The 238,413-nt window shown below is 35.2% G+C and overlaps 17 protein-coding genes and 1 long non-coding RNA gene across 39 annotated transcripts; 8 read left to right on the plus strand and 10 right to left on the minus strand.

The window, feature by feature from the left end:
• Nucleotides 1-13,173: 13,173 nt before the first annotated feature.
• Nucleotides 13,174-17,910, minus strand: LOC135691520 (B9 domain-containing protein 1). The gene is made up of 7 exons (XM_065209384.2): nucleotides 17,777-17,910; nucleotides 17,387-17,455; nucleotides 16,719-16,830; nucleotides 16,258-16,357; nucleotides 16,080-16,142; nucleotides 15,079-15,146; nucleotides 13,174-14,924 (listed from the first exon to the last, which is right to left on the minus strand). The coding sequence occupies exons 1-7, from the start codon at nucleotides 17,906-17,908 to the stop codon at nucleotides 14,764-14,766; spliced, it is 705 nt and encodes a 234-aa protein (XP_065065456.1). The 5' UTR covers nucleotides 17,909-17,910; the 3' UTR covers nucleotides 13,174-14,763.
• On the plus strand, nucleotides 17,898-20,491 carry LOC135691521 (NHP2-like protein 1). Its single transcript, XM_065209386.2, has 4 exons — nucleotides 17,898-18,028; nucleotides 18,819-18,939; nucleotides 19,817-19,920; nucleotides 20,235-20,491. Exons 1-4 carry the CDS (start codon nucleotides 18,026-18,028, stop codon nucleotides 20,391-20,393), a joined length of 387 nt encoding a protein of 128 aa, XP_065065458.1. The 5' UTR covers nucleotides 17,898-18,025; the 3' UTR covers nucleotides 20,394-20,491.
• Nucleotides 20,492-20,629: 138 nt separating this feature from the next.
• Nucleotides 20,630-32,478, minus strand: LOC135691513 (integrator complex assembly factor BRAT1). The gene is made up of 10 exons (XM_065209375.2): nucleotides 31,824-32,478; nucleotides 30,676-31,042; nucleotides 29,351-29,506; nucleotides 29,031-29,166; nucleotides 28,345-28,470; nucleotides 26,409-26,625; nucleotides 25,174-25,250; nucleotides 24,244-24,496; nucleotides 23,046-23,212; nucleotides 20,630-22,162 (listed from the first exon to the last, which is right to left on the minus strand). Exons 1-10 carry the CDS (start codon nucleotides 32,476-32,478, stop codon nucleotides 21,452-21,454), a joined length of 2,865 nt encoding a protein of 954 aa, XP_065065447.2. The 3' UTR covers nucleotides 20,630-21,451.
• A 654-nt stretch (nucleotides 32,479-33,132) lies between these two features.
• Nucleotides 33,133-35,495, plus strand: LOC135691517 (GPN-loop GTPase 1). The gene is made up of 3 exons (XM_065209381.2): nucleotides 33,133-33,267; nucleotides 33,792-34,035; nucleotides 34,805-35,495. Exons 1-3 carry the CDS (start codon nucleotides 33,145-33,147, stop codon nucleotides 35,101-35,103), a joined length of 666 nt encoding a protein of 221 aa, XP_065065453.2. The 5' UTR covers nucleotides 33,133-33,144; the 3' UTR covers nucleotides 35,104-35,495.
• A 1,088-nt stretch (nucleotides 35,496-36,583) lies between these two features.
• Nucleotides 36,584-39,789, minus strand: LOC135691516 (serum paraoxonase/arylesterase 1). Of its 2 annotated transcripts, XM_089112249.1 has the most exons (3): nucleotides 39,679-39,789; nucleotides 38,653-38,793; nucleotides 36,584-37,819 (listed from the first exon to the last, which is right to left on the minus strand). In XM_089112249.1, the coding sequence occupies exons 1-3, from the start codon at nucleotides 39,772-39,774 to the stop codon at nucleotides 36,704-36,706; spliced, it is 1,353 nt and encodes a 450-aa protein (XP_088968375.1). In that variant the 5' UTR covers nucleotides 39,775-39,789; the 3' UTR covers nucleotides 36,584-36,703. The 2 variants fall into 2 exon arrangements, with proteins under 2 accessions (XP_088968375.1, XP_065065452.2); XM_065209380.2 differs by lacking the exons at nucleotides 38,653-38,793; nucleotides 39,679-39,789 and adding an exon at nucleotides 39,589-39,612.
• Nucleotides 39,790-39,842: 53 nt separating this feature from the next.
• Nucleotides 39,843-41,990, plus strand: LOC135691515 (uncharacterized). Its single transcript, XM_065209377.2, has one exon. It carries the CDS (start codon nucleotides 39,973-39,975, stop codon nucleotides 41,578-41,580), a length of 1,608 nt encoding a protein of 535 aa, XP_065065449.2. The 5' UTR covers nucleotides 39,843-39,972; the 3' UTR covers nucleotides 41,581-41,990.
• A 1,565-nt stretch (nucleotides 41,991-43,555) lies between these two features.
• LOC135691514 (uncharacterized protein C16orf96) lies at nucleotides 43,556-57,788 on the minus strand. Its single transcript, XM_065209376.2, has 19 exons — nucleotides 57,220-57,788; nucleotides 55,835-56,128; nucleotides 55,317-55,409; nucleotides 55,132-55,186; nucleotides 54,987-55,024; nucleotides 52,896-53,183; nucleotides 52,217-52,271; nucleotides 51,800-51,882; nucleotides 51,112-51,237; nucleotides 50,592-50,666; nucleotides 50,174-50,284; nucleotides 49,677-49,770; nucleotides 49,231-49,309; nucleotides 48,395-48,454; nucleotides 47,886-47,978; nucleotides 47,098-47,196; nucleotides 45,829-45,879; nucleotides 45,375-45,459; nucleotides 43,556-44,607 (listed from the first exon to the last, which is right to left on the minus strand). Exons 1-19 carry the CDS (start codon nucleotides 57,358-57,360, stop codon nucleotides 44,380-44,382), a joined length of 2,148 nt encoding a protein of 715 aa, XP_065065448.2. The 5' UTR covers nucleotides 57,361-57,788; the 3' UTR covers nucleotides 43,556-44,379.
• Nucleotides 57,789-58,827: 1,039 nt separating this feature from the next.
• On the minus strand, nucleotides 58,828-65,477 carry LOC135691519 (cytosolic Fe-S cluster assembly factor NUBP2 homolog). Its single transcript, XM_065209383.2, has 9 exons — nucleotides 65,389-65,477; nucleotides 64,195-64,313; nucleotides 63,803-63,891; nucleotides 63,328-63,437; nucleotides 62,751-62,822; nucleotides 61,281-61,363; nucleotides 60,605-60,715; nucleotides 59,643-59,712; nucleotides 58,828-58,977 (listed from the first exon to the last, which is right to left on the minus strand). Exons 1-9 carry the CDS (start codon nucleotides 65,393-65,395, stop codon nucleotides 58,844-58,846), a joined length of 795 nt encoding a protein of 264 aa, XP_065065455.2. The 5' UTR covers nucleotides 65,396-65,477; the 3' UTR covers nucleotides 58,828-58,843.
• A 406-nt stretch (nucleotides 65,478-65,883) lies between these two features.
• LOC135691512 (transmembrane protein 94) lies at nucleotides 65,884-96,324 on the minus strand. 4 transcript variants are annotated; one of them, XM_089112245.1, is made up of 38 exons: nucleotides 95,676-96,323; nucleotides 94,168-94,352; nucleotides 90,214-90,320; nucleotides 88,597-88,829; nucleotides 88,162-88,298; nucleotides 87,388-87,560; nucleotides 86,662-86,746; nucleotides 85,908-86,001; nucleotides 85,240-85,342; nucleotides 84,716-84,802; nucleotides 84,230-84,337; nucleotides 83,590-83,622; nucleotides 82,989-83,102; nucleotides 82,130-82,319; nucleotides 81,490-81,554; nucleotides 79,481-79,546; nucleotides 78,622-78,740; nucleotides 78,176-78,269; nucleotides 77,051-77,156; nucleotides 76,403-76,505; nucleotides 75,976-76,054; nucleotides 75,670-75,764; nucleotides 75,439-75,469; nucleotides 74,778-74,863; nucleotides 74,236-74,293; nucleotides 73,449-73,532; nucleotides 72,819-72,978; nucleotides 72,134-72,246; nucleotides 71,624-71,723; nucleotides 71,352-71,460; nucleotides 70,617-70,720; nucleotides 69,861-69,961; nucleotides 69,210-69,449; nucleotides 68,472-68,623; nucleotides 68,050-68,147; nucleotides 67,615-67,708; nucleotides 67,091-67,258; nucleotides 65,884-66,735 (listed from the first exon to the last, which is right to left on the minus strand). In XM_089112245.1, the coding sequence occupies exons 3-38, from the start codon at nucleotides 90,232-90,234 to the stop codon at nucleotides 66,663-66,665; spliced, it is 3,876 nt and encodes a 1,291-aa protein (XP_088968371.1). In that variant the 5' UTR covers nucleotides 90,235-90,320; nucleotides 94,168-94,352; nucleotides 95,676-96,323; the 3' UTR covers nucleotides 65,884-66,662. The 4 variants fall into 4 exon arrangements, with proteins under 4 accessions (XP_088968371.1, XP_088968372.1, XP_065065444.2 ...); XM_089112246.1 differs by lacking the exon at nucleotides 95,676-96,323 and adding an exon at nucleotides 95,476-95,661; XM_065209372.2 differs by lacking the exon at nucleotides 94,168-94,352 and having other exon boundaries at nucleotides 95,676-96,324.
• Nucleotides 96,325-96,495: 171 nt separating this feature from the next.
• Nucleotides 96,496-104,774, minus strand: LOC135691848 (neuronal acetylcholine receptor subunit alpha-10-like). Of its 2 annotated transcripts, none has more exons than XM_065209832.2 (5): nucleotides 104,079-104,774; nucleotides 100,213-100,349; nucleotides 99,832-99,879; nucleotides 99,574-99,683; nucleotides 96,496-99,001 (listed from the first exon to the last, which is right to left on the minus strand). In XM_065209832.2, exons 1-5 carry the CDS (start codon nucleotides 104,137-104,139, stop codon nucleotides 97,753-97,755), a joined length of 1,605 nt encoding a protein of 534 aa, XP_065065904.2. In that variant the 5' UTR covers nucleotides 104,140-104,774; the 3' UTR covers nucleotides 96,496-97,752. The 2 variants fall into 2 exon arrangements, with proteins under 2 accessions (XP_065065904.2, XP_088968374.1); XM_089112248.1 differs by having other exon boundaries at nucleotides 99,832-99,876; nucleotides 104,079-104,773.
• Nucleotides 104,775-110,366: 5,592 nt separating this feature from the next.
• Nucleotides 110,367-138,485, plus strand: LOC135691912 (carotenoid-cleaving dioxygenase, mitochondrial). Of its 3 annotated transcripts, none has more exons than XM_089112145.1 (5): nucleotides 110,367-110,796; nucleotides 131,237-131,843; nucleotides 132,628-132,973; nucleotides 133,735-134,155; nucleotides 136,091-138,485. In XM_089112145.1, the coding sequence occupies exons 2-5, from the start codon at nucleotides 131,279-131,281 to the stop codon at nucleotides 136,337-136,339; spliced, it is 1,581 nt and encodes a 526-aa protein (XP_088968271.1). In that variant the 5' UTR covers nucleotides 110,367-110,796; nucleotides 131,237-131,278; the 3' UTR covers nucleotides 136,340-138,485. The 3 variants fall into 3 exon arrangements, with proteins under 3 accessions (XP_088968271.1, XP_065065985.2, XP_065065984.2); XM_065209913.2 differs by lacking the exon at nucleotides 110,367-110,796 and adding an exon at nucleotides 120,899-121,270; XM_065209912.2 differs by lacking the exon at nucleotides 110,367-110,796 and adding an exon at nucleotides 127,641-128,334.
• Nucleotides 138,486-139,860: 1,375 nt separating this feature from the next.
• LOC135691911 (beta,beta-carotene 15,15'-dioxygenase) lies at nucleotides 139,861-146,054 on the plus strand. Its single transcript, XM_065209911.2, has 4 exons — nucleotides 139,861-140,093; nucleotides 141,849-142,399; nucleotides 142,928-143,676; nucleotides 144,997-146,054. Exons 1-4 carry the CDS (start codon nucleotides 139,957-139,959, stop codon nucleotides 145,237-145,239), a joined length of 1,680 nt encoding a protein of 559 aa, XP_065065983.2. The 5' UTR covers nucleotides 139,861-139,956; the 3' UTR covers nucleotides 145,240-146,054.
• Nucleotides 145,296-156,503, minus strand: LOC135691914 (protein Njmu-R1). Of its 2 annotated transcripts, none has more exons than XM_065209914.2 (13): nucleotides 156,373-156,503; nucleotides 155,826-155,897; nucleotides 154,804-155,022; nucleotides 154,556-154,624; nucleotides 154,125-154,185; nucleotides 153,608-153,664; nucleotides 152,847-152,909; nucleotides 151,567-151,631; nucleotides 149,331-149,391; nucleotides 148,070-148,166; nucleotides 147,672-147,772; nucleotides 147,226-147,296; nucleotides 145,296-146,537 (listed from the first exon to the last, which is right to left on the minus strand). In XM_065209914.2, exons 1-13 carry the CDS (start codon nucleotides 156,462-156,464, stop codon nucleotides 146,324-146,326), a joined length of 1,242 nt encoding a protein of 413 aa, XP_065065986.2. In that variant the 5' UTR covers nucleotides 156,465-156,503; the 3' UTR covers nucleotides 145,296-146,323. The 2 variants fall into 2 exon arrangements, with proteins under 2 accessions (XP_065065986.2, XP_065065987.2); XM_065209915.2 differs by having other exon boundaries at nucleotides 156,362-156,480.
• Nucleotides 156,504-158,959: 2,456 nt separating this feature from the next.
• On the minus strand, nucleotides 158,960-194,966 carry LOC135691910 (kinesin-like protein KIF19). Of its 4 annotated transcripts, none has more exons than XM_089112144.1 (22): nucleotides 194,832-194,966; nucleotides 187,111-187,328; nucleotides 179,129-179,212; nucleotides 176,699-176,809; nucleotides 173,569-173,656; nucleotides 172,610-172,746; nucleotides 171,849-172,064; nucleotides 170,266-170,373; nucleotides 169,927-170,005; nucleotides 168,277-168,344; nucleotides 167,813-167,935; nucleotides 167,203-167,329; nucleotides 166,872-166,974; nucleotides 166,255-166,332; nucleotides 165,536-166,080; nucleotides 165,082-165,194; nucleotides 164,274-164,319; nucleotides 163,975-164,098; nucleotides 162,951-163,069; nucleotides 161,696-162,034; nucleotides 160,975-161,157; nucleotides 158,960-160,552 (listed from the first exon to the last, which is right to left on the minus strand). In XM_089112144.1, the coding sequence occupies exons 2-22, from the start codon at nucleotides 187,168-187,170 to the stop codon at nucleotides 160,287-160,289; spliced, it is 3,117 nt and encodes a 1,038-aa protein (XP_088968270.1). In that variant the 5' UTR covers nucleotides 187,171-187,328; nucleotides 194,832-194,966; the 3' UTR covers nucleotides 158,960-160,286. The 4 variants fall into 4 exon arrangements, with proteins under 4 accessions (XP_088968270.1, XP_088968269.1, XP_065065980.2 ...); XM_089112143.1 differs by lacking the exon at nucleotides 194,832-194,966 and adding an exon at nucleotides 192,343-192,483; XM_065209908.2 differs by lacking the exon at nucleotides 194,832-194,966 and adding an exon at nucleotides 187,550-188,374.
• On the plus strand, nucleotides 168,355-206,920 carry LOC135691917 (uncharacterized). 7 transcript variants are annotated; one of them, XR_016144520.1, is made up of 6 exons: nucleotides 168,355-168,763; nucleotides 180,657-180,744; nucleotides 184,540-184,618; nucleotides 186,136-186,191; nucleotides 205,457-205,609; nucleotides 206,787-206,920. It is a non-coding gene; the product is annotated as an uncharacterized LOC135691917 (long non-coding RNA). The 7 variants fall into 7 exon arrangements; XR_016144518.1 differs by lacking the exon at nucleotides 184,540-184,618 and having other exon boundaries at nucleotides 204,781-205,609; XR_016144519.1 differs by lacking the exon at nucleotides 184,540-184,618.
• On the minus strand, nucleotides 196,889-209,864 carry LOC135691915 (methyltransferase-like protein 22). 5 transcript variants are annotated; one of them, XM_089112146.1, is made up of 12 exons: nucleotides 209,625-209,843; nucleotides 208,232-208,303; nucleotides 208,145-208,172; nucleotides 207,636-207,676; nucleotides 206,796-206,848; nucleotides 206,120-206,211; nucleotides 204,490-204,558; nucleotides 203,715-203,861; nucleotides 201,597-201,702; nucleotides 200,385-200,559; nucleotides 199,399-199,475; nucleotides 196,889-197,153 (listed from the first exon to the last, which is right to left on the minus strand). In XM_089112146.1, the coding sequence occupies exons 1-11, from the start codon at nucleotides 209,691-209,693 to the stop codon at nucleotides 199,443-199,445; spliced, it is 885 nt and encodes a 294-aa protein (XP_088968272.1). In that variant the 5' UTR covers nucleotides 209,694-209,843; the 3' UTR covers nucleotides 196,889-197,153; nucleotides 199,399-199,442. The 5 variants fall into 5 exon arrangements, 4 of the variants coding, with proteins under 4 accessions (XP_088968272.1, XP_065065988.2, XP_088968274.1 ...); XM_065209916.2 differs by having other exon boundaries at nucleotides 208,145-208,303; nucleotides 209,625-209,864; XM_089112148.1 differs by having other exon boundaries at nucleotides 208,145-208,239; nucleotides 209,625-209,792.
• A 33-nt stretch (nucleotides 209,865-209,897) lies between these two features.
• LOC135691909 (lethal(2) giant larvae protein homolog 1) lies at nucleotides 209,898-229,619 on the plus strand. The gene is made up of 19 exons (XM_065209907.2): nucleotides 209,898-210,057; nucleotides 210,792-210,889; nucleotides 213,579-213,660; nucleotides 214,179-214,297; nucleotides 214,587-214,730; nucleotides 215,310-215,385; nucleotides 215,746-216,157; nucleotides 217,089-217,161; nucleotides 217,839-217,986; nucleotides 218,496-218,563; nucleotides 219,356-219,662; nucleotides 219,920-220,092; nucleotides 220,842-220,930; nucleotides 222,476-222,763; nucleotides 223,044-223,433; nucleotides 224,728-224,851; nucleotides 225,639-225,734; nucleotides 226,332-226,773; nucleotides 228,173-229,619. Exons 1-19 carry the CDS (start codon nucleotides 209,986-209,988, stop codon nucleotides 228,251-228,253), a joined length of 3,282 nt encoding a protein of 1,093 aa, XP_065065979.2. The 5' UTR covers nucleotides 209,898-209,985; the 3' UTR covers nucleotides 228,254-229,619.
• A 1,524-nt stretch (nucleotides 229,620-231,143) lies between these two features.
• Nucleotides 231,144-234,740, plus strand: LOC135691916 (PHD finger-like domain-containing protein 5A). Its single transcript, XM_065209919.2, has 4 exons — nucleotides 231,144-231,322; nucleotides 232,315-232,338; nucleotides 232,950-233,116; nucleotides 234,430-234,740. The coding sequence occupies exons 1-4, from the start codon at nucleotides 231,271-231,273 to the stop codon at nucleotides 234,517-234,519; spliced, it is 333 nt and encodes a 110-aa protein (XP_065065991.1). The 5' UTR covers nucleotides 231,144-231,270; the 3' UTR covers nucleotides 234,520-234,740.
• The last annotated feature ends 3,673 nt before the right edge of the window (nucleotides 234,741-238,413 follow it).

Raw genomic sequence — 238,413 nt, forward strand, 5'->3', positions numbered from 1 at the left:
ATGATTTTACTAAGGCTATACCCTTATTTATTTTCCAAAAATTGACCACTTTTTTATATTAATTTTTTTTCAAAAAAACGTATTTTTGACCCGAACCAGATGCAAATCTACCTTTTTCTGATAACACAGAAAAAAATTAGCTAGTTTCAAGAACAAAAAATTTTGAAAAAAATTTATGATTTTACTAAGGCTATACCCTTATTTATTTTCCAAAAATTGACCACTTTTTTATATTAATTTTTTTTCAAAAAAACGTATTTTTGACCCAAACTAGATGCAAAACTTTCTTTTTCTGATCATACAGAAGCAAATTAGCTAGTTTCAAGAACAAAAAAATTTTCAAAAAAATTGATGATTTTACTAAGGCTATACCCTTATTTATTTTTCATAAATTGACCCCTTTTTACATTGATTTCTTTTTCAAAAAAACGTATTTTTGACCCAAACTAGATGCAAATCTACCCTTTTCTGATCATACAGAAGCAAATTAGCTAGTTTCAAGAACAAAAAATTTTAAAAAAAATTGATGATTTTACTAAGGCAATAAATACCCTTACTTATTTTCAAAAAATTGACCACTTTTTTATATTAATGTTTTTCAAAAAAACGTGCTTTCGACCCAAACTAGATGCAAATCTACCTTTTTCTGATCATACAGAAGCAAATTAGCTAGTTTCAAGAACAAAAAAATTTTCAAAAAAATTGATGATTTTACTAAGGCTATACCCTTATTTATTTTCCAAAAATTGACCACTTTTTTATATTAATTTTTTTTCAAAAAAACGTATTTTTGACCCGAACCAGATGCAAATCTACCTTTTTCTGATCATACAGAAGCAAATTAGCTAGTTTCAAGAACAAAAAATTTTCAAAAAAATTGATGATTTTACTAAGGCTATACCCTTACTTATTTTTCAAAAATTGACCCGCTTTTACATTGCTTTTTTTTTCAAAAAAACGTATTTTTGACCCGAACCAGATGCAAATCTACCTTTTTCTGATAACACAGAAAAAAATTAGCTAGTTTCAAGAACAAAAAATTTTGAAAAAAATTTATGATTTTACTAAGGCTATACCCTTACTTATTTTCCAAAAATTGACCACTTTTTTATATTAATTTTTTTTCAAAAAAACGTATTTTTGACCCAAACTAGATGCAAAACTTTCTTTTTCTGATCATACAGAAGCAAATTAGCTAGTTTCAAGAACAAAAAAATTTTCAAAAAAATTGATGATTTTACTAAGGCTATACCCTTATTTATTTTTCATAAATTGACCCCTTTTTACATTGATTTCTTTTTCAAAAAAACGTATTTTTGACCCAAACTAGATGCAAATCTACCCTTTTCTGATCATACAGAAGCAAATTAGCTAGTTTCAAGAACAAAAAATTTTAAAAAAAATTGATGATTTTACTAAGGCAATAAATACCCTTACTTATTTTCCAAAAATTGACCACTTTTTTATATTAATGTTTTTCAAAAAAACGTGCTTTCGACCCAAACTAGATGCAAATCTACCTTTTTCTGATCATACAGAAGCAAATTAGCTAGTTTCAAGAACAAAAAAATTTTCAAAAAAATTGATGATTTTACTAAGGCTATACCCTTATTTATTTTCCAAAAATTGACCACTTTTTTATATTAATTTTTTTTCAAAAAAACGTATTTTTGACCCGAACCAGATGCAAATCTACCTTTTTCTGATCATACAGAAGCAAATTAGCTAGTTTCAAGAACAAAAAATTTTCAAAAAAATTGATGATTTTACTAAGGCTATACCCTTACTTATTTTTCAAAAATTGACCCGCTTTTACATTGATTTTTTTTTCAAAAAAACGTATTTTTGACCCGAACCAGATGCAAATCTTTCTTTTTCTGATCATACAGAAGCAAATTAGCTAGTTTCAAGAACAAAAGATTTTAAAAAAAATTGATGATTTTACTAAGGCTATACCCTTACTTATTTTCAAAAAATTGACCACTTTTTTATATTAATTTTTTTTCAAAAAAACGTATTTTTGACCAAAACTAGATGCAAATCTACCTTTTTCTGATCATACAGAAGCAAATTAGCTAGTTTCAAGAACAAAAAATTTTCAAAAAAATTGATGATTTTACTTAGGCTATACCCTTACTTATTTTTCAAAAATTGACCCGTTTTTACATTGATTTTTTTTTCAAAAAAACGTATTTTTGACCCAAACTAGATGCAAATCTACCTTTTTCTGATCATACAGAAGCAAATTAGCTAGTTTCAAGAACAAAAAATTTTAAAAAAAATTGATGATTTTACTAAGGCTATACCCTTACTTATTTTCCAAAAATTGACCACTTTTTTATATTGATTTTTTTTCAAAAAAACGTGCTTTCGACCCAAACTACTGTAGATGCAAATCTACCTTTTTCTGATAACACAGAAAAAAATTAGCTAGTTTCAAGAACAAAAAAATTTTCAAAAAAATTGATGATTTTACTAAGGCTATACCCTTACTTATTTTCCAAAAATTGACCACTTTTTTATATTAATTTTTTTTCAAAAAAACGTATTTTTGACCCAAACTAGATGCGAATCTACCTTTTTCTGATCATACAGAAGCAAATTAGCTAGTTTCAAGAATAAAAAATTTTCAAAAAAATTGATGATTTTACTAAGGCTATACCCTTACTTATTTTTCAAAAATTGACCCGTTTTTACATTGATTTTTTTTTTCAAAAAAACGTATTTTTGACCCGAACCAGATGCAAATCTTTCTTTTTCTGATCATACAGAAGCAAATTAGCTAGTTTTAAGAACAAAAAATTTTCAAAAAAATTGATGATTTTACTAAGGCTATACCCTTACTTATTTTTCAAAAATTGACCCGTTTTTACATTGATTTTTTTTTTCAAAAAAACGTATTTTTGACCCGAACCAGATGCAAATCTTTCTTTTTCTGATCATACAGAAGCAAATTAGCTAGTTTTAAGAACAAAAAATTTTCAAAAAAATTGATGATTTTACTAAGGCTATACCCTTACTTATTTTACAAAAAGTGACCCCTTTTTGACATTGCCCTTTTTTCAAAAAAGGTATTTTCGACCCGAAGTAGATGCAAATCTACCTTTTTCTGATCACACAGAAGCAAATTAGCTAGTTTCAAGAAAAAAAATTTTCAAAAAAATTGATGATTTTACTAAGGCTATACCCTTACCTATTTTGCAAAAAGTGACCCCTCTTTAAATTGATTTTTTTTTCAAAAAAACGTTCTTTTGACCCGAACCAGATGCAAATCTTTCTTTTTCTGATCATACAGAAAAAAATTAGCTAGTTTCAAGAACAAAAAAATTTTCAAAAAAATTGATGATTTTACTAAGGCTACACCCAATTTTATTTTCCAAAAATTGACCACTTTTTTATATTCATTTTTTTTTCAAAAAAACGTTCTTTTGACCCAAACTAGATGCAAATCTACCTTTTTCTGATAACACAGAAAAAAATTAGCTAGTTTCAAGAACAAAAAAATTTTCAAAAAAATTGATGATTTTACTAAGGCTATACCCTTACTTATTTTTCGAAAATTGACCCCTTCTTACATTGATTTTTTTTTTCAAAAAAACGTATTTTTGACCCGAACCAGATGCAAATCTTTCTTTTTCTGATCATACAGAAGCAAATTAGCTAGTTTCAAGAACAAAAAAATTTTCAAAAAAATTGATGATTTTACTAAGGCTATACCCTTACTTATTTTACAAAAAGTGACCCCTTTTTGACATTGCTCTTTTTTCAAAAAAACGTATTTTTATCCGAAGTAGATGCAAATCTACCTTTTTCTGATCACACAGAAGCAAATTAGCTAGTTTCAGGAAAAAAAATTTTCAAAAAAATTGATGATTTTACTAAGGCTATACCCTTACTAAGTTTCCAAAAATTGGCCCCTTTTTAAAATTGATTTTTTTTCAAAAAAACGTGCTTTCGACCCAAACTACTGTAGATGCAAATCTACCTTTTTCTGATAACACAGAAAAATTTAGCTAGTTTCAAGAACAAAAAAATTTTCAAAAAAATTGATGATTTTACTAAGGCTATACCCTTACTTATTTTCCAAAAATTGACCACTTTTTTATATTAATTTTTTTTCAAAAAAACGTATTTTTGACCCAAACTAGATGCAAATCTACCTTTTTCTGATCATACAGAAGCAAATTAGCTAGTTTCAAGAATAAAAAATTTTCAAAAAAATTGATGATTTTACTAAGGCTATACCCTTACTTATTTTTCAAAAATTGACCCGTTTTTACATTGATTTTTTTTTTCAAAAAAACGTATTTTTGACCCGAACCAGATGCAAATCTTTCTTTTTCTGATCATACAGAAGCAAATTAGCTAGTTTTAAGAACAAAAAATTTTCAAAAAAATTGATGATTTTACTAAGGCTATACCCTTACTTATTTTTCAAAAATTGACCCGTTTTTACATTGATTTTTTTTTCAAAAAAACGTATTTTTGACCCGAACCAGATGCAAATCTTTCTTTTTCTGATCATACAGAAGCAAATTAGCTAGTTTTAAGAACAAAAAATTTTCAAAAAAATTGATGATTTTACTAAGGCTATACCCTTACTTATTTTACAAAAAGTGACCCCTTTTTGACATTGCCCTTTTTTCAAAAAAAGGTATTTTCGACCCGAAGTAGATGCAAATCTACCTTTTTCTGATCACACAGAAGCAAATTAGCTAGTTTCAAGAAAAAAAATTTTCAAAAAAATTGATGATTTTACTAAGGCTATACCCTTACCTATTTTGCAAAAAGTGACCCCTCTTTAAATTGATTTTTTTTTCAAAAAAACGTTCTTTTGACCCAAACTAGATGCAATTCTACCTTTTTCTGATAACACAGAAAAAAATTAGCTAGTTTCAAGAATAAAAAAATTTTCAAAAAAATTGATGATTTTACTAAGGCTATACCCTTACTTATTTTTCAAAAATTGACCCCTTTTTACATTGATTTTTTTTTCAAAAAAACGTATTTTTGACCCGAACCAGATGGAAATCTTTCTTTTTCTGATCATACAGAAGCAAATTAGCTAGTTTCAAGAACAAAAAATTTTAAAAAAAAAATGATGATTTTACTAAGGCTATACCCTTACTTATTTTCCAAAAATTGACCACTTTTTTATATTAATTTTTTTTCAAAAAAAACGTATTTTTGACCCAAACTAGATGCAAATCTACCTTTTTCTGATCATACAGAAGCAAATTAGCTAGTTTCAAGAAAAAAATTTTTCAAAAAATTGATGATTTTACTAAGGCTTTACCCTTACTTATTTTTCAAAAATTGACCCGTTTTTACATTGATTTTTTTTTCTCAAAAAAACGTATTTTTGACCCGAACCAGATGCAAATCTTTCTTTTTTTGATCATACAGAAGCAAATTAGCTAGTTTTAAGAACAAAAAATTTTCAAAAAAATTGATGATTTTACTAAGGCTATACCCTTACTTATTTTACAAAAAGTGACCCCTTTTTGACATTGCTCTTTTTTCAAAAAAACGTATTTTTATCCGAAGTAGATGCAAATCTACCTTTTTCTGATCACACAGAAGCAAATTAGCTAGTTTCAGGAAAAAAAATTTTCAAAAAAATTGATGATTTTACTAAGGCTATACCCTTACTAAGTTTCCAAAAATTGGCCCCTTTTTAAAATTGATTTTTTTTCAAAAAAACGTGCTTTCGACCCAAACTACTGTAGATGCAAATCTACCTTTTTCTGATAACACAGAAAAATTTAGCTAGTTTCAAGAACAAAAAAATTTTCAAAAAAATTGATGATTTTACTAAGGCTATACCCTTACTTATTTTCCAAAAATTGACCACTTTTTTATATTAATTTTTTTTCAAAAAAACGTATTTTTGACCCAAACTAGATGCAAATCTACCTTTTTCTGATCATACAGAAGCAAATTAGCTAGTTTCAAGAATAAAAAATTTTCAAAAAAATTGATGATTTTACTAAGGCTATACCCTTACTTATTTTTCAAAAATTGACCCGTTTTTACATTGATTTTTTTTTTCAAAAAAACGTATTTTTGACCCGAACCAGATGCAAATCTTTCTTTTTCTGATCATACAGAAGCAAATTAGCTAGTTTTAAGAACAAAAAATTTTCAAAAAAATTGATGATTTTACTAAGGCTATACCCTTACTTATTTTTCAAAAATTGACCCGTTTTTACATTGATTTTTTTTTCAAAAAAACGTATTTTTGACCCGAACCAGATGCAAATCTTTCTTTTTCTGATCATACAGAAGCAAATTAGCTAGTTTTAAGAACAAAAAATTTTCAAAAAAATTGATGATTTTACTAAGGCTATACCCTTACTTATTTTACAAAAAGTGACCCCTTTTTGACATTGCCCTTTTTTCAAAAAAAGGTATTTTCGACCCGAAGTAGATGCAAATCTACCTTTTTCTGATCACACAGAAGCAAATTAGCTAGTTTCAAGAAAAAAATTTTTCAAAAAAATTGATGATTTTACTAAGGCTATACCCTTACCTATTTTGCAAAAAGTGACCCCTCTTTAAATTGATTTTTTTTTCAAAAAAACGTTCTTTTGACCCAAACTAGATGCAATTCTACCTTTTTCTGATAACACAGAAAAAAATTAGCTAGTTTCAAGAACAAAAAAATTTTCAAAAAAATTGATGATTTTACTAAGGCTATACCCTTACTTATTTTTCAAAAATTGACCCCTTCTTACATTGATTTTTTTTTCAAAAAAACGTATTTTTGACCCGAACCAGATGCAAATCTTTCTTTTTCTGATCATACAGAAGCAAATTAGCTAGTTTCAAGAACAAAAAAATTTTCAAAAAAATTGATGATTTTACTAAGGCTATACCCTTACTTATTTTCCAAAAATTGGCCCCTTTTTAAAATTGATTTTTTTTTCAAAAAAACGTGCTTTCGACCCAAACTAGATGCAAATCTACCTTTTTCTGATAACACAGAAAAATATTAGCTAGTTTCAAGAACAAAAAAATTTTCAAAAAAATTGATGATTTTACTAAGGCTATACCCTTACTTATTTTTCAAAAATTGACCCCTTTTTACATTGATTTTTTTTTCAAAAAAACGTATTTTTGACCCGAACCAGATGGAAATATTTCTTTTTCTGATCATACAGAAGCAAATTAGCTAGTTTCAAGAACAAAAAATTTTAAAAAAAAAATGATGATTTTACTAAGGCTATACCCTTACTTATTTTCCAAAAATTGACCACTTTTTTATATTAATTTTTTTTCAAAAAAAACGTATTTTTGACCCAAACTAGATGCAAATCTACCTTTTTCTGATCATACAGAAGCAAATTAGCTAGTTTCAAGAAAAAAAATTTTCAAAAAAATTGATGATTTTACTAAGGCTATACCCTTACTTATTTTTCAAAAATTGACCCGTTTTTACATTGATTTTTTTTTCAAAAAAACGTATTTTTGACCCGAACCAGATGCAAATCTTTCTTTTTCTGATCATACAGAAGCAAATTAGCTAGTTTTAAGAACAAAAAAATTTCAAAAAAATTGATGATTTTACTAAGGCTATACCCTTACTTATTTTACAAAAAGTGACCCCTTTTTGACATTGCTCTTTTTTCAAAAAAACGTATTTTTATCCGAAGTAGATGCAAATCTACCTTTTTCTGACCACACAGAAGCAAATTAGCTAGTTTCAGGAAAAAAAATTTTCAAAAAAATTGATGATTTTACTAAGGCTATACCCTTACTTATTTTCCAAAAATTGGCCCCTTTTTAAAATTGATTTTTTTTCAAAAAAACGTGCTTTCGACCCAAACTACTGTAGATGCAAATCTACCTTTTTCTGATAACACAGAAAAAAATTAGCTAGTTTCAAGAACAAAAAAATTTTCAAAAAAATTGATGATTTTACTAAGGCTATACCCTTACTTATTTTCCAAAAATTGACCACTTTTTTATATTAATTTTTTTTCAAAAAAACGTATTTTTGACCCAAACTAGATGCAAATCTACCTTTTTCTGATCATACAGAAGCAAATTAGCTAGTTTCAAGAATAAAAAATTTTCAAAAAAATTGATGATTTTACTAAGGCTATACCCTTACTTATTTTTCAAAAATTGACCCGTTTTTACCTTGATTTTTTTTTTCAAAAAAACGTTCTTTTGACCCGAACCAGATGCAAATCTTTCTTTTTCTGATCATACAGAAAAAAATTAGCTAGTTTCAAGAACAAAAAAATTTTCAAAAAAATTGATGATTTTACTAAGGCTATACCCTTACTTATTTTACAAAAAGTGACCCCTTTTTGACATTGCCCTTTTTTCAAAAAAAGGTATTTTCGACCCGAAGTAGACGCAAATCTACCTTTTTCTGATCACACAGAAGCAAATTAGCTAGTTTCAAGAAAAAAAATTTTCAAAAAAATTGATGATTTTACTAAGGCTATACCCTTACCTATTTTGCAAAAAGTGACCCCTCTTTAAATTGATTTTTTTTTCAAAAAAACGTTCTTTTGACCCAAACTAGATGCAATTCTACCTTTTTCTGATAACACAGAAAAAAATTAGCTAGTTTCAAGAACAAAAAAATTTTCAAAAAAATTGATGATTTTACTAAGGCTATACCCTTACTTATTTTTCAAAAATTGACCCCTTCTTACATTGATTTTTTTTTCAAAAAAACGTATTTTTGACCCGAACCAGATGCAAATCTTTCTTTTTCTGATCATACAGAAGCAAATTAGCTAGTTTCAAGAACAAAAAAATTTTCAAAAAAATTGATGATTTTACTAAGGCTATACCCTTACTTATTTTCCAAAAATTGGCCCCTTTTTAAAATTGATTTTTTTTTCAAAAAAACGTGCTTTCGACCCAAACTAGATGCAAATCTACCTTTTTCTGATAACACAGAAAAAAATTAGCTAGTTTCAAGAACAAAAAAATTTTCAAAAAAATTGATGATTTTACTAAGGCTATACCCTTACTTATTTTTCAAAAATTGACCCCTTTTTACATTGATTTTTTTTTCAAAAAAACGTATTTTTGACCCAAACCAGATGGAAATCTTTCTTTTTCTGATCATACAGAAGCAAATTAGCTAGTTTCAAGAACAAAAAATTTTAAAAAAAAAATGATGATTTTACTAAGGCTATACCCTTACTTATTTTCCAAAAATTGACCACTTTTTTATATTAATTTTTTTTCAAAAAAAACGTATTTTTGACCCAAACTAGATGCAAATCTACCTTTTTCTGATCATACAGAAGCAAATTAGCTAGTTTCAAGAAAAAAAATTTTCAAAAAAATTGATGATTTTACTAAGGCTATACCCTTACTTATTTTTCAAAAATTGACCCGTTTTTACATTGATTTTTTTTTCAAAAAAACGTATTTTTGACCCGAACCAGATGCAAATCTTTCTTTTTCTGATCATACAGAAGCAAATTAGCTAGTTTTAAGAACAAAAAAATTTCAAAAAAATTGATGATTTTACTAAGGCTATACCCTTACTTATTTTACAAAAAGTGACCCCTTTTTGACATTGCTCTTTTTTCAAAAAAACGTATTTTTATCCGAAGTAGATGCAAATCTACCTTTTTCTGACCACACAGAAGCAAATTAGCTAGTTTCAGGAAAAAAAATTTTCAAAAAAATTGATGATTTTACTAAGGCTATACCCTTACTTATTTTCCAAAAATTGGCCCCTTTTTAAAATTGATTTTTTTTCAAAAAAACGTGCTTTCGACCCAAACTACTGTAGATGCAAATCTACCTTTTTCTGATAACACAGAAAAAAATTAGCTAGTTTCAAGAACAAAAAAATTTTCAAAAAAATTGATGATTTTACTAAGGCTATACCCTTACTTATTTTCCAAAAATTGACCACTTTTTTATATTAATTTTTTTTTCAAAAAAACGTATTTTTGACCCAAACTAGATGCAAATCTACCTTTTTCTGATCATACAGAAGCAAATTAGCTAGTTTCAAGAATAAAAAATTTTCAAAAAAATTGATGATTTTACTAAGGCTATACCCTTACTTATTTTTCAAAAATTGACCCGTTTTTACCTTGATTTTTTTTTTCAAAAAAACGTATTTTTGACCCGAACCAGATGCAAATCTTTCTTTTTCTGATCATACAGAAGCAAATTAGCTAGTTTTAAGAACAAAAAATTTTCAAAAAAATTGATGATTTTACTAAGGCTATACCCTTACTTATTTTACAAAAAGTGACCCCTTTTTGACATTGCCCTTTTTTCAAAAAAAGGTATTTTCGACCCGAAGTAGATGCAAATCTACCTTTTTCTGATCACACAGAAGCAAATTAGCTAGTTTCAAGAAAAAAAATTTTCAAAAAAATTGATGATTTTACTAAGGCTATACCCTTACTTATTTTACAAAAAGTGACCCCTTTTTGACATTGCCCTTTTTTCAAAAAAAGGTATTTTCGACCCGAAGTAGATGCAAATCTACCTTTTTCTGATCACACAGAAGCAAATTAGCTAGTTTCAAGAAAAAAAATTTTCAAAAAAATTGATGATTTTACTAAGGCTATACCCTTACCTATTTTGCAAAAAGTGACCCCTCTTTAAATTGATTTTTTTTTCAAAAAAACGTGCTTTCGACCCAAACTAGATGCAAATCTACCTTTTTCTGATAACACAGAAAAAAATTAGCTAGTTTCAAGAACAAAAAAATTTTCAAAAAAATTGATGATTTTACTAAGGCTATACCCTTACTTATTTTCCAAAAATTGACCACTTTTTTATATTAATTTTTTTTCAAAAAAACGTATTTTTGACCCAAACTAGATGCAAATCTACCTTTTTCTGATCATACAGAAGCAAATTAGCTAGTTTCAAGAATAAAAAATTTTCAAAAAAATTGATGATTTTACTAAGGCTATACCCTTACTTATTTTTCAAAAATTGACCCGTTTTTACCTTGATTTTTTTTTTCAAAAAAACGTATTTTTGACCCGAACCAGATGCAAATCTTTCTTTTTCTGATCATACAGAAGCAAATTAGCTAGTTTTAAGAACAAAAAATTTTCAAAAAAATTGATGATTTTACTAAGGCTATACCCTTACTTATTTTACAAAAAGTGACCCCTTTTTGACATTGCCCTTTTTTCAAAAAAAGGTATTTTCGACCCGAAGTAGATGCAAATCTACCTTTTTCTGATCACACAGAAGCAAATTAGCTAGTTTCAAGAAAAAAAATTTTCAAAAAAATTGATGATTTTACTAAGGCTATACCCTTACTTATTTTACAAAAAGTGACCCCTTTTTGACATTGCCCTTTTTTCAAAAAAAGGTATTTTCGACCCGAAGTAGATGCAAATCTACCTTTTTCTGATCACACAGAAGCAAATTAGCTAGTTTCAAGAAAAAAAATTTTCAAAAAAATTGATGATTTTACTAAGGCTATACCCTTACCTATTTTGCAAAAAGTGACCCCTCTTTAAATTGATTTTTTTTTCAAAAAAACGTGCTTTCGACCCAAACTAGATGCAAATCTACCTTTTTCTGATAACACAGAAAAAAATTAGCTAGTTTCAAGAACAAAAAAATTTTCAAAAAAATTGATGATTTTACTAAGGCTATACCCTTACTTATTTTTCAAAAATTGACCCCTTTTTACATTGATTTTTTTTTCAAAAAAACGTATTTTTGACCCGAACCAGATGGAAATCTTTCTTTTTCTGATCATACAGAAGCAAATTAGCTAGTTTCAAGAACAAAAAATTTTAAAAAAAAAATGACGATTTTACTAAGGCTATACCCTTACTTATTTTCCAAAAATTGACCACTTTTTTATATTAATTTTTTTTCAAAAAAAACGTATTTTTGACCCAAACTAGATGCAAATCTACCTTTTTCTGATCATACAGAAGCAAATTAGCTAGTTTCAAGAAAAAAATTTTTCAAAAAAATTGATGATTTTACTAAGGCTATACCCTTACTTATTTTTCAAAAATTGACCCGTTTTTACATTGATTTTTTTTTCAAAAAAACGTATTTTTGACCCGAACCAGATGCAAATCTTTCTTTTTCTGATCATACAGAAGCAAATTAGCTAGTTTTAAGAACAAAAAAATTTCAAAAAAATTGATGATTTTACTAAGGCTATACCCTTACTTATTTTACAAAAAGTGACCCCTTTTTGACATTGCTCTTTTTTCAAAAAAACGTATTTTTATCCGAAGTAGATGCAAATCTACCTTTTTCTGATCACACAGAAGCAAATTAGCTAGTTTCAGGAAAAAAATTTTTCAAAAAAATTGATGATTTTACTAAGGCTATACCCTTACTTATTTTCCAAAAATTGGCCCCTTTTTAAAATTGATTTTTTTTCAAAAAAACGTGCTTTCGACCCAAACTACTGTAGATGCAAATCTACCTTTTTCTGATAACACAGAAAAAAATTAGCTAGTTTCAAGAACAAAAAATTTTAAAAAAAAAATGACGATTTTACTAAGGCTATACCCTTACTTATTTTCCAAAAATTGACCACTTTTTTATATTAATTTTTTTTCAAAAAAAACGTATTTTTGACCCAAACTAGATGCAAATCTACCTTTTTCTGATCATACAGAAGCAAATTAGCTAGTTTCAAGAATAAAAAATTTTCAAAAAAATTGATGATTTTACTAAGGCTATACCCTTACTTATTTTTCAAAAATTGACCCGTTTTTACCTTGATTTTTTTTTTCAAAAAAACGTATTTTTGACCCGAACCAGATGCAAATCTTTCTTTTTCTGATCATACAGAAGCAAATTAGCTAGTTTTAAGAACAAAAAATTTTCAAAAAAATTGATGATTTTACTAAGGCTATACCCTTACTTATTTTACAAAAAGTGACCCCTTTTTGACATTGCCCTTTTTTCAAAAAAAGGTATTTTCGACCCGAAGTAGATGCAAATCTACCTTTTTCTGATCACACAGAAGCAAATTAGCTAGTTTCAAGAAAAAAAATTTTCAAAAAAATTGATGATTTTACTAAGGCTATACCCTTACCTATTTTGCAAAAAGTGACCCCTCTTTAAATTGATTTTTTTTTCAAAAAAACGTTCTTTTGACCCAAATTAGATGCAAATCTACCTTTTTCTGATCATACAGAAGCAACTTTGAAAATAACAACGCTTTGAAATGAAAAGGTTTGGATTGAAAACCTGGACTAATTGTATTTGATGATAATTGAAATGCACCTATAGGTACACATTATGCGTGCCAATCGTGATACTACTTTTGCAAAGTTTTCCTCAAAAAAATTGGAAGCACTAACTATCATTTCAACATTCCAGGAGTATAGTTTTGTAGCTAGAATACTAGCAAATGCTTGCACAGAATTCGGATACACCCTTTCTTTGATATTGAGATGCATAACCAAATCTTTCTGTTTCATTTTTTCAATACGGCATTCGTAAAAGTGACAACATCTTGATGTTCTTATGCCAGTTTTGTAATGTCCAGATCCGATCATATCATGCACTTTTGCTACGTCTGCGTAAATCAAACTGTCAGGTAAGAAATTCACAAAATTACCTTGCAATTTTATCTTTCAAAGCATCTGTATCACGAGCTACCTATTTGTACAGCAGGGTTTTTAAGGGTTATGAAGTTCACACCACTCGTAGGTACAGAAGCTACCGAGCTGGGCTGCTTTTTGGCAATTTTTATTGCTTTTTGAGTGTTTATATTCTTATGGAAAAACACACCACCATCTACATTCCATAATTATTTACGGTCTTCTATGCCACTGCCAACACTGAAGTCAAAAGAAAGACTTTTTTACATCAGTTTTTTAGATCATACTACCGTTGTTTCGGTTTTTTGTCAACAGTAGAATTCTAACACGTTAAAAATTGTACCAGTATTAGAATTTGTGGTGTTGTAAATCTTTCTTAGAGCAATTCCTTACAAAAAAGGTTGATGAAGATGACTTAAGGATTTATATAACAAAGAAATAATCACGTACTAAAAATTGAACTAAAAATAATATTTGAACTAAAAATATTTTTATTGGAAAAAGGCAATTTTGGTAAGAAAAGTAGTAGTTGGTGCATACGACGTAAAAGCTCAAAATATAACGAATTCAGCACATTTTGAGATGAAAAATTTTAACTCGAAAAAGGAAATTTTGGTGTAGGTGAGCCTATAGCCTTGGCTGCTTCAAAGAAAAAGGCAACTCAAAAATGGTTGGCTTTCTCATAAAATTTTTCAATCATATTCGTATATTGTTCCATGTCATTTTATAGTTATACGAATTCCTGGTTACCGGTCTGTCATTAAGTTCTCGATATAGGTGTATACGATTGCCTTTTGATCGGATTTAGCGTGAAACTCAGGGTTATTACTTAAAACTGTCCTGTCCTATACATCAAAGCATATTTTTTATAGTCACATAGACATTTAATAGAAGTATCACAACAAACTAAAGAAAGACTTTGAGAGTCGTCAAAATATCTCTATTATCGAGAACAGTTAGAAATTTAAGTTTTCAAATATTTAGAATAAGATATTTACAAGAAAGCTAATATGTTCGTTTTATTGTTCTTATGCTTCGATAGATGTCCCAAGCATAATTCCATATTGCCCATTAGCATGATACTCAAATCGCTGAATCCATTCCCTATGAGCCAGGCTTTTAATATGCAACATCACGGGTGCCAAAAGTGGTGATCCTAGAGCTCTCAGACTTTGATCATTTAGAGATAACCCAATGAATTTACCCCAAAAGCCTTGTATTAATCACCAGGTTCACCTCGAAGCACTTTGTCGCTTGATGCAGGAGGGATAAATGGATGAGCCACTGTTGATGGTTCTGTATCATAGCCAAGTTTTTTCAAATCTCGAGTGATGATATTGAACTTGACACGAACTTTTCCTTGCGAGCGAACTCTTGTCACTAAATAGCAAAAACACTTCCGGATAGCAGCTTAAAAATGACATTAGGTCTCATATTTCTACCAAGAATCAAAGCAAAGATAAAAGACGGATTGAGAGAGGTAAAGCATTTAAAACTAAACAGAGAATCACATTTGAAGAAACATATTTCAAACCTTCTCTTCCTTCTCCTTGTGCAACTACTTGTGGGTCTATGAATTCTGGTCGTCTCCCAGAGATCCAACTAAATACAAAAGGACGAATACTTTCATTGGATATATCATAGTTTAGGCACATACAATTATCATATGTAAAAATGATTTCAATAATGTTTGATCATGTATCTCTTTTTTAATGTGATACAATCTTAAAATATTCCCTTACTGATATGAAAAGAAATTTATAGATTGAGAGACACGGTTGCATGGTACAGGTAAAACCAGGGAAATCGAAAAAAGATAACTTATGTAACTTATTGTTTTTTTGATTCACTTTTACATTTATTGAATAATCTACCGAAGAACAATCTCTGCAGAAGCTGAATGAAGATGTATCAGTGGAATTGGCTAGGTGTAAAGGATTGTTTTAGTTAAAACGATAAGAATATTGAAAATATATTGAAGTGTTGTAGATCAAAAAAGTTTAAAAAAAGGTATTGGTCACAGTCTTAAAGACATATCAAGTAAAAATTCACTAAACACATGGCAGACTGAATTTTTTGCAAACAGGCTAAACCTCAGAAGCAATTGTTACTTGAAAATACTGGGTGACAGTTAGCTCTGGTCCTCTGTTGTTGTGAATTAATTTTCTAAACTTTTATCGTAACTTTTGACTTTGTCTATCATTGATAAATTGTTTCTAAGAAAAATATGAGGCCAATTTGTCACGAGGTGATTTTGTTAGTATATTAGTACAAATCTTTATTCCGAAGTTGAGTAAAACCTGCAAAAAACAACTTGGTATAAATTATTGAAGACAAGAGCTACTTTTCAAACTTTTTCAAATTAGATTGATGATTCGGCAATTTAGTAAAAATTTTGAAAATCGCTCAGTGCTCATATAGATCATCATCTGGTCTGTTGGGTCTCTCAAATGGCAAGATATTGGCCTCCCCTACTAATGACATATATAACAACAGCTGCAAGGATTAAACACATGAAAATTTGTTTAATCTTACCCTGTAAATTTTTGAAAAGCTGATGATGATTCTGGGACAAACATGGAAATTTCTCTTGTATGACTGAAAATGTAAAAAAATTGAGGATTAAAATAGGGCAAGACCTGCAACAAGCCAGAAGGAAAACAGCAAAGCAAACAGAAATAGTTTACAAAATTAACTAATAGGTCAGACAAACCTCCCAGGTGATATTGGCACATGAACAGCACCATAGCCTCTTACTACATCATAACCTCTAACTGAATCTTGACCATAACAACTAACAACCAGCTGTGGCCCTGGAAAAAGTTAAGAAAGATAACTAAAAACTAGCAGTTGATTTCAACCAAACTGTGAAATGAATCATACAATTAAACTTTCTTTGGATGAAAATTTCTCATTATAGTGGCATTGTCTGGCTGCTTTTAAGGGTCATGGGATCTTTTACAAAATACTTCATATAACCAGATACAATTTTTTAGATTTTTATATCTTCAGCTCTGCTGTACAAATTCTAGATATTCAAGGTGGGTTTTAGAGAATCTCCAATGAGTTACCACCCTTCATTACAAGGATTTTTAACTATAAAAGTTGCTGCTCTTGGCTACACTGTTGGATAAATGAAAACAGCAAAATGAAAACAAATGATCAACTTCATACATCCAAATGGGCTGGTGCTCTTAAAAGTAACATCTAGAGGAAAATTCCAAACAAACAGTTGTCTCTCATCAGGACTTTTGGTTGCAATTTGTGAAAGGCCACCTTCATGTCCCTAAAAGAGTTGGAAGATAATAAAAAATGCAGAGTGTAAGCTGTGCTAATTCACTTATAATAGTTTAATGACAAAAGAGTTGTTTGATTGAAAACAACCAATTTAAGTTATTCAGTATGGTATATATATAAAGAGAGTATTAAGTAACTGGAGGAGGGGGTCAGAATAGTACTTTGTGATGATATTTTATCAATGTGCTCACTTACAAATGAATAAAGTCAATTCTTTTTTAAATTCACGTAATTATCTGGTAAAAGGTAACATCAAGAGAAGTAAGAAAGAAAATCCCCTTTAAGAATGACTTCACTTCCAGGAATTAGCAAAATAGTTTTCTGGGAATACCTAAAAAGTGACACAGACTCTACAGGGCTAAAATTGACATACAGGATTAGAAACTTTCAAACTTCGATATTTATTTTCAACTTAAACCACGTGTTTAGGGTTAGCAAATATCTGTGCACATCTAGTTATTAATTCAGACATTACGTGTCAACATTGAAAAAAGAAGCAGACAAAGAAAACAAACAGCAAAATCAATAAAATTTTAATTACTTACAGTTGTAATAACCCAGTCTTGACCATAAACAAAACTATATTTGCAGTAAAGCTCATCAAACTCTGGAAACTGTGTAAATGAAAAAATCGAGCCTGTTCATTTAGCTAAACAAATCAAGTTTGAAAACGTTTGAAAAGTAAAAGAAAACGACATGTAAACATTTAGAGTTATAGAAAACTACATTAATATACAAGGTAGATAGACATGACTGTTTTATTGTCAAAAGACTGGGAGCATTTCCTAGAATAGATTGATAAGTATTACTTAAGTAGGAGAGGATGATTAATTTAATTTGCATAGGCGGACTAAAGTATACATTGCTCTAAATTGGACAAAAAAGCGGAAAAGATTTTCGGATGCAATAAACTTTAATTCAAAAGAAAAATTTACCCATGCTGTTTCGATTTGCCCAGAAACCATGACGAGAAATACAGAACGATGTAGTGTTGACCCTTCACCAGACGCCATATTTGTTGTTATGCAGTATGGCTGTACCCCTGTGTATAGAAACCATTTTCCCATGATGCACAGCCACACACATGTGCTCCTTCTTTACATTGAAGAATCTGTTCCTCAGTGAAGCTACGAAAGCGGAGAGGTGATAAAAGTATCCACATAGACAAATATAAAGTGATCAAAATGGTAAGTTACTCTATAGTTTACCAAGGGAACCAGACTGTAAATTTTCAAGCCTTTTACAAAATAGTATTTCAATGAATCGATGTTTGGAAATTGGCCTAGCCAACTTTTTCATACTGAACAAGATGATCCTCATACTACATACATACTTTGTAGTTTAATGTTGTAAGCGCCGTTGTGCTTATTCATTAGTCAAGCATGAATTTTCAATGTAAGGTAAATAAAATGTCTTTTCATTCGAAAAAAAGCTATCATTCGGAACGTTTGTCCATAAAGCGTTTTGGATAGGAGAACACCTCTTGCAACACATCTGATTGTTTTTGGGTTGCAGCTTTTTATTGTTTGTTCATAATTATGTTAATTTTAAATGTGCTCGTTTTTTTAGAATTTAATCTTTTTTATAACACATTGCTTTCACTGTTAGTAGTTTCTTCATGTTCTAAGGTAAGGGCCATCTTTGTGGAATAGATGCTTTAAATTACATGAAAATAGGTGTAGCTGTCCTAAAACCTATGTTTTTTGTAATGAAAATCCATAAATAAATGCCTGTACAAGGGATAAATGAACAATCTATTGTAGCAAGTGAACAAGATAATGACAGTGATTGTTCCAGATTGGGCTTGTTCATTCTTTACTCTTGCACTTTGCTAGAAGTCCGAGCATGATAAGGATAATGTCATTGTATTTTTAACATTTTTGGCTGAAAAACAAACATGTCCCAACTATATAGGTCTCGTTTTCTTTCCACCAGCTGTGACAGTCATGCTTTCATTTAATACTTGATTCATTTTAGGCCAAAGAAGAAGTTAATCCAAAGGCATATCCATTGGCTGATCCACAATTAACAGTAACAATATTGGATCTAGTGCAACAGGCATCTAACTACAAACAATTGAAGAAAGGTGCCAACGAAAGTGAGTATGTTCGGAAGAAGTTGTTAACTGTTTGTTAGCAAAGGAAGATGGGCATAAGGATCAAATGTTGTTTTTTTCAGGGGAGGGGTGAAGCATCAGCCTATTACAGATTAACAGATTTCTAAACTTACTAGGTGCATCTGGGGAATGCCCCCCAAGAAAAAATTGTCACTACTTCAACACAATTATAGGGGCACTCATTAGGTTTGGTAATATTACATGCACCCCTGTGCCCTTAGCAACAATGGCACTAATGAATAACTTTTCAGAGATTTAATAGAGAAGGATATTATGTGCCAATGTGGCCAGATCTCCCTCAAATCTGGTGTCACTGTATCCAATCAACTCAAGTCTAGTACAAAGCTGATCAACCAACAAAAAGGAACTTTCGAATGAAGCTGTTCAAGTAGATTTCTTGGATAAATGTTTTCCAGTATTTCATTTCGCTTCTCAACTTTTTCTTTCACCTTAGGGTATTTTAAATGTTTGCAGTGAATAGCGTAGAAATGCAATCATCATCTTTCGGCAATCAACATCTTTAGGCAATTGTCATCTTTACACCGGGTAATTTTAGTGGTTAGTGCTAAAATGAATAAAAGTGGCCTTCGTTGGTGTTTGTTTACAGTTTCCTGTCATCTTGGGGGTATATCCGCTGTATTTACCAATTAGAGATTTGAAACTCATGCTGACTCATTCAGATGGAATTGAATGGATATCTGTTACTAAAGAAAGAATAGACACCTAATTTATTGTTGACTTGGGAAGCAATGGTGGTTCTGAAGAAATAAAAGCTGTGTATCAGTTTCAATTTTATTAAACTGTTAATAAAGTTTACAAAGTAATGAGTTTGTCATAAAATGTGTCTGGTTTTTTGTAGCAATCAAGGCTTTGAACAGAGGAGTTGCAGAGTTTATTGTCATGGCTGCTGATACAGAACCACTTGAAATCTTGCTTCAATTGCCTTTGCTTTGTGAAGATAAGGTAATAAAGTACAAACTTTATACTTAGGAATATAATAAAGTCTTTATTATTTAGACTGTTGTATTCAAATAGGTTGTATTTAAAAATATAGACACCTTTTTCAATTATTTTTTGCTGCTTTTATATTAGTGCTCCTCTTACCTTACCTACTTCTCCTAAAGACTCATTTGTATCCCATTAAGCTGTGTTGCTGCCATGAGTTTTTTATTCTTCGAACATTTTGCTTTTTGGTCATTGTTTAGTTTTGCAAAACCCATACTCATAATGAGCCAGCCAAAATTGTACGTTATGATGGAACTCTTGTCTTTTTGTAGAATGTACCATATGTCTTTGTTCGTTCAAAACAAGCACTTGGAAGAGCAACTGGAGTTTCAAGACCTGTAATTAGCTGTGCTGTTACTGTTAATGAAGGCTCACAGCTGAAGTCACAAATTCAGTCCATACAATTGGCCATTGAAAAACTATTGATTTAAAAATCTTTTTATTGTAGATTTTCACTGGTACGTTTACCATATGCATCAAGGGTATTATTATGAAGTAGTTTTTTGTTATATGACTGCAAAAGAACCAATATCTGTTGTCTACCATTTTATCATTTTGCAACAACTAAACTGGTTTGCCTTCTGTTAGTGCTAGAAGTATTGTTAGACACACTAATGCAAGCATTTGATTATTACAAGGGCAATGCATGAAAAAAATACTCAATGGTTGCAGACTGCCCAGGTTAACAAGCTTACAATGGTGATCACTCTTCTAAGTTTCAACCATATGCAGTTGAATCCTGTTAAGACAGTCCCCTGGGAACTCAGACTTTTTGCTAAATAGATTTGAGATCTTATTCCCTACCTTATATAGCCCAAAAAATATTGCCATCAGTTGTTCAAAAAGCTTTTAGCAGTTTTTAGTAGTCAATGAAAACAAAACGCATGAAAAATAATGGATTGTCATACTTTTGATCTGTATTTTGGATAATGGATCTGTAGTGTTCACATCCACTTGGATTTTTCCTTTAAAGTGGTTTCATTTTGTTGTGTTCTAATTTGACTCTATATCTATAGCAGTGTGATGTGAATGAAGGTGAAGAGAGATACACTTCGGTCTGCTACTATACAAAAAAGGAGTAGTGTGAATGGGGCCAATAAGGGGGGTCTATGCCAATATTAGGAATTCTTAATGAGCTAAGATTGTTCTCAATCAAGTTAGAGGTTAAACAAGTTAGACGAAACAGTAGTTTTGTCCAGGGCAAAATTACTCTTATAAGGGCAATCATTAGCCTGGCCAAATGATGTGAGGGAACCGCATGTATAAATAGAAAGACTTGATGACAAAAGATTGCCTACGTAAAAGCAGCCAATTTAGAAACGACCAAGAATACAATAGAAACTGTTTCTCCACCTTTTAAAGTAAACAGGGCAAATTTTATATATAATAAACTGTTTGTCTCAATTTAAAGACAATGTTTATCCAGAATTTCATCATAAAGACTGCAACATGCTACAGGAAACGCGCTTTCAATGCAACAGCAATTTCATTAATAGCAATCTAAAAGGTTATCATCACTGTTCTTTGCAGCAGAAATTATGTCATCTAATAATGACAATGGGTTATTCGTAACGCTTTCATCTGCAAGTTTTATTGATTGAGCCAAAAGCTCAAAGTCAATTTTTCCAAGGAATGCTATAAATTCTTCCCTTGAAGAAAAACTTAAGTTTCCAATGTTCTCGATATCATAACACGATTCAATCACCCTTTTATTTGTGCCTAGTGCATTTGAAGCACGCAATTCCTTTTCACTGATATATTGCAGAGTTTTTAGAGCAGCTTCTCTCACAAGCTGATCACAATCATTAAGAAATATGACCAAATTTATTGCACCATTCTTTGAGCAAAGTAAACTAAGTGGTAAAACGCCAATATGTGTATCTGTGGGCGAATTATCGCTAAAGTCACTCGATATTTTGTAGGGCATCTTTAAAATCTTCAACCAACATTGAACAGCTTTTAATTTAACCTCCCAATCAAAGCTCTTGTAGGAAATATCCAGCAGATTAAAAATCAAGTCATATAACTTGGCTGCAAATTGCGTATCACCTTTCCCTGTCAATTCACTTCCATAACAGAGCAAGATCTTTTCCACTTCAGCCAAATCTAGCCATCTGTACATGGCTTCCATCAAGCTCCTTTTCGGGAAGGCTTCATCATCCTCCTTGAAAATGACCAACAATTTCTCAAAAATCATGTTCTGAAAAAGAGGAAAATATGATACCATGTGACGCTGAATCAGGCAACCATATTGGTAATGTTTCCCCTAGTATAGGGCCCCTTGCGACCTTGAGGTCATAGCGATACCTTTTTTCTTCTAACTTCTAGTTCATAAAAATCACCAGTCAATCAAGTCAATCGTCAGAAACAATGCAACATTTAACACAACTTTTAAAAAATTTATATTTTGTATAAATTTTAATGGTATTATTGATCATATAAAGGGCATAATTTACACGAAAAGGTACAGAGGTCCGCATTTTGTTTTATTGTAAGTTGAAGGAATAAAGCTGGCTTAGTTTTGTTACTGTTTAATAGCGGTGAGCTTCGCGAAAGTCCTTCATATACGGTTTTTAAACATGGACGCTTGCTGACAATGTATGGCTGAATATCAACTGGCCGAGAAGCCGCCGTGTCTTGAAATATTTAGAACACAATCTTGATTGACAATCCCTATACTAGGGCTCGTATACTGGGCGCCCTATACTGGGGAAAACGTTACCAACGTTGCTCAAAAAAGGTGGAGGCAACATTACCGCTTCTCTGTAGCGTTGGAGAAACTCCGAAATATCTGTAATTTAACTTTGTAGAACAATAAATGCAAATCGGATTTCCCACTTCAGTTACAGAGAAAACACCATAATAAGTATCAAATAATTTCTTTGGAAGTTTATTCTCTTAAAATCAATGAAAAGTTTATTGAAAATGATCAGAATGAGCCAAAACAATCTTCGATATAGCCCCTATTTCGATTATAGCTCCTACCTGTGCTAAACCTAGGAAAGTGAAAGAGGATTACACAAAGTAAAACTAGATATATCTAAGATTCATCATAAAAATTTATCCTACGTATAATTGCTCACCAATTCAGTATGACTAAACAGAGCTAATCTTGTTCTTTGATTCTCTAGAATAATTCCAATGAAGCGGACAGTAGTGGCCCGTAAATAGCTTTCATCTGCATCAAGTGCCGGCAATGATTCTAACCAGAACTGGTGGTTCAACAAAAATTCACACAAACACTCGTCCCCTAAAATGAGATTAGATTCGCATCATAATCATAATCACCAAAAAGCATTATAATCAAAACAAAATTCCCATTCTGTTACAAAGAAAAAAGAGCACTTCCCCCTGTTTCTGCAATGGAAAAATGCATTAAACAAAGTCAGTAAAAACCTAATTATATTACCTAGAAATAAGTAACAGTTAGCATGTAGATGTACAATTGTTTTGGTTGTAATCAAGCTGATCAAATGCGCAAAAAACGTAATCATACTAAAGTAAACACATCAGCATCGAAATCACAGAAACGTGCATGCATAAGAGGCAGACAACCGGAAACTGGATACCAGAATAGCATACCTGTGAAGTCTTTTTTCTAACTGCTTGAGATCTACGATTGTTCTACCTAATAAGGGCAATGTGGCCCTGGTTTAACATACCTAGAAACGAGTTGGCTTCTCTCTATTTTGCATGGATTCAAAAAAAAATTTAATTTCCTGGGGAAGTACTTTAGACCCCATATTCTAATTCTAATCATAGTACTTCAGATTCTAATTCTCATCATATTTATTTTGCTTGTAATGTACATTCTATTATTGTTCCCCTCTTCGTTATTTCTTTAAATGCTGATGCATATACTTTCATTGACTATTTGCTCGTCTCAGCTTAGTAAACGATTTTAGTTGCTATTGGTATAGCATATGTTCTCAAAATAATTAAACATCCAAAATGCAAAACTGTACACTTTTGTTTTCAATTCTGTTTCAAACTCTGAGTGAAGCATTAAATATCTACTGCTAATTAGCAACTGAAAGTTAGCATCATTGGAAAAAAATTTTGACACAGAGAAATATTCCTAGACACCAGGTTTATAAAATAATTTTTCTCACATTCTAGGAATTAGTATTTACTCTCAGGCTGGCACCAATTGAATGGAACAAAATAAAATAACATTAAAACTTTTAAAGCAACTGGAAACATCAATATTGGAAAAAAATAAAAAATTCCAACACTGATCACAGCAAGAGACGAAATTCCAGTAAAAATAAAGTAACTAACCTTTGGCTTTTGTGACTAAGACAGAAATCATGTCAAGTGTGGAGTCTCTGACCTCCCATCGGTTATCAATAATCAACTTTCGTAATACTGTTGGTAAATCTGGACACAAGGCAAACCAATGATTTTCTTCACATGTTGAGCTTATAGATGAATTTGCCTCCATGTGGCTAAGGCCCTGTATCTCTTCCCTTGCTATTTTATCATTGATTTTATCAACTAGGCATGAAAATAACTTGATGCCAGCAGAAAGTGTCTAAAAAGTAATGACTTTGAATGAAAAATTCTTTATGCAGATCATTAGAAAGCCATGTGAAAGGGTTCTAGCAAACAAGAAGGAAGTCACCATTCTTGCTATGCTAATGTGACATGGTAATCAAATATATGCAAAAAAATCTGGTTAATTAAGACCCTTACCTTCAAGGGCATATTCAACTGTTGCAATTCAGGCCCTTGCCTTCAAGGGCATTATCTAATTTTTCAACTTGATATTACGTGGTGTTTAAAATTTCGAGAATAATCAGAAATAAACGGAAAATAAGAAAACAACGGAAGGTAGTGTTGCAATCCAAGGATCTGTTCCAAGTGTCAGAGTCCTAATTTTCTATGGATGGATTTTTTTCAACTGAGTCAAAAACGAAGACTGAGGGGTCATATTATAAAGCCCCAATTGTTTCTTAAGATAACAAGAGAAAATATATCTTGAAGTTAAGTGAACAAAAAGTAGTCTTAAAGAGTATCTCTTTTGTATTTGAATCAGTATCACGCATCTGCTCATTCGTACAAGTGCAGATCATTAATTACAAACACCAATATCTTGGCAAGGTAAGACTGATAATGGGGTTGGGCTTTGTAGGTACAGAGAACATAAAATCTTTAACAAAATTTAATCGGGTCCTATTTAGCATTAATAATAAAATACAATTGAATTACCTGGGTATCCAAAGTTTGATCACTTAGAGTTTTGACTACTGCGTTGATGACTTTGAACTTTGTTTGAGCAGTAAAGCCTTGGGATGGAACATAATGAAAATTAAAGTTAACTTTAAAAAAGCACTATAACATGACAAATGCAACAAGAGAAAACCAATACAAATCGCATGATGTACCATTGACAAGATGCGCTCATCAATTATTACAAACAGGAAGCAAAACTCGTTAGAAAAACAGGGTAGATAGAAGTTTAATTTCAACATACTAGGGGTCTACCGTCTATCCTGGAGGCTGGATAAAATCACTGAACCTTTGAAAAACTGGTTCTGGCCAGTCTTATTTCTGAGATTTGGTCAACTACATTAAAGGCAAAAAATTTCGGATGACAAAAAATTTCGGACGCTAAAATTTCCGGACGCCTCAAATGTCCGAAAATATTAACGTCCGAAATTTTTTGCCTTTAATGTACTGGATTTTTGAGTGTTTTATCTGAAAGTACAAAGGGAATTGTAGATAGCAATATAAGTTTAGATATAAAGAGGAACAGATCAAACAGTAGACCAAAAATACATTATTCTGATAGTTAATAATGCTTCAAACAGCAGTCAAACTTCAACACCAATCAAGAAATGTAAAAGTTAACATCGTCCTTGGTTACGATAAAAAGAAAGCAGCTTCTTCCCGCCGTTCTTTGCAAGAAGACTTGATCAATTTCAAAAGACGGTCCTGCCTTTTAAAAAACCACTGAAGTAGACAAATAATAAGAAGATATGTTGGTGAGGTTTCGTAGCAAATCCCTTTTTTCGGGTAGTAAACAGAGCTTCTTAACTGTTTGTTAGTAACAAGTATCTAGTAAAAAACTAGGTAACAATGCATTATTTAACAAAAAACATTTCTTTTCATATTATTAAATTCCTTAATGAAAAATTACTTATAAAGTAGATTATATTTTTTTAGCATCATAAGACAGCAGGAAGATTTTAAGATCTATAACATTTTCCTCTCGTTGTTCCCTTTTAATACTTTCTCCAATTAACTTTGAAAATTTTTATTACAGTAAAACCAAGCAATGTCCCGGTTCTCCGGCATGACTGCATAAATGATCCAGTATACCCGGTTCGGACCAGATTCCTAAATGCCTAATAAGGTACAGTCCTACAACAAAACGGCAGAGAACAGAGGTACCAATAAGATACAATCAAAATAGAAAGTTTTTATCAAAACATCTTTTCTACCTGAAAACCAGTCATTAGTTAAGATCTGCTCAATAGTTGTTGCACATTTATACGCCAAGTTTCTGCACCCAGTACAAGCTGCAACGAGTTCTGCATCCAGCTCTAGCCGGAGGTCTCCCTTTGCTTTAGCTGGGGTTATCACCATCAGGTCAGAGAGAAACTGTGTCCACATTTCTACCAACGACATCCCTTCCTTGCTACAGGACTCTTTGATGCTCTAATGAAACAAAATAAAAAATTGATTGGGAATTAGTAAAATTGAGCCTGTTGAAATATAAAATGTTATTTTGAAAATATGCAAATTAATTTCCAAAGATATTCAGAGCTTTACACTCCTCAGAAAAAGATATATTATAAAAAGTATAAATCTGAATGCTCACCACCTACGAAAAGTATTAAAAGCGTTCTTTGAGTAAATTTCGATGTGAATGATTGCGTACCGTTGAATATCGTTCCGTTCCAAAAAGTGGAACGCCAAGGGGTTCACACGGGAACGCACTACATTGTTCCGTTCCACTTCGAATATTGGAACGCTTTCAAAAGTGACAAGAAAAGGTGAAAGGGAACGGAACGATTCCGAGACAATTTGGCTAAATGCTGAAATTGTCCATATGAAAATAGGGACATGCTCATTGGTGAACTCTTTGTTTAACTTTTTGTAATGAACAATGGAATGATTTCGCTGTGGCGTAAACAGTAAAAAAATAGTACTTAATCGTTTTTTTACCCCTGTGTACAGTTATCTGATTTCTTGTTCCAAAATCTGGAATGCTAACGCAACGGTACGCAACCGTGCCCGAGTAAACGTGGCATTCTACTTATATCGTGAAGGCTTTAACTTGTTATGCAGATGATTGTTGCCAGCCCTTCTTTGCAACTGCTACCTAAATATATTCATTATACATAAAGGTTTCATGTATAGCCCTTTGCGTAGATAAGGTTATTAAAACAGGGGATCAACTAGGTGAGAGATTAGCGGCTGCTGATTGGCTAAAATCAAGAAACCAATCAAACGCACCATTCTTCCTGCCACATTGCATTCGATCCACAATCTATGCTTACCTTACACCCGAATTTACACGAGCAATTTTTCCTTGGCAAATAATTTTCTGTGACATGTTTCCTTGCCAGTGTAGATTAGCAAAAAGCTTTGTTTGACATTTTTTCCTTACAATGCTCGTTTAGAAAGACAACAAGTCTCGTTGACAAACAATCTGATCTGACAATCGTTTTGGCCAGCTGAGTTTATAGTTTAGCCTCGGATTTCTGATGCAGCACGTTTTTCGTGTCAATTTTTTGCAAAGAATTGGCTCCTTTAGCGAAAACGTTTATTCGTGTGTGGGAATCCCCTACAAGAAATTGCGAGAAAAGAAGGGTCTGAAATTGAGTCAAATTTTTCAAGTTTACTTGTCAAGTCATCTACACGGACAAGTTTTGCATACGTATGACAATTTTCTACTTGACAAGTGCACTTGCTGAAAACTGACACTCTTCAGAGTATAAAGCATCGGAGCATAGTTTTCCAGTAAATGTAGCCCGATAACAGAATCGCATGATGCAGTCTTTGCTTTTATCTTAGAGACAGAGGAGGCGATTTTCTAAGGAGGAGAGTTTTATTCCTAATGTTGCAAGGGATATGCTGTTGTTTTATATCCCCCAATCTTTCGGTTTTGTGTCATTCGTAGCTAGAATCACACTGGCACAAAAACTTATAGATAACGGAGCTCTATTTGGTCGTAAGAACGCAATCCTTTTGAACTGATAAAAAGGCTCTCCATGTACTGTGAACAATTTGAGTAAAGAAACATTTTGTAATGGCCTGTCTTATCTAACTTGAAAATTGCAAGGAATTTTTACCGATCTATGGCAGTTTAAGATAAACTGGGCACGTTAGCAGACTAGATGTTACTAAATAGTTAAAAGATACAACTCTCACCTTAGAAAATAGTTCATTGTATGCACCCATTGTTAAAATAAGACACTCTTTCCACACCTTTTTCTCTATCAAATGTTTTTCCATGATTGATTTAAGGTCCTTCGTTAGTCGAATAGAAAGCTCTGACTAGAAAAAGAAAAGCTGCTATTAAATTTGATAATTTCAGAAATCTCATGAAGGAGCAGGTATATCAACTCACTGAAAAAGGTTTGACCTAAAACCTAAAATAGTAAAGATTTACCCCCAGCTTACTGTTTCAGCTCGAAATATGATTCAATAATGTCAACTCAAGTAATTTCAAACATGACTGAAATTTTCTTAGTCAGCATTTGGCTTTGTCTATCTGCCTGCCTGTTAGTAACTGTTAGTGAAGTTTTGAATGAATTGCACTTAAAATAGTCCAGGAAGACAGTTGGGGTTTTCGTATGGCCGGATAACAGATATCAGATAGCTTCATCCCTTTAGTGTGGTGGTGTGCTGTCTCAGAAACAGTTAAAAGACTCCTGCTTTGGATACAAGCCAATAGGGGTACAAGCCAATAGTGCTTTGGATACAAGCCAGTCTGCAGATTTTTATGAATTCCTTTATCAACCATTTAATTCTATAGAGGATAACGAGTTATTTTCTGAAGATTTTTATTTGACTAGTGTTCTGATTGAACTCGTATATTTTAAAACTGTACTTACATATTGAAACCCTGCATACTCCCATTTACCCTCACAAAACCAATTAGAAGTTATTGTTAGGGTGTCAACTTTCCAATGAAGAATGCCAGACAGAACAAGACAAAGAGCCAACTCATTCCAATGATGTAGTGTATTTCTAAAATGATGAAATATTATAATCATCAACCACCCTTGACTTGAGGCAAACAACAGAAGACAGGGTCACTAATTATTTCAATCCTCTGTGAATGTGAGACAGCTTTATCTCAATAATCTAACATGCATTTAAATCAAGACAACATTATCTTGTATGCCTAAATACATAACAGATATAAACTTACAATTCAATGCATATTGTCTTTGTTAGGAAATAAAACAGATTGCCAACATCTTCCTTGGCCATACTAACTGCAACACTTAGCAAAATTTCTATGATTTCCAGATCTTCATCTGCATCTACCAAAGATTTGGAAAAGACATGTCCAGGGTACGATTTACTGTAAGGAAATAAAAATCAGATCTAAAAATCTATCATTGCAAATGAATATGACAAAAATTGTCCAATTTTGATGAATCAATTCACATTTAAAATTCATTGAATGGATTTTATTAATAATTGCAAAGGCCTTATTTGGAAGCTTGGGATTAACAACATGGCTAGATTTATCCTTTTGAGTTTTATAGTAGAAGTTGAATTATCAACTGTTTAAAAACCAGGGGTACCTACACTTAGGGGGCTGGAGGGGCAGCTGCCCTCTTTGAAGAGGTGCAGAGGGGGCAAGAAGTGCCCTGAAATATGATGACCACTTTGACTACTCTCCTTATGTTGATATCTAAAAGAAAATACTAGAAAGATGATAACACCAGCATGAAAATGCAGAGAATGAAAAGTTTGTCTGTGACAAGGTCAGCCACAAGAGGGAAAGCATCAAAGATGATAAATGATAAACAAAAGATGTGTACCCTCAGAAGTACTCTAGGAACCTAAGGAGGATAAATCGGTATAAAAACTTGGCGGGCAATCAAAATTTTACAACCAGCCCATTTATAACAGCCAATGATGTTTATAAAACCAAATATTGTAAATAGTGAGTAACAGGCCATTTAATAACCATTTTCATTTATGGATAATTTTGTCATCATTTTCTTTATGTTTAGAATCTTTGGTGGTAAAAAACCCAGCTGTATGGGTGGCACATATTCAAGTTAATATCTTATTATGTTACCCCACCCTCAACCCCCTCCCACTTAGGAATGCTTGATTATGTTAATAGAAAAATTAAATGATTTGCCCTCAGCACCAACACCGCCCCTCCTGCCCTAATTTTGTGCAAGTGTCCCTGTTAAAAACCTGAATGTGTGTGTGGTTTTATTACTGCTATCTGATCTAATTGATTAAACCACCAGAGGAGAAAAAAAACTAACCAAGGTCAATGGCAATTAAATATGTACGTTCTGTGTGGTACTTTATCCAAAATAACAAGAATATAGTTAGCAAATAAATTGAGATTTCATTTTCATTCTGGTACTCAATTTACTTGCTAACTATATTATAGTTATTCGAGGTTAATGACAAACATATGCAAATCTACTTAGACTTTCACTTGATCAATTTTATATTTATATATATATAAGTTGAGAGGCAATTTTCAATACAAATACTAACCATCCTCTAGATAAAAGCTTGTAGCAGATTTCTGTGACTGTTTGAAGAAGTTTTGATCCTTTCTCTTTTAAATGCAAATGATGCACAAATGACTGCAATCCACCAAAAATTTCCAAAAGTTGGATGGCTGTTGCCATATCACTGTCAAAAATCTGAGAAACCAAATCTAGATACTGTTGCTTGTCCTTCAAAGAAGCTTTTTTATATTCTATTGAAATGGCTTTCAAGATAGTGTCTTTACCTCCATCATCTAATTTGCTATCAAATGTTTTTGCAGCTAGCAGAAAAGTTGCTAAAAACTTCTTTGCAGATGCAGAGACGTAGAAACTGGAGTCTGTGAATGCTTTTGTAGCATGGCAAACAAACCCTATCAGGAAAAAACAATATTGTTTCAATTGAAAGCTAGGTAGAAACAAACATAATACAGTGCAATAAAGCATTGGTAAAGAAGATGGCTCGAATGAAAAATGTGGCTGAAATGATTGTGCATACATGTGTTCACACATATCAAGAACTGCCATACTCTGCAGAGAGAGCTGAAAAAGATAAAAAGCACCACTCATTATGAGATGCAGAAATTTGAAAGGTTTTATAAAATACATTCAAACAGACAAACAAAGGAGGGTCAGCATTTGACACGTTAAAAAAACTTTTTTTCAGTCCTAGAAGGGGGTGCTTAAAAGAGAGGTGGCTTATAAGAGAGGGGGCTTTTGAGAGTCTTAATAATTATTCAAAATAAAACATAGTACAAAGATACCACAATGCTTTGGGATTTATTTGAAAGAATGAACATCAGTATCCTATTGTCTTCTAAGGCACACAAGGAAAGCTTTACAGGGGCCTTCTCTCAAGAGACCCACTCAATGTGCATGATTTCTTTGTTTGAAAATAGGGGCTAAATGGGGGATTCATAGAGAGAGGGGTTTATTTTAAATTTTAGCTTGGTAAGGGGGTGCTTAATAGAGATGAGGACTTGATAGAGCTTTTACAGTAAATAGCTATAGGGTTTCCTATTCTGCTTTTTATAATAATAATACCAAAAAGCAAAGTGTCTACGGTCTGTGTGAAGACATGGCAGAAACTGGGGGTTTTAAATTTGTTTAGATCTTCTATTCAATTCAGATTGCATTAAGTTTTATGTGACATACCATTTTTCTTCAGAACCCAAGAATAAGCAAATGAATTCCCAAGCATGGATGAGAGGCCTTCGAAAAATGCAAACCTTGTGACTGCACTCTTCACAAACAGATTCTCATTAAGTTGATATCTTCCAAACAAATTTTCCAGGATCCCGTCATCAATAAGCATTTTGCAAGTATTAGAAGAAGAGCCACCTACTAGCCCAACAAGCCTCAGGGCAAAATTCGCGCAAATTGGTGACTCTAATAGTCTAACCGGTCCAGACAAAAGAAACTGCAAAATGTTTGTTTCTGGATTCAAAAGAAAGTCTCCATTGTCCTTCTCTGATGCAATAGTATTCAGCCATGTTAAGAGTTTCTCGATGTATGTATCATCAACAATTTGGTTTGGTCTTGTAAGAATAATATCCAAAACAACAGGCAGCTTCTCTTCCAAAATCGTCCTAGGATCTTCCATTTTGTGAGCTCCAGATTGCTTTGCCTCGATTTGATTTTGCCGCCAAGTTGAAGATTTCGTCTGCAAGCATGTGCACATTGTTTTAAAAATGGCGGAAGCTAGCACCGCAGCAAGTAACCAAAAATCAGAGTCGACGACACTGAACAGAGATGAGGACAAAATGACTCCAGGCGATAGTGGCTCCAAAAAGATGCCTCCTTGCATCATTGTTATCGGGATGGCAGGGTCTGGGAAGACCACTTTTGTGCAAGTATGTTATGAATTGATATAAAAAAATTAGGCCCTTCTAAAGGCTTTACTTTACTTCTTTTTCTGCCATTTTGTACATGTCTTTTGAGATCAAAAAAAGAAAATGCTTTTAACAATGTCTTTGAGTATAAAGTTTTTGTACTTATAGAGATTGACGTCGCATCTCTACACAAAAAAGGAAACACCATATGTTATAAACTTGGATCCTGCAGTACATGAATTGTCATATCCAGCGAATATTGACATCAGGGATACTATCAAATACAAAGAAGTCATGAAACAATACAATTTGGGCCCAAATGGAGGAATAATGACATCATTGAATCTTTTTGCAACAAAATTTGATCAAGTTCTTGAACATCTAGAAAAAAGGTCTTCTGAGTGCAAGTATGTGCCAAATTTCTTCCAGCTAATGGTTATCATTATTTTGCCTAAGAAATGGATTTTATTATCCTATTGTAATTTTATTAAACTCAGTCAGTACTTTGTTTTAAACTTTTCAAAAACCAGATGTTGTTATTTTGTAGGTATGTGGTTATTGACACCCCTGGACAAATTGAGGTCTTCACCTGGTCAGCCTCTGGTTCTATCATTACTGAGGCACTGGCATCAACATTTCCAACAATGGTTGTTTATGTAATGGACACAGCAAGGAGCACCAATCCTGTGACCTTTATGTCAAACATGTTGTACGCTTGCAGCATATTATATAAAACAAAACTACCATTTATTGTTGTTCTCAACAAGGTCAGTTTTTCATTGAAATGTTGTCATTAGTTAGAGGGGAGCTATCTGATGTTGAAATACATCATTGATATTCTTAAACAATAAAGATTTGTAGAAAGGGAACTGCATGCAGAAAAAATCTTATATTTTAGTTTTATGCTGGCAATCATCCTCACAAGCCCCCTCATCTGCAAAAGTTTAGAGACACCAAAATTTTTCTGGGGGCCTAAAAAACTAATCTATGTAAAAATATGTTTCACCTACAAAAGGTACAGCTGAATAGAAAAATACTTTTGCATCAGATCAAGGTATTACCAGCTGACAGATCAACATACAAATGAAACAACATTTAACTTTGTGTAGCTCTATTCCTTTAGTGTTAACAGTTACAAATATTTTGCATTGAAAACTTGTTTAAGTTGTTTTTCCATGCTATCTACTTTATGCAATTCTGCAAAGATCTGTGATTTCAGTTTAGTTTTAGTATCAAGAACTTTAATACAATAGATTGACCATAAATTAAAACAATTTTCTTTTGGCTCTAGACTGATATTATTGATCATGGATTTGCTATTGAGTGGATGCAAGACTTTGAAGTCTTCCAAGAAGCCTTATCAAATGAAACATCCTATGCCTCAAATCTGACAAGGTCAATGAGCTTGGTTCTTGATGAATTTTATCAAAACCTAAAAGCTGTTGGATTATCAGCTATTACAGGTGCTGGAATTGATGACTTTTTCAAAGCTGTAGATGAGGCTGTGGTTGAGTATGAAACAGTTTTCAAAGTCGGTAAGTTGCTTTTTGTATGAATCTCAAATGCTGTTAGAACTGGTAAAGATCCAAATGTATTTAAACAAAGCTAACTGGGCATACCTTGAAACCAGGCACCATGCAGTCATTAGGCTAGCAGGGGCTATAGCCCTCCTCCACTTTTTTGCAATAATTAGTTAGAATTGTTTTGGAAATTTCAGTCTAACACAATTTTGGACATTTTATTTTCACCGATCTTAAGTAGAATCAGTTCTTCTCAACTGGGAACTCTTTTTTGTTCATTTTCTTGGTGTTTTGTCTTGTTTAATGGTAATTATCATACCTGATTGTTATCGTAATTATTGTAATTGTTATCCTACCTGAATGAGACTGTTTGTTAATATTTTTTCTGGTGTCCTCAAAAAATTTTGGGTCACACCCTTTTCAGCCCTCCCACTTTTAGACTGGTGCGCGGTGCCTGCTTGAAACACAGTATAAATACTAAATTATATTTAGCAGGTTGCTCCTAGATATTTTTGTTTATAGACAAATATTAAATACTATCATATTTACAGTTATCCTCGTAACATTTAGATTTGATTTGCTTTGTTTAATAAATGTGTGCCTAGTAAAATCCAGTTTAAGGTTCAACTGATGTTTATATTGGTAAATATAGGTATAGGTCCACTCTTAAATAACATATATCTTGTTTCCAAGTGAAAAGCTTTTGCAAGTTTATGGTTTAAAAGAACCAATACAAATCTTTTTGATCATATAAGTATGTTGAATTGTTTAATATTTTCCACAGAATATGCAAAACTGAAGGAAGAGAAATTAAAGATGAAAGAAGATATTAGGAACCAACAGATAGAACAATTAAGGAAAGATGTTGGGAAAGGAAAAAGTGTAGACTTGTTTTCAACACCTGCTGTCAGGGAACAGACTGTGTTTGATCACCTTCATTTAGATGATGATAATATTTCAGAAAATGATGAGATTGAAACTGAAGAAATTGACTTAGATGAAGAAAAAGAATACAATTCATTTCAAAGATTCCTGCAAAGTCAAGGTTTAAAACAAACAGACAGCTCAAAACAACAAAAATAATAAAAAAAAGGTATACTTAGTTAGAGTTTTCATTCACTTTAATCAACTTGGTCACTGCAGCTGATCAGATACAAATTTTATTGGTAGTAAAAACATTTAGTTTAAACTTGCCTATTCGCGGTAGCAGCTGGCCAAAATTTCTCTCTAACGTTATTGAATCTTTAAAATTTTCTATGCTTGGCAATATTTAAGAGTTGTGCAAGTAGCAGTTTGAAAGTTTGAGGCTCTTTGGAATACATAGTTTTTTTAGCAACAGGATTGAAATTCCATCGGCTAAATCAGGCAATCTTGTATGGATCCTTTGCTTAGGGTTTTGCAAAAATGCTTTATCTAAAGTTCACTGATGCTTAGCATGTTTTTAGTTTTAAATAAAGGCACCTTTGTACTTGCAAGTGTTTCATTTTCTAATGTCTGTAGCCTTCATGAAAAAAGTCAACTCAGATGGCTCTAGTTTTCTTTTAACTAAGATTCATGGAAGCAGTCTCTGGTATAAGCAACCAATTTCCCTTTTCCAATTTAGACAATTTTTTTAACTTGAATTGAAAAAATGGCTTTTTAAGGCTGAAATACACCATCAGTTCTAGCTGATCAGTTCATATTTCATCAGTTTTGCCATAACTGACACACTTTTATGCCTTCAAAGTTTAAAAAATGAGGATTTCCACCAAAAGTGTTGGAGACATTTTAGAGTAACTTGTCCTCTTCAATATGAGCTTAATAAGAGGCTTCTTCGTGGATCAGAGAAAGGGAGATGTTGATTATATAGAGCAGATTGACAATACCTACCAATTACAATATGGCCTATTTCACTTGTTTCCCCTTAACGTTGTCATCTACACAACAATCAGTAATACTGTTTTACTTTTAAAAATTTACTTTAAGTTTTTGACAGATGCTTTGACCTTATTATCGCATTTGGTAACTTACCTCCCTCTGTAACAGAGAAAGTGCGAAAAAGTAATTGCCTATCAAGCCTTGCAAGGGGAGGCACGTGAGCTCAATCAAACACCTACCCACATACCTAGAAAGTTTTAGGAGCTTGACTGATAAAGCACCTAGTGTGTTTATGATCTCTAAAAATTTTATGTGAAAAACCAAATTTTGTTTTTGATAATAATTTATGATGATCAATTGAGCGCCTAGAAAATTGAAGGTACTCAGTTTATCATGTGTCTGTTTTTTGCTCCCAACAAGACCTGTTGCCTATTGCTGAAAAAATTAAAGCTAATACAAAAAGATTTCCTGCATGCAGTTTACACATGGGGTAAACTAAAGGCACTATATCTGACGTATTTTGCTGGCCATTTAAATTCCCATTTGTTAGAATACACAATACATCTATTGTTACATATCCAGTCAGCTAATTCTCTACCTTTTCTCAATCATAAACACCCTGCAAAGCCTATTTTTGATTCTGAATGGTTTACTGACAGGACATAGTGCCTTAAATAAGAGTACAAAGAAGAAATAAGAAAAGATATTTGTTTTGACTGCAAATTTGCACACATCCAACTTTTCAGTCTAAAACTATTGTCAAAAAACTTCATTTATTTAAAATTTACAATGGACTGGAAATTTTGTATGTCATTTATGCTGAATTTCATACACTGTGCACCTTCACACTTTCACAATATGCCAAACGATGGAATACTGTCCCAATCAGGAGTCCGCCTTTATAGAAGCTGGCAACAGAGGAGCCACGCACAAAATTGATCCCATCACTACGCAGTACCTCAGTTATGCTTACATTTCCCCAATCTTTATTGTGTGCCTTGACCTGAATGACTTGGGATGGGGCTGCAAATGTTCCATTATATTCAGAAAATGGCAGACGGTAGTTTGAATGGCAGCCAATGTAAAGATCTCCTGTCTCAAAGTCAACCTCTATGTTGTCTGGAGAAGTCATTAAATCCACTTCACTTGTAAGTCGAATAGTGTTGTCATCAATGTCTCGCTTGAAGATGAGAACTTGATGAGCTGAACCAGCTGCTACATAAAGATGGTGCCCATCTGGGGACAAATTTATTCCATTTGACATGAGAAGACCTTTAGCAACTACTGTTGCCTTTTTACCATCATAATAAGCAACATTGCCTGTGGGCAAACTTAAGAAAAACTCTGCAGCAACTGCTGCTTGTGAAACATGACAAAAGGCAATGAAGTTTGTGATGTAGAAGCTACGTGGGCCAGTTGCAACTAAGTCATTAATACAAACAAACAAGGCATCACTTATTGTTTCTTTGTGGACTAACTGCCATTTATTCTCCCGTTTGTATTCAAATAAATGTACCTTTTCACCAATACCATGATCTATGAGAAACAATATCACATTGCCAAACTGTTGATTTTCCCACAAACTAAGTCCATGGGGATCAAAAACATCCCAATTAATGGTTTTTGATACTATCTCCAGCCTTGTAACATTTTTTGTTGGGTTTTTGTAATCAAACAAATAAATTCCACCCTTGTGAAGTTTATGATCACATTTTGGTATAATTCGCAATCCATTTGATATAAATGCCAAACCATCTTTAGTAACTGCAACATCTTCTGAACCACATTCCATTTGAGGCATCACACGGCATTTTCCTGGGAAATGGTTGAAATTGGGAACACCAAAACCATGTTGTACAAGTTTCAAATATAGTTTGATTGAAATGAGACCAACACCATAGAAGATTATTGTTGATATCAAGGCACCTTTAAGTGAAATCATCTAAAAGTAAAGAAGTCATTGGACTATTAAATTGTAACTGTGGAGAATGGTGAGCTAATTGAAAATACTGTCTTTGGCTTGATAGATTGGGTATATTTAAACAGATCCAATTACAACTGAAGCTTGCACTGAAATGATTGGTTTGCACGGCAAGAACTATGTGGTACTGCTTCATTATAATAGGTAGCAAGACAAGTAGGTCTGGCCATGATATTTCAGCAAGAGTGATAAATCATTTGAATTTTTAACAAGGCATAGCATTGGTAAAAATTACATTTTGAAAAGTATTCCCAACCATATTAAGGCAGAAAAATTACATGGTAGGGATACATGACATAAGGAAAAACTTTCTTGGGAGCACTAACTAAAATTTTTAAGCAATTTAATTGATTTAAGTGATATTCCAATCAAGTTTCTGTTTGCTTTCACTTGCTTGTTAAAATAAATTATGCAGAGTTTTTAACATGATTTTAAAATAAGCATGGTTTTAACAAAAAACAAAATTGGAAGTCTGTTATAAATTATGCTGCTAGCAGTAGTTTCATTTGGCTTTATGTGCATGTAATAGACTTATCAGGCCTTTTCCCGCCCCAAAATTAATTTGATTGATTGACCAAATTATTTTTCAAACAAAATGCCGATTTTTATATGTCTTTAAGGGGTTTTCAGCCGCTTAATGGGGATTTGATGGATTGTTCCTAGGGTTTTCTTGGGGTGTTCAGCCTGTTCTTGGAGTGTTCAGTCTTTTAGAAACAACGTTCAGAAAGATTCTTAAAGCCTGGTTCCCACTTGGAAAATACCCAAACGACTGAAAAGACTCAGTGGAAACATACCTGCCAACAACCAAAAAGACCCGAAAGACTCAAAGAACAGTTGTCACAGAGATAGAAAAAATTTGACAAACGACTCAACGACCCACGCTTTAGTAACTTTTTCTTCAAGAATAAGGGATTTTCTTGTAACTGCGTGTTTGACTAGAACAAGAACAAGATAGCTGAATATTTCACAGCAAGCTTTATGGAAAAATTCAAAAATACGAGCGCTATTATAACAATTATTGGAAAAAGTTTAAAAATAAATACAAAAATATCAAATCATGGCAAGCTATTGCACTGAAATTTAGTGATCTAACATCGTCGTCTGTACAAAGTCACCAGAGGTAGAAATAGTTGACTTTGCAAAATCAGTTGTTGTTTATCAAATGCTACCATCGTTCCTTCCACGCATGCCGCCAAAATTAAATGAGCGATGCATGGTGCAAGCAATGAACAGCATCAACAACAAACGACTCAAAAGACTCAAACGACCAAGTGGAAACCAATGTGTTCTTTGGGTCGTTCGTGTCTTTCAGGAACGACTCTGACGACTCAAACGACTCAAACGACCAAGTGGGAACCAGGCTCAAAGGTGATGTGTCCAGCTTAAGCAGGCGACTCTGCGGGGGCTTTTAGAAACATGTAATTTTCCTGTCATCGTCCCAGCCATTACGGTCGTTCTGTTGATCTGAGTTAGCTTTTCATGTGAGCAGTTTTGCATCGCAAGAATACTAACCAATGCAAACTGTTATTTTGATGGGTGGCTTGACAAGTTGGGTATACGCAGTCCTTTTATATGAGCACATTACCTTCAACTTATAAGAAGTAGATTAATGATTTCACCCAAAGCAAGATCACACCCCTAGCTTACGTGAACCAGATCATAGTCAATAGAAAGGAGGTCCTCCTTTATTGACTATGACCAGATCAATCTAAACAACAGTGAAAACTTACAAGAAGACTGTAGAAATATCATCACTTGTTCTTGTACTTTCTGGAGCAATACACCAGTTATCAAAATATTAAACAGAATTCAATACCAACCTTGCAACTAACCATCAGGTTTGACCTTCTTCTCTGTGCACATAAAGTTGACACTGCTAAAGGATTCGGCAAAGAAGCTCTGTCAGTGGGAGACATCCACTCAGTGGAGACATCCCCCAAACATCCGGTCACGTTCCCGTGTTGTCCTCTGCGGAATCGAGACTTTTCCTTGGAAACGGAAAGTAATCAACTTTTATCACCCTAATTACCACAGACCTACAGGACGGAGAGAAGGGAACATAAACATGATAACACGTGAGATTTGCAAAGGTACAAAAGTTTAGTTCTTAAAAGATGGATGCTACTTCAGGCTTCCACTCACCTGTCATCATTGCGATTCTAGATGTGGAAACTACCGGACTGGATGTAAACAAGGATCGGATATTACAACTAGCTTGTCTCAAGTTAGATGATCGCGGAAAACTAATTCAACTTTACGAAACGTACATAAACCCTGGCAAAGACATTGGGAAATTTATGAACTCTGAAGCATATAGAATAAATCATATTGGTGAAGATCTTCTCTGCGATGCACCAACGTTCGCAACAAAGGCCAACGAAATTTTGGATTTGTTGTCAGATGTTGACATTATGATAGGCCACAATGTTCAGTACGATTATGAAATGCTTAGAAACGAGTTTCAACGGCTGGACAGCGATGTAAGAACATTGGAGAGTGAATCAGACGAAAGTTGGAATGCTGGTTTGACAGTGAGGGGATACAAACAGCAGTTCTTAGCGAAGTTTGATGACCTTAGGTTCAGGCTTGTTGATACATATAAGCTAGCTTTAGTAGCTTTTCCAATGCAAGGTAGCTACAGTTTGTCATCCTTGGCAAATTCCCTTGGAGTTATAGTGACAAAAAGCATTGCTTCAAGGTACAAATGGAAATCTTCCACAAGTGAGAAAGAGATTTTTGTAGTATCAGATCAACAAAGCAAAGAGATGAAATCGCACAATGCAATTACTGATATATTTGAGACAGAGATTTTAGTATCAAAATGTCTTAGTATTTTGAAGATAAATTACAGTGATATTATACAGGGAAAGCACAAGGAATATGAAACAAGCAAAGATCTGATTGATGCAACAAACAAATTGATGGAGAGGACACCAACAAAAGAAGAACTAACCTCCCTTGCAAGATTAGTTCCAGAACAAATGAACATTAACTTTCCAGAAAGAACAAAAAAGCTTAAAGATATGTGTGCATATGATATAAAGAAAGTAATACAGTTTCTTTCAAACAGAAGGTCTTTAATGGAAAAAAGACAGAAAATGGTATGTGAAGGATTTCTGCATGTTGTGTCTGATGCAAAACTGTTAGAGGAATTAAATCTGAAAATCATCAACGATAAGCAAAATTCTACAGAACCTAAGAATGCTGCTCTTACTGGTCAGATAGACAACAATGTAGCCAAAACTAATGCAAGTGTCAAAATCAAAAATATTCTAAGTGAATCTGGGAGTCAAGAAGAAATATCTCCTCCTTTGCAAGCTACGGATAACAAAAAGGAATCCAGTGGTATGAAAAGAGAATTCAAAAACACTGAAATATTGTCAGATGATGGCAAATTAGAGGAAAATACCGATTTGCATACAAAGATTAAGAAGTTTTGTGAAAGTGCTAACATGACACAAAAAAATTCTGGAGAAACTGACCAGCAGTACCAAAGCATTCCAAAAGATAAAAATGAAAGCAGTAAATTAGCATATGAAACACCAGACGATACTAAAACTGGATCAAGCTCTAGATGTGTCAAGGAAGAAGACAATCTTGATAGAAGTTTTTCTGAGAGTGAAGAATTTTCTTTTCCTGAAGTTCAAGCTATAACTCCTGAAAAAGACAAAGAAAAGGAAGAAGCTCGCAAGAAAGAGTTGGTATTTTCTCCAGATTTTTAACAGCAATCAACTGGAAACAAGGAGCTGACACATGGAAACAAATCACATCATCTGAAAGAGCTGGTATAGCTTACATTGTTCTTAAACAAGCAACTATATTTAACATTTTAAATAAGGAAACCTTTTTTCTTTATTTTCCTTTATGATATTTATTTTATTTCTTTAGATCTTTGTAAAAACAAGGTGTCTGAGAATAAATTATGATTTTGACTAGATTTTTTATTAGTTTATAAAGAGCATAGTATTTAATTAATAAAGAGCATAGTATTTAATTAATAAAGAGCATAGTATTTTATTATGTCATCGGTTTGCACCGTTAAGTTATCATTTGCTTTTATTTATTGAATTTGTATGCATTGTGTATCACAATAGCTAAGTTTGTACAGACAAAATTTGTAGCAATAGCTGTTTCTGATAGCAATTGTGTTCTTTCTCTTAAATTTCTTCTCAAATGTGTGTTTTGCTTGAAGATTGACCATAATTCTTTAAAAGTTGATTGCTGAATGCACATATGATTTCCTGCCTTTTAATTCAAATGGACATAGGCTTGTATGCAAATGGACACCAACTGGGTATTTCAACTGTTTTGCAATTTCTATGACACTTTTAAGACAACATTTCAGCAATCATGAAAATAATTTTTAAACTATATTTAAAACGGAGAAATATCTGCAGCCAGGGCTAGGCCTAGAGAGAGTTCACTAACCAAAAGAAACCAGTTTCCTAACAACAGGAAATATAAAACTGCTTTCCATTGTTTTGATGATAAATTGATGATAAAGGGTATACAGTTTTTCTATTGAATTTGTTTCTTGATATAACTAGGCAATATGTTTCTATAATGCATTTTAATGCGGCTCACACTGTTCTTCACAATTCTAAAATCATAACATACGCTGATGATACAGTAATATTTGTGTCAGGCAGTTCCATAGATGAAATTGAAGGCAAGCTAAATAATGACCTGGGACACCTAAAAGCCTGGTTCGATGAAAATGAACTACTGATAAACTTGAAAAAGGGAAAAACAGAATCAATGATCTTTGGCACAGCTAAACGACTAGGTAAAACAGAGAAAAAGGAGATGAAAATTGAAGTAAATGGAACATCGATTGCAGGGACTTTAAGTTACAAATATCTTGGAGTACATCTAGATCAATCATTGAACTTTGCAACCCACTTTGACAAGGTTTTTAAAAAGGCTACAGGAAGATTAAATTTGCTTCGACGCATTAGGAGCTCCATTGACTCTGCGAGCGCTGAAATGATCTATCGGACCATGATAATGCCTGTTTTTGGGTATTGTGGTTCGCTGTCCCTCGGATGGTCTACATCATACAAGAAAAGAATTGAAAGTCTTGAGAGTAGAAGCCTTGATGTTATTAGATCGACCAAGGTTACGTCTGTCAGCTTGCGTGTGCCCAGTATCAATGCAGGAGTGAAAAAGAGGTCCTGTAATTTGGTGTTTGATACCTTACAAGGCAATGTTTGTGATGCAATGACAGATTACTTCGTTATAAATGCTCATGGGAAAAATACTAGAAACGACAAACATCTAGTCAAGTTGCCTCAAGTGAGAACAGAATTTGGACGCAAAGGTTTTTACTATCAGGCAGGAAAGGAATTTAATGATCTGCCACTAAGTGCAAGAAAAATTAAATCTAGAACTATTTTTAGACGATTTTTAGAAACTCATTTTATTTGATGTAAAATTATTTTATCTTTAGATTGGACTGTATTGAACTTTTGTAATCCGTTTTTAGATCTTACCATTAATTTATTAAGTATCAGGACCCTAATGATAACAGTACATATTGTACTGATAGGTTATCCTGTTAAAATATTCGATTTATTATATTATTATTATTATTATAAAAGTAAATGGAAGCATATCCAGGTTTGCTGTTGAAAATTACATTCAAACAAAATTTCCTGCATGAAATGTTACAAGAAGACAAAAAATAAAAAGATTAAATGCTCAACAAGCAAGGTTCTTCAGCTTTAAATTACAAGTACATACAATAAAATGCAACACAATTTTACCAATCACAACAATTTCAAACATTTAATTTATTCCTTATTCCAAACATAAAGCTGAACATATTTTTAAAATATGAAAATGCAAGTTATTTAATTTAATCAACAAAAAGATTATTACGAATCATGTTTTTAAAAAAAACAAAGGGGGTCTAGAAAAACAAAAGAATGATAGAAATTAAAAAGACATCAAAGAAATTTGAAAAAATGATAACAAATACATTTAAAATAAAATCAGATATTGAAAAATTGCAAAATAATATTAGAAGGCTGAGTTCAAAATTCAATTAGTGATACGAAAGATCTGGGCAGTTATAGGCGTGCCATATGGGAGAGTGACACACAGGACTGGACAATCATTAAGCCTGTCTTTTAAAGAAGGTGCCACTGGACGAAAATTTAATCTAGATCAATTAATGAAACTGGCTTACAGTGAAATTTTCCTTCATTTCTTGAATGCTTAGAAACAATAGCAGAAGAACATTAATCATTAATGCTTGAAATTATAGTGGTTGGTTTTGTTACAGCCCTGAAAACCCTGGTTCTAATTCCATGCCAAGTGTTCGCTATGATGTTGAATATTCCCTGAGGCTTACATCACTTGGGCATCACTTCCATTGTCCTTTGGTTGCTTCAGCCTTCTATCTAATTATCTCTTCCCCAACCCATATCTAAAAATAGTGTGTAACAGAGATACAATATATTGATATCTTGTAAAACGATTAGCAATGAAATTAGATTGATGTGTAAAACGAAATTTATCTATGAATCCCCAGATGCAACAAGTTGTTCATCGAAAGAATTGATTACAATATCTGGAGATGGCGCTCTACGTGGCATCTGTCGCTCAGCTGAATCAGGTGTTGTGCTTCTATGAACAGCGGTTTTAGGTCGTCTTGGCATGAAATTACCCTCTCCAGGTGGTGGCATGTTTGGCGAACGACCACCATGAGCTGATTTTGGCTTTATTCTTCCATTTTGATATGCTCCCTAAGGATATTAGAAAAAATCTCATTTGGTGAATTAAGAAACTTTGCTAACTGTGAAAACTTAAAACAAAGTTCTTTTGCATCTACAAAGTTCACGCAATGTCATAATAACTGACTGTTTTATGTAATAATAAAAATAAAAGTAACTCAGAGTCGATTTCACGACATACATCAATATAAACATATCTTAAGCCTCCCTCAGGAAGAGTGACTAATTATTGGATCGATGTACAAATTCCATGTTCCTTGAATAGAAACTTTCGTAAAAGGATCAGCATCCCTGGATATGTACTTTACAAAGCACTACAAAAGCTTCTCAAATTTATGGAAAAACGATGAAAAACAAATACAGGCTACTTGTTAAGGTCAGGAGATGAATAATGTCCGTCTACCAGACATGCACTAGCCCCCGTTTCGGGGTCATTGCACATGCGCATTATCACTTGAAGCTCTGGTGGGAAGTTGTATGGTCCCAGACAGAACAGCTGGGCAAATACTGTTATTAATGCGCGTGTGCTATGATCCTGCAACACTGATTGGTTTAAACAGTATTGTTTCGAAACAAAGGACTCAAGGTTTGGTCTCCTGAATAACAACGTATGCAAGGACCAGCGACAAAAATAATGAAATTCCATAAGTACCTGGTATAAGTGTCAAGAAAATCTTGCATTGAAAAATATTGAAACAGTAAAGAAAAGCTAAACTTGATTTTACAAACAGATTTTTAAGAAGATTTTTAAAGAGAAACAATCGAAATCTAAGAATCACCTTGTTTACAGCAGGGAACTCTTCATTCTTATCAACACGTCCTTTGTAGAGCTTTCCATCATGTCCCTGGATGTCCACTTCATTTCTAGATGCAAGTTCACAATTTAGCAAATAAAGTCAAAGTTAAAAAAAGCAGAAGAAAGTCGAAACCAGGATTTTGACCAAGATGCTTCCGGCAAGAGAAGGTGCAGGCTCGATATCCGGCTAGAGAAAGTTTATTTTTTGCCTGCCAATAACTGGGTAATAGCTACTTAAAAAAAATTACAAAGTAGCATTAAAATCAGTGAATAAATAAGGTACTGTGCTACTGAAGATATGCTAGATGTTATTTCAATATCGTAAAGTAAGCCACAGTTTGTGCAAGACACTTAAAGCATGTCATACATCGAAATAAGACTTGAATTACTTGAAGCATTTCTTAGATTAAGTACATAAAGCCGATGATAAAACATACCTTAGAGTTGGAGCAGGCACTGCCACCTCGACGTAGTCAGCTGCATTTGTGCTATAAGTAACAAGATAATCACACATTTCTTAAAGATTGTAATCAAAACATCAAGCTGCATACTCTAGTGTCTCTAATAGACGGGCCCCCTGTGTATTAATTTTGGAAGAATTTGCCTTCCCCCCATCGCTTATTAGCACCCCCCTTCTATTAATATTTTTCAAATCAAGTCATTTTATTTTCATTATTTGTTGTTTTCCATAGTTTTTTACAACATCTCAACCGTACAAAGGAAACCGATGATTTTTGACTTGGAAGTTAAAAGCTGTAAATTTGATCTATCTTTGTACGATTGCAATTATCTCTAAAACTATGCAAGAAACTGAAACAAATTTTGACAGTATATTCCGAAAAGGTACTTCGATTTCAAAGAAAGATTGCCGACATGAACACCCCCTTCTATTAGCACCCCCTTCTATTGAAAACTGGTCGACATGAACACCCCCTTCTATTAGCACCCATTTCTATTGAAAACTGGTCGACATGAACACCCCCCTTCTATTAGCACCCCCTTCGATTGAAAATTGGTCGGAATGAACAGCCCCCCTTCTATTACCTCCCCCCTTCTATTAGAGACACTAGAGTAGACATAATGACTAAAGGATATATCTAATTCAGGCTACATCTACCAAGGTAATGAGTCCTGTAATTCATTTCTCGTTGACCTACTAATCGAAGCAAATTAAACAATGAAGCCAAATTTAAGTTTCGATTTGATGGTGAAATTTAGAGATTGAGAGGCCCTGATCCGCCAACATAGGAAGGTCAGTTAATCAGGTCTTGTTTCAAAGAATGTTACATTCACTCGGACAACGTGATTTGCTCAAAGTAATGATATGTGAGGTTTTCTTCTCTTTTCTTATTCATAACCCTGTGTAATTCTCATTGATGCAAAAACGAACTGTGTAGACAAAAGGAGTTAGTTTTCACCTTAGGACTCGACTGGTAACATTCTCAATAGGCAAGCGGCACTGATTGGTCAACCTATACAGTCATGTGCTCGTGTTTCTGATTGGCCTATTTCGATCCACAACTGGGTATATATATTTCGTAGAGTTTGTAGTTCGTAGCGTAGAGTTTTCGATCTAAGTTCTGACGTTTTAAACTCTTGAAGAGTGTCAGACGAAAAGCTTTAGTTTACTAAATGTTTGCTTTTTTCAAAGCCATTTACAAGTTTTGTACCATCAAAAGATTGTTTATATATAATTCCATTCTTACTTGAGTTTCGCTGATATTCGTCTGTTTGGGTTTCCCGAGGTATGACTGCCACCACAACTTCTAGGCATTGTATAATCATTGGCATCCGGTTTCAAACTCCTGTCACATCAGAAAAGAACGTGAAAAAACATTATGAAAACCCGAAACAAAGAAAGACACCATAAGTGACCTTTATACAAAAATGATAGAAAATGACACCAAAAGCCTAGCAACAATAAAATGCACAATATTTTTCCAGATAACAATTTTTGTAGTTGTCCAACTCTGCTTGGGAAACTAGTGTGTTTAAATTGGTAACATAAAATAAATTCTGTTATTACCAGACTCGCTTCTTGTTAATCGATCTACAAAATAGACATATGTACGTAGGGATTTCAATTCAAAGGGACCAAGCCTATTTGTACGTAATGAAGTGAATAGGTATGTGCTTGAGCCACGTCTTATCTTGTGCATCGTTATATGGAAACGACAAACGTTGTGAGTTAAGAAAAAAATGTCCATTTCAATATTGGAGAAGTTTTACTATTACCTTAGTTCCGTTACAACATATCGCGGTCTAATCGGAATCAAATATCGACAACATTAAAACGACATGAAACAACAACACATCGCAGCAAATGAGCAAAAAATCATCCAAACCACGCAACAGACTACAAAGAATTTGAGTTAATGAAGCAACTCGTGATAATTTGCAATGTATCATACAAAGTCAGGCAGTGTAAAAATATCTCATTGCTAACTACATGGTAAATAATTCGTATACTAATAAAATGACATGCTATACTGACGCTTTCTGTAGAAGACGGACTTGCTCTAGGTCGTAGCTTGTGTATGGTCTGCCTGATCTGCCAGCTGATAATCCAGAGTATCCTTGAATTGGCCTACAAAATATTCAAATATTCAGATTTGGTCCTTTCTCATACAATTGAATGGCACATGTTTTGTAAATCGACAAATTTAGAAACAGCCTGGTTTACGAATGACTATTGCACAACTGTGTTGCTTATTTTATTGAAATCGCTACATCTAATCCCATCACGCAATCGAAATATCGTCGATGAGAAAGAAATCTCACACTTATAAACCAGATTCATCAATATTTAATCACCAGTACCCGCGAAAGGCAATGTAACATACTTTTGAGCAAAAAATAATACTTTTCTCGCGTTGAATGTACTAATCCTGCTAGGGTAAGGAATACAACGGTTAAATATTGAAGAAAACTAACCGCTGAGTTATCTTGTTTGGGAGTAAGAAACCTAAAAGGAAGATTTGTGAACATTTGCAAATTACTCACCCACTTCCGGAGAAATAGACCGGTCTGTCACATGACAAGCAATTGAACTGCAGCATCGCTCTATGAAATGAACATGATAATAAAAATTTTTGAATGAACATACGAAAAATTGATTTAATAAATAGGCAAGTGAATGAATGGACGAATGCAAGTGGATTGATAAATGAATGGATAGATGGATATGTACATGAATGAATGAATGAATGAATGAATGAATGAATGAATGAATGAATGAATAAATGAATGAATGAATGAATGAATGAATGAATGAATGAATGAATGAATGAATGAATGAATGAATGAATGAATGAATGAAATGAATGAATGAAAGAATGAATGAATGTATGAATGAATGAATGAATGAATGAGTGAATGAATAAACAAAAAAAATGAGAAAAGAACGAATAAATGAATAGATGAGCGAATGGGTGCAAGGAATGAATGAATCGATGAACAAATGAATGAATGAACCGTGAATGTATAGGTTAATCGGTAAAGAAAGAATGAATCACGGATGAATTAATGGGTGAATGAATTAAAAGATAAATAAAGGACTACACGAACGTGTTAATGGATGTATGATCGAATGAATGAATGACTTGATAAGATAATAAAATAGTTTATGCATGATCAAAGAAAAGGAAAAAAGAAACATTTTAAAGAATGTGATATGCAAAAAAGGATGAATAAATAAATAAATAAATAAATAAATATATGAACGAATGATTCCATTTTTAGGAAATACTGTAGCTGAACACGAGGAGGGGATTAACAGAAGATTATAGAACTGATTGCTGAAACTAAACATGCAAATGTGGATATGCAGGAGAGCTTACTTTTTGAAAACAGCTGCGGGGTCTTCGTCCATTACAGGCTCTTCTCTCATTTTCGACTTTAAAGCTTTTAGCCGATTTTCTTTGAAAACAAGAATATTTTTCATCAATAACTACGAAGATACATATTCACATTCATAAATGATCTTAAAGTCGGATTATTCACAATTTTCATTACTTAAACAAACTAATAAAAACAACAAAACAAAAATGAAGAGTCCTCAGCCATTGGTTACGTTGTTGAATGTGTTTCGTTCAAATGCCATACACTTCGGAAACCTGTCCAGCTCTACTGCTGATTAAATTCAGTATTTGAAATATACACTACTTCTTATCTTCAAAGAATCATTACAAATCATCTAAAAGACAGCTATTCACCACTATTAAATATCTAAAACAGAACTATTCATGGTGATATTAACATTTTGGGAGAGAAACACAACACAAACCAATAAATTCTTTAAAGTCAAGAAACTCGTCACGATCAAGCTTTCCTTCCAAATCACTGATGATCTTAAAAATCATTTTGTTCAGGGATTCATCCTGCAAGAAAAAGAAAAACAGCGCTAAACGATCAACCACACAAACAGCTGTTTCAGTTCATTTAAAGATTTGTAAACCGAGGGAAACTTAATACATCTAACGATCCATACCTATATGTTAGCATATAAATCAGTAATGGGCATTGTATACAAAACATCAAAACTAGTCAAACCAACCACTGCGCTTGTGGTTCGAATACTGTTCTCTTCTGTAGCAGGGAATTCCGGTCCTGGATTCTAGATTGCCCCTTTTTATCCCATTCAACTTAAAACAAACCGGCAATATAAATCACTAATGTCATTTTACTAGGAGAGTTTTCTAGCACTAAAACATAGTTGAGTACTTTTATATCCTTTGTGTATTGTACAACAAAATCTGTTATGGCATCATTTGATTCACTTACGTTTGATCTAAATTTGTCTATTAATTCCTTCAATGCATCGTCAATTCTTCCAATATTTTCATCAAACCTGTGCCTACCGACGAAATTCTCCAACTCCATTTTGTCTACCTTCTACAAAAAATGATTGGGACTGACGTGAATGTTTCTGCATGCGAAGAAAAATGTTTCAGGTATTCGTTAAGAAACGATACCTGTTATATTATGCTTTATTTTCCTGGAAATTCACAAATATTTTTTCTATTCTGCAACTTCTACCATTTTGTATATATTTAAACAAATTTGTTTTCAATTTAGCTAAAGCAGAAGGTGCCAATTATTCTGTAAAATGTCAAATTTTAAGTTTCTTTGATCATTTTGCAGGTAATATCAACAAACTTTTGCAAAATGAATTCAATAGATAGAGTTGATGCGAACTTACTGTTGAGAGCTGGATTTCAATGTCTGTTTTATCAGCTTTGGAGTCTTGAAGCTTGTCTGTTGTTGCATACAGTGTCTTCAATGTAAAAGACAAAGCAAAGTTATGAGCCTTTATTGTCGACAGGGTTTCAAGATACATTAACATAGCAAAAATCGAAATAGAGAAGAACAAATTTACAAACAGTGTCATACAAGGACGCAGTAAAGAGTGGGAACAAGGAAGCAAAAGGCCTACCTAATAAATCATATTCTTGTTATCTTCAAAAGTGTTTTTAATCATCGAATGTTGCAGAATGGATCTAGGTCCAGATTTTTGTACCCCCAGACAAAGCTAGATAACAGATAAACAACTATTGCCGAGATTTGCTTCATGAAAACGTTTATCAACCACCCAAAAGTAGGACACAGCCTTTTTTTGAAATTGTAATCAAGTCTACCATCTGCCCTTATGGAACTTATAGCATAACACCCTACGTTTAAAGAGGAATATAATGACAGTATGCAATCAAAAAGATTCTCACATCAATATGCTTTTGCTTACGAGCATGCTCGTCAACAACATGCTTCATCGTTGTCTGCAATTTTTCAACAGATTTTTTGATTTCATCGAATTCAGCTTTCATGGACGCAAGGTTTGCCCTATCAGTCTGAAAGAAAAAACGAAAAATTTTGCTTGATTTGTATACACAAACAAATAAACCAAAAAAATTGAAAGCAATTAAGACCAAAGCAAAAATCATATAAAACAAAGAATTGGAGCTTGTCAGATCAATTTATTAAACACTGTGACTAATTTATAGACGAACTTCAATTTTGAATTAAAGATATGAAAAACTTGCACAAGAAACTATTCTCTCAATTGCTGATTAGACGAAGACAGAATTGTAGTGAAAGCGTTGATAAGAGAGAAAAGTGCAACAGACGAAAAGCGCTTTGTTAAGGTAAATAGATATTTGTGTCTGAAGATGGAAAAATTAAAAATGCATCATAAATCTTAGAATAAATCACAGATAAAGATCAAGAAGAGAAGATTTTGATAATGTACTTTTATCTGCTTAATCAAGACAGATTAGGTGAAAATTGAAAAAATTGAAATGCAAAATTTTTCATTCATGAAAAAGACTTTATCTCTGGACACCCAAGAGTGCAAGATTTAAAGCCATACAGGTTATAATGCCGGGAATAAAATGGGCATAGAAGATAGCTTACATCAACATCCTGGCGCCATAAGTTCATATCATTCAGATCAGCATGTAACTTGTCTAGCTGCTCAATTAAATCTTCTGGCACATCTGAAACAAATATTTATTTTAGGCAATCATTAAATTAGAATATGATTTAAGGAGATAAGGATTAAAGGGTTTAACCTAGATTTAAGATCAAAGTTTGACTAATAATCCGATAGAAAGCTCTTAATGAGATGTCTTCTAACTTGTGGCAGTAATCACGCAGTTTCTTCTAAATGCTTCTGAACGAGGGCGACAGGAGCTATTTTTACCTAAACCAATAACTGGCTGGATTAAGTATCTTCAGAGCTACGCAGTTAAAAGAATATTCACGAAAAATCATAAAATATTTACCCATCCTTTGAAAGTTAAATTATAAAAGAAATCAAAAGACTTTTACCTCCTTTCGAAAGGTTTTCCAAATCTGATTTGTCTGCTTTTCCGTTGATTTGTTGCTGTAAACAAAAAAAGGTCTTACAGGTGCTTATAGCTCATAGCAGAGTGCCGCTTAAAAGGTAACTTGATAAATTTTTGAAAAAAATATTGGTACGACTAGCAAAGACAGCGTCATAAAGGCAGGATTTTCAGTGTAAAAATTGGGGTTTTATTGGTTCGAGAAGCCAATATTGTAATAAAGAAAGGAAAGGTGAAATAAGAAGATAAATCGAGCTGAAAACGATTGATCAGTGGTGTAATAACATGTCACATGATATCTTTCCACTAACTATATACATCCATTCATACAATATTATCAAAGAGGAATACTTTAGGTTGACATGATTTCCAGTGTGTATATTAGTTTATTAGTATATTCGTATATTAGTTAGAAATATCTTACTTCTATTAAAGAAATGTTAGTAATATTTCACTCCCTTCTGGGTGTTATGTCTTGATAAAAATGAATTTGATACACGGAGTCTATTCTTTCTCGCTCTGGTTGTTTACCCAGAGTATGAAAATTTATATAAAGCGTCATCATATCAACAATGGACAATGAGCTACATCACAAAAACTAAGTAAAACTTGCTTCAAATGCTCTTTCCGTATCAATTCTGCAAAACAATGGGCAAAATGCCTACCTTGAGTCGTTCAACATCCTCCTTAAGCATCCAATGAGCTTGTGAAAGTCCACCAAGTTCGTGTAGTTTATGGAGGACTTGGGCAGATGGGCCTGCAACTGACTGTCCTACCTTTGAAGATGTTATACAATCACTTGAAATCTCTGAATCTTTTCCTGCAGAATGTCCATTTGTGATAGGGTCTTCCACTTCTCCGATTTCTAAAGCTGTCTCTAAATGGGGCCATTGTACATACAGCTCTAAATCTTTCTTTAGTGGCATGCCTGCTACTTTCTTCTTGAGATTATTCTAAAAGGAAATTTATCTCCAAATGATCATAAATATTTCCTACCAATGTATAAGTTAAACACAAAGCGCTAAAAGCTGTAGTTAACTGATAACTTATCAAAAACTGGTGGTGGTTAACTGATAACTTATCAAACCCCCCCCCCCCCCCCCACACACACACACACACACATGCACATCAGTGGCGGTGCCAAGGAGTGGTATGGGGGGTAATTACCTCCCCACTTTTGTCAAAGCATGGTCTACACATTTCGTCTAAAAACGGATTAGAAAGCACTAGGTAGGTGTAGATCATAGTCCCTAAGAAAATTTGACCTGATACAAAGCACTGAAACGAGTCCAATAGGGCGTGGTCTCACGGGTAACAGCCATTACCCTCCCACTCTGCAGCAGCTGGCGCCGCCACTGATGCACACACATACACACACACCCATAATTTCCACCTCTGAACAAGATAATATGTTGTAGGTCAGTCACCGTTAAAAAATTTAAGAATGCTGGTCTTTCTTTGTCATTGAAAGGTGGAACGGTGGTGGCAATTATGGGAGGTTTTAGGGCTCAGAATATTTGCTTTGAAAATTGGACATTTTTTGCGCAAGAAAAAGAAAAGAAAAGGCAACTCTTATTTATTGGAACTTGGAAAAAAAGCTTAAATTTCCCACACGCAAAAGCAAACAGGCATAAAAATTGGAAAAACTCACTGGGTTTGCCCCCCTAAAAAAGTAGCTTGATTTCAGCCACTGGGCGACATACAATATAGAACATACCCATAACAGTGATAAATCAAATTGTCCAAATCAAATTGGCAATTGTTGAGCAATTAATTATTTACAATGAACCTCAATAAAAATGATTTCTTGTTTTTTAGGGTGCTGTATGCACCCTCAAGCATTCCAAAGAATGCAGCCCCTAAACACCTCGTCTCACCTACTGTTTCTTGCAAAGAACACTTAGAAGAAGGGAGCAAACATAGCCCAACAGACACTGTGTAAAAGTCCCAGTGCAAATAAAAGATACAACATTAAAGTAGCCTTGAAACATGGAGAAGCAATATAAATCATCTTACAAAAAATTGAACAATATAAAGTGATATTTAATGATCTAAATTTCTATTTTTTGGTTAAGTGTTTGCCAGGCCACAAAGAAATTTTCATAAAATGCTTTTGACACCTTTACTTAAAACAATTCATGATAAACATTCCTGCTGCTCCCTGGCCTTTGATCCTCTTCTTGCAACTTCGATTCTTATTTTCTTAATTTTTCCGAGAAGTCTAGTCCCTCAATATAAAACCTCAGATTCTTATTTGCACCTTTATTTAATTTTGTATCATTTTGTTTTAAAGCATCCACACTTCCGAGCTATGGATATTGATATCGAATATGCCTATTAAGCCACCGGTTTTTCGCGCATAAGGAAAACATATGGGCACCGGTTTTCACAGGTTTTCAGAAAACAATAGCCACCGGTTTCAATATTGGCCCATAGATAGCAGGGTTCAATTCAGTAAGTAAGCAGAGTGAGCAACTGTTGCAATTGAAATTCAGATCAAAATTTAGATCAAGATTTACAGAGAAACATAGCTCTTAGAATTTGACCAGTTTTTTTAAACCTGTGCAACCAGCCTAGATCCGCCCCTGTGTGCCTTGGTGATAACTTATTTTCAATGTGTCTTAGTAATAGAATGTTATAACAAGATTTTCACTTTTTTGAGGTAAATGTTTAGCTCAGCCTAAAAGTAATAAATTTCCATATTTATCCATAAAAGAGTGTTTACTTATGTTGCCTTTTGTTCAAAATAGACTTACCAATTCTTCTATTAGTTCATCTATCTTCTTGTCTCCATCTAAGATATAACAATATCAAATTCAGAAAATTGTTTACCAGAAATTAGAAGGTATTGAATAGATGGGCTATGTAACTGATGAAATTGAAAAACTCTTGTTGACTTACCTAGAATATTAATTTTTTCAGAAAGTCTTCGTACTTCATCTTGCAGCTTTTCAAACTTCAAAAAAGAAATTTCATTATTTTTAACTCTCATCTGCTTAAGTGGTGGAAGTTTAGATAAAGCTAACTCAGTGACAGAAAAAGACAGAATAAAGAAACTCAAGACAAAAATAGCTCCAGCTAATTACCTCATTCATCCTTTTCTCCATTTTGAACATCCTATCTTGTAGGTCTGAAACATTCTTTAACTGTGCTAAAATTTTATCAACAAGGCCTCCAACCTGGAAATTGAACACACCGAATAAAACATTTGAAAACCAGAAAATAGATGTAGATGTAGAACTTCCATATTAATTTCTAAAAGAGCTTCTTGTGAAATAATACAAATCTAGGTTTTGAGATAAATATTTCAAAGGTTGCTGGAATGTTTGGCTTATGAATTACTATTCTATAGGTGATGGGGTAAAACATCTTAGATTAGAAGATGGTGCATATTAATAATGGGAAATAGAGAACAAGTAGTGTATGTTTAGCAAATGAGATTGATACAATTATGATAAAGAAAAGGTCATCTTTAACTGAAGAAAAATCAAGTGTACTTTAAGTATATACTAGTAAAACATGCAATCTTCAATCACAGAATGGAAAATTGCCACTTTCCTAGTAGGTGAATGAAAAGTTGCTAAGAAATTTAATGTGAACTCACTTTTCTAATTCCATTTTCTGTAGCTTCAATTCTTTTCTGAAGATTTATGAAATTCCACAAATCTGCAACTTTACTGTCAGAATTTTCTCTTCCATTAGCCCATTTAAGAATATCTTCTGCATCCCCAAATGAATCTAATATGTTCATTTTATTTTCAAGCTTGTGAATTCTTTCTTCAAAGCCATTCTTGCCCTGAGAGTATAAAAAAGCCTTTTTCGTTTTGGATACATCAATGTCTTCACTATTTGGTATTTGCAATGGTTCATCACTTCCATCTTCTCTGTCAAGTTTGACCTATAACAACATGATTATAACAAAAGTGAAAACAACTATATCATAAATCAATCTTCATAGTTGTATGAAATTTTTGCAAATAAATGTTTCTCAAAGTTTAGTTATAACAACTTGAATTTATACATATACATATACAAAGGATATATGATTTGGTAGAAGATATTATGAGACATACTATAGCCAAGGGCTCTCAAATGTGGGGTGCTAGGAGGGTGTACAGCTGCAAAAAATTGTCAAGTTATATTATATTTTTGTATATTAAAGTGCTGAATGGGAGGCAACTGAATTGGCCCAATATATGGATTTGTCCTCACAAAAATGCTTTGTTGCCTGAATATTTTACACAAGCATGAAAATTTTACAAATTATAACTTAACACAATATAAGTGAAGCAGGATATCAAAGATTGACACAATATGGGTGTGCAAATTGATGAAAAAAATGGCCCCAAAATCTTATTTTCAAAAGGCTAGTGCAAATGAAGTTATATATTAAGTCAAGTTAAATTGATAGGAATGGATAAAATTTTGGCTTTTATTCAGCTTGTAATCCAGACTCTATGCTTGAAATTTTAATGGTCATCCAATTGTAATCCTTAAAATTCTTAACCTTTTTAAAAGGTTGATTAATGACAATATTAATCATTTTCAAGTTTTAAATACAAATGAGCCAAAAATCAAGGTTTGCAAATTTATATGCACTAGCAACATCGAAGTGCTATGGCTAGGTAGGAGCAAGTACTCATGTCAATACATTACATCCCTTCAAAACTCTTCTAAAAATCAACTGATACTGCAAAGATATTGCAGATAATATAACGACTATAGGACAATTAATATACAGGATGAAACCTCAAAAATATTTATCAAACCTTGGTTACCTGTTATAAATAAAATAATAATAATAATAGGCGGTAATGGGTTGCTTTCATTTGTTTTACCGACCCACTCAGAGCACAGAAAAAACAGAATTAGAAGAAACAAAAACTACAGCTTCAGCCAAAACAATAAAACACTACCTTAGCCGGGTATGAAACTGTATACATTTCGTTGCAAAAATGTCTAGGCTTCACATAAGAGTAGGACCCTTACCTCTACTTCCACATTGGACACCGCGAGGTGACTTATCAGTTTGTGAAGGAAACTATGAAGTATCTTCAAGTTTACAGCACCAGTTTCAGGCGTCCCGATTGCAAAATCAAGAAGGTTCCCTAACTCGACTTTGGAAACCATTTCTCCTTTAAAATCTGTGTTTTCTTCGACTCGACAAACCTACTTCTCTAATACGCCTAGGCCCAGCGTTGCTCATTTCCCTGGCAACGCTCGCGCCATTTCCACCGGAGGTCCATTGAACTTTATATCCGGAAGGAAAAGGAGCGATTTGATTGGCTAACAATTCCAAAAATCATGGCAACCCAGTTAGCAACGAGGAAGCTTGCATACATCAATGTTTACGTTTTTTGCACTAAGCTAACATTAGGTTGAAAGCAATCAAATATTTGGAAACCACAAGAAAAAAGGACAATCAAATTTTGACGTAATACAGTTTGGGCTGACTTCAAAGCTATGAGAGGCGGAGCTATTTACCATCACAACAAATCAACTTAGGATCGCCTCCACAAAATTGAGAACAGAAATCAGAGAAAAACACAAAATTTTTGCAAAATGGACAAAAAGTACCGGAAATCATCATATTTTCGCATTCATAGATCTTTTTTTAATTTGAAAGTCTGGATTTTTCTTTAACTGGGGGGGGGGGGGGGGGTAGGGCTCTCTTGATTTGTTTACCTAGTGTGCGAATTGTGATGAACGTTGTACTAGTAGCCGTAGTTTGACTCTACTTTATTTTGACTGTTTTTTTGTTTATCTTTTTATATTCCAAGTATCTCTATTCCTAAAATCATTTAGATGTATATACTGAATGAATATGAAACTTGATCCCGAGAAAATTTTCTTGCAACAACATTCTTGGAACTTAAAATATTTTTCGAAATAAAGATTTGAAATTGCTCAAATTGACAAAAACGAGGGTAAAGCCAAAGGTTTTCATTGCACAACAGAATCATTTAAAGTATTTTAACAGGGATGGTATCGATAAATATGAATTGCTCTATACAGGGAAAATATCTCAAAAAGGGAACTTAGTTGCGCATGAACAATCATTCATTCGTTAAAGCAACGTTTTCATTGCCTTAAACTTTATACGTGAAACTTTAAACTTTGTAGCCTCGAATAAATAGAGAAGTAAATCAACCTTGGTGAAAAGTTTTTGAATTGGGGCTCTAAAAATACAAGAAATTTACTTATATTTATGAAAATTTACTGAACACTATCAGAGCACAATAATTATAAAAACTCAACTTATTCTCCATATGACTGAAAATAACTGAAAAGAGTTTGTATTGGTATTAAGCACAAAAATTTTGGCTATCTATAAATGATTACGCCGCTGCAAGTCGTAATATCACTATAATAAAAGACAAAATTTTGAAATGTTGACAATTATTTAATCCCAAGAAACAGCTCGGGGCGTCGAATTTTCTTTCGAATAGACTATGTCTTAAAATCAAATTCATTGTGAAATCAACCTAGCAAAACTAAATACCTACAAAAAACTAAACTGATAAAATGTTTGTGTCGAGCCCAACATCGGGCTTTCCGATCTGATGGAAAGTATAACTAGGACAAATTTTGACACAATTATAATGTATGCTTTCTATGTTGATTCGATATTTTTACAAAGATTTTGAAGTATTATTTTTACTGCATTACCGCTAGGGGACGAGTCTAAGTCAAACTGGAGTCCTTTCTCGCCACATAAACTCAAGTTTGGATCAATCGGAATTTCACCTGCAATAAACAAAAATAGGAACATCAAAAATATGAACATCCATTGAACTACAACAGTCTCGGTGGATAAAGGCTAAAATGTCTGCCAATACTATGCTTCTGGCTTGTTCTTAAACTTTTCATTATTTCCCCTGCATTAAAATTTCAACTTTCCCTTCCGTCAGTAAACAATGCTGATAGTTAGGAAATATATAATTGATTTCACATAATAAAACTTTTTACTAACATTCGAAGTCATTTTGCAGTGAACGAGATGTACGAAAAATGGGAGATGTACAAAGTTTAATTTCGACCGTATCATTTCTATAGCTATATTTCATGAGCATAAAAGTCGCTATTATTTAATCATTTTCCACAATATTTACCAAAATAAGTAAAATCAAAAGATTTACATGAAAACTATAAATTTACCATCTGTTTACCAAGAATCTATTCTTCCACCTAATGCTTGTCGTGAAACGATAAGCTGAATTATATGAAATGATTTCACTATTTTAATTAGACTTAGTCAAATTCCTTAGCAGTATTCTAATTGATATATTTGTATATTTTAGCATGGCCCCCTATGCACCATTGTTCTAGGGGTTGCCATGGGTAAAAAAAGATAGAATGAAATGAAATAAAATGTTAACAAATCCGGTTACAAAAGAAAAGAAACATTTTACCGAGAAAAGGCACGCCAGAGTGTTCAGCTAAAGATCTGCCTCCTCCGGAAGAGAATATGTTGGTACATTCCTGTGTTAGAAAAAAAGAGGCATCAAAACTAGCAAAAAACGGGACTTACAACAGAGCATAAACGCAGTTTATAAAATTCCAAGATTATATCACAGTGAAATTTATGAATTTAGTAGCATAAATTGGCATACAACTAGTAGGATTAATGACAAGAGTACAGTCCCCGAATTTTTGCAAGAACGGCGAGGGTTTTATTGATAAGATCAGTCTTTAGTTTTATCTTAAGATACTTTGACCTGGCCGGTTTATATGAGATTTTACTTTGTAACACCTTTTTACCCTACTATTGTTGTTATCACGTCAGTTAGACTGAATAGGAAATGCAGACTTTAATTTATCATTCACTTGATCCGTAAATCTAAACCCTACAATAAGTATAGTGGCGTAGATAGAGGGATCAGAGGGGGTTAGAAACCCCTTTGTAAAGCTAAACTGCTATCTTGTCGGAAAACTTCTGATCTTGTCGGAAATATAACATGGTTGTCTATTTTTATCTAAGTATTATATTTTGAGAGTAAAGATTTTAAGGCTGAAAACAATGACTTCTTTCGTTGTTCTGGATCTGTCTATAAGGTATGCTACTTAAAATGTTTTTTTGAGGAAAATACCAAACAATCCTCCTTTTGTTTGACTTAAGAAATTTAACTTTGAATAAATGATAAGACTATATATCTTGTTTCAATTCAGTTCTGATGTCGTCATGTTATGTTCAAATATAGAAAAAAATAAAAATGCTTATTCGTTTTTTCGGAAAATCTAAATTTCTGTCCCTACTATAAATATTTCTATCTAAATAAGAAGATTGATAATATTCTCGCCGAAATTTGCTGAAAGTAACCAAAGCATGCCCTGATATAAATAACAGCAATGATATAAGTTTATGATAACATACTGAACAATGTGGGCAAACGAATCCACTCATGTTCTCCACGATCCCTAGAATGTTGGTTTTGGTTTTTCGACAAAAAGTGATTTCTCTTCTTACATCACCCGTAGAAACATTCTAAAAAGCAAAGAAATAAAATCATATGAGAAATGTAACCTTAAATATAACAAATATGAAAAATCATAATTTGAGCATATGAATCAGTACATGCCTTAAACTATAAAAGACACCATGTCCCGACCATTTCACTGGCCAGTTAAACTCTCATTGGTTAGACTATACAATAGACCTATTGTTACGGAGCCAATTGGCCAATCGTCACTGTTTTCTCGATTTTAAACACGCTGCAAAGGCTATTGTTAACTCTGAGGGGTTGAATGACGTAACATAGTGTCTTTAAACTATTCAAGAACAACACATGTTGAAAATACAAAACAAGACAAGCAGCTTCTTGGTTTCAGACTTTCTTATGAAAAAGAAGAATATGACGTCACAACAGTTGTAGTAACATTCCTCTTAATCACAACTTTTAATCGTCCAGAAAGGGATCCTCGATATAACTATTTCAGAAGCACTTTTTTCAATGTCTTGTAAAAACAGGAAAAAACAAATCTTAGAGACTGAACATTTATTCAAAGCAAAAATTGGATAGAACCTTTAAGACTAGAAACAAGTAAATTACCTGTGGTGTTGTTACAAGGATTGCACCATCAACATGATACTCTTTCAGAACTTCAATTATTGAAATGTGCTCATCGGAAGTACCTGTAAAGATACATAAATTTTTTACTAAAGATAAACATTAATAAAGTATTAGCTTGTGGATGTCTTCTTTGAGGTTTATATGGGGGTTTGAGACAATGAAGTTCTTTGTGCATAAAAATAGGCTTCCGTGAAATGCATGGCTCAACATATTGGCTACAAGTAAGCAACTGAGTAATAATCAGTTTTTACTTGTTGCTTCACATTTTCAGAAAAACTCTTTCAAAGACATTTGCAGTTCTTTCCAGTACAAAGAGGAAAAGTTGATGCAGAATTTTTTTTTTACAACTTGGTATCCAGGCAAAAATGCCTTTTGCTTAACTACCCTATTACTCAGCATTAAAACCCATTGGCCCATATGCAAATTTTTTACGTTTTTTAATTTGGCAAGTTAGGTAACGCACATGTATAAAAGCCCATGGCCTATAAATTTTTCCCATTAAAATCAGTAATTGAGACCAAAATGAATTAGATATCATTTCTTGATACAACTTTATGTATTAACAATCAAAACACTTCTATAGTTAATCAGTTAATAATCTATTACACATGTTGATATTGTGAATTAAACTTGGGAGGGAAAATGAGAGCTTTTGTATGTGGCTGAAGAGACAACAAAAGGGAAATGGTTTAGAGGTCCCATTAAAATATGCTCTTAAAGAATGAGATACATTGCTTACTAAGCTGAATGTATAGCCAAAGATATTGTTAATAGAGAAAATAAAATTTTATCTTTAATTAGGTAGCCTTTCTTCTGAAGTATCTTTTACATCCTGATTCCAAATGAAGAGTCTCTTGCTTAAAGGCCTTTACATAGATATAAGCCCATGGAACTTTACACTGACAAGCTTATATGCAGGATACTAGGGTACATTTTAACAGGATAATAAGAAATTAACAAACTAAATTCTACTTAACAAAAAGAAGAATTGGTGTTAAAAATAATCCCTGAATGATATTAACAAATACTGTTTTACTGGTCTGTCACATTGTGCATGATGCAGTACAGGCAGGGCTGTAGATGCATATAGAAAAGGATAGTTCTTAGTTTCAACTTCTAGTTTCCTGCTTGATGTGATAATCAAACAACTGTCTAATTGACTTCTACACTATTTCTTCTACATGATTAATTAAAAATCTAAATATTGAAGGCTTATTGATATTTAGCTGAAGAGCAGTAGCAGCTAAAGGCAAATACCCACTGTCGTAAAGAAAATCTTGTGAAATTCTTTTCACCAATAGTACCTTTAAAAAACCTTATTCAAGGGTAGGGTTCTTGAGAAAATATATATACTTGTCAAATGTTTAGGTACTCTGTAATTTGGGTGAATTCACCAGAGTCTAGAGTATACCTTGGAATAATTTATATATTCCATTGAAATGTACATACCTGGAGGTGTATCAATGATGAGATAATCTAACTGTTGCCAATTTACATCCTTTACAAATTGTTTAATCATTGCTGAAACCAAATACAAAAACTAAAAATGTTACCAATTAAAAACTAAAAATAGCTAATATTTGTTAAGCTCCTCATTAAAAAAGAATTTGGCTTTACTAGCAAAATGGAGGATTTTAGATTATCATAACACATTCTAGTGTAAAGCAACTGTGATTTCATGCAATTTTTGATGTGGTATGCAACTAGCAAAATTGAAAAGACAGGTCCCTTTGTGACATGTTCTCAGCCAGTTGAGGAAGTTTTTTAGCATGTTGTTGCTTTGAACTGTATAACAAATGTCTTTGCTCTTGTCATGAAGAATTTGTTACACTTGAGCAATAACAAGAAAAACTGAAATGTATGTTTCAGCGTATTGTTTTATAATCAAACTGAAACTGCATAGCAAGAGCCTTGAGGTGCTTAGGTTGATGTGTTTATTATAAATAAAGATTGCTTGAATGATGCTCATACATTGAGCAACATTACACAAAAGCAAAGGCAGTAACAATATAATTAATTTCCATACCATTCTTTTTAGGGCCTCTCCAAATAACAGGATCATCTTGTGACTGCAGCAAAAACTCTATTGACATCACAGAAAGCTGTTTTGCATCATCTGGATAGACAGGCAGCCAGCTGTGGAAAGTTTTAAAATTACATATTAAACATTTCATTTTATAAATGGGGAATATGAAAATACAAGCATCTAAAATACTAGAAAGCAATAGATAGGTAACATGCAAAATTAGAGGCAAAATATAACATCTCAAATTATAGCAATTCATGTTATACATTCATTTATTTGCACGAGTGGAACAAATTCCCTGGCACAAACTGGTAATGGACTCTTAAGGAATTTCTTAAAATTGTTTGAATAAATTCATGAGTATTTTCTATTTATTCAGGAAAACGATTCTAAATTTTTAACCCAACTATTTAATGGAGCTCAAACTATACTGAATGCTATAATCATACACTGGAAAAAATATCATAACTATTACCCCTCGCTGCACTGGTGTACATTCCTTCCTTTCAGGTTCATCATTTTGGGGATACTTGGGCCACAGAGATCCAAGTCAAGAAGGCCAACCTTTATCAAGATATAATGACATCCTGATTATTTTAGATTTAGATAGAATGGCATTTTGATTATTTAAGATACAGATATAATGGCAATTAAGAAGAAAATCTTAAGCTTGTACCATCATGCTAGTTGATTTAAGAAAATCTAGAAAACTTTCCAGTAAAAGATTGGAAAATTATCTTGAATAGGAAGGATTCAAATGTCCTTTTTTATAACTGACAATATTCATTTGAAAAATTTTATTTGAACACTTCTTAGCCTTGTATCACTGAGATAAGAAAATTGTAATTTAACCAGAAGAATCTTCACCTTTTTACCCATTTTGATGAGTCCAAATGAAAGCTGTGTTGCCACTGTGCTTTTGCCAACTCCTCCTTTCCCAGATAATACCAAAATTATATGCTTTACATCTTTCAGTGCACGGGAGTCTGAAGTGAAAGTTGCATTACATGAAAATATAAAGAAGAAGCTTGAATGTTTTGGCTGAGGCACAAACTAACAATATGGATAAATGCATGAATATCTACATTATTTACTTCCCTCTACATTGATCACAGCTCTATTACAGCAGTTGCTACCAAAGTTTAACACTCATTAATGGACACCTCTACACAATTCAAACAGACATCTCTAAAAAGTGGACAAGATGATTTTCAAACTCAAATCAGCTGGTCTCTGCAGAGTATGGCAGATGTGTACATAAGGACTGTATAGTCTGGCATGCCAAAATTTGATATTGCACCAAATTTGCAAGAGAGCTAGTCAAGAGTTGCTAAAGTTTGCAGACTGGCAAACACTGGTAATGCAGGCCATGCTGGAAATGGCGTGCGATCACACGCCCACGCCTTGGCAACGCCAGTGAGTTTGAGTTGGCAGGTCTTGCTCCAGACAGGAAACTTTGCTGCACACCCGCAATATATTGCATACGCATATTCAAGCGCAGTTTACAATTTTAAATGCGCAAAATTTCAAGTTTCTTAAACCGGCTGTGCATACCGCATCACAGTGAACCGTACACATATATCTTTTGACTTTCCATTCCCCCAATTTTACGGCTGCCATTTTGAACAATATTGCTTGTAATTAACTTCAGCTAATTGCGTCAAAGTGACGTCATTACAACTCGGTTCCGTCCGACACACACACTTTTTAAAATTCTAGAGCTAACCACGCAGAATGAAAATTCTTTAATCGACTGGCCCACGCACTAGCCAAAGTTTATAGTCTGGGTCTTGATGCTTTGCCCTCTCGATGGGTTAGGAGAAGCCATGTGAGTAATTTGGGATGGGGTTTCCTTCATGTATAAGTAAGTAAGGTTCAATGTTTTCACAACAACATATTTTTTTAACTGCGTATCGAAATCTTGCAAAACTTTGCCATTTTCGCCAATATATGAAGTTGCTGATTTTGGGTTATGAAAATGGACAAACGTTGACAAGATATATGCACATTTACATTGTTCAACGGGATATCTACTTGAATAAGTAAGTAAGAAATACATACCCTCCATCTTATTATTCTATTCTATCCGGAGGACCAGGCCAAATTGCCTCGACTTCGTGATTCTAGCCATTTCTGGGAAATGTTCGCCTCTCATTGATACCAAAACTTTTGGGAAAATTAAGGTGATGTTTCATACAACAACATAACTTCGCTTACCTCATTATTTTCTTACGGCAAATCCCTAGACCCATTACAAAGAACGGGGAAGGGGGAGGGGGTTATTAGAAAACCACAACTCACACTGAACTTCAGGCTAAATTTATGATATTTACAAAACTGCTAAATTTGAAGCCACTTCCTCTTTTCACTATTTGATGAACCGAACCCCAAATAAACCTAATTTCCTTAAGGAGCAAAAAGCAGCACAGCTCCCTTTTAAATGCTATAAATGTACGTTATGAATGCATGAACTGAATTTATGGAAAACAGAATTTTATCATATTGACAAGTTGAGACAAGTTGAGACAAGTTGAGACAAGTTGAAACAAGTTGAGACAAGTTGAGACAAAGCTTTCTAAACAATCTGATGCCATATAATTTCAGAGTTAACTTCTAAACAGTTTAAATCGACTATGCATTATACCAAATGTAAACAATTTGAATGACAACAAAATGGACATATAAAAATACAAAATTTGAATCCTTTCTCTTCATTTATCTTACGAGGGTTATATTAGATTTTGACCATAAACTTTAGTTATTCGCCCATCCTAATAATCATTGCGCCCCTAAACTTTGTTTACGGCCCACATAAAATGACGCTCTACTTCTTCTGCCTGTAATGCATAAATTCCATCCTCAAATGTTTTCAAGAATATCTTATATCGCCAGAAATATCTTATCAGGCTGTTGTGTGGAAGCAGTGAAAACAACCCAATCATAAACAACATGAAAGATCAAATTGCTCCTCGCAAGACCTTTATAGCAAATTCCCGAAATAACCTTTACAGTTAACACTACTAAAATACAACTACCAAGGGCGTGTCAAACGCAAAATCTTAAATTATTCGGCAAAATCATATCGGACAGTCTGCGAAATAGAAACAAAATTTGCTTTATCTAAATCTTTGATTTATGTTCCAAACCCCCCCCCCCCCTTACCCTTGAAAGTCAAAATAAGCAAACCATCTGTCGTGAAGCAAAATACGACCAACGCCTATTAATTATTTTTTAACAATTACTTTACTTAATTTTACTTATAACAAGTATAAATCTAGTGTTACGTTAATTAATATTTACAAAGATAAACCTTCTTGAAACACGCTTGCATCTGCCTAAACAGGCGAGTTCATACCAAGCTTCGTGTCGAATTTAAGTCTTTCTCTTTTTTGGTACCTAATGAACATCCTAAAAGAGAAGGAAGCATAACAGCTTGAAAATGTTTAATGTTTTCACTAAATTAGAAATGTTTGGTTTGTAGGCCGGGCAATTTTAAAAACTGCGAGAGTTGCCCCTTTCAATACTAAAATTTATAAAATGAACCTTAAAAAGCCATAAATGTTGGCCCGGTGACCAGGGGGCGTGAAGTAGGCCAACCTATTCTTGAAAATCGAATAATTTTGTTGGAAAACTTGAGTTCAGGAAAGTTAATGGCAAATATAATTTGAACTGGCCTAAAGTAAAAAAGGAAAGAAATTAATTGAACAAACAGGGCATTTCGAAGTATGCTTTGCAACAGACAAAAATTTGCAAAGAAACTTACTTGATATGCCTGCGTTTCATCATTTCACAAGAAATTATAAGAACAACTGGCCAAAGAAGAGCGAGGGTTAATGGATAAATCACGTATTGAATGCGAAAATCGTGCTCTGTTCCTGGGACATTCGAAAGATATATTGAGACTGCTGTGTATATGAATTGTAAACCAATACTGCAAGAAACAGAAGATTCACTCTAAGTACTACGCTAAAATGCAGGTTTCAATAACTAGAGGAGACACAATGTTACAAGACAATACTGCAAGGAACATAGACCTACATACCAATTGGAATTGCTCTTGAAAGAAATATGAAATAATAAGCTTTAATCGTTGTAATCAAATGCAGTGATTAGAAATAGAATGGTGTAGAGTTTCAGCTAATAGGTCCTTAGTTTTGTTAATAAAGATGAAAAACAGGAAGTTTATAATCCTGCTCAACTTAACGAAATACAAACTCTGACATACAAATCGTATAACAGTCACAAACGACGACGATTGAATTTTATCGTTCAATTTCAATACCATACCATAGCAAAGTAGCCTTTAACCAAAGTTTATTGCGAAACGGCAACATCGTCCACAAATGATAATTTCTGTCTACAAAGCTTGCTGATAAGACAACTAGAAAGAAAATAAGGATTAAATGAAAAAAACTGAATGCCCAGTGTACAAAATTCTTAATTTTTAAGATGGATGTAAGGGAGAGATGACACTATAAACAGGGCTGCGTTAGAATAAGATGGACAGTTAATGGGAGATAAAAGAGTTCTATAGCAGTTTTGTGACAAGGTTGCAGAACGAGATGATTTTCAAGTTGCACCATTTGCAGTCTTCAAGCTCTAGACCTCCATATCTCATAGTTTCATCTAAATGAAATTGAGTACCTTGACTAAGAGAGGTACCTGTATAAAAACAAAACGCTGTAAAAAACGATGTAACAGAATAGAAATTGAAAACCATACTCAAATAAAATGTTGTAAAGAGCAATGTTACGTCTTGGCTCATGTATAGGCCCTCTTTGTTCACTGTTATCCATCCATGCCACGGGTCTGTAAGGTTTCTGCAACATAAAAAGGCAATAAAAATGAAGGGCAATTGGCAAATTAATAGCATCATAATTTTGATTGTGAATATATTGTAGCTGGTCTATAAATGTTGATCAATAGACAAAAAATGTGGAACGAAACGCCAATCAAAACATTTGGCATTGTTAACGAAAACATATTCTTAGTTTAAAATCTAAAGATTCTACAAACAGACAGAAACATTTCATAAAATACTAAAAGTACATTTCCATAAATTATTCAACCCTTTTTTGCAACTAAGTCACTTTTTTCCAACTGTGTAAGTTCACTAAACAAACAGAAACTAGACAAAAACTTACTTAGTGCCAAAAAGAAAATGACATTGTCCTTCAGCTCCATGACTTTTTGTGCAAAACGAGAAAAGCAACCAAGCAAAGAGTCCAATGACTGTAAAGAGCACATTGAGACCAAAAGTTGGAAAGAAATGTATGAAAAACTGTTTTGAATCTTCCTGAAATAGAAGCAAACAACGAACATTAGTAGTTGCAAATAAAAAGCACGAAACTTTAAAGCTCTTAAGATACTTTCGACACACGTGATATTTGATTTTTTTTCATTCTTCTTTTTGCTTCAAACAAATCAACAAATAAACGACGACTTTAAACTTTTTCTTGGGTAAGAGGGTACTTAAAGATTCTGCACTTTTTCATATAGTACACCTGGAGATTTTGAAGCTAGAAACATAGCAATGTGTCTAGTGGAAGGGTACATATTATATTACAGACTCGCTGTAAGATCAGCTTCATCACTTTATATGAAATAGCCTCTAAGATTTCCTTCCATTTTAGACTTCTAGCTATCGACCACAAATAAGAGGCTCTTAGGAGAGGACCAGAACACCTGTTGTTCCTGGTATACCAATAAATTAAACATTAATCAGAAAAATACTGTTTCACTAACAATAGAAGTGTTCGAGGAGGTCTCCTAAATCCTCTTTCCTTTCAAGGAAATATGAAGCTTAGACTGTAAAAGTAAAGTCCTGATATAAATTTATCAAATGTTCTGTTATTTATTCATCTGCTTCGTGGTAAACTTACGTATATATTGCTGATTCTTTTCCCAGTCATCCTGTTCATCAAGTCCGAATCAGACGGTGTACCGAGCAGAGAAAGAGAGAGCAGGGGTATAATGATAATTTCCAGCCAAAGAAGTCTAAGTCCCGTAAAGGGAAAAGGTAAAAGCAAACAAAAGGACACAAGCATGCACAAGGAAAGAGAAAGATTGGCTGACAGCATAAACAAGAAACAGCTTTTCATGTTGAACATCAATCTTCTTGCCTGCAAATGAATTTCAAGCATTATTCTATTATTCAACAAAAAGTGTGGCCAAGCTACAAAAAATATGCTCGTTTCGTTTAATCGCAATGTATTTGAAGTGTTGATGAGGTTGACTTCATATGATCAATGACGATTATGATGTTGATGGTTGATGACGATAGGAGATGATTACAACGATTATGATTAGCGATTGATGCTGATGATCGATAATAATAGAACCGATTATGATTGATGATTTATAATGATAGGGGATGATTACAATCATTATGATTGATGCTGATGATCGATAATGATTACACTGACTATGATTAATGATTGAAGTGTTTACTTATTATGCGGAAAACAATCATGATTAATCCTTCGATAAAGAGTTTCATGTAATCATGCAAAAAAGCTGCTATGTTTGCCTACCTCACAAATCAAGGAAACAAAATCGATTTGTTTATCTTGCCGGCAAAGCAAGGAGCATGGGAGACTGTTTAAAAAGGAACTCAGTCGCAAAGAGGATACGTCTAAAAGGAAAACAGAAACGGTTGAGATTTATAAAATAAATTAATACTGAATTTTCAATGTCATTCCGATACAAGCGGATCAAAAAAAATAATTGAACTTTAAACATACAGTCAATATCAGGATACTCGAAGTTTAGGATGAGGCAAACTAATTTGAATCAACTAAAGTTCCAATATTAGAAACAGAATATGTAAAGACTTTAAATAGCAGTGAATCCCTCCATTCTGGAACATACAGGAAGATTTTCCTTAAATTACGCATCTTGTAAGTAAGTGTCTATCAAAGTTTAGTGATAAAATAAGTTCTCATTGCGAGGGAAATGAAATCTATAAATAACAAGGGAAGATTAGGACGAAAGTTTCAGCTTTGTATAGTCAGCATGCTATAAAACTATTTAAAATCCGAAATTCCTGTCAAGTTTAACCTTCGAACTACAAGTCATTAAAGACATTACTTAAAGCAACAATTCACGATCTCATGGTGACGTCACCTAAATGATTTTTTATAGGAACCCTTCGAATATCCTATACTGAATCAAGTGGCTTTTAAACGTCACATTATTCTGCCTTGACCTGAAAAGTAGGCTCCTAAACCCGGGGGTTTATGGTGTTATTAGTCGAAAGTAGCAAATGTAAAATTTCATTGATTACATACCATATTTGTCATTGTCTTCTGTTGACTGCAAGGGAGACCCACTTCTATAGTTTCCTGGCTTGCTTTTCACACACACTTGAGGGTGCAACGGGTCGATTGCAATGCTATAACAAAATTCATAAAAACAAACATTATCTTAGAATGTACTGCAATAAAAGGATCAATTTTCAAATGATAAAACGCTCCTTGAACTGATAAAAAGAACGAGGGGCAAAACATGATATACTTTTTGTGCGGTTTAAACCATTTGGACAACAAAAGATAAGAGATGGCAGTTGATAAAGAGTATTCGATTGAACCACTAAGAGGTGTGTCCTTTGGCAAGAGGCTTCAGCTCTGGTGTAAATGCTTTGCGAGCCTGTTGTATTGAACACAGAAATGTCATCGGGGCTAGAGAGTCGATTGCCAAATATCCCCCTCTCTAATTAGAACGTTGAACAAAAACTATTGTTATTTGTTCGGTACCATAATTAACCCATTCGTGTCAAACAGATTGACAGTGTAAAATTTAGATTCTTGGCTCCTGTAAACCCAGCCCTGGTGGAGCAAGCAATTGAGCCGAAAATTCTATATATTTTTTTGGTCAAGGACAACAGTAATCTGTCTACGTACTATAATGCAGAGAGCTAGAGGCAAAGTAAAATGTTTCAAAATGGAAGGTAGAACTATAGCTGTTCTAAGCGCCAGGAGAAATCACCGAAGCTCCATTTGCTTCAAAATAAGGATAGCATTTACCTGACATCCGCTTGGGAAAATATATGACTATTCCATGTATTTAATGAGCTGCCAAGACAGCAAACGACTTCGCCATTTTCTTGCATGATTTCTATCATTTCAGTTACAGCTGCAAAATAGGAAAAAAAGGTTAAGTTGAAATAAAACACGACGGGACCTTTGATAAACCAAACGGTAAATACGTCAATAAAATTTTAAAAAAATTTTCAAGGTGAAAAAATCGTTCACCTTGAAAACTATCTAGTTCTACAACAAAAAATGATTTATAATACCTTGAGGGGTGCAATCAGTAAAAAGTGGTACACGAAGGGGAACATCGTCAACGTTTTTCAGGTGTGGCCTAATGTTTCGAATTCCACGTGGCAGCTTTGCCTGAAAAATTAAGCTTATGAATCAAAGAGAAGTAAATATTTTTTGTTCATCAACAATTAATTCGAAAGTTTTAAGAGTTTTTATGTTGAAAGTAGATTGTTTTCCAACAAAAGCTACATTTATCACATCCCCTAAAACATGAACAGTGGACTCCGGTTGGTATCAAGGTTAAACATCACATTGTTTGTATCAAGAAGAATCAAGAACTTTCAAGAATTGGTGTAATGCTACCCCTGCAAGAACATGGGATATGATGAAAGTGTCACAAATAAACGACTCTGTTTTTATTTGCTAACGATGCGATTGAACTTGACATTAATGCCACAATATTAACAAAAGAGATAAAGTAAAGACGTACGTAAAATAGAGCGATGTTAATGATATTAACGAAATTGGTAGTTATATCGTACCCTGTTTGATATTAAATAGAAGTTGTCATGGTTGCTATTTCCATTCACAACTTTCTCTTTGTACAAATCTTCGCTTCCAGAGCAGTAGGCTGTATTTCGACGATCGTCGTTTGCTAAACGAAATAAAGTTCAACTTCTGAGACCTCAACAAATAGTTAAGATAGAGATGTAAAAAAAAAGAAATCACAATAAAATTGCTTCAAAACGCTGGAAACACGAGATCAACAAAAATTTTCAACATCATTTTGCAAAAAACATACTTGCAAGTTTAAAGTTTTGTAAGTTTTCAATTTGTGAACGTGTGATCAAAGATTAACTGAATCATGAAAACAATACATATCCAACTATAGTTGATAAAATTATTGTTTGCGAAAAATTAAACTATTTTTCAGCACCATGATAATACCAAAGAGTCAGTGAAAACAAGCAATAGCATGGTGAGGTTGGTGCGAGTAACCGATTGGAGAGATTTTCAATCATATACAACCATCCAAACGCATCCCGAACTAAGATATTATACGACAATATTAATGCTCTTAATTTCATAATCTCCCCAGCTTACACCTTAGCAAATATTGGAGAAACATAGCTTTTAGTATAAATAAAAAACAAATTAAGTATAGCATAAAGTTCAGTGTATGTCTGTAAGACTCGTTTAATGCAACATTGTGATATATTGACAAACCTTCAGCTATATTTGATTTGCTACCAGCGATCAACCCATCCGTTTCTGAGTGAAGTACACTTGATTCGTCGATACTGCCGCGACATGGGAGTGGCTCGTAATTAGCTAATGATATGTGACAATTCCAGCCGGTCTCCAGACCCAATCGCTCTGCGAATACCTGTAAAAGAGTTATAGGGCACCGAGGGTTAGGACAAGACCAGGATTATTTTTTTTCAAAAATCTTTACACACAAATTCCCTATCAGCTATAATACAAATAAAATAAACTACTTCTATTACAATTACTTCTTTAATATATATAAAATAAAGATGTTGCTGTTCTACCTAGGGATCGTGTTTTGTGGTTTTATGGTTGATAATAAGAAAAGATGAAATGGTTTATTTACTGTACGGCAGAAGCTTGCTTAAATCTAAGGACCTACTGAAAAGAATGTCGAAAAGCGAATGAAAAATTATTGATGTGTATGTATCTTGTGCAACAAAATGAAATTGACTTTGACCAACAGGAGATATAGCAAGGCGAATACATAAGGCAAGCTACTCTAAATATCCCCCAATTCATGTTCCTGAAATCATCATTTTGATTTCCATTCATTATTGGCAAGCACATGTTAACATATTTATTTACCTGGCTTTTAAGTTCATTTTCAGTCGAAAAATAAACAAATCGAATTCCACCATTGTTTAGACTCTCAACCAAGCACTCAGTATCCTAAAAAATAACATGAATCGTAAATGTCGTGAATCGTAAAGCTAAAATCACCCTGGTATGGAAATATTGATGGTCAATTTTCAATTCAACTGCAACATGAATTTCATCATGATATTTCATCATGATATCACATCATATCATTTAAGCCTTCAAAGAAAATACAGATGGGCATTCTGTAATGAATAATATATGAAAAATTATTGTCTCTTAATAAACTGATTTACATGTCAGGAGAAATTGTTGATTAAAAAAGCCTTTTCACATACATATATTCTAAAACCTTTTATAAATTGTACTCTAAAATCAAGTCGATAAAATTCAAACTTTGTGAAAACTATGTAAAGAGAAACTTCAAAGAATTTTGTAAAAATGCTTTTTTAATGCAAAAACCTTTATTGCAGGAAACTGGTAGTTTAACAACAATTTATTCGTGAAGAAATGAAAATACCGTTTCCTGGTTTGTCAGATAGTGCTTGTTGCCACATAGGCAGAGCTGTACACGTTTTGGTATAGAGAACAGTGCAGTTCTCAGTTGTCATTCGGAGTTTCACAGATAAAAAAAGTTACCGTTTCTCGCTTTGGTATTTAGAACGGGGATATTTCGAGTTTAAAGCATAATGCGTTTTTCGGGCGACAGGTAAGATACATTACTAAAAGTATATCAAAAATCTTGAGAAATATTCAAAAGAAAAAACAACCATACCTCTTTAACTAAATCACTGTATGTCACCATTCCAATAAATATTTGCTTGCCCAACATCCTGAGTATAAACAGTGAAATTATTGACAAACAAAATGTCAATTAAGGCTAATAAACATGAATAAAACATCAGTTATGAATTAAAATATATACAAATGGTTAAACAATTGCAAATATTTATCCTCAAAAGTATGCAATATGAAATTGAAATGGAGAGATATTCAGAAAAGAAACTTTTTGAAGTGAAGAATTTTACTGACAGTTGAAATTGCACTAAAAACTTGACAATAAAATTGACAATAAAAATATTACTTAGATAGACGTGACATAGTTATTTTATTTCATGGAATTTGGAGAGTTTGAATTTTAATGAATTCAAATACTTGATTTGCACCATTTTTCACGAAATATTACCATTTCTTATCAAACAAATAAATGTTTGAAAAATATTGCAAGTTGTCTACGTAAAACCAATTCTTTAATCACTAATTATTCTATGATAACACTGAGAAGTACTACTCCATAAATTTGAATTCCCTACCCACCTTAGCATATCTTGGGGATCATCAGTGCGAACAACTTGACTTTCCTGCTTTTCTTCAAAGATGCAAGCTAACTCATTACTTCCGGTCTGAAATTATAATGTACACAATGACGAAACACTATAACAATCAAAAATTTTCTCACAACGAAAGAGAGAGAATAACTTAGTTTTAAGATGTAACTATTCAGTATTTAGTCATTCCAAAAACAGTACAGTAATTATTCAATTATCTGACCCACTGTTTATCCGGACTTCGATTATCCGGTCCATAAAAAATGATAAACCTTTTCGGCAATTTTTGATAATATATCGGGTGCGTTTTTCTTGCTTTCCATTTGAATATTTTTATGCGTTTTTGAAGTGTATTAGATTGTTGTGTGTGCTTAGAAATAAACTTTCACAAAACTTATCTTGTTTATTCATTGCCGTTATTCGTATATTTTCAATTATCCGGAATTTCGGATTATCCGCACGAATCTTGAAATCCCGTGTCCCGAGAAGACCGGATAATTAAACTAGTACTGAATGGATTTCCGCTTCTAATATATGCATGCATAAATTACATGAATTCCATAAGGTGAATTCCATAATGTAATTGTAAAATTTAACAAAAAGGCGGTGTATTACAAGTTCAGTGAGGGGAAGAAATACATTGAACCAACCTCATCTGACTCGCTGACTTTTTTTGGCAAACTGAGATAAAATAAAAGAAAAATAAAACAGAAAGAGGATTATACGGAATCATAGGAAAAAATATTTTAGTTGGAGTTGGAGTTGTTTTAGTTGGAACAAATAACTGTTCATTATAATTAGCATGCATAGTGTAAAGAAAGCAACCTTAGGCAGAATCAATGGCTTAGTTTCTTAAAAGATAATAAAAAAGAGGCAGTCACCTCCAGGAGCTTCCTGTCTCCATTTCGACGGCTGGAAAAGTCATTGCCGGTGGACATTCGATGAAGATATCGTCATTAAAAGAAACACAAGATCGCTGAAACATTTGGAAAGAAGTCAATAAAAATAAAATCTGCAGAAAAGAAAACACATCTGATGTAATGAAAAAAAATGATAAAATACTATTGATTTAATTGGAGTTTTTAGAGATGATTAAAAGTAAACCCAAGTGCTCGTTTTTGAAGGTCTGGTGAAACTTACAACAGATAAAACTGTGTCGGTAAATGTTATATTGTACAAAGGCTTACCTCAATCAAAGGACGATATGAAAATGCAATGCAATGACCAGTTGTGCTCATTCTCTGATAAAAATCCAGTGCTTTTTTCCTTGAAGATAAATACAAATGCTCTGTTTGAGAAGGTTAAAACAAGAGCAAGATAAAAGAAAATCTTAAAGGTGTACTAGGTGTAAGAATGTTACCAACAAGGGTACCAAAACAATGTTATATCAAAACAGCATTTTAGGCCTCTATTAGAGAAAATCTGGGTGTTTAATTGAAACATTAATGGAATGTCTTACGTATTAATGTTAGTGCTTCCATAGGAATGTGTAATTCGATAAAGCCCCGAAAACTATGTAGCCTTAAGGTCAGCATCACAGACAATAACTGAGGAGGAGCTGTCAACTGCTGTAACGACAGCCTTCAAAAAATTAGAATCTTTGCAATGTGCTACCTTTCGTCATTCGATAATTCGCAAAGATCGTCGCCATCCCAGAAGTCTGTACAAGCATCTAGAACAAGGTCTGCAGACCCTTGGGTTAACAACTGGAACATTCCTAAACGAGGCAGAATAAAAATGACATGCTTAGAGGTGAGCCGAAAGAAAAGGGATGATTTGATATGAATGGAAGCGTAAACAGTGGAACAATTAGGATTGCACTGTTATATTTGCAAAGGTTATTAATTAAATATTTCAAAATACTTCACTTAAAAATACTTCAAATCATATAATTCTACATAATCGATCTTATAAAAATAACAGGTACCAAAATGCTTTATATACATAATAAAAGATCAAGGACTAGATTTACATTAAAAACGTTTATCAAGGAATATGAAGTTAGAAAATGTCTACAAAATAAGGGCTTCTGTTGTTGAATTTCAGCAAAAAGTGAAATTATGACCCCATTAACTTGAGTACCTTTAGAAATGGAATAACAAGCAACTTCCGAGAGCATTACAGTGGCAACCAAGATTGTATACGACTGTCCTTTTAATACAGATAAAGATACAGGGGATCCACTCGCGATATATCTTCTGTATTCAAAAACTGAAAGAGCCTAAACCGCCCACTAGGGAAGCAGCTGCAAGTATAGCCTACCTGAGTAATTTTCTCTCATAACTACTGACACCATACTAGGAACAAGCTTATCTTTGACGATTGACAGAAAGACGTCAGATGGGATGACTGCAAGCTCAGAGGCATGCTGCAATAACGAAAGTTATTGTCAAAAACTAAAAACTTTCCTCAAAATTAGGAGACTTTATAAAAAATTAGGAGGTCATCAAAAGATTGGTTCAGATAAAATAAACTGTTTTTATTTTCTTACTTCGACAGTCTTGTCTTTGACAATATTCATAAACAAATAAACCACAAAAAGCTTCTTCCTTAACTTTTCTGGTGCCTTATCATTGGAAACAGATAAATAGTGAGCCTGGGGTTATTACGTTAACTACCATATGCATATTCTAAGTTTCACCAATGTTGGATTCCAATTCATAGGAAAAAAGATTGTGCTTCATATTTCTTAAAAAGCAACTTTTTGGAGGCTTCTTTTGTAGAAAGTAATACAATTACACTATAATTTTAAAAAAATAAAAAACGACAATGTGTCTTATGCCATACTCGAGAAACGCGAAACATGCTTTAAAAACTTTTAGTATTAGATTCGCCCAGGGTCGGCTTTCAATATTACAGAAAGAATCAGTAGAAGCTAAACAAGATTCTGGAAGTATAATTCGAGAAACTTGCAATTAGTATGCGTGAGCAAATTTATTTATTAAATATTCATTCTTTGTTTATACAGCGATTTGTGAAAAGAAAAACCTTCTCAATGCCCCAGTAAACTGCACATCAACTCGGTTCTAAAGGTGCTGAAATAATTGGCGCGCCAAGCAACAAATACTTGGAAGTTCAAACTTAATTTATTAAATATTCATTCTTTGTTTATACAGCGATTTGTGAAAAGAAAAACCTTCTCAATGCCCCAGTAAACTGCACATCAACTTTGTTCTAAAGGTGCTGAAATAATTGGCGCGCCAAGCAACAAATACTTGGAAATTCAATATTGGTGAGAAAAACACCTGTGATTGATTAAGAACGACCCACCCAGCTCTGTGTCATGAATTGGATTTGCCTTCTAAGCAAGAAAAATTTGATCAAAAGTGCACACATAGATAGCACACATCTAATTACAACTGATGCAAACAAAATTTTTGTTCTAACCACTGTTCTGAATGCGAAAATCTGCCCATATCTAGAGAATCCATCTAGCACATGATCTTTAAACCCAATTTCTCGTGCGAGCGGACAAGAGCATCTAGAGCGAATTCAAACAAACGTGTTAGTAGAAAACAAAAAACATTAAAATGTAGACTCGTTTCTTGAAAATAACGTTAAATTGTTTAAGCATTCTATCAGAACTATACACCAAATCTTGTAGTGCTTAGAATTATGCAGTTGAAAAAAGGAACACAGAATTCAATTGTCCATAAGCAAGTTTTGAACAGACTTATATTACAAGACAAAACCAGTACATATAACTGTATTATAGTTGTATTCTCTATGAAATAGTTGGAGATCTATTATACTGCCTCTTTCTTCTCCAGCCACATCACTATTTACTTCATGAAGCAAAATGCAGTTAAGTTACAAATACAACCAACGTTTACCTTCGAAGATTAGGTACAGGGCAGCTATTAGCAGCGAGTGATATGTGTCCTGTAAAGTTTTCTTGCAGTAAACGTTTGAAAGGAAAAGTGCATGGTGAATTAAGCAGGAGATTTAGACCCTGAAAAGCAAGTGTGATTTCAAATCAACGGAAGGGTAGAAGAATACAGTATAGATAGTGGATTATATTAGGTAAGGGCCTGTTTATATGAACAAATTTATCCCACATCTCAGCCCATAATCTGGCAGGTAGGATGAAATCATCGAGTGTTTTTATGCAGATTTAATCCTACCTTCCAGCTGTATATGGAAAAAAATCACCCCACCTTCCAGCCTAAGTGCTGACAAATGGGACGAAATTTGATAGCGTGTATATAAAAATTTCATCCCACCTTCCAGAGTTTATATGTAAAAATTTCATCCCTCCCAAGTGAGATCCCACCATTTAACCAGGCCGACACGTTTGTCATATAAACAGAAGACGAAAAATCCAATTGATTCTATAGGAGGGTGGAATATAACCTCGTGGTTCACAGGAGGTTGGATGATTTTCTCAATATAAACAAGCCCCAAGTATGTTTACGATTAGCAATGACTAGCAATAATGCGAATGGTATAGATTGATCGAATTACTAATAAACCTATTTGTTAACCGCTCTGTTTTTTAGTATTCGATGCTGTACAAGAAGGGTTGTACCCTCTGTTGATAAAGTAGAACTGTTCTATGTTGCAATTCAAAGTTTCATGCTGAGTACGATGGTTTTGACGATTGCATAACTTTAGCACTTGCGGCTAAGATAGAGGAGACTTGTTACATAAGTTGTGAAATAAACGGATTAAGAAATGCATCCGCAACTTTACCAGTGGTTTGAGAGACTCGATGTGACTTTTCCATCTTTCATCATCGAATTGTATACCATTGGTGCTCTATAAAAAAAGCTTGTATACTTAATTTATAATTAGGATTGAGGATGGCTAAGTTGTTAGGGCCGTGGACTATAGATAAAGAGACATAAGGTTCGTGTCAGTGCCATGGTCAAACTTTCAGTTCGAGAGGGGAGAGTTCCCGGCTCTCTGTTTTTCCAGGCTTGAGAATCACGAGATGAGGTAACATAGAGAGAAAACACCAGTTTCTCGGTGTCCTAAAAACTACCTTCGGAAGCTCGGTAGTGACAAATAAAAAAAAATCAACTAACAGCTTGAAAAGTCAATTATTTTCCAACATGACAAAACTTATACCAATGAAAGCGCAATCAAACCCTTATTTTATCTTTGAATTTAAACAAAGAATCACCAAATGTCGCGTTGATAGGCGTAATGTTGATTTATTGTTCTCATTTATTTTCTTCACAACCTTTAATCGTGGCTAATTTGAACATCTCACCAGCTTTATTTATAACACCTTGCCCTCAGAAAAAGAGCACAAAGGCACATGTGGTTTTTTCATAAAATTCGACAAGACAATATTTCAGTGTCTACATTATAACAGCAGGCAGTGTTCTGCATTCAAAGGAACAAGCTGATTTAGAATCTTGAAAAGCTGCAGAATTTAACTTGCTTAAAAACTAGAAATAGCTCTTGCTAGTACTGCCCGCAAACAATTAGTTCCTTGATAATGATTGTTTTGAAAATTTAGGTCAGGATATTCGAAGAAGACACCATCTTGGGTTTTCGCAATTTTATAAAAACAGCTGCTCTAGTTGATGCTAAACTATTCTTTTTATCAAGAATTTTTGGTGTTCAGTTTGCCTTTGATTTAAGTCCAACGCCCTTTTGAAAATCAGTAAGTTTTTCTAGGGTTTGACATTTATTTTGCGTTTTCGTGAAGCAAAGACGTATGAAAATGGACACGTGATAGAACGGGTACAGCTAAAATCGATTGCGATAAAGGATTCGTACAGCGATGTACAGGCTATAATCACGACAATCATAACTTTTGCTCGTACGGTGTCGAGTTTTTGGGAGAAAGGTGTGGCATTCGACTGGTTTTGATTCCCAAAACTTCGAATCAAAACTTCCATCCATTGCGGAGAACCGAGCTGTGATGCAGCACCGTTTTCGTGCCAAAAAAACCGAAGGCCTTTAACAGAGTCTTGGCAGAGCAACTCTCCGAAGAGAATTCCCTTCCGCACAAAGAGGTGGCGGTTAACGACCTCCTCGACAAAGCCGATTGATTGACAATGAAATTGATTGACAGTTGTCATGGCAGCAAAAAAGTGACAAAATCTGCTTACAAAGTGCTGACAACATGAACTGAAGCTTCCATATGCTACTTATACGCGGGGCAGACTATAAGCCCTTCACTCGCGCGCTATCGCGCGCGAGTTGCGGGCAATAAGGAAGGACGAAGAATTTAATTGCATTTTGGGTTAACGTCATTTATATTTATTTGTTTGTTGACGATTGGCCCAAGGTTAGTGAAGGCCCAAGATCATGCGGTGTGAGCACGTGGGTCCATAAATGATTTTTTATTGGTTCAAAACATGCCAGTAAACAATAGCAATCGAATAACAGAACTTGTACCAATCAACATTTTTACAAGATTAGTGGACTTAGACATGACCCGGAAAGAGTAATTTCACACATTCCAACAACGAAACTCCAACGATACTATAGACAGCTTGTGACACAAACGCATTTTTGACCTTAAAAGGCCATAGCGACGTCATTTACCTATCACTAGGTTTACAAGTGCTGTTTGCATTAACATTTTAGAAGGAATCTACAATAATACAGAAGGAATACAATTTTTCACTTCTTTCTGTAACAATATTAAAAATAATTTCTGAAATATTTTTTCATAACAAAGGGTTGAATATCAAATGAAAAATCAGGTACTTTGTGGTAATTCTAAACACCTATTAACCTACCTTGATGTCGTAAGACAAGTTGAGAACTTCTGTGTCATAGGGTTCAATTGTCATATTATCAAAAACTGCAAAGGAAATTTGTCACCGTTAGGTATTAATTTACAAAATGGGTAAGATAGAATATCTAGGGTACTCTTGAACGGAGAAAAACGTTGATAGTAAAATTATAAGAAAAGTTCTTTCAAAAAGAGTTTTGCTAAAAATAAAGTTTCTCGAATAAATGTACCGCACAGACTGCACTAGCATTTCGGCAAGGAATCTGTTTTTGTCAACGGAAGTCTTTCTTAAATCGCTTGGTCCAGTACCTTAAATCGCTTGGTCACAAAGAACCGATATAGATGAGTTCTTTTGGCAAAAAAATCGACGTAAACATTGCCTTTAGATAATTAACGCTGACTGAATTTCTAACCACTTCTCACTAATTGAAGACAGGCTTGTAAGAGAAATCATCACGACAATATTCGACTCTTGTCATTGGCAATCGACAGATACAATTAGCCAATCAAAAAGCACGATACAACTCCCAGGTATATTGATTGGTCGATTATCTACTTTAATAAAGGATGAAGAGGATGGGAGCAAGGTAGTGTCAAAGCATCAATGTCCAAATACGATAGATGAATAGATGAAGCAAACCTACCTTCGATTTCAGGAAAGTCAACGTCAGAAGACTTCATATCATCAGCATCTGATGTTTCCGACATCAATCTCACGATCCTCTTGTGTTGAATGGCTTGTTCATTTGATTGCGTATTTTTAAACATAAAGACTTTGGAAGGTGTCAGGTTTGGGTAGCAAAGAACTCCTAACTTATCGATACAACAAAATACCTACGATAAAGCAAAAACAAAAAGAATTGAACATTTGTTTGACGGAGCAATGACAATAAAACATCATCATTTGTTTCATGCCTCTCTAACGAGCAATGAAATACTACAGTCCCGGAAAAAGTAGTTTGAACTAATCAAGAGAAATTGATGTTTTCTCATCCATTTGAAAAAACGACTTCCCCTCTCCTGATTTCAATGTTTAATGCATGTTTTTAAAGCACAAATGATAGAAGTGCTAATCAAATATTGATTCGGGGAAAAAGGGGGGATTCGAATTTACCGGGGCAACGTAAAGTAGAAAGTTGCAAAAATTACATTTTGTCGCAAGAATTTTGTCCTGGATTGTGGACTCCTTGGTAGTCAATGTTGATATCCCTGCTACAAAATGCACATGCGCCCCGAGAAGAGTGTAATATTGTACATAAATGTCACGTGTTTGAAGCACACTATATACTCAGGAACCTGGCAAAGAAATGCTTCGCGATAAGACAATAACTGTCTCCATGAAAACTAATTAATTTTGAACACGAAGACAAAATCAAAGGTACACAATGAACACAGGTTCCCTTTTGCCTTACCCCGCAGAAAACTGATTTCAGGGATAGAGAAAACGAAGTCCTGAAATAGTTCTTGAAATTATCATTCTAGGAGGTGGTTTTATTTACTTACCGTCACATTGCCAAGAGTGTGTAAAAGATTCGCAGTCCTTGACAAACAAGATGGGTCTCCACGAATTAGTTTCCAGAATTCTTTCAATGTCCACTTCAAGCTTATATCGTCAATCTAAACAAAAAAGACAATATCTCAATAAAAATGAGACAATATACTTGGCATTGCATATCTGGAAGGATGCCTTAGGAATTTAGCTATAAACCACGAATGACTGAAACAAACATTGCAAAAATCGAGACAACACGTAAGAATAATATACAGTGACTACAATCATTGCTAAAAGTCTTGGAACACTAACGTCAGTTTTAAAAGGCAGATTCAGCCATCTCACTCTCCCCCTACGAACAATGTTGATTTACTATAGAAAAAGGAAGGGATAATGGAGTACGCTTTTCGTGTGCCTTGTATGATATTTTTATATACTTTCAACATTGTTTGGGGGGAAAGGGGGACGGAAGTAGTAGTATTCGGGAAAACAAATTAAAAATAGAGCGGCACAGCGCAAAGTGGTGGGTGTTCCAAGTAACTTTGGCAGTGATTGTAGGTGGCACAAAAAACGAGAAAATCGTAATCAGAACATGATTTACAAGAATCATACCTCCCAAACAGCATTTGGCTCTCGAGTTCGTACCTAAAAATTGACGGAAGAACTTCGATTATTTCTTTCTATAATACCCCAAGGCTGATGGAATAAACAAGATGTCAAAATGTTTCAAGGCCTTGCCCAATGGTAGAGAATGCCTTTCAATGACTATAGAGAATGACTATGGTGACGCAAATCTAGCACGCACTTAAGGAATAACTATATTTAAATGATATTTTGACAAGGATTTGCATTCCAACAAAGAAAGGGAAAAACAAGTAAAGAGTCCGCGAAAAACTCCAAATAAAGGGAAGAATCTATCAAATAATATTGGAAGCCTTAATTTAGGGTAGACATTTCCAAACAACACGCTAACAGTTTCCTCTCAAAATTTTCTCTTCGAGACTAAAGCCCACTATACGATCTTTGTCTCTTTAGTCCGGTAGACGGAGGCTTTATCCTTCTCCCAAAAACCGAAAAGCAATACTGCATCTGCATCAAGTCAACAAGACAGGACAACTGCATCTTCCAAAGAAAAAATGACTTTTCTCCTTCGACTTAATTTCATCGCGTGGTAGTAGAAAGCCAAAGCCACGGTGATCCTTTGTACATTTAACAAGAAATGAAAGGGTTCGATTGGATTTGATGAACATACTATTCCTGAGTGCTTGAAGGCGGCCTTGATCCTTGCAACGCCATAAAGAGATACAAGTATCCAAAGCACGGGAAATATGATGGGCGTTAGTGGCAACAGCACGTATCCCTGTGGAAAAGACGAAAAAAGGAGAAAATAAGCAACTGATCATACCCTTCTGGGTAGAATGGATTGTTTGAGCTTGGACAATGGAGCGTTTCGCTCTTGTTATTTATTCATCACTTGTATCGCAATAGAAACTATACTTGAAGTCACCTAATGCCAAGAATAAGGGATACATAAAAAGTCAAGCTTATTTCATGGTATCAGCAATTATATATTTAGTCTATCAGCAACTGAATCGAATTTCGCACGTATATTTTCGATCCAATAACATGCTTTGCCACTTCGTTCAATCAGGTTCTATCGTTGCGGGAAGAATATCTTGTCTACATAGAAGTGATGAAAGAAGATTGCGCCGCAAACTAGACCAATGACGTCACTTACTGTTGCTAGGAGCATCACTTCGCTGTAATGGCCGACAGTGGCAGGCTCTAAACGGAGTCTCACGTAGTTAACAAACAAAGACGAAATCTAGAATAAATACAAGAAAATATCTACTATAATTCAAGAGATTGGTATGGCTAAAAAAAAGGTCGAGAAAGTATATCGTATGCCCGAGCCAAGTATGCGTATAAAATTGAATTCTATAATATACTCGAACATATTTTATCGTTCCTTTGGTGGGTTGAGTTATTGAGATTATATGTCACCAAGAAATAAGTATCATATGAATAACATCAGGATCTCTTTCGGTATAACCTCTGACCTCCTTTGAGTTCTTAAATTTGAAAATCAGGTTTAGACGGAAAGTAATGTTAAACCAAAGGATTACGGAGGTTCTGTTTCAAACCCAGCCCATCCTTCTTTAATGCTGGTAAATTCCATTTTAATGTAATCAGCTACTTGTTCATCAGAATGTGTGATCAGTGAGTGGTAGAATAATTTTATAGATAACAATTGGTTATTACCAGAAAGAACCATATGACTTTCTTTCTTAAGACAACTAAGACCCGTCTCATATCATGGTTCAAAACACTTTCTGGCCTCTGGCGACAATGCTGGAATGTCGATCTAAAAAAAATAGAAATACATTCAAAAACTAATAGAGAAGGGAAATCACAAAATATACATATGAAGATTCATTAACAAAAAAACTAATTTTCTTAACGTGGTATGAAAAAGATTTTCTATCATAAGAGGCAAATCGAAATGAAGAAAGAAAGGTATCAAAACTGGGTATTTAGAAAAGATTCGATTGTTAATGATTTCAAGAGCTTTGAAAAGCAAATCTCATCGAGAGGAGCAGAGAAAAAGAATGAAAACACTGAAGAATGAGATGTACTCGTTCTCCTTAAGCCTGAATATAAAAACCACACAGTTATTCATCTCCCGGCATACTAAAACTGAGAAAGGTAAAACGATATTCAAAGCTACGTGTTATGAAATGCAAGTTCCAAAATTATTGCTATACAACTTCAATATATTGCAATAAGACGTTTCCCTAATTCCAAATCTTATTTATTTTAAAATTCCCACAGCTCCTTGAATTTCCTTTGACTAATGTATAAATAAAATTTGAACTGACAATCATTGCTACATGCCTTTATTGTTCTTAATATCACATTTAAATAAGAACCTTATGCAGCGTTTCATTGGGGTTTCAGTCACCATAAACATTTGTTCTGGGTATGGCTGACAACTCGAAGGTTGGTTTCCTTCTTCGACTCCAACTATAGAAAAAAAAAGAATGATGACTCGTTAAAAATCATATTCTTTGAGATATCTCTTAGAAACAGTTAGAAACGTCCGCATATCAAGGCTATGAAATTATCGTTACTAATTAGCTCTCTTAATTACTTAGAGTCTGGCAACAGAGCCAATCCTTTTCTGTTGCTTTTTCATCTTTGTTCCAACCACTTATTCCCTGCCCTCTATTTTCTCAACACTCAAACACTCTTTCCTCGCCGGAAAATAAACAAACCCTTCACCTATCCCAAGCATAAGGACTACCAGGACAACGCTTCTGTAGCAAATCCAATTGGCCTTACGCAGGCAACAGAAAGGGGTTGCAGACAACTTCGAGAAGTTACACCAGATTATATTCGTACTCTAGACACACATTTTGAGGCGTTTACACTCCCATTCCATATCGTTATTTAATCTCATAGAAAATCACGGTACCAATATGGTAAAATACTATATTGATAGTATGTATAGACTGTATTAACACTCTCCATGGAAACTTAAATATCTACATATAACCGATACCTATCACTGTCTCCTCGCAGATAATCTTGCTTAAAACTACTTCTACAAAAATGCACAGCATGCACAAGCACAGGAGATTTCTGTACTATAGACAGACCTCCGCTGTCAAAATGAAAAGTTACCTTTTGACGTGGTAAAAGGAGGGTTGAAGACTTCTCCAGCATCAAGGCAGAACGGAAAAGAGCGATAACATTTCTCATTGACAATCTAAAAAACAGATTCGCTTTAATTCAAAGGTAATACTTGGCAAACTAAAAACTTTGACGAGATAAGGCAAGTTGTAAGCCATAGAAAGGCAAGTATCAAATATGAATGCTCCTTATAACCTAAGGCGGATTATGACGTCACGGCATTAAGACACTGGCTGAAAAGGGGAATATGATTGACATCTTTGTTGAAAGAAATTGTCGATTCATCAGTAACAAAAGGACATTGCCAAACAAAATAAAAAGGTGGCATGTTAATGAAAAATCAACTTGAGATAATAACGATACTAAGAATAAGAGTAAAGAGAAAACAAATAAGTTCTCTTTTGGCAAAAGAGAGATAAAGGCGACTGACTTTTTCATCCAAGGGGCGAAATTTATGCATTCGATGTAAGCAAACAAATAATTCGATGGATAAGAAATTACGCAATAATCTCTATTTAATTTCTTAGAAATGATAGAATACATCTACAACCCTTGACTAAGAATCTCGAGACAAATGTCTAAACACATGACAAGGAACATGCATATAAAGTAAAGTCAATTACCCCCTCGCAAACTCAAAGTTGGGAACTACAGAGATATCAACAATGAGCTGTGAGGGGGTTGCAAAATCAGGGTCTAACTTTCTGAAGCAAATACCTGTTTAATCTGGGTAGGAGCAGTTTCACTAGGCCCTAAAACTACGACATCACCTTCCACCAACAGGTTCCATGGTAGATTGACCAGTTTATTGTCCCTGTATGTCCCTGTCATTGTTATTGATGGTGATTTCGGACACTTGATGTCAATGTAGGTGTCTCCTTGCAAATCATCTAAAATTTAAGATTGACAATAAAAATATACATCTATAGGTAATTAGCTTTTGTCTAAAACTAAATTCTATCAATTCTTTTATATATGTAATATAGTAATAAGAACTCGAGAAAAAGGTTTTTTTACATTGATATATAGCAAGGTTTCAATTTTTTGCTTGAGCACATCTTCCAGGTTATTTCCACTTTCCTCTTTGTATGATGACAAATGCTACAGAAGTTGATGATATCAAACATAAAAAACACAATTTTGTTTTGAAAAATCGCCAACTTTTTTACCAACTCTTTCTTTATTTCGTAGTGGTTGTGATTGTCTTACTTCGAAAAAAATTGAGGACCTGTTCAAGGATAAATCCTTTAATAAAAATTTCCTTTGCACTTGACCAGCATCACAGCAATAAAAATATATTAATCTGTTTTTGCATTTATAGATGCTTGAATATGATCGCCAACACACAAGGTAAGTCTATTCGATGTTTTTTGGAAAGAGAAATGGGAAAGCAATAAAAACGCACTAGATTTCTTTTTAATGTAAATGAGGGAAAGGAATCCTTTCAGAGAGAAATCCTTTCTAAAATAAATCAATTTCCACTGCTTTCACCTTTGTTTCTTTTAAAAGCTTCTCTGAAGTTTCTTGATACTTCTGAGTGTTGCAATCGATTCTCTCTTACACAGAGGACAGTTGTAAAGACAGCACATAACAGCACGACCAATCCCTCAATTAGTGGAGCGAGGCCTCTGCAAGGATTGAGGGGAATTATTAGGAACGTAGGCAACTTAGGACAATATCTTTAGAGCTTTAAGCTACCAACACCCAATCTGAATAGAAACAAAACCTTACATTTCAAGTTTTAAAAAGTTACAAATTATATATATCAGTTACGACGTAAGTGATGTAAAATCTTGTGACTTATCATGATTGTATTTTGAATCCCCATCAGTCTTACAAGAGATTAACAAAAGATTGAGCCTTTGTTTTTGATATTTTGTATATAATCGACAGCATGAAATTATGATAAGAATCAACTCAGCTTACGTATTCTCATCACCAAGGCGATATCCAGTAAACAAAACTCCTGCCTCAACAAACAGCAGAGAAGCCCCAAACCAGTCCATTGGCGTGCTCTTTCCCTTATAGAAAGTGTTGATAACATCATGGATAAATTGTAGCTTTGTCGTTTGATCATAGAGCTTTAGCTCCTCTTTTATCGTATTCTGTAATATTCTTGTAGCATCTGTCGATGTCAACCCAATGTTGGTATTGATTTCCTTCGTGAATAAAGAATCGATGAATGAATTATGTTTTTGCCATATTTTTCATCAATCGTTTGGATTTAAGACATTAGAAAAAGTGGTACTTTGGGGCAAGAATGAATACAGAGTGGTCAATAACACCATAATATAAAATACTACTTCTTTACGATTAACTATGAGTGAGAATTGCTGAAGGGAGACTATCTATATCCCGTCAGTAGTCCCTATAAAAAGAACTTTCGATTACAAAAATCTAAGTCCATAGGTCTAGGATAAGAATTTTACTGGATCTATTTAAAGGATAGAGTTAACAACATATCTATTAGTTTTGTTGAGAAAAAGCGTTTTCTTTGTATTCTGAACTAATGTAGAATTGTCATAAAATGAGGTGAATCATAAGCTAACGATTAGGATTGGTGACAGTTGTTTTTTATGTTCATTACACTACACCATAAACTAGCCTTAATCCTTAAACCAAAATACATTCTGCAGCATATGGGTGAGTACACCAAAACGGGCACTCATTACCTAGAAATAGCTTGGGGGATGACCTAGCAGTTTAGGTTTTATTGGTCATCTTAAGAGCTGACCCTTCCAATCACTAATGTAGTCAGAAGGTGGCCAACCTCTTCCTCCAATTGGCCACAAAGCTCTTTTAAAAACGGACCTTTTGCGGCCGTCTAAGAACCTGTTTATGTAAGCAACTTTATCCCACCCCTCAGCCCATAATCTGGCAGGTGGGATGAAATCATCGAATGTTGACATGCAGATTCTTTCCCACCTTCCAGTTGTATACGGAGACAATCATTCCACCTTCCAGTCTATGTGCTGACAAATGGGACAAAATATGATCGCGTTTATACGAACATTTCATCCAATTTTCCAGCTTCATCCCACCTTCCAGCGTTTATATGGAAAAAATTATCTTATCTTAGTTACTTGGGCTGGCTTGTTTTCCACAAAAACACAAGACGAAAAACACACAGGAGTTTATAGAAAAGTGGGATCTCACCTCTCAGCTCACAGGCTTGAAGGTGGGATAATTTTCTACATTAAACAGGCCCTAAAGGGCGTGTACCCAGGCCTTTGCCCCCTTAACCTTACAAGTTACTATCTATAACCTTTATACTTTTGTTGCTGCAAGTAAGAAATGAATGAGGGAATAAAGCATCATCTAATGAACCAGGATTCTTATGTTCTGTACCATGGCAGTTCATTATTCCCTTCAAAATAACCATCGTGAAGTAATTAGCAGCCACGTCGTTTTATGTATTCGTTAAATGGACTCATTATTCATGCATAAAGTGAGAATTGATTGTTATTCAATGTAAAACTCAAACAGAGTGCACTATGATTCACAAATAGTTGATAATCTTTTATAAACGATATGCATAAATACCTCTAACTCTATGTCAGCCATTATCCTCTCTTCTTAACCAACGCAATGAATTAAGGATAAATGCAAATTCTCTGAAGAAGGAACATTGTCTTCTCCTCAGTTGACTGCTGTAGAGTTAAAAAATAGATCAATAATATATATTCATTGCAGGAAAATTAGTCAAAACACTGGAAATGCAATTTTTCCAAATTTCTACTTTCTTATTCAAAACCAACTCTTCATTCTAAACAGATAAATTTCAAATGAAAGATCTGCATTGTCGTGTAAAAGATCTCTAAACTTTCAATTTATCCAACGAGCAACTCAATCATCTTCTTCAAAACACACCAACACAATTGACTTATTTTTTATAGATATATTCTGCTTTCCTTGGCATGTGGAGAACTAATTTCGTTGACTGCATGTTTTTTCTAAAATGAAATCAGTTGTCAAGTCATTGGCCATGTGCATCAGATGCACAGAAAATATTTAAAGTGTGTGATTCGCACACTTCTCTATCTGGCTTCATTCAATTTACTAACTTAATAGAGAGTTCGATTTACTAACGAAAAAATGCAATTTCAATTACGATGAAATCATACTCTTATTACAGAACATCGGGGTCAAACGATTTGTTTGTCTCGTGCGAAATTTCGTCACTTTTCAAGCTTGGTTCACATTGAAGTAAAGGCTGCCATTTGGTCGTTTTGACAGCCAGATTCCTCCATTCTAGCCTTTTTTCACAGCCTTTGGTTGTCGGAAATTGATTTGGCCGAAAAGCAGAAGTAAGCTAAAATTTGCTGGAAGTGAACAGCAAAGTAAAACAAAACAAATATACAAAGTCAAAAACCATTTCCCACAAAAATGTAAAACATTATGTTAAAAAATCTAGAAATTTCCAGTGACGAAACAAAGTAAAAGATAACAGACAATGAAACAAATCAAACACATGTAACTTTAACGTGCAAAACCAATTTTTATCAATCTAGTCTTGCATACAATTAGCCAAAATTAAGGTGATTTTGAATGTTTTGTTTAGTGGGCCAAATTTGTCCATGAACTATGAAGTCGTGAATTTTTTGGCTACAAAACATTTCAAATATCTGGCAACCATGATAAGAGTATGGACATGAGATAAATGAATTAGGAATGTGATGAACATTTAGGGTAGATCTCTCTTGGATTGATTAAGTTAGACTGAGCAGTGTTAATACAAGAAATGAGGGGGGTTCCAGGTATCCATGCTGAATCACGGAATCACGCATAAAAAACTGTAAATCTCGCTTTCACGGCGTTGAAAATTAAATTTCACGATTACGCCCCCAGAATCTCTATGAATTTTAACAAGAGGGGCTGAGCCACCCTGAGCTCTCCTCTACGACACCACTGCTCTAGCGTGAACTGTATCAATCAACTTGGTCTTTTTGAGCGGTTGAATCTTGATCAACAGCTCCCAGAACATCATTTTCAGCGTTAACTTGATATTCAGCATCGTGGTCTTGGTAGATTACATCAGGGTTGCTTTCTATTTTCATTACAAGAGGCTGCTCTGGTAATATGATTCCGGTAACGTTCTTTACTGTTCCATTGTTGTTTCTTGCCTGAAATTAGGCTGCCTCACTGCTGCCCCGTTTGCTGCCGCCCATTTGCTCTCACTTCTTTTCATTTTTATTTTATTTGACATATATTTCAAGCCATTAATTACAAATTTGCATTAATATAAATATGCTTCATTTGAAAAAAAAATCATCGAGATAGAATTAGATCGTTGAAAGTTACATCAAAGGTAAGAAAAAGTGCTGACGGGCATATAAAAATAACTCTAAAGAGATTCAAAGTCAGTGACGTATTCGTATCTTATAAAATAGAACATTAATGTTATAAGTTAACAGCATAATAAATATGGTAAAATGTCAATATGCTAAAAAAGTATTTCATCTTGCGAAAGTCTAATAATAATAAGATCTTATGTTTATTTTAAAAAACAAGAACTGAAAGAAAGAATAAAATGCAAAATGTAAGGAGGTATAAAAATAATACAGAAAGCACAGAGTTATGGACAATGTATGTGTTATATTGCTGGACCGTTGCATAACATTAAGTAGGTATAAAATAGCAATTTCTTGAATTTTTTGACAAGATTCAGTCTTCTACTGGAAGATCTTTGATAATTACAGTATTGAGAGTTCATGTAGCTTCTTGTCGGCAGAGGCCTCGGCATTGGAATCCCTGCATACTGGAGATATATGGTCTGGTACTGGAAACCACGATTTTCAGCTGGTAGTAGGCACTCTATTTCAAAATTTGTTTGCAGCACTCATGTTCATGCATTTACGCCATGTGTGATGCGAATTCCCATGTCAATTGCGAATGTCTATTCACGAAAAGGTTGTTTCACAAACTTTGCATCGGAAATATGCTGATCAGGCAATCACGCAAAAATACCTGGCACCTCTAATAAGGTGCATAAATACGGAATGACAAATAGCAGATACACTCTGATTTATTCATTGGTTAGAACACAAAAGACTAGCCAACCCTGCCAATTTTCATATTTTGTTTTAGGTCACGATCAGAAATTTGAATTTGTTCCTTAAAAAGCTGGATAAATTTCAGTTGTAGATGAAAAATTATGGCTAATGGCCAGCTTCACTTACCACTGCCATTGAACAGTGGCGGCGTATCCGGATGGGGCAAGCATCAGAGTGGAGCAAGCATCAGGGTTCTCCACCGACATTTTGCAGAGAAGATTTTCTAATAATCTCTCTAAATTTTTCAATTCTTTATAGTTTGAGTAATTCACAATTTATCCTAAGCAAGTTAATCACAGGTTCATCAATTTGCAGTCACCACTGTTCGAAAACAACAATTTAATACATTCTTTCAATGTCACTTAGCTTGCCACTATTCTTCATCTCTCTTTGATAAAATTACATTGAATGCAAAATGTTGTGTTTAATGGCAACACAACAGCTTTCTCCAATACTGGATGAATGAGGTCTACCAAGGCAGACCTAGAAAAAGTCTTGACTGGAGCCAAAATATGGGTTTTAATGGTGTTAAGATTAATGGGCTTGTCAAAATGAGTTTAAATAGAATTCATAATTGTGTCAAAATTTTATCTTTCTTAGTAGGAATGGATTATCCAAACGATCAAACTCTGAAGTTTTCTTGATGATACTTTTTAAGAACAGATCTGCCCATACTTTACTTCTCATATCCTCAAAAAAGTTCTTTCCAGCTGTTTCTTTTCCTTCAACAGCTGATTTTTCTATTTTTGTAATGTTTCTGAGAAAGTTTTCGTTAACAGTTTTCGAAAAAACGAAACTCAATTTGTGCTGGCACCAAGTTATTCAGGACAAGATTTCTCAATCTATTTGCTAAGCCAAGCTGTCACTTGTTGTAAATCCTAGACAATGACCGATTTCTTTGATCTAATTCTATGAAAATTAAATTTTATGTACGTCTTCTATGGTAAATACATAGCAACCAAGGTAAAGCTAAGGACACATTTAAGAGAATACTAGGCAAAGTCACTTACAGAATCATATACTACATTTATTTTCACTTTTGCCTAAAAATTTTCTTTAGCTCTGCAGAAAAGTGGAGGGCCATGGCCCCCCGCCCCCCAGTTTTGCTGGCCCTGTTCATTCATGCGATAGTTCCCTTGATATATATCCACTTAGATTTGTATGCCTTGCTTTAAGAGAAATTGACAATTGACTGGAAGAAAAAATGATTCAAAACTGTTCATAATGCTCTTTGGCAGAAAGAGCCATGAGATACTTTTAAGTTCTCAAGACTTTGAGAGCAGGGCACATTATGAGCCATTGTAAGGTTTACATAAAAAAATTTCTTTTGGTCAAAGATTATTTCATACTCTGTAATTTTATTTTGCATGCCTAAATTAACAATGTCATTGGGTCAGTTTGTAAATGTCCAATGCAAGAATGTACAAAAAGTCATTCAACAAACCTATTTTCTGTTTTTCTTGAGATACATTTTATAATTTGCCATGAATTTATTTGAAAAGCCTATGTGAGGACAATGTCTAGTTTCTATGCTCCAGCCCAATCCAATCTGGTCCAATTTGCTCATAAAACCAGTCATAAAGCTGTATTTTGCTCCAAGTGTTATGCCATTTGAATGTCTAACTCACCCTAGAGAAAATTTGCAAATTCAAATGAACGAAAACCCAATGATGTACCTTATGAGTTTGTGATGTTTGTTAACAAACAGGTTTTCCAAAGTTTTAATCTTCTACTGGCCTTGTACCATGCTGTGCATAATAGAATTATACAATGCCAACAATTCAACAAGAATTAAAATGAAGCAGGTACCGCTAGTATTGCTGCAAACCACCATTGATCTTGCACAATTATAACAAAATACATCTATATCTGCAAACAATTTTCAAAATTGGAAAGCAATGCATATATATATTCTTGACCTATCAAGCCAAGGTGGTGTCAAGCCGCATTATTTTGGGTTTAAAACAATAAGTTTTTGTATAAAACGGTAATTAAATCATAAGAAACCTTCATTTCTTTTCTTTGTAGATTCATTTGTTTCAGAACAAATCCAGAATGAAAATTTAATGTAAATAACAATGATACATTATAAACACCATATACACAGAGAAAAGCAGTCTACTTTAAAGAGATTAATTGAAGGAACCACCCACCAATCAAAACTTCAGTCTACTTCAGTCTAAAAAATTACAACGACAAACTTCTTTCAGTTTCAAGCCAGACTGGAAACTTTGTTCCTTGCGCAGGCAAGTTCATGCACCTGATTGCAGGGACTGAGCGCTTGAAATCACACATTTTTTGGAAATTTGTATTGTTATTAATGTGAAATGTATTCGAATAGGGACTTTGCAGGACCAAAATGCAAAAGTGCACAGATGGAAAATTTGAGTACACAGGCAATATATCATGGGCGCGCAACAAAGTTTCCAGTCTGGGCTTCAAATTTCAATACTTTGTTAGAATAAACAGAAATAACTCACTGGTTAGCAAGCAAGTTCTTGTGAATTTGAATATATCGCATTCAAAATATTTCTTACTTTTTGAACAAACATATCACATTATTGTAAGGTTGTAAAAAGCACATCGAAAGTGGAGAAAAAACAGTGAGACATGAAATTCACCAATAATACACGTGTAAGACTTTTTATGTGCCCTAAACTAGACAACATATTATTAATCTTTATGTTACCCAAATAATATAAAATAACAACATTGTTTTATTAATTTTATTATAATTATACCAGCTACGAACCTGTAAGTTATGTTGTTGAATGAGAATGAATTTGAACGTTATCCAAATCCTTAGTCTAGGACCTAACTCTCTTTTTACAACTCTTGATATCTGATTTCGTCTCACTGTTCAAACCATGGAGTAATCACGCCTAATTCTGCGAAATTCATAAATGGGTGAATTAAGATTATTAAAAAACGTATAGTGTCTTTCAAGCATACCTGAAAAAGAAGAATTTTCACCATTTTTGGATCACAAAAACCTTTTTCTGCACCTGGTCCACAACATGTCGTTAAATCTTTGAACTGCTCCGACCACTGATTGGCCATTTTTACAATAGCATGTTAGGAACAATTGGAATCCATTTGATAGGCCTTGGTATGATATCCATAGAAACAGAATCAGCCGCCAAGCAGGCAAGGCGCGGACGCGGAGAAAAGCGAAGCGGTTCAAAAGTAGAAGAATGAGAGAGTGGTGCGTTTGACAATATCGATATCATAAGAGGCAATGACGTATTATACAAATACAAGGTATGGTTATTCTCTGGATGAAATCACCCTCAACATCTACCTAAGCAATAACATTTACGTGGAGTTTTGTCGGCAATAATACTAGACGCTCGACTATCGGCCATGGAGGCTTTAAGGGTTTTATAGACTACAAGCCTCGTATTCCCTTGCTCGATATATTCCTTACTCTTTGAATAATCTCGTAGCCTAAAATATTTTATTCCCGGAAGTTGTGAAATCGAAAAAGTTTTTTAAAATTTCCAAGAATATTTTGGCAACTTTTCATGAAACCGCATGTTGCTGTAGTCTCTCGATTGCTTGGGCGCCGCGCTGCCGCGCGCATTTAAAGTGTCGAGCGTTTGTTTCCTCGTATTGGTACAAGCCTCTCTCCCATCAATTCTATTGTTTTACCACTCGGAGCAGTTCAAAGATTTAACGGCATGTGGTCCACACCCCGCCTGTCCTTTTTGCTGAGCCTCGAGTTGAAGTAGGTGTTGTTGTGTTGTTGTTAAAATAACTTCAAATTCTGCAGCAGATTGCAAATTTGGTTTTTAGTTCTGGGATACAAAATTTCTAAAGTCATAGTCTATTTCCATATTTTGAATGGAGCTCTATCGAAAAATGTAAAATGCACCATCATTTAGAATTGATAATACATACTTTGTCAAAATCTGCTTCTCTTTATCAATGTATATCTTCAATTAAGAAGGAATAAGGCTTGATGGAATTTTTAAAACAAGACTTTTTCAAAGTTCAACTATCCTATCCTTAAATGTCTGTGTGAAAAGTGACCCATCTCGGATTTAGAATCGGCATGGTGGAATTGTTAGTATTGTGAAATAAAGTCAAAAGTAAGGTTGAAGTTCAGAAAAATTCCATGCCTATATTCAATGACACAAAAGGACTGATAAGAAATTGCACATTCATCAGAAATTTATAGTATACTAAATGGATGCCAACACAGAATTCGTCCAACTCACTTATTTTGCAAAACTTTCTGGGAAAAATGCCAAACATTAAGTAATAAACTACCAGTAAAGCCTCTTTTTATACGGTTTTAGCCCCCCTCCCCACTTACTCTAGACCTCCATTTTTCTCAACGCTCCGCGATGCCTGTTGACTTGATTCTCAAAGCATCCACGGATAAGCCTTAACACAACTTTACAAAAAAGGGGCCACGAAAAGAGCATTCCCCTACCTTTTGCTTTCAAAATATCCCTACCTACATATACTCTTATCTGGGTAATTTTCCGCTACCTAGATACATACAACTTTTCAGTGTAAAGGGAAACATCATTTTATCAGCCAATGAATTTGTCATAAAGAACGATATTTTTCACTCCAGTAATCTTTGCATAGTTTTCTGTGGTCTATCTAGATAGTAATAAGGAAGCATAAAGAGCGACTGGAGTTGAAATATATCAATTTTGGTTGGTTTGAGCTTGAATAACCTTGCTTTGGCACAAGATGAAGTAATTGCAACAAAATTAAAAGAAGAAAGAACTTGCAAAGTAAATCTTTATTTAAAATGATACATTAACAGGCTCAACTTTTCATGAAATCTGATAATGATTATGGTCCAGAAAACTACATTTTGAAGCAAAATAATGAAAAATTCACTAAACTGTTTTATCAATAAATATTATCAGTTATGGGTAGAAATTCGATTCAATCAAAATTAGATATCGCTAACCAAATATAACTGAATTTAAATCGTATGTATTAGAATTTAATTCAATTTAAATTATATGTATAAGAAATGTAAGATAATATCTATTGACAAAAAAGTTCATGATGTTGCAATTGCAGGTCTTATAACAGTGAAACTAATTAAAGTACATATAGTGAAGAAGCTGAAAACAATAAATAGGAGGCGATCTAGCACAACTGCCAGTCTGCACCATCGAAAACCTGCTTCCCAGAAAACATTGTCACTGCGCCATCTGTTTGTTATTATTCTCAACTGTTTTAGTATTCCGTCAAGCTGGGGTAAACTCGAAGGATATCCACTATGCTCTCCCGACACCTCTAAATGGTCCAGATAAGAACTGTCCTCTGGATTTTCGCCGGTCCGTTCAACTGATAACTGCCACATAAGACCTTTTGAATTTTGGTAAAGTGTTGGGGTACCTGTGACAGAGCTGCTAGGCCTGTTTTCATCTTCCTCCATCCGCTTGCTTTTGTTTTTTCTTGAGTTCGATTTACGGTAACTGGTCTCTCTTTCAAGGCTCTTAAAATTATTTTCAAACGTATGAGGAAAGGGTTGCATTTGGGAGCTTTCCTCAAACGTACGCAAAGTTTTGGTTTTTGAAAGCAACTTGATCTTGTGAAGAAAATTCTCTCCATTTATAAGCAAGTACTTCTCTACCCACAATGGCATGGGAGCTTTGTCGCCTGATTCAGACGTATAGTGAACAGTAACGATAACGCAGGTTACTAGTGCTGAAAACGCCACTTCGATCATTACGACAAAATACAATATGCTTAACGACGGAAGCTCTGAAGATCGAGGAAGGAAAGCAGATGTTGTTTGGATAAAAATCGAAAATGCGAGAAGAATAACTAAGGATAAAGAGACCCGCTCTCCACTTTGTGCTGGAACGAAGTAGCCGACCCACAGTGCCAATAAAAGCAAAGCATAGGGAACAACGAAGTTGAACCAATAAAACAGGGGTTTTCGGCGAACTTTTATCGTAATGGTTACGTCAGAGTATGGGTGGTCACAACAGGCATACTTGATTGAGTTTCGCTTCTTTTCAACTGAAAGCAATTCCCATTCGCTACTTTCAATGAATTTGTCTGTAGTTAACGGTAGGCTGTCGGTTGTCATATTTAGATGCGATACATCGCTATTCCAAGGACCAAACTTCAGATCACAAGTTTGTGTGTCGTAGGGGAAGTCAGCAAGGTGGAGTTCGCAAGAGGTAGTAAATGTTGCAGGGGAATTCCAGAATGTTGTTCCGTCATTTTGCACCATAACCTGAGTTTTAAACAGCAGGCCATCCTTGTTCTTTTCATTACTTGGAGATGGATCAAATCTACGAATCAAAAGGTGTTATTAGTACTTCTACCTTAGCGCTTGTATATAAAAGAGCAAGGAAAAGGGGATGATTGAAGATAGCAAGAAAAAGGAGAACATAGCGTAATTAAGTACTTTCTTGCAGAATAAACGTAGGGTTATAGCCAAAAGGTGAGTAGGAATTTATATTCAGATATGGATCGAAAGTAACGTGGGAGGAAGAATGGCGAATTTGATTGGTTCATCTTTAACCAATCGGCCCCGCAAATCTCTCATCTAGTCCAGAAGGTAAAAAGAACTCTTTTGTCAACACAAGTCAGAACCCTTTGTTCTGATTCCAACATTTTTGCTAACTCTGGATCTTTTGAGTAAACGTTGTCCAAGAGCTAAATCAATCGGCACAAAATTAAAAGCTACATTTTTGAAAAGTTCAAAGCTGTCGTTCTTAAGCTCTCTGAATGCTTTATTGCTTAAAGGTCTTGTTGGAGAGACAATTCAAATAATTTGACTTTTTCAGCTTTGCACAAGCAACCCTTGCTATCTTAACGTTGTAAATGGCTCAAATAAATTATGGATGGTAACATTTCTTACTCTTGATAGAGTTGAATATCTGGCGTCCAAACATCAATAGCATTCAGCCGAATTGAAGTGACGTCATCATATGCTGAAGAGTTCCAAGCAAGCAGCTCGTTTTTCCACTTCTACAAAGAAGCATAAGTTAAGATGACATTCTTAACTAGGAGAGACAAACGTTTGGAAATTTGCTTAGCCTTTGAACCAAACAAAAGTTGTAAAAATAGTAAAAATCCTAACTAAAGAAAACTTAAGAAGGTAGAAAATTGTGCTCACCATTCTCACCCATAACTTGGTGCTCAATACTTGGTTTGGCATCATCTGCTAAAGTAAGAACATGAAAAAGCAATTGGAACACAATGGCGATACACGTCAACAAATAGAAAATTGATTTGAAGTATATAACAAGAATGGTGGATCATGCCCGCCACGAGAAAGCGGAATAGGGGCAATGCCTATAAGCCGGGACGCACTTGTCACATCTCCAGAGAACTGGGGCTTGTTACGTCATAGCCCTCCAATACACCGACACTAGCCCATACTGTGTTACAGCTGCGATCAAGACCATAAATATTATAAAAAATCGTAGCAGTAAAGACATCATTGTGTGCCCTTGAACAAAAGAAAAATTGAGAAAAAAAGCCAAAAGACACTCACTATTGAGACAATTTGTACCAACTCTGCTCCAAACACCAAATGCACTGTGCCTGATGCATTTATCGTAGGCTTCGAATACTTAACATAATTTCGCATCAAGTCTTGAACTAGCCTTGCCTCTGAAGACAGTGTGCCGCCTAAAAATATAGATTTTACGGCCAATCACACAAATGTTGTATGGTATTTATTCTGGTTTACTATTTTGGGAGAATTTAGTTCATTCCATTCATTTCATTTCAAATGTTTAAGGAGGGTAGCCCTTCAGCAATGCTGATTTTCAAGGGTTCTTCCACTTAAGATACTTACAGAAACTCTTATAAACTCTAATTACAAATCAAAGTTTACAATTCGAGATTAAGGATTTAAGATTTAGGAGTTTTCTTTGGTAGCTTTAGGTCAGTTGATGTATACCTAAGATTCCTAGAATTTAACTTGGATTTTGAAAAGATTTTCTGTAAAAAGCTTACGGAAGAATTCAAAAAATGGTTCTGACTTCTGAATTGAAAGAAAATAGGATTTTTTGTCAAACTTTCCCATCATGAAATTCTTCCTGATTTAATGTGTGCTTACAGCCAGATGATAAGAAATAATACGGAAAATAAGCATTTTTAAAATGCAGTACTTTGAAAATACTTGAATTCCGAGAAGAAAGCAACGACTGTTGAAATCACGACGAACGACAGGCAAATGGAAGACACCAGTTTAGTAGCCATTGTCGCTTAAGCGTGTCCAAACGCGTTAAACCAATCAAAATACAGAATAGATTTTGTTTTCTCTTTCGCATATGGAATATCCAATAAAATGAAATTTGAAGAACTAAATGCAAAGGGACACGCTTCCGTAAATCAAAAGCCCTTGAAAGGATTGAAGAAAAAACATTAGAAAACTTAATTTCATCCATTTAGCAGGAGACTGGTGACTGGAGACTATCTCAACCTAATCACCTCGTAAAGCCAAACGACATGAATACCTGAAGAGCCTATCTTAACGACTTATTTGCATTCTTCTTCTTTTCCAATACCGGTGTTTGCTATCCAGCAGAAAGGTTTTATTATGTGCCAGCATCAAATCAAGTACACAACAGGTGTCTTTTGGTAAACTTAAAGAGGTTTAGAAATCACCTGCATCGTCTTAGTAAAGACCAGTTTCAAAAAGATTTGAAAATTCAATTGCAAACAATTAAAACGCGACTCTGATATGACATCCAAGATTGCCTGGATTTACACAGTAAAGCTGTTTACAACAAAATATTGCTAAAATTTGAGATATTTCTTATTTGTCTAATAAACTGCGAAAGCAGACCGCCTTATTATTTGTATCTATGGCCACACTAATGCTAGGAAACAGGCAAGCAAGCGAATAAACCACGACACGAGAGAATATAAAGATCACATGCTATAGTATAGCAGCAGGGTCTGACATCTGTAGGTGGAGACAATTTGTCACAACGCCTCTTTAATGATATTAAAGTTGCGTCGAGGTGAACACCCTAATTAGCATGTAATGCTTTTCCTCATTATCACTGCTAGCTGCCTATCGAAAATGGGTCTCGCTTAATTGATTGTCACCTATGTATTTTTATAAAGTCCGCGAACTAATGAATAAATTTAGTGACGTTTCTACTCAATAAGAGTAGGAGAGAATATCAGAAAGAGAGAGAGAGAGAGAGAGAGAGAGAGAGAGAGAGAGAGAGAGAGAGAGAGAGAGAGAGAGAGAGAGAGAGAGAGAGAGAGAGACTAATATAGATTATTCGACATGCCACAATGATCAATGCTCGGTCTAATTCTTTTGAAATCTGTAGGTTTAAGATTTCAACTTAAAAAGCTTTGAGACCTTAGTTTCCAACTTAAAGACATATTGCAATACTTTTTATATCTCAAAAACCATTTATCTTTACAATATAAATTTCATGTTAATAATTTCCATAGAATGATTGTAGAGCATCATCTGCAACTCATACAAGCTTCTTAAAGATTTCTTATGCACTTTATCGATAGCTTGAAAATTTTGATACAGTATCAAAATGAATTTCTTTTCAAACGAATGTAATGCAATTATGACGATAAACGATTTACATGCATTCATATTTTTCAAATCCATTAAAGGATTAAGGTAATCATTTCCGAGAAGTCAACATCCAAGGCATGTAAACACCGCTGTATCGATATTGAGCTTGCGTCGTTCGCTGTATGTTATTCAACAAAAATTATACTATAAGTATATTACTTGATTTTATACTCTGATATGAACGATATTAGAGATACAAATTCTTAAATAGAGCGTTCAATATAAAGAAAAAATATTACATTCAAGTTGGCGTTGTCCGTTGTCATAAGCTCGATAGTATCAAGATTATGAATGGAATCGGATTTAGGTGGGTGCTATTGGTTCGGTATCATAGGTCTATTCCTTAAATATGCCCAGATGAAAGCGGTTAATGATTTCCTGAAAATGACCTAGGTCTAATAAAGGGCTATTTTTCTGCTGCAAAATCAGGCCCAGTTTGGGTTTAATCCGTCATTGTTTATAAAGATAAATTGATGATCGGATTAAAGTTGAATAATTTATAAATGTTCAACCACTTAACTTTTATTAAATATTTAAATGTATTGCTAAGGGTCTTTCCGATTGCATTGTGTATGCTTGTTTTCACAGATTGTTTAGCAAACTCAGAATTCTGGTAGTCCACTGAAAGGTCATGCGGCAGTTATGCATAAAATGAATCTTAATATAAAAAGCTACATCTGGTTCATGCAGATCCTTCGGCGTATAAGAGAACACAAAAATATCTTACCAATAATGCGATTAATTTTATTTTCTTGCCTAAAACTCTACTTTTCATAATATGTGATATTTTTCATACGTAATATGTGACACATTTCATACACTACTTCAAATATTAGCACTTTTTGAAATTTCATGAAAACTTTTGTTGTTGTTATATAGCTGAATGATAAATTTCCTTTCTTCGATCTTCTTTGCACGTAACATATTGACACAATTAGCTTGTTTGCCCCAAATTCGAAAGCTGCTCATCACAATTTATTTAACTTTATTTTGAACCAAAAGAGAGTATTTCCTCCTGTTGTGATTCATTCTACGTGATAAGATTCATAGAATTGTTCAAATCATTTAAACGATCAAATCTTCCCACTTTCCTTTTTTCTAATTTTTTTTCTTTTCTTCTTTTTGTTCTGTTACCGGGTAAAAAATGAAATCAAACTTTGTAAAACCTAGCTCGTAGTTTTGGTATTTTTTATTTACAAGTATATATAACATTTTATCTAAACTTTAGTGTTCCTTTATTTATTGTATTAACTATTCAATAAAAAGGACACTGGGCCTGAAAACCTCTGGGTTTGTCTCAATGTCCTTGGCGACAATTAATGGAATTTGTAACCCTGCTATATACTTTTCAGTTGTTAGTCAGAATTCGCTTGTTTTTAAACTTTTATTACAATTAGTTGCTGAATGAAAAGAATTTGATTCGATTTTCTTTGATTTGATCTCGATGAAACTGGACTGATAAAAAAGCTTTACCCAACTTGTTATCATCACGGGAATTTCATAGTAGCATGTTTTTTCAATTAAACACAATAAGGCAAAACTGGGAGAAAAATTTATAACAAAAATTAATTGGATAAAGGCGCTATCGAATGTTATATATTCAACCACATTACGCGTGAACTTTGAAATCCAGGACCTCCTGAGGCAAGGAGGAAAATGAAGCAGATTGTGGCTACCCAGCTATGTCTAAAAGTGAAAGCGTGTTTATTGATTGGTTTCAATTCATACAATCCCGTTCATTACTAGGTATTTTCATTCACTACCATTAAACCATTAAATCAAGAAGGCGTGACACTTACCGTTAACTGCAATAAACATCGTTGGTAGAATTAGAAAACAGATGGCGATTGCTGTAATCATCGTAAGAATTTTGCGGCGTGTCAAATAAAGGACTTGAAGATGTTCTCTGTGAATACGCTGCAGTTTCACTTGCACTTGTAAATCTCCGATCCGTGTTGATTCATGGTCGGCCTGAGCTTTCAATTCTATCTGCTGACTGCAATGCAACTTTGAGTGACTTTGACGAACTTTTGTTTTGCTAAGAAACGCACAAATTTATCGTGGAGCCTGTGTATTTGCTGCATTCACCTTTTTGTCTTCTTCACAAGCCCATTGTTGGCATATAATTGACTTAGCTGATTTCAATCGGTCGTTCAAATAAGCCAGCGAACAGAACAATAAACACAGAAGTCAACTCTTTAGCCTAATTTTCAACCTGTTTTGAAGCCTCTTTAAACTAGTGCATGGCTTCGCTATGTCAGTCTGGTATCATTTTGGCAATTGATAAATTCTAAAGAGCCACTTACTGGTCATTATCAGTTATTGTAAAGTATTAATGAAATTCTATTTGTAACATTTGTTGTAATGCCGGAGAACGGGCAGACGAAAGATAAGAGATGAATGCAGCCACCTGCGGCTTCCAAAAAAGCAAATGCGCCCTCCCATCCCCGGCCCTGCGTAACATGACTAATATTGTTATAAACCCAGGATTTGAAACCAAACTTAAATGCAGTCTGTCTCCTCAATGATTGGCTGATATGAGCAGTTGGTTTTCCTGCCTTGAAGGTATTTGACACAGCTAAAAGTGGCTTACAGACACTCGACCACGAGCGGTTGACCAATCAAATTGTGCACAGAGAAAAACACATGAACAGTTTCCGCTTTTCTGCAAATCGGTGAAATCCTAGAGCAGCGCGCAGTGGTTTCACGTGAACAGTTTCCAATTCCTTTCTTGTGTGCGTGCTCTGATCAATTTGGCCTAAGTTATTTTTGGATTCGCTGTACTTATGCATGTCAAATGCCTTTAACGGATTAGGCTGCTATCTTTAGCTGGCATAGCTGCAGTAGTGGACGACATTTAAAACTGCGAGCAAAATGGCTATCGGAAATGACAAGAAAATTTAAGTACTGGAATTAAGTGATGATAATGGAAGCATTGCTTTTCCCTGTTGACATATCTGTCGCACAAACCGAACAGGGAACAAAATTCCTCTAGCCACAGCCTCAGTTCAAAGGGAACACAGCCTTTCGATACAAATACTCTGGGATCAAAGTTGTCTTTGATTGGTTTAAATCGTTTAATTATCGATCAAGCTCAACAGTGCGTGAATTTCACTACCGTGAAAAATATTGGAGCAAATAGGGGACAGACAACCTTTAATTGTGATGCAGAAAAGAAAACGTTTACAATTTACTTCTCTGGTTTTTTGAACTAAGGAACTAAGGCTCAAATTTTTCATATTTGTATACCTCTCCATTAACTCTTTTGGAATCTTCAGTGACTTATGTCGCTCGTTCTTGGAAATACATGACTCATTTTCCATCAATGATCAACGTAAACATTATCCCTTTTCTAAGCTTTCTACAATATCCATTTGTACAAACTATTCCTTATTTCTGTAGGAACAAAACATGCACTTACCCTAAACTACTTCCTAAACAACTACAAACACAACTATATGTGAATTAGGCTTGCAGTTTTTTCCTATTTTGTAAACTCGACCAAGCCAACCAATTACGAACAGTGAGATTTTTAATTGTAGATTCCAGTCTTAATGAAAATGAATGTTTTCTATATCTATCATTATTGCTATAGAGTACCAAAGTGTGACGTCATCAAAAATATATTTTTAGAATTTCTTAATTTTGACCACATAATCTGAAAGAACTGCATAAAATGTGAAAAGTGAAAAATTATGGGATCAAAAATGAAAAATTCTAAAAATAGATTTTTGTGACGTCATCACTTTGGTACTCTTTTTATTTACCCATAAAAAGGCAGCTAGATTACTGTTAACTGATGCCTACTAATGCAGAAAGAAAAATCATTATTATTTGCAAGGTAAAGTGTTTCTTACGACTTTGACAATGAATGGTAAGCATAAGACCATGAAGCAGCCCTCGAGGACTTATTTTGCCAAAAGATTTAGTGTGGGAGCTTATTCGAGGGGGGTAAACTGTGGCATAGTGCTCAAGCCAAAACAATTAGTTTGGATAAAATTAGATAAAATGTTTTTTGGAATCGAGATTAAGCAATTTTTCAAAGTTATGGTATTATTCTGTGAAAACTGGTTGTAAAATTTTGAGTAGCAATGAATGCTGCTTTTTGCACTTTCAATGTATCTAACCATAGCTGCCTAATTTATGAAATATGTTAAAGTGTGACTTTGAGGTTCTGGTATCGGCTCGACGGCAAAATGCCTCCCTGGAAATCTTTTTACATTAAATCAGAAAATGGCAAACCGTTTCTAGGAAATTTTAAGAGAGAGTAATAGAAAACTTCCAAACTTCTGTTTGCTTATAGACAAAAAGAGCGCATGTATTTGAATGACATTTCAGCATAACTATTGGAAATGACAAATGACATGAAATTCCGTGGTTAAACTCTAAATATAAGTTCTTCTTAAGGCATAAAATAATTAGAGGCATCTTGCCTATACATCAAAAGTTCTAAAGACCATTACACATGGTCAAGCCTGAAGATCACCAGCACCAGGACAAGATTCCCTACTTAACTCTCCCAAACAGCTCACAACTTTATATGGTAATTGGTAAATGATTATACTTCGCTAGAAAGCTGGTCATAGCTTGGTAGATCCTTCAGGGGTACAGCAATGATTATCGATAAATAATCTTACATGCTGCTTATAAGCGTTTTTATTTATATATATACTACAGGATGAGAGAAGAATTCATTCTTTTGTACGGCAAAAATCCATTTTGTGCCGATGGGCAATGTGTGAGGAGGGGGTTCAGCGCCCCCCTCCCCCCGATTGAATTATTCTCGCCCCACGAAACTAGTGAGGTTATCAAAATTACTACTCATTTAGTTATTACAGCCACAAAGTATCTGCTCTGTAAAGGAACTGAGTTCTTTTAATTGAAAGGTTTAGCATGAATGTAGTAAGATTTTCGAAGGATGAGAAGTTTTGGTTGAAGCAATGACGATCCCTCTTTGTATCAATTTAGACACATTGCACACACGATCAGGATGCAAAGAAGCATTGCACCAGTAACTGGAAATATAACTAAAGATTGTAAGCAGGAACGGCAAGTGTAATGGTTCGTAGTGAAAAATCAGCTATTGAAAAAAACGTTAAGAACCATATTTTTCGTTTTCCCTGAATTCAGTGCATCCCAATGTTTTGTGACTTCGAATTTCACTCAAAACACAGTAAAAGCTAAGGTCCTGAAATCAAAACATAAAAATCCTGAGAGTCTATAAAATTTCAATCGCTAAAATATCATGTGAAAAAGATATTATAGATCTATTTTGTTTTCGTGAAAGCGAATTAGGTCACTATTGATCGGGAGGAGAGGACTGCCCCGTGGCCGAGGGGGGGGGGGCAGGGCCCTCTCTGTTTCAAAATCTGACGGATTTTCGGAAAAATCATTGTTATGTCGGAGGATTCTCAAACTTGAGCTGTGGATAAAAAAGGGAAGTAAAACACCTTATAGCGACATCAATTACTTTGATTAAAATACTTCCGCATTATCGAGGGGCAATTCACTTTTGAAAAGGAAATGCTAGATTTCCACAAAAACAAAATTATTTCTCAAGATTTACCAACTTATACGATAGAGTGATTTGCTGCTCGGATTTTGTCAGTTAAAATCTGAATTTTCAAGGACCAAATTTGGTTTTGGAAATTGGCAAATTATATCTTTATTTGATATTGAAGACAGGAACAAAGCCAACTTTGTGCCTATCGCCAGATTTGAAAATTTTGTCCCAGATTTGAAAATTTATGCAGTTATGCAGCATAAGGTAAAACAAGGAAGTAACGATCAATACCATCGCTTTCCGCCAGTAGATATTCGTTTTAAGACTAAGTCTTTATTATTAAAATCTGCTCCAAAGAATGCACTTTCCGCAGAACTTGAAGCATAAAGATCATAAAAAAGTTTTCCCTTCGACGGCAACCACTGCCGCCTCAGGTAGTGGCTTTGTTCTTCCCATTCATAGGGGAACTGGATGTCACAGTAAGTTTGAAGAAACAGAGACAAGATAAAAGTGCATTTTAGATATCTTTCCAACTAAAGCAAATTTTATAAGTTTTACTACACCACCCCTACTTTTACAGTTATATGAAATGCTTCTATTTGATTAAAGTAGAAGAAATTTTGTCGGAAAATTTTTTCTTCTTGCCCCCTCTAGAATTCATTTGCCATGACGCCCCTGTGTTTATGTGTGAGTCAAGATAATGTCAATTTCATTTAAACTACAAAATTAACCTGGGTTCGCCCTAGCAACTAACGCAGGTTCGATTTTTTAGTGTAAACGCGAACTAACCAATCCCCCCCCCCCCCCCCCAGGTCAAAGCGCGTATGCAAAGTTTTCTTACTGTACAAAGCCTGCCAGGGGAACTTTTAAGAAATTTTCACTGGTGGGGAATTGTCAAAAAATAGCATTTTTCTTAACATTACGCAAGCAAAACTATCAAAGCATCTGCCGCTGAAATTTCCCGCGAATTTCATTACCTCGCTTTGGTGTAATGCAAGAAAATCAAGCAGAGTCAGAGATCTACATTAACGATGAGAAGAAGAGACAAAAAAGTAACGCATGATTTTACAAATAAATTAAACGACAACAACATAACAAACAGTAACGGGAGATACGTCAAATCGGTTTTAAAAACAATTTTTAACAAAAGGGCACTTGCTAATGGGGAATCATGGGCTAACTAGGGGGGAAATTTAAGGGCCTGGTTGGGAAATTCCCAACTAGTTTGTACGTTGTAGATCCCTTGAAGCCTGCGATTGCAATAATTGGTATCAAAGTCAAATTATTGAATTCTGTAGAAATCACAAACAATATACACATACATTGACCACAGCCAGTTTGTTTCTCTTTGCTTTTTTCTCGCCTTTCTTGTGTTACCCATGCGTCGTCATAAAGCTAATCCTGGTTCGCCACTGATTCCGTTTACATTACCAGATCGACAGTTTCCAGTGTAAACACATCAGGGTTCGACCCAGCGAGGACCCGGCTAACTTTTACTTAGGGCGAACCCAGGTTAGGTAGTGTAGTTTAAACAGGGCTTTCGTTTTTATCAGATTCATGGTCAAAGGCACTGGCCTTTCTTCAGTGAAGCTCTCTACAGTGGCGGTTCCAGCTTGGGATAAGTGGGGGGGGGGGGGGTTGTCGGGGCAGAAGGTGTGTCAGGAACCATTCCCTTTTGTTTGGACCCAACCTTTTTCCCTGTCTGAAACATTTTCTTCCGGAGGAATCAAACTCTATCGCTCTATGGCAACGGCTTTCTAAGGCCACTTGTTGTGGGCTCTTGAAAAATTGGACAATTTGTCTCCCAATTTTTTAACAATAACGTTGCGAGAGGTGAGGTGGTTGCAAGTTTTGAACAAGCACATTTGAAAACTGCACAACAGTTCCGTCAAACATAGAAAAAAACCTCTTGCTAATCGCTACTGTCATATGAAACTGCATCAATGAAATTGTGATGAAAAATCGATTCACGTAGAGCTTTTTGTTAGCAGATTTTTTATTCAAATCAGTTTGCGACAGTCTTTCAAACCGTTGTCGTGTTTCTTTATGTGTCGTGTTTAGTAGTGTAGTGCTATCAAATTAACAAGAGGGGCCCTTGTAAAAAATGTTCCTAAAACGAATAGCAAAAGTACAAATTGGCTTATTTTCGGTAGCCCCCCCAAGGCCTCATAGCACTAGACCCTTGAGCCCTAGACCTTATTATACTTTTTGCCGGGGAGGGGGGGGGAGGCGCTGACTTTCACATGCACTTGTACCGGATGTACTGGTACAATTTTTTGGGGTACTTTTTCAAGTAGAAAATATTAATTGGGGTATCGATTTTGTTATAATCAAACATGGCACACGCCAGTCTTCTGCTTATTTAAGTTACCAGCCTTTTTATGTTCTAACATTCTATTAGCATGTATGCTTCAAATGATGAAGAAACAGATAATGACTATCTTGACTTATGAGAAATAAATCTCTACTACTGTTGTTATTGAGTGACATTGTTTTATTATATAAACATTTCAGAACAAATTTCATTTTCTACACAAGCGTAAAATAAAAATTGCAAAATTTCGTAGTCATTTGAAATATGTTTGGCATAATCGTTCCCAGGCTCTCTGAAATCCCTGACTCAGCTTGAAACAAAAATATTAACAATGGGACTTGTTTCGAATTCTGCTTCACGGATTCCATCGGGTCGGGTTCAAAAGCCAGGTCGAAGGACAAAAGCGCTATCTGGATTCGCTCCAGTTGTCTGGAAACCGTCTGGACTGCCTGAGCACAGAATGCATGAGCACAGAATGCATGAAGTTGGTTGCATTGAGTTGCATGGCACAATGCAAACCTGATCTGCTATGAAAGAATTGCTAACCGCAGGGCTTTATTGTCTTATCTGCAAATGATCCATCACGAGAATAAATTCCAGTCGGTTGGTGAAGCTTGTGCGCGCAGGATCTTGACTTTGGATCAAGTAGATTGATAGCTTCGCGAGTAAAGCAGTGTGGTGATTGTGCAAGGTTATAGAGGTAAATTGCATTTTGTGTTTCGGGTTGGGTTGACGTTAGCGACTTTGCACCTTCTTCCACATCCTTTTTCCATTTTGCACCTTTGATCTACAAAGACTTTTTTCAAAAATGGACCTCAGTCTGAAAGCTTCGTGTTGAATTAGTCTAAACTGCTGGGTTGCGAGTTTGTACGTTTTGAATATTTGGATATTTCGAGCGATGTTGGGCCGGAGCCGTCGCTCTCATGCAAATGGTACCCGTCATGTCAAATATGTACCTGAGGTGTCGAATTTTCAAACACGACAAAAAATATAAAGAGACCAACAAAACCAACAGATGATTATATTCATGTATTCGGCAACTCTTCTTTATTCGTTTTCACTTAATATCGGGGTTATTGCCGAACGTTTTCTGTCGATATTCAGTGAAGTAAACCAACCACTATAGGCCCGGTGAACACAAAACAAAGCTCCCACGACTAAGTGTCGAGTCTTGTTCAGAAAGGTAGGGGATTCCCTGTGAATCAGCAATGATTCCTGGGGGGTACGGTCAAAAACAAATCGAATTTTTCTCCAAACACCTAATTCGAAGAAACGAAAACACTCAAAAACGACATGTGCTACAAAGAATACAAAGTATCATCAAATACGTGTATAATCAGATTGGTAACACATTATCTTGATCAAAATATATTAGAATCTACCTTTTTTCGCTCCGCCACCAAGTGACGGTAGAGAAGGGTCTCTGGAAGGGTCGGCTCCAGAATTAGCAAAAATTAGCAAGAGTTGAAAAATAGTCTTCTCCAATCAAATTCCCCCATTTTTTACAAGCTCTCGGTTGAGATCGCGCTTTCAGTTTATTATTCATCATCCATGCACAAGAAAGAAACCGAAGCGCTAAAGTGCATGGTCAGACTGAATCAAGATTTGATGAAATAATTTTATCGTGTTTATAAATTGCTGAAAGCTTAATGGTTGATATAAAAATATGTTGGACCCGAAAGATTTCAGTGCAGACAAAGGAATGATGAAATTTTTTGAACTGGGAAAAGACTGGACAAAATGTGGCATTTGAATTTAACGCTTTCGTTTTGTGAGTTTTGAGCTGCATATATTTTCAAGCTAGTATTTTTTTAGGAACTGCCTAAATATTTGATGTTTTTATATTAGCTGATAACAAGCAACGCGAAGAAACGTACGAACTTTTTCGTTCCCTTAAACTATTAACAATTATCTAAAAATTATCTCGTTTGTTGTACTCTTCCACACTTCTTTTTCCTTTTTTCCACCTTTGCTCAAAAGTAAACATTATAAAAATTGTCATGGTATCATTGTTGCGTATATTCGATTTCATGAGAGCGGCAACATCTCATTATGACTGCCCGATCAATATGAATATTACAATTCTATGATCCTGTTTTGGCAAATGTGAAGATAAGATATTGACAACGCCAACTGCGAACCATGAATTGGCCCTGTCAAGTGCTGGAAACGCATCACGCTCCCAACGATCCAGTGCAATTTAGGCCTGTTTCGTGTTACGTAACATATTCACTCACGCTCAGCCCGATGGGCGATTCTCTCTTGCAAATGGCGTACGAGATTTTGCCACTGAGCAGTTGATTTTGCTTATAACAAAAGGATTTCTGGGGATTTTCAGATAAAACAATGGGATTTTCATGAAAGATGTACAAGATTTTCTTAGTGTAATTTGCCCCTCAGCTGAGCCTACTATGATTCGCATTTCAATAATCGCAGCACTAATCAATTTGCTTCTCTTTTAAAATGTTGTGCTCTTGCCATTTTTTCAAAGAACTCAAGCATACATACCAACATTCTCATATGAGATTGAGAGAGCTTCATCAAAATATAATTGATAATACCGTTACACGTTGGAGGTGGTTGAGGGCCAGGGGCGTTGTGGCAAATGAATTCTAAAGGAGGCCCGAAAGAAAAATTTTCTGACAAAGTTTCTTTGATTTATTTTGATCAAATAGAAGCATTTCATGTTAGTGTAAGGGGGAGGAGAGAAAAACATAACCTTTGCCTTAGCTGGAAAGATATTTTAAACGCACTTTTATTTTCCTTTTGTTTCTTCTTTCTTACTGTGAAAGCCCCTGAACAGGGGCGTTGAGAGGGGGGTCAGCAGGGGCAAAAGGTCCGTGGCCCGTAATAAAGTGGCAAGATCTATTTACAATGCTAAAAAGCTACAATTTCAGCTACTTATATCGAATCAACGTCTGTAAGTTTATTGCCAAGAAAGTCCACGGGTCCTTGATTGATGTAAAATGTATTTGCACATTCTTGTAAAAGTCCTTAAAAAACTTTCTCAACAATTGTAGCTAAAAAGGCGTTTCCCATGTTCTCCGGGGGACTGAAGAGCTTGGCCACAGGAAATCTTCTTAAGGGGGTACAGTTTTGTGAATTACCCCCACTGGAAAACCAGTAAATTATTTTTTGTATCAATAAAAATTGTCCTTCTTTACTCCCTGTGAGAACACAAGGGACAAGGATGCAGAAAAACACACAGGAAAAGCACAGGGTTTAAAAAAGGACAATTTCTATTGAAAAAAAAATAATTACCTGGTTTCCCTGTGGATTGCCCTGCTCTGAAATTTCGCAACCCTATAGATCGTAGATTAGGACGAGAGTTTAAATAAAGTTACTACCTGAGACGGCACCATAGTTGCTGCCAAAGGGTAAATTTTTTTAGTCTTAATGCTTCAAGTTCGCCGGAAACTGCATTCTTTGGAGCAAAATTAAATAGTAAAATTTTATTGTTAAAGTGAAGATCCACTGGCGGAAAGCGATGGTATTCTTCCTTGTTTTACCTTATGCAACATCACTGCATAAATTTTCAAATCTGGGACAACATTTTCATATCTGGTAATAGGAACAAAATTGTCACTGACCCGGTCTCCAATATTAAATAAAGATATGATTTATGACCAATATTGCAAATTTTCATCACCAAATTTGGCCCTTGCATTTTCAAATTTCAACTGACAAAATCCGAGCAGCGTATCACCAAATGGTAGAAATTGGTAAATCTCAAGAAATCATTTGGTTTTTTTGGAAAATAAGTATTTTCTTTTCAAAAGTTAATTGCTTTTGGAAGTATTTTAATCCAAGTAATTTATGTCACTAAAGATTCGTTTGACTTCTCCTTTTTACGAACAGCTCAAGTTTGAGAATTTCCCGACATAACAATCATTTTTCCGAAAATCTGTCAAGCTTCGACAGCATTCGCCTGCCCCCCTGCTGTCAAGCTTCGACAGCATTCGACAGCTTCGCCTGTCCCCCGGCCACGGCCCCCTGCCCCCCAGCCACGACGCCCCTGTTGAGGGCAAGGAAACTTGTGATAAATCATAGGTTCATTCTAGCTTGCTAGGAAATCAGGAAAATTACCAGTAAGTAAGAAAGAAACGTAGTAACCAAAAAGGTTCTGACGAACTATATATCGTCAAACTGCTGTTAAATCTGGCATAAAATCATTGAAAAAGTATTAGTGTATAGAAAATATGTATGTGTTAATTAAATATATACATTCATACCGCCTCGTGATGCCTTCCCTGTTCCTGTAAGGCTAAGAATTCTCAGAAACTTTTTCAACCGATCAATTTAAAGAGGATCTTCAATTTAATTTAGTTAAAATACCTAAAGAAAATGTATCGTACGATGTTTTCAATCGAACTCTAATTTCATTTCTCGATAAACATGCCCCTCCGAAGAAAAAATTAGTAAGAGCAAACAATGCGTCTTTCATGAATAAATCGAAGGTAAAGGTAAACGCTCTAGCCAGGATTGCTTCGTATATGGACAAATCTAAGCGAATTCTTTTCATGAAAACATTCATATTATCATATTTTAATTATTGTCCTCTTATTTGGATGTTTTGCAATAGGAAAAGTAATAATCGAATAAACCGGATTCATGAAAGAGCAATGAGAATAGCTCATGATGATTATGAATCAACTTTTAAACAACTTTTAATAAAGAATAAAACAATACCTTCTCATAAGTAAAATTTACAATATCTTGCGATAGAAATTTACAAAACATTTAACGGATTGAATCCACCTTTTATGGATGAAATATTTTCCATAAATGAATGCCGATATTACTCCCAATCCCCAATTCCCATAAATGAATGAACTCCCAATTCAAAACAGTGGAGCCACATTACAAAATATATGGATTTAATACCGTATCATACAGATGTAGCCAAATATGGAACTCAATTCCAAATGAGATAAAGTACTCCCCTACTTTATCAATATTCAAGAAAAAAATCTCAGAATTTACATCGTTTAATTGTACTTGTAATCTTTGCAAGGAATATGTTAGCAACATCGGTTATATTTGATTTATGTTATATTTAGCGTTGGTAATTTAAATTAGTTGGTTTTAATTAGCTTGTATGCATAGCTAGAAATTGTACCAACTTTAAATAAAGAAAGGAAAAAAAACTTGTTTTGGCAAATATTTTGAGTCAGTGCATGTTTTTTAAGGAGGAGACAGTGGGTGCTTAGTTTAGGAGAAAACTAGTGGGGAAATTTGAGGGATGATTTCAGTAAGCAATGATCTCAAACATGGCTGACGGACGTGTCTTGCACCGCTCCAGAATGTTCTAGTTACTTTTTAGTAATGTGGGTTAGAAGGTAAAATTTAAAGCTTTAAGTAGAGAAATTTGGCAGGATTTGGATGCAGTAAAGAGAAGTTGCAGAATAGTGATTAAATTGAAATAAATGAGTAAAAGCTCAAAGGCAAAGACAAGACGCCAAGCAGGCATGGATGAGATACGCGACGAATTGAAAGACCTTATCGATGCTGCGCTGGTCCCCATTAAGACCGAACTTGGCAACTTACCCGACAAGCAGTTTTTTGACAACCTTATAAGTAGTGTTTCGAAAACCTTAGGCGACAAATTCGACGCAAAATTTCAACAATAGGAATCGTTGTTGAATCGTTGGTGACTCCACAATCGTTGAACCCCTTAGCATGATTTTTGAGAAAAGTCTTAAATAGCAGGCCAATATCCGTCATTATGGAAAAAGGCAAACATTATACCTGTACATAAGAAGGGTAGCAGGCAGTATAAAAATAACTATCGGCCAATCTCTCTTCTTCCTATCTTAGGGAAACTGTTTGGAAAATTATTGTTTGATTCGTTGTACAGCCACCTCTGTACCAACAGTCTCATATCTGCTCAATAATCGGGTTTTCGGCCTGGTGACTCAACAATTAATCAATTACTATTCATTACCCATAAAATTTACACTGATTTTGAAGAAACTCCTAGCAGGGAAACACGTGCTGTCTTTCTCGATTTCTCTAAGGCATTCGACAAGGTATGGCACGAGGGATTACTCTATAAACTTGAATGTAATGGTATATCTGGAAATCTTCTCAAATTGATTAAAGATTATCTCACTTGTCATAAGCAGCGGGTCTTGTTGAATGGGAAGAATTCTGAATGGGTGGATATATTGGCGGGAGTGCCCCAAGGATCGGTTCTGGGACCGCTCTTCTTTCTTTTATATATTAACGACATTGTTGAGAATGTAGGATGCGAAATAAAGCTATTTGCCGACGACGCATCGCTTTTTTCAGTTGCCTATAATGAGGCTAAAACTGCGATTATGGGCCTGGCAATGGAAAATGAAATTTAATACTGAGAAAACGGAAGAAGTCAATTTTTCTGTCAAGGGGGTTAAACCAATCCATCCGCCATTGTCTTTTGGCAATGATGATGTAGCAAGAAAGAGCGAACATGAGCACCTTGGTATGATCTTGGACTCAAAATTAGATTTTAAAAGCCACACAAAAGAAGCTATACAAAAAGAGAGGCGCGGCATTGGGATGATAAGATACCTCTCCAAATACATTTCGCGGGATGTCTTGGATCAAATATATAAGCTTTATGTAAGACCGCACCTTGATTATGGTGATATTATTTATCATAAATATGACCCCCAAGTGTGCTTAAACTTCGAAATGTGAGACAGTTTGACCAAAATGCTGGAAGAACTGCAAGATACTCAAACACTTATTTTCAAAATGCACCTTTTGAGTGGAATCTTTTGGATGATGAAACAAAAAAATTCAACGTCAATTTCTGAATTTAAGTGTAAAACTAATTGCTATGATAAGACCAGAAGATAATTCAATATATGGTATTGTAGTTGTTAGACACTTGTCAAAATTGAGATTGTCATTCAGTGTTCTCAATGAAGACAAATTCAGACATAACTTTAAATGTCTAAGTCCTGTTTGTGTGTGTGGTATTGCTAATGAAGATAATGAACATTTCCTCCTGAACTGCCCCATCTTTGAAGAAGCACGAAGAGATCTCCTTGGCAGCTTGTTGGAGATATTCCTGGGGTTGATTTGGCAGAACTGGATACACAATCCTTATGTCATTTATTACTTTTTGGAAATCCAGGTCTGACCCCAATCGCAAATAGACTAATAATGGAAGCAACAATTAATTTTATCAAGGTAACCAAAAGATTTGGCTGAGGCGCGTGTTTGGGCTGCTGGGGACGGGTCCTCTGCTTGTGGCGTGGTGGCCTTGGGATCCCCTATTATTTCGGGGGTTCCCATGGCGGGTGCGCTTTGGGACTGGGCTTGTTCCTAGTGGCTTGGGGCGTGCTTCAGATGTAAACAAAGCAGCACCCCTTTCCCTCAACACTGAACAATTGTCTTTGAAGAATATTCTTGTCTCGCGCTTGATGTCGGGTGATACCTGCTGAACTCTGATGGCGGTCTGACAGCGTGGGTGCGTGGTGTGGTGCCATGTGCTTGCGTCCTTCCGATTGACATTTTGTTCTGCGGATGTTGCTCCCCGTCATTGAGTGTGAGTCAGAATGTAACGTTTTCGTTGTTGTTCATTCTTTGTTTGTTTTCTTTGCTTTGTTGGCTTTTCTTTCTTTGAATATTAAATTCAAATTGTAAGTGCTTGTCCTTGGAGGGAACTCCGATGACCCAGTGTCTATTTCCACCAGGATGGGCACAGTAGTTGTATCATGTATTATTTAGAGTTTTTTTTAAGTAATATAAAAACATAAAAAAAAATAAGGGCCTGGTTGGGAAATTCCCAACTAGTTTGTACGTTGTAGATTCCTTGAAGCCTGCGATTGCAATAATTGGTATCAAAGTCAAATTATTGAATTCTGTAGAAATCACAAACAATATACACACACATTGACCACAGCCAGTTTGTTTCTCTTTGCTTTTCCTCGCCTTTCTTGTGTTACGCATGCGTCGTCATAAAGCTAATCTTGGTTCGCCGCTGATTCCGTTTACATTACCAGATGGACAGTTTCCAGTGTAAACACATCAGGGTTCGACCCAGCGAGGCCCCGGCTAACTTTTAACCTAGGGCGAACCCAGGTTAGGTAGTGTAGTTTAAACAGTTTTTATCAGATTCATGGTCAAAGACACTGGCCTTTCTTCAGTGAAGCTCTCTACAGTGGCGGTTCCAGCCTGGGATACGTTTGGGGGGGGAGGTTGTTGGGGCAAAAGGCGTGTCAGGAACCAACCCCTTTTGTTTGGACCACGCCCTTTTTCCCTGTCTGAAACATTTTCTTCCTCTTGTCTCCTAAGAAATGTCATTTAAATGTGACGATCCAGTTAACGTACAAACCCCCCTCCTCGAAGTTTTCTCATTAGGTTTGCAAGAATCTCAAGGACCAACTTTCTAAAAAAGTGGTGGGACTAGTCCTCCATACCCCTCATGGCTCCACCACTGGCTCTCTAGCAACCTAGTTATAGTTTGTTTTAGGTTACAGTTTGGTTGAAGTCGCATTCAGACTTTTTCAAAAACTTGTGTACAATGTACCCTGACAAGTATTGTAGGTCATCAAACTCTATCGCTCTATGGCAACGGCTTTCTAAGGCCACTTGTTGTGGCCTCTTGAAAAAATTGGACAATTTGTCTCCCAATTTTTTAACAATAACGTTGCAAGAGGTGAGGTGGTTGCAAGTCTTGAACAAGCACATTTGGAAACTGCACAACAGTTCCGTCAAACATAGAAAAAAACTTCTTGCCAATCGCTACTGTCAGATGAAACTGCATCAATGAAATTGTGAAGAAAAATTGATTCACGTAGGGCTTTTTGTTAGCAGATGTTTTATTGAAATCAGTTTGCGACAGTCTTTCAAACCGTGGTCGTGTTTCTTTATGTGTCGTGTTTAGTAGTGTAGTGCTATCAAAATAACAAGAGGGGCCCTTGCAAAAAATGTTCCTAAAACGAATAGCAAAAATACAAATTGGCTTATTTTCGGTAGCCTTTATTTTCGGCAGATAAACTTTTTTGAGCCACACCAACTAATGCAAGAAAATCAATTATTGGCGGTTGTGGTTCTCTATTTAAATCAAGAATTCTTTGTATGGAGTTAAACTCTGCACGATAACAGCAAAACAGTGGTTTTATTTGTAACTCTAAGAATGTCTAATAACATTTCAAAATAGCAATCCTAGTCTGACAATTTTTGCAATATTTTCAAGCGAACCTAATATATATATATATATATTGCCATGATTTGATTGCCATGAATACGATAGAAAGTCGAAACTAGTCGGCAAAATTTGCATTTTTAATAGTGTACACGTCTTTTCAACTGTACAATATATATATAGTATTCTGAAATTGAGCCAAGAAAATAATCAAAAGTTCAACCTGCATGTTCTTTTCTTTTATGTGTCATCTTTTCATTTGTCTAGGTTAGTATCTTGGCTACAATTTGAAATCTAGTGACCTACAAACTTATTTACACTAAAACATCATTGAGAGAACTTAAAACGATACAGATTCCTTAGTCTGTACCAAAATTTATTATTCTAAACACGTTGTTCATTTAACAATTAGCAAACAGAAAAATTTCATTATAACTTTTAAGCATGCACCTTGCAGTGGCTTTCATAGAAAAGAAAAACTTAAAGGGCAGCAGGAGAAGGTCTTTAACTGTTGCTTAATACTTTCAAAGAAGAAACTTTCGTGGAAAGAAATTATCACAGGAAGGAACTTGCGAGGGAAAGAGCCTTTGCGTTTTTTAGCGTTTATGGCCTAAAATCGCGGATGATTGATACGCAAAATATCCTGAAATACTAAATTTGCGAAAATTTATTTTTGTTAAATATCCAGAAAATTTTGCTGTTGATCCTCTTGAAAACTTTGACGAATAATTATTCTGTTGGACAAATTTCACATCTTTTTCGTTGTTTTGCTGGTATCACGTGGAATAAAAATAGAAGGAAACCTCAATTGAATAGAAATGTTTTTCACGCAAAGTCCATGATTTTCGCTAAAACGCGAAAGTTTGTTTTTGCAAGGCTCCTGTTTTGCTTCTTTAGCAAAGTTGATTCCAAAAATTGCCCAATTTGAGAAGCCTTCTTCCTGCGCAACTTTCTTCCCTGAAAGTGATATGACCCTAGGGAACGTTCGATCATGTGTGGAAGGTCATTATTAGCTAGAAATGTAACAATGGCGACTCTAGACAACTAACTAAAAACAACAGCTCCTTGATCTCTACATACAGTTTCAAATCATTTCTCTAGGAAGTAGGACAGATTTCTCTTTGTGCGAAATTTGAAATAGAATTTCTATATAGTGGATGTTGGTCATAGTGGGGCCCTTTGGCCTGCGCGTAGACTTCATTTTGATGCTTAGTTGTAAAGCGAGCACGCATGTTAGGGGCCTTGACTGTGACTTTAGTTTCCAGTTTATGAAAATTATCTTCTCCACTCCAACTTTTGCAGACAGGGCCCGTAATTTTCAGTACTTCACATGTATGAGGGCCCGGTAGGGATCGCCATTTTGCCACGCGGGCCAGACCGCGCCTGGCCTTCAGCACGAGAGAGTTTGAACGATCATCAATTATTCTCGTTAGGTTTTTCATAAATTTCAACCGTGACTGGTGTTGTCATCAAGAACCGATAATATCTATTTGAAAATGGCTAAATTCTTTCTTCTGAAAATTTAATGTCTTTCTTCTGAAAATTTCCCAGTTTCCAAGATGTTGACGACAAAACTTCCATTTTCGAAGATTTGCCGACAAGGTTAGGGTCTGGGGTGTCACCCCCCAGCTGGGGTGTCACTCTGCTTGAAACAAAAGTATTAACAATGGGACATGTTTGGAATTCTGCTTCACGGATTCCATCGGGTCAGGTTCAAAAGCCAGGTCGCAGGACAAAAGCGCTATCTGGATTCGCTCCGGTTGTTTGGAAACCGTCTGGACTGCCTGAGCACAGAATGCATGAGCACAGAATGCATGAAGTTGGTTGCATTGAGGTGCATGGCACAATGCAAACCTGATCTGCTATGAAAGAATTGCTAACCGCAGGGCTTTATGTTCTTATCTGCAAATGATCCATCACGAGAATAAATTCCAGTCGGTTGGTGAAGCTTGTGCGCGCAGGATCTTGACTTTGGATCAAGTAGATTGATAGCTTCGCGAGTAAAGCAGTGTGGTGATTGTGCAAGGTTATACAGGTAAATTGCATTTTGTGTTTCGGGTTGGGTTGACGTTAGCGACTTTGCACCTTCTTCCACATATCCTTTTTCCATTTTGCACCTTTGATCTACAAAGACTTTTTTCAAAAATGGACCTCAGTCTGAAAGCTTCGTGTTGAATTAGTCTAAACTGCTCGGTTGCTAGTTTGTACGTTTTGAATATTTGGATATTTCATGAGATTCGACTGGGATGCTGCTGCAATGAAACAATCCCCTGCAGCAACAACTTCCATTGAAATGAGATGCAGTGGAAAGCTAGATTCTGAGTAACACTGCCCGACCCGATCAATATGAATATTAGAATTCTTTTATCCTGTTTTGGCAAATGTGAAGATAAGACATTGACAACGCCAACTGCGAACCATGAATTGGCCCTGTCAAGTGCTGGAAATGCATCACGCTCCCCTACGATCCAGTGCATTTAGGCCTGTTTCGTGTTACGTAACATATTCACTCACGCTGAGCCCGATGGGTGATTCACTCTTGCAAATGGCGTACGAGATTTTGCCACTGAACAGTTGATTTTGCTTATAACAAAAGGATTTCTGGGGATTTTCAGATAAAACAATGGGATTTTCATGAAAGATGTACGAGATTTTCTTAGTGTAATTTGCCCCTCGGCTGAGCCTACTATGATTCGCATTTCAATAATCGCAGCACTAATCAATTTGCTTCTCTTTTGTGCTCTTGCCATTTTTTCAAAGAACTCAAGCATACATACCAACATTCTCATATGAGATTGAGAGAGCTTCATCAAAATATAATTGATAATACCGTTACACGTTGGACGTGGTTGAGGGCCAGGGGCGTTGTGGCGAATGAATTCTAAAGGAGGCCAGAAAGAAAAATTTTCTGACAAAGTTTCTTTGATTTATTTTGATCAAATAGAAGCATTTCATGTTAGTGTAAGGGGGAGGAGAGAAAAACATAACCTTTGCCTTAGCTGGAAAGATATTTTAAACGCACTTTTATTTTCCTTTTGTTTCTTCTTTCTTACTGTGAAAGCCCCTGAACAGGGGCGTTGAGAGGGGGGTCAGCAGGGGCAAAAGGTCCGTGGCCCGTAATAAAGTGGCAAGATCTATTTACAATGCTAAAAAGCTACAATTTCAGCTACTTATATCGAATCAACGTCTGTAAGTTTACTGCAAAGAAAGTCCACGGGTCCTTGATTGATGTAAAATGTATTTGCATATTCTTGTAAAAGTCCTTAAAAAACTTTCTCAATAATTGTAGCTAAAAAGGCGTTTTCCATGTTCTCCGGGAGACTGAATAGCGTTGCCACAGGAAATCTTCTTAAGGGGGTACAGTTTTGTGAATTACCCCCACTGGAAAACCAGTAAATTATTTTTTGTATCAATAAAAATTGTCCTTCTTTAACACCTGTGAGAACACAAGGGACAAGGATGCAGAAAAAGACACAGGGAAAGCACAGGGGGTAAAGAAAGGACAATTTCTATTGATAACAAAAATAATTACCTGGTTTCCCTGTGGATTGCCCTGCTCTGAAATTTTAATCCAATAAAGGGTTCGTTTGACTAAAGGGCTCACAATATGTCACTAAAGGGTTTGGTTGACTTCTCCTTTTTACGAACAGCTCAAGTTTGAGAATTTTCCGACATAACAATCATTTTTCCGAAAATCTGTCAAGTTTTGACAGCAGAGGGGGCCACGGACCCTGCCCCCCGGCCACGACGCCCCTGTTGAGGGCAAGGAAACTTGTGACGAATCAAAGGTTCATTCTAGCTTGCTAGGAAATCAGGAAAATTACCAATAAGTAAAAAAAACATTATTTGAAAAGTTTAATCATCTGCAAATTATAACAGTAACATAAAAAAAGTTCTGACGATCGATATATCATCAAAATAGTATTTACTCTGGCATAAAATCATTGAAAAAGTATTAGTGTATAGAAAATATGCATGTGTTAAATAAATATATAAATTTATACCGCGAATTTAATTTTTGAGCCGCATGAGGGCTTTCCCTGTTCCTGTAAGGCTAAGACTTACAGAGTCTCAGAAACTTTTTTTTGGCAAATATTTTGAGTCAGTGCATGTTTCTTAAGGGTTCGAAGTTGAGGTACTGAGGGATGGTTTCATTGTTGGTGGGGTTTCCTGGGAAGAGGAGCTCGTTTTGGGTGACATATGTTAGTTAACTAAATTCGGTGGTGATATCCTGAGATTCACAACCTCGTATGATTAGATTTTGAGGTGTTTCTTGAGTTCGTTGTTGTCTGTGATCAAACGTCTGAAGCGAAGTGCTTGGCTGTAAATAACACTAATTTTACACGAAGGTGGGTGGAAGGATTTAGCATGTAAAAGGGTGCATGTAAACGTGGGCTTCACGAATAGGGTGCTTTCCAGGAGTTCAATGTTATTGTTAAGATAAATTGTGGTGTCGGGGAAATTTATTTTTTCTCTAGATTGTTGTGCTTCAAATTTAATCGTGTTGTGCACATTGTTGGTATGAGCAAGGAATTCAGTGAGGGAAGCTACCTCATATTGCCATATCATGAAAATATCATCGATAAATCGATTCCAGAGTAGAGGTTTCTTTCCCTCGGGGGCTGTGGAGAGGATATTTTGTTCAATAACAATCATAAAGAAGTTTGCAAAGTTTGGGGCAAAAGGGGTACCCATGGCAGTGCTAGCAATTTAATTCACGGCTCGCTAATGTTTTCTTATCTTTGTTGGCTTTCTTGAAGAGCCTTTGTTTGACTGCGACCAAAAGCCAGGTGTTTATTTTCGGTATGTGGATGACACATATACCATTTTCAAAACAGAGGCTGAGTGCGATACTTTCCTAAAACGCCCTAAAGGCAATCTGTCTCGTTGTGGATTGGTTAACGAGAACAATAGCTGGAACAATAGCCTAAACACGATTCAAGCGCTCCGCCATATTTTTTACAATGCGATAAATTAAAAGGGGACTGGAAACAATAAATAATCCCTTTGTTCTTATAATCAATCAACGTCGTGACAGATTGCCTTTAATGGCCTTCACACAGCCCTACAGTTTACATGTGAAAAGTAAGAAAATAACTTCTTGCCATTTCTAGATGTTTTGGTTGAAAAATCTGGCACTGGATTTCTCACTAGTGTATACCGTAAACCCACATTTTCGGGGTTATACACTCGATGGAGTTCGTTTTGCCCAAACAAAGAAAAATTAGCCTCATCAAAACGCTTACACATAGGGCACTGATGATTTATTCCAAGTCTAAACTTGACTCGGAACTTGAAAAACTAACTAAGATCTTTCTGGAGAACGGCTATCCAGAGGATGTCATTTCAGTTTACATTAAGGAGAAGATAGGAAATTTCTCGGCTGACGTAAAATTTGGGCCTCAAAAGTGCCCGGTCTATCCAAAACTACCCTGAATCGGTGACAGTTCCCTGCGTTTTGAAAGTCAAATAAAACAGGCCAATTGTTTCTTTGCAGTCAACCCACGTATTGTTTATAGTACGAAAAAGGCCCTTCCGTCCATTCAAAAGGACTGCGTTCCTGCCACGCAAAAAAGTTCCGTTGTTCATGAATTTACGTGCCAGTCTGGCTACGTAGGACGCACCACCCAAAGATTGGAAGATAGAATAAAATAACATGTTTCGCCTAGTACTAGAAACAAAACTCGTCCCCAAAGAGAACAGCCACCTCTGTCTTGCAAATCTAAAATTACAACTAAAACCTGCGATTCTGCTATCGGGCTGCATTTACTGGAAAACCCAGATTGTGCAAAAAATTATAATGGCGACATGTTACGAATTATTGGTAAAGCCCGATAGTCTTTTCACCTAGCAGTTTTGGAATCTATCTACATAAGCACGAAAAAAACGCTACTGTGTAGACAAAAGGAGTTCGTTTTCATCTTAGGACTCCATTGGTAACATTCTCAATAGGCAAGCGGCACTGATTGGTCAACCTCAACAGTCATATGCTCGTGTTTCTGGTTGGCCTATTTCGATCCACAACTGGGTATATAAATTTCCTAGCGTAGAGTTTTCGATCTTTGTTCTGACGTTTTAAACTCTGAAGAGTGTCAGACGAAAAGCTTTAGTTTACTAAATGTTTGCTTTTTTCAAAGCCATTTTCAAGTTTTTTACCACCAAAAGATTGTTTATCTATTTATTCTTTGGTATGAGGCCAGAATGTCAAAACGTATTGCTTAACTATTTCCTCGTATTGGAAATATAGCAATTCAACCTTGTATTGGAAATATAGCATACTCAAACCAAAATGCTTATTCAGTGACATAGGGTCACATACCTGCCATTGAAACTCATCCAATAGACCCATAAGGTGTATTCGTTAAGTGTGATATTACAATAGCTCGTTGATATAACTGTTACTTTAAAAAAACAAACATTTTTCCCACCAATAATCTCGCCACATCCTCTGTGGACAACGATATTGTGGCGTCCGAGGAAACATACAAGGAAACATGCACATGTTCAAAATACAAAGTTGATATCAATTAATAGGGGCCTCAGATGGGGCCCCTGAAACAGATACGGTATCACATACATCCCCCCCTTGTCCCAAGCTTTCAACAGCCCTGTTAATTTCCATCCATTTTATCCAAACAACCCATTTCCAGATCAGGTACCCTACTTCTTCCTTTTCCCAACCCATTTGGCCCTCCCTTCCCATAGCGATACCCAACTCCGCCAACTCTGACTTTATGCCGCTATGTACAAGCTATACACTTAACCATTCCCACTTTTCTCAGCCCTTTGTTCCCAGAGCCACGCCGTATCATCTTTATCCCCACCCACTCAATTAAAGCGCCTCCATACACTTTACAGCACTTTAATAAGCACTCTGTGTCGATTGCTACTTTTTGTTGATCGTTATAATATATATATATATATATTTTATTCGTATTTCCTGGCGTTTGCAACCATGATCCTGGACGCAGGATTGCGAGGGGCGCCTACGAGAAATTGACATACCGATTAAAGCCCCGAAATGTCCCTCGTGGGTTTCTGGCTGATGAGTTGCTTTTTTATCATTTTTCTGCCCATTTACAAGCTAGCTGCTCAAAACATACAATGGGCACACGACCACCCCCACCCCCCCCCCCCCCCCCCCCCCATCTGAGTCTGAAGCTGTAACCAGGTGGAAGTGACTACTCGTTATCTCCTTTTGTCTCATTTTTCCATTTTCGATTTTACACTTTTATTCACACATTGGTTTTTCAGTTTTTACCTTTTATGCCTATAGAAACAACGACAACAGCATAGCAAACAATAATTTGAGACACCTCAAATTGGTTTTAAAAACAATTTTCAACAAAAGGGCACTTGCTAATGGGGAATCATGGGCCAACTAGTGGGGAAATTTAAGGGCCTGGTTGGGAAATTCCCAACTAGTTTGTACGTTAAAAGATCCCTTGGAGCCTGCGTTTGCAATAATTGGTATCAAAGTCAAATTATTGAATTCTGTAGAAATCACAAACAATATACACACACATTGACCACAGCCAGTTTGTTTCTATTTGCTTTTCCTCGCCTTTCTTGTGTTACGCATGCGTCGTCATCAAGCTTATCCTGGTTCGCCCCTGATTCCCTTTTTCCCTGTCTGAAACATTTTCTTCCTGAGGAAACACCTTTTGTCATTTAAATGTGACGATCCAGTTAACGTACATACTCCCCTCCTCGAAGTTTTCTCATCAGGTTTGCAAGAATCTCAAGGACCAACTTTTTAAAAAAGTGGTGGGACTAGTCCTCCATACCCCCTCGTGGCTCCACCACTGGCTCTCTAGCAACCTAGTTATAGCTTGTTTTGTGTCACACTTGTAATTGGTTGAAGTGACATTCAGATTTTTTCAAAAACTTTTTTTTAATATACCCTGACAAGTATCGTAGGTCATCAAACTCTATCGCTCTATGGCAACGGCTTTCTGAGGCCACTTGTTGTGGGCTCTTGAAAAATTGGACAATTTGTCTCCCAATTTTTTAACAATAATGTTGAGAGAGGTGAGGTGGTTGCAAGTCTTGAACAAGCACATTTGAAAAATGCACAACAGCTCCGTCAAACTTAGAGAAAAACTTCTTGCCAATCGCTACTGTCATATGAAACTGCATCAATGAAATTGTGATGAAAAATCGATTCACGTAGAGCTTTTTGTTAGCAGATTTTTTATTCAAATCAGTTTGCGACAGTCTTTCAAACCGTTGTCGTGTTTCTTTATGTGTCGTGTTTAGTAGTGTAGTGCTATCAAATTAACAAGAGGGGCCCTTGTAAAAAATGACCTTATCATACTTTTTGCCGGGAGGGGGGGGGGGGGGGCGGGAGGCGATGACTTTCACATACACTCGTACTGGTACAATTTTTTGGGACGCCAGTCCTCTGCCTATTTAAGTTACCAACCTTTTTATGTTCTAACATTATATTAGCATGTATGCTTCAAATGATGAAGAAACAAATAATGACTATCTTGACTTATGAGAAATAAATCTCTACTACTATTGTTATTGAGTGACATTGTTTTATTATATAAACATTTCAGAACAGATTTCATTTTCTACACAAGCGTAAAATTAAAACATGATGTCATTATGCCAATATCATAATGTCATCATGCCAAATTTCGCAATCATTTGAAATATGTTTGGCATAATCGTTCCCAGGCCCACTGAAATCCCTGACTCTGCTTGAAACAAAAGTATTAACAATGGGACTTGTTTGGAATTCTGCTTCACGGATTCCATCGGGTCGGGTTCAAAAGCCAGGTCGCAGGACAAAAGCGCTATCTGGATTCGCTCCGGTTGTCTGGAAACCGTCTGGGACTGCCTGAGCACAGAATGCATGAGCACAGAATGCCTTAAGCCGGTTGCATTGAGGTGCATGGCACAATGCAAACCTGATCTGCTATGAAAGAATTGCTAACCGCAGGGCATTATTTTCTTGTATTAGAATGATCCATCACGAGTATCAATTCCAGTCGGTTGGTGAAGCTTGTGCACGCAGGATCTTGACTTTGGATCAAGTATTTTGATAGCTTCGCGAGTAAAGCAGTGTGGTGATTGTGCAAGGTTATACAGGTAAATTGCATTTTGTGTTTCGGGTTGGGTTGACGTTAGCGACTTTGCACCTTCTTCCACATATCCTTTTTCCATTTTGCACCTTTGATCCACAAAGACTTTTTTCAATAATGGACCTCAGTCTGAAAGCTTCGTGTTGAATTAGTCTAAACTGCTGGGTTGCGAGTTTGTACGTTTTGAATATTTGGATATTTCATGAGATTCGACTGGGATGCTGCTGCAATGAAAACAATCCCCTGCAGCAACAACTTCCATTGAAATGAAATGTAGGAACAGAAGCTGGATTCTGAAAAACAGTGTAATTCACGGTCTGACTGCCCGATCAATATGAATATTACAATTCTACGATCCTGTTTAGGCAATTTGAAGATAAGACATTGACAATGCCAACTGCCAACCATGATTTGGCCCTGTCAAGTGCTGGAAATGCATCACGCTCCCAACGATCCAGTGCAATTTAGGCCTGTTTCGTGTTACGTAACATATTCACTCACGCTGAGCCCGAGGGGCGATTCAATCTTGCAAATGGCGTACGAGATTTTGCTTAAAACAAAAGGATTTCTGGGGATTTTCAGATAAAACAATAGGATTTTCACAAAAGGTGTACGAGATTTTCTTAGAGTAATTCAGTTGTGTATATGTGTATAACCAAACTATTCACCGACTCCAAAAGCCTGATAGGAATCTGGTCGTTCAAAGAAAATCTATAGCATAATATTGGGGGCCTGTACACTTTTGCGATATTCGCGCATTTAATTTGCATAAATTTGCTGGGGCGAGAAACCGAGGGGCAAATCTCTCCAAAAAATCTCGTACACCTTTGGTGGAAATCCTATTGTTTTATCTGGAAATCACCAGAAATCCTTTTGTTTTAGGGAAAATCTCGTACGCTATTTGCAAGAGTGAATTGCCCCTCGCGAGAAACTGGGTGAAAAAGTTGCCAAGGGCCTCTGTTTACATATAGATACAGTGTTTACTAGCGACTATCCACTGTTCGAGTCTGTTATCTCAAGATTAACTTTTTTAAAAGCTTCAGTCAAGTATTGTGCATTAACAGACTACGTAGGGTTAGGCCGGTTTGAAATGTGGTCCGTGGTAATTGCTCCGTTGTTTCCTGCAGAAATAGCAACTACCGGCTAAAACTTTGGAGAAAACAGGTTTGCGACATTCTTGAATGCTGACAAAGAATGATTGCCAATGCTCACCTCCATTACCCCCTTCTCCGAGTGTCAAGTTGAATTCTGATAAAATATGGATCTGAAAGTCTCATTCTTATGGCTGCTTCAATGCGAAAAAGACCAGCAGCAACATGATTGCATATTTGGGAAATGCCTGCCAATACATATGCCATGGGCTAATAATTTTCAAAAATTTTATTTAGCTCTGGCAGCCCCTCAAGGACCTTTGGCGCCCGCTAGCGTTTTTCAATTATATATGTTACGTCCCATCAATCTATTGTGGTCTTGAAACTGAATAAGCAGTAAAAGGAAAATATAAATTTGCAGTCTAATGACGTTCGTTAGATATATGTTGGTGGGGAGACGAACAGTAGAAACTCTTGAGGCAACCCTCCATCCTGTCGTCAAAAAGCATGCGCAATTAACGAGTTATTGCGCATGCACTTTTACGACACGGTAAACAATTGAAGATTTTCACTCGTTTGTCCTCCCAACAATATTTCTTTCCATTCAATTAAGTAGTCTGCGAATTTACAAAAATATTCCGTGGCTACAGAGTTAACAAGCAGTGGACATGGGCTTCTCGTCAATCTGCTAGTCTTAGGAAAAATATATAAAGTACCTGAGTGCAAAAGTAAGTAGTAAAAACTAAGTCACACACAGAGTTTAGTGAGCTCATTGAACTGAGTTGCTGTTCGTTTTTTACGAAATATGGCGTTTTTATGTCTGCCATACAAGCCTTCATGCTGACATGTAAAAATTATATATAAATTAGTAATTTGTGCAACATTAATTTTTAAATGTGAGTTCATATTTGTTGATTATTTGAATTTAACAAGTTTTAACATTTCAAAACTCTTAGTTTCCCGTACACCCTTCCTCTATTCAAAATGGTGGGGAACACCCAGTTCAAGCCATCGTAACCAATCATCGCAGAAAAATGATGAAACTGCATGGAAATTTATCAAAGAATCGATTGCTCGAAATATAAATAGGCTATCTTTCAGAACCTTTTAAACATTTTTGTTTGTTTGTGTAAGTAAAATTGTGCAAAATTTCTGTAAGGCTAGTTTGTTGTCATTTTCTTGAATTCTGATTTGTGAATATGGTATGGAGAATTTAAATCTATCAGCCAATCAAGAATTAGAACCAATGCTTTGCTACAAAAAACTGTGTGATTCGTTTGCTTTGGGACTGCATTTGGGACCATTTGGAACCTCTCCAGACTGGGCCCCTGTTTGTCTTGGTAGGAATCGATATATGTGATGTTCCAAATGTCCGTATTTTCAACGTAAGGGGGATCGTTAGGTGCGAGTGGCGGCCTCGCCTCTTTTGACTTAAGCTGCATCTTTTTTATTGGAAGGAAAATGTACATGATAAATTGGCTCCTTCGAGGTTCCTTCGAAGAGGATCCTTCACGCCCCTAGATCCGTATCTAAACTTATGATGGCACTTAAAAAGTAGGCCTTTTGGTGGGATTCGCATCATTCTTTGCCCTTTCTTAAATTCAAACCTACACCCCTAATGTGTATAATAAAAGCACCAATTCTAGCCGAATAACGTATTGAATCTGTACTTATCGACATTGCTTACTCTTGTTTCTAAGTGATGCGGCTGTTTTGATATATATTGTTTTTGGAGTTTTTCTTAGTTCATTGTCATTTTGTTTAACATTTGCGGTCCAAAATGTAATATAACTCATACTTGCGTGTGCATTTTTACAGGCATACGAGAAGGCAAGGCAAGAATTCTGTTAATGGAGTTTCATGGTGAAAGTACTTAGACTGAATGATTTTGTACCAAGAATAGAGAGCAAGAAAATGGCACAGACAGACAATTATGGACAAGAAATATTTCTTGAAGTAGATGAGCACCCAACAGCTGTTTCCGCTGATATTCATGGCACGGTTCCAGAATGGATTTCAGGGGACTTCTTCAGAGCCGGTCCTGGTAAATACAAGTGGGGCAGCAGCTCATACAACCATTGGTTCGAGGGTGATGCAATTCTCAATCGATTCCACATTTCAAACGGGGGCGTTGAATTTTCTTCGAAATTTCTCCGGTCCGCCTCTTATGTGGAATCACAGAAGAAAAATGCAATAACAATTTCAGATTTTGCAACAAATGCTCCGCCTGATCCTTGCCAAAACATCTTCCAAAGATTCATGTCATATTTTTTCAGCCCTATCGAATCCAGAGACAATTGCAATGTGAATGTTGTGAAAGCCAAGGAAAGGTTTTATGCAACAGGTGACATCACCACGCTTTGGGAGATAGACGCTAACACTTTGGATTGCCGGGCTTCAGTTGATATTTCTAGACGCTTGCCTGGTAAAGTCTGATGATATTCTTTCTATTTCATTCTTATGCATCATAGATATCACTATGCAAGTATTTTCAGTGATCAGTGGCGTAGCTTGACCTTCCAGACTAGGGGGTGGAGGCTCACCTAGTTACCGACGAAGATATAAATGAACAAACATTTTTTCACCTACCGATACAGAATTTTACTTAAAAACTAATGATTTTGTGAACCAACTGAAGATTTACTGACCAACTCATGAAAAATTTGGGGGTGTCACACCCCCTGTTCGCCCCTTACATTGATGACGTCGAAGTCATAGCAGCCTATAGCTGCAAGGCTATCACAAGCTGTCCTAAAAAGAAGCTCTTGGCTCGAAACTGGTACCACTACCTCTTTAGGACCCATTAATTCCAAGTGTTCGTTTTAAGCTAACTAAAACAACTAAGCAAGAAGTTGTGTGCAGCGTCCTTTGCATCTCCCTTTGGCAAGGCCATGCAGGCGTCCGGGAAATAGGAATGCAGAAGAAAGGCAACAGTGCAATAAGTTTGGAATTACAGATGTTGCTAGATTGGGTCCAGATCAATAAATGGACATTTTGTGTTAGTTTTGAAATAGAATGGAAAAATGATAACATCGTTACAGAGGGTTATTCTAATACCAATAAACGTAGTATTTTAATCATATTGAAAAGTTTATGTATAACTTTGATAGAAACAGTGACAATTGGCAAGTAAGGTTTCTTTGGCAGGTCCTATGAAATACTTTCAGGCATAGGACAATGAATGTTTGCATATTTCTCTCGTTAAATAGGGGTGCGTTCTTGGACATCGCATCCTCATTTCGCGCAGAATGGAGATTACTACAACTGCTCAGCTTCATATGACAACAACGTTTATGAATTTGTCCGCATCCCTGCAGCAGGTAATTTCAACGGTGATGCTTTAGATGGCATCGAAGTCGTGGCATCGCTGCCATTCAGTCACCGTCCAAGCTACTTCCATTGTTTCGGGATGAGTGAGCGGCATTTTCTATTCATTGAAGGCTCTCTGTTCGTAACCAATTACTTCAACTCAGAACGCTTGAACACAATTGCCACGCATCTCTTGAATAAGACTCACAGGGATCTGCTGAAATTCGACCCAAGGGTCAACTCAAGGTTAGGCACTTTTTCAATGTCCTTCTATCTTTGATACCTACGAACTAAAATGGCACTTCTATCTAGCAATAATAATGAATTTAAGCAACGAGGCAATGAAAATTTATAGAGAAACAATAACATCATTTGAAAGGCTTTTTATACAGTGTTAAATGTATTTTCTTCTTTTTGCAGCAACTTTATATCACAATTCTTGACATCGTATATTGTCAACAGATAGACAAATTGTGTTCTTAGAAGCATTAATAAATATGTTTATATATACATATTAAGAAAAAATAATAAACAAAAACTGCCTTGGCTACGGTGAAACCTCCAGTGTTGGCTTCGGAAATTAGTCGCTCATTTAATTGGAGTGTTTGGCTCAGTAGAATGAGTATGGCTTTTTGAAGCAGCAAACTTGAGTTCGATTCCGACCAAGAGTGCTTCGATACAATTGGGCAGCACCTTTGTAGAAAGAATTTTCCTCCTGTCAGCCTTTATCTTGTGATAACATGCTTCATCAATATTTATTTTATACATGATTTTATATTAGCACGCAAACATCTAGAATTAAAACCTAAGAGCGCGAAAAAATGAACAAAAGTCTCTTTTTTAAACCTGTCACATAATTAACTAGCCTTATCTGCTTGTATTAAGCAACAACTATGCTACCTGTTTGAGCCAAGGATTCACAAGGCCCTTAGCTGACTGAAAAACATTATATTGGCAAGCATACATGCTTTTCCATTAACTCCCTTTCCAAAATTTTCCAACTACAGGCTGCATTTGATTGAGAGAAAATCAGGCAAAGTGATTGCCAGCTATGAAGTCGATCCCTTCTTTAGCTTCCATCAAGTCAATTTCTACGAAACAGAAGACGAAGTTGTATTTGATATAACAGTATATCCAGATGATTCTGTCATCGACAACCTGTACTTAAGTAACATAAAGAGTGGAAAGACCAAAGATGCATTCCCAGGCCAGCTCAGAAGATATCGTTTGCCACTTAAAGGTGTCAGCGTGGAGAATCCTTTACGAATGCATCTACCAAGAGACTCAATGGGGTTGGATTATGAGCTGATACATCCAAACTATGAGATGCCTAAGATTAACTATCAGCATTATAACGGAAAGAAGTATCGCTATACATATGGTGTTGGCAATTCGAGCATAAGGAAAGGACTCACAACTCTGCTCAAGGTAAGGAATATTTTTTCCTTAAACTCATACCAAAACTTTTTTGAAACGATTGCCCCACAGAGGGGGAACGTCACCTCATTTTTCAACACTATCGATTTTGAGGTTCTTATGACTTCAAGGAAAAATTGTGGGGGGCTGACCTTCCCCTCTTCGGGGTACCAGACATACACCTTCAAGGTTTGAATACCAGAATATCCAAGTTAAGGTTGATAACCCTAGAAATTACATCACCCAAATTTATCAATGTTGCAGGGTAATTCTTCTCTCCTTTCCCTCTCCCTCATTAAATACGTTCATGTGTCTAATGCGCCGGAAAGATTCTTACTGGTTACCTTACAGTATTTGGCAACATTGTAGCGGGGAAAGGGAAAGCAGCTTTCTACAACTGTAAAGATTTTGTGTTGGTGTTCAACAATTTTAAGAATCGTAAGAGGAGGGAGAGGGACTGGGAAGCTGTACCAAAAAATGACAGATTCCTATCTCTTTTCAATATGAACTACACTCTGACGATCCTGTGCGGTTCTATGCAAGCAGGGGGGTCTTCATGAAGAATCTATGCTATTGCCTGTATTTTATGTAAGAAGCCTTCAACAAAGACATGAGGAATCTTAAGAGTTGTTTAGATCCTTCTGACCACAAAATTTGCTATTTAAATGCAAAATTTTGGGCACAACTCCAAAAAAGAAGATGCCTTTCTGTCTTATGGTAGAGAAAATGTTGATAGAGAAGAATAAAAATTGTTGGTAGAGAAGGTGTGTTGATTATTTTAAAATGTTTCAAATTTTGCATTCAAATAAATTTCAGGGAAAAGCTACACTCTTAACCTTATAAACAGAACTTCATGAGAATACGTGGTGTAACCTCAAATACGTGCCTAAAAATGGGTGAATGTAGGGGCACTGTAAAAGCATTCCATTAAAGATTTATCTTTCATGACAGAGCTTTTCTTCTTTAATGTCATTTCAAAGCATGTCAGCTTGATGTACATCCAATGTTTTTCTTCAGTAAAATATTATGTTAGGTTTAAAAAGTACTTACACCCTAATAATTTTAAAAAAATTAGGGAAATTCCAGTTTCGAAGTTTTGGGAACAATTCAAAGCTGTAACCGGTCTGCATCGTAACTTTCTCTCTCATCGTTTTTATTTTTCTCGCTCAATTTTAACATTTTCATGTCCAAATTTTGAGGCAATTGTTTGCAAATTAAAGTGTGATGTTTTGGTTGCTTTTTAATTGGTACACGTGTTTACCCAGTGGCATATGAAAACAAGCATTTCATATTCCCTACTTTTCGAGGTATAGTTTCGAATTGCAGTCTCCCAACAGCCTTATGGGAGCAGAGGTTAGAATTGGCAAGAGGGCGCTGTAGTGAGAACTGAAAGTATGAAGGGATAGTTTACTATAACATTGCACATTTGCATAACATTTTGTTTATGTAAATTGCTGAAGTGATTTGTTTAAGTTCTAGGGGGACGAGGTCCTTGTGAGCTTCTTCAAAGAGAACAAAGGTCCCCCAAGCCCCCTTTTCTACACCTTTGCGCTCTTTTTTTCTTTATTCAAAGATGGTACAATGTCTAGCTAATTTAATCTAACGAAAGCTTGTTAAAACCATATATTAAAATTACCAACGCATAGTGTTAATCGTACGTATCCAATGTTTGCTTCTTTTTTTACTTGTAAAAATCACAAGTACAATTGAAAGATGAAAACTCTGAGATTTTTTTATGTTTCTGAAGTTGGGGAGTATTCTATTACGTTTGGAACTCGGTTCCATATTTAGCTCCATCTATATTACATGGCATCAAATCCTTGTATTTTGTAACGTAGCTCCGTTTTTTTGAGGTTTCATTTATGGAAAAAATATCATCAATTAAAGGTCAAATTTGATCATATTTGTAATCGATCACAACGCGATATAAAATTTACTACTTGACAGATCGATGTGGACACAAAGCAGGCCTATGAGTGGCAAGAAGACAACTGTTACCCATCCGAACCAGTTTTCATTCCATCGCCTGATTCAAAAGGAGAAGACGATGGAGTGGTTATATCAGCTGTGCTTGGTTTGTTCCATAAAAGTTCCTTTCTTCTGATCCTTGATGGCGAGACGATGAATGAAATTGCGAGAGCATACGTCCCTGCAAAGTTGATTCCATTATTCCACACTGATTTCTTTCATTCATAAGAGTACCTTACATTTTTTCAATTGCCAATTTTTTACATAAAAAAATTCTAAGGGGAAAAATATGTTTGTACGTTATTTTGATCGATTAAATCGAAATTAATTATTGTATATAAATAACTTCCTTGCCGTGGACCGTTAACATCTCGAAAAATTAGTTTATTACTTAAGGCTCTGTAAAATTTTCTTATCGTGATATATAATATTGCATGGTCATAAGTTTTTGCTAAAAAGGATATAAAATATTTCAAACTAATCTAAATTTAAAAATGTGAATTTTCAGTTCTGTACATTCACAAACAATGAAAAATCTCTTTTGCTCTCATTGTTATCAAACAATGGTGCCCCTTTGATAATCATATTTTTCCTACCGTACTGGGGGCATAGAGATCGGCCCTATAGACCGACAAAGTAAGTATCTTTATTAGTTAAGGACATGTTCAAAATGAAGACAAGTTCAAAATGAAGTTTACACGTTGAAAGCATTTTCATTCTTTTCGGTATTTTCTTTATGAGCCAATATACATAAGCCTCTAGTCCGGACCAATGCATTTATTGTCTCGAAAGCCATTTTCAAACCACAGTGCCTATCAAACACCCTGCCATTCTCATTTAACAGTATTGCTCGTTGTATTATGTATCTCGTTATATTGACCTTACAAAACAAAATTTAATTGGTTTGAGCAGTCACGTTTGAAAAAAGTAATCAAAGCCTGCTAAGTCGTGTACCGATTTCAATTTTCAACACGTCGGGAATGCATATATGATAGGTGTAAATCAGGGGTGCCCGCGTATAATTTCTTGTTATATGGCAATCTAAATTTTCAATAACACAACCACTTTACGTCACTTCCTGTCAAACTCGACCCAATCCTTTGTGACAGAAATTGAAGCAAAAATCGACCTTGAAACAGCTGTAATTACGAAAGTGTTTGTTTTTCGAAAATTTTATGGTGATTTTCGTGATCAGCATACTCGATTACGTGTTGGGGGCGAATAAAAATTTTCGTGTCATATGCACTTTAACAATTTGGTCCTTGTGTTATGTTGATGAAGTGTCATCCCTACTAAAAATTTATGATTCATTATTAGGTATACTTTCTTATTAAAAGGCATACAGGCTCTTTGTTAGGTATTATCATAAGCATACAGATAGATATTTACATGACTTTTCTCGCACGTCAACTAAAAGTTTTATGTGAGATGTCAATAAACTTTCTGCAAACAAATAATGTAACATTTCACTTTGATATCTTTCTCATGTAACTGTTTGTGTAATTTTTCATGTAATTTTTCATATAACTGTAAATTCTAATCAATTTACTGTTCATTACAATATTTACCGATGATTTACATAACTGATTTTCATCTCGCCCCCCTGCGCAGTAAGATTTTTGTCTATGGCCCACCCAAGAGTTGAGTTGGACACCTCTGGTGTAAATGCTCCAGAGTTTGCAAATTTACAATATACAGGCTATCAAATATTATTTTCTAAATTAAAGGCAGAGAGTTACTTTGTTCCGGAAATTACGTGAGCAATCCCCTGTCACAGGCACGCGGGAGCCGGGGGGCTAAGGGGGCTGTAGCCCCCTACCTGTTTACCGAAGTATGATATCAAGTTTGTAGGACCAAATATTTTAATGACTAACTATCATAAACTTTTTCCAACTTGTCTAGCGCCACTCCCCACCCCTCCCCCTCACTCCCAAATGGGCTCTGGCGTCCTAGTTCAATGGGCACTGAGGTAGTCTGACCTGAGTAGTGTTTTATGCTTGCAAACAGTAAATACCTATAATCAAGAAAATAAGTATCTGAAGATTTTGTTATTTTTACAATTGCTATGATGCAAATCTTCACAATCAGGGGCGAAACTTCACTATTTTCATTAGGGGGGTATGAAGCTTAGTTGCCCGACGAAAGGGCGTGGCATGCTTGATGAAATGTATATATGTTGCTATTCCTTGCCTCGTTTCTGTTTTGTTTTCCCAACTGGGAGGAGATTGAAAAAAAGATGGGGGAAAAGACCATGAATTAAAAAACCAACCTAGGGCAAAAAGTAGCAATAAAAGTGCGACCTAAAGAAAATTTCCAGATTTGCCCGACAGATACACTAGCAGCCATAAATTTGCCCGACAAAATCTGCTTTTTTGAAGATTGGGGGCCCCCCCCCCATACCCCCCCAGTAGTTTCGCCCCTGTTCACAATGTAAAGCTCACACTGTACTACATTTAATAGGTTTGTTACTTTTATCTAGCGATTGTGATCAAATGCTAGTTTTATTTCTTGGTCTGATAAATCTCTTTCTACTTTGTTCAATGTAACTAGCTATAGACAAGAAACTGGTGTACTCAACATCGACTTTTGTTTCTTATAAAAAAATGAGTGTATGTGGAAATAAAAAAGGACTTTTGCATCAGTCAGATGTCATGAAAGTCTAGATAATGACGATAATACAAACACTGAAAAATTCAGTGACAGTGCAGATTAAGGAGAAATTAACGACATGATAGCTTATGATCTTGAAATCATCATTATTTGGCCATTAGATGCTAATGTAAATCTGTTATGGTTTCAGGTTTGAATGTTGTAGAGATATGTTACGACACAGGGTCTCTACACGGAGAATATCACGTGACAATTACATCATTGCACTGTGATTGCATCAGCGTCTGTATTACGTAATTATAATTTCAAGTTTCATCTTAGGATATATAAGGGGTGGTTTTATAGTTGGATTGAGTTCTGCCGTAAGATTGTCGAACTCAGTGTGTCTTGTCGCTAGCTTGCAGAATTGTGTTTGCCATTACATTGTCGTCGTTAGCCGTGAACTGATTAATTAGAAGAAGTGTAAAACATTAGAGCATTAGAGAACAGTTTTTGCCGTATTTATCGTGTACGTTTCTGCGAACAACCTACGAACTCACTTTGGTAAAACCCCCTTTGCCAAACTGATTCAATAATTCCTTTTTCCAAACCAGATGATCCTAATTTCATCCCTCTCCCTAAACCAAAAGCCCCAGTGCTGACCGCAGTGTTATTCTATGTCCACTTGAGATGATATTTTTGCTAAAACATGCATGAAAAATAAAACTTAATTTTTTCGGACATTCAGCAGGTTATCCCAGTTTTTGGACAAAGACCACTGTACCTCGGAAAAGCGTCCTCTTCCACCCGATCAACATTTCTTTTTAATTCCACACCAAAAACTGGTCTAGAAAAGTTGGCCTGGTAAAGTCCCTCGTCGGGTGGTAATGCTCCCCCTTGTCCCTCTGAAGTAATGAGGGTATTATACACTTTTGTTATATTGCTCAAGATTTTGTAGTAGCGCACTAAAGAGTTGGCGTCACTTGTAAAACGTATTAGAACAGCAGAGGAACAGATTTTTTGGAAAATTTCAAAGTTGCGTTTGCTACAGTACCATGAAAACCAATGTTCACTTTGTCCCTCCCCCAAACCATTCCTACACCCTCTCATTTTTCCTCCCGGTTTTCTAAAGCGATTTCCAAGAATTTGTAAAAGTTGCTTTACCGTTGTGAGCTGCGTACAATATGTGGCCGACTTTGCCTGACACGAATCTAGAATTTTGAAATTTAGATATTTTGTAGACCAATTATAATGATATGGACATGGTGCGTTCTTTGTTTTCTGGTCGATTAGTCCAAGGTCTACTTCAGATCAAAGCATTGTCTTTTTGCATCGGCCGTCAACCATTCGGTCAACTCAAATACAAACGTTCGTCCTGGAAAGCTTTTGCAAGGTGAGTGAAGATCGGCTTTATATGAAAATATTTAATGTTTAGGATATGTTGTTATTTTGATGGGTGAACCTAGACGCAGGGCAAGGTATTCTTGTTAATTCATTCATTTGCATTCAATTGAAATGTCTAGCAGCAAATTTTCATGAATATTTAGATGACAGGGGAGAGAGTTGTGGTAATCTTGCAGGCCTTCTTATTCTGGCGTCAGCTTTTTTTTGTTTCATTTTCTTCTTTTTGGGCCTTTTTCTATAGTTCGCGATCTTGGGCGAGTGTTGCTAACTTCTAGTCCAGCATTCTGGGCTTCCGCTCTGATTATTGTCATCACGTTATTATTCGGTCCACCTCTTGGTCTACTCGCTTGTTCCTGGTTATTCTTGTCAGGGTAGGACAGGTTTTCTGGTTTTTCTGGTTTTCCTCACGATTTTCTTGCATAAAAAACAGAGTAACATTCAAAAGAACAAAAGAAACAGCAGGGAAGAGTTTCAACCGGAAAAAGTCTCAACAGGAAGAAGTCTCAACAGGAAGAATAAAAAATGCCACAATTCGAGTAAAGATCTACTTTGCACTTGGTAGTGATCTGCCAGGGTCTGGTTTGAATTGACTCTTGAAATAATAATATGTGTGGTGCTCCTGGTTCACTGGATCGAAATTTTCATGAGCAATCCTTTTGCTCTACATATTATAGCATCAATAATTTACATTGAGAAAATGTTTCGACTGACATTGTCAAATTATGCACTGCCATTTCATTAAATATGTTCTCTTCTAAGGCCGTGCTCACAACTTGTCCCCCCACTTTTCAAAAATAAAAAATTTTGACCGTCTTTTTTAACTATTTTTAAAAAAAGAGTATAAAAAAATGAGCAGACTGCCTGCCAGGGGGCTCCAGTCCGTTTGAGGGTCTTACCAAATGGCTACCAAATGGCTACCAAATGGCCCTTTTTCGATAAGAACTCAACTGCTCAGTTTAGCTTGCGATTTGCTATAGAGATAATGAACAAAATTTATCTTTCCCGAAACAACAACAATCAATTTTGAAGAAATTTGTCAAGAAAGGACCAGGGGAGCACAAGAAATGGATGCTAGGGTACCAAGGAAATAATTTCGGCTTTTATGCTACCGTTTGAGGGTTTTTGTCAAAAATGCTACCATTTGAGAGTATTTTCTAAAATTTAAGCCTTGGCCCTCTTTGACCCTGACCAGACCCCCCTGTCAGGCCATAATGGGAGTACCCCTTGGGTTTATAGGATGACTCCTCCTCTCCCAAATTTTTCCTAATAATCAATGTTTTTCAGAGAATTGTTGAATTGTCTGTTCTGAGCAGTATAGTAATTTGTTAAATTATAGTCTGGGAGATGAATTTTTAGCCATTCTTAAGGCTGAATTTCAAAAATATCCTTGCACGTGGGATGCAACCATGGTGGGTCCTCTTATGTCACTAAACTTTATTCTCAGCCCCCTCAACGTCAATGGCGCCATCCCTGAAATTTTCAACTACTGCTGGAGTTTTTCCTAAAGATTTTCTGGATTTTGCAAATAAGACATGTTATTTATATAAAATTTCCTTAGAATTATTTATTTTCTTATGATTATTATTTATTTACTATTTATTATTTACTATTTCAGTTTCAGATAGTTTATTTGCATGTATAATGAATTTGAAATAAATTCTTTTGAAAAGATTTCTTTAAAAAATTTACCAAAGAAAATAAATGCAGTAACAGAACATCAAAATATTCTTCAAATTTATTCAAGATCAAGAGAGTTTAACCCAGCTAATCCATCATCAAAAGGAAAAATGACAACAGAAAATCCCATTGGAAATGAGATATATCAAACAACAGAAGAACATCCAGATGTTTTAGATGCAGAAATTGAAGGGAAAATACCTAACTGGGTTGAAGGAACCTTACTTAGAGTTGGACCCGGAAAATTCGAATGGGGTGATACAAAATACAACCATTGGTTTGATGGTGATGCAATTCTCAACAGGTTCGCTATCAAAGATGGTAGTGTCAAATTCTCAAGCCGTTTTCTCCGCAGCAAATCTTACAAAGAATCTGAGAAGAACAACCGCATTGTTCTTGCACAGTTTGGTACAACTCCACCACCAGACCCATGCAAAAATATATTCTCCAGATTTTTCTCATATTTTCAAATGCCAGAAATGACTGACAATTGCAATGTCAACATAGTTAAGGTAAAGGGAGGCCATTATGCTTCCACTGAAGCACCAAAATTGTGGAAATTTGACAAAGACACTCTGGAAACATTGGATCCTATTGACTTTGGAAAAAGAATTTCAGGTACCAAAACTGCAATTTTATCTTACAAATATTATCTGGAAAGATATAAAATAACAATAGGGCAGTTTGCTTGAAAATAAAAACTTAAACTCTTATCACAGCATTATTTTCTAGTTTTTCCTAATGAAAGAAAAATTTTTGTAGAACAGGGAGTCTAGTTTCTATTACCTTATTTTTATGTCACAGATTTGGGCATGAAAATAATATAAAAACTTGCAGTTTTTTTCTCCATTTGGCAGAAAGCCAGTTAGATTAGAATCTGAACAGTTACTATAAATCCTTGATAAAGCAACCCCCTTATGAGAACTAACCCCCTTCAATAGGCTTTACAGACACATTATATATAGGAGATCGGTATTTAATAGCACAATATGAAATTCCCAATAAATTAATCTCAAACTTTTGGAAATAAAAACAAGGTGTTTTAATTGCATGCTTCAGTGCTTGCTACAATTTTTCTATTTTTGATACAAATCTAAAATAAGTAAAACAAAGTGGAAAAAAGTTGCTATGTTTTCTTCCACACAGGTCCCAGGTCTTGGCTGGCACATCCACATTACGATGAAGATGGTACTTACTACAACGTTTCTACTTCATACATGAAAAACAGAAACGAGATTTACAAGGTTCCAGCAAAACAGGACCTTGAAACTGCCACAGATGAATCAGCAGAAATGATTTCTAGCTTTCCCTGCAGCAAAGGTCCAGCTTATTACCACAGCTTTGGTATGACCGAGAATTACTTTATATTCATGGAAAGTTCATTGTTCTTCACAAATCCACTTGGCCTTTTCTTTATGAGACTAATGGACTGGGCATATGTAGACTTTTTCAAATTCAATGAAAACATAAAGTCTCGTCTGCATCTAATTGAACGCAAATCAGGAAAGCCATTTGCAATATTTAATGTTAACCCATTCATGTGCTTTCATCAAATAAATGCTTATGAGACAGATACCGAGGTGGTTCTTGATATGAGTGGGTACTCTGATGGGTCTGTTATGAAAGCATTGTACTTGAGCGAATTGAGGGAAGATGCTGAATCGAAAATTAAACCTGCAGAGCTTCGCAGATATCATCTTTCATTAGCTAAAGCTGACTCTGGGAAACCAAAACAAGTTGAGCTGGAAAAAGATGCAGAAGGAAGAGACTATGAGGTTCTCCATGTGGGATTTGAGCTGCCAAGGATTAATTATGATTACAATGGAAGAGATTACAGTTATGCATATGGAATGGGGTCTTCATCAAAGCCTCCTGGTTTGCTCATTTTGCACAAGGTAATAATTCAACTCTTAGTATATTCGATTAAAAATGAATAGAAACGCAATGAAATGGGCTGATGACAAAAGAGTCTTGCAAGCTAATTCAGTCAATTAAATCAAACCCTTGGAAGTATTTACCCTTGGAACAAAACTCAGATTGCCTAAAAATGTGGCAATGGCTCAGTGCTATATATTAATTGCTAAATGACTCATTTTCATATTGACACTATTATTTTGTTAGCTCCAGCCCAAAAAATGTTGTGAAGCAGTGTTTCCAAAAAGTGATATTTTATCTATTTGCAGAATAGAAATAAAACCGTGAAATTGGTTTTGGTGCATTTATTTTCATTTTTCTGAAGTCTGTCAATGAAACCTTGCTCCTCTGTGAGGAAAATTGAACAATTTTGAAAAAGTGGGTTTTGACCAAACCAACGAAACAGATCATCTAGCTCAAAACTATTTGCAGGATGTAAATTGAACCAATTTTCATGAAATTTATACTCAGCTTGTGCAAAAACAAGTTTTCATTTTTCTGTCATGATAATAATTTTAGAAAGGAAAAATTCTGTATCAATCATTGTTACTCTAATCTTATAAACTTGTTAATCGTTAATCAAATAACCTACTATTTCATGACAAATAAAAGTTTTCAACATCCTGAACACTTGAACACTTGAACATCCTGAAAAGCTGAAGGCTTGTACACATAGAAACTTGAAGCAGAGATAATCAGGCATGGAGCAAAGTCATTGCACTTTTGCTCCAAGGAAGCCACATGTTCTGGGATGAAATATTAGCTTTCAATAATTTAAATGTATTTGATGTTGTTTGTTCTTGTCCTATTGCAGTGTTACTTATTTGCTATATTTTTATAGATTTTTCGCTGCAAGAATTCCTTTGGAGTCTGTCAAACAGTCTGCTATCGTAGCCTCTTCTTTATTCATACAACCAGGCATGTGCCTGCATATGCAATTGACCTGTTTTCCACAAGGAAGACACCTTGGTCCAAAGTGTCACAAATGACAACCTTCATATTTCAGTGTGTTCAGATCAACAAATTGCCCTTCATTTGGAAGTCCAAGCTTTTTGGCAATTCTGAACAATTGAGATGGATTCTATTAGCCTTTAAACATTGACCTTAAATACAAGATTCTATTTGACATTACCATCTCTGGTTCATCTCTGGTTGAAGTAATGGATTCTTATGATAATCAAACATCATCTGTCAGTAATCAGGTGGATTCATGTAAGAGTCGAAATAAGATTTGAACAGCCTAGTATGCATTTTTGTATTTGAACTACTTGATCAGAAATTCATTTTATTTTTGTTTGTAGGTTAATGTAAAGACAAAAGAAGTCAAGTCATGGGAATGTGAAAATTGTCACCCATCAGAGCCTGTTTTTGTACCAAGCCCAAATGCTAGTAAGGAAGATGATGGTGTGGTATTATCATCTGTTCTTGGCATCAGAGGACAGAAATCATTTTTGTTGGTGCTTGATGCTTGCGACATGACAGAGATTGCCAGGGCCTATGTGCCTGTCAGACTGGTTCCGCTGGTTCATGGAGAGTTCCTCTAGTTTTTAATGCAAATGAAAATCCAAAACAGCAGGCCCTAAACATACATTCACAAATCTGAAAGATGATTGAACATTTAATTTTATATTAAATATAAATGGCCTTTAACAGCTCTTTAAAGATAATTAACATCCAATTTAACGAGCTTTTAGTAAAATTAATTGACAATAAATATGTATTACAGGGAGTTGAAATCTCCACTGGCATTGTTCTAAATTTTCGACTACTTTACAACAAAACATAGACCATAAATAGTAACTAATAAAACAAAGAGATCAAAAGGACTAGATACATCTTGAAAGAACTCATTGTAAAATGTAAAACATAATTTTATAATTAGATATCGTAGATGATGTTGAAAGTATAGAATTTCAAGCCAATAGACCATCTTGGAGTTCGCAAAGCTATGATTGATTTCTGTGGTTTTATAGCTAGGTTCAATCCTTCAGGTGGGAAGAAACAGTGAAAAATTGATGGTGGGTAGAGGCTGTTCTTTAATTTTTTGGGTTGTGAAACTCCTTTAGAATAGAAAATACTTAAGAATTCAAATCTGATTTTTGTTGATTAACAATGGACCTTGTGTGAGCTACAGAGGAATTTTCAAATCTTGGTAAAATAGGCTGCCATTGTTTTTATCGCAGCTTTTGCCCCACTTGTGTCATGGGATCCAATGTTCAAGATGGTCTATAGGCTCAGTACCATGCAAATTATAGATTGAAAAAAATATATTTGACAAAACTATCTATGCATAAGAATTTTGTTTATTTGATTAGCTGTGTAAGTAGAATCTGGAAACAAGAATGATGTTAAGATTAAAGTTTAACAAATTTCTCCAATTGACCTGTGTTCTAATATTGCAGTCAAACAGTGGTTTGTAGTTTGAATACTAACTGAATGTTGTTTATGGAATGTTATTGAAATCAGAAGGGTGATATGTAACCTTTTGACATCATGGTATAATTTTATTTAACAGATTAAATACTGGAATTTCCTTTCAAGATTTTGTTTCCAGAACATAGAAATACAATTACTTTATATAAAGGTAATTTAATTTTGGGAAGCATTGGAAATTGCATAGAATCGTTATTAGCAGTGCAGCAACCTAAGAAGATTTTGAGATTTAATCTTAGACTGCCTTTCCTGTTTATAAATGTTTTCAAACCCGTTTCTATTATCAACAAATCTTTGAATGACATTCAAAACATCTTTGAAACTGGCACTGTCTTCCTCATCAAATTGAGTTTTAGCATTTCTCAGTAAAACTTCGCCGTTGTCACATGTCAGCAAAAATGCAAATGACCTGAAAAGAAATATTGAAGGCACAATGAATGATATGAGATTACTGTGTTCAATGTTAAAGTGTTCCACTCTCACAACAGAGTTTCAGCATAAAGACAATGAAATTGTAAATTAAATAAGTACAAAAATTAGATATGCTGTTGAATCAAGACGTTTTGAGCATCTAATATCTAGCAAGTGAAAAGTAAACATTTCAATGTGCCGGGAAAACCCTTATTTGAGACTTCAGTGAAATTTAATTTTACTCCCAATAATAAGCTCTACCTTTGTATGGGCTTGTTAAGCCTCTTATAATCACAATCAACAGACTAGGCCATGTTCACGTTGAAAAGTTAATCCTTTTCCTCTAATTGCTAGCACCATTTTGCAATAAGCACAATCAAATAAGGTAGCAAAGAAAGTTCTTAATGTGACATTTCCTATATTTTTCAAATGTTGATCACTTGGCCTGAAAGAACACCAGGATATAGGTTCAAGTTAGGCAAATTCAATTAAACAAATTAAAAATTCAGTGAGATATGGATACTGTTTGCTGAGTTTACTGTCAGAATACTGTTACTTTGCACAGGACCTGATACTGATTGTAACATACACCTGGCCCCAAAACACCCATTCAATTTTGGTTTGCTTTGTTTATATCTATATGGCTTTCTATGTATAGTAGGTACGTATATGCTGATGAGACATACCTGTACAGAGCATAGTAGTCTGTTTCAGCTTGCTTAGTTAGTCGTTTGAAGGTGTTCATATCTTGAATAACCTATAGAGAGATAAAAAAAACTCCACATCACACTGCTGAAAACATTGTGCTGGTGGAACGGAATATAGATAACATTCACCAATATGAGTTAACTATCATGTGATCAAGGTTTTTCTTGAATGATTCGTTTAATGTCTATTCTATGATAATGACTCAGCAATGAAACCATTTTTCATATATCTTAAGATAAGGAATAAAAATATCTGCAGTTTAATAAAATATTCATTCAAAAATGAATTCTGCTGAGATTAAATGACAAATCAGAGCTGAAAAATCACCTTTGGTGATTGCATTTTTGCTTAAAGAATTATAAATAGAAGAAAGCTCTAATGAATAATGAAGAACTTGCTATTTAGCAAAGAAGTAACAACCTACCTTAAGCTTGTAATTCTCGATAACTTGACGAAGTTTGAATGGGTTACATTGGCCCAGTTGTCTCATTGACTTAACACAGTCTTGGCAAAATGGATTCGTTCCTGCATAAGATAGATAAGTACACATAAAACTCATGCATAAGAAGCAAGGAAACATAGTTTAAGAGTGCGTCTTTTATAAAAACAAGTAACTGCAAAACACAACGTTAAGACAGAAAAGACAGTTTTCCCATTTGTTTACAGTAATGGTCTGCAAAGCTTAAAATGTTACTCCAAACCCAGACAAAGTGTTTGTAACACTTCACAAATAACTAACAACAAGCTAAGAGAGTAAAATCACAGCCTATAGCACTATAAAATACCAAGCATTTCTTTACATGCTGCAGAAAAAAGACTTACTTTGAGACGAAAGTTCAAGAGTTTCTTCACTATACTTCACGACAAGTGACGTTTCATTTGCCAACGTACTTTGGCTGTTAAGTGATGTACTCAGCTCCTAAAAATAACAATGCAACGGAACATAAAAAAACGTGCAATTAAACATTTAGCTTTATTTCATAGGTAAATATCATGTTCAAAAAGCCCTAATTGTGATGCTTCTTGTGAGAATAAACCAGACATAAAATCCTTGCCAAAAGTCTTGGTACACTACCGTCAGTTTCCAAGGGCAAATTCAGCCATTTCCCTTCCTTCCTTGAATAATGTTGGTTTACTACAAAACGACGTAGGGGATTAGAAAAAACACTTTTTTCTACGACTTTTATGTCATTTTTCTAAATTATCAACATTGTTTAGGGGGGAGAGAGGTGTGAAAATAGGAGCATCCGGGAAAAGAATTGAACAATATAAAAACACAACGCAAATTGCTGGGTGTTCCAAGTATTTTTGGCAATGATTGTCAATACCCTAAACGTTCCAATACAACTTCTACCACTACAACTTGATCCTATAGGAAATGATGAACACTCAAAGATTATATTCAGAGATGGAAAGTCGTGACAAAATCAATCATTATATTCAGCTGACAAGTAACAGGATAGATTTCATTATATGTAGCTTCAATGGGACAGGATAGATTTTGTATGACCCCTCGACAAACCAAGAACACAAAGATCCCAGCACCAACAAAATAGGCAAGTCATACTACAAACCGAATCATTCGAAAAAATCTGAAAATAATTAGCTGGAATAGTTGTTATAACAAAAATTGAGTCGAACTTCAGTTACATCCCGTTTATACATCTTGTTCAGCATACCTTTGTTTAGTGAAAATTCAGGAGTACATTTGAATGCTGCAGGCACATCTTTTCGGTTGATAACTGGCACTAAAAGACTTTCCAGCTTTGAGAACAACCAGGGGAAAATGATATATTGTTGCTTGTTTTTTATAGTCACCCAAACAGAGATGCTGAATTTTTCGACAGGCTATGGTATAAAGGGGCACGCGACATGAAGTATTCTTTTCACCCAATGGTTGGTTGGTTAGTGTTTTACGCATCCAGGGTTTGTTGTTATTAGCAAGGTCCGCTTTCTATGCATGGAGTTAAATTTTTCCATTGAAAACAAGGTCTACAATTAAATCCTGTTAAAATCATTCACATCAAGAACTTTGTTAATTATTGGCCACTTGAATATTAGCAAATTAGAAAAAATTGCATACTGTGTCGTCCTTCAGGTTCCGGTCTTGTAAAAGCTCTGATAGACTGCAGCAAGAAATAAATCTAGAAAGAAAAGTTAGCCATATTTTACGAAAAGCTCATTTTTGCCAAACCCATGACAAAATTTTCTGAATTACAAGAAAATATATGCCAAGAAAAAAATGCAAATGGCCGGTCATTGAAAAGTTTGCTAACGGGGCCAGGGGCCAGTAGACTGTTTTCCACGAAGATTGAACATCTTCTGCACCTCGTTGTTTTTAAATGATTAAAGGAAGGGACAACAGAGTAACTACTTTCCTGGAACCTCTGCTTCTGGTAGGGTTAACAGACACGTAAATGGCTTTGAAAAAAGCAAACATTTAGTAAACTAAAGCTTTTCGTCTGACACTCTTCAGAGTTTAAACTCTGTGCAGAGTTTTAATCCGTGCCTTGCGCCAATGCTTTGTTACGCCTGAGAATGATATTCATAATGCTAATGCCGAGAATTCTCTCAATTCAGAATGGAAATGATAGAACTGTAAAAGGTTAAGGCTCTGTAATGAAAGATTTAGCACAACTTTAGTATAACATTATAATTGGCTTATTGTCAGTCAGAAATATTTTTCACCCTCACAAAACTATCCGTCAATTTACGTCCTTGGGGTTCTGTAAAAATGCACCCCATGCCCCATATACACGATACTCTCGTTAAGTGGGACACTAAAGACCGAGCAAAAGTGTACTACTTAGCGGGCGTCCTACTTATCCGAATACTTGAAAAGGGTTAGCAAGTTCAAGGGGCCGGGAACATCTGTACTACATAGCAGGCGTCCTACTTATCCGGGGTCCCACTTAACGAGAGTGTACTGTATCATCTAAATTTGAGCCAATGTTGGAAAAAATCGATGAAAAAATTCGCGCCAATTCCAACTATACCCAGGCTACGTCGCGCACCAGATGGCGTCAGCATCGCATTCCTTTCACGCGACAAACTCGAAAATTTGAGGAAGTATGAAACAAAAATGGAACACATTTACACGTTCTTTACAGGCTGAATTCTACCTGGTCATACATTCGATTAGAAAAACAACCAATTTGGCATGGCTGCAGGAGAAGTAAGCTTATATTATTATTATCGATTTATTTTGTGTGGCAATAAAAGTTTTGTAACTATGTAGAGCTTTCAGCTATTATGAAAACTTTTAATGCTAACAGGGTGGCTAGAACGTTTGAAAGATAGTTTTCATTAAGACTTCCAAATGCTTACTAAGAAATAATTCTCAATACTACAAATGTTTAATATATACGAAAACCTGCAGGGACCTCCAGTACAAGGGGATCTCATTCTTGTGTTTAAAAATAGGGCAAAAATACATCAGTTTCTTCGGTATTTTTAACTTTGCGATGGCAGGACACAAGGCAGGAAAATTTTGCACCTGTGCGAGGCGTGAACGCCGACGATGACGTTAACAGTTGCGCACAAGTGAAGTGTAAAATAATTTTTTAATTAATTTTAAAAACCTCTAAAACGGAAGATAACTAACCGCATGCTATAGTTTAACAAAACGAAACCTACGCTATTGGAAAACCTTAAATACCCCTAGATTAACTAAGGGAACGAAAACGCCTCGAGCCACACACCTTACCCTAGTTTACAGTTTACAAATCACTGATTCAGGTGAAAGACTCCCAGAATACCCATAAACAAGTAGACCAGATAGAAGAAAAACGCGAGGAAGCGTGGAACAAGAGACCAAAACGGATAGCAAATGATAACCATCATAAGAGAATTAGTAAAACTCAAAAGCCCTTCATTTAATTAACTCCAATTGAATTTCATTTATCATAATAGATATGGACGTGTCAAGCAAGCAAAAACAACTCTATGCACATATATATTTATATAGATATGCCGTAAATCGTCGAAGTAAAGACCTCAGATTCAGATGTGTGCTCCCCTCAAATGAGCACCCCCTATAACAGTCAAAAATTTGACAAGTGCCTCCTCTGAGGATGGTGAGGAGAATGGCAAAGATGAAAGAATTGACATTCATATTGTCCAAGAGTTTATTTCTGACAATTTACAAATAAAGCTTAGATCAAGCTGATTTTTCAACAATATAGTTTTCTTTTCATTCTTTCCAATATGGAAAAATAAAAATAAATCAATCAGTGCCCCCTTTGAATAAGCACCCCTGTCAAATAAGTACCCCTGTCAAATAAGTGCTCCCTTGAAACAGTAGGAAATTACATACATACATTTCAAGATCATGTTTAATATCTTCTGGAAGGTCTTTCAACTCAATTTCATCTCCAACAAATACCTGAAAAGGAGAAGCAGAAAATATCTTTAGTCTAATACCATGCCAATCATTAATTCCCTAGGCATCTATAGATCACAGAATTTACTTGAATCGACATCAAAGCTGGTTTGTCATGAAGTAAAACAAAACTGCCAATATTTTCAGACTGCTTGACACATCCTATTAGCTGCAAAGAGTCTAGTCTTTAGTACATTGAGTAAAGGTCTTTGCTCAGTGCCATTCTGGGAAGCATCTAGAGTGCCATAGAAAGGGGCAGGTGGGGCAAGCACCCACCATAATATATAATCAGACTGAGGGAAACTTTTGAGCTTTGCCCCAAATGAGTCCTTGTTTGAGGGGTTTCTTTCGATAGAAGGAAGAAAAACATCTCCCAGGTGTCCTTTAAACCAGATAATTTCTCATAAAGACAAATACTTTTAGGTCTAATCATCAATGTAGCTCAGCCAATGATAAACACAAATTTCAAATGAATGATAAACACAAAATGATATTATTAAAATAAGACTTTGCTGATGAAAGTTGAATATTATTGTGACGTCTGAAGCATAATTCTTCATCACGTCGGCATTTATTGTTTCAAGCAAACTGCTCCATTGTTAATTGATCGACCAAAACAATTAGCACTACCCAAAAACAATGGTATGGTTTACTACAACAAAATGATGCATCATGCTTGCCCAACTTGCTGAACATCAAAATTCGACTCATAAAAGACCAATGACAGTGGCAACTATGTGCCTTAAGCTAGCTGTCACCCCATTCTTTCATTGGTTTCAGGAAAACTACCACACTCATTCTGCCATCAATGACAAAAACTAATTCTGCAAAAATCAATTCTCTCCTCTTCACTTCATCTCTCAAATGCAAAACCTTACAGAATTATTTTTAAACTTAGAGAACTCTTCAACTGGGTTTAATAATCAGCTATAGCATCTTTAATCATAATTTCTATTTATATTTCACAAATATATTTGCATTTCTTCTACCCACAGTCTGCACTTATAGATCTCTTTGTAATTCGTTTATCCGATGAAGAATTAAACTTCAGATGTTGAGTGCACATGCATGATTACCCATTTAACCATTCTATCATCAAACTTTTTCATCATTTATCCAACTTGTTATTTTAAAGACCACAAGATCTTAATTAGCAATAATGTAAGATGAATACAAAAATAATACTTTTAAGATAAAATTAAAATAAAAGTTTCTTACTGTAAACAAGATGGTAGATAATTCCTCACTGAGATAAGAAAAACATCTTTGAATGTAGCAGATCTGTTAAAATAACCGGAGAAAAAGATGTTTGAGAATATGAAAGACAAATTGCTCTTTATTTCATTAACTGCTTCTTGTGTAAATTATCTTCTACATCATTGCTGCCTTGACTCATTAACAAATACATAAAATAAAAGTACTCTAGTTTTTTCTAAAATGAAAGAACCTTTGTTTTTCTATGTAAACAAAAATTTTTATCCTATCATGGTTGAGTTACAATCTCCTTTTGCAAACTGTTGAAGCTTGGTTGTCTGTTTGGCCAAAGATAGATTAAATTTAGAATATTAAAAAATGTTTAGTTTCATGACTCTGCTTTGCTGACAGGCTGATTAAATTTTAAATATTTTTCAGTCTCAGAGTTAAGTTTTTACCAACAGTTATTTCAATTTGCCGACATTTTGATAATAGTATCAAAGTTATACTAATATATCTAGCCAAGAAATAAGGCATTGTTTCAGTTTAAGTCTGTTAACAGAAATATTAGCTTCTGCAGGGCCTCTAAGATCAATTGAGATTAGTAAAAAACAAAAGCCCTCTAAGCAAACTGTGATGCAAATTTTGCTTTAAGTTTTCTTAAATAACTGGGATCTATTTAGAGCATACTACTATTTTTACAATAGGTGTGCTAATCATATCAAATATCATTTGACAAAGGATGGCATTAGGAAAAACCAAATTAAAAGAAACTTGGTACCAACATTTGAATCATACCATGCCTCCAGTCGCTTTAGGTATTCACTAACATCAACTGACTCCTAAAATTGTAAACAACTAATATCAGAAGAAATATTACACTATAAATAATGTTTTATCACAAATCTGAAAAACAAAGCAGATGTATATGTCAAAAATGTTTCATGATAATTTTTGAATATTTTTCTCATTTTGAAAACAATCTAATGATTAAACACCATAGAAATTCAAAACACTGAAAACAGTTCCTTATAGGAAACATGTTTCTTTTTAGTTGTTTTTGGGACACCATATATTTTGATACTATCAGGATAATGCATATTAATAGCTTTTTTACATTATCAATTGATTTGCGCATTAAATGTTTCTTCAGAGTTCACAAAATGTGTATTTTTTTCATTCCCAACAAATTGGTTCACATTGCAAATAAGGTCATTTGATAAACAATATAGCAAAAGTGCTTTTCCTGTCCACCCTCCTCCTAGGTAGAATATGATTAATGCAAATATCAGGTTTACATACCATATACTTATGAATATATGGACTCAACTGCTTGCAATAATTATCCAGCTCATTCTGAAATCTAGGATGTCTAAGTTAAGATTGTAACCACACAGTGAAATTTGATTTTTAACTTCTCCACCTTGTGCAAATAGTTATAGGCATTTAAGAAAACATTAGTGGAAAAAAATAACCACTAACTTGATCACACATCTTATACTTTGTATTGTAATGGTTACTTTGTCTCACAAGATTTAACAAACAATTAATAAGAATATTTATAGAAAATCATGAAAAAATATCAAGATTTTAGGTCTGTTAAAATATTACTCAACTCTAACTTATTTTTTCACAATGCATTGTTTTTCCAACAGTTTATCTCAAATAATGACAGAATGCAAAGTGATAAATCATCTTTTTATACAAAATTCTTGAACATAACAAAAGGATACAATTCCAAGCCTGTTTCAATAACAGCGATAAAGCATACAAGAAAGGACCTTTTAGGATCTTCATTATTTCTGAAAAAAATCAAGCAACTCGCTAAGAAATAAGATAACACATCATCAAAATAATAAATAAAGTATAATAAGCTATTTTTTAAAATTTTCTGCCAAAAAAACCTGTAACAGCATTCATGACATAATAATCATCAAAAAATTATCTGAATATCAAAAATATATAAGCAGATGTGGTATACCTTTGCCCTTCAGTTGAATTGTCTGATAAAGATTCACTACTTTCCTCATCCATGGAATAGAAATAAACCATAGCATTCTGATCATAAACTTTCCCTGCAGGTATTGCTATAATATTACCACTTCCCTCCAATGGCTGCATTTTTTCAAGCCTTTTTGTCAAGAAATATCGCAGGGATGTCTCTAGATCAGCTTGGATATTACTGCTAAGCAGTGAAAGCCTAGAAAACAGACAAAAGTCTCTTTGAACTGATTCCCTAACAAATATGGTAAAACACCCCAAGTCCAGCAAACTTACAATCTTCACAGAGGATAGCAGGTAAACATAACAAGGGAAGCAAAAACTATCTTGGACTAGCATGGGATTCAATCTCATGTGGTGCCTGAGAGGGAACTTAAAATTTACTACGAACAAAAATATCTTCTTGAAGGGGATCTTGGTAAATAGGAAAATGCTTCAGCCATTCAAACTTTTAAAGGGGCCTGCACAGTTAGGAAACTTTTTAGGGGAGATGGTTTTTACTACAGGGTGTACTTAGTGATGACATACCATTTGATGTTAACAACTTGGCTGAGATATGGGCTGTGAAAGAAATGATGAAGCTACCAAAGAATTACCTTACTTTTATTGTCCATAAGTAGGGAAATATGCCTGTTTTCTTGATTGGGAAAGAGCCTGTTTTCTTGCAGTTATATCTCTGCCAGTTTCACTAGATTAAACTGCTTTTCAAATGCATGAAAATTTTACATCTCATTTTCCTTGTAATTTGGAAAATTCTAAAAATAGATTGTCCATAATTTAGCTACTTTATTCATTTATTTTTATACAAAAAATCATGCCATTGTTAGATGGTGTTATCACCTTAAGCCACTTTCATACAAATCACTGATATATTTACTAACAACCTTTACAAAATGTTATATTGATGCATTCCAATAATTACCAAATTAAATATCCTGCATAAATTTGACAATGATTCTAAACTTAATCAATTACTTTCTGATATTTCAAGGTCAAACATACCTGCAGACAGGTTGCTGCGTTGCTTTTTTATCAGGTTGGGTAGCTACATCTTTTTCAGTTATTTCATCTTTCCTAAAAAACCAACATTATTCAGCATTGTAGGATTCACAAAGGTGTTTACACAAACCTCTTTGCATCAATTTTTTGTAGGTATTGTTAGGGAAAGGCCAAGGAGCTAATAGCTAAGCTAAGCCCTATCAAGGGAAAGGAGAAGGGACTTGGGAAGAGGGGTGAGGGGGGAGAGAGAACAAGCTTGTTTACTTTTGTTTTGAATAAGAGTCTGGGAAGCAGGAAGAAGGTACCTAGAGAATTCTGACGTTTAGAAAATCTAGGGAAGAAGGAAGAGTCGTGGGGAGACATTGCAACAAGTTTAAACATGAAACTGAAGCTAAAAAATAGCAATTTATAAACTTCATTAATTTCCTTAGTCAGATTCTTCAGCTGATCAGTTTCGCCTTATATAATTAACGGATGACCTAAAATTCAAGCTGAGAAAAGTTATTGTTGACAAAGACAAAACTTGACAATTTTCTTACGAGATATTTACCATTCAGCGTCCTCATAACCGTTTGATAATATTGATTGATTTACTATATGTTGACTGTAAACGGCATAATCGTGGATAACCTCATCCTCCATCTTTGATGCCACGAAACGGCTTTTTTCTCCTTGCGCCCCTGTAACCCAAAACAGATGTGAGCTAGAAACAAAATTGTCAGGGCCCGCGCCCGAGGGGGAGTGGAGGGAACCATTGCCGCACCACTTTTTTGCTTAATAAAAAACTAAAATAAGCTTAAAATATTTATATAAATGAAACTTTAGATTACAACAAATACATTGAACCGAATCCCCCAAATAGAACAGCGTGGACAAAATGATTACCACAAAAGGGGGAAAAGGAAACTTCTCTACATTGCTGGCCCCTCCCGTTGAGGGTTAATGGGGCGGGCCTTATTGTTTGCTAGAAAATTAAAAAGCAATGGGTGATATGTAATAATGGAATTTTTAGTTTGTATTGAAGGAAAGTAAAGTTGTATTTCAGAAAGCTTTAGAATTTCCTCAGCCTTCTGTTTAAACTGTTCCGTGCATCGTTTTATACAGACTGCAATGGCTTGAAAGGATGCATTACAGAACACTCGTCTCATTGTTGCATATTACTTATCCATAGCTGCAAAAACTTTTATTGCTTAGCTTAAGAGGAATGGGCGGAATACAGGGTCTGCGCTACCGATTCTAAAGTGGGGGGGGGGGGGGTGAGAGCAACAAGGAGGTTACCTATCTAATACCTAGAAGGGGCATTTCATACCTATAGTCAGCAAGAAAAGTGGCCTCCCTTGTGGCGCGGGCCCTGGAATAACTATATCCTTGGGTGGAATGATATTTATTTAAATGTATTTCAAGTGCTGTTCTGAATAGCGTATCTTTCATGTCGAGCTTTACGTCTTTTTCGACCGATCAGAAAACGCTGATACCTCAGTTGAACCATTAGCCCAAGCATAGATGGCCTTCTTGTATCTAGTTCTTGTGTCCTAGTAAAGAGTAAAGGACAGAAAATATTGCATCAAAAAAATCGCCGACTTGAGTTGGTTTCCTGCGCACACTTGTTAGAAATCCACTTTTTTAATGAAAACGTTGAGATGGCGACAGTATTTTGCAAAAATTTGGAATCACGCTTTTCTTCTTTAGAAATTACTTCTGGTTTTTTGCTAGTCTTTTGATTTGCCCTGGTTCACGCTAGATCCGTCTCTTGATTTACAACCTATCCTGACTAACAGTGCTGGGATTTCATACCCTTCCTCCGGTTAAATGTTGATACCTCTGCCATAAGAGTACACATGAACCAACTTTGAAAGGGGGGACAGGTAACTGTTAGACTATACTTGCTTGCTACCTAGCACGTTTTCATTGGTTTGACTCAAAAGCTGTGTCCAAATTTGAAGGCTTCTCCTTTCTTTAAACATCCTTTTGATTCTCTCCTTAGTCAGCGCAAGGAGGAGAAAATGTGATAAAGTGTAAATGGGCGTTGGAAAATATCAAAATCTCAGCTGAGATGCGATTTTGGAAGACTTCTGTCTTCTGTGACAGAATTCTGTCAATATCCGGCTCGGTGGACCATAACGTCACAAATTCTTCAAATAATCTTTGCTAACTTAAAAGAAATTCATTATATAAAAATTTATTTATATATATTTTTTTTTCACTTGAACCACCTCAGTTGACTCTCTAAATCTACCAGAGAAAAAACAAGCTTGATCTTTCCCCCCTCTCTGCCAAATACCTCCTCACTTTCCTTTGTAAGGGCTTAGCTATGGGCTCCTGAGACTTTTCCCTAAAAATACCAACTAAAAAAGAGGCTATAAATTTTTAATTTCGCGCGTAAATTTTCTTTGTTTTGGCTCTCCTTACCCGATTCAAAGTATGTTAAAGTTTGAACAATTTTTTTGCGGTACAAAATTTGAAAATGGCTTTGAAAAAGCAAACATTTTACGACATGCTAAAAGCTTTTTCGTCTGACACTCCTCAGAGCATAAAACGTCAGAATAGGTTCCGAAAAAACACGATGGAAAAATATATATCCAGTTGTGGATCGAAATAGGCCAATCAGAGAAACGCAAGCACAAGACCGGTATAGTTGACCAATCAGTGCCGCGAGCCTAAAGAAAAAGTTACTCAACAAACATGATAAAAAGTATGTTAAACAGAAATGTGGTGGCTTCACTAATTATTGACAGGAGTTTGAGTTAGGTACAATATTACTGTTTCATTTGTTGAAAAGGTGAGATCAAAGTATATGAAGCTTTACTTGTTTAATTGAAAAACCAATCGACTTATTAAACATATGGGCTCTTTCTGGCTAAAAACAAGGCAAAATTGGTTTCGTTTTACGATGTGTAGGTTGTAAAACATTTTGAAGAACTGCTTGACACGCGATTTCATGCAGGGCAACATTAAGACTTTGAGAAATTCACAGCCGGGTCTCTACGTAAAAAAGTGATTACTAGCCTGACCCAGCATCTCCAGATATACTGATTGAAGTCACGTTTCTTATACTTTGTGACATATTGTGAAAGACATTGAGCAAAACATCTGTCTGCAATATTATTTGAGATCAAAGACAGAAATAGAGATCTGGCTTATGTTCTGGATCAACCTCGTTATCAACCTACAAAGTTTTCGTTAAACTGTAGTAAAATTACTGCTTTTTATCAAAATTAATGGCAAGTAACGTTACTTGCATCGCAATCGTTAGCATTATGTTAAGATTGTTTACAGAGTCTCGGGTCAATCAAAAACAGAAAAATTAAATTCTAAAAATGACTTCAAAACTGCTGTGTATAGTCAACTACAATCATCTTAAAAATACTACTTCCAAAATTGATTTTAATGTTAGGTACTGTGCTTAATTCGACATTCCACTCAATTGGTACATCCAGTAAGTCTATAAATATATTTTAAGAGATCATAAAAAATTCATTAAGCGTGCAACTAAATGTCAAGGAAACTGTTTAATGGTTGTGTCATAACGTAGAAACAATCAACTTCATTCTATTAACATTAAATTTGCGTGTAACCTTTTGCGAATTCAAACTTCTTTCAATAGAACTTTTGACGAATAATAGCTTTGTTGCAAGTCCTGTGTAACTGTGCTGAAGATAAACATGTCTGAGAGCGAAATATTATACTTGTTTTGAAATACTTTCAAAAGGAGATGTGTTGCGATAAGACTGTGGTTTTGGCTCTGAAAACAATTTAGCAAGATGTTTGATGGCAACAAGAGTTAGTTAAGCGCCTTTCCAGGCTGCCTGCCAAACGAGCTGATTCTTCTGTGCGTTTTCTATCAAATTTAAAATGCTTTAAGCTAACTTTACATCTACCAATACTATGAAAATTCGCTGAGTGAAAACTACACTGGACTCCACTTCAGCTTTCCAGACACAATATGTAACAACTACTCGATATATACAAATAGAATGTAGAAGAACATCATACAAAATAGAATAATTTATTCAGAGAAAGAAAAATTAAATATTTCATTAGAATTTTCCCGCATTATAAACATTCTCTGTGGCATAGATTTGGCCATGAAAAGTTTTCCTGGGTAGCATTGGTATTTTCATTGGTAGAAGTAGTTTAATGATGTTTATATTACCTTTCTCGTTTATTTGCTTGTAATTTTCAATATATATATATATGGCTCTGTCTAAATTCCTTCTTTGGAAAAATTGACATCTTCAAAATGCTAAAAAACTTGGGTTACCAAAGAAACCACAAAGGGTCTAAAGCTTGAAGAACTGTCTTTGGAACTAAAGTTTTGTCTTTTCATGTCAGCGCGTTGAATTTGAAACTTCTATGCCATACAAAGAAATTAGAAACCCACAAATAAGATATGCAAATAACTCTATCTTTGCTAGAAAATTATTTCTTGATGATTGTCCAGGCTCTAAAACAGGCATGTTGATACTAAAACCGCTTATGGCCTGGCCTCGTTTGCTTGGGAACAACTGAGAATCCGCTGACAGCCAAGCTATCGCTAAGTCCTTCTTTTGACTTTCTATTAAGCTTTGGTTTTGATTGCACTGGGATGATCCCACCAAATGCCACTCTGTCAATATGAAGTGCCTTCTGCTGTTTGCGATGCAAAGAGGCCCTGGCAGTCGGGGTACTGTTGGCACCGGTTTGCGACACGTACGTCGGGGTTGCGTGGTGAGGAATATTCCTAAAATCATCTGTAAGCGAGAAAGGGGTTGTACAAATAAGCTTTTATTATAAAATTGGTTGAATCAAAATTGACACATGAGGTGAATCAGAACTATTAAATAGGCGAAAGGAATTACTACTAAGTCGAGGAACGCCAAAACATGGGCTGGGTAGCGTCCTGTATAGACTAACATTGTCTGACGTTGTATTGCAATTTTTCTTTGAAACCAAGGTGTTCACAATTATAGCATCCTGATTGCAAACTGATTGCAAACTGATTGCAAACTGATTGCAAACTGATTGCAAACTGATTGCAAACTGATTGCAAACTGAAGAGAGCCCTAAAGATAACAGTCTAATTGCGTTTAAAAATGTTCAGTTTTTACGTTTAGGATGAACTGATCCATAGGCAGGTTAATACGGTTAAAAGTGGTTTTGAAATCAGTGTTACCTTTATCCCGGTGGGGTGATTGCTTGTGGTTTATCTTAGAATCGACAGTGACAACGGATAACTCGTCCATTGAAATCTTCTTCCGCCTCAGCCTTGGTATGGGTATGTTTGAATCGCTAGGTTTTTTCGTTAGCTGTTTTCGTGTTTTCTTTTCCACAGCAGCCATGCGAAGACGAAGTTTTTCTACAAAGATATTCAGATTATTAGATTCTATTCGCTGATTGTTTCTAGGACTTCAACAGAGCCATGGAATATTCCCCATGAAGGGTTTAATCAATGATAGTTCGTTCAGTTGCTGAGAAACAAAACATTCTGCAAAAAGGTGTAGACAGCAAAAAATTGTGAAAATACTTCATTTGCTTAAATCTTCCTTTTTCCGATATATGCATCATTATAGGCTAAAATCATGTAAAAGACCCACGTTAAGGGGGAGGTTTATTCGAGGGTGGGGGCTTAATAACAATTTCTAATTTGAAAATGGGGGCTTATTCAAAAAAGGAGGCAATTTGAGGATGTAGGGTAGCCAGAAAGAGTATCATGAAATATTTAGATGCAAAATCTGCAAAGATAGTTAAAAGCTATGATATATTTCATGATGTTTCTCGGCTTAAATAGTCCACGCTCAAAAATTCTAAAAATATTTTTGACGCCAAAAGATAAATTTCTCGTGCCATCACTCTTTTGATAAAAAAACCAACAAACAATAATTGACACAAGTTACCTCTTCCCATGTCCAGTGAGCTTGACCTCTGTCTCGGCCTTTGCTGTCTTTCTTCGATGCTATCAATTTTATGCAAATCCTCAGTGCTGCTGTTGTCATTTTTTGGCGTTTTAATCGCGGATAAATCATTCATACTGTTAGAAGTATGAGCAAATCTCTTTGAAATTAACTTTTTATTTCTCAGTTTCATATCTGATGCAGTTTTTCCTATGTAAGTGTCTTTTCCCGTTTTGCGGTGATGCCTTATTACTACTTCGTTATCACTCGCTGCACCATGGACTGACTGCTTCTTCGCTCTGTGTCTCCTTATATGCGGTTTTACTACAGTGAGATCCTCAACTGAAAAGGAATTGAGATCCCGTAAGCTACAGTAAAAGTTCAACAATTGGACTGCTTGATAACTAGACTTTTACTTCATCAATAAACGATATTCGTTCGTTCATAATCATCCCTATTCAGGCCAACTTCGATTGGTCGAATGTTCGATGATTTGGACCCATTTTGGTTTGGCTTAAGAGTTCAAATCATTGACTGCTGGCTTGAATGCTAACTATCATAGTTTGTCAATCTGCTAAAGCAAAATCGTTGCGTCACGAAACACCAACAAAAATGGGTTATTATTTCCTCATCCACTTATTCTAATAAGAACCGTTACCTGATGAGCGCATTAAGCATGAAATTCGGAGGAGCAACCTAAAACCGCCCAGTTCTATACACCAAATAGTACCTACAGCCCTGCCTATATGGCATCGAGCGCTTAATGACAGACCGGTAAACAGTATTTTTCATAAGAGATTTTGGTGGATTGTGTCCTTGAAAAAATCAGTTTATCCCTGCACTTCTCCCTTAGCAAATCGTTTCATCAATTCGTTGAATCAAACTAAAGAATACCAATGCGAGGTGTGTTTTTATTTAATCTTCTCTTTTTTTATCAAATCTACTCTTTGGTAACATAATATCGAACAATTTAGTGCACATAAGAACACTCAGTAAAAAGTTAATTAGAAAAGTTTTAGCTATCCTTGAGATTAAAGAAATAACCTAGGTTTCGGATTGTATTTGGGGTTCACAGTGATAAAATTTTCTCACTTTGCTTCAACTAAGAGCAAAGCCCCTGTTATGCAGATTTGTGTCCAGTCCTTTTCTCTCCATGCAAACGAAAGTAAGGTAAAAACATGGCACGGTTCTTGCCATAGCTAGTCTAGCAGTATTCTATGTAAAAACGCTATTTTATGACCTGAATTTTGAATCTTACCTGCGCTTCTATCGTCATCCAATGTGAATGTTGTTGAAGTATCCTGCCGTATGAGTGATGGCACTGCAATCTTGCCGTTTGCCAGTCCTCCCTCTGCTATCGAAAAGTCGCGACGTGACCTAAAAATGCAATGATACCAGTAATATCCTTTCCTTTCAATACTCCTTATGTTGCAAACATCATGTGATACAAATAACCAGTCAAGATCAGCAATATTCCACCAATATACGATATTGGCAGGGGTGTAGAGCAGGGCTGAGCCCCCCTTGTTGATGCTGAAAATTGGCAGATCACTACTTTTGCTATTGTTTTTCGCAACATTTTGGGCAAGAGCCCCCATGTTATTTTGATAGCACTACACCACTGGATATTGGATTAACGCATAGGTTTTTCATCTCATAAAATATATAGTTATTAGCTAATCAGAGAACGCTCCTCTCCATTCATGTTTGCATCAGAAAGACAAGAGCCGTATTAACCTCGATTTCGCCAGAATTATTACGCCACATGCGCTTCTGCAGAGGCAACGTGATAGGAGAAGCAGCATCTGCTACATCACGAGTGTTTTTGGCACCCTCTTGCAATATTTTCGATGCTCCTTCATTAATTTTAGTATGCCAGAGAGGTGTTGCAATGTTTCTGTTGCAATACTTACTACCAAAACAGTACTTACTACCATAATGGCAACGTTTTTATGTTTTATTCAATTGCTAATACTTTACTTAGATGTAAAAGGTTGCATAAAATTGCTGGACAGGGGCTTGAGTTTTCACTTGAGACAGATGCCGGTTGACTCTCGAAAATCTTAGATTCACAAGTAGAGATTGCAGTGGGAAAACTGAGGACAAGATCAGAAGCGCAGTTTTATTCCGATGAAAGAGTTTTCGACTGACCCTAGCTTAACATCCATTGACGTTCTTTTCAAATTTAAAGATAAATCAGTATAGAAAACAAATTAGAATCAAACACTTTTCATTTCAGGGTGCATTATCGAAGAAAGCAGATTGCAAGAATTTAAGCTCACCCATCATCAGCCTCGATATCAGAGACGCTTTCAATCCAGCGCTTCCTTGTATTCCTACCCTCTGGTCTCGTATTCGACAATCGATCTTCCATAACCGTTGTTAATGACGGAACGGAACTTGTGCCTAAAAAATATACATCAAAATGTCACAGCTTTTTTGCGATCAATTTGCTATAAAATTACGCCGCTTGCCAATCATATCAGAATTACACTTGTATTTAGTAAAAAACTCTAAAATATCTGTTAAGTTTTGAATTTTGCCTTATTCAAAATGGCGATTGCAACTATAATTATTTTACCTGGCGTATTTCCAAATTTGACATCTTGGTTCTTGCCGCCAATAGCCTAAAGGAGCAAAGGTAATCAATATAAAAATCTCTCATAAGGAAAATCACTGCTAACCTATCTGTTATACAGTATTCGATGCCGAAAAAGGCATTTACATGTAGCTCGCTTTGGCATTTCCAATAGGGTGGTTCTCAGTTGCAATCAGAGGTGTCATGCTTAATGCAATTATCAGAAACGTTAGGCAGTGATCCTGTTCCACACAATAAAGGTAAAGACCTCACCTATATTGACATAGTTTAATAACTACCAGAACTCAATAACTATCGTGAATAACAACAAGTTCTACATGACAAAGCAGACACAGTTAAACCTTAATTCATAGACAACTTCTAATAACGGTCACCTTCAAATAACAGATAATAAAATTCATAGAAAATGTTTTCCTGCCCTCAGAGCATGTCGTAAATGAAAACTACCCTATAACTGCTGTCAATATAGCCTGACAAGGGTCCGGAAAACTAAGGCTTCACTTTCATAACGAATAAATCTAAATTAAAGGCAATCGACAGATACTAAAGTGGCTCAGGCCATCTGTCAACCAAAGTTGGCCAATCTGTAAGCAAAAATCTGACGCTATCTTATGCTAGCTGCACTTTTTCATCTAAGAACAAAGGCATGTAAACATGGAAAGTGCTTGGTCTAGAGCCTACCGTCATTTAAGGAAACAAATAACAATTTTGAAAGTTACAAATCGTTCTTACATCTAAGTATAAAACAAGAAAGTAGAGGCTCGTGGAATAAGAATACATTTGTACTTACATTTGGAAGAACTGTTGACGAACCATAATTTGTCGCTGAATCCGAATCTGATATTTGTTGCTGGTAGATTTGATACAGTGCTTCAAGCTCAGATGAAGCCTGGATATCGTTATCTAAAACAGAAGGAAAAAAACTTGTTTCTACAATTCAAATCTGAAAATCAAAATTGAGAGGTGACTATGCACTGGCATTGGCTGGCTCTTTCATACCCTGGTCATAAAAGGGTGATTTCTAGATAAGATTGAATCAAATAGAGCAATGTAGACATGGGAAAGCCTCTTCCAGATTAAGGAAACCATTGTGAAAACAATGTAACCGACCATATTTATGTAAGTGTCCCATACAGCAATTGAATCAACTGTTACTTACCCTTCGTTAGCAAGATCAAGTATCTTCTGATCTCTACAATATCCTTCGATTGATTAATATTAACCGTAGATCTAATGAATCTTACCTTCTAGCGATGCTCTTTGAAGCTGTATGATCTCATCGCATAACTTTTGCTTAACCTCCTGTTTTTGCAAATTGAAGTCACTTTGCTGCATTAAATGATCTTTCAACATAGCTAACGATTCAAGTTCTGTATTTTTCAATTCAAGTTCATGAACATTACACAATAACTTTAACAATTCTCTATGGCCATCACAAGATATCTTTCTCGGTAAACTATCCTCAATTTCTCCACGTTTTTTGCGTAAATCCTCTAAGATATCTTGCAGTTCTTTTTTCTGATCAAACGTGTCCTTTTCCTTCAGAGAAATCTGCTGCACTTCTTCTCTAGCAGCGATGACGTCAGCTGGTTCCCAGCCCTCGTCATACGAACGCAGTAAATTTTTTTCTGTGTCTAGGTCCTTGTTTTCCACATCAAATGTGCCATGTTTTGCTTTTCGATATAAAACCTTTTTCTTAACTATCTGTGGTTTCTTTCTTGGTTCTGGATTCGAAGCTAGTTGTTCTATTTCTAGTTTTGCTTGCCTCTTTGCCTTGTCTCTCTCCCATCTACAACACAAAATATGGTATTAAAATGCATCAATCCACTGGAGCAAGAACTTAAAATAGAACTTGATACTTTCTAATACTGAGCATGGTATCAGTTTTTTATATTGATGATAAGATACAGTTCAAACCCAAAAGCATAGTGAGGTAAAAAAAGTAGTGACAGAGGATACTTACTCGTCAATAACCAGCATATGACGCGAATATTCACTGGACATTCGCATCGCAGAATCTTCAAGATCGATTAACTGCCGCCTTAAACGAAGAAGTATGCTGAAACTATAGCTAAAGTAACCAGTGAAAATGAATAGCATAGTAAATTTAGTAACACAAGGCTACACAATAGATACTTGAAAATCCTCCTAAATGGGCACCGTGAAATTGTTTTCTATGTGATGACATCTAATGACTGATCTTAAGGTCTTGAAAAGAAAGATGTTGTGCTCTAAAATTCAGTATTTCCTCTCACATTTTTCTATGCATCAAAGCGCCTTTCTTTTGCATAAAGAAATGTAATATTGAGATGATCACCCTAATTGATACCTTCTCTTTATATTATATAGATGAGAGCTTGTATATACACCGACAAATTACATTAGAGATGCCAGCGATAAAACGGTGAGTAAACAGTGAGTATTTTCAGTGCTAAGCACACAATGATTCAAGCCTTCGGCACCTGGATCCACGTCTGTTTACATTCAAAATGCACATCATCAAGGTCCAGCTTGTAGTATGTTATCATATATTGGCAACATTTAAATGTTTACTTTCATTTGAAAATAAGAGAGAATTACCGTATTTCCATTTGCTCCTGGAAGCTCTCGACAAGTTCACTGCGAAGTTTTTCGAGCACTTTCGATTCCTTGCAGCCACGAAATGTTGCAGATGTTGCTGAGCCTGTTGATAAATTATAAACTACAGTAAAAACAAGCTATTCAACGAGGATTTCAATCGTGCACCATTCATTTGCAATTCTGCATATAAAAACAAACCTGATTTGGACGGATCCTTGCAATAAAAAGGAAGGAGGCTTTTCAAATTGTAAAATGAATACAATTCACTTTACAAAAACGATTGTCGCTTGGATCAGACATGTCTGCGATGTGAAAATGAGATCGCACCTACCTTGATGAGACTTAAGCTCGCTATCAGCTAATTTGGCTTTTAATCGTAGAACCTCTTGCCTCAGTTCCGCTATGATCGTCTGATACTGGGCGATGTGATAATTCACATTATACTGGTTTCTTTTGACCTTTGCAAAAAAAAGCATTTAGGTAAAGTGAAGTCTTTACTTGAAAGCTAGGTGTCTTAACTTTTATTTATTCATTTAATTGACAAAAATATCTAACACGAAACACTAAACTAGCTGTTTCACTTGTGACAGTAATAACGGCAAGGGAGGAAAAGAATTCTTACAAAACTGATCTCAGGGAGGCAGGAAGTAGGGTATGAAGCCTCTTTATAAATAGCAAAAGAAAGTAATCTAATCTTTTCTTAAAAAGCTTTACTATCGACGAGATAGCAGTCTCTGCAAATCAAATAACCTGAGAGTTCCAAAGTAGAATCTCCCAGCGACAACGGTTAGACCTTTTTCTTAAGTCATAACATCTTAACATATACTTTCCATCTTTTCGTTTCCTTCAAATTATTACAGCTGATAACTGTTGTTTAATTACTCCAGAAGATAAAAATGCTGCACACGCACACAGCAATTGGTGTTATAAACTTTAATCACCTTAAGCTTGATATTCTTCGCCCTGTCTGCATAATTCAATGTGTTCTTTGATTCTTCATAACACATGCTCGCCGGGCTGATGTGAGCAATCATCACTGTCCGACAATTACCTCCAAGAGAATCCTATAAACAAAAGTATCACATATTCCCAAATTAAACAATATTCTCAGAAATACAAATAAATAAGCGTAGGTTACAAATTGTAGGATGTTAAAAGGACAACTTTAGAGCGTCCGATGGAACATAACTAGCTAATATCCCATTGATGACAAATTTGATCAACAGGAAAACAGTCATCACTGCAATCTTGCAAAAAATCTTTGAACATCTTCGACAAATTTCAATATTCTTACAAATTTACATTTCCAACCATCCTCCTCCTCTTCCTCCCACCTCAAAAATGAGAAAACATGGCTAATGCAAAAATCTCATTGCAAAAAAGAAAGCTAAAGCTGTGACTGTACCTTTAATAGTCGTGTTAGCTTGCTATCTCGAAAGTTGATGTATTGTGAGCCCCGTACTCCTTTTTCACCTGTAAAAGACAGGAAATAATGCTTACTTGTTTTTCGGATATAAAGATGCATTTAGATCGCTAGTCTGTGGTTTCCCAAGAGCAAATACCATATTCCCAATGGCTTGTGAATTTTCAATGGTAGAAAGGTAAAGTGTGGGTTTGTGGTTCATGGCAATGCTTCAAAGCTCCTCCTTCATTAAATCTCGTCTCAAGGAGTGGCTTGAAGGTTGATGAAATTTAAGATTCAGAGTATCACTTTACGCAAACATATTGGACGACTTGCAAAAGGCCCAGGAATTCAATGATGTTATTATTCATAGCACAGACACTGTAAGTCTTTAGGCAATGCTGAAAAAATAGTCTATGGTTTTTGCCAGTAATAGAGGACAGTACGAAAGGGTGGCTTATGGAGGAAAATATGGGAACGAATTATCAAGGTATTTTTAAAAATGACATAAGATCATTTATATATGAAAACAACCAGTGATACATGAAAATTATGCCTCGCGAGTTTTCATTCTTAACGTTATAATTAACGTGAGTTTTTAAGGGATACAGTAGAACCTCGCATATAAGAGCCAACACTTTTAGTTAAGATTTTGCTTATTTATATCTACAGGTATCTTTACGTAACTTAGGGTCCAAGTTATACCATTATTATTCAGCTTCAGATATTTTCCTGATTTACTTAATCTTTGTGTTATTTATATTGCACTTAAGATAGTTACACTAAAGGTAGAACTTGCAACAGTGCTAGATTATTAAAGTAAGAACATTTTTAAAAAGAAGATCGGAGTAAACAGGTATTTAAAGTGGCCTAAAAATCATTTTTTGGCCTAAAAACTCCTGGAAGGTACCTTTTCCCATGAGGATCTTAATTCAATTTAAAACGAAAGAACGCGAATAAACAAAAATGGACTGCTCATGAAGCGAAAACTTGTTTGAGGAATGCCGGATGGCAAAAACAGGTCGTTCCAATTATATGAAACAATTTTCAAATCGAAACACAGTTAACTTTGCCTGGCAAAATGTGGTTTCTTTTTGAAATTGTCTGTTACTTTATCAACGGTTAGTATTTGAAGGCTTTAGACATGCTCGGTATGTTCACCTGTCAAATTCTCGACAATACTTTTTTACATAGATGTACGCTGGCAATCGTAAGAGTTTTCTTAAACAACGAGGTTGCTACAATTCAGCAGTGGCGTCGCGTGGCCATTCTCGCTGGGGGGGAGGGGTGTAAAAGATGCAAAACAGTATTTTACCGACAAAAATTTTTTTGTTACATTAATATTTTGTTATAAATTTAATTCTACCGACGAGTGTTCTGAAAGCTGTGTACACCCCAACATCTGCTGTGTACATCTGAATGCTGTGTACACCGCACGCTACGCCCCTGCAATTCAGCTTTATCTTCGGAATTAGGACTACGATTTGATTTCATTAACATTTCACGACATCAAGATAAATACCCTGAAATAAAATAAGTAATCTTTTGCGACATAAACTAAAGTTTGGCTTGATAACCTTTCATAATTCAATATATGCTACACTTTCAATGGATAACCAGTTTTTGTGATCAAAACAGAGTCACAGTACTCACATAAAGCATTGATACAATTTCCAAGAGCCAGTAGTGATCTATTGATGTGAGCGCCTTCGATGAGTCTTTTCCCGCGATTCTAACACAGAAATAAATTAGAGATACTTACAAAACAAGCATTCATTTAACATTTAAAAATGACGTCATCGTAATTTTGAAAACTAGCATTCATTTAATATTCAAAAGTGACGTCATCGAAATTTTGAAAACTAGCATTCATTACACATTTAAAAGTGACGTCATAGCAATTTTGAAAATTAGCATTCATTTAACATTTAAAAGTGAAGTCATCAAATTTCGAAAGAACTTTACGATTGGAGATGTTCTGTTGCGGTATACCTGTGTATTTGCAGCTCGCTCTGATCCTGCAAGATCGATCATAAATAATTTGCCGATTTTGACTTCTTCCATGATATTTCTAACGCGACTTTTCTGCTTCACTGTCACCTTAAAGGCAAATAACAGCTACCATCAGTACATAAAAAAATTAAAAACGTACTAATGAAAGAGCTGTTAAAGAGAGGATACCTTAGAAGAAAATTTAAGAGATTAACGAGAGGCTTTTCAACATGCTTTCCAACAAAGGTACGGGAAAAGTAAAGCGGCTAAAAGCTTCAGAAGAAATTTAAAATGATAGAAGGGTATTTATTGAGTTACAGGTTCTTAAACATGGGCCTTAAGACAGATGAACATGAGTAGTTTTTATCAGTTTTAACTGACATTTTTCAGTTTTCAGATAAACATCAATCAAGTTTTTACTAAAAGTTTGGTTTCATCTCTCTCGAAAATCAGCTTTCCCACATATATCCTGTTCATATTGTCAAATACAGAAAATATAACTGAAGAAAACTGAACATGTAAAAAGGATACCAGTTTAGGAAAACTTAAAACCAGTCAGTCAAAAAATGATAAAAAAACTGATCTTGTAGTTAGCTGCAATATCATTCAACAGCTCAAATTATTATGACTTTTTGAAAAGGAAGGCTGTCTAATTTTCGCTTCATTAAAATAATGAACAAGTAATTTTATTAAAGGTAAAAGCGTCAGCTAGGATTGCCGTATATCTGGTAAAAGCAACAGCTAACGAACATAATAGTGCTGTTATCACCATGGAAATTGTGAAGCCAATCCAGGTGATTGTTATGTAATATGACACCTTATATTATGTAATATGATAAACCAGGGTATGACATTCAATGAAAAACTGAGGTCATGGAACAGTTTTAAACGGTTTTTCTTTGCTTTATAGAAGTGTGAAGTAAAGCAGGTGAATCGTTTTAATCAACATAAGGTTAGCCTAAAAATTGAATTCATGTGATGAATAGAACTGATGAGTCAAGTATTCAACCATTGAAAACGGAAACCAACATCGCATTCCTTTAAAAAAATTTGCAGGATGCAGGCTCCGACAACTGACACAGCACACCAGCGGGCGCAAAGATATAGACTGTGACTGAAAATTAAACTTCAGGAAGAGGAATGAATATGATCATATATACACGCTTTTCTTTAAAAGCAACTCAGTTGCTGAGTTTTGAGACTAAAATCAATCAAAAAACTAAGCCACCTGCATCCTGGGACTGAAATTTTCGTTTTTTTAACATAAAAAAATATCTCTTTTAAATAAGTGATGTGAACAGAATTTACTAGGTCATGTTGAATACAAGCGCAACTTTTGAAAACAATAATAAACTTTAAAGAGATAAATGAGTTTAATTGGATCGGCTCGCTTTCGAAAATGGCTGGAATATAGCAACTTAGCAACCAAGGCTGGTCACATAAATCATTTAGCAGCCTGTAAGCAGCTTTTAGACTGGAAATGGCAATTCACTCTGTAGCAACTGGATGCTGAAGAAAAAACTAAGGTTGCTTTTAACAATTGTGTACTATGCAACATCCGTCAAACGAGTTGCTTATCGCACCTGTAAGACAGCATGGGAACGGGACGACGTCTTGTTAACTGCTGTTGGTTCACAGGTCCTCTGTTTGTTGCCCATTGACAGCATCTGCATGACCTCTTTCGTCGTAGAGGCTGTCATTTCTGATAAACCAGCAACAACAACACCTTTCGAATCTTCCCTCAAATCGAGGTACCCCGAAGATGGGTTCAGTAAATCACGAATCATTTCATTATAAATCTAAAAAACAAAAAATAATGTTAAAATAAACAGTATGAATTGAGGCTTTGAGGACATGAGAAAACGACTTTTATACAATAGACCTTCTAAATAACGTTTTAACGAAAGACAGCGAATTAAAAAGCATATCTAGCCACACAGTGAAGCGCAGTCGTAAAATCCTAGCTCTAGCTAATCGCACACAAGAAACGAATTGAATAGCAAGCTCTTCATTTTACAGATGGAGTAGGCACGTGAAGTGGTCACTTTACAAGAAACTACAACTGCACTGATTGATAAGCACTGGTCCAATGTGTTACATAACCTAAAATGCCAGTGAACGGGTAAAAGCACAGCAAATGTACAGTTTTCTATTTTCATCTCTAATTGCAAATACTTCAACGTCTTCTCTCCTTCCTCCAAAAAACAATGCCGATAGAAAAAGAAAACACGTATCACATGAAAAAAACACGTTTCCAAAGCAATTGTGCCACTTTCTAGTAAAACAACCCTCCTAAATTGGGAACGAAGAAGGGTTAACAAAGATGGCTAGACATCTGCATTACCTCCAAATAAGACATTGTTACGACGTAGCTTGAGTCATCACTTGTCAATTCCATTTTCTTAAACAAGTCGTTTAATGTTCTGACCATGATACCAGGGTCAGAGTCAAGTCCCAGCATCGTATGTGTCTTACCAGCCCCTGTGCAAAAGTTCAAAACATATTTTAAATGTCATTTTTTAGAAAAAACTCGTGAAAGTCTACACATCAGTAAAGGGAGGGATGTGAAGTAGATACAACATAATACAACTTGAAATTTGTGTACCAGGGAGTTGTGTTGTATGAAATTCAGTCAGAGGCAGGCCAGGTCATAAGACTTTTAGCAGAGGAACAGTAAACACCTATCCTAATAACTTCCCGGTGAGCTATTTGTAGATAAATAAGAAGAGCAACAAAGGAAAAACCTATTTCAAGGAGAGCTATTTCCTTCTTTTCAGAGCTGTTGAGGAGAGCAATATTTAGCTCCTCTTCAGCATTTAAGGAGAGCCTGGAAAAGAGAAAGAGTTATGGCTCTCCTCAAGTGGCCAGGCCTGGTCAGAGGTGAGCCTACGTTCATTAATCTGATATTGAAATAGCCAAAAAACAGAACTTCTGGGTTTCTTCGGATCAGCAATAAGCTCTATGTGGCAAATAACCTTTAATGATGAAAAGGCTAAAAACTGTTTTGATCCATGGTCTAAATTAAATGGAAAGATTTACTAGCAAAAATTTCTTTATTGAGGGACATCAGAAGACCATAAACTGGTACCTGACAGGCGAATTCACCTCATCATGAATATTAATGCTTATACAAAGATGTTCACTTCCAGCTTCTACACAGTTAACTGTTGATTACCATTTCTATTAATTCCCCCAGGAAATGATGATCCAAACATAATAAACTAAAAAGCAATCAATAACACAAGATCAAATGACCTAAACGGTGTTTAATCAAAAACTCTTTTGGTAAAAAATCTAACTTACCTGTTGGGCCATAGGCAAAAACAGTTGCATTGTAGCCATCAACAACCGACTCGATCAAATCCTTGGTCGTATGCTCGTATACTTCTTTCTGCAAATTATAATATAAAAAATTAAAGCTCATGCTTGGTATAATTGATTCTAAACAGATTCTATTGTCTTTTAAAGAAATACGTAAATCAGCCCAACAGAGATGTTCTGGCGGTAAAGAATGGCTGTATCTACTTAACTTCTGTGATAACAGTGGCAGATACAAAAATTGTTCGCCAAAGAATTGTAGTTTTCTTCTTTGAAGACATCTAATTAATGATCCTATCGATCGATTTGACAGAAAGGACTTTATCATACTGCTGCAGTGGGAGACTGGCCATAGCACAATAAACTTATTATTAATCATTTCCTACCACTCTCTCTTATGAATGTAAAGCATTTTTCCACCTGCCTATTGAGTGTCATTTTCATGAGGATCATCAAATGTGAGCAATATAAAAATATAGTCGGATATAAATCAGAAGAGGCGCTGGCATCTGAAAAGAAACTGTTGCTCCTGGGCTACTTTTGTCCTCCTCTCTCTGCGTTAAGCTTAAGACTTGACATTATTGGATGAGATTAGACTCTTTTCCGTAAGAACCAGATAATTATTGCCGAGGCTTGATTTTATTATTTGTTTATCACCTCTAACCGTTTTGTTAACATGAGAGCAAAGCTTCTAAAGTTTCATGTGTTCATGTTCTTGTGTTGTTCTTATTTTTGGCAAATTGAGCCTTTGTGTTCTTATATATTGCGCTCTTATTTTAAATATTGTATACCCTTTATAGTAGATAAAGAACATTTAATGTCGTTAGTAAGCTGTGCCAATGGTGGAACTGCGCAGCAGCCTAGGTGAAGTCAGCTGTTAAAGGGTTTGACCCGTTGAAACTTAAACTCAGCATTTAAACAACTCCTTATAAATGGTGAGCTCTTTATAAATAACACAGTCAATTGATATGAACCTAGGGCATATACGTATCGAACTAATTGTAAGAAAGTAAAGCATCTACACCTAATTAGATTTGAAATTCATTGGGAAGGCTTTGCAAATCAATCAAATTTCCTTCCTTTTATGTTAATAACTCGGGAACACTAAAATTACTTCCCATCATAAAAGCGTAAGACAGCAAAAACACAGAGCTCCGGCGTGAATTGTCATTATCAGTGTTAGGTGTTGTGGAATTCGGAATGAGTACAAAAAGAATATCTAATGTTGTTTGATTTCAATATAGGCTTTTGGGGAAAATTAGAGCATGTTGCGAGGGCATGTTTACATTAACACGTGCGGTAGCAAGCGGAAAATCTTCATTTCAAGCGAAGCTCAGGTCATACTGAATTAACTCCATAATGTAATTAATACACTCACCCTCAGGGCTGGAAAAGCAACTCGGTAAACAAACTACAGCGTAGCAGGTAGAAATAACTAACAGTTAAACACATCAGCTTGCAATCTATACAACACGGTAATGAACAAAAACAAACGGCGATTACGCAACGTCAGATGACACGTGAAAACGCATTTACTGCTACAAAGCATGACCCAAGATCAATTTCTAACGGCAGGGGTGCTAACTGCAAAAAGCTGATTCTGCAAGAGTCAGGAATTTTCTTCGTGACGAAAACTGTTCCAGTACAACCAATATAGAATGACACAAAACAATTCCTATTCAAGCTCAAACTCCAGAGCTTAAAATGGTTTCAGATGAAATGTTTCAGAGATGCACTTTTCTTTCTGCTTTCAAAGACCAATAACTCTTCCACTGGAATTTGGAAATATAGCCATCTTCATTATTATTCTTATAGCCAGGAATGTTCAGTGAATCTAGTAAATCAATAGACCTTCTCAAAGATCGCAACACCATGACAACAGTGGGGCAAAAAACCGCAATAAATTCAATGTCAGCCTATATCAAGGTCCATTGTTAACCAACGAAATTCAGGTTTTCATTCTAAAGTAACTTTCTTTGCTCTTAAAAAGTTTCACGGCCAAAAAGATTAATAAGCGGCCTCTATCCCCATGAATTGTGCGCTGGTTTACCCCGCCCGCGGGATTGGAACTTGCGATATAACAATTAGATTCCATTATGGCGTCGCAAATTCCGATATGGTCTATCCAGTGCCCATCCAAACTCATACTTTGAGACTAACATTAACAATTTACTGCAAGTCTCATTTAACTATTATAAGAAGTTTTACCATTCGTTACGAATCAGTCTTGCTTAAAGCCCTTAAAAGTGAAATCAGTGCCTGGTCTAACCCCAGCACTAAAAACAAGGATGGCAGAGAGAACCATGATTATTCTTCAAGAATATTGTTCGAGTATTTCTAGAATATTTGTTTGTTGAAGGCCTTAAATAAGCTTAGATGAGTTTAAGACATCTTTGTCTAAAACTCTTTCGGAGAGACATCCCAGGATGTACGTCACGCACCTCTCGCTTGACCCAGACCTTCAATGACGCGGTAATTCTCAAAGCTGGCACTTTTAGCCTCTAATTTCAAGAAAAAATTAGAAATGGTAAAATTTAAACAGTTCTATTTTTTGTCTACAAATTCACTGCTTCAAAAAGAAATCTTCGCAGAATTTTAAAAAATTTGAATAGATAGGCACTGTAAAATCAATTGGTTGAATTATGCCTAATTTGTTGAACAAAGAGTAAAAAAGGGCGAGATCTATCAAAGCTCCCACTTTTATTTGAGTTCAGAACCCTGATAGCATCTTTAACTGTTCACAATCTGAGCCAGAGGGCATCCGAATAATAATAATAATTATAGTACAGTTGAATCCCGTTAAGTAAAACCTTCCAGGAGTATAAGGAAATGGTCCGAATAAGTGAAATTCCAAATGATCAGGGGTGCGACTTTTGACTTGAATAAGGAAGGTAAATCCAATGGGTATCGAAAATCAGTTCGTCTTAGTGAAAGTCCGACCTATCCGGGGTACGAATTAACGAGATTCAACTGTAAATATATTTTAAAAGAACAATGACTCAAACAAAATCATTGCTGTTGTCAATGGCTACTCTCCCTAAAAAATTAACTCACATATACATTGCTATAAATAAATATCGTATGAACGTATAAGTGCAGGAGTAAAAAATATTACCTGGGTAGCTGATGGTCCGAAAGATAAGTCAAATACGTATTGCTTTTCCCTTGACCTGTTTGCTCGTAGGATATCATCAGCATCGTCAATCGGGTCCATAAGAACCACCATCTGTGAATGATATGCATGTTAAAACGTTGATCAAACAAAGTATAAATAACAATCAAGCTTTAAAGAAATACAGCAGATTGATCAGGTAAATATACTACAATCACATTTCCAGTGGAATATGTGAACCAAAGCTGCTCTTCTTAAATAATAAGTATATACGAACCCTTTAAAAAACATTTGACTCTAAAACCAACAAACAAAGTTAAGAACTGGGTACTAATCCTGAAATTAAATGCTGATTGTAAAGCATGTACATTCAATATTTTCCGGATTTATGGTCTTATGCTGCTTATGCTTAAACCCGACAAAAATATCTGGGTATAAACAGAAAAGTGCTATAATTGCAAAAATTAATTTAAGTATGTTATTTAAGATTACAAAGTCACCTTCACGACCCTTTCACTTTTTAAAGAAAATATTAGATTCATATGGTGACAATTTTAAGCGACGCAAAAACATTTTCGAAATATTTTTAACCACTAACGGGCAGTTTTTGGAGTAGAGTGCTTATGGGTGAGTGGAAAACGAAATCAAATGGCTTGGTTTTTTGGACTCCAGCCCTCGCAGATCGTACAACACAACATCTTCTGGTCACTTCTGGTAGTCGGAAATTTCACAAAAAGGCAGTCAAAAAAGCCTTTTGCACAGTGCACCAAGGTTATTCGTCACATTAATTAGCAGCAGGTGGAAAGAAAAGGAATCAAGGAAATAAATATGAAATTTTTGTTGTGACCTCTTTAGGTTATGAATTATTAAAGCTCTTAAAATATGTTATCATACCAGTAACCAACGAATAAAGACTGCATATTGAGAAGCGTCAGCATCTAATCCAAACGCGATAAACACAACAGTGCACATCAAGAGCGTGTCTATCTTCTCACAATATACTCATTAAATTTTTAGCGTTTCTGCTCTTGAGCGAGAAAATCATCTTGAGATCGATGTTTGGAAAATCTTTATAAGATCAATGTGATTTCTAGACAAGCAATTGTCTCTCTAACCATGGCATAGCAATTCATATGAACCTAAAGTTCTATATAACTTTAAATTCTATCAGACTATTAAAGACATCTGTTCGTCAAAAGACTGAATTTAAAGTTTCCTCCTGTTAGCAACTTTATTGATTTCAAACCCTTTCATTGAATGTCTTTCAATTCCTTAAGAATAAGTCTCAGATTTCTTTAAACATATCTCCTTTATGGTTTTCAAAAAGGTTAACAACTCTATACTCGCAGTTCAACGTTTGGATAGAGTTCTCAAGTGATGACGTCACAATAGTCAAACTCTATATTCTATGCAACATCGCCCACTCTTGTGTCCATGTAATATTTTAAATGATAGACTCGTAACAATGTTGTGCCTAAATATAAGCATAGCAATAACAGTTCTGTCGTAAAAAATAACAATATTCATTTAAAGAAGTTTCTGAAGTCATTTTACAATTGAATGAAACAGAGTAAACAGTATTCAATGGACAGGCAGGAATTTAAACAAAAACACTCCCAATCATATTATTTGACAAACGAGTAGTCTGTACAAATGGATATTTTGTAGTTTTGTGATGTTATCATTCTTGCTTCAACCAACTAAAAGTTAATGAGAAATTTTTGGCCAATTCAAAACAATACAACCGGTAGAACCTTCTTTGGTTTCCAAAACCATATCACGTTGCTATAGATACAAATCTGGAAATCTCGTTTTCAAATTGTTGCGGGAAAATTCCAAACAGTTATGCTTGCCTGGGGACCTTCTTTTGGCTTGTCAGTAAACTAATGAAAGCATTAACAAGCCACAAATATTAAGCCTCTACCGCCCAGTGGTTTCATTGCAGAAAAAGGCACCGAAATTAAACGAATAAGTTGCAGAGCAGACGGACAGAAAACCACATACGAAGTCTACACAACGACTGGGATTCGCATATTAATCACCATGAATAAAATCCATGTCAAATAATTTTACTACAGCTACCATGAAAGAACACAAGCACGAGGCAATAAATTGGAAATAATCCATCAAGCATAATGTTCTTTAGTTGGGAAATTAATCGCATTTTCACATTTCTCATTTGAATCGTTCCGGAATTCACATGAAACACACATATGGGGAAATATAATTATACTTAAAATTTATTTGCATTGAGATGTCGGATCTCGCCTTTAAGACACAGAAAAGCAGGCAATTGTGGGATACCATATAGTTAAGGCAGAAAATTGAAAAATGTGATTGGGTTATAACTTAAGCACGATCAAAACAAAATTGAAGACACCATCCCGACACCATAGTTGCTGAAATAAAACTTGATAATATTAGCAAACTTACTTTTTCCACGTCGATAACATGAGCAATATCAGTGCATCCATTTTCGATTTCTGCATCATTTATTGGCCTAACTCGAACAGCTACCTACAAAGCAAAACAAAAAACGCTGCTTTAAGATCTATCAAAACATACCACCTTGTACTGGACACTCAGTTCTAAATACAAATTAAGCATAGGCGAAGATTATATTTTTCTTACTTTTTAATCGATTTTGTACAAAACGATTCTTGAAGGTTTATTAATATCAAGTTCCAAAAAATTACTTTTTGAAGCACAAGATTGTAGCATAACATACAACAGAACATATAATCGGTCACAAGAAGTTTTTCTTTATATTATCAATATTAATTGAAAAAGAAATAGGTATCAAAACGCTCAAGAATCATTTTCAAGCAGTTTCTTTAAGTTGCAGGTAATCAATACTGTGATATCTAATTTTCATGCCATTTTAGGTGCCAGTTTTTATAGACGATTTTATTACAAAAAAGGCCTAAAATTAAAAAAATTAATTGAATAAAGATGCCAAATAGAGCTGCTAAAATGAAGCTAAAATGGAGCTAAAATGAAGAAGAAGTGACATTAAAATAAGCTGATGCTTGCGATGCCCTAGTGCCTAATGAAGGCACCACTACGGTTTGTAGGTACTAATTGGCAACAGCTGCAACGAGGATTAGCACACAAGGTAGAAAATGCGACAAAAACATGGCTTTGTTGATTAAGTTTTCTTAAAAAGCTTGCAAATCCGATATCAATTACATATCGTATTAGGTGTCTTGTGCAGAAATATTCTTACTAATATAAACATCAAAGTGGAATCTTTTGACTTGCAGCTGTCATGCTCTTAGTGCTAGCGTTGGACAAAAGCCTTCCCTAACGACTATAACTCTGCTAACTTGAAACCAAAGTACCTTGTACTAGTAGCACGAAACAAAAGTAGCACGAAACTAAAGTACAGCGTGAATTTTCATAACCAGAGACATCATGCAACGCAACGGACACTTCTGAACACCAGACAAACAATCTTGCGCAAATTCAAATCCAAGTATCAATGAGTCTGTTTGATGTGCAGTAACGCCAGCAATTCAAATTTATTTTGAATAAATGATGTACAGTATATGACTTTAGATTTTAAACGACATTAAGCTACTTAAATTGTGCACATGGTTGTTAGCGCGATTTCGACAGTAGCAACTAGAGATGATACAACAAGACAGACGTGTTTGGGCGTGTCAAAGATTTTTTCTCCTTCTCTTGAAGAAACATCTTACCCAATCAATGCAGGGGTGATCGTTTTTTTTTCGATTTATAGCTGATTCATGCGCTAGGAATTTTACCAAAAAATGGTTTTTGTTATATTCAATGAAAACGATTTCACAAGCTTTGCTGCACTCAGCTGCGGTATTAATTGATCCACATCCAGTCGAGACAAGGCAGAGACGAGTACATTGCCCCCTTGAGATACTGAAAGCCTTCCTTCAAATTTATAGACTATTCGTAAAATAATGACTTTTTTTCTTTTATTTGACAGAGACCAGCCCCACAAGTTGGAACATGTTCGCAAAGCAGAATTTAATGGAACGGCGGATAAAAACCTCACTACCGCATCACACAAAAAGGTATTATCTTATTACATTGAAAGTTAGCTTATCAATAATGAAAGAAGGCATGGGCCATAGAGTTGGTTTGAGTGCTGGAGCAGGGGTGATGATGGAGGAAAAGAAGTGGGCGATGCATGGGTGTAAGGCAGGGTAGAATGAGCAAGGAGAGGGTGCGATGGGGTATGAGATTGTGGAAGAATGGGAGAAAATGGGAAGGAGAGTAGCTTGATGATATCATAGAATAGAGAAAGATACGATGGGGGTTAGATCGGGTATAATGGGCTAGAAAAGGGCAGACCCGCTTAAAGCTTTTCTTTTCTGTTTTTGCAAGAAACTTTGTTACAACTTTTTGGGACCCCTTCAGGAAGGTGGAAGAGCGTAACAGCAGTGTAGAAAGTGTAGAGGGTAGGAAGGGTTGAGGATAAGAAGGGTAGAGGATAGGATGGAGGTAAAGTATGATACTGTAGGATAACGAAAGAAATGAAAGGATATGGTAGGAAAGGTAGGATAGGGTGATTCTAAATGGTTTTCTCTTCAACGAAGGTATTTTAATCTACGCTTATTGTGACAACAAAAGCTATGAAAATGGAAGGTAAAGAATTTTAGTCTGCGTGAGCAAGTAATAGGAAGATAATTTCAAGTTTGAACAATAACGAAAGGGGAATTTGAATATCAAGGAGGGGGGGGGGGGGGTTTCTTGGCTCAGTTATGTTTACAATTCACTTTCATAACTAACAACTGAAAACAACGGCCATAAAAACATTTTGCAATCACTACCACCCGTAAAATTATAATTGAAGAAATCACCTTCTTGAAGAGTTTTATTATATCCGACGACATTTTCGACGGTTTTCTACCTGCTAAATATCTTAATCTGCCTATTTTATTATAACGAAAGATAATAGAAATAATACTGACTTTGAATTAAACGTTTAATCGATAACAAGAAACATTTCAACCAGCAGGTTGAGAAACGGAAAAACCTGCATTTGTGTCAACAAAGAAACTCTGCTAACCGTAATACAAACATAAAATAGAGAAATGGCTAAAAGGATTTTGAGCTGGCTTCAAAAATCTCATTTTGTCAAAGTCTAGGGGTAAAAATATTGTTAGCAAATTAGGAAAAAAGTTGCAACAAAGTCGGTGATCTTAAGTGAAAGTCGAGCTTAGATTTAAAAAGTGTTGAGTAAGCATATCAGTATTCTGACATATGAGTTTTTAGAAAGAATGATGTTTAGAGGTGGATACCAGTTAGCTGGCTGCTTGAAATAACGAGAAGAGATTCACGAAAATCAAACTAGCACAGCACAGCACTTTAGATAGAAGCATTCATTAATTCATTAAAATGCATTCATTCTGTATTAAATACAAGTGAAATTTTTCAAGGGCATAAAACTTAGCAAATGTTATAAGCTATAAAACGTTCAACTGCGTACTCGCTCCCGTACCCTGCCAGTTCGTACTAAATACAACCAATAAAGCAATCTTCAAAGTGCGCGACAAAAACCCAGTGCAACAATAAGCCCTATATTTGCACACTAAATATTTGCGTCTTTGCCAGAGAAAACAACAGAACATTATAATAGATTCTGTAAGGAATTAATTATCTTAGCTAATAAACCGCTGTACGCTAATACTCTTTTTAATAACGACGAGGATAAAATGCTAAACGAATCACTTATGTATACCGGTTAAGGCACAAAGAGATGATGTTTTATAAATACTCGAGGTAGCAAAGGAAGCATGAATAATATCTGAAAAGCACAAAGCCAAAAGTAAATGATGACTCAGTTTTAACGTGGCAAAAATGAAGCATAGTTCTTTTGTAGATATTATTGATCTCAACGAAAATACCATTTTGCATCGTGAATAGAAGGGAAAATAGATCGTTAATAAGTAATAGCAGAAAAACCAAGCTCTCCGCAATATAGAATCGAATTGCTCAGGGTTGACGAACAAAGAAGATATTGAAATATTTGACTGGTCTTCCATAACACTTAAATATTAGGAAATACGATGAAAAATAATATAAAATAAAGGCGCTGCACTTTTGAAAGTTAGTATAACTTGTTTCATAAGCAATACTTTGTGAGTACGTGGATACATGATACTGAGCTTTAGACATACAAATATATGTAAAGTGGTATGAAATTATACTGGCGTAAACAGAATACTTCACTTTGCGATGCGATGATCAATCTTTCTATGTCCAAAAAACTATTTATGTTCCTTAACGTATTAGAAATATCACTGTGGATATCTTCAGTTGTTTAAATTTCAATGGTAGAATTCATTTTACCTTGAATCGTTCACCTCCCATCGCAACGCCATCCGTCGAAACTCCCATTACAAGCAAGCGAAATCTGCCATAAGAAACGACATTCTCTCCATTCTGATTTCGGACAGCCTTCAACTCAATGTTATAGATCTATCCAGCTATACGTCTGGTTGCTAGGAAACGTGACTGCGAAGCTAATTTGCTATGGACGAGCAGAGCTTCAGGAGGGCAACTGATATCAAAAACATCGCCTGTCTTCTAATTGAAAAAACTTAATTTTCCATCCAGAGCGCTCATGATCGAAATGTTTATTCCTCATCTTGATATACAGATGTAAATTCTGAGTCAAGTCACCTGTGCGGCGTTCGATTTTATTAGAAAAGGAGCATGAGAGTCAGGTGGTCGTTTACAAATTTCCATTCTATTCTACTGTTTCTTAATGTCAAACAGTAAAACCAGGTCACTCAGTCACCCGCTAATTATGCAAAGCTATTAACCATCGTGTCTTTGTTTTTACAATCGTTTTACTCAACTTTTCAGACCTCCATCCTACTTAATGATACATACATTTTTTTCAGTACTGAAATTTTCTTGAATTTTCATGAAATTTGACAATCAAAGGCTATTCAAAGTTTTCTAGTTTTTCTAAATTTTACGCAGACTCTGGATGACAGAACATCGTAATAGTGAGTTTGGAACGGCCCTAGTTCTCTTCACAACGGAACAAAAGCTGATACAAGAAAATTTATTCCTTTCATAATTTAGACTTTGCAGCATTCGATAAGAAAATTACTAAATACTTCATGCTGCATGTTTGGTATGTAAATTCATATCAACTAAGCAACTGTCTTTGCTCTCAAAAGAAAAGAAAGCCTTTTCTAAAAAATATGAATACACTCAATATTCATTTTAAACTTTCTTGGATTCTGGGACGGCAGAAAATCGCAATAATGTGCTTGCAAGTATTCATACTTTCTTAGAGCCTTCTCGCCAAAATTATTTACTTTTACTATTTCTTTCATTTCAAAATTGCTTGCATGTTTATTGACTTTGTCGTTTTAAATTATTAAACTAAGCCTTGAATAAAATTGCTAATGGCAGATCAGCCTGGTCGCATGGTCTCATTTTGTTCCTATTGTCCTCAAACAATGTCTCTCTAATTATTCTATCCTTTCTATGGCACTGAAACACAGGGCCGTCACTTGCTCAAAGGGGTTGCCCAGGTCATATTTGCCGACAATGTGAGGGAGTTATTCTTTATTTGCAGACAAGCCTCAAAGTTTCCCGACGAAGCACCCCTTTTAGGCAAAAAAACCTCTTTGTTGCAATAAAATTATTTTCCAAGGGGGTGTCACACTCTCTACGCCCTACTGTAGCGACGATCCTGCATTTCTATGTAGTTGAAAGTAACTTCTTAAAGCGGAAAATAATTCCGTTCTTCTTAGGTTTGAATAACTTGTGCAGAACTTTCCTTTTTGAGGAGTCGATTACTTCTTTTTTACAAAACATTTACTTATGAAAACGTTTAATTACAGCGTGAAAATGGCAAACACCATAGCATCATACCAAACAAGTTAACATGACTTTCATTCTTGACTTTCTGGCTATCATAAGGTAGGAAATCAAATTACCATTTTCCTTCCAGAAATATTTAAGATTGTGTCATGATTCTTACCGTTTCTGAATTTTTTAAATAGGATCATAGCTTTTACAACTTCGATTGTGAATCAGCTGGATTTAGGATATAAAATGATCATAAAACACACTTCAGTTATCAACTGCATGCATTTTATATAAGAAAACGTCTTTAAAAAACTAACTCCTATGATGCCAAAAAGATAAAAAATTTACTACTAGCCATCCTCTCTCAAACTAAAGAAACCGCTCGAAAATGATATTTTATCAGTGAAATGGAAATGATTCTTTAAAAAAAATGGTTTTTAAGAAACGCTGTTAGTTGTTTTAGGAATAGAGTGGATGTGAGTTTGGACTGCAGGGAGTACTACAGATTGGGGGGGGGGGGGGGGTGGTGTATATAGTTTTCCTCACAGAACTGCAAGTTTTCAGTAACAAATGAATGTCACAATTGAGACCAATGTGACCTTGTTATTAGAATTGAATCTTTAGAAGAAGAAGAAAGGATGCTAGGAATTTTTACTGGCCTTGACTGTTTGGAAGATCAGGCTGTAGCAAAGAGAGAAAAATAAGGACCACTGTTATAAAGCCATTCACATAAAAATATTTACAGCCACACCATAACGGGTTTAGGTAACTCAATAAATAACATCATACTCCCTAAAAGGGGCTGGGGCCTGCCAGTTTCAGTTATAATTTTAAGCTCTAACATAGATCAAAGATGTGATTTGAAAACCAGCATATGTTTGAAGCTTTGCGTTTGAAGCAATAAACCCTTTACAAAGAAAATATTTGATTTTACAAACTCTCCTTCACAATGTAATTATATATTATTTGAATTACAAAAAAATAACAGAGCATTTATTTTGGTAGTTTGTTTTTTGTTTTATTTTTATAATAATTGACTAAAGTAGTTTAGTATTTGTTAATGATTGGGACTGTTTGATAGAACATAACTCTATTGGGGGTTTCATTTCAGGTATTTTGAGAAAATTGTGTCGCTATGCCAGATTTTGTATCCATTCTCCACCTAGAATTTGTCCACAAGTACCTGACTAAATGCTTATCTGTATGGTATGCAGACCAAAATAACCAAGTAGACTAATATCAAAAACAGTTATGTCTGGTGGGTTCTGATTTGGCCTGGCAGTTCTTTTTTCAACAACCTTTTTGGAACACAGAATATAAAGTATGAAAACAAACTTGTTCTGTCTACAACAGATCAGATGTTTTATTTTTATATAACAATTTTCCATAAAACTTATGTCAATAATAGGTTTATATTGATTAACTTACACAAGTTTTAGTGACTGCTCTGTATGCCTAACATATGTTCTGAATTTTTCCAAATGTCAGATTGAAAGATTAGGCTAAGATAGAATGTTGAATTTCTCCTTAAATATCCTGCTGTTTTGTCATTCTAAAGTCTATGTTTACATTCTTACAGAACATACACTTTACAGACAATCATATCTTCTTGCATTTTGTGATTTTAGGGGATAAAGCAAGAAGACAACCAACCACAGTGATTTATCTTCAATTTTGCTTCATGGTAAGATCACTTTGTAATCAATAGGCTTATTCTAAACTGTAAGCTACTCAGCTGATACAAAAACATACTTTGAAAACTCTTATTGGGGAGGTGAAAAAGTGCATACATGTGAGAACAGTGCTTCTCAATCATCCTTGAAGCATTGGTTACAAACAGTCAATAATTTGCAGAATCCAATTGACAAGTATGCATAGCAACAACATCTTTGTACTTTCACATAATTGTCAATTAAAAAGACTAACATCACAACCAATCAATACCTCCAGATGAAAGAATATGGTTTCTGATATTTGTTTTTCCCAATCACAAGGAACATAATTTAGTGTGAGGTGCATTTCTGTATTATCATCAGGACATGAAAGCACATTTGGACAATGAAAGCTGTGCCAATTATAATAATAGTTGTTTGAGACTCACTACTAAAGCAGTCAAAATCCCATCATCGCCTTCTGAAAAGTAGCTCATTTTGACATAATTGTAATTGTTGTCAAATCAACCTTTTATGCAGTGAAATGTTAACAGGAAAGCTTATATTAAAATTGGTTGATTGCCAAATGAAAACTGAGTTTGAAGAAAGATCTCAAACAGACAATGAATCAAGGTCATGATCAGGAAATAGGCAGCCTGCCTTCTGTCTCAGAGATGTGTGAAATGAACAGATGCCAGTCTAATAAGTTTGCATAATCTTATTCACTTACAATAAAAAGGGTTTATGGAGCAAATAATTCACCATTATGAGCAGCAAAGCACTGTTTCTTAAGACATTTATCAAAACAATAAATAGGATAATTTTAAATTGTGCATTTGATGAGGCTCAAAACCAGTTTAATGATGAAACTGAAAATTCAAAAAACATGCGAGAAAGAGCCTTGTGACAATTTGCATTAGCTTGTAACTGAAAACATACAAACGTACTCACCATCAAATTTTGACTCTCTTCCTTTTCGGTGGATTTTGAAAAATCTTTTACTTCCTTCATCTCAATACACAAGTCTGCTACTGCCACTTGCAGCGACTTCGAAAGCCACAATCAGAAAAGCCCAGACTTTGATCTCACTTACTGAACGACCGCCTTCTCTTTGTCGATTGTAGCGTTGGCTATGAAAACCTGACTCATATGCTTGATCAAGGTCATCCCTAAAAATTAATTCAGACCAGTTGGTTCTATGTTCGCGTTAACAACCAAAGCCGCAGAGCACGCTCACTCACAGAGCCAATTAATGCAACGAATAGCATGATCACATTAACAGTTTGCTTTAAAAAAGCCTTTGAGATAATTTAGCATAAGCTAGGGCAAGGTATGCGATCCTAAATGCAACTTGGATTACCAACAACACTGTTCACGCCAAGTCACTTACTTGTGAAAAAAATCAGAGAAACGAAGTTTTGAAACAGTTCAATTTTATGACATAGCCTTTTCTAAAGATTGCACCAACTGTGGCGAGTATATCCATTATTGATCAGCAAATAGATTCTCATTAATATTTTACTAAGGCCTTTTGCAACTTCGCCATTTTGCACTTGAATGTCTCGCTTTCGCCGTGGCAGGCAATAGCATAGTTTCCATGGCAATAGAACAACTTTTGTGAATCGAGATAGAGATCATTCTGTTCGTTTTTGGAAGGAATAGAACCGAAAAGATTTTTTTCGGATTTATAAATATGAAGCTGGTAGGACAGTTACCTTATGGAAATGAAGGCAGTGAAATCTTTCAGGCACCGCAGATCAAGGGGCTGGGGGGCTTTAACCCTCTACTTTTTGGGAAAAATGCAAAATATTAAGTATGAAACCACCTTTAAAGCCTCTTTTGTACGATTTTAGCCCCCCCACCCCCTCGAACCAAATCTTTACATTCATACAACTGCTTTAATGGCCAAAAAAAATCTCGAAAAATACGAGCAAAAAATAGACGCAAGTAGTTGACACTTTCTTTTAATTCTAAAATTCTATTTTGATTCGCTAACTCTTTTCCAGTAAAATGGATTAGAACAAGGAAGCTATCTTGGGGCTTAAACCTTGCATCAATGACTTAAGATAGTGCCCATAAAGCCTTTTCCTGGGATTTGTCACCTCTGTTGAACTTTTATACATTGGGGAAATTTTACCCTTTATCTTCGAGAAAAACTTTAGGGCATCGTCAATGGCTTGTAAATCTTTGAATTATTACGGCAGGTTTCGAGCTACAAGTGCTAGTTATTTATCTTTTTTCCAAAATTTCCTTGAAAATTTTTAGCATCAATTTTCGGATTCAGCACCACAAATAAAGTAAAACAGAGTCTTGCTCTGTAAGGTGCATTGTAAAAAGTATACCTAATAAATTGTATAATCTTTATGCTATATAGCATCATACTATGATGATGCTATGATGCATCAATTCATGCCGGACATTAGGGTCTCCTAGAACTGTGTGACTTGGAATATTAATTTCGGATTCAGTATCTCAAATATAGTAATAACGCCCTAAAAATACGTTAAAAGTAAATGCTTAACGTTTTTATGATTTTGATACTATAATAGATGTCCTCCGAAGTGTTCTATACAGAAAAATTCAAAGTCAGTAATCGGGCCCAATGTTCCAGGCTAGGAAACTTGTGGAAATATATCAAAATTCCGCTAAAGTAGACGAAAATATGTTTAGCGTTTCATGGCAACTTCTAAGGTTGTCCCGGAGCGCAATTTTTCTCTTTACTTTGACGATTTGGTGACTTTTTCGACCAATGCCTTCAATGCCACAAAACAATAAACAACAAAGGCTGAAAAATGCTGTAATTCTTTATGCAGAAAAGTGGCATATCTCACCAAACAACGAAAGGCCAAACAAAAATTATCTTATTGTAACCGCTGCCACCGGCAACTGGGTTAGTGAAAAGATTAGATACAATGCTACGTTGAGCCCGCAGAAATTGTTTCAGGTTTTTTATCGCCAGATAGACTCCTGTCTAATGGACACGCCCAATTACCGCATCAGTCGAGTTAACTACTCCCACGGCAACACTAATGAAATATTAAGCCCTTGTGAAAATTATGTCGATGATAAAAATGCTAAAATACCAAAATACAGGTTGATTACCAAGTGCAATAACTGCTTAGGATGATGTTGCATTAAATATCGAAGTAAATTTTTTACATTTAACTAGATTGCCGAACTTGTCTAACTGGAGTCGCAGAGAAATGGTCTAATCGGAAGCTTCACTTGAAAGTGGTATTGGGGAGGGGGTGGTTCCCCCCTTTTCCCACCAGCCACGAAAATAGTGCCTTCTCGCAGGGCAAAGCTGATTTGCAGGGCAAACGTTTTCTACCAACGTATCTGCTTTGTTGTTTTATCATATAACGGTATCAAGAAAGTGTGTTATGCTTGGAATTTGTTTGTTCCAAAAGTAAAATGATACAGACTGACTACCAATGACACGAAATAGGAATTTCCAGTGTGAGCTTGGAATGGATTTAATAGATTTCTGAATAGATTCTGATTTCCTTTCACTTCAGTGTAACAGCTTTGGTCAAAATTTGTGTCTAACTTTAAAAACCATGCAAAAAGACAAGCAACGCTTGCAATGAAACTAAGGAAAAAGTAAATCAATTTATTAAAGTATTTTTTTATAAGAACCAGTAAATTGAAGTTCAGGCTGGTTGTTCTTTATTTTTTTCGAAAACCTGAGGCTGGATTGTTCTTAATTTGTTCTTAAATTATTAGGATGTAAGCAGTGCAATTGCTAGTTATTGCGCTCTAGGGAAGTGTTCAACCCTCATAGGCCATCAAAGTGAGTAAGACATCCTTTATTTGGCAAAAAATTTAAAAGTTCACCAAAGAAGCACCCCTAGATGGCAAAAAAACTCCTCGTTTTTTAGATGCAATGTTGTTTAAAGTTACATTTTACAGTAGCTCAGCCTTAGTTTGTTCTTAATTTGTTCTTAACTTTTGACCAATTATGAGGCTCATGTTCTGACAAAATTTTCCTTATACCAAAGACTATGGCAGTATAACTATGTTTGGGAATGAATATCACCCTTTGTTGTATTTTCTATCCAGCGGCGTAGTTTCCCCATAATGGTTTTTGATGGCATTGAGGGAAGCTTTGATGCCCTCATATTGAGAAATATTTGTGTATAGAGACTTTACATCTAGTGTAACGAAATCAGTGTGAGCTAGTGTGTATATCAAAAGTGTGTTGTAAAAAATAAACGCATGCTATTTGACTCTAAGATGAAGGGTTGCCTCACTCATTAAAAAATTTATTTTGCACTTCCTCCCAAGGTTAGGCATTACATCCGGGAACTTTTGGACACAATAAGCGAGGGCCAGTTCCCCACATTTTCAACTTTCGCAAGGGCAAAATTTTTTCTGCAGAGCAATTATGCAGCTACCCCCTCCCCCTCCCAACAAAAAGTATGAAGTGATGCCCCTGTGTCTAACTGGCCTAGAGGTAAGAAGGAAATGAACATGGGTAACATTGTATTGTAGATTTGCAAGTAATATGTATTGTAAGATTTTGTTAAAAGGAGGGGGAAGAAAACCCTAGGAAATTGAGTACAGATTGTCAGGCAAAAGAGTTATAGTGGTCTATCAGGAACTAGGAGGTTAACCCTAGAAAAGATTTGAAATGCAACTCCAATGACTGATAGAAATCAATGGATCTGTTAGCCACTCAATAGATTGTAACGTTAGTTCTGTCTATCAACAGTCTACAAGAAAAACCCCATTCAAACGGCCAAAAAGTCCTTAATTAAACAAGGAATAGTATTGACTAAAACACACAACGATCAAAGGTTGCTTGAAAGGCCCTGAAAGATGAAGGATTGTACATTTGACGCTTGTTCTATGTTATTGTCGTATATATATATCATTACAGTGACCAAAAGCTATCTGGAGACTGTCTAAGGGAATGTCTAGAGAAAGACAATGAATGATGTCAATGCATAGATATATCATTTAAAATTTTACTGGCGCATCCAAGACCACATAGATATCTTTTCTATGCTCAAAACAAAGTTAACTAGATTAAAGATCATCACATTAAATCTTGAAAGGGATATTTGTATACAAAGATAAAGTTAATGGTGTATAGATACAAAGAGCCAAGCAGTGCTAGTGCTACGCAGCAAGGTTGCTAAAGTCGTTTTCAGTAAGCATACAGTAAAAACCCGCATAAAGAACCTGTTTTTATAAGAACTTTCAGGCTGAAATCGAACCTTTTAAACCCCCTTAATAAGAATTCCCAAGAGGCCTAAAAGTGTAAAGGTTCTTATCTTTATATATACGAATAAAGGATTCTTAGACTGTTATTCTTATACCCTATTCACAGTGGCAAATAGAACCAGGTTAAAGTAAATCAGGTTATGGTAAGTTGCATTCTAATTGGACAACCCAACAAGACAAATGCGTTTGATTGGTTGAAATTTAATATGAAAATTAAAGCTGATTTAACTGTGTCAGTGAGAATTCTTGCGATGAAGAACATTGCTAATGTGCGCAAGGCTTATATGTATGTAAGAACCTTAGTGGCTGGAATTTAGGATAGCAGCCTATTAATTAAGAACCTGGAAAAGGAAAATAAGTGAAGAGGAAGATAAAATTGCAGGGCGAAACGGTACTTCAAGATACCAAAGGGGATGGGCTGTAATCATGAGCGTACCGGATGCAAAACATTTACAGGAAGCTAAGTACGGATTTTGCCCGAATCTTATTGCTTCATTGAGATAGAACTGCCCGAATTGATTCTAAAACGGATAAATGTTGTTTAGTTAGAGGGGGGGGGGGGTTCCCTATATACAAATGGTGCACTCCTTTTTCGTTTGGAGGACGGAAAATGAGCATTTGAGACTGCATCAGCTGAGCATGGACGATATTATGTGTCCAAAATCATCCCACCCCCTGCTTGAACCTTCCCTTTCCAGGATAAATCACCTCCAACATACTGCAAAACAACTTTCCTGATACTGGGGGAGGGAGGGAAGCTTGAGAGAGGAGGGCACCAAAACGATGATAGCAATCCCAAAATATGAGAAGAACATTAATTATCACTCATGAAGGAGCGAAGGTGCTCTTTCCAAAAAAATAAAAGGGGCAGGTAGTTACCCACCTAATGATGTTCAAAAATGTTCTCAGTATTATTGTGATAAACTTTTACGAAGTCAAGTAATTTGTTGTTACCAGAAACTGCTTCGATGTGGCAAATGCAACCTGTTACTGTGAAGGCATTGATGCGATTGAAGAGGATTACAAGTAGCCAAAGAATTTCTGCTGGGCAGCAATCGAATCCGCTTGAAACTGGCCAGCAGTTTCAAACTTCATTTCAAACTCATGACAAAATATTTCATCGACATCTGCGCAAGGAAGTTTCCTGATTTCCTGAAACTCTATGGCAGGTTCAGCTACTTTTGGCCACTGTCGCTTGGAAGCTTCAATTCATACAAAAAAGTTTTTTTGAACAGCCAATCAATTTGCAGAGACAAGATAATCTGTCTTTTAATTTATCACCACAAAGAATCAGTTGAGATTGAACCAGAAAAATTCTTTTTTGTCGTATGGCCTATGGACTTGGCGAAGCAGATTATTGCCAGGGGATTTTTATAGGAACGGTTGGCTATTCCCTCACAAAACGACTGGCCGTCACGAACAGGCGGAAATTCTTGTGCTTGTGTTATGGCCTGATCCCCTCATTGTGCTGCGGGGCTTCAAATAAAGCCATTCAAATAAAGTTCAAAATCCTAACAGCAAAAGCGCCGTGGGAAGAAAAGGGGGTTCTTAAAAGCTACTTTCTTTACTTTCTGAACAATGATCTGATTGACTGGAGAGCAACAGGAAAATCACTTTTTATCAGCATGCCCGCACCCCTCCTCCGTCACCGTGTGGTAGAGGCGTTTGAATAAAGTTTCAGTCAAAGAAAAACTTTACTCACAATCCAGCGGGTCTTAATCCAACCCTCTTACAATCTTCATTAGCAAGCTGCGAGGATCTTTTCATTTCTTAAATTTCTGAATTTATCATGAAATTAGGTTTCCTAATTTTTAGGACAACTGAAAAACATTAGAACTGGAAATTGACTTACCGGGATTTTCCTTGAGATTAAACTTTAATGGAATAAAAAAGAATCCCCTCAAACACGTTGCTTTACCGGCCGCATATATAAAATCAATAATAAAGTCGGCTTTTTCAAAAGTACAGGGCAGGATTTCTTCCAAGAAATAGGTTTACGAATCATCTTTAAAACTGCGATTTCTTGAGATTTATTCCACAGTAGTATAGCATGCACGAGGAATCAGAAATTTTAGATTTGTTCCGACGCCATAAGCGCATCTCTCTAACTAGACGGCTTTCTTAATCTTTGCAATTATCTGGAAATTATACAGCTTAAGGACTTTGTAATCTATAGCCGGAAATGGAGGAGGAAGACGGGAAAGGTCGCTTTAAGAAGAAACTGGGAAAATTTATCGCTCTTGCACCACCGCTCAAGAGGCTCTTTTATAGCGGGACGGTTTTACGTTGAAATTCAGAGGTTCACGCGCAATGAAATCATCAGGCAATGCGAACTATGTTGATTAAACTGTTTTCATTAGTGATCCAACTCTAACAATGGCAGTTATTGTACCTAAAATTTAAAGTTTGCTATATATAGTGCAGCGCGATTTTTCCACTAAATTTCAAAGGTAAGTATATTTCATGGTTCGCAGAATGGAGTGAATTCGCAGCATTGAATCAAGAACCAATGTTTAACCAAGAACCAGAACTTGGTTTTTGGCATATCGTTAAAAGTTGTTGATGTTTGAAGAAAAGAAAACAGAGTGTATAAACATTGGCAGAAACCTTATTGCTTAATTAGCTTATTGCTTAATTAGCGAAGAAACTAGCTTTTCTGACATTGCAGCCAGGAAAGTTTGTCAACAGACAAATCTTGTCATATTGATTAGAGATATATGCCACCTAATATTGAATTTACTCGGTAAAGTACACAAGTGCGTTATTACTTTCAGATCTAATATCGGGGCAAAATAGCCTGGTTAGTCCAAAAGCTCTCGTTGAAAATGATTGTATACTAAGTACAAGATTGCGAAAATCCTTTTCATAGTTCCGAAAACATGGCAGCCGCACCATCAATGGCAAAGGCCAATTATGACGCAGGAATGGTTAAACGATTATTTGGATCACAGTGTTAAGATTGTATAGTATGTTTTTCTCCTATGTGCAAAGATGAGCAAAACATTTACAGAACATTACACTAAACTACTTATTCGTGAATAAATACTTGCTTGAGATAGAATGTCCATACAAAGTTACAAAATGCCCCAAAGAACCAGCCGCATAATTCACGCTCATATTAAGCATGTTTAAAGAGCACTGCTGCTAAGCAACTGTGCTTACGATCAAAAATTGTGAACAGGCAATCAGGGAACCACAAATGAGTCATGAAAGACAGGTAATGAAACAAAAAACTATCATTTAATCACAACAAAAAAGAAGTCTCCTTGTTATAAGATACAGAAATTTTAAAAGAATCCAGCCGTATCATCAAGAGATAAGATACTTTCCTGTCGTTGTAAATACGACAAAAAGAAGACCATAAAACACATACATGAATTCTCTTAAAAGGAAGAAAACCTTAATGCAGGCATACCCTTGTTACACAAGAATAAATGACTTACAATTCAAGTCTTACGTTTCTCCCCGCCTGCAATAGTACAACCAGCTTTTTTCTCTGTACCCCCAAAACGTTCGATTCTTATTTAAGGATTGCCCTACCAGCATTGCATTGAAAATTATCAGCTCTACAACGGTCTCTTATTAGCAGGTTTCAATTAAACAAAAAGGCAATTTCACACAACCGTTGTTTTACCTTGTTGTGGAAACGATAGAGAATTGGCATTAATAAATCATATCCGATTCAATGGTAACATCTCAAATAAAATCTTCTATTCAAAAAAACCTGTAAAAACACTTCGATTGAAATCTTTATTATTCAAAAAGGACGCCGGGGAGAAGGCTGTATCATAAAGGGTATGGAGGAAACATATACTGAAAATTTAAAGCATATCAAATATACAGAGATTTTTAGGAAGGTGTCCCCAAAAAATGAAAATTGACGTCAAAATGCTTTGGCATCGGAGAGCTTTACAAGGATAGACCTTTAATACTACTGCAATTTATATCAACCTACAGTCATTGAGCCCTGTTGTCAGCTTGGGTAGATAAAGAATAGCACTATAGGTTCTATTGCAAAATAGCACTATAGGTCCTATATTTTGGTCGCTAAATTACTTTGTAAACAGTTTTGTAAAGATGTAAAGTATGGTGATTTGATATTGTAAACGAGGCTGTAAGAGAAAAAGGAGATTAAGGCGTACCGGATGATAGTTAAAGACTCATTGCTAACAATGAGCCATTGCGCTACGCAAGCATCCCATAATGCATTTTCAGACAGTCTGAAATCAATTATGGTTAATCCGTAGAAGTTTACTGCCATTGTTTGGATTGTCGCCTGGATAATTTGCCACCCTCGCGAAGGCTCATTGTTAGCAATGACTCTTTAAAGGGATTCAGAATAAAGTTGAGTAGAAGAAAAGGCGTTTGAGAAATTGAAGGAAATATTGGGGAGAATTCACGAGATTTTTTGTGTTATTCTTGCCAAGTCGGACACTCCACTACAGTTTTTAAATCACAAAATCGTTTTCCTGCTAGAGAGTGATCATTTCAAAATTTGGAAAACCTGTTACTATTAACCCATCTAGAACAGTAAGGCAAAGGCAAAAAAATGTTTTATTAAAAGAAATAAAGAAATTGGTAGAGCCGAAACATTTTATAACTACAATCCCGGACAAAAATGTTGAGATAAATTGCAATTTTCTACTTTACCATGCCCCTGTAAATTCGAATCTCCCCTCCCCCCCCCAAAAGCAATGTTGGATTTGTAGCTCTATCATTTTTGCTTCAAAATCATGCATTCAACATTGAATTGGGGAAGGGGGGAAGCTATTTTTCAAAGGAAAGGGAAAACATAAAGTTTCTTGAAAAGTCTCAACTATCTTTGCCCAGCAATTGTAGGCTGAGAATTTTTGCAATAAAATTAAAACCATTATGAAAAGAAATAAGCAACAATGTCTAAATGGTTAATACAAGTATTTGAACGGACGAAACTCTGAAGCATATCATAGAATTTTTAGTAAACCATAGAATTTAAATTTCTTTATAGCTTTTGAAAAAACACGCGGAAACTAAACGAAATCTAAAGCACATGATTTTTATCGCAGTCACAGATAAAGCAGCCTCCAAAACACGTTTTCACAAAGAGGTCTCCAAGATTACGGGCGCAGCGGCGCCAATCCGACGATCTTTGAGGCTTATGTGACGTTACTGCCATCATGTTTTGTTGGAATGTATCGGAACGGTGTACATAGGCTGACCCTGCAATTTTGACATGTTGCAGTGTCAGCATCTGTCAAAGAAGACGTGTTCAAAAATGCCCTGTCAAACAAAACAAGGTTCCCGGTTCTAAATAACAGGCAGTTTGATTCAACTGACCCTAAACTCATTTTCTTGTGTTTCAAAGAAATTCGTGTTTTTGAAGAAGATGGCAACCAGCATAGCGAGAAAAATTCAATAACAGGGAATTTTTCATTTGATATGTTCCACAATGTAGATCAAAAGGTTTTAGTAACAGAAAAGCATTTTTATTGTTGAAGAAACAACGAACAAAGCATACACATTGAAAACACATCGAAGAAAGTTTAAGAGGAGCCCTTGAAATATACATTGCCATAAAAATTGTTTTTCTATGGCTTACATAATCTATCATTTCTGCATCTACGATTACAAATCAGACCAATATAGATAGTTAAATAAGGTCCAAGGAGCATCAATGAGCGTTCATTTGAATTTACCTGCTTACCAATCAGCTTCCAAGCAATCTTTCATCTGATGCATGCCAAACTGTTGTTCGACCAGAATGCTGTTTTCTCAATATCAGGAAGCTTTCATAAATAGAATAAAAGCATATTAGACTTTCTGATGACACATTAAACGACGCATCACAACAGAATGTAACATTAGACACATAAATTTAGGAAACACTGTCGTTTTCAAACCACTTTGAAGCATTATCCGTCATTTTCACACATTAACAAAACCATGTGTTTATTTGATTCTTCTCTGATCAACAAACTGTTGTTTTAGATGAGAATACCAAAACAAAAAACAACATAGTTTGCAACCAAATCGGTTTTCCTAAATTAATAACTTGCATAAAAGAATAAACAAGCGGTTATTATTATTAGTTACGGCTAATGTGACAAAGCAACCTGAATCAAGCGATATAAACATTTAAAGAGAATACCAAAAGGGTATACGATATTTACAGTTTTCTTTTTCATCAATCCACTTCTACTTAACTATTAAACGCTTCATTCTTCTACTTATTAACTATTAAACTCTTAGGAATCTTTTATCAACGACTACTTCTTACAGTTTGGTTCTCAGTCTTCACTATTCTCATTTTCTCTCGCGTTTCACCCTATCCTCTATTAACACAGGACTTAATATCTTGGTTCCAGTTCCCTCACATCACTAAAACAACGATTTGGAATTCTGGATACAGAAGAAGTTTTATAACATATGACGAGAAGGGTAGCACAGAACAGACAACCGCTTGAAAACGAATCTCGGGCGTTTAATTAGCATTTTAAAACACTGCTAGGAATCAAATAAAGGCCGTTCAAATTGAAAATTAACGGTGAAACGAAGAAATATGAAAATCTTTATTAATGGTTTTAGAAACAAAACCGATTGTGAGTTGCCATAAAAGAATCTTAGTGTTTAGCTCTTGTGCAGTAGTGTTGGGAGTTGAAATAAGGGTTCTCAAAAATTGACTTCGTCAGTCTATCCGTCTGAATAATTCGAGGAATGGGTTAGGAGAACCACTGTGAGCGACCGGACAAAAATGACGCATAAATTTCCTGAGAGAATGTAAAGATAAAAAAAGAAAGGGTCACGTTCCAAAAACCATAATGATCTGTCATCAGTTTAATGAAAGCATAAGCTACATTTATAAACAAGTTTGCAAGTTTACTTTAACAAAATCATTTTTTTTCATGATGAACGCCTAAATTAATCTGGAATAGGAGCTTGGTTATAATATTTACCTTCGAACTGGTGAGAATATTTTACACTCAGAATATCAAAGTTTGCTAGAATGCAGGTGGAAAAGTACAAATTGAGATCAAATTGGGTGTAGATGCTATCTTTGGGAGATGGAGGCAAGCATTAGTACAAACAACATTAACAAATGAGCTTAAAAAGATTGATCATATGATGTCCTTGTATCCATGGAAGTTTATAACAAACTATTTGATTAAGATATAGGTCAGAATCCTGAGGAAAAATCATTTCATAAAGTATAAGAGAAAATTTGCTTTAAGCAGTAACAATAATTGTGATAGGCAATATACGGTAGGGGCCTTTCATGCACCAGTATCGCAAACATTTTCAAATTTTCAAGAATTTTGCAAATTATAACAAAGATTCTCAAGACAGATGTAAAACTGTAAACTTTTATCGAACAAGAATTTTTCTCAAGGGTTCTTAGGTAGAAAAACCATTTAAACCTGTAAAGGCACATGCATAAGATATATTTGTTTTATCTTCATGTTTTTATGAACATGAAAGAAACAAAGCTCCTTGTTGGAATGGAGCTTATTTAAAAAATTTCCTGCAGAGCTTTATTCATAAAAATTTCCTGTGACCGCCTGGTCACATGGTCGGGCGAGTTTTCATGCCCTGGCGGGCGTGGTTATATTAAAATAAGGCGTGGTCTTTTGATCCGATGTTGGTTACCCGTTTGGATTAAAATGTCTGGGCCGCATCATAATCGATTTAGTGCTATTGCTTTCAAATTTACAGTTCGTTAGGCACTTTAAAGATTTAATTTTTTCTGCAAGCATCATCAATGATGCCAAGACGAAGATTTTACGGTTTTCCATTTAAGTACAATTAGAGCAAAGAAAATAAAAGTGTTCAGAGAAGATTCTATGCCTTTCAATCGTGTCAATGAAAAATGATAAAAATATCATAAAAAATTAAAAGGCTTGGGAAGAACATACCTTGCATAGCGCAAAAGGCAGGCAGATTAAATACCCACATGCTTGACATTCGTTTTTGGTATTTACGAGAAGTTAACAATAAGGTTACAATAAGAATTAGCACAAAAGTTAAGTAACATACTCTGCTTTCGAAACAAATCTTCGCATGAATTTCTGAGGGACTTTCTATTTCTTTTCTGACGTCACCTGCCAAAGCTCCTAAAGAATAAATGAGAGACAACTGTTACTTGTTTGGAAATGATTGAAAATTGCTGATGGGCACAAATGATTTTGAGAACATACATCACAATTTATATAAATACAGCCTTTTAAGCAATTAGAATATTCTACGTGCTCTGATCAAAGCAGCAATGGTAACAGTGTACATAATTTTCTTAAGTATTGAGTGATTACCAAAAAAGAAACGTTATGCTTGTTAGGTGTAGGTGCCATTCTTTAAACTGTAAAGCAAAAAAAATGCTGGAAAGAAGTGAACGAGAAAGTCAGGCCGTGGCCGTTAGAGGGAACTGAGTTCTTTGATGGACTTTTTGGGTTGTCCAACCAACACATTAAGTGAATAGGCAAACAGGACAGATAAAAAGGAATGCAGTAAAGCGTAATTCACAGGTAGAGAGCTTATTGGAATAAGGAAATCTTTTAGAACTAGGGCACTTTTCAGAACAAAGTGCAGACAGAAAATTGCGATCAAAGAGCAACTTCTGCTTAGCACAAGGCAGAATTCAAGGTCCATTTGTGGAAGTTTTATCTCCAAGCTTCTACGTCATTGCTTCAAAAAAAGAGAAAAGAGGAAATTCGTGTGCTGATATAGAATAATATTGGACGGGTGATTACAATTAGCAGGTGTAATGAGTTTAACTTGAATCCAAGGATTTTTTGATGAAATGATAAGGGACGTCAAATAAGTGAATGGAATAGACATAGCATATAAAGTATTTATATACAGTAGATAAGCAATGTGCCTAATTTGCCTGAAACTTTGACAGTGTACTGTTCAAGTCAATAGAAATATTTGAAACGTGATAAAGACACTGTCAACTATACGGGTTTCTCACTGTAAGCCTAATAGCATGATTTGAAAAAAAGGCTTTTATATGGAGGCAGGCATACCAGTTGTTTGATTCTTTTGTAATCAAAATATTGTGGAAACCTCAAATCAACTCTTTGTACACGATGGATCCGTGAAGAACTTGGAAATCGGCCAGACTCAAGAACACCAAGCATCTTGCTGAAGTAATTGTATGCAGGGCACGATACATCCAGTTCATCGATAGTGAAATTAATTCTGCAAACAGAGAGATGATAATCATTAGAAAATCACATAGAAAAACAGGTGCCTTGACACAAAAAATAATTCAGTTCAAACATCAAACTAATGTTTTCCTCGTCCATGAAAATGGCTTCTTTCCCCCTTCAGCCAGATCTTGATTCCGAGAAGTCTAATTTATGTTCGTGTTCGAATAATTGGATTTTGTCTTTGGGGGCCCCGGTACCGAAAAATTTTCCGGATGGCATTTTGTACCTGTTTCCCGATTGCATGGTGTACCAATTCTGGTTTCATGGGGCCAATGCTGCTTCGCACTTGGTAGCTTTTCCTTCCTTGCTTCAATGTGAAGGTCATCACTATTTATGGTACGGCTACAGGTTCCCATACTGAATCGGACCCATTTTAATGTCTCTTTTAAGCAAAAAGAAATTTTGTACCGGAAAGACATTGGAATGTTTTTAAGAAGTTATCCGTCGCAAAAGCTATCCAGTACCTTGTAACTGGGGTCAGAAAGCACGAACTACGATCAATCCGGGGAGAGGGCTGTAGGCAAAGTAGAAATTTATTGGAAAACAAATGTCTCTACAGGGCACAACAAACGGTGCATAGAACCTAAACAGAAAAATACTTCTTGGAAGCTGCTGACAGTTTCTACCCCTTAATTCTCTAGAATTGATAAAGTTCTAACAACTTGGAATCTGGAGATAATTTCATGGGGGTGGAAAGCCATACTGGGAGATTTCGCAGGAAAAATTTTACAAGTACATGCATTATATAAGTTTCGTTTTATGCAGACAATGACAAGATGTACAAAAGCTAAATGAATGCATCATCAAAACAAGTGTGCTTAAATTAAATTCTAAAAACCGTTGAGGCAAATGAAGAACCGACCGACAGGTATCGAAAAGCTACATAGTCATATTTCAGCTGACAAAGCTCTTCCAAGTAAGAGCATAATTGTACTAAGTACTTAAAACTATCAATGAAAATGTACTTCAAAAGGCCCAGTTCTTTCATATCAAGCTGAAGGTTTAATAATTTTACATTTTGAGTACCTTTTCTCGATGGAAATGAATAATTTGGTCTCATTGGCTTCACTTTTCTCCATGAGTTTTATCAGCTGGCAAAAAAGCCCCTCAGTCAATGTATTGTCATAAATAACTGGAAAAAAGACGGTTTTAAGGAGGTTTGTACTGTTGAACTAAATTCAAACAAATTAACAAACCTCTAGTACTGCAAAACTTAAAAATAACACAGGAAAACGAAAACTAAAAAAAACTCAAGTGTCAGATAGAAAATACTCTAGTAGACTATATTATCGTCCCTCCCTGCTGTTAAGAAAACTTAAAAACTAATGCAACTACGGCGGGTATACAAATAGACATGGTAAGAAAAAGTGGTATTGCATCTAGGCATTAGATGACCCAGGAGATCTTGCCAAAACATCAACATCAGGTAGGAATTTCCATTGTAGAGGCGTGCAATATTTTTGTAGATAGTGTAGTAAAACACGCTGGAAAGATCAAATGGGCTCAATTTTTGGCGGATTCATTGTCAGTATCTGGTAGGCCAATTGACCAATATAGTCGGAAGAAAATAGAAGTGGTGTGATCTCTCAGCGAATCAACATTTTTGTGGTAGATTATGCTGATGAAAAATGAGCACAAGAAAGCTTTGAATGGTTCAAATCAGTTGAGAGAAGGAAAACGTCTGCGACAATAAAATTACTTGCAGGACAGATCTTTCTCATATATTTTTAAATCTGAAAGATATATGGATAATACTGAAATAGTTTCTCAAAGAATACCTTAATTTTTACAAGCCCTTCATATTCTTGGAATATAAAATTTGAGCCTATAAATACTCTTGAATATTTTTTAAACAACACCGTGAGTAACTCAAAATTCCCTTTTGCTGTTGTATTACTGCAAATTTAAATATCATTGAAGTTTAAAAATTGTGAGAAAAAACAAGGTTGGTACTTTTTATAAAGTTTAAGTCTGGACAGTATTGTGTATGGTTATGACAAGTTTGAAGCATGGAATTATTACTTCGCGAACTTTAGCAGTTTTGGGCTTAGATAATCTCACAAACAATGTTCTTTTGAAAGTTTACATAAACTGTATGAATTGCTTTGGCGCTCAACTTTGACGCCCTCAGGATATTCAAACAACATCAACAAATTTTCTTGCATAAATTTTTAATCAAGGTACTAAAGATAAAATTTCTTCAATGAAATGTTGCCTAAGATAGTTGCGTTGAATCAGTTATTTGTTTCGTGATGAGCAAAATTTGTCGAAAGACGACGACGATGAGATACCAAGTAAAGTTTTTAATTGAAAACGTAAAATAAATCTAGCTTGAAATTTCACTTCGCATAGGTGATTTTTGACTAAAAGAAGGTAACAGAACTTTATAGGCCCCATGCTTATTTACAGTCCAAATCTGATATAATTATACGATAATATGATATAATTAAACAATGGCCTAATTATAGGAACAGCAGTTAAGCAAATATATTTATCTTCCTTACTATTGTAAATTTTGCCCTCTTTACTCTAACTGAAGTACGATAGAATGCCTTATATTATGTTATACTAGTATCTTTTAATTACTTTTTTGCTATTCGACGATATATTGAATAAAAAATGTGTCAATAAATTGAACTAGAAAATTAGTTCGTTACCAAGGTATTATATTTAACATTGTCTCTGCCATGTTTAATTGATATATCCCTAGGCATATATTGGTGAGAATAGACTTCGAAGAATTTACAAGAATAGGATCAATTTTGTGCTTTGTTTTATTATAGGCTCCACTGATGAATAGTAACCAAATTATTTTTTGCCAACACCTTCTCGAAATTTGAAACAAATCCTTGTGTGCAAATTGCAATGCTATTTTGTGGTTCTTGTTTATTCTGCTATTTGTGCTTCAATCATGAAAAATCTAGAACCACACAGAAATTCGAGTCTAGAACCTTGGATGCACCTTGAATTTATACATGCATATGATTCATTTCTCAAGCTTCTGCGTAAACGGCTACATAATATTTTTCAATTTACCAGCGTCGGCACCATGAAAGGGCCAAAAAAGCGATAGACGAGGCCTAAATCTTGAAATATATAAATCAAATTAAGTTTAAAAAAGATATGAAAAGGCAATATAAATACCATCAGCTGCCAAAAAGATCTCAGTTTTCTTCAATTCACTGATCTCATCACTTGTCCAGTCAAATTTTCTGCATTTGTCGTTATCTTTTGAGTGACTGAAGTTGTCATACATCCAGTTGAGTTCCTTTACTTTTATTCCTGTTTTCCCTAAACACGACAGAAAAAGAAAGAAAATCGTTATTCCTTTGAAGAAATTCTATAACTTTGTTTTATATAACGAATATTGTCAGAAAATATATTGAATTGTTTTGTCACCACTATTCAGTAAAAGCCTCGAACGGCCTCAAACAACCGACATTGCCAAACAAGGGACAAATTATTATGATCCAAACTTGATTCCTGGACCAAATCTTTGCTAAATCAATCTCGTGAAAGCGGGCACCTCAAAACAACGGATACCTTCCAGCAACGTACGGAATCTCTGGTTTTTCCAATTTTTTACATAGCAGCTTCACTTGCAACAAAGTGGAATACAATTATAATAATTCTCTTACTGATTAAGCCATTAGATAATATTAGAACAGTCTCGACATCATGATTTCATGACTCAATTAGAAAATTTCATAATCTTAGGACTTGATTTCCCTTCAAAATTTAAAAGCCAATTCAAAAATTCGTTTATAATCGCTGCCTTATACTTCATTTTGTTTTGATAGGTCGTTGTTCTTACAATGCAAAGTAACTTTTATGACTGAATATATTAAAAACTTAGATATGTTAAACTTAGATAATATTTAATATGAAAAAATTAAAAACACAAGTTGCTTAGTCTTACCGTATTTCAATAAATTCTCGTTTTCATCCACATTCTTTTGGCATAACTCAAGGACAGAGTCTCCAGTATCTGTAGAGAAAAAACGATAAAAAATTCAAAAAATAATTTGGGGACGGGATTTGGGGACGGGAGCATGCGAAGATGGTGTGGAAGAGAAAGACATGGAGAACTGACAAAATAACTTCTAAAAATGATATTCAAACATTTGGTACATCCTTTTTAAAAAGTATTAACTGAGTCATCCACGTCATTAACTGAGTCGTTATCAGTTTAAAGCCTGATTTTCACTAGAGTCACAAGGATCGGAAAAAACACAATTTTCAAGCCATCAAAGAAATCAGTGAATTAAGCTGAAGTTGAGCCTTCCCAGCATTCTTGCAATCATGTATGTACCTTTTAAAAAAGCTAAAACTTCGTTCACTGCTTGCATATTCATCCCCTTACATGTGACCTATGTTAAAGCTCATTGCTAACCACCATTCTCCATTAGCAATTTCAGCTTTTCCTCTCTCCTGGCTATGACAACTATCAATAGTACATTAAAATCGACAATAATACAAAGATATATCGATTTTTCATATACCTATATTTCATAACCTCTCAAAACTAAAGTTTTTAATTAGTAGTTTTTGTAAAAACATTAATGGCCTTCACCTCTAGGCCTTCACTTCAATTTTCTCGTGTTATGACTTGTAGGCCTAGAAGATAACTTCTAGGCAAGTAGAATCTCTTCAATGTTGATAGCCTGTTCGAGATTGAAGTCAACTGTGGAACTAGTGGGCTTCTTTTGGTTCTAAATCTGTTCATTAAAAATTATGCTTTTCATAATTTATGCGAAACGTTTTGAACGACCTTTAGAATGTAAATATTATGTTCCTTTTCTACGCATTTGCCCCTAGTTTCCTATGAATGGTTTGTTACAATTCCCTATAATCTGCTTGTGACTTTAAAACATTTTCCACAGAAGAAAACAGATGAATCTTGCAGCATTGCATAGATGAATCAACGAAGATGGTAACAAAATAGAATATCAAGGTACAATCAGGCTTTCATAGTCTTACAACCAAGCCTTGGACTCGCAATGAGACAAAGACCCAAACAACAATGGATGCTTATACAGGTAAAAACTTAACTAAAATGAGAAAGGATGCTTTTACTATAATCGCTTAGAGACATTATATACAAATAAACAGCTTAGAGAAGTTGGGCAATCTGTTCAATGGCATACTTATGGCTGCAGGTTTACTAACTTTTGCACTATTAAAAGATTTTGTCCTATACATCTTTACCATTTTACATTTAAAATTACAAAAAGAGTTGAAGCTACAAGTATGCATTCTTACTGTTGGGAACGTGCACTCAACAGTTACGTAATTGCTGCGTTTGTAAGTAAACTAATGACCTTCGTAATTAGTAGCTAGTGTAGGACGCGTTGTTAGAGTAGATTGCTTGCTGCTCTATTGTCAGCTAATTAGAAGCTTCTAGAAAGCTCTAATGATCGCTGAGGTAGAACATTTTAGCACGCGTCACGTAGAGTTTAGACAGTTGCATGTTTCGCAGTGAACAAGTCGATAGAATCTCAAAACAACACTTACCTGTGCAAATTATATAATAGAGATATAGTTCTTACCTGTACAAAAAATATGTCTGCAGTATATCCCTGCCAACATACTACATAAACCCGTTCCAGCACCAAGCTCCAAGCAATGGGCTTCTTTGAACCTACGTATAAACTATGTTATATGTGAATCCCAAAATACTTAAAACTAGCTTAAACTATTGGGTCTAGGGTACTCAAATATGCTCATGGTTGATAAAGCTCCCATCCCCTGAATAGACACCTACTTGAACCCTGCTCAAACTCCCCAAATAGATTTGAAAACTGTACTCAAAACAAAACAAAGATAACCTTGATTTTGGCAATTAGCCCCCCTCAAAAAAGGCTGGATCTTCCCCGAAAATTGTCAAACTGTAGTATGTTTCCTTTATAACAGTGTACTGAATGAGAATGAAAACAATGTGCAGCCCCCCCCCCCCCCTAATTTGAATTTCGTTGCGACGGCACAGCATGCGTGACTTAAAATGTTGAATTAGGTTTCTAGAGCAATGTTTCTAAGTATATAGTCAAATCATAAGCTCCACTTGTATAATATGAGAAAAAGTAAACTTTTTTAACTGCTCAGCAAAACAAATAATGCACAACTGACTTTTCTATTTGCATTTAAAATTCAATAATCTGCAATCTTTAGATGCTTACAGTCATCAGAAGAAATATATGGAACTTGAAAATTTTCTAGGGCACTCACAAACTTGGGTTATGCAGAATCCAATCACCCAACAAAAGTGCACCAAGCCAAAGCTAAAAGAGGATTAATACAAGATGCAAGCAAGTCACAGAGATAAGTTATTGCTAAAATGAAAAAAAAAACTGTCATTTTAGCTGCAAATTTTCAAAAATCTTATAATAAAATTCAATATGTTGAATAAGCTTTCAAACAGAAGTAGAAATTGCAATATTGATCAAGCATTAGAGCTCTTTTGATTTTAAAAGCTTGTTTCCTTACTTTCTTAAAGGCATTTGACATGCATAAGTACAGCGAATCCAAAAATAACTTAGGCCAAATTGATCACAAGAAAGGTATTGAAAACTGCACACGTGAAACCACTGCGCGCTGCTCTAGGATTTCACTGATTTGCAGAAAGGTGGAAACTGTTCACATGTTTTTCACTGTGCGCAATATGATTGGTCAACTGCTCGTGGTCGAGTGGCTGTAAGCCACTTTTACCTGTGTCAAATGCCTTTAACAATGTGGTTTAACAGCCATATATTCAAATGTTGACAACAGTTGTATCTCTTGTTATGTTTGTAGCACAAACCAAAATTGATAATCTTTTATCTGCAATTACTACTTGTAAGGTCTGCAGATCATAAAATTCCTTAATTCAGTATATATATGCTTTACTCCATTGTCGCTTTACAATTACTAAATTGTTATCCACTTGCATAGTATTTGTTCCCTATTACCCATCTCAGCTGAAGGTAAAATCAAATCACATTGAGCTACAGCCTCCATTTTTAATAAGAAATGTATAAACTTGCATTATGATAATCTTTTAAAGTTTATTTGAGGATTTATAATATTTACCTGCTTTCCAACATCTGCTAAGGGTGTTGCCATACAGTGATCTATTGCAAATTGAAAAATGGTTATCACTTGGTTAAAATATTCTAGTTTAACTAATTCTAATGATCAAGACATTCATTTCAAATAGCTATATAAAATAAAGGGCTACCTCAAGGTTTCTCAAGCAATCAAATAGACCTGGAGAATGGCTAAATAACACCTGGACAGAAACAGGGAAGGAAGATCTTAAGGAAATGTTGACCTAATCATTGAAGCAAGTGACTGCAAATCTTATGGTGGAACAAAAAGAGATGGAAACAAGATACAATGCAGTTTTAAAAGAGGTCATCAAGAACTGCTGGCTGTAATAAGATAAAGTATAAGTAATTACTATGAAAAATGATGAATAAATAGTTATTATTGATTACACAATTATTCATTTTTCAATCAATATATCAAAATATTGCCCACTAAAGTGGTAAAAAAATTCTCTGGACCAAACTTGATGCTGTTTGGGCTAATTGACTTACATATCATAATTTCTTCTTCTTTAATGACATGGTTGTTTCCCCTATGAACAATGATATCCCCCTCTTCATCATAGCACAGGCCGACATATTGCTCTCTGTTTGACAAGGATTGATCAACCACATCAAATTTGAATTTTGTAACAAGGAAGTTTTGATCCACTTAAAAAAAGCAATTATTAGTAAGTTGAAGAGTTTGAGAATTAGTAATATTAGTTTCACTTAATATTTTCAGACAGATTCAAGACACACCCCCTTATAAGGAATTCTTAAAGTTGATGTTCCCTGCATGCAAAGCAAAGCTCTGTACTGCAGAGCATGGCAAGTGTACACTGAGAGTGTGGCTTTTTTATATCTAGACATGACATGGGTGTGTCCTAATAACTGATGCAAATATAAAATTAAGCTTCCTCAATACCAACATAATCTTGCATTTGTTTAATAACAAGATAACCATCAATTACGAACATTTTCCGATCATTGTTCAATTTAGCTTCTTATATGCCAAGCTGGAAAACTTGCATACCATAAATCCTCAATTAGCCCCCTCGGGGCTTATTTATTTTTGATATTTTTGGATGGGGGCTTATTCGAGGGGGGTGGCTTATACGAGGGGGGGGCTTATACGAGGGGGGGCTTATACGAGGGGGGGGGGCTTATACGAGGGGGGGGGCTTACAAAATTATTGTAGACAATAAGAAGACATTATTAAAAGACCCTGTTTATTTTAGAAGGAATTTCTTTATGAGCATTTAATTAATTACTACCAAAAGTATGAATTTGTCGTGGTAATTCAATAAAACGCCATAGGCAACCTCAGATGGCAAAAACCATCAAATTGAGGGGTCCAATTCGAGAATATACGGTAGCAGTGGAGGCTTATTCGAGGGGGGCTTATTGACAATTTGTAGTTATTGTAGGGTGGGGGCTTATTTGAGGGGGGGCTTTTTCAAGGGGGGGGGGGGGCAATTCGATTCGAGGATTTACGGTATGCTTGCAGCGACGCTGGACTTCTTGTGCTCGCAACTCAGAACTCTAATGACCAAAATAACAATGAATCCATGTAAACTATACTAAAGTAATGTATATATGGGCATCAATGCTTGCAGCTCGAATGTTTCTGCTCGCAGGTCGCAGTTGATAATGTGCCATTGGTTGTTTTGACCTGTCAGCAAAATCATACATTTTCCAACCTAGCTTATATTTTGCTCTTGCACACCCAATATCTTGCTTTAAACTGACATACATACTGGGTAAACCACACTTTCAATTTAATTGATTTTGTCAAATACGATCTAAATAGAGTTTACTTGTTATTCATGCTCAATTAAGTATACGAAAGAAAAATAAAGCTATGAAATAAAACGTGACAGCATCAATTTTCGCGTGATAATGTCAGAAGGCTCTAAAAAGAGCCCTTTTTTAAACAAAATTTAGATGAACGTTAGAAAAATTACCTAATTTACAAACACGGTTTACTTACAAATCCTTCTTTGATGTTCTGATTCAACATGAACCGATGATAGGACCAAATCATCAAAACTGACAGCATCTCTCGAATAATTTTCCATTTTACAGTTCCATTGAAACTAAAGCAGCTAAAATTGCATGATTGTGGCTAACTAAAAAATTGTAAAATTGTGTAACTGATCCCCTAAATAACACAGGCAGCAAAATTTATTGAACTTGGAAAATGTACACAAACATCTCGTGAAAATGCAAATTGAAATGCCTCGAACTGATGTAGAGGCTGGTTTTTGAAAGTTAACGCCTTACTTACAATTAGTGACTGCGAGCAAGGCGGTTTTGGGAAGAGTTGCAGCTGGCAAAGGCGAACTTTAAAAATGCTGAAACGAGTAAAGAGGAAGATCCCCGAAAAGGATCGTATTGGACAGGATTTATTTCAGTTCTCAAAGGTTTGTTTTTTCTGTTCACGACCTGTTATCTCGCCCTATAACAACTCAGTCAAATTCAACAGTAGTGAATTTGTTTTCATCTCATCTTGCTCCCAGTTGGTTCCGGTGCATAAAGGTCAACAGTTACTTTTAATCATGTCGAGCTTGTGTTGTCTAGAGCTTTAAGTTTGTTTATACTGCTGAAATTTTATGTAAATATTTGAGTCTATGGTTATCGTAGGGAATAGACGAGAAGTCTAGAATGTAAGGATAAACCCACCCTTAAACTTCTTCAAGTTTGTTGTCAAATGTCAAGAGAGCACTACCTGATGACATTTATTTGTGTCAGTGTTACTCTCATTATGACAGTCAGTTAATCTACGAGTAAGACTTTCATTTCCAGTTTCGATGTCTCCCACACATTATTTCGATTTGGAATAATCTGGGTATCGTTAAAACGAAAATGACAATGCTAATAAAACTCTGAATGTAATGTTGGATGACGCATGCATAGACAGACCAATAACGATTAACCGCTTTGTTTTCTAAGAAGGCGCCTCTATTATTGAAAGCAAAACTCAATTGTTTCTTTTTGAAGTTGATAATTCAATTTAAATACTAATCAGACTATGATTATATCCATCTTTGTCCATCCCCTCAGAATTTTGTAATTTATGACTTTTTGTGTTACATCTTTTCATCTGCAAATTTTTCTCACCATACCACATATGCAATATATGAATTTAACTTTTTAGACTGTTGAACATGGGTTCCCAAACAAAGCAAGTGCCATTGCATATGATGCCAAGCTGAACCTTTTAGCAATTGGAACAAGCATTGGATTTTTAAAAATGTATCCTTACAAATTTTCTGGCCAAATGAAATATAAGTGCAATTGAAGCATGGCTACTATTTGGGTTACTTTAAATATGATTTAATGGAACTTAACATAAACCCAGCCAAACTTCTTTTCAATAATATTTAATCTGGCTGTGGTTTTTTATTTGGTTTTTTTTCTTTTGATCCTTTTCCTGGGATTAATTATATCTTTGTGGTTCTGATTTAACATCTAGCAAGTTGTGAGAAAGAGGAACAAAAACATGATTTTAATAATTTTTCTAAAATTAAAAGAAAAGGAAAGAAATTGCAGTTTCACATTTCTGGGGCAATTTCAAGTTTCAGTACTTCATAAGATTCTTAGTCACATTTTTAAGGTAGAATTGTATACCTTTTCAGAGGCCAGATATTTAAAAAGACCAAAATTTAAGTGAATAAATTTGCTATGTGAGATTTTTTTCAGTAGGGGAAAAGCTTGTGACCTACACGGGCATGTCAGATTTGCCTAAAGGAAACTCGGATGTAACAATTATCACATTGGCTGAAAATCAAATTGAGCTTGAAACTCAGAGTGTCAACTTATAACTTTCATGTTCTATTCAGTTATTCATCTCACATTCTATAGCAGTATATGAGATCCATTATTTTGTGACAGACCACAGTCAAACAGTAATTTTAATTGTTAATAATTATAAAACTATTCTATTATCCTTTAATATTTTTTACAAGGATTTCAGGATCACTCCCACATGACCCTATTGCCCTGATCCACAAAAAATGTTTTTTTCTTAGAAATGTTTTTGATAGAGTTTTTGGATGAGTGTCCCTTTTTTTCTGCAGCATAGTGCCCCTTCCTTTGTATGCCCCTAAGACCTTCAATGCTTCCAAGGTCCCTGGTTTTTCATGACTGTTGTGATTAACGTTTATGTATACAACAGGTTCTGCTACTTAAAGTGCCTTTTTGATATGTATTTAATACCATAGATTATATAATCAAATTCATATAAGCATTCCTTTTAAATACCATTGTTGATATTTTTGCATGAAATATCCAATCTAAACTTGTCCACCAATAAATTCTGTTTACGCTGAAACCCTTTTTCTTTTTGGTGTTGATCTTTATGCTAAAAATGTCATTCTAAGCATTTCCAGATAATAATGAACACCTTCAAGTACTTTATCAATTGTCGAGGCCTTATTTGGAACATTATCAGAATAATTAGCTAATCTTGGGAATTTTGAACCCTTGCAGACTGAAATTATTGAAAATGAAAGAATTGATAAATGTAAAAGAGGAAAATTTCTATTCATCAAATTAATACTCCACTCTTGTTTTTGATGAACTGTCTACAACTGTCTATTTATAGGATACCATATGTCCTGTCTGAGAAGCACAAAACACTATTTGACCTGAAATTGTGATGCTTGATTACCCAGAAGACAAAGAATTTTCAAAAGAACTAGCATTGTGGCAACTGCGGCTTATTATCAGTGCAGGATTCTGTTTTGTTTTACTAGGCAGGATAAAGTCACCATGTTCTTTAATCTCAGCTTTCATTCCTTTTAATTTTGGCTTTGTTCTTTTCTTAAAGTGCTTTGTGTAAAGATTATAAATCATCCCAATTGAAGACTTTTTAATCTACATGGGCTCTTCCACAAAGCTGGAGAATATTTGTTAGCAGAAAATAAATGTTTGTCTGTAGAGTACACAGTATAATCCCTTATTATTTGCACATTTTCATCAATGCAAGCTGGCTTTTCTTTGGATTAATATTATTGAAAATGTTTCCTGAACACTATTTTCAGATCTATTACTGTTTCAGATTGTCTGAGGCATTAATTGATATAGTGGTGCATCGCTAAAAGAGATTAAGGCTCAGGTCTTCAAGGCCTTGTTTCTTGTGATTGCAATTAATTATAGTTCTAATAACTGATGTCTTCTGTGTTGCTAATCTCACCCATTTCAAATATTTTAATGAAAATATTAAGAAATGGTTACAGTTTAGTTTTATAAGGTATCTGAAAGCATGTATGCTGATTGCATGTGTTGATAATATGGCCTAGTTTTGAAGCCCTTCATTCCTAAAAACACATTGTGCCTGAGGAGAACCTATTCTATACCTTTCTGTGTGCTGTATTTGCTTCTTGTAAGCCACCTCTTGATAGATACCTCTTGCTGACTCCTTATTGCAGCAAATTGTTTGTCTTTTTCATTAGCCAATTTGTTTTCTTATTCTGGTTTCTTTTTCTTGATAGATGTAGCCTGCTATTCTCTTAGCAGCTTTTTTACCTCCTCAAAATCTTGTTCAAGCATTCATTTAACCAATCCTCATAATAGCATTTCTTTAGCTGTGGCGGTTTGCTGCCACCTGTACTAATCTTTCACATTACATATATTTTGACAGAGCCATAAAACTTCCGATCCTTAATATAAATCTTATTCCATTCAATTATTGGAAATCCTGTATACATATTGTTACTATGAAAACATGTTACAATATGGTCTCATTTCTTAGATTTCACACTTTAAAATTCAAGCCTACACAGCACTGCAAATATAATTAGGTTGCAACTTTGTTTTTTTACTATTTCTTTTTAGCTATATTTCTCCTAAAATTCTAACACGTTATTCATTTGATTTGGTGTATTTTTAAACAATGAATGTATCATCCAAAGAAGTTGATTTCTTTAACAGTAGAAATTAGATATGGTCGACCTGGGGTTGAACTCTCTGCTTTTCATCCAACAGAGACTTGCATCCAGCAGCTATTTTTCCTACCTGAACAGGTATTGTTTTTCACAAAGCATTTTATGATGTTTTTCTGCAGCCACAGAAAATGAAATAATTAAGTGCTATCTAAATTAACAAACAAAGCCTTGATACTGCTACTATTTGTTGGTGAATTTTCTATTACACAGAAAATTACTTGAGGCAGATTATGAAATTTGTGAAAGCTTGGTAAATAGAGGCAGTGTGAAGATGATGAAATGCCAAGTTTTGAGACAAAGGGATGAAAAAGATGATTCTTAAAGAACAGATATATAATAATATTCCACGAAAATTGTAGAAAATCCATTACACTCACCTTCATAGGGTCCCCCCAAATACTGAGTAGCAGGTAATATTAAAAAACGTAAGTATTCTAATGCTAGTGTATATTTTTCTTTTATTTTTATATATATGATGTAGGATATGTGCTATTTGAACCTAGTAACTGAAGAAAGTGGATTGCTCACTAAATTTTTAAGAAAAGTTCCTCAGAACTAAGAAACAGTTGTTTACTGCCATTTTTGTTTTCAAATAGGGTAAAATTATCAGTGTTTGTGATGACGGTGAGCTCAACACATTGCATCTTTGGGAAGTAAGTGAAAGAGATGGAAGTTCTGTCATGGAAGAGGTCAAAGCTTGTACTTTGGAAGGGAGGTGAGTGTTCACAGTATGGGCAATAGCTCCCTCTATTATAAGTAATCTGCCACATATTGTTAGATTAGTCTATTTTATATTTAATTTTATGTAAAAGAAACATATAGTATGTTGTGGAACCAAGATAAGTATCAACAAGATAAATACTGCATATTTCAAAAGAAGTGTTATGATAATGCAACTGTTCATTGAAGCTGAAAGTAAAGAAGTTCTGCAGCTGATTGCATTCAATTATTCTATTTTGCCTTAATAAAGGGTGCATAATAAAATGTCTTATTTTTTGTTTCAGGTTAAAAAAGATATCAGTATGTTGTTTATCAATGGAGAGAGAGTGTCTCTATATTGGAACAGAAGGCGGCCACATTTACCTTTTGGACCTATGCAGCTTTGGGCTCAAGGATCATATTATTTATCAGGATATTGTCATGCAAAGGTAGATTAAGGATTAAGATAATCACTGTTGTATGGTTTTATTTACTTTTTGACCAAACAAAATAAGACTTTTGCAAATCTAGTATTTGTTACTTGATTCAACAGTTTAATCTTAACATTGTACAATCCGAGATTTGTTATACGAAATTGTATCCTGCGATTACTTATGTGCAAATATAGTTATGCTGTAATTTACATAGATTGTGCACAATTTATTTCATAGTATGCAAAAGAGTGACGTCACTTCTGTATTGTCAAAAATTGGATTTTAATTGATGAAAGGCTTTTTATGCTGAAGGCAGTATTTTGATAAAAATTTTAAAGATAGTTCTCAACAGAAAAATTGCCTGATATCGCATTGCTCGTGAAATTGGTATTTGGAACTCAAACCCGTTTTTCCGCACATCAAAGCATGTTTTACAATATATTAAGGAAATATTGAATAGAGTTTCTGTTTAGCAGGCTCCTCACCGAGTCGATTGTCATTGTTTTGTATACTCGCATAGTTCTAAAGTCCAATATTCTAATACTCCTACTTTAAAATCTTTATTTTTGTAATATAACTTGCTGATATTTCTAGCCTTCCTGGAGACGAAAATAAGACCAACGGAGGTTCAGTGGAAGCCTTAAAGGAGCATCCGTTTGACTCAAGCAGAGTAAGTCATTTTGTCTGGAAGGAACCGATTCGAAGTTGATTCTTTTTAATACCGTGAAAAACAATTTTTCAGTGATATGTATGAGTACAAATCGACAGTTTGTATGTCCTCATTATAGCGCCCATTGGCCTGTTTGGTTCCACTCTGGAACTTGTTAATTGCTCTTAGTGCAACTCCCAGTTTGGCATTGGAAAATATAGACTGTTAGGCTCTTTTTTGGTTTTTCCATCCATTTCAATTCGATGATTGTGACTTATCGACATATTTATCAAAAGGTATATAGTGTTCGTGGTTTCCCACATTCTGCTATTGGAAATGAGAAGTTTAAAGCTGTTCATAATTTGAAGTTTCTTTTCATAGCTTCTAATCGGCTACAAGAAGGGCATAATTGTGTTATGGAACCAAGATAAAATAAAGGCTGAAGGCACGTTTAAGGCATCGCATGATTTAGAGAGCTTGTACTGGCATCACAGTGCTAACCAGTTCATAAGTGCTCATGAACGAGGAATGATATCCATATGGACCATCCAAGAAGCTGAAGACTGCGAGCCGATTCAAGAATCATCGACTCCATATGGACCGTTTCCATGTAAACCGATTCGTAAGGTTGAATGGCAGGATCCATACGTGGTATTTTCTGGAGGTCTACCCAGAGCAAGTTACGGGGATAAGCATGCCATCTCTTTGTTGCAAGGGAACACTGTGCAAGTCGTCTTCGAATTCACTTCGAAAGTGATTGATTTCTTTGTTATAAAAGATGCCCACGACTCGAGTGAGTGATTTTGTAACACAATTCTTTCGTATGGCCTAGGCGGCTATGAAAACCAACTTGGCATAGCCAACATGCCTGTTTCATTGTTTGATTCTCGATCAAGTCGTGACGTCTTCATGTATAGACAGCTAAATCATTGATGCAAGCGTAGATAAATCTAATTTAAAAAATCCAGCTCAACTGCTGCTTTTTGGTGAAAACAAATTTGATGATATTCTGCTGACTCCAATTCTCATGCTGAAAATGTTACATTTAGGGATTTTTGACAGTTTACACATTTGAATTTTTGACAGTTCACAAAGTTAAGAAATTTCACTAGAATATTTTAGGCCTTTTTTTCTGTTACCCAGTTTCAAAGTCATTCTCGGTCGAGTAACTATTTGCCCAATCGTTGTGGTTTGTTTTTGTCTATGCTGCGGGTATTATTACGCAGTTCTAGGTATGTGGTATCAGCATGCCGCTTGAAAGACCTTGATTTGCTAGCAGCTATTTCTATGTTGTCATAGATCGCTCTTCCTTATAATATAAACTTGGTCGTTGAACTTAATATCAATAATACATATTGAAATTTGTGCTATCGTTATGCATATCTGACTATCTGTTCAATTGCGAAAGCGTAAACTGTGAAAAATATCTGAAATGCCTGTTAAATAAACAATGACATCGTCACCGTTTTAAGATTTCCGAACGGACGCTGTTCTCACAAAATTCTGATATTTTGAAATTCAATTGCAGGAAATTTTTCACTATTTTTTGTCTTGAATTATTAATCAGTAGGTTTCCGAGCTTTTCTTTGTATAAGGTTTGTGCTATCTTATTCTTTATATCTGACCGCAAACTGCATTCGGATAAAATGACATAAATTATTGTACAAACCGTTGCAATAGGAAATACACGTTTGTATCATAATTTTTATCTGTTTTTGCTGCAGATGAGCCAATTGCTTTGGCGGTTCTCTGCGAACAAGAATTTGTGATGATTGATTTGAAATCCAAAGAGCAAGGGTATGCATATCAGTTGTCTTTCATCTTGCAATTAGGCCGCATCCCCTATCTTGTCAGATTTTGACTTTTTAAGCCACTCTAAAGCATACATTCAAGCTTTTAAAATCAACAATTACGCAAAACTCTCCTCGGTGACTTGAGATCATTAACGGATGGTAAATATGATGGTACCCTACTAAAAGTTCATTTTTGTTAATCTACACCCCGGATTTTCATGTCGGCCTATGTGTTAATGTCACCGCCAATGCACTAAATTTAAACTACCATCTCCCGTTTTGTATAAGCATTCTCAATCTTTCTCGTGTTTTACGTCTTTATAATGTTGCTATATTTACACCCCTTCATTTCAAATCATTTTCCTCTTCTGCGCGTGTTTCTAGTCTCAAGAGTACAATCTTTACAAGCTTTCTGTAGGCCAAGGCAATTTTCTATCTACCATATGTAAAGGATACCTTTCAACGGTACAACAGAAGTGTGACGAGCTGTCACAGAAACATCTACGCTATTAGACTTACTTCCCTGGGTCCTAAAACAGATGTTTATCCCATAATAATTCAAATAAGCCCGGTAAAAAAATCGCAATCAATCTTTTTTCTTATTGGAAATGGAGAAGCCATATCGAATTATTACGTTAGCTATCGGAGTTGATTGCATTCCAAATTCATCTTTCTATATAGGTTTCCAAGTCACATGCCGCCATACCTAGCATGTTTGCATTCATCAACAATCACATGCTCAATCCACTGTCATGACTGTCCAGATGAGTTGTGGAACAGAATAAAATCTCTTGGAGAGAAATGTTTTCGTGGTGAACAGTCTAAAGAGGTAAAATGAAGTCCTGCCTTATTGTATTTTTTGGACTTATGTTGATCTTCACTTGTTTAAAGTTTATTTCAGACCCAAAACATTTGTTGAAAATTTCACAGATTTTTACACCGTACATGGTTAAACAAAGCCTTTTTAGTGTAAGTAACGAAATGACATCATAGGTAACAGACCACTCAGTTTTTTACATATTATTAAGTCCAAATGTAGGGGTCAAATTCTCTTCTAGCAGTTACGTTCTCGAGTGTGAGATCAGATTATGTATTTCAGAAACATTCGTAGCTGGGGCTTTTTTCAAAGGCCATTCTTACTTGTCAATTTACTGTTTAAACTTTTCAGTAGTTGGTGCATGACTCTAATCCCAAATTTACAATCTTGCAGACAATTTAGGGTATTGTGCACTCCACCCCTTACTCCCCTCCTTTGTTATGGATGTACTTCAGCTTGAGTCAGTGACCTATTTACTCATTGTCAGCTGCATTCCTAATGTAGATTGCTTTTGTTTTCAGCCATGGCCAATAAACGGCGGCAAATCTCTTCTTAAAAAGTCCAATTTTCACGACCTTTTAGTTACCGGGTAGGTGTTTCCTTCTTTCTATTTTTGTCAGACCAACTAGCACTTTAAAGCTGTACTATATCTGGTGACAGGGTTTAGGGGCACATCGTCCCAAGGAGAGCCAGAAATGCTAGGATAAGATAAAACTTTTCTTTTGATAAGACAAGTTTTGTTATCCTTAACATTCTTTAATTAAATAGTTACATTACAAATTTAAATGCGACGTAGCTGGCAACTATATTTCCATCAAAATGTCTTCATCCGAGGGCCATCTTCTTTATCTGAGCCAAGCCCCAGAACCTTTCTGCACTTGGTTGGAATGCAATACCATAAATCCTCGAATTGCCCCCTCCCCCCCTCGAAAAAGGCCCCCCGTCGAACAAGCCCCCACCCTATAACTACAAATTGTCAATAAGCCCCTACTGCTACCGTACATTCTCGAATCGTACCCCTCAATTTGATGATTTTCATCATCTGAGGTTGCCTATAGCGTTTTATTGAATTACCACGACAAATTATACTTTTGGTAGTAATTAATTAAATGCTCATAAAGAAATCTCTACTAAAATAAACGAGGTCTTTTAATAATGTAATCTTAATGTCAACAATAATTCTTTAAGCCCCCCCCCCCCCCCTCGTATAAGCCCCCCCCCTCGAATGAGCCCCAATCCAAAAATATCGAAAATAGGGGGCTAATTCGAGGATTTACGGTAATCTTGTTCTTCTTACCAAAGATTTTCATATTCAATTTCAAACATCATCTCTGAAACATTGTTAAACCTCATTTTATGGTGAGATTGTTTGCTTTTGCAGCCATGAAGATGGAAGCATCAAGTTCTGGGATGTTTCCCAAGTAAACATGCACTTAATGTGCACCATAATGACATCACGAGTTCTAAAATGCGACCTTGACGACGAGCCTCCCCATGATCCGGATGCTGACGATGAAGGCTGGCCTCCATTCAAAAAAGTTGGGGCATTTGATCCCTTGCTAGATGATACCAGATTCGTCATTCTGAAATTGGCACTTTGTCCAATTACCCAACTACTTATTGTTGGTGGGGCTGGCGGCCAGGTCATTTTCTATAATCTTGCAAAAGAGAGGATCGAATCTCCAGAGGTAATTATTCTTTTCCTGGCCATATCTTTTATGAAAACGATGCTGCCTCGCCTCCTCAGACATAAGCAATCTTTTTGGCAAGTCCTGTTAAGTCAAGTCTTCGTGAGATTCAAAATATTCTTTCGGCCTTTTTACATTGGAACACTTATGCTCCTCTTGTTTTCGAAATTAAAGTTTTTATATATATATATATATATATATGATCTTTAATCTATTTTAAAACTATTGTGCATAAATCAGTTGTTTTTCTGTTGCAGTATGAGAATATAAACGTAATAGCCAAACTAGATGGTTTTGAATGGAAGGGCAATGGGCCACTGTCTTTGAAACAGAATATCGACGGCACAAATGGCATTTTACCTGAAAGGGTCGTACAGCTTCAGCCGCCAGCCGCTGTCACTGCGGTCGCGTTAAATTCTGCTTGGCAATTGTGAGTCGTCACACCTTTTAATGAATATATTCTTTTTGTCATTTTAAAGGGCAATGTCTTTGGTTCGTGCAAACATCAAGGCATATCAACTCACGAGAGATTTAACACATATCCAGTTTACGACGAGACACTCTTCGCTTAGTTATTTGATTCTTCCCTAAGCTTGTTAGTGAACTAGACAGTGAGATACTGACATCAATAACTTATTATGATAAGAATAATGGTTTTGTAGATTTACTTTGAAGGCAGCTGCCTGAACATGCAAATTTTTTTAGTTTAGGCCATCTCTTTAAAATCGAATCTATTCGAAGATGTTTTTAAAAAGATTGTTATTATTTGCTTAAAATGTTGAGATGATTTATATAAAATCGTTCAAAGACTGAGCTCCAACTATGCCATTCAGTTATCTCAAATTACCTTTAAAGGACCTAGATATTTAATCATGCTTTCCAATGATGAAGGAATTAAATATTCTTGCAATTCATTGGTAAGTGTCCACAGCTGCTGAATCGTAATGATGCGACAGGTTTTTTGCAATGACAGAGTGACTGGCATCGAATGCTTTATACTGATTTTATTTGGGATAGACTTGCTGCTTTTGTGGTGTATTTTTATTGGAGGCTCGGTTATTTTAGATTCCTTGGATCTCTTTTGACCTTTCATTGAACCCAATTTAACTGTTTGATTGTACGAACTGTACCCATTAGTTTTGTCCCTTGCTATCAATTTTTCCTTTTTTCTTGCTCTAGAGCTGCAGTTGGGACATGTCATGGCTTTGTTGCTTACGATTATCGAAGTGGCAAAGTTGCCTTGACAAAATGCACTATCAGTCCAACTGGTACGTATTTGTCAACTTCACCCGTCATAACTTTTTATTTCAAATGTTACATTGGAGCAGGGACTGGCAACCTCTGATCCGTGGGTCGAAATCCAGTCCGTGGGACAAATCCTACCCGCTAGTCGATCCGTCCCGACAGTAAATTTTAGCTGTACTCTGATCTTCAGAATGTTTGCCAAAAATTAATTAACAAGTCATAATAAATTGTAATTATAAAACTCCCAATGAAAAGTGATATCTTGTGGCTTATTTCGTTAATCTGCAAGGAATTTTTATCGTACCTCTAACTGAGCTATGCACCAAAGTGTCTATCCTTCAAAATTCTTATGGCAAGAGCCTTTTCTCGTTGAGGAGGTTCATCAGCAAGAAATTTTGTAAAGGTTTAAAAATTGACATAAAATAGTAGTTGCATGAGTCACAAGAAAGTAAACTAGTTTTTAATGTATTTTTATTATTTCTCGCAGGACTTGAGATAAGTATGGTAACAAAATTTTGTTTTGTAGAAATAAAAACTTTATTTGATACTGAAAACTGGTGTTTATATGGTCGGGTTCATACGACCCAACTCGCTGCGCTAAGATACCAAGCAACATACTTGTTGCAATGCATTATTGTAATCGTAGGTTACAGTTTAACACAATTGAGGAGAACTCATAAAAATCCAACTTCACTTTATATAAAACCATTTACAGCGTATATTTACAAGCATAGCGTGATTCTCGAACTTCTACTCAAACGACCTTACTCGCTAACATTATCTCCAGCACTAACTCGACTCTAACTCGATATGACTAATGATGCATGAGCCGTAACCCTTACCATGACTACTTCACAACATGCATCTCATAATCTGTCCCTCCCACGGAGAACTGTTCTAAATTTAAGATTTTACGTGCAAATGAGCTTGAATTTGGAAGTCGTACTTGGCTGCAAAAGTTGAGAATTGAATGTGCTATGAACTTAGCAAAATATTCCCTGCTGTTTAAAATCCCAAACATTTTTTCTGTTTAGATCAGTTTCTCTGATTTTCGTGAATACTGCAGAAAGCAGATTAAATATTCTCAATACATTCAATGAATTATTCACAATAGACGGAACCTAGATTTATTCGATGCAGCGTTCTCATCAAAACTTGGCATCAAGAGCAGTTATTTTGGCTCTTTACAGAAACCAAACTAAGCAATGCTTGGGATTTTTTGTAGAATATTAAAAAGCATCAATACTTTTTAATCTATCTTCTCACTATACTTTTAAGTGAAACCCGACTGCTACTTTTTGCAATGACTCTGTAAGGAATAGGCATGCCTTGAAACCACCTTCATTAGGATAAATTAGGATGAAATAGGCATGCCAACAGTTCTTCACTTTCTTTTTTTCAGGTTGAATTTTGCACTATTCATTCTGTATTTTTCAATTCCCCAGATCTAAGTGCAGGGCACTCCACGAATTCTTCCATGAATTAAATAATCCACAACCCCGATAATTGCCTGCATTGATTGAAGCTGAAGAATTGTCAGTCTTAATCCGTAATTTTCTTTGTTGCAGATCTTGCAAACACAGGCGGACCAATTCAAAGACGAAAATCATTTACGAAATCCTTACGAGACTCGATTCGACGATTCAGGAGTCGTAAAAGCACTCGAGGATCGCGGCGTAAAAGGGCTGCTGGTGCCAACGAGGCTACAGAAGGATCATCTTCCAGTCCTCGTACCCAGTCCCCAATCGAAATCGAACGATCTTCAGCGCCACGACTGATTGACGAGAGCAGAGTTGACGAATCATTGCTTAGCTTGGTAAAGTGTTTATACTTTGCGGAGACATTCATCACTGATGGTAAGTCTCTAAAAGATGCTAAACTTTTAATAAAATCCTGGTCACTACCCCATGCAAGATTATGTACCTAGTTATGCATTTTTTCGTGCGAAGCGAAAGTTATGCATGCGAAAAAAATTTCTGTTTGTTCGCTAAAATGAATGGGTTTCGAGATAGCAAGAAAGAAGAGGGTTGTTCATTGCCCGAGTAGTAAGTATAAAAGCAGATAACACATAGCTCATATTTAGTTAAATATTTTTGATAGAGAAAGTTACAATGCCCTTTTGCTGATCTTTTACAGCAACTCATCAAACACCAACTCTCTGGGCTGGAACGAATTCTGGTTCAATATTCGTTTATTCTATAACCATTCCCGATGAGGAGAGACGGCAAGAAAACTCGATTGCTGCCGAGGTAGGTAAAGAAATAAAGCTTAGGCACCATGCCCCCGTTGTGTCTATCAACATATTGGATAAAAACGGAGTGCCACTGCCGTCTCTCAAGGAGGTCGAAGCGGGTCGTGAGAAGCCAGCTGATTCCACAGGACCACACTCGTTGCTTATTTGCTCAGAAGAGCAGTTGAAAATATTCGCATTGCCAACTTTGAGACCAAAAAACAAAGAAAAGCTCACAGCCATTGATGGGTCACGAGTAAGGCGGATAGGAATGATAAAAGTCCCTGCGAAGAAAGGTGAGCTGCTTTATTTATTGAATGTCAAAAAGTAATTTCTTAACCCTTGATAATTTTCTTGTTGATTTTGCTATGCGGTGAAGCTTTCTTATAACGGACACCTCTTAATGACGAATGCCTCCCAGCATAGGCAATGCACCCACTAACGGACACTTTTTGATAACGGACACCTCCCCATAACGAACGCCTCCCAGTAACGGACACATCCTGATAACAGACACCTCCCAGTAACGGACACTTTCTGATTTCGGACACTTCCCAGTAACGAATTCCTCCCAGCAACGGACACTTCCTGATAACGGACATCTCCCAGTAACTGACACTTTCTGATTTCGGACACCTCCCAGTAACGATTCCTCCCAGTAACGGACATGCCCTGATAACGGACACCTCCAAGTAACGGACACTTCCTGATAACGGACACCTGACCTTAAAGCTTTCCTCTTGACGGGCATAATATTCATTTTCCTTCCAACTTTCTTTTCTAATGTCAAAGCCTAGTTACCTCCAAATAACAGATTTCATCTCATAACGGACAATGAATCAGATCGCACAAGCGTCCGTCACTTGTACTGTACTTGTGTAAGATAAATCGGTATGTGAAACTCGAAAGGGCCAATTTCCCATTAAAACATATCCATTTTTGAGTAAGGAAATTGATTATTGCTTCAAGCTCTGTTTAACATTTTTGGCATTGTGCACTTAATTGGTGCATTAATTATTTCGTTCTTAATTGGTGCATTAATTATTTCGTTTTTATGAACTAGTAAAATCGGTTTTCGAAAATTTTGACTAAACAAGTACATTTTGGTCTTATATGACTATGTATGGTGGTATCGTAAAGCTATATGGTGTAAACCATTTAGAGAAACCTCCCATTTACAGGCATCTCCATGCCAAGGATATTTATTTTATTTCATTTCATTTCATTATGCTTCATTAAATCTAAATACTCGTTGTTTCGTACGGGTGAAGCTCTTTATTTTGATGTCATTAATTGTAAAATTGACAGGAATTTTAATATATTTCATATTAACATATAATACCCAGCAGAAACCTTTTTCTGGTCGATTTTCCAGCTTTATTTTTAGCGCCAACCAACCAGTCTCATGATGGATTTCCGAAACATCTTATGTTTCTTCAAAACTCATGCGTTTCTTTATTTTTTGCTTTGAGTACTGAAGTTTCTAAATTTTTCTTGATTTCCAGTACTCGTTAAATCTCTTATGAAAATGCTTGTACATTGATGTTTAATTGTCTACTTTGACGCTGTTTTTGTCTGTGCGATTTTCAGAAGAAGAGACCGTTGACTACCATTGCATGGCTTGTTTGACCAATTTAGGAGATATTGTCATTTATGCTGTACCCAGTCTTCGACCTCATATGAAAACAAATGCTATTAAAAAAGATAATATTTGGTAAGTACTGTTTGTTTTTCTTTACTTTCTGTTTCAGTTATTTTAATACCACAATTTCATTGTCGGATTTAGCGATTTCCATTGTCAGATTTGCCGATAACTTTGAATTTTCCTGTATAAAGGTTTATTTAGTCGCGTATTTAGGCTTTACTGAGATGGAATGAACTGATTTCTTATAAAAAATCACTGCTTTCAATAAGGACCTTTATGGAAAAGATATTTTAAAGATTATGTGGCTTTAGTCATTTTTTCTAGAGTCTATTTTGAACAGCAATGGGCAGGATCGTTTGCTCGATTAGATGTGTAAAATGTAAATGTTTAACGAGATGGAAAAGATACCGTGTGCATTTATTGTTAATGCATCATTTCGTTTCTTTAGCTCAGTTAATGATTATTAATTATACAGGACCTAATAAGATCTAAATAATAACAAAATGATAACTTCTTTAAATGATATGTTCGTTAAAACGGTACTTGAGCATGCTAGCTTCGTTCAGTGTTTAGCTTTTAACCGCCTTGTTTCCGCGCTCTTTGTTACGATAAGGTAAGGTAAGGGTTGCTTGTCTGGAGCTACTCCTTCACAATTTTTCCGAATAAAGATTCCAGCCAGATATTCACGGCCATATAAGTCATGGAACTTCCAGAGAAGGCAATTCTAGAGAAGCGATCATTGATATTTTAGTAACCTCCAATTTCCTTAACTAATTAATAAATACTCACCTATTCAGATCATATATAAATACATTGCATCTTATTTCACAATTAATAATTATTTTTATTTCTTTAGCGCCATACATTCGACGGTCTTGACAAGAAATGGTCAAGGATTTTACTTGCGAAGTAACACTGAAATACAAGGATTTTGCCTTACGGTCAATGAAATGTAAGTCTCATAAGCCATTCTCTGATTTCAGGTTTACATATCTCTCTACCTTTAAGACAGATCTGAACTTAAGAAAAGCTTCTTCTTCAGATCTGTCTTATTCATGACTGGTTTTCACACTCGACCTGTTTTCAGTTTCCTTAACCTTTTGACAGTTAGCACTGGACCTCTTTTCTTTTTCCTCGACGATTGACAGTTTCTTAAATATTTGGCTCTTCAGTAAATTTACTTTTCTTGACGGATATCTAATTCAATTTTCCAGAATTGCTATAGCCGTAGACCATTATTCTGTGTCAACAGGGTAGACAATAGCCATTCTAAGCATTGCGCATAGAGGTTGTATCATATTTTGCTAAAGTTCTTGCGAAATATAGGTGAATATTTACACCAAAGTAATAAAGTCGGGTTCAGAATCTTTGATCTTAACAAAATTGATGCAATATTATGGAGTTTGGAACACAACTAACAAATTGTTTTCGGGCTGTACCACACTTGGCTTTAATATAATTCTTACTGTGTATCCTTAATAGTTGATTAAGCTGGACAGGTCATGCACCGGATTTCATTACGACTTTGTTACGTCCATTTCTTATTCAGTGTAAAACCAAACTGCGTGCTCAGTCCTGAGGATTCAACAGAGGACGAGACGGTTCTTCAAGACACCGCCGCTGCATCCACACAGAACGAACAGAAACCTGCTCCACTAGAGCCTGATACTGAATCGCATTCACCTCCGAAATCAGAGACGACAAGTCCGCCGGATGTCATCCCCGCGAGCGACAAAATCAGATCGAGTCCGGAGACGGTCGGGAATTGGTCGGTTACTCTGACGGAAACAAATACAACACAAAATCACGTACCAACTAGTGAAGAGAAGGTCACAATAACAACAACAGAAGAAATCGTGAAAAGTGAAGATGGAAGTGAGGTTCTTGAATCGGTTGAATTTGAGACCCGTGAAACTGTGATTGTGTCTAAGACCACACAACAAATAGTCACTTCAAAGACTGTCGAAACAGTTGTCGTTAATAGTGAAGAGGTGAGTAAACATTTTGGTTCTCAAAATGTTACAAGATGTAGTGAAACGGGGAATTGTATTCTGTCGTTTATTTTGTGTATATATCCTAATTGTCTTTTCATTTTCCATACCGATGGTTCCACGATTTATCCTTTCATATTTTTAGCAGATACCATTTTGGAAACCTTTATCATCTATGTCTGTTTGAGCAAATAATGCATTTCTGCGGCTCATTTCATTTTTTCATTTTAATGCCTTTATACACAAAATTCCCTTCAGCTTACAACTAAATACCAAATAAGAAAATTAATACCCTTTTTATATTAATATAATCCATATACAGTTAAAGCCAAGTACAGTAATTTATCTTATAGCAGCTGCTCTTCCAGGGAGTCGTGTTTTATATTGTGTTCAGCTCGTATAATAACTTTTCAATTGCTTTTTGGATTTACTAAGTGTAGAGAGCTCTCTGATATTGATGGGAATATCGTTCAAAGCTTTCAGAACCGAATAGTGAAAGCCTTTCTTGACAAATTCAAGGTTATTTCTTGGGATTTGTAGGTCCCTGCAATTCCTTGTTCTGTAGTTGGAGTGTTGGGTCCTATGATGATATTTATCTCAAAGGCTTTCGGGACATTGTCTGCTGATTATTTTGTATGTCATAACTGATGGATCGAGCTTTGTGAGTTGCTCAACGGTCAGCCAGTTGTGAGAACAGTTGTCTTTTTGTCTGGCCTTATCAATAATCGAGCATGCTCTGTCCTGCAGACGTTGGAGTGTATTCAATTTAGATTTAGGAAGACTTCCCCATATAACAATAGCGTGTCTCAGATAGCTTTCGATAAGTGCACGGTACACATTGTCAAGCTGGGATTGTGAAATAGGATTTTTCAGTTTTTTAGCGATTTTAGATCGCCATTGATATTTCCTTTCACTTATCTTTCCACTTAAACCTATAATGCACGGGCGCTACAATAGCATGTCGGGGGAGGGGGGGGGGTTGAAATTACCCGCTCCTTTTAAGGCTCGAACTAACGCATGTCAGACATTTTCAGTTGGTTTGATGGTACAACAATTTTTTAGTTTTCATAACGCATATTTTTTGCTAAAGTTACTACTTTAATTCATCTTTGGCAATAAATCTGGTCCTTTAGAAAATATCCATAAATCTTGGACCAATTAAGATATACCAATGGTCGACCTCTCGTTGTAAAACGGTTTGAATGCTTTAAATAATTATCAACTCATGTGAAGTCAATTTTAAATTTTTGGAACTGTTGATACCATTCTTTTTATATGTACCTTTTTCTTCCTAACACAAATAAAAATTCTGATAACACGTGAATTTTCTAACGGTTTTTTACCCGAGATTCGTAACTGATTAATCCACTCATAAAGAAGCAATTCCCTTTTGTTGTAGAAAACAGTTATCGAAGGTATGCACGATATCCTGAAGCACAGCCTCGATGAAAAGCCAGCTGGAGACGAGGTTAATCCATGAGCACATGTGAGACATGGCGACTATGCTGCTTTCTGTTCACCTGTAAATACACACTGAAATCGCTTTGCAGTTATTGCCACCATTGTGTGAGCTAGAAAAACGAACAGTTCTAACAGCACCAAGTTATAGTCAAGTAATATCGAAAACCTGAGACTTTTAGACCCTTATTTGCAACGATAATGTTGTTATGTTCATCGTCAGTAGAAAACAGATCGTTAAACTTCGTAGATAACGCCGACTATACACGATGTTATGTTTGTGGAATTCGCATCATTTGCTTGAAAGTTGCCACTCTTTCTTCAACTGTTTTGATGCTTGGAAAGCCGCTGCTTTAGAATCAGCATTTCAGAAATTCCAGCTAAACTTTCACGTTTGTTTAGATGTATTATTTAAGTTTAGATTTTGCTTCCCAGGAGAATTGTATTGTCTTCGTTTTTAAAGGTAATTTTTTTAAATGAAGTAGCATTAATGTTGAAATTTTTAAATATCTCATTTAGGTAACCTAAACTTTTATATATTAGAACCAATTTTGCGTCGATACGACGGCGCCAGTTTTGTTCAAATTCTCCTTTATTCCCTTCTTCAAGCAATTCCCCTATAGCTTTCTCCCAAACGGAATGCAATTTTCTTTTGCGAACAAAAAGTTCGATTCGCGTCTGCAAATCTTCACTAAACCAGTGCTCTCCTTGTCAATATAGTCTTTTCAGTAAAATAGAATTCAATTCTCCAATGCTTCCTGTCGTTATCACGAGTTAGTTGTATTGGCTTACCTAACGTATGACAGACCTGCCTTGGCATGAGTACAGTCGCTTTTTCGAGGGTAACCCAGTCCTTATCTACCCCCCTCACTAGAAACTCACTAGTTCCATACAGATCATCATATGCATTTTTCTTATGTTCAGCAATTCTTGTGATTTCAAACGCCAAAGAAAGAACTTTGGCTTTTTTAGTGGTTGGAAATGAACTGAGTTTTTCCCTTTACATGAACAATTTACGTTACAATTAAAAAATCTTAACAAGCCTCTTCATTTTACGTAATCGATCACCATATATGAGCAAACAGGACAATTTTGCGTGTGTATATATGCTAAAGATGTATGTCCTTTTGAATATTATCCGGCAACTTCTACCATAGTCGTTGAATGCAAGTATATCGCATTTATGGTTTGTAAGATCTTATTGTTTTACTGTTAGTAAATATTAGCATTCTAAGGTATTAAAGGGACGCTTCCATTTAAGAAGTTTTTACTGAAACGATGTGATTTATTTAATTGTCAGAAATGTTTTAACTTTTTATTTCCTTATTGTTTGAAACAGTAAACGAATTGTAGAAAATGAGATTGTAACTAACAAGAACTTGTGTGAAGATTTCCTTCGTGGACCTTGGTTTTTAGAAAAGAGAAATATCACATATTTTAGCTATCAAGCTTCAAATTAACATACCCTTGGTTTCATAGTTTCAACTAATATAGCGTTTTTGTCACGACAACCGTTGTATCGTGGGCAGGGGCGCAGTGGCTGGGGGGTAATATTAGATAAAATGTAAGATTTTTATCGATCGTGTCCAAAAGGTCACATATTTTTTTTAACCTGTCGTAAAATAGGGCATGCTCAACCCTTCTTACTTATTTTCATTAGAGTATTTATCGGAATCATTGCATTGCTGAAATTTATAAAGGAAATTAACGCTTTGGTCTCAGTTATTTTATAAACTCCCATTTCTGACAGTTAAGATTCAATTCAGTTCATTTCGAAATTAATTCGTTGGTGTTGTAGAAGACGCAAAAAGTTATTGTTTTCGCCATGACTTAGAAGAGGAAAATTTTGTCGAGCGACGAATACGCAGAAAGAAAAGATGCCAGGGAAAAATTGCATGGATGAATTAGAGGGAAATAGGGAATCCGTATATCATCGTGATTGTAGATACAGCTATCAGCTCAATGAATACAAGATTCACGTCTCATAAGGCAATTTTGACAGATTTTGCCTTGCTCAACCCTGAATGTTTTCAAAAAATAATTGAAAGGCAGTTGTGTGCAGTGTCATTCAAAAAGGTTGCGAAGAATTACGGCCTGGATGACGAAAAATTAAGAGGTGATGAGTACAGCTCTTTCGTCAATAATTACCGTAACTTTAGGAAAGTTAGAGAAAAGAGCAGAAAGATAAAACTTCCATTCAGTTCTTCAGTTGATGTTAAGTACAACCTGCAAAGTGCCATTCCACAGCTGGTCCTTCTTTACAAGGTTCTCGTCACTTTGCCAATAGGTTCAACAAACTATGAAAGAGCTTTTTCAAAGCTGAGGATTGTAAAAAAATCGATCAACGATGGGACAAGGTCAACGATGGGACAAGACCGCCTTTCCTCTCTGATAACAATCAACGTCGAAAGTGATATTTTACAGTCGATAGACTATGGTGACATCATCGATTTGTATGCTGCCACACCTCTTTTGAGAAAGATGCTGCTTGAGTAACAATTTATATCAATATCATTTAAAGGAAAATTATTCTTTTAGAAGCGTTATATCTATTTAAGGTTTAGCATAAATAAATGCAAAGTAATTATGATGCGATTTAAAACTTGCCAAAAAAACTTTTTGCTATAAACAGCTATAAACACTAACGTGACAGTTGAACTATTGTTGGACTTGAAGGTGTATAACGAACGATTTCCAGATCCATTCGTGATATTGCAGTATCAAGTGTTGTAGTATATGCAGCAAGGGTAATCTTCAAGGAATGTATTGACAAAACATTTGTCGGAAAAATCATAGTTTTATCGGAAAATTTTCAGCTTTGCCCCCCCCCCCCAAAAAGTTAACTCCCACTGCGCCCCTGATCGTGGGGACAAATTTCTAGTGTACTTTTCCTGCGAAATACAGTCAGCCTCCATTTGGGGAAGAGACTAACTGGCCTAAGTTGAACGAGGAGTCGAGGAGCTAACATTGATAAAAACGTTCTGAGTTCTTGTTTGACGACGCACAAGAGTGCTGCTCTGTTGAGAAGATATTTGTATTATGGCGAAACATCATCCAGATTTGATTTTTTGTCGTAAGCAGCCAGGTGTTGGTAAGCGTCTCTATTCATTACGAAGAAAAGCTTTTTCCCCAATATGGGTTTAATTATGTGGGGCCATTTCCATTCATGCTCCTTAAGCTGAAGATACACAGCATGGAATATATAATTTCATTGGCGTAATGGCATAAAAAATGCATTTTTTAAAACATAGGTAAATTTTCCTTTGTGGTTGGGATTTCGCATAACTTATAAGTCCTTGTTTAGCATGAAAAGCGACAAAAAGTGCACTTTGTGGCCCACAGTTTCTTTTCCTGGTCTGAAGTTGAATAGTTACCACCTGGAAAAAGATGATGTCGAAAGCATGTTTCGAATAATACCTAATCAAGGGGGCATGTGGGAGGAAGACAGAAAGACAGTCTAAAGAACAAAAGCAGCTAAACATTGAAGCTGCTGCATGGCTGACATTGTACGAGTGGTTTGCACTCCTTAACTGGGTGAACTAATGAAATTCAAACTTCTGCTAAAGTGCAGTCGTACCTTTGTATTGTATTATACAACTTTTTGGTGTTTTCAAGTGTGCATCTGTTGTTTTTATTCAAATCATTTGTTTTGCAATGCCATATCTTCAATCATGAATGTTTGCAGAAACATATACTTATAATGATATAACCATGATGATGTATTACTGTTAACATCATGTACTCAACAAAGCAGTAGCTTAAACACCCTGGGAACAGAATGCTCCTTATCATAATTTTAAATTTTTAACCAAAGCACAAATTATTTTACTTAATCAATCTAATTTGCACACTGAGCTAATGGTGGGAGATGTTCTGCTGTGTTGATTAGCCTGATCAATTTGATTAGCATGATAAACTGGTCTTTGAATATAGAATAGAAATTGTTTAACTTTGATTTTGCTTTGAGCTGAGTTCAATACAAAATGAGTATCCCTGGTTTACATACAAAGTGTTCTCAAAGTATCCTCAATAAGGCTATTTGTATTAATTGCTGAATATTAATCTTACTCTTTTTTCTTTCAGCTATTGGAAGACTCTGTGAAAAATGTAAGTTCTGCTAAAGAAGATACTATTTTTAACACAGACTTATTTCAACATGAAAATTCAATTTCTTTGATTCATTTTTGCTAATATGATGATAAAAAATGGACAGCTAACTTAAATTGACTGTCTACTAAATACAGGGTAGGAACCAGACTATAGCAACTGTAGCTTGAGCTGTAGTAAGATTTTCTGTGTTTGCTTTTTCTAGGCTCTATAGTCAGATCCATTTTTAAACTGGAATGAACAAAATACTTAGTTTGCTAAAAAATGTTCAAGTTTTGTTTCAGAGAGGCCAAGAAATATTCACTGGATGCGCAATTCATCACCCCCAAATGAAACATGAGGCATGGCCCTGAAACTCTAAAATTTTGAAATATAGTCACCTAAATTCCTGTATCCATCCCTTCTATAGGCTGCAATCTCAGACAAAACTGTTAAGACCAATATGCAATTTTTGCAATTTTCTACTTTACCTTTAAATTTTAATCCCTCCCCCCAATCAATATTGGAAGGTGAAATAAAATGCATAGTTTCCTTTAAAAGTATCAACAATTATTGTCTGGGATTGTGGAAAACTGAAACTCTTTTTTGACATCATTTTTTCTTTTTGACAGGTGATGGTAAATGTGTCATTTGTGATTCTTATGTCCGTCCTTGCACATTGGTTAGAATTTGTGATGAGTGCAATTATGGTTCTTATCAAGGAAGATGTGTCATTTGTGGTGGTCCTGGTGTGTCAGATGCCTACTATTGCAAGGAATGCACTGTTCAGGAAAAGGATGTAAGTCATATCTACCTGAATTTGCCACAAGTGGTGTTTTTAAGTCACTGTTTTGTACCAGCATAACTTTGAATTGAAAATAAGATTGTACATAGAAAGAAAAAGATGTTCTTTTTTTGCTTGCAATTTATTTTAAATTCAAATTATATTGTTACCTGATATTGATATTGTATGACACACAATCAAGTATATTTATGCCAATGTTTTATACAACTGTAAAGAGCTATGCTATAATACAAAAACCATTCCTTTCATGGAGTTCCAAAAAACCATTCCTTTTTTAATAAACAGTTGCTATAAACATTCATTTTGTGACCTGTTCAGGTTTAAGCAGATATTTTTGTCATTTATTATTTTGATTATCGTTAATTTATTATCTTTACACTGCTCATATGATCTGTAGCCTGCCAGAAACTTATAGCACAATTGAAATAAGATGAATTTAATTGTTGTTTGGGTATATACCAACCCTACAGTCATCTTAGGTAATATTTTCAATTGCTGGGAATGGTAAAGAAATGTATTATGCATATCCCCTGGTCACATGGAATAAAATAGGCAAGGAGCAAGAACTGTCACAAAAGAGTTAGTTCAACCCAGACTACAGAAATGGCCTGATTGAATATTCTAGTTGATCCATCTACCTCCCTGAAAAATCTTGCACATAAATGAATATATAAGTTACCCTCTACACAAAGAGAATACTCCTCTCTTAAAATTCTCATGAGCTAAATTCTAAAGGTCATTCTTCCGAGCCTCACCAGATGCCAGACAGGAAAGCATTTTTGTTCTGTTGTTCTGTTGCTTATGCTGGCATTGGAACAAATAATGTTGCACAATAGCAGGTGAAATCCTATGGGATTTTATTTTTAAATAGCATTTGTAAGCTTTGTGATAAGTCTGTGTATGGGATTCACATGAAAACCAGTGCTGCAACTGTGCAGATTAATCTAAATTTGAAACAAATTTGCAGACAGGCATTGAGGAAAGTATTATTGTGCTGGGAGGATAGGATAAAGAAAGATTCTTTGCATGTAAATATCCATGGCCCCTAAAAAGGACTCTAGAAGCCCAATGGTACCACAATTTCATATTTCATGTTACACCCACCAAAATTGAACTCACTTTGCTTTCTTCTGGAGCCATAGTTCAAACATTTTCTGTAGTCTGCGTTCAACAAATGTAGAAATAAGGTGATATTAAGAAATTCACTCCCTGCTTAAAAAATTCAAATTGTGTTACAATTTTTAGAGCTACCAATTATAGGGTTTTAGTTTATTTGTACCTTATGATATTTCTTCAACTTTTGATAGAGAGATGGATGCCCAAAAATTGTCAACCTTGGAAGTTCAAAAACAGACTTATTCTATGAAAGGAAAAAATATGGCTTCAAGAAAAGGTAGTGCCAGCCTGAAGGTTATTTGCACCTTGATGTGGTGATAAGAAAAGGAAAGGGGAACAGAAACAGTCATTAAAAGACAGAAAGATGGGTCATCTGGTTGTATTACAACCACGGAACATTGTGAAGATAAACATTTGCATTTTTTTATTTCAAGCAAAGTCTGTAAATTCTATCACACTGTCTCTAGAACTGTTTTAATCTCTCATAAACCGTATGTAGCAATTTTTGTTTTTTTTCTTATTATCTGGTGAAAAGTAGATTTTCTGAGGCAAAAAGCATAGTAGAAGCACATTGCATCTACTATCAATTGCGTCTGTGGGAATGCATTGTGTTCCTATTTTGTTACTGCAGGCTGGAAGAAATACTAGATGATCCAGTTCAGACTGAAATTCACTTACAGTATGACCAAGGCACCTCAGGCACACATTGTATTATTGAAGATGTTGGTACCATTTGTTATGTGGTCAATGAAAAAGTAAGATGTTCATTACGGCCAGAGAATTCAAATGGCTTCTAGTGGATTTTTTCACATTTGTCCCAGTTATGTACAAAATCATTTTTATCGTAGTTATAATTTACATTCTCGCGAAAAAGCATACTCTGTTAAAAAATAGCGTTCTTCATCATCAACCACGCAGCGACCATCATCAGTTCGCAAAAAGTTATGACACGTAACCATGAATTTGATATTTCAGCGCATAAAACGGGAAAATCAAATGATAATAAGAGAAATAATATATTAATATTTAAAAGAATGGAGCCATTTTTCCGGTAACAACCAAAATTGATACAGTTATTAAGCAAGCCAACTTTTTAGAGTTGCTATATATTAGTCTTCATCATAGCCTTTCTTTAAAAGCACAAAATTTTTGGCATACTGTTCCCTGATACAAAAGGGTCTTCCTTTATATCCTTGAAAAAATCAAATGGCCTGAATTTAAATTTATCGGATACAACGTCATAAATGCAGCCGGTTTTTGAACGCTCTAGAATTACTATTCCGTTTCCTTTATCCGGTTTCAAAATACCGGAATTTATTTTGCGTAAATGTCCCTATTCCAAACAAACCCCACTAATGTGTTTTTAACAAGTGTTCCTGAGCAGATTGTAATGCCTCCTACATTTTGGAAACATGCCGACGTCTTGCGACGTGTGCTCGGAATGGTATTATCAGTGGCGTAGCGTCCGGGTATTCAAGGTATTCAGTGAATACCCTGGGATTTCTCAGAAAAAATATTAATACGACGCATAATTGTAATAAGTAAAAAATTTTTTGAGGCTATTGATTCTAGTTGAATTCGTTACCTCCGATATTCTACATTTTGTACAAGTACAAAATATCATCAAATTCATGGAAACAATACGCTGCGAAGCATAGAGAAGCTGGGAGATCTTTGAAGCTAATTTTGAAGATTGAGCTACTTCATGTTGTATGGAGATCGGTCATGAATACGCAGTGAATACCCTAGACGGTACTTTAACCAATCAAAATGCTCCTTTCCATGAATAATATTTGCCGTTAATCAGCTAAAACAATGGTTCTGTACGCTGAGAAATATGCAGCGTACAGCCTCAAAGTTGGTTCAAAATAGTCTCGTTATGAGATCGATATAAACAGTTAATGGACGTCGGAGCGGTTGGATTGATGGAGCTGCATCGAAAACAGTAAACATGACTTAATTAAAAAACTATTGCAATGTCCGTATTACTGCTTCATAATCATTCTCTCATTTGACCCCTTATCTTAATCTACCAACAGCAAAGTGGAAAGGAAAGGTAGGCTGCTACATAATACTACACTGACTCAGATCTGTTCTCTCTTGAAATGCCAATTTGTTATTGCTTGCCAATCACGGATGTTTCTGTTTGTACTATGTGATAGAATTAAAGTAAATGCAGATAGGCCTGGATAATATCCTTATAGTTGCCTGGTGTATTCAGTTATCTTGTTGGCCTATTTTGTTTGCATTATTCGAGCGCATTTATTTGCATTATTGTGCAGTCTCATCTCATTACCTTCGATTCTTTCAAATATTAACTTGTATTGAAAATATCACGATTAGGCCATGAAGAAAAGGTCTATACTGCATACCACAAAATCATTTATAACTCATGTAATGCCCTATGTGAATAATTTTGAAACTTTCGAAAGCCCTTTTGTATTACAAGGTATTAAGAGTAGGTGTTTACAGTTACTTCCTCTTTACATCAGTGCAAATGTTAGACGATTCAACAACAACTATTGGGACATATTTCGACCAGTAAAATTTTACTGGCTTTCAATGATATGTTTTGATTTGAATTACTTTCGATGAAATGGTTAGTGGTAATTTGATGCAATGAATGAGTTCGAAGAGTGTATTTGAAGGGTCCTTTAGCAAAGTATCGTTTTCATCATAGTAATGCCCTGACAGTGCAGTACTTGCCGACCGAACCAAAAAAAATTAGATAAAATGTCAATAGCTGGTATTTTTAATCTTCCTATTATCCCCCTATTTTCATCAAGCCCCATCGAGCCACACCCTGCCCCACCCTTTTGTTTAATAGAGAATACCCAGTTGAAAAAGTCACGCTACGCCACTGGGTATTATGATGATTAAATGAAATTTAATCAGAGTTATTTTCACGAGAGGCTTTTGCTTTGGCTATTACGCCTGAGTTGATTATTGAGTATTCATATTTTTGGTCTCATGTGCCATGCATTCTCGTGTTTCTCTTGTGTTTGCGTTACTAGTTTGTTGGTATTACGTGGTAGTCTTGGCCTCCTGAGGATTTATTTATTAATGCTAGGGTAAAGTATATGGTTCGTGGCATTTTCATTCCCTTGGTTATTCTAAGGGTATTAAAGGCTTTTGGCATAGTGTTGGTCTCACTTTGCTTGGTGAAAGACGACGAACAGTGTGTGTTGTGGACTATTATGGAAATTCCCTTGGTAACCACTTTCTGTTTAGGTTAGTGGTAGGTTTAGCGATTTGCGCCGATGCACAAACGGAACGGAACGTAGGAACGTAGCCTCATGACTGATTTTCTGATGTCTAGGGCATGATTTTTGAGAGATCTTTTTGCCCTTCATTTTGTTTGGTATTTTATTCACGAGTCAGAAAATTAACCCTCGTTTTCAAAGGCCCTTTGGGCTTCCCTTCCAGTAAATGGATTATTAGGCCAAAGTTTGTTTGTCATCCAACTTTCAATATGCTGTTTCACGGGAATTTATACTAATAGAAAATACTAGAAGGAAAGAAATTAGAAGCGATTTGAAAAATTGCTCTTGTAAACACTTGAATCCTTTGTTTCTGAACAAACGAAAGTGAATATATTATACAAACAATTTTTTGCGATATAGAATTTTGGAAATAGCTTTGGAAAAAGCAAATATTTTAAAGCACTTTAAAACTTTTCGTCTGACAAGTCTGATACTCTTCAGAGTATAAAACGTTAGAATGGTCGGCAATTCTGAGATTCTAGCCTAAGAAATATATACCCACAGTTGTAGATCAAAATAGGCCAATCAGAAACACGAGCGCATGACGTCCCAACCGCTGTCGTTGCCTATGGACAATATGATTGGATAAGTTTTGAAATGCATGTTCTTCAAAGCCATTTTTGGATCTCTTAACAAAATGGCACTACCAAAATCATTAAAATTTTCCTCAGTTAGATACAATAGTATCTATTCTTTCCATTCAAATTTCGCATTTATACACTACACTCTTTTTTTTATAAGAACCAGTAAATTTGAGTTCAGGCTGATTGTTCTTAACTTTTTCGAAAATCTGAGGCTGGATTGTTCTTAATTTGTTCTTAAATTTATAGGGTATAAGCAATGCGATTTCTAGCTTTTCGTTCTGGGGAGGTGTTCAGGCCTCTTTTGCCAACAAAGTGCGTAGAGACAAAC

The sequence above is a fragment of the Rhopilema esculentum genome, chromosome 13 (genome assembly GCF_057945365.1).
Source record: "Rhopilema esculentum isolate cy_ngs chromosome 13, ASM5794536v1, whole genome shotgun sequence".
Classification (NCBI taxonomy): Eukaryota; Metazoa; Cnidaria; class Scyphozoa; order Rhizostomeae; family Rhizostomatidae; genus Rhopilema; species Rhopilema esculentum.

Excerpts from the sequence above, each read along its gene's own strand:
- LOC135691512 (XM_065209372.2), bottom strand. The coding sequence starts at position 90,234 with ATGGCTGACATAGAGTTAGAG. Across the intron at positions 87,561-88,161 it reads AGCTTTTAAAAGAAACAAAG|ATGATTTGCAAGGAGACACC; the intron begins GTGAAAGCAGTG and ends CTTAAATTTTAG. Across the intron at positions 83,623-84,229 it reads CCTTCAAGCACTCAGGAATA|GTACGAACTCGAGAGCCAAA; the intron begins GTATGTTCATCA and ends GTCAATTTTTAG.
- LOC135691521 (XM_065209386.2), top strand. Across the intron at positions 18,940-19,816 it reads GAAGAAAGGTGCCAACGAAA|CAATCAAGGCTTTGAACAGA; the intron begins GTGAGTATGTTC and ends GGTTTTTTGTAG. Across the intron at positions 19,921-20,234 it reads CTTTGCTTTGTGAAGATAAG|AATGTACCATATGTCTTTGT; the intron begins GTAATAAAGTAC and ends GTCTTTTTGTAG.
- LOC135691520 (XM_065209384.2), bottom strand. The coding sequence starts at position 17,908 with ATGGGAAAATGGTTTCTATACACAGGGGTACAGCCATACTGCATAACA. Across the intron at positions 16,358-16,718 it reads GAGCACCAGCCCATTTGGAT|GGCCACAGCTGGTTGTTAGT; the intron begins GTATGAAGTTGA and ends AACTTTTTCCAG. Across the intron at positions 16,143-16,257 it reads GTGCCAATATCACCTGGGAG|TCATACAAGAGAAATTTCCA; the intron begins GTTTGTCTGACC and ends TTACATTTTCAG.
- LOC135691909 (XM_065209907.2), top strand. The coding sequence starts at position 209,986 with ATGCTGAAACGAGTAAAGAGGAAGATCCCCGAAAAGGATCGTATTGGA. Across the intron at positions 219,663-219,919 it reads AGAGGATCGAATCTCCAGAG|TATGAGAATATAAACGTAAT; the intron begins GTAATTATTCTT and ends TTTCTGTTGCAG. Across the intron at positions 220,931-222,475 it reads ATGCACTATCAGTCCAACTG|ATCTTGCAAACACAGGCGGA; the intron begins GTACGTATTTGT and ends TCTTTGTTGCAG.
- LOC135691519 (XM_065209383.2), bottom strand. Across the intron at positions 63,892-64,194 it reads TCATCAAAATGGGTAAAAAG|GTTGGCCTTCTTGACTTGGA; the intron begins GTGAAGATTCTT and ends ATCTTGATAAAG. Across the intron at positions 62,823-63,327 it reads GAGAGGCCCTAAAAAGAATG|CAATGATTAAACAATTTGTA; the intron begins GTATGGAAATTA and ends ATTTGGTTTCAG.
- LOC135691514 (XM_065209376.2), bottom strand. The coding sequence starts at position 57,360 with ATGGTTTCCAAAGTCGAGTTAGGGAACCTTCTTGATTTTGCAATCGGG. Across the intron at positions 49,310-49,676 it reads TGACTTTAAAGAATTTATTG|AAAATCGGCTAAAAGCTTTA; the intron begins GTTTGTGTTGTG and ends TTGTTTTCAAAG. Across the intron at positions 44,608-45,374 it reads AGTTCCCTGCTGTAAACAAG|GGAGCATATCAAAATGGAAG; the intron begins GTGATTCTTAGA and ends TAATATCCTTAG.
- LOC135691513 (XM_065209375.2), bottom strand. The coding sequence starts at position 32,478 with ATGATGCAAGGAGGCATCTTTTTGGAGCCACTATCGCCTGGAGTCATT. Across the intron at positions 28,471-29,030 it reads AGTATGCAGGGTTTCAATAT|TCAGAGCTTTCTATTCGACT; the intron begins GTAAGTACAGTT and ends TTCTTTTTCTAG. Across the intron at positions 24,497-25,173 it reads ATCAAACTTTGGATACCCAG|ACACTTTCTGCTGGCATCAA; the intron begins GTAATTCAATTG and ends ATTACTTTTTAG.
- LOC135691910 (XM_089112144.1), bottom strand. The coding sequence starts at position 187,170 with ATGAAGGAAGTAAAAGATTTTTCAAAATCCACCGAAAAGGAAGAGAGT. Across the intron at positions 167,330-167,812 it reads CGAAGAATATCAAGCTTAAG|GTCAAAAGAAACCAGTATAA; the intron begins GTGATTAAAGTT and ends TTTTTTGCAAAG. Across the intron at positions 163,070-163,974 it reads GATATCGAGGCTGATGATGG|GTCACGTCGCGACTTTTCGA; the intron begins GTGAGCTTAAAT and ends TTGCATTTTTAG.
- LOC135691515 (XM_065209377.2), top strand. The coding sequence starts at position 39,973 with ATGGATGCTACTTCAGGCTTCCACTCACCTGTCATCATTGCGATTCTA.
- LOC135691914 (XM_065209914.2), bottom strand. The coding sequence starts at position 156,464 with ATGGAGGATGAGGTTATCCACGATTATGCCGTTTACAGTCAACATATA. Across the intron at positions 153,665-154,124 it reads CATATATTCATAAGTATATG|GAGTCAGTTGATGTTAGTGA; the intron begins GTATGTAAACCT and ends TTACAATTTTAG. Across the intron at positions 147,773-148,069 it reads TCTTGAACTTTCGTCTCAAA|GAACGAATCCATTTTGCCAA; the intron begins GTAAGTCTTTTT and ends TATCTTATGCAG.
- LOC135691848 (XM_065209832.2), bottom strand. The coding sequence starts at position 104,139 with ATGATTACAGCAATCGCCATCTGTTTTCTAATTCTACCAACGATGTTT. Across the intron at positions 100,350-104,078 it reads GATGTTTATTGCAGTTAACG|GCGGCACACTGTCTTCAGAG; the intron begins GTAAGTGTCACG and ends CTATATTTTTAG. Across the intron at positions 99,002-99,573 it reads GATATTCAACTCTATCAAGA|ATTTGATCCATCTCCAAGTA; the intron begins GTAAGAAATGTT and ends TTTGATTCGTAG.
- LOC135691912 (XM_089112145.1), top strand. The coding sequence starts at position 131,279 with ATGGTGAAAGTACTTAGACTGAATGATTTTGTACCAAGAATAGAGAGC. Across the intron at positions 131,844-132,627 it reads TATTTCTAGACGCTTGCCTG|GGGTGCGTTCTTGGACATCG; the intron begins GTAAAGTCTGAT and ends CTCGTTAAATAG. Across the intron at positions 132,974-133,734 it reads GACCCAAGGGTCAACTCAAG|GCTGCATTTGATTGAGAGAA; the intron begins GTTAGGCACTTT and ends TTCCAACTACAG.
- LOC135691916 (XM_065209919.2), top strand. The coding sequence starts at position 231,271 with ATGGCGAAACATCATCCAGATTTGATTTTTTGTCGTAAGCAGCCAGGT. Across the intron at positions 231,323-232,314 it reads TCGTAAGCAGCCAGGTGTTG|CTATTGGAAGACTCTGTGAA; the intron begins GTAAGCGTCTCT and ends TTTTTCTTTCAG. Across the intron at positions 232,339-232,949 it reads TGGAAGACTCTGTGAAAAAT|GTGATGGTAAATGTGTCATT; the intron begins GTAAGTTCTGCT and ends TCTTTTTGACAG.
- LOC135691517 (XM_065209381.2), top strand. The coding sequence starts at position 33,145 with ATGGTTGTTTATGTAATGGACACAGCAAGGAGCACCAATCCTGTGACC. Across the intron at positions 33,268-33,791 it reads TTATTGTTGTTCTCAACAAG|ACTGATATTATTGATCATGG; the intron begins GTCAGTTTTTCA and ends TTTTGGCTCTAG. Across the intron at positions 34,036-34,804 it reads TGAAACAGTTTTCAAAGTCG|AATATGCAAAACTGAAGGAA; the intron begins GTAAGTTGCTTT and ends TATTTTCCACAG.
- LOC135691915 (XM_065209916.2), bottom strand. The coding sequence starts at position 209,712 with ATGGAAAATTATTCGAGAGATGCTGTCAGTTTTGATGATTTGGTCCTA. Across the intron at positions 203,862-204,489 it reads CGAGAATTTATTGAAATACG|GGAAAACAGGAATAAAAGTA; the intron begins GTAAGACTAAGC and ends TGTCGTGTTTAG. Across the intron at positions 201,703-203,714 it reads GATCTTTTTGGCAGCTGATG|TTATTTATGACAATACATTG; the intron begins GTATTTATATTG and ends TCTTTTTTCCAG.
- LOC135691516 (XM_089112249.1), bottom strand. The coding sequence starts at position 39,774 with ATGTCTCCCACTGACAGAGCTTCTTTGCCGAATCCTTTAGCAGTGTCA. Across the intron at positions 38,794-39,678 it reads ACCTGATGGTTAGTTGCAAG|TCAAACACGCAGTTACAAGA; the intron begins GTTGGTATTGAA and ends TTCTTGTTCTAG. Across the intron at positions 37,820-38,652 it reads GTCTTTTTGGTTGTTGGCAG|ATGATTTCACTTAAAGGTGC; the intron begins GTATGTTTCCAC and ends CTTTACTTTTAG.
- LOC135691911 (XM_065209911.2), top strand. The coding sequence starts at position 139,957 with ATGGACATGGTGCGTTCTTTGTTTTCTGGTCGATTAGTCCAAGGTCTA. Across the intron at positions 142,400-142,927 it reads CTTTGGAAAAAGAATTTCAG|GTCCCAGGTCTTGGCTGGCA; the intron begins GTACCAAAACTG and ends TCTTCCACACAG. Across the intron at positions 143,677-144,996 it reads GTTTGCTCATTTTGCACAAG|GTTAATGTAAAGACAAAAGA; the intron begins GTAATAATTCAA and ends TTTTGTTTGTAG.